The following is a 288358-nucleotide window of genomic DNA, read 5'->3' as shown; positions in this document are numbered from 1 at the left end:
GCCTTAGTAGTGGAGATCTCTTTCTTCTTCTTAAAGCTTGTTCTTGCTTGTTTTCCTAGTTGGCATGCATCATAGATTTTATCTTTCACAAATTTAGTCTTAGGCAGTCCGTTAACTAATTCTTTCTTAATTAGTTTTGAGATTAAATCCATGTTTGCATGTCCTAGTCTCCTATGCCAAATCCAGCTTATTTCATTCATAGAAGATAAGCATGTCACACTCTATGAAGTTAAGTTATCAAAGCTTGTGGTATATACATTTTCATGACGCTTAGCAATGAACAGTATCTTATTATCAGTTTTGTGTTCAACTATGCACTCGTCATGTTTAAATGATACTTTGTAGCCTTTATCACATAGTTGACTGATGCTCAATAAATTGTGCTTTAAACCTTCAACTAATAAAACATCATCTATAATGAGTGAGAAATCATTATTGACTTTACCTACACCTGTGATCCTTCCCTTAGCATTATCTCCAAAAGTAACGAACCCTTCATCGTTGGGTATGATGGATGTAAACTTTGCTTTATTCCCAGTTATGTGGTGTGAGCATCCGCTATCCATATACCATCTATCTTTTGAGGATGCTGATCTTAAGTATATCTACAAGACACAATTAAACAACTAACTTTGGTACCCAAATTGTCTTGGGTCCAGGAGGGTTAGTGCTAGATTGACCTTTGACCTTCCATACTTTCTTTATTTTTACATCTTTATTTTGAAAGGACAGTCGAATTGTATGTGACCCAACCTTCTACATTTAAAGCATGTAGTATTTCTATAATAGTTCTTAGTTGGAGCATATGACTTTGATCTTTTGTAAAATAACCCATGTAAAAATGTCTTTTCTTTATATTTTCCTTACCATTAAAACCGAGCTCTTCCTTTTCTAGGGAATTTCTTTGAGATCCTAGGAGCTTTTCAAAAAAAATTTGTCCTTCAATAAAGTTACAAATAATTTCATATTTATCTTTCAAATCCTTTTCTAACTCCTCAATTTTCAAATCTTTATCTTTTAGGAAAGATGCATGGGATTCATTTTGGTATTCAACTAGATTTGAAAGTTCTTTGACTTTGCTTCTCAACTTAAAAATTTTCTTTGTTTTCTTCTCAAGAATTTTAATAGCGTACAAGTATTCTTGTTTCAGTTCATCATATGAAATCATATCATTTTCATTCTCAGATTCACTAGAATAATATGAAGATGATGAAAAAGATGAATGTATCTCAAGGTCAGCATGTGCCATTAAACACAGATTGGCAACCTCATCGTCGCTTGATTTAGATTATGAACCGCTACTGCTATGTGTATTCCAACCGACTTTCGGCGCCTTCTTTTTTTTCTTTGAGGCTTTCATGAGCTTGGGGCACTCAGGCTTGATGTGTCCAACTTCTCGGCAATTGTAGCATGTGGGTGGATCCTTCTTCTTTTTCTTCATGCTTTTCTTTCCTCTTTCTGATTTAGAGTTCCAAAATTTTCTGTTGAACTTCTTATTCTTCTTCAAGAACTTCCCGAACTTCTTTATTTGCAAGGCCATGTCATCATCCGTTTCGGAATCGCTTCCTTCACTTCAATAGCTTGATGATTCCTTAAGTGTAGTGACCTTCTTTGCTTTGTTTTGCTCTTTTTTCCTCTCATTTATTGCCAGCTCATAGGTGATGAATGATCGAATGAGTTCGTCCACTGACATCTCCTTGAGATTTCTCCCTTCTACTATTTCTTTAGCTTTTGCTTCCCACACTGGAGGTAATCCCCTGAGTATTTTCTTGATCAACTCATAAGTAGGGTAAGTTTTTCCAAGAGCATTTAAAAAGTTAATGATGTGTGTGAATCTAGTGTACATGGATTGTATGGATTCATCAGTCATCATTTTAAATGCTTCATATTCACTAGTGAGCATGTCTATCCTACTATCCTTGACTTTTTTAGTGCCTTCATATGTAACTTCTAATTTTTCCCAAATTTATTTAATTGAGTTACATGCCATTACCCTTTTAAATTCATTGACATCTAATACATAGAAAAGTAAGTTAATGGCAGTGGTGTTGATTTGAATTGACTTCCAATCCTCTTCAGTATATTCATATTTAGTTTTACGTACATTAATCTTATCAATTACTTTCATGGGAATGTGATTTCCCTTAGTCACTACATTTCAAACCTTCAAATCTACGTTCAATAGATAAATGCTCATCCTACGTTTCCAATAGGTGTAATTTACACCACATGAAATAGGTGGTCTAGTGGATGAGTGTCCCTCACCGAATGGAGTTACACCAATGTGTGTCATGTGATCATTTGACAATTTAACTATCATGTCTATGTAAACCCGCTCTGATACCAAATGTTGAATCAGGTGTAATCCCAAAAGGGGGGGGGTGAATTAGGTATTTAAAAAATTCTTTGACACTTATTTACCGCTTAAACCCTTCTTATATATTTACCAATGAATTCTTGTTACTTAATTACTTATGTGTAAGGCTATCCAACCTATACATGCAATATACACAATTTAAATGCAGTGCTGAAAATAAAGAGTAAAGGGAAGAAACAAGACAAACATAGTTTTAACGGGGTTCAGCCGACTTGGCCTACGTCCTCGCCTTGAGCAACCACTCAAGGATTTCACTAAATCCCTACTCCTTAAATTGGGGTGGAGCTTCCCTTACAATCTGCTACATACAAGAGGCAAAACTCCCTCCTACTCCGCTGCTTACAAGAGATACAGCTCTCTCCTCACACATCGGTTCACACACGGAACTGTGTATACAATAGAATCTGAAAACAACACTCAAAACAATGCTTCTAACAAAAGCTTGCGAGTACAATTCAATTTCCTAACACATTAACATATGATTAAACATGAAGCTCAGAATGTATGAAAAACGATACAATCGTTTTATGTATGATATGCTTCAACACACAAACCCTCTTCAATCAAAACCCCCACGTAATGATATATTTAAAATGCTTTGGAGTATACTAGGGTTCTAGTTCACTTTGTAAAGATGCACACATATATCTAATGTGAACTTGATAAAAGCCTTATCTTGAATATTTTATCAATTTATATTAAAAAGCTTTCTACCAAATATTTAATCACAACTCGATCTTTGTAATATGTAGATGTATATGATATGTAATTCAAAGAACAAAATCCTAAGTATAAGATTTTTCAAACAAGATATCCCTTAATAAAATAGATATTTTTGAATACCAAGAATATATTCTCAAGTGTTTTAATATGTATAAAATATGAATCCTATAACTGAATGCACACTTGAATGAAACCATTAAATCGATAACACAACCTTAATCAAGTAACGATCTTGTTTAAAATAAATATGTATATGTATAAGCAATTTCAAGATCAACCTTTTAATACCTAATCAAAAATATATTTTTCAATAATACGCTCTATGAAAACTATATATATATACTCTTAAATCAAAAACAATCAATTAAGAGTTAAACAACTTTCTCAAGTAATGATCTTTTCAAAAACAATTTTTTTATATGTATGAACACACACAAGATCAAACTTTTTTAAAGATAATCAATAACAAGTAATGAGATGAGAAGTTCTTGAAGATAATAACTTGAATGATCAAACCTCAATACTAGAATGAGAATTGAGATGAGTGAAGAAGTTCCCTTTGAGATTCTGAGTTGATTTGCCCAAGCTTGATGGTTAGAGATTGAAGTGCAGGCAATCGTATAGCAATGGGAGCAAGTTTTCAACCTTCTTTCGACAAGATGTGTTCTTCTATTTATTGAGTGTTTAGCTTTGTTCTAGGGTTTAGATATTCAGTATATACAGTGTCTTACTCTTTGAATTAATCTCAACCATTGGATCAAAGAAATGGCTCGCGAGTTCATTTAATAAAAATCACAATTTTAAGTTTCCCGCAGGTTTAGGCACTTGAGAGTGAAAACCCAAGCGACCGAAGTTCCTTAACCCTTTGAAAATTTAACTTGGGATGCAAGGTCAGGCACCTAAAGATAGGGTCAGGCTCCTGAAGTGGTTCTGGCGCCTGAGGTTCCAGGGTCAGGCGACCGAGGTGCATCAGCCAACTTGCTGTGTTTTCCCATTATCTTCAGGCTACCGAACTTAGTCTTTAGGCTCCTGAAGAAATTCTTTAGGCTACAGAGGGTGAGTTCAGGCTTCCGAAGTCCCCTTTTTCTTAATTTTCCTTTTCTACTTTAAAAATCTTTTTTGCTCATTTTCTTAGGTCTTTTATAAAATATATTTTACATGATTTTAAAAGTATCATGAAAGTGCCCTGATGATGTACATGAAATGCATGATCCGAAAATCATTCTAAGTTACGTTAAGCCTCAAATTAAATCATATGAAAATGTAAGTACATAAGTTCTAAATACCCATTCCCAAGATGTTCTTGAACTTTGCCGCTTGCATCTTGATTCTCATTCTCTCTAAGTTCCATGGATCTTGCCAAGACGTGTCAACTTTACTTTATGGCTTCCATGACTTGTTATCTTTTCGTGCATGCTTAATATGGTTCCTGTTCACAAACTCAATGCACAGATCAAATACCAAGTGATTTGTCATTATCAAAACAGGATTGGACTCGTAGAGTTAACACATTATTTCACAAACATCATGCTCATTCATAATCATTAAACATCATGCATGCTCATTCATAATCATCATCTCATTAAAGATATCATAATCATACAAAGACCAAGTGTACCATACATCTGGCCAAATGTGAACAAAAAGTCATAGTGTTAATGATTACAAAACATCATAGACTATCAAAATCAAGCATCAGATCTAGTAGTATTATTTTCATCATCTTCTTCTTCTTTGGAGCCTTCCTTAGAAGCTTCATCTTCCTTCTCAGTGTCTTCAGATTCCTCATTAGATTTTTCTTTGGAAGCTTCATCACTTTCCTCTTATTCTTCATCAGATTCAGCATCACTAGGAGTCACTAAACTGATATCCATGGGGGCTGCACCTTGGGAGGAACTAGTGAGATGTTGTTCTAGCTTTTCAAGGAGCTGATCAAGTGAAAAGTACCGGGTTTCCATGGTAGTGACTTTGTCTTGAAGGGAAGTGAGTCCAGTTCTCATATCAAAACTAAAGCTAGAATAGTAATGGTAGAAAGGGAGGAACCATACAGGCATATATGTTTCATCTGGAACTGGACTAGGGTCCTCTGGTTCGGGTTGAGTAGGCATATTTCTTTTATAGAACCATCCTTGGTTGTATTTCTTATAACCCATTAATTTGGGAGTAGTGGAGGAGAATAGATCATAATGGGTTTCTTTTCATGAATTTGCAAGAGGGTGTGATTACGTGGTGATGTGCAAAGACCAAAGATAAAATTCCTCCATACGGAAGTACAAGTTGTAGTGCCTCTATCTTCATAACCATCCACTTAAGCATTAAGCTCGCAAAATCCAATTTCTTGCCTTTGAGCATGCACCACACTACAAAACATTCCATGAAGGAAACGTGGTCATATGATCCTGCTATAGGAAGGATATTAAAGGCAATGAGCTTGTGTAGGATTCAGGCTTGTAAATTGAGATGCTTGTAGAGAGGAGGATTTCCAAAGTATACGGGGGATCATTCATTAGAAGCGGCAAAAATTCTTGTGGAATGAAACCTTTCTCCATTATCCATTGTTTTTCGATGGGGTTGCACTCAAATTCATTGCTTTTTATGCGAAGAAATTTTCCTAACGATTAAGGTGTGAGGGTAATTATTTGTCCTAGGAGGTCAGTGGAAATGCACACTTCTTTCTTCACCAAGTTTGAGTAGAAGATTTTTGTCAAATCAGGATTGTATCCCTTGGCTTAGTGTTGAATAAATTTATCCTAACCAATGTCTTTGAATAATGCTTAGAATTTAGGAAAATTGGATTCAAAGAAAGGGATATCTTGGACTTTACTGAATTTTGGATCGATGATCGAAATGTGATTTCAATACAATGATTTTGCGTGCGAGGAGGTCACCCATTCCATGATTTCATCATTATTTGCTTAACGCGAGGAGGAAACCTTGTCTTTGTTTGCGGTTGTTTTCGTTCTCGGCATATTCATAAATTGGTTGGAATCCTTAAACCCTAGGTTAGGAAGGTTTATGGTTTGGTGCTATGAAGTGGAGAATGAGTAAGGAAAGGATTTAAGGAGGAGGATTGAGTGGAAGGAAAAAGAGAAAATATTTTTGGAGAGGTGGAGAAGAGTAGGCAGGCAGCTGAGGTTAAAAACAAATGTTTTTCATGTGTTTTAAAACTGAACCCTCACTTGTCAGGCACCTATCTTCGAAGGGTCATGCACCTGTTGAATTATTTTTCAATAGGAAGTAGCCTGACAGGAGACTGCCTCTCAGCTGGCAGTCGCCTGCTAAGTAAGCTACTTGCAAAATCGTTTCTTTCCTCTTCTAATTAACTTCTCGAATATGCAACATACCTAATTCTTGTCTAATAAATACAAGTTGGTCTTCTAAAAGTGGTTTTGTAAATAAACCTACTGATTATTCATTTGTATTGACAAATTCAAGAGTTATTTCCTCCTTTTGAGCATTATCTCTCACAAGATGATGTCTAATGTCAATGTGTTTTGTTCTTGAGTGAGATATAGGACCTTTTGAAATATTTATAGCACTTGTGTTGTCGCACTTAATTGGGATTGTTTGATATTCAAGATTGAAGTCTTTTAGCTATTGTTTCATATATAGTGTTTGTGCACAATAACTCCCAGTTGCTATGTATTCAGCTTCGGCCGTGGATAATGCTACGAAATTTTGCTTCTTAGAAAACAAAGACACTAGTGAGTGTCCTAGGAAGTGAAAAGTACCACTAGTGCTCTTTCTATCTATTTTAGATCTGACATAGTCTGCATCTGAATAGCTAATCATTTCAAAATCAGTTTCCTTGGGATACCACAATCCTATATCAAGGGTTCCTATCAAGTAGCTTAGAATTCTTTTGATAGCAACTTGATGAGATTCCTTAGGTACTAATTGAAATCTAGCACACATGCACACACTAAACATAATATCGGGTTTGCTAGCTGTTATATACAATAAACTTCCTATCATTCCTTGATAATGTTTTGTGTCAACTAATTTTCCCTTTTCATCCTTATCAAGGCTTGTTGAGGTGCTCATAGGGGTTCCTATAGGTTTGTTTCCTTCCATGTCAAACATTTTCAGCATGTCTCTAATGTATTTTGATTGATTTAGGAATGTTCCATTTTTTACCTGTTTGATTTGTAACCCTAGGAAGTAATTTAACTCTCCCATCATACTCATTTCAAATTCTTCTTCCATACATTTAGCAAATTCTCTACATAGTTCTTCATTTGTAATAGCAAATATGATATCATCCACATAGATTTGAACTATTAGCATGTATTTGTTTTTAGTATTAATTAATAGAGTGCTATGTACTTTTCCTCTTGCAAAATTTTTGTTAAATTAAAATTTACTTAATCTTTCATACCAAACTCAAGGAGCTTGTTTTAAACCGTACAAAGCTTTAGTTAATTTAAATACATGATCGGGATATTGTTTATCTACAAAACCCAGAGGTTGTTTTACATATACTTCTTCATTTATATACCCATTTAAAAAAGAACTTTTTACATCCATTTGATATAACTTGAATTCCTTATAGGTTGCATAGGCTAGAAGCATTCTAATTGCTTCCATTTTTACTACGGGGGCAAAGGTTTCATAATAATCGATACCTTCTTCTTGATTATATCCTTGAGCTACTAGCCTAGCCTTATTTCTAACAACTATCCCATTTTCATCCTTCTTATTTCTAAAGACCCATTTAGTTCCTATGATTGAATGATCTTTAGGTTTGGGTACTAATTGCCATACTTGAATTCTTTCAAATTGATTAAGTTTTCCTTGCATCGCCATAATCCATGAATCATCATTTAATGCTTCTTCTACATTTTTAGGTTCATCTTGAGATAAAAGAGCATAATGATTGCATAAATTTTTCAAGAATGATCTAGTACCTATATGATAGCTTAGGTGTATTCCCAAAAGGAGGGGTGGATTGGAATTTTAAAACTTATTCTTAAACTAAACTAGATGTTAGTTGAATATCACAACCTATGGTCTTTCTACACAATCCCAAATGTGCAGATAAATATAATATGTGGAAATTCAAATCAAGCACATCATTCACACTATAACATACACGTGCGGTAAATATAAAGTGTGGAAATATAAACAGACACACGATATGTTATCGGGGTTCGGCCAACTGTGCCTACGTCCCCGCCTTGGCTACACTAGCACAAAAATTACCCCTATAATGCTCACTTAAATGAGTGAAGCGGCACCTAAACAAACCAGGTCAATTAGCACACGGCTGACCTCAACCTTCACAACCAATCCTTACCGGGTTGGATTACCGCCCTCTCAGGCCACGCTTGGAAACACTCAGTAATTTCACAACAATGAAATTGGTACAATGATTATGCTTTCACGTAAAGCAGATATGTACCTAATATGCGCAGTGATATACACATCAGTGATATGGATATAGTGTAAGCCCAGTGATGCAAATTATTGTGCTATCAACACTCAATATAATATAATCAGTGATATGCTCAAGAGTGTTCAAAACAAACAGTATCTTGGAATCTAAGCAATGCACAGTACAGTAGAAAATCAATATTCCAAAGATATGAATCAGATAATCAAACTAGTTCAATAAGATTTTCCTCAATGAAATACACACAGTACTAGTTTGAAAATGTTTTGCTTCTTTAAAAAATATTTGCACAACAAAAACCAAGCTATTGTACAGTTGCAACAAAGATGCAAATATCCTAAGCTCACTTAGTTTATCCCAGCACAAGATTTTTAATCAAAATATGTAGGATAAACTTAAGCTAAAACTCCCCAATAAAAATATTGCAAACAAACAATCAAATGGGAGTTTCTTAGCACATCTAGCAATCACAAACACCCTAAATATGCTCTCTCAATCTCACGTATCAAGGAAGTGGAAGTTCAAGAGTATTTGGACAAAGAGAGTGTTTTCAAAAGAGAGGATTTTTTGGCTAATGATATTGCTAATTCTTGTCTAATCTTGCAAACGAGCCTATATTTATAGGCAGGGGTAAAATATAACCGTTTGGGATATGTTGGGAATAATTTAAAAAAGTATGAAATAGTTCAAATATAATTAGCCCAATTTAATCCAATTTTAGCGCGGTTAAAATAATTTTAACCCGCCAAGATTTAGGTGGCTGAACCGAGGTTCGATTGCCCAACCAGACTTAGTAATAAATGATATTCAAAGCAGTTTGGTCACCCGAATTCAGGTTTGATGAACAAAATCAAAGTCAGTTGCATTGCTTTGTGACTTCGGGTGCCTAGTCCTATATTCGGTGGCCGAAAACCATGTGTTCGGTCGCTCAGGGTTCTTTTTAAACTAAAAGGATTGGTCGCTCAAGTTGGTGGACTGTCCCTTTCGAGGGGTTCGGGCGCCCTAGGGAGGTATGTACATTATCGGTCCGTTGCCCAAGAGCCGAGGTCAACTATTGACTTAATAACTGTTCACGCACCCGACGAGTTTTGAACTCCATGGGTTCGGTCACCCGAGCTGTCTAAAATTCTTGGTAATTGTTCAATTTAAGGCACAATTTTAACACTCCTATGTATTATATAATATGTGTGTGAGTGTTGGTACCTAGATTCATGCTATGGTCTTATTGAGCTTACCGTATATCTTATATGCGTTATGTGTAGGTAAGATAAATACAAACCATATCCTATATTACTATTACAGACCCATATTACAATCATTGAATTTACAATTACAAATTAAAGTCTTCTGGATCTTCTAGTTGCTTCAAGTGTCATTTCTTGGGATATTCATTTAAGCCAGCACAAACACTTGACAATCATCAAATACCTGAGTATTTGTCATTATCAAAACTGTGTGTGACCTATATTGTCAACATTCTCCCCCTTTTTTATGATGACAAATACATCATGCAAAAATTGCTATAGCCTTAGAAGGGTCCCCCTAACAATGTGCATTATGTAAAACTTTAAATAATTTTTCATTTAAGTCCAACTTTAGCTCAACCCAATTTTTGAGTCAACCCAATTTTTGCCCTCTCTTATCCATCTCCCCCTTTTGGCAACAGCAAAAAGGGCCATGAGTAAGAATCATTTGTTTACAAGAGAAGTTTGGGACTTTTTTAAAAATTTCGACAGCATGCCATTTGAAAATAAGACATTTCGCAAAAATTCCGATATAAAAATGACTTGTTTGGAGGATTTAAGACCTAACAGTTCTGTATGGTCAAGACTTATTACTTTCAATATCCAAGAAGATGGTATAATCATACAATGCACAAAGAATGACAAAGTTTGAAATATAGTAATTACGCACACAAACAATATAACTGGTCATTTAAAGATTTAAATGACATGAAAACTAAATTAAACCATAAATATGCACAAACCATGGTAATTGAAACATATCATAAGATTCGTGAAAGATTTGAGTTTAAAAACACACGGCATATGATAGAAAATAAAAGGTTTGAGCATAAAATCATTCCAACTAGTTCGCATGCATTTTTATGCGTAGTTACCGAACCAGTTATGCAACTTGAAAACCATATATATATATATAATAAGAATAATATTAAGGCAACAGAAAAAAATTGGTTTTGAAATTAGTTCTTGCCATTAAGTATTACAATAAGTATATATATATATATATATATGTATGTATGTAAATATAAATATATATCCCCCTTTGATATTTGCAAAATGTACTGGGGGTGTGCTTGCAAAAAAATAAGATTTTAATTCAAAGCAATCAAGTACAAATTTTCTGGTTTGTCAATTAAGCACATACTAAAATATAACCTGAAAGCCACAACCATAATGATCCTAAAAATTCAACAATTACATGCAAGATCATATGGCAAACACAAAGAACATGTGGTTAAGTATTATATTTTTCAATTAAGATATTCAATAAGGTTATCACAGTTTAGCACACGCCACGGTGAATAAAAAACTGATCTAAGCCAGAAATATTGGTGAGCATAACAAGATAGACAGAATGCTGATCTAAGCCACAAATTTTCTGGTTTATCAATTAAGCACATACTAAAATATTGGTGAGCATAACAAACTAATCTAAATGTAAAAGAATGGAAATATGTTAAAAATCACCCAAAAGGGCAAAGAATTGGAGAACCATTGTCACCCAAGGTGACATATACCGCATCTTTTTGTACTAATGTAGTGAACTTGGATCTATCTCCGGTCATATGTCTTGAACACCCGCTGTCCAAGTACCACTTTTCCTTTGATGGTGTTGTCCTAAAGCATACCTATAATGAAGGATTCACGGTGTTACTTTTTGGATTCCAAACTTTCGTAATTTTCTTTAAATCATATTTAGTTCCATTGTTTTCTTTCCATTCATTTTTAACTTTGACATACTTCTTTTAATTGGACAATTAAACATGATATGTCCTTTGTTTTTACACAAGTAGCATGTGGTATGTTCATGTATATTAGTTGAGGATGTGCTAGCATAGTGTTTTGCCTCTTTTACAAAATACCCCATGAATAATTTCTTCTTTCTTTTATTTGTGATTCCATTAAAACCGATTCCTTCTTTATTACCATTCATTTTTTGTTGTCCAACCATTTTTTCGAAATTTTCTTTTCCTTTAGTGAAGTTGTAAATAGTCTTCTCTTTATCTTCAATTGTCTTTTTAAGATCAATTATTTCTAAATCTTTCTTGTTTTGATCATTTACTTGTAGCTTAACTAATTCTTGTGACATATCATTTATTTTCTCCATTAGATTATCAATATGGGTTTCTTTTTCTTTTTCAATAGATTTAGAAGATTCTAGTTGTCTTTTTAGACTTTCATTTTGTTCTTTCAAGGCTATATTCCTTTTAGAAACTTTTATAAATCTATTGTGAAGAGCAAATAACTCAGCTTGAAGTTCCTTGTAGGTTGGCATACTATCACAAGAGTCGTTGCATGATTCATTATTTGATTCTATTAAGGAGGAGTAGTAGGAATTTACCTCTTTGTTGTGTGCCATAAAGGATAGGTTTGTCATCTCTTGTTCACTAGGTTCGCTTTCAAATTCACTCGAGCTCGTGTCATCCTATATGGCCTTCATTGCTGTTTTCTTCTTCTTCTTCTCCTTTTTGAGCTGAGGACAATCCGGCTTGATGTGTCCTACCTTTTTGCAGTGATAACAAATTGGTGGATCATTCTTGCTTTTGTTCTCCTTCTTACTTGTTTCACCTTTTTCAGCTTTTGCTCCTCTTAATTTTATAGAGAACTTTTTGTTTCTTTTATAGAATTTTCCGAGTCATTTAGAAATAAAGGCTAGTTCATCTTGATCTAAGTCACTTGATTCACTATCTTCAATATTTGAGCTTTCTTTAGATGCTTTTAGAGACTATGGATTTCTTATTCTTATTTTTAGGATTTCTTTCTTTTAAAGCAATTTCGTAAGCGAGTAGTAATCCTATAAGTTCATCTAGAGATGTGTTTTTAAGATTTCTTCCTTTGGTTATAGCCGTAACCTTTGGTTCCTATATGGGTGGAAGACCTCTAAGAATCTTATGGATCATCTCATAGGTAGAGTATGTTTTCCCTAAAGCATTGAGAGAATTTATTATGTGGGTTAACCTAGTATATATACTAGTGATTGATTCATCTAGATTCATTTCAAAAGCTTCATATTCACTAGTTAGCATGTTGATCCTATTATCTCTAACATCTTTGGTTCCTTCATAGGTTACTCTCAACTTGTCCCAAATTTCCTTAGCGGTTTTGCAAGACATGACTCTATTAAACTCATTAATGTCTATAGCACAATCTAAAGCATTAATTGCTCTTAAATTTACTTGTAGCATTTTATGATCGATTTCAATCATGTCTTTCTCTTCCATAGGGATTTCTTTTCCATCTACTAACTTGGTAGGAATTAGGTCACCATCCATCACAACCTTTCAAGCCTTCCAATCCATAGTTTGAAGGTAAATTCTCATACGTTGTTTCCAAAAAGTATAATTCAGTCCACAAAAGAATGGTGGTCGGGTTGAGGATTGACCCTCTCCTAAGGGAGCTATTCCTAGGTGCGCCATTCCGATCTTTATATAGCTTCTAGTTAAGATTTACTATAACTTAGCTTTGATACCAATTGAAAGTATAATAGTGTTTCCAAGGGAGGGTGAATTGGGTTATTTAAAAATTTTAAGTTCCTTTAAATCCATTACTCATTTGTTTAGTACTTTATAACCAAAACTTAAGTAACTCACTCAATTAACAATCAAAAACAAAAACACACCACAATTTGCTTGAAAACTTGAACAATCAAACCAACCAAACAATGATCAATGCTAGTAACCAAAATAACCAAGAAGTTGCAACTTATTGAATTGTTTTCAGCTTTTTGGTAACTGCCTTGTAATATGAATGCAAGCCCTATTTTGATTTGGTTTGTATTGCATTCCCTTAATCAAGATTTCCACAAATTAACCAACGCACTCCCTTGTGGGTTTCTGCAAATAGTTAATTTAAACGTACTTTCTAAAATTAAGAGTCTTCTTTGAATTTCAATGTTTAAGCCCTGCAACCTGCACTTAGCATCCACAAATATAAATATAATGCAGAAATTAAAGACTAGGGTAGAGAAGAGCACCAAGTTTTTACAAGGTTGGGCTTGTCCCCGGCCTACGTACTCGCCTTTGGCGAACACCAAAGGATTTCACTATATCAGTTCCTTTTCGAGAGGAACAACACCGTTACAACCACTCCTTCAATTAGGCAAGAGTGTGCTTTTCCAAATGATATCCTCTTGTTCAGTACAACAATTCAAGCACCTGAACCACCAATCAATCTATAAGGCATGATTCAAAAGAAGTTGTACAAGAGATGCTCTTAGAAGAGCTAACTAGCACAAATTCAATCTATATACTTCGAAGTAATTCAAATATGAAACTTAAATTGAAGCTCAAGAGAGTGTATCACAGAATAGTTTTTTCAATGATTGAAATAATTTAGAAGTGTAGCACAAGATTGGTGATTTAGAATTAGCAAAGTCTTACAAATTTTCGTGCACAAGATGAGAGTGAGAGACCTTTGAGTGTTAAGAGAAATTAAGAGAGTTTGAATCCTGAATTTGATTCTTGGTATTGAATTCATTGGATTTGAGGCTTATTTATAGATGTAGAAAATTATTTAACTTGTTCCCCAAGTTTACTTGGAGTGGCGTCCAAGTTTTAACCAAGTGTGAGCCCTAAGCAATCTAATTATTTAAAAAATTATCTATTCTAAAATTTGAAATTTGCCGTGTGGGAGTAGCCTCATGAAATTTGGTCAAGCGACTGTTAATAAATTACATATGTATTTTTCACAGGTAGTACGATGGTAATCAGCTGTCACCTTGTGGTTAGACACCTGTCACTAAAATTCTCAGTTTTTAAAAAAACAGGTAGTATGGTGACAATAGCCTGATGAAACCCACACAGGCTTCCCAGATTACCTCGTCAGACGCCAGTCATGGTCCAGGTAGTAGCCTGACAACCTTCTATTCATGTATTTTAAAAACCCTTAAGTTGGCAGCTGACTGACAAGTTTAGTAAGCCTCCTGTCAAGACAAAATTATGGTTTCCAAAATATACTTGAACTAAGTCTCTTTGCTTCTCATTTCTTGCAATGTTAATTTGTTTTCTTTATAAAATATTTTCCAAGTTTACAATAAGGTCTCTAAGTCTCTTTTGCCTAATGAGCTTCAACAAATATTTTATACTTGAAATATACTTGAAGTACTTACAAAGCATTTCCTAATGACACATTTGACTCTTCATTCCTACTTTGAGTTCTCTTTGTTTCTAAGCTTCAATGATCCTTGATATTTCAATATTAAATTTTATATGAGCTTTCAAATCTTTATTGTTTTAAATTCTGCACTTCATTGATCCTTGAGCTTTCCATATTGATCACCTGAATTTGATATGAGCTTTCAAATGATTCCTTGTGAAGTATGCTAGGCTTCAGTATGTATTTTTCCTGAAACACCACAACTTTGAAGCAAATTAAATAACCTTAGTTTGTTATCATCAAAATTAAGAGTCGTAAGCCGTGTTTGGCCAATAGATGTATTTCCTTAACATGGATACATGAAATACGTCATGAATCCTGGATAATGCCGATGGTAAAGTTATCCCGTAGGCAACTGGACCCACTCTCTCAAGTATTTCAAAAGGGCCAATGTACCTAGGATTCATCTTTACTTTTCTTCCAAACCTCATAACTCCTTTCATTTGAGCTAACTAAAAGAACCCATGGTTTCCTACCTCAAATTCCAATTTTTGGTGGCGAGTATCTACATAGCTTTTCTGCCAACTATGTGCTGTTCTGATTCTGTCTCTGATAAGTCAAACTTTGTCATATGCTTGCTGCACCAATTCCGGTCCCAATACTCGCCTTTCAGCCACTTCATTCTAGTATAACAGAGAATGACATTTTCTACCATATAATGCCTCGTAAAGTGCCATTCCAATGCTGGTCTGATGACTATCATTGTATGCAAATTTAACCAGCGGCATATACTGGGTCCAACTACCCCTGAAATCCAGTACACATGCTTGGAGCATATCTTCTAATTTATGAATTTTATTCTTCGTCTATCCATCCGTTTGAGGATGAAATGCCATACTGAATGATAGCGGAGACCCCAAACTCTCCTGCAAACTTTTCAAAAATTATGACGTGAATCATGGATCTCGATCCGAGACTATAGATATCGGCACGCCATGCGGTCGTACTATCTCATAAATATATAAATCTGCCAGCTTGCTTATGGAATAATTGATTTTAGTAGGGAGAAAATGAGTTGTCTTCGTCAGCTGGTCTACAATTACCCAAATGGTTTTCTGCCCATGCAACGCCAACAGTAATCCTGTAACAATATCCAAAGGGACATGATACCACTTCCATTCAGGAATATGAAGTGACGACAATTGTTTCGCCGGTCTTTGGTGCTTAGCACTTACCTGCTGGCACGTCAAACACTGTTCCACAAACTCCTCTATTTCCCTCTTCATACTGCTCCACCAAAATGACTCCCGGAGGTCCTAGTAGTACTTCCAAGGTCAAATGCTCATGAGGATCATTCAACGCTTGTACTTCAAATAAAGATGAACAAATGAAGCTTAAAGAGTCAAGGCATGGATTCAAAGAAATCCTAATAAAGCTTTTAGATTATGAGAGCATGGATATTAAAGAGGACTTTCTAAAAAGCTTAAAGTATATTAAAGCTTGAAGACAAGATGGAGCCAAAGAAAGACAAAGCAAAAGAGGTCAAAGAATGACAAGCAGGAAGACTTAAGCATTTAAAATGTCAAAATTCATAAGAAGTCTTTATGTAAGTACTTCATATTTAAATATCTTGAGAAATATGTTGAAAGCTCCTCTAGGGTTGATTATTGACTTAAAGATCTTATTTCAAACCCTGAAAAGTATTTTATAAAAAATCAAAGCAATAGAGCAAAAAGGATTTTTAAAAACAAAAATGAAAAATCTGAATTTGGTCTGCCCAGACGACTGTGGAGTATCCTTAGATTACTAAAGAAATATTTTAGAAGACCTAAGAATAAGTTCAGTGTACTGAAGAATTTTCTCAAGAAATCCTGAAGAGGCAATACACCCTCAGAAGACTAAACCATCAGTTCAGTCACCTGAGCTAGGACTTTAGAAGTCTGAACTTATAGTTCAGTCATCTGACCCTGTATGCAGTTCAAATTTTTTAGTGTCTTAAGGAACATCAGAAGATTGAACCTGATACTTCAGTCGTCTGAACACTGTTAACAACAAAATTTTTTAAATGTTTTTAAATTCAAATATTGGTTTCTTATGCTCTAAATTTTCTAAAAACTTGGAAGACACTCCAAATAATCTCGAGTAACACAAAATCACTTTTAGAAGCCTATAAATACATGGTTTTACAAATCAAATTAAACCAAGAAATGCAAAGAATTGAAAAGTCTGCTAAAAGCCATCTTGCAATCGAAGCTCTCTTTTGCTCAAATTCTTGCTCAACTGATGTGCTGAATTTCCGAAGTACTGATCATCATACTACTGAGTTCTGAGTTGCTAATTCTCATCTAGAAGAAATTTGGTCATAAATTCACTTGATCTTAAATATTATTTATGTTTTATATTTAAATTTTGATGTATCTAGTGTTTGAATTTGTACTAATCTGCTATTGTGAGAATATTATTGTACGCAGTTATTTTTTCTTGTTTCTTTGATGATTCTAGTTTGTTGGATCGTTGACCGAGTATGGAGTATCGCTTGGAGAGCCACTGCTCTAGCCTATTGAAGGAGTGACCGAGTGTGGGGTATCACTTAAAGAGGTGTTGTTCTAGCCTAGTGAATGAGTTTTTGAGTGTGGGGTATCGCTTGTAACGATTTGTTCCACCCGGAAAGGAATGGTTTAGTGGAATCCTTTGGTGGTATTGGCCAAAGGTGAGGACGTAAGCTGGGGCTGAGCCGAACCTCGTAAAAAACATGGTGTCACTCTTTTTCCATACTTTATTTAATTTCCAGCAAATATTATGAAAAGTAAGGTGTAGTCCCAAGACGGGGGTTGGATTGGGTTTTAAAATTTTCTTTTAATTCCTTTTAAGAATCCTTAAACTTCTTTTTAACCAATTCTTAACTTATTGTTGATTTTTGTCAGACTTTTAGCAAAAGCTTATTCGACAATAACAATTTGAAAGTAAACAACCAAACCAAAATTAACACATACAACACTTTGGCAATGTAAGAACTTAAAATGGTTTGTTTGTTTATATAAGCCCTGTATATATGAAATTTGTATTTGCTGATATAAAGCCCTGTATTGATGGTTTTGCTTCTTCAATATGATGTGCAATATAACATCAAATCAAGATAATATCCACACTCTTCCCAATATTTAGAACTCAACTAAACTCTCAGTTAATTTATTTTGGGATGTTAACCAAGTAACGTACTCTCGTATGGTTTCCACAAGATATGGTATAACCAACGTACTCTTTTTCGGTTTTCGCAACCTAAATCAAAAATAGACTTCAAGTTTACTTGATTTCTAAATTACGTAGTTTGTATGATTTAGATATTCAAAACATCCATGCAATTTTCTATGTACTGAAAATAAAGAGTAAAGGGAAGAGAGAGTGAGACTGAGATTTTTACGAGGTTCGGCTTATACCTAGCTTACGTCCTCGCCTTTGGAAAACCACCAAAGGATTCACTAAACCTATTCTTTTAATGGGCGAAACAAACCTTTACAACACTCCTTGGTTAAGGTTAGAGCCCACCTTCTCCAAACGATGTCCCCTCGTTTGGTCACTCCTTAACTACGCTAGAGCCCACCTCTCTAAGATATATTCCCTTTCTTAGCCAACGATCCAAACGACCCTTGGAATCGTCAATCTATAAGATACAAATTAAATATTTGAATACAAAGAATTTGCTCCTAAAAGAGCTAATTAGTACAACAATTCAGAAGTATAATATACTTTAAGGAAAATAACAATACGGAAATTAAAGGAAGTATATCACCAGTTAATTCTATCAATGATTTAAAGATTTAGAATTTGTAGCACAAAATTGGTGAGTAAAATCAGTAAGAACTCAGTAAGCTTGGTGCAAGTTGAGAGCAAGAGAGAGCCTTGAGAATTTTAGAGCAATTAAGAGATATTTTGAATTTTTGCAGAGTTCGAATTCTTGGTGCATTGATTCAATGATCCTTGAGGCTGATTTATAGATTTTAAAAGGTATGTAACTTGATCCCCAAGTGAGTTGAAGTATTCCCTAAGTTTTCACAAAGTTCGAGCCCTAAGTAACCTCATTTAAAAAATTTATCTGTTATGAAAATTTTAAATCTGCCATGTGACAGCTAATTGTCCATTTTTGGTAGTTGTCTGTCCAGTTAAACCAAAGGGACAGCAAGGTAGTAGTTGGCTGTCCAAACACGGACAGACGCCTCAAAGTGCACTGGCAGTCAGTTGTCTAGCTATTGACAATCGTCTGTCAGGCTGTTAGCTTCGAGCACCCTTCAGTCTTTTGATCATAATGTTTTCTATGTAACTCCACATTTAACGAGCTAGGTTTAAAAGGAAATCTAAGAGAAAATCCTACAACTTTCATGTTGAAAACATTTTAAAATAATGAGTTTTTGATAAATAAAAATGCACCTGAATGTGGATGTTGAAAAATGGACAGCATTTGGAAAATCCTCTTTTTGATGCTTTTCATTCCAAAAATGATTCTAACCTTTTTGAAACAATTTTTGACCTTATAGAAATATTTTCCAAGTATGATCAAAGGTAGGTCCAATAAATTTACCTAACAGCTTCATGCATCCATATTGAAATTCTTTGAAGTACTTACATGAGATTTTTCTACACACTTTCGAATTTTCAATTCTTGAATTCCTTAAGGCCATTATACTTGTTTCATCTTTCTTTGAGTTTTCATCAAGTTCTCTTTAATCCTCATGCTCTCATGATCTTCAAGCTTTATCTTTAAATCCATTTTTCAATCCATGCTTTAAGCTTCATATTGATCATCCTTCTTTGAAATATAAGCTTTCATGAAAAACCTTGCATTCATCACTGAGTCTTGAAAATACATCACTTAAACAAAGAATGTTAAGTTCTTCTTGTTTGTTAGCATAAAAACAGTATATTATGGGATATTAATCCTTGTAAAGCCAACAATCTCCCCCTTTTTTATAATGACAAACAAGAAGCAAAAATTGGAATAAGCCTTAAAACGACCTCCCCCCCTTTCAATAAACATCATCTTAACAATATTTGCAAGATCAATATCAGTTTCAAAAAATATTTTGCAATCATGCTCATCACTTCATTCAAGTTCAAGTTTATCAATCATTATCAAGTACTTCTCCTCCTTTTAATATATATTATGTTCATGCTCAGGTTTTGCAATACCATGCTCAATTTTTGCTTAACACTTCTCCCCATTTTGACATCGATCAAAAAGAGAAAAAAAATGATTAAGTTCAAATAAAGTCAAATTCTGAGCATATCATCAAACATGCATATCAAACATATGTACACACTCAATTTATAGTTTTTCAATATAGCATGTGTAGTGTGTTTCAACATTCATATTTTTACTAACAGCTTTTTACTTCTTTGACATTACTCAAGATATCAATAGTTGATTTTATGATACCAATTTAAAATTTCATTAATGATACCAATTGAAAAATTTATTAATTTATGATACCAATTGATTAATAGGGAAGGAATCATAATATGAGCAATACATCATAACACTCCCCCTAAATTCAATATATTCAGTTTTGCTACCAATTTTTCTTTTATCATCCCATGTTTTAAAACATTTATTCACATCATGTATCAAATATCAATATCATGTCAATATCATTAATGTCATACCATGATTGTAGATATAATCATATTTGTCATGCTCAAAATAAAAAATTAACTTTTGTATTGTGATACCATGTACTGGCCCGAATAATTATAATATTTGAATGATAATAGAGAGGGAGGAAATATAAATGGTCTCGTCAATGAGGATACATTTCTTCAACAAGAAAATACCTAGCGAGGTTTTGGGAGGCTCTAAATTTCGTCGACGAGGAGAGGGTTCATCGATGAGTTGTCTTCATTAACTCGTCGACGAGGTGACGTGGCTCGTCGATGAAGGTCACAGTATAATAGTTCTAAAGGCCATTTTTTGGTGAATTTTGGCCACAAAAATCTCTTCACTTTCCACCTTCGGTTCCCTACCCTTCTCTCTATGTTTCTGGGCCAGATTTCCACTGGTTTGATGATCTAAAGCCACCACGACACTCCTATGAGAATTCTCTTTAAATCTGTTGGAGTGAATCGTCGGTGGGACTGAGTTGGGAACCATACCAAATCTAGGGTAAGGCTTTCTACTCAGTATTTGGCTTTTTGACAGTTGTAGAAAAAGTAGTACGCGTAGAAATACTGAACTTTAGTTTTAGGAAATGTTGTTTTCAGGATATTGAACGGGGAATCCTTTGGGTGCGAAAGTATATTTCTTAGGGGCTTTTCAGGAATCAGGTCAGGGGATAAACTAAGTTAGTAATTTTATAAAAATGTATGTATATTATTATAACATATAATTTCAGGAAAATAAATATATTTCTATATGTTTTATATTTGGGAAATACTGCTGAAAATGATGGTATGTAAAATATACGAAAAACTTATTTCATGCGGCATTGATTGAAATTATAATGAAATACTATTTTCTGGGAATATGATAAAGATATGGATATGTTTGCCGGTGTACGAGCCGTGCTATGGATATGTTTTGTTGGCGTACGGGTCGTGTTATGTATACGATTTGCCGGCGTACAGGCCGAGCTATGTATATGATTTGCCAGCGTACGGGCTGAGCTATGGATATGATTTGCCGGTGTATGGAATGAGCTATAGATATGTTTGTCGGCATATGGGCCAATCTATGGATATGATTTGCCGGCGTACAGGCCGAGCTATGGTAAAATGTGAAATACCGACGTACGAGCTGATGATTTTCATGATATACGTATATATGCAAAACAACATAATGATATTGATTTGGCAATTAATAGTATGAAACATCCATGTATCACTATTTCAGTATATGTTATATGTTATCAAAACCTGCTTGGCTTAGTTTAGGCTAGCACTTGCACGGCACTGATGCTACGTGTTCATGATTTATCATGATATTTGTGTTAACACTGTTGTACGAAGTGGTGTGAGATTGGATGGTCAATGTGCTTTTAAGAAGTGTGAGCACCCCTGGTGTATGGACCAGGTCTGGCAGACCCATCGCACTTACCGACTGTACTCTTAACTTGGCAGTGGTCGGCCAACCATTGTCAGGTCCCACCATCGGGCCACACAACGCAGTCATGCGGGGGTAATACATGTGAACAGCCAGCTAACCTACCAAGAATTTTTTTGTATTATTATTATATGAGATGAGTTATGCTATGAGAATACAGTATGTTATGTCATGTTGTGATTATACATGTTTTCCCAAAAATATGTATACAGTTTTACTGGTTATGTTCATGGTTATATATATATCACAAAAATGCTCATGTTGCCACACACTAGTGTTAGTTTATTTCCCTTACGGAGAGGTGTCTCACCCCAAAATTTTATAAACATTTTAGGAGCCCCTGATAGGAGAGCGGGTAAAGCTCCACGTATTTAGTGTTGTTAATCTACCCTCTCTAAAGGGTAAGTTTTGGTAGGGATGGTTGGATTTTGTTGAAAATGTCTCTAGGTCTTTCTTTTGGGATGTATATACTTAAATACAAAGGATGTTGTAACTTTGGTATTGAGATGGATGGTATTATGTGTATTATATTATGAGATGCTTATGATTTTATGTTTCCTGTTGCTTAAGCTTCCGCATTGTGTTACTGTTATATCCCTGGTACCCACGGGTCCAGATGGATTATGATATGCTGAGTTTTGTGATATTGGTTATATTATATTATGGAAAAAATATATGGAAATTAAGGAGGTCATCACAATTTGGTATTAGAGCCTAGGTTGCTAGGTTTTGTAGACTTTAGAATGCAGCGAAAGCAATACCAGAGTATAGGAAAATAATTTAAGCATTTATTCTACAGTCTAGAGGCCGGACTTTCATGGTGGTTTCTATGTTTTTCCTGCGGTGATGATATCAGGAAAACCATTGTAAACTATTGACAGGTTATGTTCCTAGAATGTAGAACTGGGGTTAGAAATAAGGATAGGATTATTGAGTTGCAATTGTTATTTTTCAGGATGGATCTAGGAGGAGGTAGTACCCATGCGAGTGGCAATGATGGAGCAGGGCCATCGGGTATAGGCGGGACAGACTCTGATGCGGTATTACGTAGTGTGTCTTAACAAGTTATGGCTGAGATCGCTAGGAGCTTGAGAGTGTAGGGTGGTCTGTCGGTTGGCCATGGGTGCACTTTCGAGAAGTTTAGTAAGATGAATCCTCTGGAATTTTTGGGAGGAGTCGATCCTGTAGCCGCTGAGAATTGGACGCAAGAGATTGAGAAAGTCTTGATTGTGTTGCAGTGTACTGAGGAACAGATGGTCCTCTTTGCCACCTAGAGACTGACAAGAGAGGCTGAGAGATGGTGGACTGCAGTGAGGCTTCTACAGCAGCAGAAGGGACTCTGATAGCCATGACATAGGACCGATTTAAAGAGTTGTTCTTCAATAGATATTTTCCAGCCACTATTAGAGAGGCTAAAGTGGAAGAGTTCCTGTGTCTGAAACATGGTCAGTTATCAGTCCAGAAGTATGTAGCACATTTCATCGAGCTCTCTCGTTTCGCCCCGTACATTGTCCCTGATGAGGTGAAGAAAGCGAGACAATTTGAGAGAGGCTTAAGGCGGAGTATTTTCGAGCAAGTGGTAGTGCTGCGAATCCTGGATTTTGCTAAGCTAGTTGATGGAGCAGCCTTGCCAAAGGTTGGTGAGTGGCTGGATGTAGAGGAGTAAGGACAGATGAAAAGATCTGCATCTAATGGCTATCAGCAGGGTCATAGATCGAGTTAGTAGAGGAGAGGAAATCATGGTAGAGGACGGAGATAGGAGACTGGAGGATGTGAGGTTTAGGCAGTGCAGGGCCCCCTTGTCTGCCAGACTTATGGGAGGAGATACTAGGGAGAGTGTCGCATAGGTGGAGTCTTTTGCTACAGTTGTGTTAGGTAGGGTCATATGGTGCAAGACGACCCTACCCCACCAGATGTAGTTACAGCTCCTAAACTATACCAACGAGGTTATCAGGTGCCACGTAGATGCTAGCAGAGGAATATGGCTCAAGCCAGAGTGTTCACCCTGACGCCGGATGATGCTAAGACGGAGAGCAATTCGGTAACAGGTATGGTTAGTATGTTTTCTTTTAAAGTTATTGCCTTGTTTGATTCAGGAGCCACACACTCGTTTGTGTCCTTGGGGTGCACTAGACTCTGTGGGGCAGAAACACAGTTGTTGAATACTGAATTGTTGGTATCTGCACCGATTGGGTCGACAATGAGGTGTAGTAAGGTGCTATGGGGTTGTTCAATTAATATTAAAGGGAAAATCTTGTCTGCCGATCCAATAGTGCTGGACATGCATGGATTCGATGTGATCTTTGGCATGGATTGGCTAGCAGCTAATTTTGCTAGTATAGAGTGCCATTCATGAGAAGTGATATTCAGACCTCCGGGACGAGTAGAATTCAAGTTCGTAGGGTCGCAAGTGCAATCCCTGCCTGAGCTAGTTTCAGCTATCGAGGCCAGGAGACTTCTGCTGAGTGGTTGTCAGGGGTTTGTAGCAGTTGTAAAAGAAATGTCAAAGAATGAATTGAAACTTGCTAGTATGCCTATAGTGAAAGAATTTACAGATGTTTTCCCAGATGAGTTACTAAGCTTGCGACCCGATCGTGAGGTAGATTTCCCTATTGATCTACTACTAGGTACGATGCCAATTTCTAAAGTACCTTACCGAATGGCACCAGCAGAATTTGTAGAATTGAAGAATCAGCTGCAAGATTTGCTGGATAAAGGTTTTGTATGACCTAGTGTATATCCGTGGGGAGCTTAAGTTCTATTTGTAAAGAAGAAAGACAGGTTGATGAGGATGTTTATAGATTATAGGGAGATTAATAAAGTGACATCAAGAATAAATATCCTCTACCACATATAGACTACTTGTTTGACTAGGTCTATAGTACATGGGTGTATTCGAAGATTGACCCTAGATCCGGCTACCATCAGGTAAAAGTAAAAGCAGAAGACGTCTCGGAGACAGCCTTCAGGACCAGGTACGGGCATTACGAGTTTCTTGTTATGTCATTTGGTTTGACAAATAGTCCTGCGGTATTTATGGAGTTGATGAACAGAGTCTTCCATCAATACCTAGACCAGTTCATTGTTGTTTTTATGGATGATGTACTGGTCTGTTCAATGAGCCATGAGGAGCATGAGACGCACTAGAGGCAGGTTCTGCAGACACTTCTGGAAAAGAAGTTGTACGCAAAGTTTAGTAAATGTGAATTCTGGCTTAAGAAGGTCCTGTTCTTAGGGTATGCTGTATCTGGAGATGGTATTTCTGTGGATCCTAGTAAAATTGAGGCCATACTGAATTGGGCTAGACTGAGGAATGTCTAGAAGATCAGGAGTTTCTTGGGGCTAGTTGGGTATTACTATCATTTTGTAGAGGGATTCTCAGCGTTATCGGGGCCTATGACACAACTGACTAAGAAGAATGTTAGATTTGAGTGGGACGATAGAGGTGAGCAGTGTTTCCAGGAATTGAAGTAAAGATTAGTCACAACACCAGTATTAGTTATCCCGTCAGGGGGTGAGGAGTATGTCATTTACAGTGATGCATCCTTGAAAGGACTTGGTTGTGTATTGATATAGCATGGAAAGGTGGTGGCATTTGCGTCCAGATAGTTAGAAGAATATGAAAAGAACTACCTTACCCATGATCTTGAATTTGCTGCAGTTGTACAAGCATTGAAGATTTGGAGGCATTACCTGTATGACGAGTAGTGTGAGATTTTTTCCAACCACAAGAGTTTGAAGTACTTATTCACACAGAAGGAATTGAACATAAGATAGAGAAGGTGGTTGAAGCTAATTAAAGATTTCAATTGTACCATCAGTTATCACCCAAGGAAAGCGAATATGGTAATTGATGCGTTGAGTAGGAAATATGGGGAATCAGTATTGGCGGCTATAGAGATCCAATATCTAATCATGATGGATCTGAAAAAACCCGACATAGAATTAGTAGAGAGTAGTTCTTAGGTTCACATTGCCAGTTTAGTGGTGTAACCTTCTCTGCATGAAAGAATTAAGGTTGCTAAAAGAGAAGACCCAGAATTAGCATAGGTGATGGATAGAGTGCAGGGTGGTCAAGGGGAGGAATTCAGTGTTGCAGATGACAGAGCTTTGTGGTTCTGTTCTATATTATGTGTTCCTTCCAGTGTGGATATTAGGAGGACCATTCTAGAGGAGGCCCACTGATCTTTGTATACAATTCATCTCGGTAGTACAAAGATGTACAAGCATCTACGAGAGTCGTACTAGTGGAGTGGTATGAAGAGAGAGATCACTGAGTATGTAGCGTAGTGTTTGACGTGCTAGTAGGTAAAAGCTAAGCACCAGAGGCCGGCAAGTCAGTTGCAGCCGTTATTTATCCTAGAGTGGAAGTGGGATCATATATCCATGGACTTCGTGTCAGGACTGCGGACGGCATTACATGGCCAGAATGTCATGTGGGCGATTATTGATGATTTGACTAAAACCGCCCACTTTTTACCTATCAAGATTAGCTACTCCCTTAACCGTTTAGTGGAGATCTACATTTAGGAGATAGTTCGTTCTCGTGGGATGCCAATATCGATTGTGACAGATCAAGACCCGCATTTTACGTCACGTTTTTGGAGGAGCTTGCAGGATGATCTAGGGTCTCAGTTATCGTTTAGCACGGCATTCCATCCTCAGTCTGATGGGATGACTGAGGGGACGATATAAATATTAGAGGATATGCTCTGAGTGTGCCTAATGGATTTTGGGGGTAGTTGGACTTAGTTCATAGTGCGGTGGAATTTGCGTATAATAACAGTTATCAGGCCAGCGTTGGCATGACACCATTTGAGGCTTTATACGGTAGGAGATGTCGTTCTCCTTTATTTTGGTATGAAGTGGATGGTAGGTTGTAAGATCAGAGCTTGTTCAGCAAGCTCGTGATAAAGTTCTACCTATTAGAGATAGAATCAGTGCAACTCAGAGCCGAAAGAAAAGTTACACAGATAATCACTGCAGGAATCTAGAATTTGATGTGGGTAATAATGTATTTTTGAAAATAGCTCCGTTAAAAGGAGTTATGCGATTTAGGAAGAAGGGTAAACTTAGCCCTAGGTTTATGAGTCCATTTGAGATTCTAGATAAAGTGGGGCTAGTTGCCTATAGGTTAGCTTTGCCACCTGTATGATTCAGGATGCACAACTTATTTCACATTTCCATGTTAAGGAAATACGTTCCAAATCCTTCTCATATTATTAGTTATAGTGAGTTAGAGCTCAGTGATTCACTGGTGTATGAGGAGGTACCAATACAGATTCAAAATAGGAAAGTACAGAAGTTACATAGTAACAAGATTCCTTTGGTAAAATTTTTGTGGTGGAATCATGTAGTTGAAGAGGTTTCTTAGGAGTCTGAGAAGCAAATGAAACAGAAGTATCCACACATATTCCAAGAAATTTTACCAGGGAAAAATGTAAGTAGCTAGGTAATGTTACTTTTGCAAGTATATGTAATAGTTTAATTAGTAAGTGGTATTTTAGTTTTGGGAGAATTTTCTTTTGACTATGTAATCTCCCAGGACTTGGAATGTAACCATGGTATTCCTCTGCCATAAGTAAGGGTAAGTAATAAAATAAGTAGACCATTTTGTTTTAAAGGATGATGAGTTACCAGAACAGTAAATTTCGAGGATGAAATTTTATAAGGAGGGGAGAATGTAGTGACTTGAATAATTATAATATTTGAATGATAATAGTGAGGGAGGAAATAGAAATGGGAAAGGAAAGAGGCAGTAGGCGCGTTCGTCGATGAAGTTACAACTGGGCTCGTCAACGAGGATATGTTTAGTCGATGAGAAAATACCAAGAGAGGTTTTGGGAGGTTCTGAATTTTGTCGACGAGGAGAAGGTTCATCGACGAAGGCCACAGTATAAATAGTTCTAAACACCATTTTTCTGTTGATTTTGGCCGCAAAAATCTCTCACCTCTCCTTCTTCAATTCCCTACCCTCCTCTCTAAGTTTCTGGGCCAGATTTCTACCGGTTCAACGATCTAAAGCTACCATGACACTCTTGGGAGAGTTCTCTTCAAATCTGCTGGAGTGAATCGTCAGAGGGGCTGAGTGGGAACAATCTCAAATCCAAGGTAAGCCTTTCTACTCAGTATTTGGATTTTTGACAGTTATAGAAAGTGTAGTACGTGTAGAAATACTGAACTTTAGTTATAGGAAATGTTGTTTTCAGGATATTGAACGAGGAACCCTACAGGTGCAAGAGTATTTCTTTTAGGGGCTTTTCAGGAATTAGGTAAGGGGATAAACTATGCTAGTTATTTTATAAAAATGTATGGATGTTATTACAACATCTGATTTCAGGAAAATAAATATATTTCTATATGTCTTATATTTGGGAAATACTGTTGAAAATGATGGTATGTTAAATATACGAAAAACCTATTTCGTGTGGCATGATTGAAAATTATAATGAAATACTGTTTTTTAGGAATATGATAAAGATATGGATATGTTTGCCGGTGCTCGGGCCGTGCTATGGATATGTTTTGTCGGCATACGGGTTGGGCTATGTATACGATTTGCCAGTGTACGGGCCGAGCTATGTATACGATTTTCTAGCGTACGGGCTGAGCCATGGATATGATTTCTGGCATACGTGCCGAGCTATGGATATGATTTGCCGGTGTACGGGCCGAGCTATGGTAAAATGTGAAATACTGGTGTAAGAGCCGATGATTTTCATGATATACGTATATACGTAAAATGACATGATGATATTGATTTGACAATTAATAGTATGAAATATCCATGTATCACTATTTCAGTATAAGCTATATGTTATTAGAACCTGGTTGGCTTTGTTTAGGCTAGCACTTACATGGTATCAATGCTATGTGTTCATGATTTATCATGACATTTGTGTTAACGCCACTGTATGGAGTGGTGTGAGATTGGATGGTCGATGTGGTTTTAAGAAGTGTGAGTGCCCTTGGTGTACGGACCAGGTCTGGCAGACCCATCATACTTATAGACTATACTCTTAACTTGGCAGTGGTCGACGAACCATTGTTAGGTCCCATCTTCAAGCCACACAACCCAGTCATGTGGGGGTAATACATGACAATAGCCATCTAACCTACCGAGAATGTTTTTGTATTATTATTATACGAGATGAGTTATGCTATGAGAATACAGTATGTTCTGTCATGTTGTGATTATACATGTTTTCCCATGAATATATATACAGTTTTACTGGTTATGTTCATGATTATATATATATCACAGAAATGCTCATGTTGCCACACACTAGTGTTAGTTTATTTCCCTTACTAAGCGATGTCTCACCCCAAAATTTTATAAACATTTTAGGAGCCCTTGATATGAAAGTGGGTAAAGCTCCGCTGATTTAGTACTGTTGATCTGCCCTCTCTGAAGGGTATGTTTTGGTAGGGACGGTTGGATTTTGTGGAAAATGTCTCTAGGACTTTCTTTTGGGATGTATATAGTAAAATACATTGGATGTAGTAACTCCGGTATTGAGATGGATGGTATTATGTGTATGATATTATGAGATGCTTATGATTTTATGTTTCTAGCTGCTTAGGCTTCCGCATTGTGTTATTGTTATATCCCTGGTACCCACAGGTCCAGGTGGATTATGATCTGCTGAGTTTTGTGATATTGGTTTTATTATATTATGGAAAAAAATATGGAAATGAAGCAAGTCATCACATACCAAGTGAGCTTTTAAATTTTGATATAAAAAATATTCATGAATACCAAAGTACTTTATAGATACCAAAGTCATTATCATATCATGCATAGCTCATGGATACCAATATAACTATTATATCTTTCATAGCTCATCAATATAAAGAGCAGTAAGTTTATCCATGTGATTCATCAATAGCATACATGGTCAATCATTAATCTTATATAAAAAATAATCTCATGCTCAAGTTTTCAACATAGTGAGCCATAAATTATCAATATAAGTCAAGTCAAGTTAAGTCATACATATGTAGCATATAGCATCTCATATAGGCATGTGAGCATGTAGCATATAGGCTTTCATTCTCAAATATCTTTTTCTTAATATTTTTCTTAAGTTAAGCCTTGTAAAAATTATCCTATGATGTTTGCTAACAATGCCATTTTGAATTTTTTAAAATAAGCTCTTCAAATTCATTTTTAATTTTTCCTACTAGTTCATTTGTTAATCATGAATTAAGTAACTTTCTCAATTTTTAAAGGGGAACGACTTAATTTGTGAAGTTTTTTGTTTATGAACTAGTTTTCATCTTGGTACCCATACTTTCTTTCTTGGGTCCGGTTGATTTAATAAAGGATGTTTCTTTAATTCTCCAAACTTGTTTTGTTTTCACACCCTTTCTCTTGATTGGACATTCAAACATGATATGCCCTTTTTCTTACATTGATAGCATATTGTATCATTGTAGATATTAGAGGACATGCTAGCATAAACTTTGGATTCTTTTGAAAAATAACCTTTACAAAGATTCTTTTTCTTTTTATTTTTAATCCCATTAAATCCAATGCCTTCTTTATTTAAGGTCATCTTTTGTGAGCTTATTATCCTGTCAAAGTTTGCTTTTCCTTTTGTAAAGTTATAAATGATTTTTTCTTTATCTTCAATCTGATTTTTGTGATCTATCTCTATCTCTTTCTTGTTGTCAACCTTCTTTTGTGATTTTTCTAATTCTAGAGATAGTTTTCTTATCTTATCCTCTAATTCAGAAATATATATATCTTTCTTATATTCTATAGAGGATAGGGATCGAAGGTCTTCTATCATTTTTTCATTCTTACTTTCTAATTCTTTGATTTTCAAGTCTTTTTCTTTTTCAGCAAGATTTTTGGCTTCTAACTCCTTTTTCATACCTTCATTCTTACTTTCTATTTTCTTGATTCTTGAATCCTTTTCTCTTTCAGTAGTTCTAAGAGATTCTAACTCTTTCATTATTCCTTTATTCTTGTTTTTCAATGAAGTATTTTGTTTGGTTACTTTGATTAGCATCTTATGGACTTTGAATAAATCATTTTGTAATTCATCATAAGATGACATTCACTCATTATTGGATTCATTTAATGAATTACTACAAATTTTATTTAAGGATTTGGATGAGGATCTTTCCTCATCGTTCCAAGTCATAAAGCAAGTATAAGCAATCTCTTTGTCACTTGATTCATATTCCGAACTACTTGAACTATCCCAAGTAGTGGTTTTCATGACCTTTTTGTCTTTCTTCTTAGAACCTTTCTTAAGTAGTGGACATTTTGGTTTTATATGTCCAACTTTATTGCAATTGTAACACGTAGGAGTTTTATTCTTTGATTTCTTGCTAACTTCGTCTTCTTTTTTATTTGATTCAGATTTGGATTTTCTTCTCTTAAATTTGTTTCTCCTTCTTAGTATCCTTGCTAGCTTTTTAGATATGAAGGCTACTTCATCTTCATCCATTTCTTCGTCACTACTTGAGTTGTCTTTTAAGGCTTTGAAGGCTATTGATTATTGGGCTTTAGTTTTTCCATTCTTTTCATTCATTGTCATTTCATATGTAAGAGAGAACCTATAAGTTCATTTAAGGAAGTGGTTTTCATATTTTTTCCTTCTGTTATGGCAGTAGCTTTTGGTTCCCATTTAGGTGGCAGCCCTCTAAGAATTTTCCTTATCATCTCATAAGTAGTGTAGGTTTTTCCTAGTACATTTAGGGAATTTATTATATGAGTGAACCTAGTGAACATATTAGTTATGGATTCATCGGGGTTCATCCTAAAAGCTTCATATTCCCTTGTAAGCATATTGATCCTATTATCCCTAACATCTATAGCTCCTTTATATGTTTCTTATAGCTTGTCCCATATTTCCTTAGCTGATTTGCAAGCCATTACTCTACTAAATTCATTGGCATCTAAAGCACAATATAAAGCATTTATAGCACTAGAGTTTATTTGCAACATTTTATAATCTCTTTCAGTCATGTCCTTCTTTTCCTTAGGTATTTTTTTCCATCTACTGATGTGGTAGGAATTAGATCACAATCTGTGACAACCTCCCAAGCTTTCCAATCCATGGTTTAAAGGTATATTTGCATTCTCTTTTTCCAAAATATGTAGTTGTGTCCACAAAAGATTGGAGGCCTAGTTGAATATTGTCCCTCTCCAAAGGGAGCTACACCTAAGCTAGCCATTAGGATCTTTTTATAACTACTTGTTAGGATTTGTTATAACTCCTCTCTTATACCAATTGAAAAGTAAGGTGTAGTCCCAAGAGGGGTGGTGAATTGGGTTTTAAAATTTTCTTTTAATTCCTTTTAAGAATCCTTAAACTTCTTTTTAACCAATTCTTAACTTGTTGTTGATTTTTTATACTTTCAGTAAAAGCTTATTTCTCAATGACAATGTGAAAGTAAACAACCAAACCAAAATTAACACATACAACACTTTGGCAATGTAAGAACTTAAAATGGATTTTTTGTTTATATAAGCCTTGTAAATATGAAATTTGTACTTGCTGATATAAAGCTCTGTATTGATGGTTTTGCTTCTTCAATATGATGTGCAATGTAACATCCAATCAACACAATATCCACACTCTTCCCAATATTCAGAACTCAACTAAACTCTCTGTTAATTTATCTTTGGGATGCTAACCAAGTAACGTACTCCCGTATGGCTTCCGCAAGATATGGTATAACTAACGTACCCTCTTTTAGTTTCCGCAACCCAAATCAAAATTAGACTTTAAGTTTACTTGATTTATAAATTACATAGTTTGTATGATTTAGATATTCAAAACATCCACACAGTTGTATACGTACTGAAAATAAAAAGTAAGGGAAAGAGAGAGTGAGACTGAGATTTTTACGAGGTTTGGCTTATACCCAGCCTACGTCCTCGCCTTTGGCAAACCACCAAAGGATTCACTAAACCCATTCCTTTAACGGGTGGAACAAACCTTTACAACACTCCTTGGTTAAGGCTAGAGCCCGCCTTCACCAAATGATGTCCCCTCGTTTGATCACTCCTTAACTAGGATAGAATCCGCCTCTCTAAGCAATGTCCCCTTACTTAGCCAACAATCCAAACAACCCTTGGAATCGTCAATCTATAAGATACAAATCAAATATTTGTGTACAAAGAATTTGCTCCTAAAAGATCTAATTAGTACAACAATTCATAACTATAATATACTTCAAAGTAAATAACAATATGGAAATTAACTTGAAGCTCAAGGAAGTATATCACCAGTTAATTCTTTCAATGATTGAAATATATAGAATTTGTAGAACAAAATTGGTGAGTAAAATCGGCAAGAACTCAGTAAGCTTGGTGCAAGTTGAGAGCAAGAGAGAGCCTTGAGAATTTTAGAGCAATTGATAGATATTTTGAATTTTTTCAGAATTTGAATTCTTGGTGCATTGATTCAATGATCTTTGAAGCTTATTTATAGACTTCAAAGTCTATGTAGTTTGATCCCCAAGTTTTCACAATGTTTGAGCCCCAAGTAACCTCATTTAAAAAATTTATCCATTTTGAAAATTTTAAATCTACCGTGTGATTGCTGACTATCCAATTTTGGAGGTCGTTTGTCCAGTTAAACCAAAGGGATAGCAAGGTGGCAGTCAACTGTCCAAACACGGATAGATGCCTCAAAGTGCACTGGCAGTCGGCTGTTCAGTTCTTGACAGTCGTTTGTCAGGCTGTCAAGTTCGAGCACCCTTTAGTATTTTGATCATAACTTTTTCTGTGTAACTCCAAATTGGACAAGCTCAGTGTCAAACAAAATCTTGGAGAAAATCCTACAACTTTCATGTTGAACATGGTTTAAACTAAGGAGTTTTCTATAGATAAAAATGCAGCTCAATGCGGATATAGAAAAATTTACAGGATTTGGAAAATCCTCTTTTTGGTGCTTTTCATTCCAAAAATGATTCTAACCTTTTTGAAACAATTTTTGACCTTATAAAAATATTTCCCAACTGCGTTCAAAGGTATCTAAGTCCAATAAATTTACCTAAGAGCTTCATGCATCCATGTTGAAATTCTTTGAAGTACTTACGTGAAATTTCCTAGACTCTTTTAAATTTTCAATTCTTGAATTTCTTGAGGCCTTTATACTTGTTTCATCTTTCTTTGAGCTTTCATCAAGTTCTCTTTAATCCTCATGCTCTCATGATCTTCAAGCTTTATCTTTAAATCCATTTTTGAATCCATGCTTTAAGCTTCATATTGATCATCCTTCTTTGAAATATAAGCTTTCATGAATTCTTTAACCTTGCATTCATCATTGAGTCCTAAAAATACATCACTTAAACAAAGCACGTTAAGTTCTACTTATTTGTTAGCATCAAAATAGTATATTAAGGGATATTAAGCCTTGTAAAGCCAACATATTAACTACGTGGTTGAATTTAATTTCTGATCATATACACTACGTGGATTGGATATTAAATAAACTAAAGCTTAGTTTGATTTTGGGATTTGAAAAAACCAAAAGGAAGTACATTAGTTGATCAATACAAATTTCGAAAACCATAAGGGAGTACGTTGATTGGTCAACACCCAAGACTTATTCACTAAAAGTTTATTTAAAGTCCAAAGTTCTTGGAAAGAGTGTTGTGTTTCACATTAAGAAATAAAATCCATCAATACAAGGCTTTAGTCAATCATATACACAAGGCTACAAACAAGAGTTGAGAATAATCAAAAAGCTGAATATTATATTTTGGGTTTGATTACAGAAATTAGGATAGCTACCCAAGAGGGGGGTGAATTGGGAATTTAAATTCTTTCTTTTTAATTCCTTTTAAGAATACTTAACTTCTTTTATTGTTTAACCAATTATTTTACTTATTTGTTTAATTTGTCAACACACAATAACTTGGTTTCTTTTATATAATCAACAACACAAACACTTAAACAACTAAATCACCAAACAACCTTTCAATCAACCACACTATCCAAACTAATCAAACACAATTTGAAAGCAAACAACCAAACCAAAATTAAGATATACAGTAGTAAGAAATTAGGACGGTTGTTTGTTTATGTATGACTTATAAATATGAATCAAGCCCTGTAGTTGAATGATATGCTTGTTAAAATAAATTTGCTTCTTTTATATGATTTACATTTACATATCCACACTCTTCCCAAAATTCAGAATTCAAGTAAACTATTAGTTAATTTTCTTTGGGTGTTTTAACCAAGCAACTTACTCCTGTATGGTTTCCGTAAAGTATGGTTTAACCAACGTACTCCCTTTCGATTTCAGCAACCCAAATCAAAATTAAACTTTAAGTTTGTTTGATTTCCAAATATACATAGTGTATATGATTTAAAATTTAAACCATCCACGCAATATAAATATGCTAAAAATAAAGAGTAAGGGAAAGAGAGAGTGAGACATAGGATTTTACGAGGTTTGGCTTCAACACAGCCTACGTCCTCGCCTTTGGAAAAACCACCAAAGGATTCACTAAACCTGTTCCTTTACCGAACGGAACAATACCTTTACACACTCCTTCCGAAGGTTAGAGCAGCAACTCTCTAAGCGAGAATCCCTCACGTAGCAAACGATCCAGAAAACCCGGAATCGTCACAATCTACGAGAATATAATATAAATTTTGTGTACAAAAAATACTCTCAAAATTTAGAGCAGGTTGTACAAATTGAGATGTAAATTGTACTTCAACAAAACCAAAGCAAATTAGAATATATGAAGCTCTAAAGTTTTTTAGAAGTCACCAATGCTTCATTTAAAAGATAAATGGAATTGCAACCAGGAACCGAGCTTTGATATTTTCAATCTACCAAAATTGTAGAATTCCTTTCGAGCAAAAGATGTGAGCAAAGAAGAACTTCAGGAGAATTTCAGCACAAGATGAATTTCAAATTTTATCTGATTTCTCTCTTTTTTTGTGTTTTCTCTATCATATTTTTTCATTACCCAAAGAGGTATTTATAGGTTTTTTCAAAGAATAATGTTCTCATTAAATTAGGTAGCATTAAATTATTGAAATAATTTTGAAATTCAAAATTTTTCAGAAAACATTTTTTCTTATTTAATTAGGTAGCAATAAATTATTGAATTAATTTTGAAATTTAATTTTTTTCCAAAGAACAATTTCCTCATTTAATTAAATTATTGAATTAATTTTGAAATTCAAAATTTTTCGAAGGAACAATTTCCTCATTGAATTAGGTAGCATTAAATTAATGAATTAACTTTGAAATTCAAAATTTTTCCAAAGAACAATTTCCTCATTTAATTAAAATATTGAACTAATTTTGAAATTCAAAATTTTTCCAAAGAACAATTTCCTCATTTAATTAAATTGTTGAATTAAACTCTTCTTTGCTTAATTAAGCTTGGAATATTAACTTGTTTAATCTTGAAAAATGTGTTCCAAGACTTAAACTAAAGTCTCTAAGTCTCTTTGCCTAATGAGCTTCAAAATGATAAAAAAAAAAAGAAAAAACATATTTTAAGCTCTTTTAACAAGGTGTTTTTTAGTTTCTTTTGACTTATGAGAGCTTCACATATCTAACTAGCATTTGGCTTTGAAGTACTTACAATAGTTCTTCTAATTATTATCTTCTTAAATTCTTCAGCCTCCTTCAGCTTTTTGAGGTTCATTTTTGACTCTGGGTTGGCTTGCCCTTAAACTTCTTCATTTGTCATTCATTGCCTTCAACATTTTGAGGAGCTTTCACTAGATTAACATTGAGCTTCAACCTATCAACCTTAAGAGTTGTTTTACCTAAAACACATCACTTAATATCATATGTTAAAGCATCTTTCATTTTGTTATCATCAAAAAAGGATTGAAAAGCCTAGTTAGGTCAACAATCTCCCCTTTTTTATGATGACAAGTGAGGAGCAAAAAAATATGAATAAGCATAAAAAATCTCCCCCTTACAACTAGCATTATTCTACTCCCCTTTACAATAAGCATTATTTTAACAATTTGTAGATTCAAGATCAAACATGCTCGTTGCCCAATTTTTCATTCTTATCGTGCTTAACATGCTCAAATATGATTTTTCACTATCATGCTATCATGCTCAAATACTATCATGTTCAACATGCTCAACATTCAATATCATGCTCTCAATGAAGCCAAAATTTTTGCTCCAAATACTACTCTCCCTTTTGACATCAATCAAATAGGGTAAACATTTAAAAGCAAATATGATCACACACTTCTCAATCATGCCAAAATTCAATATCATATTTCATATTAGGCATTCTTATTTCATATGTGTTGTGACATCTTGGAATTTTCAATCATGCATATGGTGCTTAACATTCATATTTGTGAAAAAAACTTAAAAAAAAATTTGTCATGCATAATGCATCATTCAAATACCAAGATCATGACAATATTACCAATGCTCATAATCATGTTGTATTACTTAAAGATTAAGTGATATATTCATGGATACCAATATACATCTTAGTTATTCATATTGAAATTTTATCATGCACTTCTCATAGATTCTAATTTTTCATTCTTTCATGTGATCATAAGCATACATGGTCAAGATATTTGAAAAATAACTTTATGCTTAGATTTTCAAAATACCAATTTCAAGATGCCAATTTTTCAAACATCCACATGTAGCATGCTGCATATCACATATCATGAGTCCATTTTACAAGCAACAAAGAAAGCAATTCAAACTCAATTTTGAATTATACAACGCATCAAAGTATATGGCAAAACAAATTTTGATCACTTCAAAGAGACAAACCCTAGGTGACCCTAGAGATTGTAGATATTTCTTTAAGTCTGGTTCCTTTTAGTTTACTTCTTTACTATGTAATAGACCAAGTTCTCTTCTTATGGTTATAAATCTATCTTCTGAGAGTTGTTTAGTAAATATATCAGCCCATTGGTCATTTGTATTGACGAATTCCAAATTTATGTCTTCTTTTTGAACATGATCTCTTAGGAAGGGGTGTCTTATGTCAATGTGCTTTGTTCTTGAGTGTGAAATAGGATTTTTAGATATGTTAATCACACTCGTGTTATCATACTTAATTGGTACAGTTGTGTAGTTTAAATTGAAATCTCTTAATTGTTGTTTCATGTAAAGAGTTTGTGCACAACAACTACCAGCTACTACATATTCGGCCTCAGAAGTTGACAAAGCCACAAAATTTTGTTTCTTAGAAAACCAAGAAACTAAAGATCTTCCTAAGAAGTGGCATGTGCCACTTGTACTTTTTCTATCTATCTTACAATCGGCATAGTCCGCATCTGAATAACTGATCATTTCAAAATCAGTATCTTTAGGATACCATAGTCCTAAGTCCATTGTGCCTATTAAGTTTCTTAGGATTCTTTTAACGGCAATTTGGTGTGATTCCTTACGTGCTGATTGAAAACGTGCAAACATACACACACTAAACATTATATCGGGTCTACTGGCTGTTCGATATAATAGACTTCCAATCAGGCCTCTATAGTGCTTTGTGTCTATGGATTTTCCCTTTTCATCTTTGTGTAGGTTGATGGAGGTACTCATAGGTGTGCCTATGGGTTTACTATTTTCCATACCAAATTTTTGTATCATATCTTTTCTATATTTTGTTTGACTTATAAATGTCCCATTTTTTGCTTGTTTAATTTGCAGTCCAAGAAAATAGTTTAATTCCCCCATCAAGCTCATTTCAAATTCTTCTTGCATACATTTTGCAAACTCTTCACATAGATGTTCATTTGTAGCACCAAATATTATATCACCTACGTAGATTTGAACTAAAAGTATATTATTTTCCTTATTTTTAATGAACAAGGTGCTATCAATTTTTCCTCTTAAAAATCTCTTTTCAATTAGAAATTCACTAAGTCTTTCATACCAAGCCCTAGGGGCTTGTTTAAGTCCATACAAAGCCTTAGTTAGTCTAAATACATGGTTAGGATTTTCAATATTCTCAAAACGAGGTGGTTGTTCAACATATACCTCTTCATTGATATATCCATTCAAGAATGCACTTTTGACATCCATTTGGTATAACTTAAACTCTTTGTAGGAAGCATAGGCTAACAACATTCTAATAGCTTCAATTCTAGCTACAGGAGCAAAGGTTTCATCATAGTCTATTCCTTCTTCTTGATTGTACCCCTTTGCTACAAGTCTAGCTTTGTTTCTAATGATTATACCATTTTCATCCTTTTTATTTCTAAATACCCATTTAGTTCCTATGATCGAATGATTTTTCCGGTTTGGGTACTAATTTCCATACTTGACTTCTTTCAAATTGGTTTAATTCTTCTTGCATTGCAACTATCCAGGACTCATCCTTAAGGGCTTCTTTAGTATTTTTAGGTTCGTTTTAGGATAGGAATGCATAATGATTGCAAAGGTTCTTTAGTGAAGATCTAGTAGTCACACCTCTAGATGGTTCACCTATAATTTGTTCTTGAGGGTGATCTTTCTTATATTTCTATTCTTTTGGAAATTCCATATTTTCTATGAGTTCATCTTTTGACTTTTCTTTGATTATTTCATTTTCCTCCTTGATTTCTATCTCATCCTTCTTTTTTGAATACATCATCTTTTTCTACATTTTTAACCTCTCTTGAAAGAGGGCTAGATTCATCAAAGTCTACGTGAATTGATTCAACTATGGTTAGAGTTCTTTTGTTGTAGACTCTATAGGCTTTACTATTTGTGGAGTATCCTAGGAAAATGCCTTCATCTGATTTAGCATCAAATTTTCTTAAGTTGTCTTTGTTATTTAGGACGAAACACATGCATCCAAAAGCATGAAATCACTTTATGTTAGGTATTATTTCTTTCCACAATTCATAGGGTGTTTTGTTTAGGTTTGATCTAATGGAGACCCTATTAATTATATAGCTAGTTGTATTTACAGCTTCGGCCCAAAAATATTTGGGTAGGTCATTTTCATTAAGCATGGTCCTTGCCATTTCTTGGAGGGTTCTATTTTTCCTTTCCACAACTCCATTTTGTTGTGGGGTTCTACGTGCCGAAAAGTTGTGATTTATGCCATAGTCATTACAAAATTTTCAACATTTTGATTCTTAAATTCTCTTCCTTGGTCACTTCTAATATTTGAGACATAATACCCTTTCTCATTTTGAAGCTTCTTACATAAAGTGATTAATGAGTTGCAAGCTTCTTCTTTGTTAGCTAGGAACAACAACCATGTGTATCTTGAGTAGTCATCAACAATTACAAAGGCTTATTGTTTTCCTCCTAAACTTTGGGTTCTAGTTGGACCAAACAAGTCCAAGTGTGTGAGTTCTAGGGGTCTACTAGTTGATATGTGTTTATTCTTTTTGTAACTTTTCTTGGTTTGTTTTCCTAATTGACAAGCATCACACACTTAACTTTGACAAATTTTGTTTTAGGCAAGCCTTTAACTAAATTCTTTTTGGAGAGTTTGGATATAAGATCCATGCTAGCATGTCCTAACCTCCTATGCCAAAGCCAACTATTTTTACTCATGGCTGCTAGGCAAGTCATGTCTTGAGAGATTAAACTATCAAAATTTATGCAATAAACATTGTTCATTCTAAGTGCAGTGAATAACGTGTTTTGATTCTTAGAATCTCGTATTATGCATTTGTCTCTCTTAAACATCATTTCACATCCTTTGTCGCTAAGTTGACTAATACTTAGTAAATTATGCTTTAGGCCATCTACTAACAAGACATCATCTATAGAAAATGAAGAGTCTTTACCTATTTTACCTATTCCGATGATCTTACCTTTTGCATTGTCACTGAAGGTAACAAATCCTCTATCATTTGGAGTGAGAGAGGTAAACTTAAATTTATCTCCCCTCATATGCCTTGAACATCCACTGTCCAAGTACCATTTATCCTTAGACAGAGTGGTCCTAAAGCAAACCTACAAGAAATGATTCAAGTTGTTACTTTTGGAATCCAAACCTTCTTAATTTTCTTTAAATTTTTTCTATTTTTAGTATTTATCTTCCACTCATCTTTTACTTTAGTATACTTTTTCTTAAGTGGACAATTAAACATTATGTGTCATTTCTTTTTGCACATGCGGCAAGTAGTGTGCTCATGAATATTTGTTGATGAAGTAATTGCATAATATTTAGATTGATTTACAAAATATCCCATATACAAGTTTTTCTTTCCTTTGTTTGAGGCTCCATTATATCCAATTCCTTCTTTGTTATTTGCCATCCTTTGTTGTCATACCATCTTTTCAAAATTATCCTTTCCTCTGGTAAAATTGTAGATGACCTTTTCTTTCTCTAGAATTTGGTTTTTTTGATATCATTCATTTCTTGCATTTTCTTGCTATCTTCATTCTCTTGAGACTTAGCTAGTTTTTGAGATAAATTATCTATTTTCTTCTCAAGTTCTTCAATTTTTAAGTCTATTTCTTTTTCAACATGTTTTGCATATTCAAGTTGAATTTTAAGTGCCTCGTTTTTTTTTGTTTCAAGCTAATGTTCCTTTTTGAGACTTTAATAAACTTGTTATGTAGAAAGAGTAATTCATTTTGAAGTTCTTTGTAAGAGGACATACTTTCACACGAATTACTACAAGATTCATTACACGAATCTCTTGAGAGGGAATAATAAGAGTTTACCTCTTCGTTATGCTCCATGAAGCACATGTTCGCTATTTCTCGATCACTTGGTTCACTTTCCAATTCACCCGAACTAGTGTCATCCCAAGTTGCCTTCATTGCAGGCTTCTTCTTCTTCTTGTCCTTCTTGAGTTGTGGGCATTCCGGTTTGATATGCCCACCTTTTTAACAATGATAGCAAGTGGGAGGATCATTTTTATTTTTGTATTCCTTTTTATTGCTTTCTCCTTTTTCAACTTTTGATCCATTAAATTTTATAGTGAATTTTTTGTTTCTTCTTAAGAATTTTCAAAGCCTTTTAGTTATTAGAGCTAAATCATCGTCTTCTAATTCACTAGATTCATTATCTTCCTCACTTGATTATTCTTTCAAAGATTTTAGAGCTATAGACTTCTTATTTTTGTTTTCAGTGCTTCTTTCTTTCAACATCATTTCATAGGTTAGAAGAGATCCTATGAGTTCATCTAAGGAAGTTGTTTTAAGATTTCTTCCTTCCATAATGGCTGTGGCTTTTGGTTCCCAAATAGGTGGAAGTGCTCTTAGAATTTTATGGATCATCTCATGGGTGGAATAAGTTTTTCCTAAGGCACTTAATAAGTTTATGATATGGGTGAACCTAGTGTACATGCTTGTTATACTTTCATCGGAGTTCATCATAAAAGCTTCATATTCACTAGTTAACATATCGATTCTACTTTCCCTAACATGTACCGTGCCTTCATAAGTTACTTCCAATTTACCCCAAATCTCTTTGGCTATTTTACATGCCATTACTCTGTTGAATTCATTTGCATCAAGTGCACAGTATGAAGCGTTTATTACAATTGAGTTAATTTGCAACATTTTATAATCTAAGTCATTTAGTTCTTTATCTTCTTTAGGTACTTCTTTTCCATCAACTAGCTTAGTGGGGAATAAATTTCCATTTGTTACAATGTTCCATGCCTTCCAGTCCATAGTTTGACGGTAGATACTCATTCGTTGCTTCCAGAAGGTATAATTTAATCCACAAAAAATAGGTGGCCTAGTTGAGGATTGACTGTCACCAAAGGGTGTCACTCCTATTTGTGCCATTTAGATCTTTATATAGCTACTTATTAGGTTTTCTTATAAGGGGCTTTGATACCAATTGAAATTAGGATAGCTTCCCAAGAGGGGGCTGAATTGGGAATTTAAATTCTTTCTTTTTAATTCCTTTTAAGAATACTTAACTTATTTTATTGTTTAACCAATTCTTTTACTTATTTGTTTAATTTGTTAAACACACAATAACTTGGTTTCTTTTATACAATCAACAACACAAGCACTTAAACAACCAAAATCACCAAACAACCTTTCAATTAACCACACTATCTAAACAAATCAAACACAATTTGAAAGCAAACAACCAAACCAAAATTATGATATACAGTAGTAAGAAATTAGGACGGTTGTTTGTTTATGTATGGCTTATAAATATGAATCAAGCCCTGTAGTTGAATGATATGCTTGTTAAAATAAATTTGCTTCTTTTATATGATTTACAACCACACATCCACACTCTTCCCAAAATTTAGAATTCAAGTAAACTATTAGTTAATTTTCTTTGGCTGTTTTAACCAAGTAACGTACTCCTGTATGGTTTCCGCAAAGTATGGTTTAACCAACGTACTCCCTTTCAGTTTTCGGCAACCCAAATCAAAATTAAACTTTAAGCTTTTTTGATTTTCAAATATACGTAGTGTATATGATTTCAAATTTAAACCATCCACTCAATATAAATATGTTGAAAATAAAGAGTAAGGGAAAGAGAGAGTGAGACATAGGATTTTATGAGGTTCGGCTTCAACACAGCCTACGTCCTTGTCTTTGGAAAAACCACCAAAGGATTCACTAAATCTATTCCTTTACCGGGCAGAACAATACATTTACACACTCCTTCAGAAGGCTAGAGCAGCACCTCTCTAAGCGATAGTCCCTCGCCTAGCCAACGATCCTGAAAACCTGGAATCGTCATAATCTACAAGAATATAATATAAATTCTGCGTACAAAAAATACTCTCAAAATTTAGAGCAGGTTGTATAAATTGAGATGTAAATTGTACTTCAAAAAAAAACAAAGCAAATTAGAATATATGAAACTTTAAAATTTTTTAGAAGTCACCAATGCTTCATTTAAAACAGAAATGGAATTGCAACCCGGAACCGAACTTTGATATTTTCAATCTACCAAAATTGTAGAATTCCTCTCGCGCAAAAGATGTGAGCAAAGAAGAACTTCTGGAGAATTTCAGCACAAGATGAATTTCAAATTTTATCCGATTTCTCTCTTTTCTTGTGTTTTCTGTATGATGTTTTTTCATTACTCAAAGAGGTATTTATAGGCTTTTTCAAAGAATAATGTCCTCATCAAATTAGGTAGCATTTCAAAATTTTTCAAAAAATAATTTTCTCATTTAATTAGGTAGCAATAAACTATTGAATTAATTTTGAAATTTAAAATTTTTCCAAAGAACAATTTCCTTATTTAATTAAATTATTGAATTAGTTTTGAAATTCAAAATTTTTCCAAGGAACAATTTCTTCATTTAATTAAGTAGCATTAAATTATTCAATTAACTTTGAAATTCAAAATTTTTCCAAAGAACAATTTCCTCATTTAATTAAATTATTGAACTAATTTTGAAATTCAAAATTTTTCCAAAGAATAATTTCCTCATTTAATTAAATTGTTGAATTAAACTCTTCTTTGCTTAATTAATCTTGGAATATTAACTTGTTTAATCTTGAAAAATGTGTTCCAAGACCTAAACTAAAGTCTCTAAGTATCTTTGCCTAATGAGGTTGAAAATGAAAAAAAAAGGAAAAAAAAAATTATTTTAAGCTATTTTAACAAGGTGTTTCTTAGTTTCTTTTGACTTATGAGAGTTTCACATATATAATTACCATTTGGTTTTGAAGTACTTACAACAGTTCTTCTAATTATGGTCTTCTTAAATTCTTCAGCCTTCTGAGGTTCAATTTTGAATCTGGGTTTGTTTGCCCTTAAACTTCTTCATTTGTCATTCATTACCTTCAACATTCTGAGGAGCTTTCACTAGATTAACATTGAGCTTCAACCTATCAACCTTGAGAGTTCTTTTACCTAAAACACATCACTTAATATCATATGTTAAAGCATCCTTCATTTTGTTATCATTAAAGCAGGATTGAAAAGCCTGGTTAGGTCAACAATTACTTTAAGCCGAGGATTGGTTGAATGTCTGTTTAAGTTTTCATTTACTTGTGTTGTGTTGAAGTCTTTTTTTGTGGATTGAATAATTAACTAAGTTTTGTTTGGTATTAGCTGAATTAACAAAAGGCCAAAGAATTCATAAGAAGAATTAAAAGAAATTTTAATAATCCAATTCACCCCCCTAGTAGGACAACTCATTAACTTTCACACCTACATCACCACTGCTTCTATTTTACTTAGATCTACTGATATGCCATCCCTGAAGATCATATGCCCAAGGAAGGTGTCCTGCTTCAGCTAGAATTCACATTTCTTAAACTTAGTGTATAACTTCATTCCTCTCAGTACCTATAATACTAATCTCAAGTGATCTTCATGCTCTTCAAAACTCTTCGAGTAGACCATTATATCATCGATAAATACCACAACAAATTGGTCCAAGTACTAGTGGAACACTCGATTCATCAAATCCACAAACACTGTGAATGCATTAGTCAAACCAAATGGTATAACTAGAAATTCATAATGGTCATATCTGGTCATGAATACAGTCTTCGAAATATCCTCTGCTTTAACTTTCACCTGATGATATCCCGACCGAAGATCAATCTTGGAGTAGACCTGGGTTTCCTGAAGTTGATCAAATAAATCATCAATTACGGGAAGAGGATATTTATTCTTGATTGTCACTTTATTTATATCTCTATAATCAATGCACATTCTCACAGTCCCATCTTTCTTCTTCACAAATAGTACTGCTGCTCCCCATGGCGACACACTGGGTCTAATAAATCCTTTATCGAACAACTCCTACAACTGGTCTTTCAATTTCTTTAGTTCAACTGGAGCCATTCTGTAGGGTACTTTAGATATTAGTGTCGACCCTGGTAGTAAATCTACGGAAAATTCAATCTCTCCATCTGGTGGAAAACTAGGTAATTCCTCTAGAAAAAAATTTGGAAATTCCCTAACTACTATTGTATCGGCTTGTTTCAATTCTTACTTTGGTATCTCTTTTATATAAGCTATATATCCGTGAAAATCATCCTGTATTAGCCTCCAAGTCTGAATGGCTAATACAAATTGTGGCGAGGCACGCACATGCTATCCAACAAACTTGAATTTTTGTTCTTTTGGGGGTCTGAAGGGCACCTCTTTTTTATGGTAATCAATGCTGGCATAGTTAGCTATCAACCAATCCACACCTAGTATCATATTGAATCCTTGTATGTCCAACACTACAAGATCGGATGGTAAGATTTTCTCTTGAACGGCCACTGGATAGTTTCTAAGCACCATTCCACATCCCAAAATGGATCTAGTTAGCGTGGCTATTGAAAAATCAGTATCTAATATTTGTGTCTCAACTCCAGTCGACTTGACATATCCCAATGATATGAACAAATGGGTGGCACCCTAGTCAAATAAAACAATAGCTTTATATGTTAGAAAAATAATCATACCTATTACCACGTCGCCTATAACCTCAGCATCTCTCGACGTCGACGCATAAACTCTAGCTGGAGTTGTATTCCTCTGTTGGCCGCCACCCCTAGGTGCCTGGATATTCCCTCCAAATGGACCGAGAGCAAGAGTAGTACTATACTACAAATGACAGTCCCGTGTTACGTGACCTGGTTCACCACATGAGTAGTAGACGTTCATCCCTGCTCAGCATTCTCCCTGGTGTCTCTTTCAACATATATGACAAATTGGATACACCTGCTGGACCTAGATCTCCCATCTCCCAGCCACATGTCTCTGAGCTCTACTGCATCTATATCCCCTCCAAAGGTATCGACTAGACTCTGCCTGAAATACCAGAGGCGTAGGCCTCCTCCTCTGACTCTACGTCTCCACATCCCTCTGGTTGCTCTCCTCCACTACTATAGCCCTATCCACTAACTTGGAGAAATCCTATGATGTTAGGACTACCACCTTAATATGAATGTCATTCCTTAAACACCTCTCAAACATTCTCAATTTCTTAATCCCATGTGGAACGATGTAGGGGGCAAAGCGTGATAGCTCGACAAATTTTGCTACATATTGTTACACTTTCAGTTACCCTTATCTCAAATTCATAAATTTTGCTATCTTAGTTCTCTAATAGTGGGAGGAAACAAACAATCAAAGAACATCTCCTTGAAACGGTTCAATGACATGACCACTAGTACAGGTCTCTGTTCATCAAGTAACTTCACAGCTGTCCACTATCTCTCGACTGTGCCTGTCAGCTTATACGTGGCATATAGGACCCTCTATTCATTAGTGCAATGAAGCACCATTAGTATTTTCTCGATCTCCTGTATCTAGTTTTCAACCACTGTAGGATCAACTCCTCCTGAAAATGCCGGAGGATTCATTTTGGCGAACTTCTCTATAGTGTAGCCCTGACCAGTTGCTGGTTCTCCCTGCTCCCTTAAGCTCCATGCAATCTTAGCCATGACCTGCTGAGTTACACTATGTAGAACCGTGTCTGAATCACCACCACTTACACCAGATGGGCCTGCACCATCATCACCACTGGTTTGAGCGCTGCTACCCCTAGGGCCCATCATGAAAAGAAAATAAACATAGTCTGAGGACCCTATCTGCATAACAAAACAAACATATTTATCTAACTGACATCTTATATCCTCTATTAACCTAACGTCTTTATTCTCAATTTAAGAATCAGTCTAGCAACTGAGAAACAGAACTTGACTATAGTTTACTACAACTTTCCTGAAATCGTCACCCTAGGAAAGACTTTGAAACCACTACGAAAATCTTGCTTCCTGATTACAAAACAAAACCCTAAATACTTATCTTAATTTCCCCAGCATTGACTCACCAAATTCCTAATCTATTCCTATACTCTAGTATTGCTTCCGCTGTACTCTAAATGTCTACAGAACCTAACAACCTAGGCTCTGATACAAAAATGTAATGACTCGAAATTTCTACTATAATTTTTTTTAATATTTATCATAATATTTGTAATATCATGACATACTATCAAAGTCAAAGTCAACTCGGACCCATAGGCACCAAGGAAATACCTGTTTATACATATATGTCATCTAGCAGCAAAACCGTAATATATACTTAACTTATGTACAATACTAGAGTTGATTACTTACCCTACATTTGGGTAGTACTAACGAACTCCTCTATCACAGAGTTTGCTTCACTCCTCTTACGGGATTTCTTGAAATATTTGCAATGCTGGGGTGCGACACCTCTCAGTAAGGGAAATAAACTAATATCAGTGTGTGGCAACATGAGTGTTGATTAAGTTGTAATCCCAAGAGGGGGGGTGAATTGGGTATTTTAAAAATTATTTAAAACCTATTTACCACTTCGTCCCTATTTCTAAATTTAACAAATTACTGATCAAGTTCGTGGAGGTTATTCAACATACATACATGCAATATAAGTAATGAAGTGCATTGCGAAAAATTAAAAAGATGAGGGAAGAGAAAAGGCAAACACAATTTACAAGGTTCAGCTAACCCAGCCTACGTCTTCGCCTTGAGCAACCCACTCAAGGATTCCACTATAGTCTCTGCTCCTTAAATTGGGATGGAACTTCCCTTACATCTGCTGATTACAAGAGGTACAACTTCCTTATACTCTGCTACTTACAAGAGATACAACTCTCTCCTCAAACCTAGTTCACAACCTAAACCGTGATTACAATATAATTTCCAATCTGCAAAACACTCAAAGTTACTTCTAATAAAGCTAGTGAGTACAACTCAAATTCCTAACACATAATCATATGATCAAACTTGAAACTCAATATGTATGTAATGATACAATCATTAATGAATGAATATGCTTCAATACACAATTTCCCTTTTTATCAAAACTCTAGAGTGATGATACAATTAAAAGCTTTAAAGAAAATTAGGGTTCTAGTTCACTTTGCAAAAATGCACAAATATCTAATGTGAACTTATCAAAAGCTTTTTCTTGAATATTATATCAATGAAAATCAAAAAGGTTTCTTTCAAACATTCAATCACAACACGATCTTTGTAATACCCAAATCTATATATATATACATAATATGATTTTCAAAGATCAAAAAACTCAATATAAAGTTTTCCAAAAAAATATCCCTTAATAAAATAAATATTTATGAACACCAATCATATTTAATCAAGTGTTTTTAATATATCTAAAATATAGATCCTTTAACTGAACACACATTTGAATCAAAACTATTTAACCAATGACGAAACCCTAAAGCAAGTAGTTATATTATCTAAGTAATCTATATGAAAGTATACTCAAGATCAATCACTCGGCTTATTTCAACAATAGATTTTATGATGAGAAATTCTTTAAAAAATATATTTCGATCAAGCAAATTAGTTTATATGAAGAACTCTATGAGAAGAAATATTAACGTGCAGATCGATTTACCAGACCTCAATACCAAAATGATTCCATAATGATAGCTAGATTGCGTTTTGAAAAACTCGATAACCTTAGTTGAGATTCGACATAAGTACTTTGAAATCCTAGGCAAAGGTTTCAGCAGTGTGTTCAAAGTTGTGCTAAACGTGCCATTTTTTCAATTGTATGCCAAAGGTTTGTTCTCTTCTCTTCTCTTTGGGGCACTAGGGTTTATATGTTCATTATATAGGTATCTTGCCCTTAGAATGAATCTTAGTTGTTGGATGAAAAATTAGCTCACTTGTTCTTTCTTTAAAAAATTAAATTTTTAAGCTTTCGCGCAGGTTCAAACGAATGAGGTTAAAGACCATGACAACTAAAGTTCCCTAGAGTTTTGAAAAATTAACTTGGACATCAGGTCAAATGACTGAAGTTGGGGTTCAGTCTTTTGAAGTGTTGGGTTTAGACGATTGAAGTCTGAGTTTAGTCTCTTGAGGTGCTTTTGCCAGGTTTTGTGTTTCACCATTGATTCTTTAGGGGACTGAACTTAATCTTCAGTTGTCTGAAGAAATTCTTCAGACGACTGAGCTTAACTTCATCCTTCTGAAGTTGTAACTTCACATGATTGAATGTTGAGTTCGGTCTTCTGAAGTGACCAATTTCAAGATTTTTCTTTTTAGTTCAAAAAATCTACTTTCTTGGCTCTTTTATAAAAATATTTATGGGGTTTTAAAAATATTTATAAGTCTATAAATATCCCCTCATGATGTTCGTGAGATGCATGAGTCCTAAAGTCATTATAGGGTATATGTTCAGCCTCAAATTAAATTATATGAAGTATGTGAATACATAAGTTCTAAGTACCCATTCCCATGACGATCTTGAACTTGCCGCTTGCATCTTCATTCTTCAACTCTTTCAGTTCCATGGATTGTGCCGAGATATCTATGCTTTGATCTTCATGGCTTCCATTACTTGTCATCCTTCCGTGCATGCTATATATTGTTCATGTTTACAGCCTCAATGCTTATATCAAATACCAAGTAATTTGTCATTATCAAAACAGGATTGGACTCATAGAGTCAACAATCTCCCCTTTTTTTATTATGACAAATACACGAGCAAAAATATATAATGGCTTACACCTAAGAAGTCCCCCCCCCCTCAAATAATGCATCAAATATTCACTCAATGAAAATATGACCACGATCATACACTTTGTTTGGCCATACATTTTTACTATAAAATGATATTCATGATATTCTTCTCCCCTTTTTACACAATTAGTTTTCCTAACCATTTTTGCCAACCATTTTTATTTCTGATTTTTCTCCCCCCTTTGACATAAACTAATATTCTTCTCCCCATTTTGACATCAACAAAAAGGTGCATAACAAAAAACATGAGTGGACATACTTTTATATTCTTCTATCCCTTTAGCTTTTTAAGTTTTGAACTTATTCAACCAGTATCTGTGAAAGGATTGTACTGTGAAACATGTCTCTCTATGTTACTTTAATTTACTTCTCCCACTTGCTAGTGCAGACAACTCTGTTGCTGAATTTAAATTTCAATGTGAACAAACACAGTGTAATAAATGTCATATAAATGTATAAGCGAACTCAATCATTAAACTTCAATGATTATGTGAGGATTAACTTGTGGAAGTTAATATGCTCTCATCATTATGGGAGTGTAATTCCAAATGTTAACTAATGTCATACCAAAATGGAACAAATGAGCCGAACTTGAAAGTTTTAATCAATTTTGAATATTAAGTGACGTTGCTTTCCTTGAATTATGTTATATAATGTAATTGTAGGCAACTTCATGACTATGCATCAGGCCTAATTCATGCCTAATTTGGATAAACCTATCCTCCAAAGTGGTTTCGTGAATATGTCTGCCCAATGTTCATCTGTGCATACAAACTCAAGTGTCACATTCCGTTTTTGCACATGATCATGAAGAAAGTGATGTCGTATTTCTATATGCTTAGTTCATGAATGTAATATGGGATTCTTTGATATGTTTATTGCACTCGTATTATCACATCTTATAGGTATTATGTCATAGCTTAACCCAAAATTCATCAATTGTTGCTTCATGTATAGTGTTTGGGCACAACAACTTCCTGCCATTATGTATTCTGCCTCAGCTATTGAAAGAGCTGCTCAATTTTGTTTCTTGGAAAACCAAGATACTAACGAATTTCCTAAGAAATGACAAGTACCCCTCGTGCTCTTCTTATCCACTTTACTACCAGTAAAATTAGCATCTAAATAGCTGATAATCTCAAAAGATGTATACTTAGTGTTGATTTAGGTGTAATCCCAATAGGGGGTGAATTGGGTATTTTAAAATCTTTCAAACATATTTTCTAATTAATCACTATTTCTATATTTAACTAATTAATGGTAGGGATTTGAAGCTGATTTAAATTACCATATCAATGAATTCTTTTTTTCCTAATTAAGTGTGTGTGAAATAATTTAACATACACAAGCAAGCTAGATATTGAAATCCAATGTGGAAAATAAAAAGATAAGGGAAGAGAGAATGCAGCCAACTCGGCCTGCGTCCTCGCCTTGAGCAACCCATTTAAGGATTCAACTATAATCTCTGCTTCTTAAATTAGAACAGAGGTTTCCTTACATCCGCTGCTTACAAGAGGTACAACTTCCTTATAATCCCCAGCTTAAAAGAGATACAACTCTCTCCTCAAGCCCAATTCACAACTCGAACGGTGATTACAATGAAATTTGTAAAACACTCAAAGTTGCTTCTAACAAAGCTAGTGAGTACAATTGAAATTCCAAATACATAATCATATAATAAAACTTGAAGCTTAGTATGAATGTAACGATATAATCGTTATAAGAAAGAATATGATTCACTAACTTCCCCTTTTATCAAATCTCCAAAAAATATTTATATAAATGAATGCTTTGGAGAACTTAGGTCAAATCTTTGAATACATAAAAAAATAATTATGAAGATTACAAAGATTTGAAATACACTTTGTCACAGCAATACTTATCTTAAGTGTATATAGATAACCTTTAGACTTTTCAATCAAGTAGATTTTGAAATATTAAAAAATATCAAGACTTTGAATGAAAACTCACTTGAATAAAAAATATCTAATCAATAACAAAAGCTCTTCTCAAGTGTTACTCTTATCAAAATAATTTAATATATATGCACACTCAAGATCAACCTCTTAACAAATATTCAAAAGTAAATTTTGCAATGACATGCTCTTTGAAAGCTGGATATTAATAAAAAAATCATTTTAGATGAAGAAACTCTATGAGAATAACTCCTAAAATAAGTGTGATTTACCAAACCTCAATATCAGAAAGAAATCAAGATTTGTATATAAAATCCCTTTGTTTTTCTGAGTTGATTTTCCCAAGCTTGATGAGTATGAGTTGGAGTGTAGGCAATCGTATAGCTATATGCTCAAGTTTCTCAATTCTCTTTCAAAAAGATGTTTTCTTCTCTTCTCATTGATCTTCGCTAACGCACTAGGGTTTAGATGTTCAATATATAGGTATCTTGCCTTTAGGATAGATCTTAACCGTTTGATCAAAAAATATCTCACAAGTTCTCTTTTTAAAAATTAGATTTTTAAGTTTTCTCGCAAGTTTGGACGAATAAGGTCAAAGGCCCAAGAGAATGAAGTTCCTTAGAGTTTTGAAAAAAATAACCAGGACATAAGGTCAGATGACTAAAGTTGGGGTTCAGATGACTGAAGTGGCAGGTTCAGACTACTGAAGTCTAAGTTCAGTTTCTTTAGGGGCTTCTGCCAGGTTTTGTGTTTCACAATAAATTCTTCAGGCAACCGAATTTAATTTTTGGTATTCTGAAAAAATTCTTTAGATGACTGAGGTTAACTTCGGTCATTTAAAGTGGCAACTTCAGGCGACTGACCGTTGACTTCGGTCTACTGAAGTTCCTATCTCCTGAATTTTTTCTTTATATTTTGAAAAACTGCTTTGCTCTCTTTCTTGGCCCTTTTATAAAAGTTTTTTCTAGGATTTTAAAAATATTTCTAAGTTCGTGAAGGTCCCCTAATGATTTTCATGAAATGCATGAGTCCTAAGGTCATTCTAGGGTATATATTGAGCCTCAAATTAAATCCTATGAAAATGTAAATACATTGGTTCTACGTACCCATTCCCATGATGTTTTTGAACTTGTTGCTTGCATCTTCATTCTTATACTCTTTGAGTTCCATAGATTTTGTCTAGATTTGTATGCTTTAATCTTTATGGCTTTCATGACTTGTTATCCTTCCATACATGCTTAATATAGTTCATGTTCACAATCTCAATGCACATATCAAATACCAAGTGATTTGTCATTATCAAAATAGGATTAGACTCATAGAGTCAACAATCTCCCCCTTTTTGATGATGACAAATATACGAGCAAAAATATAGAATAAAAATGGGTTATGCCTGACAAGGCTCCCCTTAAAATAATGCATCAAATATTTAGTAAGTGAAATATGCTCATGCCAAATACAATATGCTCATGTTCATACACATGTTGTTTAGCCTGACTCCAAGTAAAATATGCTCATGTTCATACACAAGTTGTTTAGCTTGATTCTTCTCCTATAGCCTGATTTTTCTCCCATTTACACAATTAGTTTTTCCATAGCCTGATTCTTATAACCCGATTCATCTTGTAACCTAATTCTTCTCCCCTTTCACACAATTAGTGTTGTCAACCATTTTTGCCCATGTTTTCCTAAATCCTGATTCTTCTACCCCTTTTGACATCAACAAAAAGGAATATAATACTAATACATGAGTGGACATAGTCTTATATTTTTCTCCCCTTTTAAGTCTTAAAGTGTTGAACTTATTTAACCATCATATTTGAAAAAAAATTTACTTCTCCCACGTTTGACATCAACCATCCCCCTTACTAATGCATAAATCCGTGTTGTGGAATGTAAATTGCATTGAGAACATACACAATGTGCCAAATGTCAAAGATTATGTGAGGATACCAATGTTGATTAATGTGATATCAAATGAGAACAAGTGAGTCGAAAGTGAAATGTTTTAACAAATTGTGAATATCAAGTGACGTTGCTCTGCCTGAATTATGTCATCTAATATAATTATAGGCAACCTTTCGACTATGCATCAGGCCTAATTTTCGCCTAATTTGGACAAACTTATCCTCCGCAAGTGGTTTCGTGATTATGTCTGCCCATTGTTCATTCGTGCTTACAAACTCAAGTATCACATCTCCTTTTTGCACATGATCATGAAGAAAATGATGTCTTATTTTTATATGTTTAGTTTGTGAATGTAATATAGGATTCTTTGAGATGTTTATTGCACTTGTATTGTCGCATCTTATAGAAATTGTTTCATAGCTTAATCAAAAATTCATCAGTTGTTGCATCATGTATAGCATTTGAGCACAAAAACTACCTGTCGCTAAGTATTCAGCCTCAGCTATGGAAAGTGCTAATGAATTTTGTTTCTTAGAAAACCAAGATACTAAAGAATGTCCTAATAAATGACAAGTACCACTCGTGCTCTTCCTATCCACTTTGCTACCAGAAAAATCAGCATCTGAATAACTGATAATCTCAAAAGATATATACTTAGTGTTAATTTAGGTGTAATCCCAATAGGGGGAGAAGTGGGTATTGTAAATTATTTCAAACTTATTTACCAATGACTCCCTATTTCTATATTTTACTAATTAATGGCACGAATTTGAAACTTATATAAATTACTATATCAATGAATTCCTTTTTACCCAATTAAGTGTGTGTGAAGTTATTCAATATACACAAGCAAGCTAGATATTGAAATGCAATGTGGAAAGTAAAAAGATAAGGGAAGAGAGAATGCAGCCAACTCAGCCTATGACCTCGCCATAAGCAACCCACTCAAGAATTCAACTATAATCCCTGCTCTTTAAATTAGGACGGAGCTTCCCTTACATCTACTGCTTACAAGAGGTACAAGTTTCTCCTAATCCACTACTTGCAAGAGATACAGCTCTCTTCTCAAGCCCGATTCACAACTTGAACCGTGATTACAATGAAATCTGTAAAACACTGAAAGTTGCTTCTAACAAAACTACTGAGTACAATTGAAATTCCTAATACATAATCATATGATGAAACTTGAAACTCAGTATGAATGTAATGATACAATCGTTATATGCAAGAATGTGATTCACTAACTTCCCCTTTTATCTAATCTCCCTAGAATATTTATATAAATCAATGCTTTGGAGAACTTAGGTTAAATCTTTGTATACATAAAAAAAAAAAAAAAAATTCTAAAGATTGCAAAGGTTTGAAACACACTTTGTTACAACAATATTTATCTCAAGTGTATATAGATAACCTTATGACTTTTCAATCAAGTAGATTTTGGAATATTCAAAAATATCAAGTCTTTGAATGAAAAAATCACTTGAATCAAAAATATTTAATCAATAACAAAAGCTTATCTCAAGTTGTAATCTTATCAAAATGATTTATTATATATGCATACTCAACATCGACCTCTAAACAAATATTCAAAAGCAGATTTTGCAATGACAAGCTATTTGACACTAGATATTAATTAACAAATCAGTTTAGATGAAGAAACTCTATGAGAATAACTCTTAAAAAACAGTGTGATTTACCAAACCTCAATATCATAAAGAAATCAAGATGTGTCTATGAAATCCCTTTGTTTTTTTGAGTTGATTTGCCCAAGATTGATGAGTATGAGCTAGAGTGCAGGCAATCGTATAGCTATATGCTCAAGTTTCTCAATTCTCTTTCAAAAATATGTTCACTTCTCTTCTCATTGATATTCGCTAATGCACTAGGGTTTTGATGTTCAATATATAGGTATTTTTCTTTTAGGATAGATCTTAACCATTTGATCAAAAAATATCTTACGAGTTCTCTTATTCAAAATTAGATTTTTAAGTTTTCCCGCAAGTTCAGATGACCGAGGTCAATGGCCTACACGACTGAAGTTCCTTAGAGCTTTCAAAAAAATAACCTGAGGTCAAATGACTGAAGTTGGGGTTCAGACGACTAAAGTGTCAGGTTCAAACTACTGAAGTCTGAGTTCAGTTTTCTGAGGTGCTTCTGTCAGGTTTTGTGTTTCACTATAAATTCTTTAGGCAACTGAACTTAATCTTCGGTCTTCTGAAGAAATTCTTCAGATGACTGAAGTTAACTTCAGTCTTCTGAAATGGAAACTTCAGGCAACTAACCGTTTACTTCAGTCTACTAAAGTTCCTCTTTCCTAAATTTTTTCTTTATATTTTGAAAAACTTCTTTGCTCTCTTTCTTGGCCCTTTTATAAAAATATTTTCTGGGATTTTAAAAATATTTCTAAGTCCATGAAGGTCCCCAAATGATGTTCATGAAACGTATGAGTCCTAAGGTCATTCTAGGGTATATGTTGAGCCTCAAATTAAATCATATGAAAATGTAAATACATTGGTTCTAAGTACCTGTTCCCATGACGATCTTGAATTTTTTGTTTGCATCTTCATTCTTATACTCTTTAAGTTCCATAGATTTTGCCCAGACATGTATATTTTAATCTTCATGGCTTCCACGACTTGTTATCCTTTCGTGCATTCTTAATATAGTTCTTGTTCACAATCTCAATGCATAGATCAAATACCAAGTGATTTTTCATTATCAAAACAGGATTGGACTCATAGAGTCAACAATCTCCCCCTTTTTGATGATGACAAATACACGAGATAAAATATAGAACAAAAATGGGTTACGCCTAACAAGGTTCCCGCTAAAATAATGCATCAAATATTTAGTAAGTGAAATATGCTCATGCCAAATGCAGTATACTTAGGTTCATACACATGTTGTTTTGCCTTATTCCAAGTAAAATATGCTAATGTTCATACACAAGTTGTTTAGCTTGATTCTTCTCCTATAGCCTGATTTTTCTCCCCTTTACATATTTAGTTTTGCCATAGCCTGATTCTTATAACCTGATTCATCTTATAATTTGATTCTTCTCCCCCTTCACACAATTAGTGTTATCAACCATTTTTGCCTAAATCTTGATTCTTCTCCCCCTTTTGACATAAAAAAAAAAGGAGTATAATACTAATACATGAGTTGACATAGCCTTATATTTTTCTCCCCTAAAAAAAAGGAGTGTTGAACTTATTTAACAATCTGATTTGAAAAAAAAAAAATTTACTTCTCCCATGTTTGACATCATCGATTCCCCTTGCTAATGTATAAATCTGTGTTGTGGATTGTAAATTGCATTGTGAACATACATAGTGTGCCAAATGTCAAAGATTGTGTGAGGATACCAATGTTGATTAATGTGATGTCAACTTAGAACATATGAATCGAAAGTGAAATGTTTTAACAAATTGTTAATATCAAGTGACGTTGCTCCGCATGAATTATGTCATCTAATATAATTATAAGCAACCTCTCGACTATGCATCAGGCCTAATTCTCACCTAATTTGGCTAAACTTATCCTCCACAAGTGGTTTCGTGAATATGTCTACCTATTGTTCATTTGTGCTTACAAACTCAAGTATCACATCTCCTTTTTGCACATGATCATGAAGAAAATGATGTCTTATTTCTATATGTGTAGTTCGTGAATATAATATAGGATTCTTTGAGATGTTTATTACACTTGTATTGTCGCATCTTATAGGAATTGTTTCATAGCTTAACCCAAAATCCATCAATTGTTGCTTCATGTATAGCATTTGAGCACAACAACTACCTATTGCTATGTATTCTGCCTCCGCTGTGGAAAAAAAAACTGAATTTTGCTTCTTGGAAAACCAAGAGACTGACGAATGTCCTAAGAAATGACATGTACCACTCATGCTCTTCCTATCCACTTTGCTACCCGCAAAATTAGCATTTGAATAGCTGATAATCTCAAAAGATGTATACTTAGGATACCGTAATACAATTTCCATGGTTCATATCAGGTATCTAAGTATTCGTTTAACAGTTAGAAAATGTGACTCTTTTGGTGCATCTTGAAATCTTGCGAACAAACATACGGTAAACATTATGCCCAGTCTACTATAGGTTTGATATAGTAAGCTACCAATCATTCCACGATAAAGCTTGACATCTACTGGTATACCTTGTTCATCTTTGTCTAATTTCAATGAAGCGCTTATAGGTGTACCTAGTATTTTTCCATCTTCCATATTAAAATTTTTGAGCAGATATCTAATGTCCTTCGATTGATTTATAAATATTCAATGTTTTTCTTGTTTGATCTAAAGTCCTAGGAAGAAATTTAGTTCACCCATCATGCTTCTTTCAATTCATTTTGCATAGTACTAGCAAATTCATTACACAATTCTTTATTTGTAGCTCCGAATATGATATCATCTACATATGCTTGGACTAGGAGAATGTCATCTTTCTTAGACTTTATGAACAGAGTTGTATCTATCTTTCCTCTGATAAATCAATTTTCTAGTAGAAGACTGCTTAGCCTTTCATACCAAGCTCTAGGAGCTTGCTTTAAACTGTATAAGGCTTTTGTTAGTCTATAAACGTGATCTGGATTCTTATAGTTTTCAAAACCTGGGGGTTGTTCTACATATACTTCTTCACTTATGTAGCCATTTAAAAATGTACTTTTGACATCCATTTGATATAACTTGCAATCCTTAAAATCTGCATAGGCTAAAAGCATTCGAATGGCTTCCATTCTAGCTACAGGTGCAAAGGTTTCTTCAAAAGCTATACCTTCTTCCTGGTTATATCCCTAAGCTACTAGTCTAGCCTTATTTCAAACAACTTTCCCATGTTCATCATTCTTGTTCTTGTATATCCATTTTGTCTTATCCTAAGGTCTAGGAACTAGTGTCCATACTTTGTTTCTCTCAAACTGGTTTAACTCTTCTTGCACGGACAACACCTATGATTCATCCTCAATTGCTTCACTCACATTCCTAGCTTCTTCTTCAGATAGAAAGGCAAAATGATTCATCATATTCCTAAGTGAGGATCGTGTGGCTACTCCACGTAATGGTTCACCTATTATTTGATCAATGGGATGATTCTTTATATAATTCCATTCTCTAGATTGTTCATTAACCTCATTTTCAATTTGATTAGTTTCAGTGGATGGTTCCTTAATTTCATCTTTCTTTTCTGAATCATTCTCAATGGATAGTTTCTCAAACTCCTTATTTATCTCAATTTCATCTTTATCAGTTCTTTTGGAGAAGGGATTTGGCTCATCGAACACTACATGAATAGATTCTATAACCTTTAAAGTTTTTTTATTATATACTCTGTAGGCTTTACTATGCAAGGCATACCCTACAAAGATACCTTCAGCAGATTTCACATCAAACTTTCCTAGATGTTTGTTGTTTCTAAGCATAAAACATTTTTAGCCAAAGACATGAAAATATGATATGTTTGGTCTATGGCCATTCCATAATTCGTACGGAGTCTTATTAAGAGATGGTATAATCAAAACTCTATTTAGAACATAGCAAGCGGTATTCACTACCTCAACCCAAAAATACATAGGTAATTTATGTTCGTTAATCTTAGTTCTAGCCATTTCTTGTATAGACCTATTCTTACTCTCAACTACACCATTTTGTCGTGGTGTTTTACGAGACGAAAAATTATGAGCTATTCATATTGAGTTGTAGTAGTCTTTCGTGCCTTGATTTTAAATTCTCTACCCTTTTCATTTCGAATTTTAGTGATAATATATCCTTTTTCATTTTGGTTTTTCTTGTATAGGTTTATAAATTGTTCACACGCTTCATCTTTGTGACCTAAGAATAGTACCCATGTATATCTTGAAAAATCATCAACTATGACAAATGCGTATGATTTTCCTCATAAACTTTGAATTGGGTTTGGACCAAATAAGTCTAAGTGTAGCATTTTAAGTGACCTAGTAGTGGAGATTTCTTTCTTCTTCTTAAAGCTTGTTCTTACTTGTTTTCCTAGTCGACAAGCCTCACATATTTTGTTAGAATTGGTGTATTCCCAAGAGGGAGGGGGGGTGAATTGGAATTTTCAAATTTATCGCGTAGGTTAAATACCCAGGTAAAACAACCTAAGGTCGGTTTATATAATTCCAAATGCGTGGGTGTATAAGATATGTAGATATTAAAATCAAGCACATCATTCACACAATAACATATGTGTGCAATAAATATAGAGTGTGGAAATGTAAATAAACAGACGATATGTTATCGGGGTTTGGCCAACTGTGCCTACGTCCCCGCCTCTAGCTCGCAAGCCCGAGGATTCCACTAATAGCTCTCTTAAGGGTGGAGCGGCATTGATTACAGCCAGGTCAATTAGCACAGGGCTGACCTAACCTTAACCAGGTCAATTAGCGGGGCTAACCTCAACCAACACGCCTTAACAAGATTGCGCACCTAGCTTTCCTAACCGGGTCTAAGCCAATCTGGGACTATTCTAGGGCTAGTCTTCCTTTTTTAGGCCCGTGTCTGGAAATACAAAAGATGTGTATTACAACCAAATGGTACAGTGATTGTGCTTTCGTTTAAAGCATATATGTACCCAAATACGTGCAATTACATACACCACAAATGATATAATATGTAAGCTCAATGTGATCCAATGTCTCAACTCTTAGGTATATATATATTTACTATCAGTGTAATAAGTGCGTGAGAGTATCAATCAAAAAATCGTTGTATCACAAGATATTCAGGCAAGATGTTCACATAAAGATACTAGCCAAACAATATACACGTATATTTCAATGAGCGGGTTTTCTCAATCATATGATGCTCTAGTAATGTATATTTTTGGTTTGCAAAAAGATATTCAATCTTTGTATTCAGCAAAGGATATGTGAGTTAATGAATATTGCAACAAAGATTTTATCACATGAACAAATATCTCTTCAAATATTTTTTAAGATAAAGGCACAATAGATATTTGAAAATGTTTGACAAGTTTTTGCAATCCAAAAACAAATACAAACTTCTCAAGATATTGCAATTAATATGCAATACTCAGAAGTTTTATATAAGTCTTTTTAGGAGAGACTTATTAACAAAGTTCCATAAGAACACTTAGGTATAGCTCCCGTAAAAATCCAATCAATCTTATCAGAATGGGAGAGCAAACCTTTCTAATCAAGCACTCAATCAACTTACATAGATTTTGAGCAATAAAAGAAGGTAAGTGTGAGTGGTTGGGGCTTGGATATGAGTATTATAAGATTTGGAAATTTCATGGAATTTCTCCTAATCAAAGTAGCTAATCCCACACTAATTTTGACAATGATCTCATATATATAGACATGGGAAGAGATATGACTATTAGAGACCTATTGGGTATTATTAGGTAAGTTTAATGACATTTTAAATATTTTAATCCTGTTTAAAAAATGTTTAACCGCAGTAAAAATCAGGGCAACTCGAGAGGTTTAGTCGACCAAAACAGTTTTGGTAGACCAGATCTCATATGGTTCGGTCGACTAGGAGGTTTTTGAACTAAAGGCTCGATCGACCGAAAGTGGGCGATTTCCCATTTCTCCGAGGTTTCGTCAACTAGACCATTTTGAACTGGCTGGTTCAGTCGACCATGCCATTAGGATTTTTTCTGAGGACCCTCGGTCGACCAAGTAGTTGGAGTACAAAAATGGCTCGGTCAACCAGATGGTCAAATTGTTGACCAGAGAGGGCTTCGGTCGACTGGAGGGTTATGAGCTGCATAGGTTCGGTTGACCAGGACCTTGGTCAACAGTTGACCTAGGTCTGGTTCAATCGACCAAGCCAAAATGAACTGTGTTGGCCGGTCGATCGAAAGTGCACAATGTGCGCATTTTGGTCCTGTTTCAACAACCATTCACCCTATTCAAATTCCTAATACATGAAAATGCAAAGGTAAGTGTCCTAAGGTCGCTTGGGGTCTAATTAAAGACAGTGAAAAAGTCTGGTGTCAGTCGACCAGAGGTCGACTGAGGGGAAAACCCTAAGGTCATTTTTCATTTATGGTTTGTTTGAGCTTATGTATTATCATGCATATGATGTATGTGAGCTTATTACAAACCAGAGCCCTAATTACCATTACAGACCAATTATGTAAATGAAATACATATTACAACACTGAATATAAATTGGTCTTTAGGCTTTACTTGCTTTATGCCCATCTTGATCTTAACAATCTTAGTTCCTACACAAAACCTCGAACACTTATTAGATGCAATGACTATTTGTCATAATCAAAACCGGGCATGACCTATAAGGTCAATAGATTTTATCTTTGACAAATTTTGCCTTAGGCAATCCTTTAACCAAGTCTCCTTTAACTAGTTTAGATATTAAGTCCATGTTTGCGTGTCCTCATCTCCTATGCCAAATCAAACTAATTTCATTTATAGTAGAGAAGCATGTCATACTCTGTGAGGTTAAGTTATAAAAACTGGTGGTATATACATTTTCATGATGCTCAATTGTGAACAGTATCTTCTTATCAGTTTTGTGTTCAACTATGCACTTGTCATGTTCAAAAAACACTTTGTAACCTTTATCACATAGTTGGCTTATACTTAATAAGTTGTGCTTCAAATCATCAACCAATAAAACATCATCTATAATTAGTGATGAATCATTACCAACTTTACCTGCACCTGTGATCCTTCCCTTAGCATTATCTCTAAAAGTGACAAATCCTTCATCCTTGGGTGAGATGGATGTGAACTTCACTTTATCCCCGATCATGTGACATGAACATCTGCTATCCATATACCATATGTCTTTTGAGGATGATGATCTTAAGCATATATGCAAGACACAATCAGATAACTAGTTTTGGTACCCAAATTTTCATGGGTCTAGGGGGGTTAGTACTAGATTCTCCTTTTACCTTCCATACTTTCTTAATTTTGACATCTTTATTTTTTAGAGGACAGTCAAATTTTATGTGACCCAACCTCTTACTTTTAAAGCATGTAATAATTCTACGATAGTCCTTAGTTGGAACATATAATTTTGACTCTCTTACAAAGTATCCCATGTAAAGCTATCTCCATTTTAGATTTTCCTTTCCATTAAACCCAAGACCTTCCTTTTCTAGATAATTTCTTTGAGCTCCTAGGTGTTTTTTAAAATTGTTTTGTCCTTCAGAAAATTTACAAATAATCTTAGATTTATCTTTCAAATTCTTTTCTAACTCCTCAATTTTCAAATCCTTGTTTTTCATGAGTTAGGCATGAGATTCATTTTGGTGTTCAACTAAATTTGAAAGTTCTTTGACTTTATTTTTCAAATTATAGATTTTATTAGTTTTCTTCTGAAGCATTTTAATAGAGTATAAGTATTCTTGTTTCAGTTCATCATATGAAAGCATGTCATTCTCATTTTCAGAATCATTGGAATAATAATAAGGTGATCAGAATGATGATTGTACCTCAAGATCATCATGTACCATTAGACACATATGCGTATCCCAACTGACTTTTAGAGCCTTCTTCTTTCTCTTGGAGGCTTTCACTAATTTGGGACACTCAGGCTTGATGTGTCCAACCTCTCTGCAATTGTAGCATGTTGGTGGATCTTCCTCATTTTTCTTCATGCTTGACTCTCCTCTTTCTAATTTTGAGTTCCAAAATTTTCTACTGAACTTCTTATTCTTCTTCAAGAACTTTTCGAACTTCTTTGTTAGCAAAGTCATGTCGACATATAATTCTCAATCATTTTTTTCACTGGAGTTGTTTGACGATGCTTTACGTGTTATGGCTTTCTTTGCTTTGCTTTGCTCATTTTTCCTATCATTTATTGCAAACTCATAGGTGATGAGTGGTGTAATGAGCTCGTTAACAGAAATCTCCTTGAGATTTCTCCCTTCTGCTATTGTTGTAGCTTTAACTTTCCAAACTGGAGGTAAGCCCTTGAGTATTTTCTTGATCAACTCATAAGTAGGGTAAGTTTTTCCAAGTGCATTTAAAGAATTTGTGATGTCTGTGAATCTATGGCACATGGATTGAATAGATTCATCAGCTGTCATCTTAAATGCTTCATATTCACTAGTGAGCATGTTTATCCTACTATCTTTTACTTCCTTAGTGCCTTCATATGTAACTTCTAATTTTTCCCAAACTTCTTTAGTAGAGTTACGTGCCATTACCCTATTAAATTCATTTACATTTAATGCACATAAAAGCAAGTTCATTGTAGTAGCATTTATTTGTACCGATTTCCAATCTTTCTCAGTATATTCATCTTCAATTTTAGGTACATTTACCTTGTCAATTACTTTCATGGGAACATGGTTTCCCTTAGTAACTATTTTCCATACCTTCCAATCAACATTTAACAAGTTTATGCTCATCCTACGGTTCCAATAGGTGTAATTTACACCACAGAAAATTGGTGGTCTAGTGGATGAGTGTCCTCACCGAATGGAGTTACACCGATGTGTGCCATGTGATCTTTTTACAAAAGAACTATTAAGTCTATGTTAATCTTTTATGATACCAAATGTTGATTAAGGTGTAATCCCAAGAGGGAGGTGAATTGGGTATTTTAAATTATTTCAAACTTATTTACCAATTAATCCCTATTTCTAAATTTAACTAATTAATGGCTGGGATTTGAAGTTGATTTAAATTACTGTATCAATGAATTCCTCTCTACCCAATTAAGTGTGTGTGAAGTTATTCAACATACACAAGAAAACTAGATATTGAAATGCAATGCTGAAAATAAAAGGATAAGGGAAGAGAGAATGCAAACGCAATTTTACGAGGTTCAGCCAACACGGCCTATATTCTTGCCTTGAGCAACCCACTCAAGGATTCCACTATAATCCCTACTCCTTAAATTGGGATAGAGCTTTTACATCCATTTCTTATAAGAGGTGCAGCTTCCTCCTAATCCACTACTTACAAGAGATACAACTCTCTCCTCAAACTCGGTTCACAACTAGAACCGTGATTACAATGAAATCTATAAAACACTTAAAGTTTCTTCTACCAAAGTTGGTGAGTACAATTGAAATTCCTAATACATAATCATATGATGAAACTTGAAGCTCAGAATGAATGTAACGATATAATCGTTATATGCAAGAATATGATTCACTAACTTCCCCTTTTATCAAATCTCCCAAAAATATTTATATAAATCAATGTTTGGAGAACTTAGGTTAAATATTTCAATACATAAAAAAAAAAAAACTTTGACGATTGCAAAGATTTGAAACACACTTTGTCACAACAATATTTATCTCAAGTGTATATAGATAACCTTTAGACTTTTCAATCAAGTAGATTTTGGAATATTCAAAAATATCAAGTCTTTGAATGAAAACTCACTTGAATCAAAAATATCTAATCAATAACAAAAGCTTTTCTCAAGTGGTAATGTTATCAAAATGTTTTAATATATATGCACACTCAAGATCAACCTCTTAACAAATATTCCAAAGTAGATTTTGCAATTACAAGCTCTTTGAAAACTAGATATTAATCTGCAAAATAGTTTAGATGAAGAAAATCCATGAGAATAACTCTTAACAAGTAGTGTGATTGACCAAACCTCAATATTAGAAAGAAATCAAGATGTGTATACTAAATCCCTTTATTTTTCTGAGTTGATTTGCCCAAGCTCGATGAGTATGAGCTAGAGTGTAGGCAATCGTATAGCTATATGCTCAAGTTTCTCATTCTCTTTAAAAAATATGTTCTCTTATCTTCTCTTCTCGTTGATCTTCGCTAATGCACTAGGGTTTAGATGTTCAATATATAGGTATCTTGGCCTTAGGATAGGTCCCAACCTCGTGAGTTCTCTTATTAAAAATTAGATTTTTAAGTTTTCTCGCAAGTTTAGACGACTAAGGTCAAAGGCCCAAACGATTGAAGTTCCTTACAGTTTTGAAGAAAATAACCTAGACACGAAGTTAGACGATTGAAGTTGGAGTTCATACGACTAAAGTGTCAGCTTCAGACGACTGAAGTGTGAGTTCAGTCTTCTATGGTGCTTCTACCGGGTTCTATGTTTCACCATAAATTCTTTAGGTGATTGAACTTAATCTTCGGTCTTCTAAAAAAATCCTTCAAACGACTGGGGTTAACTTTGGTCTTCTAAAGTGGCAACTTCAAGCAACTGATCGTTGAATTTGGTTTACTGAACTTCCTATTTCCTGAATTTTTTCTTTGTATTTTGAAAGATTGTTTTGCTCTCTTTCTTCGCCCTTTTATAAAAATATATTCCGGGGTTTTAAAAATATTTCTAAGTCCATGAAAGCCCCATAAAGATGTTCATGAAATGCATGGGTCATAAGGTCATTCTAGAGTATATGTTGAGCCTTAAATTAAATTATATGAAAATGTAAATACATTGTTTCTAAGTACCCATTCCCATAATGTTCTTGAACTTGTTGCCTGCATCTCCATTCTTGTACTCTTTGAGTTCCACGGATTTTGCCTAGATTTGTATGCTTTAATCTTCATGGCTTCCATGACTTGTTATCCTTTTGTGCATGTTTAATATAGTTCATGTTCACAATCTCAATGCACGGATCAAATACCAAGTGATTTGTCATTATCAAAACAGGACTGGACTCAAAGAGTCAAAACTTAGGATCTCATAACTTAAGTTCCACGGTTCCTATTAGGTATCAAAGTATTCATTTGAGAGCTAACAAATGTGACTATTTTTGTGCCGCCTGAAATCTTGCGCACAAACATACACTAAACATCATGCCTGGTCTGCTAGTAGTCAGATATAATAAGCTACCGATCATTCCATGATTGATCTTGACATTTATTGGAATACCTTGTTCATCTTTGTCTAATTTCAAAGTAGCGCTCATAGGTGTTCCTAGTATTTTTCCATCTTCCATATTAAACTTTTTGAGTAGATCTCTAATATACTTTGATTGATTTATAAATATTCCATGTTTCGCTTGTTTGATCTGAAGTCCTTGGAAGAAATTTAGTTCACCCATCATGCTCATCTCAAATTCATTTTGCATAGTACTAGCAAACTCATTGCACAAGTCTTTATCTGTGGCTCCAAATATGATGTCATCAATGTATTCTTTCTCTTGGAGGCTTTCACTAGTTTGGAACACTCAGACTTGATGTGTCCAACCTCTCTGTAGTTGCAGCATGTTGGTGGATCTTCCTTTATTTCTTCATGCTTGACTCTCCTTTTTCTGATTTTGAGTTTCAGAATTTTCTGTTTAACTTCTTATTCTTCTTCAAGAACTTCCCAAACTTCTTTGTTAGCAGGGCCATATCGCCTTCTATATCATAATCACTTCCTTTACTGGATTTGTTTGATGATACCTTAAGTGCGGTAATTTTCTTTGGCTTATTCTTCTCACTTTTCCTCTCATTTATTGCAAGCTCATAGGTGATGAGCAATCCAATGAGTTCATCAACAAACATATCCTTGAGATTTTTCCCTTCTGCTATTGCAACAGCTTTAGCTTGCCAAACTAGAGGTAGTCCCTGAAGTATTTTCCTGATCAACTCATAAGCAGGGTAAGATTTTCCAAGCGCATTTAAAGAATTTTTTATGTGTGTGAATCTAGTGTACATGGATTGAATAGATTCATCAGTAGTCATTTTAAATGCTTTATATTCACTAGTGAGCATGTCTATCCTACTATCTTTTACTTCCTTAGTGCCTTCATATGTAACTTCTAATTTTTTCTAAATTTCTTTAGCAGAGTTACATGTCATTACCCCATTAAATTCATTTAAATCTAATGCATAGAAAAGTAGGTTCATCGCAATAGCATTTATTTGCACTTATTTCCAATCCTCTTCAGTATAGTCATCTTAGTTTTAGGTACATTTACTTTATCAATTACTTTCATAGGAACATGATTACCCTTAGAAACTATTTTACATACCTTCCAATCTGCATTTAACAGGTATATGTTCATCCCATGTTTCCAATAGGTGTAATTTACACCACAGAAAATTGGCGGTTTAGTGGATGAGTATCCCTCACCGAATGGAATTACACCGATGTGTGTCATGTGATCTTTTTATAAATGAACTATTAAGTCAATGTTAATCTTTTATGATACCAAATGTTGATTAAGGTGTAATCCCAAGAGGGGGGTGAATTGGGTATTTTAAAAATTCTTTAAAATCTATTTACCACTTCGTCCCTATTTTTAAATTTAACAAATTACATATCAAGTTCATTGAGGTTATTCAACATACATACATAAAATATAAGTAATGAAGTGCATTGCAGAAATTAAAAAGATAAGGGAAGAGAGAAGGCAAACATGATTTTACGAGGTTCAGCTAACTCGGCCTACGTCCTCGCCTGGAGCAACCCACTCAAGGATTCCACTATAATCCTTGCTCCTTAAATTGGGACAAAGCTTCCCTTACATCTGCTGCTTACAAGAGGTACAACTTCTTCCTACTCTATTGTTTACAAGAGATACAACTCTCTCCTCAAACTCGGTTCATAACCCGAGCCGTGATTACAATATAATTTCCAATCTGCAAAACACTCAAAGTTGCTTCTAGCAAAGCTAGTGAGTACAATTGAAATTCATAACAAATAATCATATGATCAAACTTGAAGCTCAATATGTATGTGTTAGAATTGGTGTATTCCTAAGAGGGGGGGTGAATTGGAATTTTCAAGTTTATCACCTAGGTTAAATAAAATGCTCGTATAAAACAACCTAGGGTTGGTCTATATAATTCAAAATGCGTAGATATAAAAGATATGTGGAAATTTAAGTTAAGCGCATCATTCACATAATAACATACGCGTGCGGTAAATGTAAAGTGCAGAAATGTAAATAAACACACGATATGTTATCGAGGTTCGGCCAACAGTGCCTACGTCCCCGCCTCAAGCTCGCAAGCTAGAGGATTCCACTAATAGCTCACTTAAGGGTGGAGCGGCACCGTTTACAACCAGGTCAAATTAACACAGGGCTGACCTCAACCTTAACCAGGTCAATTAGCGGGGCCGACCTCAACCTACACGCCTTAACAGGACGACGCACCTAGCTTTCCTAACCGAGTCTAAGCCAATCCGGGACTATTCCAGGGCTAGTCTCCCTCTTCAGGCCCGTGCCTGGAAATATAACCAAAGTGTATTACAATGAAATGGTATAGTGATTGTGCTTTCAAGTAAAGCAGATATGTACCCAAATTCGCGCAATAATATACACCACAGTATGATTCAATATGTAAGCTCAATGTGGTCTAAAATGTCAACTCTCAAATAAATTTACTATCGTTGTAATGAGTGCGTGAGAGTGCAAACCTAAACGATCTTTGTATCATAGGATATTCAATCTAAGTGCTCAAACAAAGATATTAATCAAACTTCATATATTTCAATCAACGAGTTTTCTCAATACATATATGTATATGAAGCTCTAGCAACGTATAGGTTTGGTTTGCAAAAAGGATATTCAATCTTTGTATTTAGCAAGGGATATATGAGTTAACGAACATTGCAACAAAGATTTTATCACACTAGCAAATATCTCATCAAATATTTTCAAGATAAAAACACAGTAGATATTTGAAAATGTTTTTGCAACCAAAATGCAAATACTAACTTCTTAAGAAATTGCAATGACTATGCAATACTCATAAGTTTTATATAAGTCTTCTTAGGAGAGACTTACTAACAAAGTCCCCTAAGAATACTTAAGGTTTGGCTCTCAAAAATAAATCCGACAATCCAGAGATGGGAGAACAAACAAATTACACCAAGCACTCAAAATCAACTTACAAATGATGTAGGCAATATGAGAAGGTAAGATTGAGTGTGTGGAGCTTGGAAATGAGTATTATAGGGTTTTGAATTTTCAAAGAATTTTCCCTAATCAAAGTGGCTAATCCCTCATTAATCTTTGCAAATGTACCCATATATATAGCCATGGAAGGAAATATGACCGTTGGGGACCTATAGGGTATTATTAGAAAAGTTTAATGACATTTAAGGCATTTTAACCCTGTTTAGAAAAATATTAACCACGGTAAAAATTGGACCAACCCGAGAGGTCCGGTCGACCAAAAGTGGTTCGGTCGACCAAGACTCAAGTGGTTCGGTCGACCAGGGGCATTTTGAACTGAGTGGTCGGTCGACCGGGCAATGGCGATTTCCCAAAACACCGAGGTTCGGTCAACCGGGGCCTTTTTGAACTACAGGGCTCGGTCGACCATACCGCTGGGAATTCTCCCAAGACCCCTCGGTCGACCAGGTTGTTGGAGTACAAATCTGGTCGGTCGACCGGGAGGTCAAACTGTTGACTCCCAGGTGGTTCGGTCGACCGAGGTCAAATAACCTATAAGGGCTCGGTCGACCGGGACTGGGTCAAATAGTTGACCCGGATCGGTTTCGGTCGACTGGGCCAAATTGAACTGAATTGGCCGGTCGACCGAAAGTGCACCAAGTGTGCATTTCGGTCCCGTATCTACCCAAACAATTCCTATTCAAGTGCCTAATAAATATATGTGAATATGTGTGTGTCCTAAGGTCACTTTGGGGTCCAATTTGAGATCACCGAAAAAGTCCGGTGTCAGTCGACCGAAGGTTCACCCTAAGGTCTTTCTACGGTTCGGTTTGAGCTTGCAAATTAAATCATGTTTGTGATGTGTGTGCTTATTACAAACCGAAGAACCCTAATTACTATTACAGACAATTTTACTGAACATTATTACAATTAAGAGTTATGAAATTGTCTTCAAGCCTTTCTTGCTTTTGTGCACATCTTGATCTTATCATTCTTGATTCCTGCACAAAAACTCAAACGCTCATTAGATACAATGAGTATTTGTCATAATCAAAACCGGGCGTGACCAATAAGGTCAACAGTATGTAACGATACAATCGTTAATGAATGAATATGCTTCAACACACAATTTCCCTTTTTATCAAAACTTCCAAGTAATGATATAATTAAAAGCTTTGGAGAAAATTAGGGTTCTAGTTCACTTTCCGAATATGCACAAATATGTAATGTGAACTTATCAAAAGCTTTATCTTGAATATTATATCAATCAAAAACAAAAAGCTTTCTTTCAAATATTCAATCACAACACGATCTTTGTAATATCCAAATCTATATATATATAATATGATTTTCAAAGATCAAAAACTGAATATAAAGTTTTCCAAAAAAATATCCCTTCATAAAATAAATATTTATGAACACCAACGATATTTAATCAAGTGTTTTCAGTACATCTAAATTATAGATCCTTTAACTGAACACGCACTTGAATCAAAACTATTTAACCAGTGACGAAACCCTTTATCAAGTAGTTATATTATCTAAATAATCTATATGAAAGTATACTCAAGATCAATCGCTTAGCTTATTTCGACAATAGATTTTGAGATGAGAAGTTCTTTGAAAAATATATTTCAATCAAGCAAATAAGTTTATATGAAGAACTTTATAAGATGAAATATTAATGTGCAGATCGATTTACTAAACCTCAATACCAAAATTATTCCATAATGATAGTTAGATTGCCTTTTGAAAAACAAGATAGCCTTAGCTCATATTCGACGTAACAACTTTGAAATCCCAGGCAAAGGTTTCAGCAGTGCATTCAAAGTTGTGCTAAACGTGCAATCTCTTCAATTATATGCCAGAGGTTTGTTCTCTTCTCTTCTCCTTGGGGCACTAGGGTTTAGATGTTCATTATATAGGTATCTTGCTGTTAGAATGAATTGTTGGCCTAACAAGGTTTTTCAATCGGTTATGGTGATAACAAACAAAAGACTATTTAACTTGGAAAGGTTGAGTTTTTATGCTTCAGGAAATATCATTCAAGAATGGTTCAAGCTCAAGTATGGTTCAAATCAAGCTCAATTATGGTTAAAATAAAGTTCAAGTATGGTTCAATTAAATCTCAAAGAATGGTTCAAGTAAAGATCAAGACTGATCAATGATACAAGGAGAATCTAAGATATTTGCATCTCAAGAGCACACGAATGAGAAAGAACTGATGCATGTCTTATGGAGGATTAGGAAACATATATTGTAAGTATTTTAAAAGGTAAAATATCATTTGAAATATGTTTTGAAGCTCCTTCAAGAGATTATAAAATCTTAAAAGATCTATTGAAGTTTTCTGAAACAAGTTTTGTAAAAATCAAAAGAGAGCAAAAGAGTTTGTAAAGAATTTTTTTTATATAAATAGATTCTTAAAAGATCAGATGACTGAACTTCATGTTCAAACATCTGAATAATTACTTCAGACATCTGAAGATTAAGGGCAGACGTCTGAAGAATTTATGGAGCAAAATAGAAAGATGTAGTAGCAGTTCAAACGTCTGAACTCGCGACTTTAGACATACGAACCTGGAATCTCAGACGTCTGAACTTTGACTTCAGACATCTGACCCTGTATTTAGTTATGTTTTAAAAAGGTTTCAGGAACTTCAAACATTTGAACTCGAATCCTCAGACGTCTAAACACTGTTCAACGGGGAAAAATTTTAGAACTCTTATTTTCAAATTATTGTCGTTTGAACCCCAAATTTTCTAACAACTTGGGAAATTCTTTAAGGAAACTCTTGCAACAAGGAAACCTACTTGAAAGCCTATAAATACATGGTTCTTGTTAATTAAAAATATACCAAGCATTGAAAATCTCTCAAGCTCTCTTGCTCTCAAAATCTCTCTTTGATCAAACATTTGCAAAGCTGAAAGTATTGTTGTTCTAATATTCTTGCTTATAAATTTCTGAACAATTACTGATTTCTCATCTGGGGAAAAGGAATTTGGTGAAATCCTCCAAAAGCGTCAAAAGCATATATCTTTCTTGATATTTATCTTTTGAAGTACATAGTTTGAATTTGTACTAATCTGCTCTTTGTGTGAGCCTCTCTTGTACACCAGCTTTTTGATATCTCTTTTGCAAATTTTGAATGATTCTAGGCTATTGGATCGTTGACCAAAGAAGGGTATATTTTTTGGCGAAGACGGGCTCTAGCCTTGACCAAGGAGTGGTTGTAAACAGGCGTTGTTCCACCCGGTAATGGAACTGCTATAGTGGAACCCTTCGGTATTTTTCCAAGTGCAAGGATGTAGGCTGTGTTGAAGCCGAACCTTGTAAAAAATCTTGTATCTTTCTCTCTTCTCTACTTTATATTCTGTACTTGTTATTGTTGTATGATTTAAAAAGTGCAGGTTGCAGGTTTTAAAGAAAGAAAGAAACAAAGACTCTTGATATTTAGAAAGTACGTTTTGATTAACCGTTTGCAGAAACCCAAAAGGGAGTACATTGGTTAATCTGCAGAAATCTTGATCAAGAGAAGTGCATACTAAGAGCTAACTAAAAGAAGGTGGCAAACATTTATAGGGAAACTATTAAACAACATTAATATTCTTGTTTGAGTGATTGAATTACTTTTGTTTCATTGATTGGTTTGTTAATTTATATTTCTGTATTTTCAAGTGTGAGTATCATTTATCAATTGTGTTTTTCCTTAGTATCATAAGCAAAAGTTTTAAAACATTAAAATTAAAAAGAATCAAATCCACCCCCCCTCTTGTGAAGTTATTCCTAATTTCAATTGGTATCAGAGACAAATTATAGAAATTCCTAACAAGAAACTATAAAAAGATCTAATGGCAAATATTGGAGTAGCACCCTTTGGTGAAGGTCAATCCTCAACCTATCCACCAATCTTTTGTAGACACAATTATACCTTATGGAAAAAGAGAATGGAAATATATCACCAACACATGCATTGGAAAGCATGGGATGTCGTTATGGATGGAAATCTTATTCCCACTAAGATAGTTGATGGAAAACATATTCCAAAAGAAAAGAAAGATATGACTGACTTAGATTATAAAATGCTTCAAATAAATGCAAGTGCTATAGATGCGTTATATTGTGCATTAGATGCTAATGAGTTTAACCGAGTCATGGCCTGTAAAACAGCTAAGGAGATTTGGGACAAACTAGAAGTAACTTATGAAGGAACCATTGATGTTAGAGATAATAGGATAGATATGTTAACAAGTGAATACAAAGCATTCAAAATGAATTATGATGAAACAATATCAAGCATGTACACCAGATTTACCCGTATAATAAACTCCTTGAGTGCCTTAGGAAAAGCTTATACTACATATGAAATGATTAGAAAAATTCTAAGAGGCCTTCCCTCTATTTGGGAACCACAGGCCACAGCTATCACGGAAGGAAGAAATCTGAAGACCACTTCTTTGGATGAACTTATAGGCTCATTTCTCACCTATGAAATGGCTTTAAAAGAAGGAATCCTGAACCAAAGCATAAATGATCTATAGCACTAAAAGCATCTAGTCACAACACTAGTGAAGAAGAAAGTGAAACAAATGACCTAAATCAAGATGAATTGGCATTCATTACCAAGAGACTAGGAAAAATCTATAGAAGAAATAAAAGGTTTCCTAGAAAGTTCAATAAAAAGAAAACCGAAAAAGGAGAGGCAAGTAGGAAAGAAATTAAAAGTAAGAACGAACCACCAATTTGTTATCATTGCAAAAAACCAGGACATATCAAACCGGACTGCCCTTTGTTCAAGAAAGACAATAAGCGAAAGAAGGAAGCTATGAAGGCTACTTGGGATGATTCAAGCTCCAGCGAAATCAAAATCAAAACAAGTGAACAAGCGATGGCAAATATATGATTCATGGCGAATGACGAAGAGGTAAATTCTTACTACTCTTCAACCAATTCTCAAAATGAGTCTTGTGATGAGTCGTGTGATAGCTTGCCTTCTTATAAGGAATTAGAAGCTGAATTATTCTCACTGCATAAAAGATTTATAAAAGTTTCTAAAAGAAATATAACTTTGAAAGATCAAAATCAAGAACTAGTAAAACAACTTGAATCATTCAAAGCTGTTGAATAAGAAAGAAATACTTGTATTAAGAAGTTGGTAGAAGAAATAAAAATAGCAAAACAAGAGTTAGATAAAATTCATAAAGATCACTTGAATAAGAAGGACTTAGAAATAAATAAACTCAAAAAGGTAGTTGAGGATAAAGAAAAGATTATCTATAATTTTACCAAAGGTAAAGAAAACTTTGAAAAGATGATTGGACAACAAAGGCTTCATGAAAACAAAGAAGGAATAGGCTACAACAGTAAAGCAAATAAAAGGAATAAAAAGCTATACGTGGGATATTTTGTTAAGGAAGCTAAGTTTTATGCTGGTACTTCATCAAATAATAAACATGAACACACCACTTGCTATATGTGCAAGACTAAAGGTCATGTGATGTTCAATTGTCCATTAAAAAAAATATATGTTAAAGTTCAAGGAGAATGGAAAGAAAATAGTGGAACTAACAACAAAATAAAGAAAGTCAAAAGAATTTGGGTACCAAAAACTAACACATAGTATCCCTCATTGTAGGTTTGCCTTAGGACAACAACGACAACGGACAAATGGTACTTGGACAGCGGGTGCTCAAGGCATATGACCGGTGACAAGACCAAGTTCACTACTTTAAAACAAAAGGATGGGGGATATGTCACCTTTAGCGACAATGCAAAAGGTAAAATTATTGGTATCAGAAAAATTGGTAAAGAACCTTCACTCACTATAGATAATGTGCTATTAGTAGAAGGACTAAAACATAATCTTTTAAGTATTAGTCAACTAAGTGATAAAGGGTTCGAAGTAATTTTCATGAAAGAAAAATGTGTTATCAAAAATCCTAAAAATAAAGAAACTTTGTTTATGGCTCATAGGATAAATAATGTCTATTGCATAAATCTTGAGAAATTAGTAAATCAACACACAACTTGTTTGATAGCTATGAATGAAGTAAGTTGGCTATGGCATAGGAAACTAGGTCATGCTAGCATGGACATACTATCCAAATTATCTAAGAAAAATCTTGTAAAAGGACTACCAAATACTAAATTCATAAAAAACAAGTTGTGTGATGCATGTCAAAAGGGAAAACAAGTAAAAACGAGCTTTAAAAGAAAAAATACATATCCACCAAAAGACCCCTAGAACTCTTACACCTAGACTTATTTGGTCCAACTAGAACCTTAAGCTTAGGTGGAAAACAATATGCTTTTGAAATAGTAGATGATTATTCAAGATTTACTTGGGTAATCTTTTTAGCAAACAAAGATGAAGCTTGCAACCAATTAATAACCTTATGCAAGAAATTACAAAATGAGAAAGGCTATAATGTAACAAGCTTTAAAAGTGACCAAGGAAGAGAGTTTAAAAATAAGAAAGTTGATAAATTTTGTAATGAACATGGAATAACTCACAATTTTTCAGCACCTAGAACTCCACAACAAAGTGGTGTTGTTGAAAGGAAAAATAGAACTTTACAAGAAATGGCAAGAACAATGCTCAATGAAAATAATCTACCTAAATATTTTTGGGCATAAGCTGCAAATACAGCATGTTATATTATAAATAGGGTATCAATAAGATCAAAAATAGATAAAACACCATATGAACTTTGGAAAGATAGAAAACCTAATATTTCCCACTTTCATATGTTTGGATGCAAATGCTTTATGCTAAATACTAAAGATGATCTAGGAAAGTTTGATGCAAAGTTGGATGAAGGGATTTTCTTGGGTTATTCTACAAATAGTAAAGCTTATAGGATTTATAATTAAAGAACTTCTACAATTATGGAATCAATTCATATAACTTTTGATGAATCAAATAATTATGACATTAAAGATATGAATGATGAAAAAGAAGTCACTTCACAAAAGGAAGAAGATCTTGAAATAAAACAAGAAAAGAATAATGATGCTCTAAATAAAAACTTTTCAAAAAATCTGAAACTTCCTAAAGAGTGGAAGTATGACAAAAATCGCCCAAAAGAACAAATTCTTGGTGAAACATCAAAAGGAATAACCACTAGAGCCTCATTAAAAAATATTTGCAATCATTATGCCTTTTTATCCCAAGATGAACCCAAACATATTGAAGATGGTTTAAATGATGATTCATGAATTATAGTTATGCAAGAGGAATTAAATCAATTTGAAAGAAGTCAAGTATGGGAATTTATACCAAAACCTGAAGATAAATCAATCATAGGAACTAAATGGATATTTAGAAATAAGAAAGATCAAAATGGAGTTGTTGTAAGGAATAAAACTAGGCTAGTGGCACAAGGGCATAATCAAGAAGAAGGAATTGATTATGATAAAACCTTTGCCCCTGTGACAAGGATGGAAGCAAATAGGATGCTCTTAGCCTATGCAGCCCATAAGGATTTTAAATTGTATCAAATGGATATGAAGAGTGCATTCTTAAATGGATATATAAATAAAGAAGTGTATGTCAAACAACCTCCAGGTTTTGAAAATTCTAAAAATCCAAACCATGTATTCAAATTGACTAAAGCTCTTTATGGTTTGAAACAAGCTCCAAGAGCTTGGTGTGAGAGATTAAGTAAATTTTTACTTAAAAATGAATTTACAAGAGGAATGGTTGATAGTACTTTATTCATTAAATACAAAAACAAAGATATGCTAATTATTCAAATATATGTGGATGATATTAAATTCGGAGCCACAAATGAAGATCTATGTAAAGAATTTGCCACATGTATGCAAAAAGAATTTGAGATGAGTATAATGGGGGAGCTAAATTATTTTCTAGGATTACAAATAAAGCTAGCTAAAAATGGAACTTTCATAAACCAAACTAAGTACATCACGGATATACTCAAAAAGTTTGATATGGAACAAAGTAAACCTATAGGAACTCCTACGAGTACAACTACAAGTCTTGATAGAGATGAAAAAGGAAAGCAAGTAGACATCACACACTATAGAGGAATTATTGGTAACGTACTATATTTAACTGCTAGTAGACCGGATATTATGTTTAGTGTGTGTATGTGTGCTAGATTTCAATCAGCCCCCAAGGAATCACACATAACAGCCGTCAAGAGAATTCTTAAGTACTTGGTAGGATCACTTGATCTAGGGTTATGGTATCCAAAGGACACGGATTTTAATATGATAAGTTACTCTGATGCTAATTATGCCGGATGTAAGATTGATAGAAAGAGTACAAGTGACACATGTCACTTTATAGGACAATCCTTAGTATCATGGTTCTCAAAGAAACCAAATTCTATATCAATTGCCGAAGCTGAATATGTGGCAGCAAGAAGTTGTTGTGCACAAATCTTATATATGAAACAACAATTAAAAGATTTCAATCTAGGATATAAAACAATTCCAATAAAATGTAATAACACAAGTGCTATAAACATATCTAAAAACCCAATGTCACACTCAAGAACTAAGCATATAGACATAAGACATCATTTTTTGAGAGATCATGTTCAAAAAAAGGATATAATTCTTGAATTTATAAACACAAGTGATCAATGGGATGATATTTTTACAAAACCTCTAAGTGAAGAAAGATTCATACATATTAGGAGGGAACTTGGGCTAATTCATAGCAGAGAAGTATGTTAGAAGTGAAAATTCAAAGTTTTTATGCTCTTTAGACGTCTAAGCACTGTAGCAAATAAGTTCAGATGACTGAACCTAGGAATTCAAACATCTGAACTCCTCTTAACTTTTAAAATTCCAGGGTTTTAAATCTTAAGACATCTAAAGTCTCGGGGTTTATATATTATTGGCGCATTAAACCCTAACTCCATATTTCTGAAGTTATTTGCTTCATTCATCTGAACATCACACCCTTCATCTTCTCTCATTCTCACTTCAATCTGAAGCCTCTATCCTACAAAGATTCATCACACGAAATCTAGGGCATCCAAAATCTTGTGTCTTCATGCCTCGAATCAAGCAGACTGCAAACAATGGTTCCTTTTTGGGTAAGGATAGTCAAAATATTGAAAAATGGTTGGTTGCTCCTCAAGCTCGAATTCGCTATTGAAATTCCCTAAGTTCTGTAGAACCAATCTTAGGTAAAATCTTGGATGTATCATTTTTCACTACTCAATTTCTAGATATTCTTACTTTATTTCGTGATATCGGTTGGTTTGATTTCATTACCCAAGAACCCAAAGGTTGTTTTCCTCATTTGGTCAAAATATTCTATGCAAATATGACATATGAAAATGAGATTTTTTCATTGGAAGTCAAAGGAAAGAAAATACTATTGAATTCTGAAATATCGTCTCCCATTTTCAAAATTACTCCAGGAGAATTTAACTGTCCTATGTTTGCCCAATCTTGGATTCTAGAACAAGGATTCACTCCTAACGCATTTCTTCCATTGATCATGGAAAGAGAACTTGTCTATTTTGCACATCCTCCACTGTACAAGCAACTGAATTTAAAAGGCCAGATTCTCCATAAACTAGTTTCAAACAATATCATACCAAAACAAGGCTCTTTTTATCATCTTTCTTATATCGAATGCTTTGTTCTTTGGTGTCTACTTAAAGGCAAGAAACTAGACTTGGCTAGTTTATTCATTCTTCCTTATGGAGGAATTCTTACTCTTCTTTTTACCCATCTTAACATTACCAATATCTCTGAGTTTTTCATAAAAAGAACTCAACATGATATTTTTAGTGAAACTTCTCTCAAGCAAATGGGGTATGACAAGGGAAGGTCAGGATGGTATTTAAAAACTGCAAGGACTACACATGCACCACCTGCATCTGCAGTAACCTCAGCTTCAGCCTCAGCCTCAGCCTCTACACCAGTGTCAATAGCAGCACACTCTTCTTCTACACAGGACCTTGGCTAATCTCTAGACACACCTTCATGGTTTTTATCCTTTCAAAAGGATTTCTCCAACTTTTCCTCTGAAGTACGCACTGGACTTCAGAATATTAAAGTAAAAGTCACATCACTTGACAAACGGGTCACTCATATAGAAAAATATCATGCCAAATTGTCTAAAGGAAGTGATCCCATGGACATTAGCTCTACTTCTCAAGGTGGAGATGATGATGATGATGATGATTCTGAAGAACAAGAAGAAAATTATGAAGAAGAAGGTGACGAAGGGAACACTGAAGAAGAAGGAACTCAAGAAGAAGGAGAAGAAGAAGAAGAGAAAGGAGATGACTCTGAAGAAGAAAATTAGGATAGTTAGAAGCTATCTCGTTTAGGTTACTATGTAATTTTTGTTTGTCATAGAGAATCAAGGCTTATGTATCTTTTTGTTGTAATCATGCAATTTTTTTTTGGAACATATATGTGTTACCTCTTTGTATTGATTATAGAATGTTTTTTTAGTGGTTCTTTGTAATCGTATTAGTCTTTTTGACTAATGAAAAAGGGGGAGAGAGAGTGCTTGCTTAGTAAAGATAAAGTAAACAAAGTTTTTGGCTAATGGATATATGATGAACTTGAACTGCAATATATCTTGATAAATGAACTGAACATATCTTGATGAACCACATATGAACAAATGAAAGAACTTGATGTGAACAATGGATGGATATATGATGAACTTTCTATTTCGGTGGCTTGCAACTTATATGGAACATACGATATCTTTTTTATGGCTTGTAGCAAAGGGGAGTACTAAATTTTTATAAGGCTTACTTATTAATGTTCATAATAAGGGGGAGTACTTCAATTTTTTTTTTTCATAAAACCTTTATCTTTACTCCTTGGCTGTCATCATAAAAAAGGGGGAGATTATTGGCCTAACAAGGTTTTTCAATCGGTTTTGGTGATAACAAACAAAGGACTATTTAACTTGGAAAGGTTGAGTTTTTATGTTTCAGAAAATATGGTTCAAGAATGGTTCAAGCTCAAGTATGGTTAAAATCAAGTTCAACTATGGTTCAAGTAAAGCTCAAAGCATGGTTCAAGTAAAGATCAAGACTGATCAATGATACAAGGAGAATCTAAGATATTTGCATCTCAAGAGCACAAGAATGAGAAAGAACTCAAGCATGTCCTATGAAGGATTAGGAAACATATATTGTAAGTATTTCAAAAGGTAAAATATCATTTGAAATATGTTTTGATGCTCCTTCAAGAGATTATAAAATCTTAAAAGAACTATTGAAGTTTTCTAAAACAAGTTTTCTAAAAATCAAAAGAGAGCAAAACAGTTTGTAAAGAATTTTTTTTATATAAACAAATTCTTAAAAGATCAGATGACCAAACTTTTCAGTTCAGATATCTAAAGTGGCAACTTCAGATGACTAAACTTCATGTTCAGACATATGAAGAATTACTTCAAACATCTGAAGATTAAATGCAGACGTCTGAAGAATTTATGGAGAAAAATAGAAAGATGCAGTAGCAGTTGAAACATCTGAACTTGTGACTTCAGACATCTGAACCTGGAATCTCAAATGTCTAAACTCTGACTTCAGACATCTGATCCTGTATTTAGTTCTATTTTGAAAGGGTTTTAGGAACTTTAGACGTGTGACCTCGATTCCTCGGACGTCTGAACACTTTTTAACGGGAAAAAATTTTAAAACTTTCATTTTTAAATTATAGCTGTTTGAACCCCAAATTTTCTAACAACTTGGGAAACTCTTTAAAGAAACTTTTGCAACAAGGAAACCTGCTTGAAAGCCTATAAATACATGGTTATTGTTAATTAAAAATATACCAAGCATTGAAAATCTCTCAAGCTCTCTTGCTCTCAAAATCTCTCTTTGATCAAACTCTTGCAAAGCTGAAAGTATTCTTGTTCTGATATTCTTGCTCATCAATTTCTAAAGAATTACTAATTTCTCTCATGGAGAAAAGGAATTTGATGAAATCCTTCAAAATATTCAAAAGCATATTTCTTTCTTGATATTTATCTTTTGAAGTACATAGTTTGAATTTGTACTAATATGCTCTTTGTGTGAGCCTCTCTTGTACACCAGCTTTTTGATATCCCTCCTACAGATTTTGAACGATTCCAGGCTATTGGATCGTTGACCAAACAAGGCTATATTGTTTGGAGAAGGGGGACTCTAGCCTTGACCAAGGAGTCGTTGTAAACAGGCGTTGTTCCACCCGGTAATGGAACTGCTATAGTGGAACACTTCGGTATTTTGCCAAGGGCGAGGATGTAGGCTGTGTTGAAACCGAACCTCGTAAAAAGTCTTGTGTCTTTCTCTCTTCTCTACTTTATATTTGTACTTGTTATTGTTGTATGATTTTAAAAGTGCAGGTTGCAAGATTTAAAGAAAGAAAGAAACAAAGACTCTTGATATTTAGAAAGTACGTTTTGAATAACCGTTTGCGGAAATCTAAAAGGGAGTACGTTGGTTAATCTGCGGAAATCTTAATCAAGAGAAGTGCATACTAAGAGCTATCTCAAAGAAGGTGGCAAACAATTACAGGGAAACTATTAAACAACATTAATATTCTTGTTTGAGTGATTGAATTACTTTTGTTTCATTAATTGGTTTATTAATTTAAATTTCTGTATTTTCAAGTGTGAGTATCATTTATCAATTGTGTTTTTCCTTAGTATCATAAGAAAAAGTTTTAAAAAATTAAAATTAAAAGGAATCCAATTCACCCCCCTTTTGGGAAGCTATTCCTAATTTCATGAATCTTAACTGTTGGATCAAAAATTAGCTCACGTGTTCTTTCATTAAAAAATTAAAATTTTAAGCTTTCCCATAGGTTCATATGACTGAGGTTAAGGCCCAAACAACTGAAGTTCCTTAGAGTTTCAAAAAATTAACTTGGACACAGGGTTAGACGATTGAAGTTGGGGTTCAGTCTTATGAAGTGTCAGGTTCAGATGATTGAAGTCTAAGTTCAGTCTTCTGAGGTGCTTATGCTAGGTTATGTGTTTCACCATTAATTTTTCAGGTGACTGAACTTAATCTTTGGTCTTCTGAAGAAATTCTTCAAACGACAGAGCTTAACTTCAATCTTCTGAAGTTGCAACTTTAGACGACTGAACGTTGAGTTCGGTCTTCTAAAGTTACCAATTTCAGGATATTTCTTTTTAGTTCATAAAATCTACTATGCTCTCTTTCTTGGCTCTTTTATAAAAATATTTTACGGGGTTTTAAAAATATTCCTAAGTCCATAAATATTCCCTAATGATGTTCATGAGATGCAGGAGTCCTAAAGTCATTATAGGGTATATGTTGAGCCTCAAATTAAATCATATGAAGTATATGAATACATAAGTTCTAAGTACCCATTCCCATGACGATCTTGAACTTGCCGCTACATCTTCTTTTCTTCTACTCTTTCAGTTCCATGGACTGTGCCAAGATATGTATGCTTTAATCTTCATGGCTTCCATCGCTTATCATCCTTCCGTGCTTGCTATATACTGTTCTTTTTTACAACCTCAATGCGTAGATCAAATACTAATTGATTTTTCATTATCAAAATAGGATTGGACTCGTAGAGACAACAATGAGTTTTATCATATTATAAACATAGACTGCAAGTTCTACAATTGTAGTATATATATATATATATATATATATATATATATATATATATATATATATATATCTTAAACTATAACTGATCAGACATGTAAATCTGTACTTTGGATTATAAACAAACTATATCATAATGAATTTGAGAATCATTTAAATCATCTATTAAATCTATATATTACTGAAATTATTCCCCAAATGTATATCTTAGTATCATGATTTCACTCCACATGATTCGGATTGTGCGGCCTGTAGGCTGGGCTTAACGTTGGTTTGCCTACCAGGTTAAATCAAATATAAAATACCTGTGCACAATTGCCCACCCAACCTGGCCTGCCTATCCTACTACACCGTCAAACTTCTAGTGGGTTAGTAACACAGTGGGTATCCTACTACACCACCTACACTTCCAAGCTAATCGGCCACCGACCCATACTTCCTGAATCTTGTGGTTGCATTATCGGTTATACCCAATCTGGCCTACCCAGCCTACTTATCGACAAACTCTAGGGTCGACATGCAGTGGGTGTCATACTACAATGACCTGATTAGCTAGCTTTGGTACCATGCTCTTAACATCCATAATCATCTTGGTTCTATTACTATATAATACATTTCACATAATATGCATATTTCTCTTCATAAATAATATTTACATATCTTTGAAATAAAATCTAGTTTTTTCATATCTCTGAATAAAAGCTGACATTTCATAATTTATGAATCATATCATCATAATAATACTGGTTACGTCATCTGCGTCGACTGTCATATCTCGGCATATGCACTGACTATATTATCATGGCATGTGCGCCAATTGAACTATCACGACATCTATGCTGACTGTATTATCATAATATACTAAAAAATATCTGAATTTTTGTACACATTGTCATCTTTCTAAAATTATTATAGTAATTAAATAATAAAATAAAGTAGACAAAATGAATTTTAAAAAGGGTTTTCAGCAGGGTCTCGTCGCCGAGTGTAGAAGTGCTCATCGACGAGATAGGCTCTTAGGCTCGTCGATAGGGACGCTTGTCTCGTTGACGAGAAATTACTTAGAGGATTGTTTCCAGAACTTGAAACTCATCGATAAGGAGAAGGTGTTCGTTGATGAGACGCCTTCTTGGGCTCGCTGACGAGGAGATGTAGCTCGTCAACGAGGCCATGTAGACAAGCATTTCTATAAAAGGCCCATAACTTATTTTCTATGAGGAAAACATGTAGATCACTCTCTCTTTCTCTAAAACCCATCCCCTCTACCTTCTCACTAGATTTTTGGCCCAATCCTTCGCCGATTCGACGATCCAAAGCCGCCACGTTGCTATTGGAAAGATTCTCTACAAATTTGCTGGAGTAAATCGTTGGTTAAGCCAACTTTGGTGCCATCCCAAAATTATGGTAAGTTGATTATTTTAATATTTATGAAGGTATTTGGTATTTCTGGACTGAGGGAAGTTATTAGATGGGTTTATAATGAAGTTATTTTGGGGAAAAATGTAATTTCAGGGTGTTGTGCTGGGAACACTGCAGGTGAAAAGTTGGTTGTTTTATGGGCTTCTTAGAAAGCCAGGTAAAGGGATAAACTAGGTCAGTATTTTTCATGAAATTATTTACCGTATTGCAACATTTATTGTTAAAAATTATGTATGTATAAGCACAGTAGTTGGGAATACTACAGTTGAACAGGAAAATGGATTTAATATTATTTATCAGGAAATATGATTTCAGATTAGGTTTTATGCTTAAAACATTATTCATATTTTTGTGGCATAAGTATAATTTTATTCAAATTATATTATATCAGAATTTTATGAATTTCTCATAATAAGTATGTTTTCCTTATTTTTCGAGAAAACCATGAAAATAGTACAGGAACTATGTTTAAAGTATGGTATTGAAGTAGTACAAGGATTTCAAAACTATGTATGTTAAAATATGCTGGCCTAAGGGCTATGGTTTTATATGATATATTATGTTGCTGTAGGGGCCATGGTTTTATATGATATATTATGTTGGCGTAAGGGCCATGGTTTTACATGCAATAATATGTCGTCGTAAGGGCCGTGATTTACATGATATGTTATGTAAAAATTCGTGAAAATATTATCATGACAGATATTATTATGGAGCAACCATGTATCATTATATGAAACTTACTATATGTTATCACAACCCGGATGGCTTAATTTAGGCTTTTCACGAAGCATGGTACCGTAGCAATATGTTCATGATCATGTATATGTTAGTAGTACCACATGTCATAAGGGACTGTGGGAGAACGACAGTCAATGTGGTTTCATAGTAGTGTAGGCATTCCTTTGGAGGTTCGGACCAGGAGGGTAAACCCATCGTACTTACAAACTTATGTTAATCTGGCGTGGTCGGCCAGCCATTGCTAGGTCCTACCTTCAGGCCACACAACCTAGTCATGTGGGGGTAAGACATGACACGAGCAAGCTATCAATGGAGGGTATTATTTTATGTACATTTATGTAAGATGATTTTCATATATAGAAAATCAGTATGTTTACCATGATGTGATAAATTATGTTTTATTCAGATATGATACAGACAGTTTTACCATATATGATTTATGAACTGTTACATATGTAATACGAAAATACTCATGTTGCCACACATTGATGTTAGTTTACTTCCCTTATTGAGAGGTGTCTCACCCCAGCTAAATAAACATTTCATGAAGCTCAGATAGAAGAGCGGATAGAGCTCAGCAGTGTTAGAGGTCAGCTGTTCTACCCTGTCAGAAGGGTAAGTCATGATGCTAGGGTCTGGTGGATTTTTGGGTTATGACCCTAGGGCACTTTTTGGTTTTTTTTTTGGGATGTGTATATGCATATGACCGGTTTGGTAGAACTCTAGTATTGTGTTGGTTGGATGATTTGAAATGTATATGATAGATGTTTCTGTTGCTTAGGATTCCGAGGTGTATGACAAGTTATTTTTTTCCTGTACCCACAGGTTTAGGTGAATTATGTTTATGGATATTATGAATGTTTTATGTGAAGAAAAAAATTTATTATATGGTAAAATAGGCAGGATGTTACATATGTTGTAAAAGTAAGCATCATAGAATAGGCATATTCAGAAAAGAAGACATAAGACATAAGATGATATTAATTGCATTTAGAATATAACTAGATGTATAAATTTTTCTCAAGAAACATCTCCCTATTTGGGCATCAGAAAAAGGGTTGAACTAAGGAAGAAAACATTTGATGGCTTTAAAAAAATATATTAGCTTGAGAAATATGGTTCGCAAAAAGAATTTCCTTGTTTAACACCCTCCCCCTTTTTAGTTTTAAACAAATATGACATTTTTGCACACAAACAAGAAAGTAGGATGTGACACAAATAAGAATGTTTCTTGCCAGAAATATATGTATATATATATATATATATATATAACTATATAGGTGTATGAGTATATGTACAGTCCCCTTATGATAATATCAAAGATACAGGGGCTGTGCTTGCTGGAAAAGACACTTTAAGGATTATGCAAGCAAAAGTTTTCTGGTATCTTATTTCGGCACATATAAAATAAACATGACCAGAAAGATATCACAACATTGATCCTAAGTATTTAGCTGTCACATGCAAGATCATATGGCAAACACAGGAGCTATGCGGCAACCATGAAGATATTTACCTCAGATATTCAAAATAGTTCTATTGAGGAAGCACATGCCACAGTTAATTTCAAGGTATATCTAAGCTGAAAATGTTGGTGAGCATAACATGATGGGAATTTTACGTTTAGATACTCCCCCACTCAATCTTAGTGATAGCTTAGATTAAGTGATTTGCTTACACCAGTTAAAAATGAGATTAATGTAACATGTCAAGTATAATCAATTATCTTAGCTCCTCTAAATATCCAACAATTATGCGAGGATGAGGTCTAATTATCATTTAAGTTTTCACTCATCCTTTTAAAATATTTTAACTTGTACTTTATCATAATCATTAGTGTACTTGTTTTATTTTGGGAAAATGTTTTTCAAAATTTTGAGAGCATACCGTATGTAAAATAGACATTTTCCCATAAAAAAATGTGTTCCTGAAAGGTTCAAGCAAGAATTTATAACTTAGTTTAAGCATGAGAAAACCTATAATCATCTACCAGCATACCATTTCACATCTACTGCATCCTCCATGCAGGAGGCATTCTGAACTGAGCATGCAATAAAGTAGCAGTCAACAATCATTTAAATATGTCATCCATCAAAGAATATTCATGAGAAAACCAAAGAATAGCAACTAGATATATATATATATATATATATATATATATATATATAATAATATGATCATGGGAGCATTTAAATATACCAGTCATAAACAACTAAGGCTCCCCCTTAGGCAATGACTACCGATAAGTGCAAATCACTGTAAATGACCTAACTGATAGCCAAAAAAAAAAAAGGATAGTGGGTGAGTATAGTGTACTCAGTGAAAGAAAAAGAAGTAAAACAATGTAAGATGTCTAGAGATACATACCAGATAAAAAAAATGGCAACAATAATAAAATTCTCAACTTGTGCAGAGTGCTCTCTCATTGTCTATACGCCATCCCCATCATCAAAATCGTCTCCTTCATTTGGGGCAAAGTCCATCTACTTTTGATCTCTAGCATCGTGCAGCCCATGGAAATGGTTATTTAGCTCGTTGAAGTTTCTAGCCATGACCCACTCCAGCTCTCTATACCTATGCTCTGAGGAGATTGAAAGCTCTTTGAATTCATCATGAAGAGCAGTGTATTGTGCATGAGATGATGAGGCTGTATCCCTCAGCCCCCTAATATTTTCTTGTATGGACGGAGTAATCTAAAACCAAGAGTCTCTAAACTGACCAAAATAATAAGCAAATTTGGTGATGGCTGCCATCAATTCAACATTTGATGGTTGATCAGGATGTGGTGGCATCTTTGTGGGACGTCCTCCTAATCTTCTTTTCTCCTAGTACCTGAAGGCAACCACATGTTTCCATACAACTCATACCCCATCAACCTTAATATAATTGATGAAAACATGTCTACGCTTCTCCTCTGCTTAGCACTGTTAGATTCGATCGGGTTACTTCCATTCTCAAGAATAGCCTGTTCAAGATCTCCCCACAGGGCATGATTATCCTATGCCCAATAGTCTTGGCCATCATCCATCTTGTCATCAAACTGGGTAGATCAAGTTTCTTTCTAGTGAATAGACACCACATGATAAAGCAGTCTAAAAAGGAAACATGCACCCGAGATCCTGCCTTAGGAAGAATATTAAACGTAATGAAATGGCGGAAAATCATGGCCTCTAAAGTGAAGGATCTATAGTTTGGAGGGTGATTGGGGTTTACAAGTGGGTCTGTTATAACTAAATTCGCAAACAAACCAATAGAAAACTCCTATTCATTCATCTAGGAGGTCACTAAATCAGGTCACTCAAAATCATGCCGCCCTATGTCAAGAACATCCGACAAATACTCAGCATCAAATCTGATGTCGATCTCGAAAACCCGACAATAATATCTGTCGTCATAATTTCCTAAATTTGCATAAAATAATCTAAAAAAAGTGGGATAGTGCCCACTAGGCTGATATGTAATGAATGACTCCCATCCCTGAAATCTAAACATATCCATGACATTGCTGAAATGTTATTGCATAAACGAAAGATCGAGGACCTTACCAAGTATGACCTTTCTGGGGCGCACCTCTCTCATGTATCAAATCCTAGCTTGCTCCGAAAGAAACTAGCTGTCGTGAGCATAGGCAACCTCCTAGGCATCAACACGCTTATCTGGCCTTGCCATGGAGGATGGTGGAAGGATTTTTAGTGCTAGAGTAAATATCTAAGGGAAGGATTGTCGAAACAGGGGAAAAGCTCTCAGTTTTGAGGTGAAAAATAAGCTTTTTCACGCGGATCATATATATAAACCTAAAAAGTTTGGTCAACAAGGGGCAACTTTGGTTGACCACTAGTTAAAATTCTTCACAATCTGTGTATGTTTGGTCGACCGAAGCAAGAGATGGTAGACCAAAACTTAAAGCGACATTTCAGTTTTCGAGGATTGGTCGACTAAAAGGATTTTGTTCTAAATTGGTTGGTCAACCAAGGGACATTTGACTTCGAGTTCGATTAACCAAGGGGTATATGGAGAGGTGTTCGATCGACTGAAGTTCATTAGTTCAAAAGTGGTTGGTCGACCGAAGGTTCAAAGTCAACCACACGGTTGACCAAAGGTTTTATGTCATTTGTGGATGGTCGACCGAACTCAATCAACTCTTCAATATTCACAACATTTTGACCTAATTCTTGCCTTGAGGGTAACACATGACTATTCAATTTAGCTAGGATTAATTTGGAGGATTTATAAGCTTAACCATTTCCCAAGCCATCTCACATTTCTACCCTACTATGGCTTATCGTATGATTCAAGGAGTGGTGATTATTCAAATTCAATTTGATCTCTCTCTCCCACTTGTCCTAAGAAATTAGCTACCATAATCGCCCACATCATTTCCTCATCTAAACCTCTGGCACTCCTACATAAACAAGAAAAACCGATGTGTCCTAAGCAGGCTTTATGTGCATACAACGTTTGCTTATTTGTTCTATTTTGTTCAGAAGAGGCATTAGATTTTTTATGGTTGTGGGATCTTAATGATAGACCCCCTCTGAAGAATTTACATATTTTGACTTCTAAGGGTTAAATATCTTTTAGTTATTCTTCTTTGCAAATGATCTTCATGATTTTATTAATTTTCTCATTCTATAGAGCAGCTTGATATTCTTTTAATCCAATCAATTTCTTTGCTACTTTCTCATTCTCATTCTTCAATATGACTTTCATTTTATCAATCCTAACTAGAAGCTTATGTGTTTTCGATAAAGTTCTTTCTAGTTTTTCATTGAAAGGCATGCTCTTATCTGTTAATTTGGCATATGATTCACCACAATGTTTAAAACCAAGAGTGATACAAGAATAAGTGCATTCATCAACAATAAAGATATCATAGCGTTCATCAGATGATTCAGAAAAAAAAAATGTAGATATCATAGCGTTCATCAGATGATTCAGAAAAAAAAAATGTATTGCAAAATTTCGCACCCGAATCATCACACCATGCATCACATGAATTATTGAATGAATAAGTAAAAGAGATAGATTCAAAATCATATACCTCATCATCTACCAATGCAATTGGATCATTATTGGCCACTACCTGATCATCTTGAATTGGAGCATTATGAGTGGCAATCTTGTTTTCCTGGGTCACTTCATAACTCTCTTTGAGCTTAACCCAGATATCCTTTGCACTTGTACATGCCATAATCTCAATAAGAATATTAGAATCCAAAGCACAATGCAGTAAATCCATGACATGTGAATTTGCATACATTAAACTATTATCATTTTCTACTAGCATACAAATTTCTTTATCAATCACCTGCCAAGCCCTCCAATTCATAGATTTTATAAATATACTCATTCTAATTTTCCAAGTGGTATAATCAACACCACAAAATAATGGAGGACAGGAAGGTGATGTCCCTCGCCGAATGGGGATGCACCATGAGCTCCATTGTGATCTTTTACAAAAGTTGTTAAGCCAAGTGCAATGAGGCTTTGATACCAATTGTTGTAGTTGGTGTATTCCCAATAGTGGGTGAATTGGGTATTTAAAAATTTACCTCGTAGTTCTAATTAACCAATAGCGGTATTATACAAACCTAGGGTCTTTCTATATAATCATAAACCCAATCAACGCATGTACAACATATAATGAATTAAATACAAAACATACATATGCTAAAAATGAAGGTGCAGAAAAAAAATTGCAAAAATATAAAGTACATGCACGATATGTTATCGGGGTTCAGCCAATATTGCCTATGTCCCCGCCTCTAGCTCACAAGCAAGAGAATTCCACTAAAGGCTCAGTTCAAGGGTGGAGCAGCACCATATACAACTAAGTCAATTAACGGAGCTGACCTCAACCTACAACTACACCTTACCAGGATGGTGCAGCTAGCTTTCCCAACCGGGTCTAAACTAATCCGGAACTATTTAATAGGGTTAGTCTCCCTCCTCAAGTCCACACCTGGAATACAAAAAATAAAAAACTTTGTGTACAAATAAATGTGCTTCTTACACTAAGCAGATATGTATCAATATGCTCAATCAAATAATGCACTCACATATGATAGGATATTAAACTTAAGTGAGATTTTGTTAATCACTGTGTTAACTCTCAACACAAGATATATCAATGTGTGTTTGTGAGAGTGAGACTTTTGATCTTAATCTAAATAATCAAACAGCCTCTACAACCCTAAATAAATATCACAAAAATATTTCTCAAATATAAAGCACAATAGATAATAGGGTTTTAAGTTTGCTAAAAATATTTTTGTCAAAGCACAAAGCAATCTTACGAATCTTGCAATAAGGATGCAAGATCTTAAGCCATGTAAGGGTTTTTCCCAATTTAATATTTATCAATGAAATATTATGGGAAAAACCCTAAGAAACTCTCCTAAAGTTGATGCACAATCAAATATGAACAAATGAGAGTTTAAACTTATGAGAAGAATATGAAACACTACCCTCTCTCACAATAAGTAGCGAGATGAGTATGGGAGGTAGACTTTGGTGTTGGCCTAACAAGGCTTACAATTCTTATTTTGATGATAACAAATCATGATATATTTAATATGGTTTGTTTCAAGTGAAAGTCTTTCAGGAAGAAGGCAAAGCTTAAAGATAGTTCAAAGCTTAAAAGGATGATAAAGCTTATGATGAAAGTACTATTCAAAAAGATCAAGAAAGAAAAATGATAAGAAGCTCAAAGATGATAGAAGAACAAGGATTTACTTGAAGATCAAAAGGATATAGTTTTAAGATTGTTTGAATGTAAGTACTTCATGTAAACTTCAAATATAAACTGAATTGAAGCTCTTATAAATAAATAAGAAAACTTAGAAATGTAATGTTAGAAAAACCCTAAAGTATGTTTTAAAATCAAAGTAAATAAGGGTTCAAAAGAAGAAGGTTTTTTTTGTGATAGCTAATGGGCCAGGCGACTGCCTTCTTGTGGCAGGCGACTGCCCAAGTTAGAAAATATTTTTTTAAAACAGGCAGTAGGGTGCCAGGCGACTACCTAAGCATAGCCAGGCGCCTGGGTGGTCAAGTTAGGTGACTGCCTGGGTTCTGGCAGGTGACTTCCAGTGTTATGTTTGTTGAGTTTCTTTTTTTGCAGGCAATTGCCAAGTTGTGGCAGGCAACTGCCACTCAAAAAGAATTTTAAAATTTCCAACAGGAAGATTTTTTAAATGGAATTCTTGGGCACAACTCTTTTGAAAAACTTGGGGATTACTCCAAGTAAACTTGGGGGGCAAGGAATTACTTTTAAAACATCTATAAATAGCCCCAAACTTCAAGGATTTCAATTACCAAGAAATTTTCAAGCAATCAAAGTTCTTTAAAAGCTTTCAAACTCTCTTATGTTCATCGTACTTCAACTACTGAGATACTGCTGATATAAATTATAAAGTAGAGCCTTCAAAGTCAAAATCTTTCAGTACTTGGAAGATATATTTGGTGATCTAAATTCAATTTTAGCTTAATCTTTTTTACATTTGATTTACTTTGAAGTATATTTGTGCTGAATCTTGTACTAATCAACTCAGCTGTGAGAGTATCTCTTGTGCAGTAATCTTTCTTTATCTTGTTTCTTGTTTATAGGTGATTCAATGCTGTGAAATCGTTGGACCAAATGAGGGAATATCATTTGGAGAGGCGGGCTCTAGCCTAAAGGAAGGAGTGGTTGTAATTGGTATTGTTCCACCCGTCAACGGAACTAAACTATTGAATCCTTTGGTGGTTTGCCAAAGGCGAGGACGTAGGCAGGGTATAAGCCGAACCTCGTAAAACCTTGTGCCTCTCTCTTCTTCCTTACTCTTTATTTTTCGGCAAAATTTACAACCTGCGTGTACGCTTTAAATTGTTAAATTTTGAGTGTATGGTAGTTAAATAGATCGGAAGATAATTCGGTTTGGCTTGATCAACATTGATTGCGGAAACCGAAAGGGACTACGTTGGTTGATCATCCTAAACTTATTAAACTGAAAGTTTATTTAATAACTAAACAATAGGAAGAAGTGTGATTGTGAAATAACACGGGGCTTATATAAATTTAGGGTGCTTTACACTTTGATACAGGGCTATTGATATAATGATCAAGATATTGATTACTTTGTTAATTGGTTGTGGTTGACTTGATTTAATTTTGTGATTACTTGTTGTTCTTGTTGATATAAAACAAAATATTAAAAAAGAAATAATTTTAAAAACCCAATTCACCCCCCTCTTGTGAAGCTATCGTAATTTCAATTGGTATCAGAGCCTAGTTATAGTTAATTCCTAACAAGAAGCTATAAAAAGATCTAAATGACAAACATAAGAGTAGCTCACTTTGGAGAGGGCTAATCCTCAACCCGTCGAGCAATCTTTTGTGGATACAACTACACCTTTTGGAAAAAGAGAATGCAAATCTATCTCCAACACATAGATTGGAAAGTGTGGGAAGTGGTTATCGATGGAGACCTTATTCCCACTAAAATAGTAGATGGAAAACAGATTCCAAAAGAGAAAAAGGATATGATCGATTCAGATTATAAAATGCTTTAAATCAATTTGAGTGCTATAAATGCTTTATACTGTGCTTTAGACGCTAAAGAATTTAATAGGGTCATGGCCTGTAAGATGGCTAAAGAAATATGGGACAAATTAGAAGTTACATATGAAGGAACTACTGATGTTAGAGACAATAGGATAGACATGTTAACAAGCGAGTATGAAGCATTTGAGATGAATCCAGATGAAACTATATCAAGTATGTACACAAGATTCACCCACATAATCAATTCCTTAAGTGCCTTAGGAAAAACTTATACCACCTACGAAATGATTAGAAAAATTTTAAAAGGCCCACCCTCCATATAGGAACCAAAGGCTACAACAATTACCGAAGGCAGAAACCTTAAGACCACTTCCTTAGATGAACTCATAGGTTCACTCCTTACCTATGAAATGACTTTAATAGAAAGAAATCCTGAACCAAAGCATAAGAAATCTATTGCACTAAAAGCATCTAGCCATAGCTCAAGTGAAGAGGAAAGTGAAACAAGTGACGTAGATCAAGATGAATTAGCATTCATCACTAAGAGACTAGGTAAGTTCTATAGAAGGAATAAAAGATTTCCTAGAAAGTTCAATAAAAGGAAAACTGAAAAAGGAGAGTCTAATAGAAAAGAAAATAAAAGTAAGAATGAACCTCCAATATGTTGTTACTGTAATAAACCAAGTCATATCAAATCGGACTACCCATTGCTCAAGAAAGAAAAGAAGAAAAAGAAGGAAGCTATGAAGGCCACTTGGGATGACTCAAGCACCAGCGAAAAGGAAAACGAATCAAGTGGACACGAGATGACAAACATATGCTTCATGGCGAATGACGAAGAGGTAAATTCCTACTACTCCTCAAAAGAGTCATACAATGAGTCTTGTGATGAGTCATGTGATAGTATGCCGTCATACAACGAATTACAAACTGAATTGTTTTCTTTACATTTAAGATTCATAAAAATATCCAAAAGAAAAGGACTCTTGTATTAAGAAGTTAGAAGAAGAAGTAAATAAAGTAACTCAAAAATTAGATAAAACTGATGAAGATGACTTGAATGGAAAGGATTTAGAAGTAAATGAACTTAAGAAATTAGTAGAAGATAAGGATAAAATTATATATAACTTTACCAAAGGAAAAGAAAATTTTGAAAATATGATTGGACAGCAAAGGCAACATGGAAATAAAGAAGGTATAGGTTATAATGGTAAAACAAATAAAAATAATAAAAAATTATACATGAGATACTTTGTCAAGGAAGCCAAACACTATGCTAGCACCTCCTCAAATAACAAACATGAACACACTACTTGCTATATGTGCAAGACTAAAGGTCACGTAATGTTCGATTGCCCACTAAAAGAAAAGTATGTTAAAGTGCAAGGAGAGTGGAAAGTTAATAATGGAACTAACAAAACAAAGAACGGTAAAAGAATTTGGGTTCCAAAGACTAACACAATGAATCCTCCATTGTAGGTATGTTTTAGGACAACATCGTCAACGGATAAGTCGTACTTGGATGGCGGGTGTTCAAGACACATGACCGGAGATAAGACAAAGTTTACCTCTCTAAGACAAAAGGATGGAGGATATGTCACCTTCAGTGACAATGCCAAAGGTAAAATTATTGGCATCGGGAAAATAGGTAAAAAACCTTCTCTTACCATTGATAATGTGTTATTAGTAGAAGGATTAAAACACAACCTTTTAAACATTAGCCAATTAAGTGACAAAGGGATTGAAATAACCTTTAAGAAAGAAAAATGTGTTATCCAAAATCCCAAGGAAAATAAAACCTTGTTTATAGCTCATAGGATAAATTTTGTAATGAACATGGAATAAATCATAATTTTTCAGCACATGGGACTCCACAACAAAATGGAGTTGCAAAAAGAAAAAGTAGAATCCTACAAGAAATAGCAAGAACAATGATAAACAAAAATGACTACCTAAATATTTTTGGGTAGAAGCTACGAATACAACTTTTTATATTGTAAATAGGCTATCTATAAGATCAAGTATAGACAAAACACTGTATGAACTATGGAAAGGTAGAAAACCTAATATCGCCTACTTTCATGTATTCAGATGCAAATGTTTTATCCTTAACACTAAAGATGACTTAGGAAAGTTTGATGCAAAATCTGATGAAGGTATTTTCTTAGGCTGCTCTACAAACAACAAAGCCTATAGGGTTTATAATAAAAGAACTCCTACTACTATTGAATCAATACACATAACATTTGATGAATCAAACAATTATGACAATAAAGTTAAGATTGATGAAAAAGAAGATATTCCACAAAAAGAAGAAGATCTTGAAATAAAAGAAGAAAACAATAATGAATCTTCAAATGAAAACATTATAGAAAATCCAAAACTACCTAAAGAATGGAGATATGTGAAAAGTCACCCAAAAGAACAAATTCTTGGTGAAACATCAAAAGGAATAACCACTCGAGCCTCATTAAAAAATATTTGCAACAATTATGCCTTTTTGTCTCAAGATGAACCCAAGAATATTGAACTTAAAAGATGATTTTTGGATTATAGCTATGCAAGAGGAACTAAATCAATTTGAAAGAAGTCAAGTGTGGGAACTTATACCCAAACCCAAAGATAAGTCAATCATAGGAACTAAATGGGTGTTTAGAAATAAAAATGATGAAAATGGGATAGTTATTAGAAATAAAGTTAGCCTAGTAGCATGAGGTTACAATCAAGAAGAAGGTATTGATTACAATGAAACGTTTGCTGCCATAGCAAGAATGGAAGCAATTAGGATGCTCTTAGCTTATGCAGCCCATAAGGATTTTAAATTATACCAAATGGAAGTAAAAAGTGCATTCTTAAATGGATATATAAATGAAAAAGTGTATGTCAAACAACCTCTAGGCTTTGAAAATTCAAAAAATCCAAATAATGTATTTAAGTTAACAAAAGCTTTATATGGATTGAAACAAACTCCCAGAGCTTGGTATGAAAGGCTAAGCAAGTTCCTGCTTCAAAACAAATTTTCAAGAGGAAAGATAGATAGCACTTTATTTATAAAAACAAAAAATAAAGACATGCTTATAGTAGAAATTTATGTTGATGATATTATTTTTGGAGCAACTCGTGAGGATTTATGTAATGAATTTGGTAAGTCTATGTAAAAAAGAATTTGAGATGAGCATGATGGGAGAGTTAAATTACTTCTTAGGATTACAAATCAAACAAACTAAAAATGGAACTTTCATAAATCAAGCTAAATATATTAAAGACATGTTGAAAAAGTTTGATATGGCAGAAAGTAAACCTATACGGACTCCCATGAGCACCTCAACTAGTATTGACAAGGTAAAAAGGGAAAACAGTAGATACCAAGTATTGTCGAGGCATGATAGGAAGCTTACTTTACTTAACAGCAAGTAGACCAGATATCATGTTTAGTTTATGTATGTGTGCTAGGTTCCAATCGGCTCATAAGGAATCACATCAAATAGCAGTAGAAGGAATTCTTAGATATCTACTAGGCACACTCGAACTAGGCTTATGGTATCCAAAGGAAACTGAGTTTGAAATGATAAGCTATTTAGATGTAGATTTTGCTGGATGCAAAATAGATAGAAAGAGCACTAGTTGAACTTGTCATTTTCTAGGACACTTATTAGTCTCCTAGTCTTCGAAGGAACAAAATTTTGTGGCATTATCCACAGCTGAAGCAAAATACATAGCAACTGGGAATTGTTGTACCCAAACGTTATATATGAAACAACAATTAAGAGATTTCAAAATTCAATATCACTCTATTCCTATAAAATGTGACAACACAAGTGCCATAAATATTTCAAAAAATCTGATATCTCACTTAAGAACAAAACATATACTTGAGAGATCATGTGCAAAATGAGGACATAATGCTAGAATTTGTCAATACAAACGATCAATTAGCAGACATATTCACAAAACCACTATATGAGGAGCAGTTCATATTCATTACATGAGAATTAGGAATAATGCATATACGAGAAGCCACTTAAAGAAAATTATTGCTTGGCAGGCGACTGCCACCTAGGTGCGAGGCGACTATTATGCTACTGACTTTGTATTTCTTCTGTTGACAGGCACCTGCCTCCTTATAGCAAGCAACTACCACACGATGGGTAAGGGTTTAAAACCCAGTTATATGTACTTTAACTACTTTCAAGCACCTGCCTCTTCTCCTCTCACTCTAAAATCCTTCATTCCTACTCTTTTTCAAACAAATTTCTGTCCTAAATTCGGCTGAAATCTTGATTCAAACCCAACCGTTGCATCATCTCGCATAAAGTTCTAGGGTTTATTAGTTTCTTTCTTAAAAAAAAACATGCCTCGAATCAAATCAGTTGGTAACATAGGTTCCTTTTCCTCAACACAAATCAACAACGACGAAGTAGAGAAGTGGTTAGTAACTCCTTACTCCAAAACTCTCTATATAAATCAAAATAGCTTCAGCAGAGCTAATCCTAGGAAAAGTACTTGATGTTACTTTCTTCAATTCTGATTTTCTTGCAATTATAGAACTTTTTAAGGAAATTGGATGGGAACGGTTTATCACGTATCAAGCAAAAGGGTACTATCCAAACGTGGTTCAGATTTCTATGCTAACATGGAGAAATTTGAAAATGGGATAAAAACAAATCTTCTAGGACAGAGCATTCATCTTACTCCCATATCTTTGGGAAAAATTCTTCGAGTCAAGCCAGGAGATTTTGAGATTCAAATTGCTGAAAAACAATGGATAATGGCCTAAGGATTCACTCCAGAAGAATTTTTACCTCTAGTCATAACTGATACACCTATCTCCTTTGGGCATCCACCCCTTTACAAACAGCTCAATCTCCAAGCTATAATCCTGCATAAACTTATTACATATAATATCCTACCACGATCCGGTTCCCATGACCATGTTTCCTTCTTAAATTGTTTTATTATGTGGTGGCTTTTTTAAAGGAAAAAAACTAGATCTTCCAAGTTTACTTCTCAAATGGATCAATATGAAAGTTGATGCCCCTCGTGTCATTCTACCATATGCCGGGGTCTTAAATATGGTATTTGCACATTTTAATGTTCTCACACCATCATTCAACTTCACTAGCAGAACCTATTACTATATCTTTTCTGATACAATTCTTAAGCGTGTGGGATATAAGCAAACTCCTCAAGGATGGTTTCACAAGCGTCATCATCACATCTCATCTGAACCACCTCCTCAGCATTCCATGCCAGCCACTTCAGTATAGCTTGACCCAGAAACTCCTTCTTGGTTCATTCCATTTTACAATCACTATATGACTTTTAGCAATGGAATGCAAACTGGACTTGGTACGCTTCGGGAGAAGGTTTCAACTGTGGAAACTTATTGTTCAAGTCTTGTTCAGTGTGTTGACAAGATTGAGAAACACTTGGCTAGTTCTTCCAAAGGCAAAACTCCGATGGATATTAGCTCTGCTCCATCTAGTGATGATGAATCTACTAAAAAATATGGTGAAGAAGAAGAAGAGGAAGATGAAAGTGGGTCTATGGAAGCCTTCGATTGATTTGCTTCATCTATGAGATATTTAAATCTTTTTCTTATGTATTAGTATTTCTATGTACTTCACCAGATAGCATTTCCTTTGTTTTCGTAAGATCTAAAAATTTTTTGTATTATAGTTCTTCCTTATGCTTTTTGTGTTGTATCACTCTCTTTACCTTTTAGATTGATGTCCCAAGGGGGAGAGTGTTTGAGAGAAAGAAGATCAAAAAGAAATATGATATGGCTTGTATGAATACATTTTGAATATGACTGTATGAATGTATTTGATATGCTTACATTTGGTATATGCTTCATAACCTAATCATTATGTTTGTATGAATACATTTGATACATGCGTGAAAACCCATGCTTGTTGAAAGGGGGAGCCTTGAGCTGTAAACTTTTTTAAACAGGAAAGTATGTAAGTGATATTTTCCTACCTTTTGCTCTAGATTTGTCATCATCAAAAAGGGGGAGATTGTTGGCCTAACAAGGCTAACAATTCTTATTTTGATGATAACAAATCATGATATGTTTAATATGGTTTGTTTCAAGTGAAAGTCTTTCAAGAAGAAGGCAAAGCTTAAAGATATTTCAAAGCACAAAAGGATGATAATGCTTATGATGAAAGTACTATTCAAAAAATCAAGAAAGAAAGATGATAAGAAGCTCAAAGATGATAGAAGAACAATGATTTACATGAAGATCAAAAGAATATAGTTTTAAGAATGTTTGAATGTAAGTACTTCATGTAAACATCAAATATAAACTGAATTGAAGCTCTTAAAAATCAAAAGAAACTTAGAAATGTAATGTTAGAAAAACCCTAAAGTATGTTTTAAAATCAAAGTAAATAAGGGTTCAAAAAAAGGAAGTTTTTTTTTGTGATAGATGATGGGCCGGGCGACTGCCTACTTGTGGCAGGCGACTGCCCAAGTTAGAAAAGATTTTTCTAAAACAGGCAGTAGGGTGCTAGGTGACTACCTGAGCATAGCCAGGCACTTGGGTGGTCAAGCTAGGCGACTGCCTGGGTTCTGGTAGGCGACTGCTAGTGTTCTGTTTGTTGAGTTTCCAACGGGAATATTTTTTAAATGGATTTCTTGGGCACCACTCTTTTGAAAAACTTAGGCATTACTCCAAGTAAACTTGGGTGGGCAAGGAATTACTTTTAAAACATCTATAAATGGCCCCAAACTTCAAATATTTCAATTACCAATAAATTTTCCAACAATCAATGTTCTCTAAAAGCTTTCAAACTTTTTTGTGTTCATCCTACTTCAACTACTGAGTTACTACTGCTACAAATTCCGAAGTAGAGCCTTCAAAGTCTATATCTTTCAATACTTGGAAAATATATTTGATGATCTAAATTCAGTTTGAGCTTCAATCTTTTTATATTTGATTTACTTTGAAGTATATTTGTGCTGAATCTTGTACTAATCAACTCTACTGTGAGAGTATCTCTTGTACACAAATCTTTCTTTATCTTGTTTCTTGTTCATAGACGATTCAAGGCTCTGGAATTGTTGGACCGAACGAGGGAATATCATTTGGAGAGGTGGGCTCTAGCCTAAAGGAAGGAGTGGTTGTAATTGGTATTGTTCTACCCGTCAACGGAACTGAATTAGTGAATCCTTTAGTGGTTTGCCAAAGGCGAGGACGTAGGCAGGGTATAAGTTGAACCTCGTAAAACTTTGTGTCTCACTCTTCTTTCTTAATCATTATTTTTTAGCAAAATTTACAACCTGCGTGTATGCTTTAAACTGCTAAATTTTGAGTGTATGGTTGTTAAATAGATCGGAAGATAATTCATTTTGGCTTGATCAGCAAGGATTGTGGAAACCAAAAGGGACTACGTTGGTTGATCATCCTAAACTTATTAAACTGAAAGTTTATTTAATAACTAAACACTAAGAAGAAGTGTGATTGTGAAATAACACAGGGCTTATATAAATTCAGCGTGCTTTACACTTTGATATAGGGCCATTGATATAAAGATCAAGATATTGATTACTTTGTTGATTGGTTGTGGTTGACTTGATTTAATTTTGTGATTACTTGTTGTGCTTGTTGATCTAAAGCAAAATATTAAAAAGGAAATAATTATAAAAACTCAATTCACCCCCCTCTTGGGAAGCTATCCTAATTTCATTTGGCAATAGATTTGAAGAGATATGGAAGCATGGATGATTTTGGCCAAAAATATTATCAAAAAATTTTGACTAATCTCAAAACCCTAATCATGTGTTAATTTTGGAAATGAAGGCCCATATATAGAATTGGGAAAAATTATAGTTGTTGGGGGCATGCTGGGTATTTTGAAAAAAGATTAAGTGAGTTTAATTAAAAATAACCTAGATTTTCCTCAGTAAAATTTGTGTAGCCTGAGAAGGTCAGTTGACCATTTTTAAGGTTCAGTTGACCATCTCACTAAGTTTGGTCGACCGAGGGATTTTTGTACTACACGTTCGGTCAACCATCTAAAGGCGATTCTAAACCCTCCGAGGTTCGGTTGACCAGACTAAGTTTGGTTAACCGGACTTCATATACTTCGGTCGACCAAGTCCTTTTGAACTTGGAGGTTCGGTCGACCAGGGCATTGGTATTCATTTTAGGACGGTTGACCAAGTGGCCAACATTACGACCTCAAAAAGGTTTGTTTGACCGAAGGGTTTCTTTGTGTTGGGGTTAGGTCGACCGAACACACCAATGTTGTCCATTTAGATTCTAACTCAGTTTTAAAGGTACCTCTAATCACATATTTGTTAATTCTAAGTTATAGGGGGCTTTTTCGTGCAATGCTTTGGGTCTGAAGGTCAGTCTATGGTCTTTGAGCTTATACCCTATCATGTATGACATGCAAATAATACAGTCCATTATTATAGACCTGAAATCAAAGTGCAATTTACAATGAAAGCAAAAAATCTTCAGGCTTCATGCCCTTCACTCAATAAGGTTCTCCAGGTGAATGTATATAATCCATCTTGGCCTCTATGCTCCCTATCCCTTATGTGTGATCTCAATCATAAACCTATGCACATGCTAAATACAAACATAAGATTATAGTGTTTCGTCAGCATCAAAATAGAGATTAGACTCATAAAGTGAACATATACCTTACAACTAGTTGACCTGATATCATGTTTAGTGTGTTTATGTGAGCTCGGTTTCAGGCCTCTCGTAAGGAGTCTCATCTGTTAGCCGTGAAAAGAATACTTAGGTACCTAGTTGGAACTATAGAATTAGGTTTATAGTACCCTAATCATATGACATTTGAGATTGTTAGTTAAACTAATGCTGACTTTACCGATAGCAAGGTAGATAGGAAGAGTTCTAGTGGCACTTGTCATTATTTAGGACAATCTCTAGTTTCATGGTTCTCCAAGAAGCAGAACTCAATTGCCTTATCCACAACCGAAGCTGAATATATTGTAGATGGAAGTTGTCGTGCTCAAACGCTTTATATGAAACAACAACTTATGGATTTTGGTTTGCACTATGATACGGTTCCGATTAAATGTGATAATACTAGTGCAACTAACTTTTCAAAAAATCCTATCTCACATTCACGAACCAAGCATATTAAGATTGGACATCCCTTCATTCCGGATCATGTGTAGAAAGGGGATGTTGCTCTTTAGTTTGTGTGTACAAATAAGCAGTGGGCTGATATTTTCACCAAACCTCTTCAAGAAGATAAGTTCATACAGATTAGATGAAAGCTAGGTCTAATGCATAATAGGGCAGCCACATAGAAATTTGATAGAATGCACAAACTTAGGGGGTGCTTCTTAACATAGAAAATATATGGCTCTAAAAACTTTAAATCTATCATTGATTTGTACTTTATGATTTTTTTTGTGGTTTGCAATGCATAGCTATCATATCTCTTGCATGTTGATAGTTATACTTATGTTTCCTGTCTTGATTATACGGGACTGTTTGAGTTGTTTGTTGTGGATAAATTGTAAACTTGAACTCAAATCAAGTCATTTATGTATAGATATTTTTGGGAAATATTCTATTTTCAAATGGCATGTTGCTGAATTTTTTAAAAATATTCCCAATCATATCTTGTATTTAGATGATTCATACTTAATGTCTAGTTTATATGTTTTAAATTTATCATGGCATTTTTTGCTGTTGTCAAAAGGTGGAGAAGAGGCAAAATTGGGTACTTGGGATATGTGTTTAAAATTGTAAAACTTTAATCTTTTCATTATGCATATTGTTAGGGGGGGGGGGGAGCATTTCTTGACTGTACCAACTTTTGCATGATGTATTTGTCTTCATAAAAAAGGTGGATAATGTTGACCCCATAGGTTATACCCTGTTTTGATTGTGACAAATACTTCAGTATTTAATGTCTATTAAGTTTGTGTGCTGGTTCATATTAGTAAGATCTTATGATGGCACATGTTATCTTGAAGCAAAAGAAGACCCAGAAGAATCATTTTTTGTAATTTTATATTATATTTTATTTGGGTCTGTAATAGTAAAGTAGGAAAGGTCTGTAATAATTAATGCATATCATGCATCTAGGAACTAATAAGCTCAAAGACCTTAAAAAGAACCTCGGACGTTGCACTTCAACTTTGGATAGTCCCCATTATCACATATACTATCAGGGGAACTTATTGAATTAAAACAAGACTTAAGGTGTTAAGTTATTAGGGTTTCGAGCGACTGAACCTTAGTGTTCAAAACACCTTGGTCGACTAAACCGTTGAATGGTCAAAAAGTTGACCAGACTTTGGGTGATTGAACTCAAATGAACTGAGTGTTCACAATTGACCAAACTCAAGTCCTAACTTTTTCCAAGAACTCAGGTGCCCGAACATCACGTTCAAAATGCCCTCGGGTGATCGAATGTTCAAGTTCGGCAAACCGAACTTGAAACCAGGCGACCGAACCTCTGACAGACTGGAAAATCTCCATGGTTAGCAGACCGAACACTCATTTAGGCGCCCAAAGTTCAAAATTTACTTGTTCTATTGTGTTTGTTTGAGCGACCAAACCTATGGCTCGGTTGACCAAAACTCTCGAGTTGGCTTAAATTTTACCGCGATAAACTAGGGTTAATTTTAGTTTAATTTTCTTAAACTCATTTAAAACAAATTTAATTATTCCCTTATAATTCAGGCCTTCTCTATATATATGGGTTCATTTTCTCATACTAGGAAGTAATTAGCAATATGATTGGCAAAATATTCTCTATATTTTTTAGAACCCTTTTGCAAAATACAAAGCCTATAATCTCTCACACACTCATTCCTTTGCTAAACCAAACCTCATGAGGGTTATTTGAGTGATTATACATTATTCTATATTGCTAGGAAACTCTTATTATATTGTGCATTTGATTTTCGGATTGAGAGTTGAGCATAAGATTGTCCCTTATATTTTAGTTGATAAACCAGTGTTAGAATTGGTGTATTCCCAAGAGGGCGGGTGAATTGGAATTTTAAACTTTTATCCTAGGTTAAATCAGAAATAAATATGATTTAGCTAGCTAGGGTATTTCTATACAATCCCAAATGCGCAAGTAGATATAATGTACGAAAATTTAAATCATTCGCATCATTCAGACCATAACGTACACGTGTGGTAAATAAAGAGTGTGGAAATATAAACAAACACACGATATATTATCGAGGTTCGACCAACTATGCCTACATCCCCACCTCTAGCTCGCAAGCCCAAGGATTCCACTAAAGGCTCACTTAAGGGTGGAGCAGCACCGAATACAACTAGGTCAATTAGCATAGGGCTAGCCTCAACCTTAACCAGGTCAATTAGTGGGGTTGACCTCAACCAACACGCCTTACCAGGATTGTGCACCTAGCTTTCCTAATAGGGTCTAAGCCAGTCCAGGACTATTTCAAAGGGCTAGTCTCCCTCTTCAGGCCCATTCCTGGTAATACAATTATTAGCAATCAAACAATATCGGTACAGTGATTGCGCTTTCGTGCAAAGCAGATATGTACCCAAATAAGCTCAGTCACATACACCACAATATGATTTAATATGTAAGCTCAGTGTGGTCTAATATTTCAACTCTCAAATATATTTTCTATCTATGTAATCAGTGCGTGAGAGTGCAAACCTATATGATCTTTGTATCACAAGACGTTCAATCTAAATGCTCAAACAAAGATATTAACCAAACAATATATATATATTTCAATCAGCAGATTTTCTCAATCCTATGATGCTTAAGTAATGTATATGTTTAGTTTGCAAAAGATATATAATCTTTGTATTGAGCAAATGATATGCAAATAAATATTGCAACAAAGATCGATATTACAAACATAAATATCTTCTCAAAAGTATATCAATATAAATCACACAAGGTATTTGAGTATGTTTTGAAAATGTTTTTGCAACCTAAAGACAAATACAAGCTTCCTAATATATTGCAATACAAATTCAATACTCAGAAGCTTAGGCAAGTCTTCTTAGGATAGGCTTATAAACAAAGCCCCCTAAGAACACTTCGATTTAGCTCTCATTTAAATCAATTCAATTAAACACGAATAGGAGAGAAAACCTATGAAAATAAACACTCAATCAACTTACAAAGAGTATGATCAATATGAGAAGGTAAGTATGAGTGGTTTTAGTATGGAAATGAGTATTACAAGTTTTTGGATTTTCAAAGAATTTTTCCTAATCAAATATACTGATCTCTTACTAATAATCTCAAATAAAGGGGTATTTATAGACACCCCATGAAATATAACCGTTGGGGATATAGCCAAGATTATTAGAAAAGTTTTAATGACATTTAATTATATTAACCTCATTTAAAAATATTTAATCGTGGTAAAAATTAAGTCAAGCCCGAGAGCACCGGTCGACTAGAAACATTTTTGGTCGACCTAAGTTCATATGGTTCGGTCGACCAAGACAAAAATGAACTGGGGACTCGGTCGACCGGACATATGTGTCACAGGAAATTTTTTGAGGTTTGGTCCACCAGGAGAGAAATGAACTATGGTGTCGGTCGATCATAAGGAAAATTGCATGGTTCGATCGACCAGGCAGAGATGAACTGAGCCTGTCGGTTGACAAGACCGTTGGGACAATTCCTGAGGACCCTCGGTCGACCAGGTTGGTGCTGTACAAATTTCGCTCGGTTGACCAGGAAATCAAACTATTGACTTCAAAGGGATTCGGTTGACCGGGGTAAAATGAGCTTTAGAAGCTCGGTCGACCGAACTGCGGTCAACATGTTGATTGGTCCGGGTTCGATCAACCGGGAGTAAATGTACTGTGAAGTACAGTCGACCGAATAAGCCTATTTCGAGCATTTTGGTCATGTTAAAGCATGCAGACACCCTATTCAAATGACCAAACTTATATATGCATGAGTAAGTGTCCTAGGGTCATTTTTAGGTCCTTTTCTTTTTGATGACACTGAAAAAATCCGGTGTCGGTCAACCAAAGGGTAAACCCCAAAGTCTTTCTAAGGTCATTTTTATTTTGAGCTTACTTATTAGACCATGCATGTGGGGTGTGTGATTATTACATACAAAAGCCTAATAACTATTATAGACCAATTACATGAATGAATTATATATTACAACACAAAGTAATTGGGTCTTGACTCTTCACTTTTTCTATGTGCATCTTGATCTGACAATGTAGGTTCCTGCACACAATCTCAAATACCCATTAAATATAATGAGTATTTGTCATAATCAAAACTGGGTGTGACCTATAAGGTGAACAACCAGTGTGTGGGAAAATCTAGTGGCTGGTGAGTCTCTGCATTATTATTGCAATACTCATTAAGCTTTTACTTTTGTGTGTGCAAAAATTTTTTCACAAGCTCATTTTTTAAATATCTCTTTGTGCTTGAATATTGAGAAAATATTTTTGAGATATTTAGAATACTCTTGGTAGAAATCTTTGAAACCCTAAACTATGATTGAGATTTTCATCTATACATAGTTTCAAAGATTAGATTGTTGATACACTTTTGTGTGTGATTGAATATAGACATTACTTTGAGTATTGTTTGCACACATATACATCTGAGCTTATAGTTCTTACATTATCGGTATGTGTTGATTATACTAGTGCAAATCTGCTTGATTGAAAAGCATATAATTTGTACACATTCTATATTGTGATTATATTGTATTCTAGGCATCAACTGAGGGGGTGTTAATCCAACCCAAAAGGATTGGTAAAAGGTTGAGGTAAGCCTTATGTTAATTTGACTTGGTTGTATTTCGGTGCCGCTCCACCCATGAAGTGAGCCTTAGTGTAATCCTTGTGCTTATGAGCCATGGCGGGGACGTAGGCAGTTTACCGAACCTCGATAACATATATGGTGTTATCTCTCTTTACTTGCTTTACCTTGCATGCGTAATTAGCTTACTTGTGTAATTTAATTTCAGCATATATATATATATTGATTTATTTTATATCTGCACTAGATTGACCCTAGGATTGTGAAATACTGCTGCTGGTTAATTGACCTAGGGGAGAAATTTTAAAATACCAATTCACCCCCCTCGTGGGATTACAGCAAAGCTAACGAAATGGTTACTACCATTGTAATGTTCCAAACACATTTAGATTGGGCAACCAAAGTTATAGTTTAGTCGATCAAATGGCTACTTCCCATTTTTAAATTCCGATTTAAAATTGTTTGGGTGATCGAACTATCTATTTAGTCGACCAAAGCGATGCGATAAGTTTCTCAAATGGAAAGAAATATTCAACTTTTAAATATAATTTTACCAAAACATGCACAAACGGCTATAATTCAAACATGCATGTAAATAGCCAACCCTAATGGCATTTTACACACTAAACATAACAATTTTACACTAATTAAATTGTTTTTCTCCATCCTTGTTGAAACTTGATTTATGAGTTGTTCTTGAAATTAAAGATGTAATCTTGAGAGGGGGTGAATTGGGTAATTAAAAATTATTCAATAGAATTTCGTTTATTTTAATCCTCTTAATTTAAACCGCCACAACCACACTCTAAAATCAATCACAATACTCTAATCAGTGACCGTACTAAAGCAATCAACAATCCTAGATATAAATATGAATGGTGAAATTATTAATTAAATTTAAAATTTAGTGAATAGGATTTAGTCAGTTCAATATCATATTCTGAATTTCAGCAATAACCAAATTTCCTCAAGGATTCAGCAATCTAAATAAGAAAACATAAGTGATATATTTTTACTTTGGGAAAATATAAACAATCACAGTGGTATTTACCTTGGTTAATCTCAAAAAGATATATATTTCAAGACTTGTCAGAATTTTCAGCCATTAAGAGAAATCATACAACCATTCAAAGAAGCTAATTTACTAACTTGACATAAGCACAAATCAATACTTAGCGTTTAAAAGTTCCCCATTGAATTTAAACTCATACACGCAGATTATAATTTGCATGAACTAAAGAGCTAAGGAAGAAGAGCAAAACACCAAGTTTTTTACAAGGTTTGGTCAATAGCCTACGTCCTTGCCTCAAGAAACTAACTGTGAGGATATTTTCTACCACTTCGTTGAACAGGTGAAGCACCCGTCTCTCCTTTTGAAGGTGGAGACCCCTCTCTAACAAGAACAAGCTCTCGCTAGGAAACAATTCAACAACCCTAAACTATCAATGTTTGTACAATAGCAAAATACAAATCGTACAAGAAAATAACTCACAAAATAGCAGAAATTGTACAAATTTAAAGCATAATATACTTCAAATCATTAATATAAAATTGAAGCCCACGAATACATCACAAGTATTTTGATTGTTGGACGTGGATTTCACATAATCAAATCAACATTTCTCTAGGTATTTCAGCAAAAACTCACAACAACTTTTCAAAAAATATTTCAAGAGTGTAACATGAATTTTTGAAATGTATATGAGTACTGGTTACCCTAAATTATTAAAAAATAACTTTATATAAAGTGGAGACAATAGTTAACATTTTCCCCAAGTTTGCTTCAAGTTTGGAAACTCAAATATCGAATTTAGAAATAAAATCCACACTTTTATAAGTTTAAAACATCGACTTCAGTCGCCTGATCCATAAGGTTGATTGCCTAAGCTTATTTAAAATAGCGCATAAGAATAGTCAATAGCAGGTCAGTGACCAGACCTTGATGGTTCAGTCACCTAATTCCATTTTGTTCGTTCATTAACACTGTAGTAGTATATTAGTCATATAATGCAAAATCATCAGTCTCATGACCACTAACCACTTAGTGTTTTTCAATTTTTTATTTGAAAACTTGTTTTTGTTAACTTGGAAAACATATTTTAGACCTTATGAAAATATTTTCCATATTTTAAAATAGGTCTCTATCTCCATAATGAATCCTAGGAGCTTCAACTTCAATATTAATAATATAAGTACTCAAATGGGACTTAACAAGATAAAGCCATCTAAGTTCCTAGGTTTTCATGTTGTATAGCTTTCAATAAGCATCTAAGCTATGACCAATTCCTCAATATTCTTCTTGTTCCTCATGACATGTAGCTTTAAGTCTAAGCTTCAACAAATTTCTTCAAGTACAATTGCTTGACTTCACAAATCACTTGAGTCATGAAAATTAACTTAAAAAAAAAATGCTTAATAAATTTGATTTGTTATAATCAAAATGAGATTGAACCTTGTTAGGCCAACAATTTCCCCCTTTTTGATGATGAAAAATAAATAACAAAATGATAAAACCTTAATAAGGCTCCCCCTTATGATAATATTGCCTTTAATGAGTCATTGCATGAATATTAACAAATTTAAAAGCTCATGTTAGAATTTAAAAAAAAAACATATAACAAACTAGCATGCATTACTCCCCCTAAATGTAATATCCCCTTTAGACATTCTTCAATATTTAGTACATTCATACTAGAAACACAATTAGTATGCATAACACATTCAATATGAACGTAATATTTAGAATATAAAACATATTGAGCACTTAATCCATATCATATCATTTTGTCAAAACTCAACATATCCCAAAACTTATCAAAACTCATCATATCATTTAGCCCACTTCTCCCCCTATTAACATCAACAAAAATGATTAAATCATAAAAGTAACATGCAAATCAGCATAGGACAAACTATTACCATTTAGTTCATCAATACACAGTCCAAAATTCAGCATGCAATTCTCAATTCAAACATTCATCAAGATGTCCAATCCAGATATATTCCAATAACCAACATGCAAATAGTATTCAAGAAGATCCAAAATCAGCATGCATCACAAAATATTCAAAATAAACAATAAGTAGGAGAAAATTTGTAATAAAAGAGATTAAAAAAGAATAAGATTTATTCTTCAGCATTGTCATCACCACTATCTAATTCAGTACCCTCCTCCTCAACATCATCACCTCCCGAGCTTGTTTCCATGGGAGCCTTCCCTTGCAAAGAGGAAGAACCACCCATATAGCTTTCAAGGCGCTTGAGCCTCTAATAAAAAAAGGTGAAGCTGGACTGAAGTGCACCGAAATTTGTATTCATTTCACCATGAAATGCACTCAACCATGATCCATATGCTGATGATAGTCTACAAACCACGAAGGAGCATCAATTGTCGGTGGTACATCTTGTTGTGGTTTCGGAGCCTATTGTTGATCATCCTGGAATGGTGCATCAGCTCTACATGCCCAACCAGACTTAGGAATCCATCCAATGTTATGATCCTTTTCATATCCCATTTTCTTAATAGTAGTGGCTGAAAAGTAGTCATAATGGGTTCATTTGATGAAAAAAAGTGAATGGGGTAGTGACTCGTAGATGTTAAAAGATTAAGGTTAAAATTCCTCCACAAGGAAGAATTACCTTTCTTGCTTCTTCTTTTGATATCATCAATTTCAGTATCAGACTGGGCAAATCAAGGCATTGTACGTTATGTAAACACCATATTAAGAAATAATCCAAATAGGATATATGGTCACGGTACCTTACCCTAGGTAAGATATTATAAGTAATGAGTCTATGTAATATTCTAGCTTACAGATTTAGCTGCCTATACAGTGGAGGGTAACCAAAATAAATAGGTTCTTCAGTCATTATCATTGGTAAGAATTCCTTATGAGTGAAGTTTTGAGCCATAATCCAAGATTGTCCAAGTTGTGGACATTCAAACTCGCCTTCTTGGATTCTAAATCTAATGACCAGTGATTGAGAAGTTAAAGCAAATGACTTATTCATGACCATTGTGCAATACACATTGTAACCCTTTATCATGTTACCATAGAATAGCCTAACTAAGTTTTGATATACACCCCTAGCTTGATATGTTATAAATCTTTCCTAACCTTAAGTATTAACCATTGGCAAGGTATTGGGAAAATCCTCTCTTATAAAAGAAACATCTAAGATCTTATCCCATAATAGGTTCAGTAGATCTGTCTATTCATAATATATTCTTCTTGGTTGGGGAGTTACCAATCACTTTTCAATGTCTTGAGTATCATCCTTCCCAAAAGTGGAGCTTTTTTTTCGCACTTTGCTTGGACTTTAGCATGGTTCTTTAAAAAAATGTTTGGTAGAATCTTTTAAAATGAGAGTAGGAAGAAAGATTTGAAGTTTTTGCGAAGATTAATCGGTGAAATCTTCATGTGAGAACACTTGGAAGTGGAGAAATGGACTTTGGGAGAGGAGAAAACGAGGGTTAGTAGACTGAGGTTCAAAAAAATTAGGGCTTTTACGAACATAAAGTATTTATATCTCTGTAGGTTAGTCTCCTTACCTGATATTGTCAATGGCTTGACCTATATATATTTTAAAATCTCACAAGTCAGTAGCGAGTCAGTCGAATGATCTCAAAGAGTCAATCACCTCATGTTCCTGAACTTGAAAATATTCGTAAGTTAGTATTAGTCTAGTCGACAGAGAGCTAAAAGTTAGTTGCCTGTCTTTCAACAATCATGACTTACTTGCTCTTTTGACTTAGCCACTCATTCTTATGAAATTCTCCTTCTTAAATCACCTCTATACAATGTAATAAACCTATCTATCATCGTATTGAGATGAACCTATCCTCTGAAAGAGGTTTTGTGAAAATATCTGCCCATTGTTTATTTTTTTTTTACGAAATCAAGGATAATATTTTCATTTTACATATAATATCTAAGAAAATGATGTCTAATGTCGATGTGCTTTGTTTTAGTGTGAGATATAGGATTTTTGGAAATATTAATGGCATTAATAGTATCACATTTAATAGGCACAGGCGAATATTCCAAATTGAAATCCTTGGGTTGTTGTTTCATATACAATGTTTGTGCACAACAACTACCTACTGTTATGTATTCAGTCTCAATGGTAGATAATGCCACAGATTTATGTTTTCTGGAAAAAAAGATACTAAAGATGCTCCTAATAAGTGGTAAATACCATTTGTACTCTTCCAGTCTACTTTACATTCGACATAATCTACATCTGAATTGACGATCATCTCAAAAGTTGTATCTTTTTGATACCGTAAACCTAAATCTATAGTACCTATCAAATACCTCAAGATCTACTTGAATGGTATTTGGTGAGATTCTTTAGGTGCCGCTTAAAATCGAGCACATGTACAAACACTGAACATAATGTTAGGTCTACTAGCTATCAAATAAAGTAGGCTACCTATCATGCCACAGTAGTATATGACATCTACCAATTTTCCTTTCTCATATTTTTCAAGACTAATAAAGGTGCTCATCAGAGTTCCCAATGGGTTGCCACCTTCTATATCAAACTTCCTGAGCAAATCATTTATGTGCTTTGATTGATTGATAAATGTTCCATTTTTAGCTTGTTTGATATGAAGAACAAGGAAATATGTCAACTCACCTATCATGCTTATTTCAAACTCATCTTGCATGCATTTAGCGAAGTCCTTGCATAATTTATCATTTGTTGCACCAAAGATAATGTCATCAACAAATATTTGTATGATGAGTATATAATTGTTCTTAAACTTTATTAAAAGTGTACTGTTCATTTTTTCTTTCGTGAAACCATTTTCTAACAAGAAGCCACTCAATCATTCATACCAGGCTCTAGGAGCTTGTTTTAATACATATAGGGATTTTGTTAGTCTAAACACATGATCAGGAAAATGAAAGTCCTCAAAACCAAGGGGTTGTGCTACATATACGTCTTCATTTATGTATCCATTCAAAAATGCACTTCAGAGATTAAAGTTCTTATGAGATGCATAGACTAGTAGCACAATAATTGCTTCCATTCTAGCTATAGGAGAAAAGGTCTCATCATAATCTATACCTTCTTCTTGATTGTAACCACGAGCTACCAGTCTATCCATTCAACATCCTTATTTTAAAATTCTCCACCTTTATCACTCATAATGTGCAAAACACCATACCCTTTTTTCATTTTGAAGCTTCTTATAAAGGTTGGTAAACATCTTACACACTTCATCCTTGGAGGATAATAACAACACCTTGGTAAACCTGGATTAGTCATCAACAATGACAAAAGCATATTGCTTCCCTCCTAGGCTTTGAGTATTAGTAGGGTCAAATAGGTCTAGGTGAATTAGTTCTAGTGGCTTGCTAATGGAAATGTGTTTCTTCTTCTTAAAAATTGTCTTGGTTTGCTTCCCAAGTTGGCAAGCATCACACACCTTGTCCTTTACAAACTTTGTGCCATGTAGACCCTTGACTAAGTTATTTTTAGCTAATTTGGACAATAGGTCCATACTAAAATGTCTTAGTCTCTTATGCCATAGCCAACTAGCTTCCTTTAAGGTTGTAAAGCACTTAACTTCTTGAGATACCAAGTTTTCAAAGTTTATGTAATATAAATTTTCAACCCAGTTTGCAATAAACAAGGTGTCATGCTTTTCACTATGTTCTACTCTGCATTTGTCCTTTTTGAATGTTATGTTAAAAACTTTATCACTTAGTTGACTAATTCTAAACAGATTATGTTTTAACATGTCTACCAATTAAACATTATCAATTTCCAAGGAGGGTTCCTTACTAACTTTCCCAATGCCGATAAATATTCCTTTAGCATTGTCTTCGAAAGTGAGATGTCCACCATCCTTTAGTGTCAACGAGGTGAACTTTGACTTGTTTCTTGTCATATGCATTGAGCATCCACTATCCAAGTACCATTTGTCTTTTGATGGGGTGGACCTAAAATATACCTACAAAAAAGGGATTTAAGATGTAACTTTTGGTACCCAAATCTTCTTAGTTGTTTTTGAGTTTGTTTTAGTTTCTTGTTTAACTCTCCATAACTTCTTTGTTTTAATATTCTTTCTTTTGAATGGACATTCAAATTTTATTTATTCCTTCTACTTACAGAAGAAACACGTAGTGTTTGAATTGGTGCATTCCCAATAGGGGGGTGAATTAGGTATTTAAAACTTTCACAAACAGTATTACACAAGCCTAGTGTATTTATATATAATCATAAACCCAATCAATTATTAAAGCAGTCAAACACATGTATCGCATATAATAAATCAATCATAAAACATACATGTGCTAAAATTGAAAGTGCTGAAAAAAAAAAGTTGTACCAGATATGTTATCGAGGTTTGACCAATGCTGCTTACATCCCTGCCTTAAGCTCACAAACAAAAGGATTCCACTAAGATTGCTCACTTGTGGGTAGAGCCACACTATTTACAACACTTTACTAAAAAGGTGCACGTAGTTCTCCTAATCGGGTCTGAACCAGTCTGGTGCTCTCCTAATCGGGTCTGAGCAAGTCCGGAACTATTCATAGAGCTAGTCTCCGTCTTCCAACAACCCATTAGGAATACAACAGATAATCAATAATTTGTGTAGAATCAAATGTGCTTCTTACGCTAAGCATATGTGTATAATAAGAAAACACAAATACACTCGCATGTGATATGCAAATAAACTCAATGTGAGAATGATCATTTTTCTCAAAATAACTTTTCAAAATATTTAAGTACAATGTATACTGTGAATATTTCAAAGATTCAACCTCAAAAGATCTCTTCCTAAAATAATTTTCAAAAATTTGTTCAAAGGAAGCTAGGGTTTTGTTTTCTAATGATCTTGCAAAATAATGTGCATCAATGTGAGAAAAAATGCAAGAGGACTTTCCCAACACAAAATATATTATGACATATATGTGCTCAAGTATTTGAAAGATTTAAAAAAAAATTTCCCAAAAATATTAGTTAAGAGAAAATAAATGGGAGAAACTTGAATAATACTCTCAAAATATGATATGACAGATAAATGCAATATAAGAGTAAATAGATTTCTGATTTGTAAGATAAATTCCAAAGATAAATAAAACACTCTCCTAAAAATGATTTTTTCAAAGTAATAACAAAGAGAGGATGAAAAATAAGCTTAGAAAGATGAAAATATGATATGAAAATTTGAGAGGATTTTCTAACTAATCATCTTGCTAATTTTTAGTTGTAAGGGGGCATATACAGACTTGGGGTGAAAATATGACTTTTGGAAATAAAAGGGTTATTTTTAAAAATATTTAATTATGTTTAATAAAAAATAACCCTATTTAGCCACGGTAAAAAAATTTCCAACCTGAGAGGTTCGGTCGACCATATTCAAGGTTCAGTCGATCGTATTGCTATGTTCGGTCGACCGTGACACTTTTGAACTGTAGATGTGGTCAACCGTCTCAAGGAGATTTTTATCCCTTCGTAGGTTTGATCAACCATGGCTAAGGTTTGGTTGACCGCTCATATGGTTCGATCAACCGTGACCAATTTGAACTTCACAAATGGTCAGTTTAACAGTTGGGGTGTCAGAAACGTGTTGCTTTGATTGACCGAGGGCAATGTATTCAAAATAGAACGGTTGACCGAGCAAATTCAACATGTTGACTTCTAACCTATTCATTCGGCCAAGGCATTTATATTGCCAAGGTTTAGTCGACCAAGGTTGTCATTACCATAATGGTTCGATCGATCAGAGCCACACGAAAGTACAAGCCCTAATTATTACCCAAAAAATCCAATGTCGATCGACCAAGTTTGGTTCTATACGGTCAATCTATGATCATATTGAGCTTACATCCACATTATGCATGTCATGCATTATATTACATACCAAATTATAAACTAAATGCAATATAATGAAATTTAAATGACTTTTTCTTGATCTTTTGCTCTTCACTTCATGCAGTATGCCAGGTATGTGTGCATTAAGATCCATCTTGTCCTCCATTTCCCTTAATTCTTATGTGTGTGCTGAAATATGAACCTATTCATAAACTAAATACACACATAAGATATAGATGCTTTGTCAGCATCAACATAGGGATCAGACTAAAAAAGTCAACACGTAGTGTGTTCATATACATTGGTTGAAGATGTGCTTGCTTAATTTTTTAAAGCTTTTACAATGAACACCATGCAGAGGTTCTTTTTCTTTTTGTTTTCAACTCCATTGAATATTATGCCTTCCTTATCCAAAACATTCTTTGTCATCCAACTAGTTTTACAAAGTTATCCTTTCCTCTAATAAAATTGTAAATAATTTTAGTTTGATCATCAATTTTACTCTCAAGACAAAAGTATTTCTGAATCTTTTATTCCTTTATAGCTATCTTGTAGCTTTAGTAGTTTTTTAACCATCTGGTTCATTTTACTTCTAAGTCTATCAATTATTGAGTCTTTTTTCTTTTTTAACCAATTTTGATGACTTTAGTTGCTTCATTAACATTTCATTTTGTCATTTTAGTGTGATGTTTCTCCTGGACACTTTTATGAACCGCTTATGCAATGAGAATAATTCAACTTGAACTTCATTATAGGAAGGCATGCTCTCACATGAGTCATTACAAGATTCATAATTTGATTCTATATGTGAGTTTGAATAAGAGTTTACCTCGTTATCTCTCGCCATGAAACACGTGTTGGCTATTTCTTGATCACTTGAATCACTTTCTGAGCTACTTGAGTTGGAGTCATCCCAAGTCATTGCTTTCTTTTTCTTCTTATTAGCATCTTTCTTAAGTTCTAGAAAATCAGGCTTTATATGCCCTAAATTTTTACAGTTATAGCAAGTCGGGGGTTCAGCCTTTATTTCTTTCTCACTTGATTCACCTCTGTCAGTTTTAGTTCCTCTGAATTTTCTAGTAATTTTTGTCATTTGTGGTGTAAACCCAATAGGGGAGTGAATTGGATATTTAAAAATTTTAGGTCACTTTTCCCCTAATTTAGAACACAAGAACTTTGCAAGTATTTTCTTAATCCAATAATCACAAAAATTATAAATACGTAAGCACACACAATATTTATTTCTTAGAGTTTCTCAATCAATCACAACAATATGTCTCAAACATTCAAAATAATCACAAAAAATTAAATGTAAGCATATATGTGCGAAAATATAAAGGGAGTAGGGACAGAGAAAAAACAACAGGATTTTTATGAAATTCGACTATCCCCACCTACGTCCTTGCCTCAAGCCAACCCACTTAAGGATTTGACTATACTGCTCCCTTAACTGGGCGGAGCAAACCACTTACAACACTCCCTATAGGGTGGAGCCCCCCTTTGCACCACTCCTTCAGTAGGATGGAGCCCTTCTTTACACCACTCATTCAGTAGGATGGAGCCCTCATCTCCAGGCAATACCCCACGCCTGGAATGGTTCACTACCCAAACCACTGGGATACAAATGAGATTAAAAATATTTTGTGTACAAAGAGATGCTTCTTCAAAATCTAAGATGTTCAATGTAAAATCTAATACACTCTCATAAGATATGATTTATGCTCAATAGAGTAAATGTGTTTTCTTAAAAAAAAAAATTTGCAATCTTTGAAGCAATGTATATGATAAATACTTCAAAGATTCAAACCTAATAAAAATTTCTCCAAAAATATATTTAAAGATGAATGTAGGAGAAGATAGGGTTTTCCTCAAAAATAAATTTTTGCAATAAAGAGATTAAGTGAGCTGTTGAATCTTGCAATAGAAATGCTCAAAGATTCACTTGCTACCAATGGTTTCTCCAAAAATATTTCCAAAGAGAAGTGTAGGAGAAACACTGAATGTGCTCTTAAAAATCTTTTGTAATAAAGAGAATATGAGAGTAAATACTTATTTGATTTGGGAAAATATGTAAACGAAATGCTTAAAAGACTCAAGCCTAATAGATGATTTCTCCAAAAATGAATTTTTTTTTTAAGTGTGGGATAAAAACTAGGGACTGCTTTCAAAATGAATTTTGCCATGAAGAATGAGTAGGAGAGCTTGATTTGGAAAATAAAATTGTGCACAAATGTAAGAGTATGAAAATATATTGGAAAAAGCTATTTAAATTGCGTTGGGAAGGTATTTATGGGCCATTTCAATTTCCAGCCATTATGTGATCACTGGGGAGTAAAATATAATTTTATTTTCAAAATTTCTGACCTTTGGGAGCTCAAAATTAAATCAACCTGAGAGGTTTGGTCGATTGGGACATGGTCCAGTCAATGGGCCCTAAAGTGATTTTTCCATTTGCGAGCTTTAGTCGACTAGGCATATCATCTGGTCTTTCAGATAATCAACCGTATAAAGGCTAGTCGACTAGGCCTTCGAAAAAATGCAATTCTACCGAAAACCTTCGGTCAGTCGACTGGGGTATAAAAGCCGATCGACTGGGCACTTTACAAAAATTTAATTCTAGTCAAGTTGTTTGGCCGGTCAAGTGGACCTTAACAAAATTCGAATTTTGGCCCCTTTTTGGCCTCAAAATCATTTCAAAGCATTTGTATGATTTTAGCTTTTTAAGTAAAATATTTTCCATGAAAATATTGATTCCCTAAGGTCATTCTATGGTCATCATTAAGCGCTCCATCATACCAAGCAAGACATGCATATACAGTAAAAACTAAAAGCATTACAACTCAAATAATAAATGTTTTCACTCCTTACTCTTCAAGTTTCCATGGAATACACCAAACGATATGTGCTTTAAGTGCCTTATGGGTTCCATTTTCTCTTTACCATGTGTGTGAGCTGAATTATAAACCTATTCTATTACTAAACGAATGGATGAGATACTTGTGATTTGTCAATATCAAAACGGGATTGGATTCAAAAAGTCAACAATCTCCCCCATTTTGATGATGACAAGGGCATGAGAGCAAAATGGGTTCAGCTCGAGAAGGCTTCCCCTTACAATATGCATAACTTTAAGAATAGATAATATAGTTCCGACATATCTAAGAAATAAGACATTATAATTCAACATACATTTTGTTTTGGAAATATAGCTCAGACCGTTGTCTTATTTAAGATTCAAGAAGCAAGGGAGATAAAAAAAGTTTTGCCATTTTGGTGAAAAATTTCTAACCCTTTTGTCCTCAACAAAAGAGCTAAGCTAAGCATAAATGAATTTTTGCATTGAAAGAAATCCCTTTGCTTGAGAAGCTCCCCCTATTTGACATGAAATATGGGCATAACAAACAGTCTTATAACTGTTTTGAAAAAAAAAAAAAAAAATAGCCATTTTGAACACAAAAATGGTATAACTAGCCATTGGAGTTTAAAACAGTATGCTAAAGATGGTCAGACCAGAAATATCCACAAACCATTTCAATTTTGATATTACATAAGACTTGTAAAAGATTGGAGTTCAAAACATAAGGCTCATGGTAACTAAGTGTAGGTTTTAGCATAAATTCAGTCTAACTAGTTAGCATGTATTTCTATATTTGATTAACGAATCAATTATGCAATGTCATATGAACAATAATGACCTTAAGATTTTTAAACTTCATGACAAAAATTTGAATTTCTTAAGATTCCTAATGCCACATGTCATGAATGATTTTAGAATAAAGTTCAATTTTGCTTCATTTTTATGGTAAGCATTTAAATATAGATTAAGTCAATTTTATACTTAAACTAGAATTAGCAACCATATAGATCCTAAATATATCAAAAAGTTTAATGCTAGATCATATGGTGAAGCCTAGAATAATTGTGCATTATATTTCCACCTAAGATTACTATGAGCAAAAAGATCAAGACATTATGCTTTAAGAACACACGCCATAGTAAACTCTAAGTATAAATCAAAGCCAAAAGTTGGGTGAACATAAGAAATGATTTTTTTTTCAAAATCTCCCCCTTTTGATCTAAAAGCTAGCTCAAATGCAGTGGATCACTTATACTTATCAAAGATTATTTTCATTAAATGTGCCAAAGTATAAGCAACTATTTTAAATCTTTTAAAACAACTATATTGGATGTTGATTAATCCATTTTTAACATGCAACCAGTATAATTGCCCCTATAGAACACAAATGCATCTGAAGATAAATATTAAGGCATACTATCATGCTCACAAACCTGAGAACAATCCATATCTATTCATAAAGGCATAAACGCAGTATATGATGTCCACGGTTTTTAGAAAAGCCTTAATACTCAAAAAGAAAAACATGTATGATGTACATGATTCCTTGAGGTAAATAATTTAATGTTTTTTCTTTGCTCTAAGGATGGAGCTCATGCTCCTCTGAATATGCTCGTGCATTTTTTAGATATCCATTCAATTATTAATCATCCTTCAAAATAAATTTCAACATGGAACATATTATAAATGTTTAGCACTTAGTTACTGCATATTGCATTCCATTGAATACTTGATAGCCAATCAAGGCTACACTAAAATAATTGTGCAATAATTTTGCAGTTCACATGAGCATGCACTATAAGCCTGGTGGTTTCTACGACATGAAATTCACAAAATCTGCATCAACCATGCAAATGCGTTCAAAAAAATCAGCATGCAACAACCCTAAATCAACTGCCAGCATACATTCTGCATCAACCATGCAAATGGTATCAATCAATTTAGTATGACCAATAACAACTTATGATACCATATATTAACCATCCAGCAAAGAAATTTAATCATTTATGACATTATGGATAGTAAGCTGCAGTACTGTTCTCATAAAGGCATATAAGCATAAACAAAGTAAGATCATGAGAGCAATTAATTTATAGAGCCATGAAATTACAAAGAGAAATGCTCCCCCTCAATTATGAACTCTACTCATCACCATTTTATGCCTTAGAGACTTAGCCATGACTACTTAATTTTTAATGACTTATACTTGGCTTTGAATGCCTGTGCTTAGAGAACGAAAAAGGTCACAAATAATATCCCTTCAGTGTAATAAGCCTATTTTATCTCTTTTCTTATGAATTTTAACATGTGAGAGGCTCAAGTTTGAATGGCTTTCAACTTTGACTTGTTGTGAATAGGTCTCCTTGATATTTTTCTTTCTTCTAAATTGGAACGTATTACTATCATCTTAGCCATTTAGCACCATTCAAAAGCTCTAAATAATTTGATTTATAGTTGAGAGCTTATAAAGGGAGTGTAGGTAAATATTCTTAGAAATTAGATTACTAATGAGTTCAGAAGTGTATTCAAAAGAAGCAGGATATATTTATCTTAGAAGGGAATTTCCTAACAATTAAGGCAAAGAGCATTTAGGAGTATGCGAATTTTCTTCAACACTGCTCTTTGAGGATTTTGGATTTCGCACTATACGAGGGTATCCTACAAATATGTTCACAACATTGAACAAGGATACAAACTAATGAAAGGATAATTCTTTCCCTAATATTATCGTTGTTTGGTAAAGTTTTTCTATAGAGGAGAGGACCTTTTGTATTTATAATTGCTAAGAGATTTAACTCATGTTTAGCACAGAGGAGGGCTTTGATTTACTGAAGATCTTCAATCATTTATTACATGCTTCTAAATTAATCATAAAGGGATTTTAGTATGCATTGGCAGATAAAAGAATTTTATTATGATAATATGTGCTTACAACTAGGTTTGAGAAGGATTCACCAGTAGAGTTTGATATTCAGAATTTCTTGTGATGACTAAATTTTCGAACATCGGGATTAGTTTTGAATGCCTTTGAACATGATCAAGAATTTAAGCTCCAATATGAGTTTTAGGGTTAGATAATATTGAGTATAAGCTTAATTCCTTAAAGGTCAAACTTATGTAATGGGCAAAACATGCTTAACTTTAGATTTTCTTATTTAAGCATAACTTAAGCATTAAGAAATGTTCACCAAGTGAAGATATCTTTGTCCATTTTGATGTGGATTTACTCGAGCATGCTTTTAATATTCTATTCATGAGTAATATAGCCAGTTAAGCCCCTAACCTTTACTTTTAACATTTCGAAAGAATGATTTGAATTATGTGGAGTCTAACATTCCATTCAAGCAAAGATTATCTCATTCCTTTTTAATTCAAAGATTAGCATGTTATACCAATAATTTTATACTTTAACCAATCATTACGATATATATGCATTAAGTGATCAAATTCGGTATATCATTTGAAGTTTCATATTGGCTTGATTCTTTAGTGTTCTTAGTATAGTGAAGCATATATTAAGTTTTGACATTTCAAGCACAATCCACTTCCCAAACATTTAGTCATCACTATCCCCTTTTATAATACATCCTAAAATCTAAGGAAGAATTAAATAATTATGTAATTCCTATTGGAATCCATTTTTCAATTGCTTGTAAGGGATTTGCTTTCTTGGCAACCCATACCATTTTTCTATCTTTGCCTCTGGCGCCTCTAAATGGGAAAGTATATCGAAAGTGCCCTTTTCTTTCACAATATGAGCATATTTTATTTTCATGTGAAAGACTTGAATTATTAAAACTATTTTTTCTTGATAAGGAAAAATAATGACTAAGGGATTTATAAGATGAACTCAAATCCTTTTTCTAAAAATCTATTTCTTTTAATTCGTAAGGATTTATCAGAGTTATCCTTTTCTCTTGTACATTTGGAAATCATTCCAGATTGATCTTCAATTTTTCTCCCCAAGTGAGTGATTTTGAAATCCTTCTCAATAGTTTTTGTTGATTTAGGTGTAATCCCAAGAGGGCGGTGAATTGGATATTTTTAAATTCTTTGAAAATTTTTTACCACTTAGTCCTTGTTCTATATTTAACCAATTGAATGCAAGAGTTTGAGGCTGATTTAAATTTATTTTATCAATGAATTATTTTTACCCAATTAAGTGCGTGTGAGGTTATTCAAAACATACACATGCAATACGAGTAATGAAATGCAGTGTGGAAAATAAAAAAATAAGGGAAGAGAGAATACAAACGCGATTTTACGAGGTTCATCCAACTTGGCTTACGTCCTCTCCTAGAGCAACCCACTCAAGGATTCCACTATATTCCCTGCTCCTTAAATTGGGATAGATCTTCCCTTACATCCGTTGCTTGCAAGAGGTACAACTTCCTCCTACTCTTCTCCTTACAAGAGATACAACTCTCTCCTCAAATCTGGTTCACAACCCGAACCGTGATTACAATATAATCTGCAAAACACTAAATGTTGCTTCTAACAAAGCTAGTGAGTACAATTGAAATTCTGAATACATAATCATATGATGAAACTTGAAGCACAGAATGTATGAAAATGATACAATCATTTTATGAATGAAATGCTTCAACACACAATTTCCCTTTTTTACCAAAACTCCCAAGTAATGATATAATTAAAAACTTTGAAGAAAATTTGGGTTCTAGTTCACTTTGCGAAAATGCATGAATATCCAATGTGAACTTATCAAAAGCTTTATCTAGAATATTATATCCATCACAATCAAAAAGCTTTTTTTATCTAGAATATTATATCAATCACAATCAAAAACCTTTCTTTCAAATATTCAATCACAACACGATCTTTGTAATATCCAAATATATATATATATATATATATATCCAAATATCAAAAACTGAATATTAAGTTTTCCAAAGAAAATATCCCTCAATAAAATAAATATTAATGAACACCAAGGATATTTAATAAAGTGTTTTAATATATCTAAAATATAGATCCTTTAACTGAATACACACTTGAATCAAAATTATTTAAGCAATAATGAAACCCTTTATCAGGTAGTGATATTATCCAAATAATCTATATGAAAGTATACTCACTATCAATCACTCAACTTATTTCAATAATAGATTTTGAAATGAGAAGTTCTTTGAAAAATATATATCAATCTTGCAAATCAGTTTATATGAAGAACTCTATGAGAAGAAATGTCAACATGTAGATCGATTTACCAAACCTCAATACCAAAATGACTCCACAATGATAGCTAGATTGCTTTTTGACAAATGAGATAGCCTTAGCTCAGATTCGATGTAAGAACTTTGAAATCCCAAGCAATGGTTTCAGCAGTGTATTCAAAGTTGTGGTAAACGTGCAATCTCTTCAATTGTATGGAAAAAAGGTTGTTCTCTTCTCTTCCAAAAGTCATAGCTTCAGCACTAGGGTTTAGATGATGTATAAATAGGTATTTTGCCCTTAGGATAAATCTCAATCGTTGGATCATCGATTAGCTCGCATGTTCTTTTATTAAAAATTAGATTTTTAAACTTCCCCACAGGTTCAGACGACTGAGGTTAGAGGCCCAGACGAATGAAATTCCTTAGAGCTTCGAAAAAATAACTTGGACATAGGGTTAGATGACTGATGTTAAAGGCCTAGACGACTGAGGTGTCGGGTTCAAACGACTGAAGTCTGAGTTCAGTCTTTTGCCAGTTTCTACGTTTCACCATTAATTCTTTAGGCGACTGAACTTAATCTTCGTTCTTCTGAAGAAATTCTTCAGACGATTAAGGTTAACTTCGGTCTTCTGAAGTTGTTACTTCAGGTGACTTACCATTGAGTTCGGTCTACTGAAGTTCCCAATTCCTGGATTTTTTCTTTTGAGTTCAAAAATGTTTTTTGCTTTCTTTCTTGGCTCCTTTATAAAAATATTTTTTAAGGTTTTAAAAATATTTCAAAGTCCATGAATGTCCCCTAATGATGTTTATGAGATGCATGAGTCCTAAGGTCATTCTAGGCTCTATGTTGAGCCTCAAATTAAATCATATGAAAATGTAAATACATTAGTTCTAAGTACCCATTCCCATAACGTTCTTGAACTTGTCGCTTGCATCTTCATTCTTGTACTCTTTGAGTTCCATGGATTATGCCAAGATATGTATCTTTAATCTTCATTGCTTCCATAACATGTTATCCTTCCGTGCTTGATTAATATAGTTGTTGTTCACAATCTCAATGCAAATATCAAATACCAAGTGATTTGTCATTATCAAAACAAGATTGGACTAATAAAGTCAATGATCTCCCCCTTTTTTATAATGACAAATACACGAGAAAAAATATAGAATAAAATGGGTTATGCCTAACAAGGCTCCCCTTTAACTAATGCATTAAATATTAAGTGAAATGTGCTCATGCCAACTGAAATATGCTCATGTTCATACATATATTGTTTAGCCTGATTCCAAATGAAATATGCTTATGTTTATACACACGTTGTTTAGCCCGATTCTTCTCCTATAGCCTGATTTTTCTCCCCCTTTACACAATTAGTTTCCCCATAGCCTAATTCTTATAACCTGATTCATCTTATAACCCGATTCTCCCTCTTTACACAATTAGTTTTGCCATAGCCTGATTCTTATAACCTGATTCATTTTATAACCTGATTATTCTCCCCCTTTACACAATTAGTGTTGTCAACCATTTTTTCCATTTTTGCCTAAATCCTAATTATTTTCCCCCTTTTGACGTCAACAAAAAGGTGCATTATACTAATACATGAGTGGACATAGTCTTATATTTTTCTCCCCTTTAAAGTCTTAAAGTTTTGAACTTATTCAACCATCATATTTGAAAAATTTTACATCTCTTCCTTGCTAATGTAGACATCTGTGTTAATGAATTTAAATTTCAATGTGAACATATACAGTGTGATAATTTTCAAAGATTATGTCATGATTAACATGTGATATCGAATGAGAACAGATGAGTAGAAAGTGAAATTTTTAACAAATTGTGAATATCAAGTGAGTTCCGCCCCCTGAATTATGTTATCTAATATAATTCTAGGCAACCTCTCGACTATGCATTAGACCTAATTAACGCCTAATTTGGATAAACCTGTCCTCTGCAAGTAGTTTCGTGAATATGTCTACCCATTATTCATCCGTGCACACAAACTCAAGTGTCACATCTCCTTTTTGTACATGATCACAAAGAAAGTGATGTCATATTTCTATATGCTTAGTTCGTGAATGTAATATAGGATTCTTTGAGATGTTTTTGCACTCGTATTGTCGCATCTTATAAGAATTGCTTCATAACTTAATCCAAAATCTATCAGTTGTTGCATCATCTATGGCGTTTGAGCACAACAACTACCTGCCCCTACGTATTCAGCCTCAGCCGTGGAAAGAGCTACTGAATTTTTCTTATTGGAAAACCAAAAGACTAACGAATGTACTAAGAAATGACAAGTACCACTCGTACTCTTCCTATCCACTTTGCTACTAGAAAAAAAAACATCTAAATAGCTGATAATCTCAAAAGATGTACATTTACGATACCATAACCCAAGTTCAACGGTTCCTATCAGGTATCTAAGTATTCGATTGACAACTAACAAATGTGACTCTTTTGGTGCCGCTTGAAATCTTGTGCACAAACATACGCTAAAGATTACATCAGTCCTACTGACAGTCATATATAATAAGCTACCAATCATTCCACGATAAACCTTGACATCTACTCGTAGACCTTGTTCATTTCCAATCTAATTTCAAAGAAGTGCTCATAGGTGTACCTAGTATTTTTTCATCTTCCACATTAAACTTTTTGAGCAGATATCTAATGTACTTCGATTGATTTATAAATATTCCATGTTTTGCTTGTTTGATTCGAAGTCCTAGGAAGAAATTTAGTTCACCCATCATGCTCATTTCAAATTCATTTCGCATAGTACTAGAAAATTCATTACATAATTCTTTATTTGTAGTTCCATATATGATATCATCTATATATACTTGATAGCCTTTCATACCAAGCTCTAGGAGCTTGCTTTAAATCGTACAAGGCCTTGGTTAGTCTATAGACGTGATCTGGATTCTTACGGTTTTCAAAACCTGGGGGTTGTTCTACATATACTTTTTCACTTATGTAGCCATTTAAAAATGCACTTTTGACATACATTTGATATAGCTTGAAATCCTTAAAACCAGCATATGCTAAAAGCATTCGAATGGCTTCCATTCTAGCTACAGGTGCGAAGGTTTCTTCAAAATCTATTCCTTCTTCTTGGTTATATCCCTGAGCTACTAGTCTAGCCTTATTTCTAACAACTATCCCATGTTTATCTTTCTTATTCTTATATATCCATTTTGTACCAATGATTGTCTTATCCGCAGGTCCAGGAACTAATGTTCATTCTTTGTTTCTCTCAAACTGGTTTAACTCTTCTTGCATGGACAACACCCATGTTTCATAATTTCTTCAGACACATTCCTCGGTTCTTCTTGAGATATAAAGGAAAAATGACTAATCATATTCCTAAGTGAGGATCGTGTGGCTACTCCATGTAATGGTTCACCTATTATTTGATCAATGGGATGATTCTTTATGTACTTCCATTCTCTAGGTGGTTCATTAACCTCATTTTCAATTTGATTAGTTTCAATTGATGGTTCCTCAATTTCATTATTCTCTTCTGAATCATTCTCAATGGATAGTTTCTCAAATTCCTTGTTCATCTCAATTTTATCTTCATCAGTTCTTTTGGAAAAGGGATTTGACTCATCAAACACTACATGAATAGATTATATAACCATCAATGTTCATTTGTTATATACTCTATAAGCTTTACTATCTAAGGCATACCCTAGGAAGATACCTTCATCAAATTTCACATCAAATTTTCCTAGATGTTCGTTGTCTCTAAGCACAAAACATTTACAGCCAAAGACATGAAAATATGATATATTTAGTATGTGGTCATTCCATAATTCATATGAAGTCTTATTAAGAGATGGTCCAATCAAAACTCTATTTAGAACATAGCATGTGGTATTCACTACATCAACCCAGAAATACATAGGTAATTTATGTTTGTTAAGCATAGTTCTAGCCATTTCTTGTATAGACCTATTCTTCTTTTCAACTACACCATTCTGTTGAGGTGTTCTAGGAGCTGAAACATTATGAGCTATTCCTAATAAATTATAGTAGTCTTAAATGACTTGATTTTTAAATTTTCTACCCCTATCCCTTCGAATTTTAGTGATAGTATATCCCTTTTCATTTTGGATTTTCTTGCACAGGTTTATGAATTGTTCACACGCTTCATCTTTGTGACCTAAGAATAGTATCCATGTATATCTTGAAAATTCATCAACTATGACAAATGCTTTTCCTCCTAAACTTTGAATTGGGTTTGAACCAAATAAATCTAACTGTAGCATTTGAAGTGGCCTAGTAGTGGAGATTTCTTTCTTCTTCTTAAAACTCGTTCTTGCTTGTTTTCCTAGTTGACAATGCTCACAAATTTTATCTTCGCCAAATTTTGTCTTAGGCATTCCCTTAACTAAGTCTCCCTTAACTAGTTTATATATTAAATCCATGTTCGCGTGTCCTAGTCTCCTATGCCAAATCAAACTAATTTCATTCATAGGGGAGAAGCATGTCACACTCTGTGAGGTTATGTTTTCAAAGCGGGTGGTATATACGTTTTCATGATGCTCAGCAGTGAACAATATCTTATAATCAGTTTTATGTTCAATGATGCACATAAATAGTATTTGTAATAATCAAAACCGAGCATGACCTATAAGGTCAACATTCTCCCCCTTTTTGATGATGACAAATACTATCAAAAAAAATATGGGTTTAAGCCTAAGAAGGCTCCCCCTATCAAATATGCATCTACTTTATTTTTAACCAATTTTACCCATTATTTTTGCCTCTTTTCATCTCCCCCTTTTGGCAACAACAAAAAGGGCCATTTGAGTTAAGACTCTAGGTAAAGGGTAAGAAATACATTTATACGAGATGAATTTTGGAAATATTTTAAAAAATTTCGGCAGAGTGTCGTTTGTAAATCAAACTTTCCAAAATAAATCCTATATAAGTGTAACCTGTTTGAGTTGAAATATTTCCTAGTAGTTTATCCACAACTACTCAAACAGTTCAGTATGGTCCAACAATCAAGTATAAGTTTCAATATCATCATGAAGTAGACAAGAAATTGTGCGTCACAAGGAATAATCAATACTCATTACATCCAATATGATAATGCAATAGATATATAAAATTTGCACACAAGCAATGAGCAACAACCACGAAGTCTAAAAGAAGTAGGCATGTCAACAGTAAGATGATTTTCTTTGATATGTTAAATTTCACTTGAAAGCTGCCCCTGAATTTATGTAATTTATGAAACATATAAGAAGCTTCGCTACTGTGCATTAAGCCTAACTCACGTCTAATTTGTATGAACTTATCCTCAGGAAGTGGTTTAGTGAATATATCTGCCCATTGTTCATTGGTGCATACAAACTCAAGTGCAACATATCCTTATTGTACCTAATCAAGAAGAAAATGATGTCTAATCTAATGTGTTTAGTTCGTGAATATGAAATAGGATTTTTAGAGATGTTGATTGCACTAGTATTATCACATTTAATTTGTATTATTTCATAGTGCAATCCATAATCCATAAGTTGTTGTTTCATATAAAGAGTTTGGGCACAACAACTTCCAGCCGCAATATATTCTACTTTGGCTATGAGTAAGGAAATTGAGTTTTGTTTCTTGGAGAACCAAGAAACAAAAGATTGTCCTAAGTAATGACAAGTGCCGCTAGTGCTTTTTTTATCAACCTTACTACCGGCAAAGTGAGCATCAGTGTAACTAACAATCTCAAAGGTAGTATGCTTAGGGTACCACAAGCCTAATTCTATAGTCCCAACTAGATAGCTAAGGATTCGTTTGATAGCTTTTAAGTGAGATTCCTTAGGGGCAACCTGAAACCTAGCACACATACACATACTGAACATAATATCAGACCTACTAGCAGTGAGATATAGGAGACTCCCAACCATGCCATGATACAATTTTACATCAATAGGGATTCCTTGCTCATTTTGTCAAGCTTTAAGGAGGAGTTCATAGGTGTACCAAGAATTTCGCAATCTTCCATATTAAATTTCTTTAGCAAGTCCCTAATATATTTAGATTGGCATATGAAAGTTCCATGATTAGCTTGCTTAATTTGTAGCCCTAAGAAGAAACTAAGTTCACTCATCATGCTCATTTCAAATTCACTTTGCACGCATTTGGCAAACTCATTACACAACTCATGATTAGTTGCCCCAAAAATGATATCGTCCACATACGTTTGAACAAGGAGCATGTCATCATTTTTGGATTTGATGAAAAGTGTAGTGTCAATTTTGCCACGGGTAAACCCATTTTCTAGTAGAAAACCACTAAGCCTCTCATACCAAGCTCTATGAGCTTGCTTCAATCCATATAAGGCTTTAGATAATTGGTAAACATGATTGGGATATTTATGATTTTAAAAACTGGGTGGTTGTTCTACGTATACCTCTTCATTAATTAAACCATTTAGAAAAGCGCTTTTAACATCCATTTGAAACAATTTAAAATTTTTAAAAGTGACAAAGGCAAGTAGCATACGAATGGCTTCTAACCTAGCAATAGGAGCATATGTTTGATCAAAGCCAATCCATTTCTGTTGGTTATACCCTTGGGCAACTACTATAGCTTTATTCCTAGTTACTACACCATTCTCATCTTTCTTATTTCTATATACCTATTTAGTTCCAATGATGTTGTGCTCATTAGGCCTAGGAACTAAGGTCCACACTTTGCTTCTTTCATATTGTTCAAGTTCTTCTTGCATGGACATCACCCAAGACTCATCCTCTATGACTTCTTTAATGTTTTTAGGTTCTTCTTAGGATAAGAAAGCGGAATGATTCACTAGATTTCTTAAGGAGGATCTTGTGGCTACACCACGAGATGGTTCACCTATGATTTGATCTATAGGATGACTTCTAATGAATTTCCAATCTCCAGGCAACTCTTGATGTTCATTATCTTCAGATGATTTTTCATTTTCTTCTGGGTTTTCACTTGCATTATTTTCAATAGAGATTTTGTCTAGGAATTTTCTAATATCAATATCGTCTTCATCATATTTCTTAGAAAATGGATTAGCTTCATTAAACACAACATGAATAGATTCAATCACAATTAAAGTTCTTTTATTGAAAACCATGTATGCTTTACTATTAAGTGCATAGTCTAGGAAAATACCTTCATCAGATTTGGAGTTAAATTTTCCTAGATGTTCATTATCTTTAAGCACAAAGCATTTACAACCAAACACATGAAAATAGGAAATATTAGGTTTATGCTGGATAAGTGTAATTTCTTCCCTTTTAGTAAGCACCACATTATGAAACAATCAAAGAACGATACATGATCAAAGGATTTAGACCTCGAAATTATATTGTATGCAATGATCTTATGCAGGATTTGTGCTTGAAGATTGAGCTGTTTATATGGTGGAGGATGTCCAAAATAAACAGGTGCATCATTCATCACAAGAGGCAAAAATTCTTGTGCATGCTTGATGTGAAGAATTTTCCTTAAAGAGTGTGGGGTAAGAGTTATCTTCTGACCATAAATTTCGGTAGCAATTCCAACTTCTTTCTTTACCAAGTTTGAATAAAAAAATCTTAATCTCATCTGGGTAATACCCCTTCACTTGGTGAAGAATGAACTTGTCCCATCCTATAGTTTTGAACCTTTTGAGAATTTCAGGAAAATTTTCTTCAAAGAAAGTGACATCTAGTACCTTGCAAAACACTGGATCAATTGCCAAAATGTGATTTCGATATAATGCTTTCGCATGCAATGAAACTAGCCATTTCTCTATGTCATCATTATTTGTCAGTTTTGAAGAAGACGAGGAAGCTTTGTCATTTTTACCAACTGTTTTGGTACGAACCATTCTCGTGAAGATGAATTTTTAGGAAACCCTAGGTGTGAATGGATTGGGGTTATGATGGATGATTGTTAGGAGCAGTTTAGGAGAGAAAGAACTTTGAAGAAAAGGAAGAGAAGTTGATTTAAGTAAGGGAAAATGAATGGATAGACGTCTGGGGGTTTTTAAAATAGTGTTTTTATGTGAAATAAACATGACCCACCACGAGACAAACCTCTGTCACTAAGTTGATAGTCATCTGTCCACTGTCTTTTACACAGATAGTAGCGTGCCAGTCGCCTGCCAGATCTCTGGCAATCGTCTGCCCTGACCAATTGCTCTCCTTCACTTTTAGTTAACTTCTCTTATATGTAGCATGCCTAATTCCCATCAGATAAATACAAATTGATCCTTAGCTAATGGTTTGGTAAATATATCAGCTAATTGATCATGAGTATTAAAAAATTCAAGTACTATTTCTATCTTGTCTACATTATTTCTTAAGAAATGATGACGTATATCAATATGTTTAGTTCTTGAATGTGATACCGAATTTTTTGAAATATTTATTGCGCTTGTATTATCGCATTTTATGGGGATTGTTTGGTATTGAATTTTTAAGTCCCTTAATTGTTGTTTCATGTATAAAGTTTGAGCACAACAACTCCTAACTGCTGTGTATTCTACTTTAGCTGTAGATAATGCTAGAGAATTTTGTTTCTTTGAAAACCAAGAAACTAGCGAGTATCCTAAGAAGTGACAAGTCCCACTAGTGCTTTTTCTATCTATTTTGCATCCCGCATAATCTGCATTTGAATAACTCATCATTTTGAAATCAGTTCCTTTTGGATACCATAATCCGAAATCTAGTGTGCCTAGCAAATATCTAAGGATCCACTTCACTGCTATTTGATGTGATTCCTTAGGAGCCAATTGGAACCTAGCACATATACACACACTGAACATGATATCTGATCTACTTCCAGTTAAGTAATGTAAGCTTCCTATCATGCCTCGGTAATGCTTGGTATAGACTTGTTTCCCTTTTTCATCCTTGTCTACACTAGTTGAGGTACTCATGGGAGTTCCTATAGGTTTACTTTCTTCCATATCAAACTTCTTTAACATGTTTTTAATATACTTAGTTTGATTTATGAAAGTTCCATATTTAGCTTGTTTGATTTGTAATCCTAGAAAGTAATTTAACTCTCCCATCATGCTCATTTCAAACTCTCTCTGCATAGTTGTAGCAAATTCATTACATAAGTCTTCATGAGTTGCTCCAAATATAATATCATCAACATAAATTTGTACTATAAGCATATCATTATCTTTGGTTTTTATAAATAAAGTGCTATCTATCTTTCATCTTGAAAAATTGTTTTGGAGTAGGAATTTGCTTAGTCTATCGTACCAAGCTCTAGGAGCTTGTTTCAATCCATATAGGGCTTTGGTTAGCTTGAATGCATGATTTGGATATTTAGAGTCTTCAAAACCTGGAGGTTGCTTAACATAAACTGCTTCATTAATATAGCAATTTAGGAATGCACTTTTTACATCCATTTGGTATAATTTGAAGTCTTTATAGGCTGCATAGGCAATAAGCATCCTTATTGCTTCCATCCTTGCTACAAGAGCAAAGGTTTCTTTATAATCAATGCCTTCTTCTTGATTGTAACCTTGTGCTACAAGCCTAGCTTTATTTCTTACAACCACCCCAGTTTCTTCTTTTTTATTTCTAAACACCCATTTCCTATGATTGACTTATCTTTGGGTTTAGGTATAAGTTCCCAAACTTGACTTCTTTCAAATTGATTTAGTTCCTCTTGCATACCTATGATCCAAGAATCATCTTTTAAGGCTTCTTCTATTTTCTTGGGTTCATCTTGAGACAAGAAAGCGTAATGGTTATAAATGTTTTTTAATGAGGCTCTAGTGGTTATTCCTTTTGATGGTTCTCCTAGAATTTGGTCTTTTGGGTGACTTTTAGCATATATCCATTCTTTAGTTAGTTATAGATTTTCAATTGTTTTTTCTTTTGAAACTTCATTATTTTTTTCTTCTTTTATTTCAATATCAGCTTCTTTTTGTGAAATATATTCTTTTTCATAAATCTTAATTTTGTTGACATGATCATTTTTCATCAAACCTTAGGTTACTATTTGTTGAGTAACCTAAGAAAGTTCCTTCATCAGATTTTGCATCGAATTTTCCTAGATCATCTTTAGTATTAAGGATAAAGCATTTGCATCTAAATACATGAAAGTAAGAAAAACTGGGTTTTCTTCCTTTCTATAATTCATATTGTGTTTTTTCTATACTAGATCGTATGGATACTGTATTTATGATGTAATGAGCTGTATTTACGGCTTCTGCCCAAAAATATTTAGGTAAACCATTTTCATTTAACATAGTTCTTGCCATTTCTTGTAAGGTTCTATTTTTTCTTTCAACAACTCCATTTTGTTGTGGAGTCATAGGTGCTGAAAAATTATGGTTTATTCCATATTCATTACAGAGTTTTTCAACATTTTTGTTTTTAAACTCCCTACCTTGATCACTTCTAAAGTTTATTATATTATAGCCCCTTTCATTTTGTAATTTCTTACATAATGTGATTAGCATGTCACAGGCTTCATCTTTGTTTGCTAAGAATAATACCCAAGTGAACCTTGAATAATCATCCACTATTACAAAAGCATATTGTTTACCTCCTAGGCTTAAGGTTCTAGTTGGACCAAATAAGTCTAGGTGTAGCAATTCTAGGGGTCTTTTAGTAGATATGTATTTTTTTTTTTTTTGAAACTTGTTTTAACTTACTTTCCCTTTTGGCATGCATCACACATCTTGTCTTTTATGAATTTGGTATTAGGTAGTCCTGTGACAAGATTTTTCTTTGATAATTTGGATAATAGGTCCATGTTAGCATGTCCTAGTTTTCTACGCCATAGCCAACTTATTTCATTCATTGCTGCCAAACAAGTTACGTTCTTATTTACTAAGTTCTCAAGATTTATACAATAAACATTATTTATCCTATGAGTTATAAACAAGGTTTCATTGTTCTTAGGATTTTGGATAACGCATTTTTCTTTCTTAAAGGTTATTTCAAACCTTTTGTCACTTAATTGGCTAATGCTTAAAAGGTTGTGTTTTTATCCTTCTACTAATAGCACATTGTCAATAGTGAGAGAAGGTTCTTTACCTATTTTTCCAATTTCGATAATTTTACCTTTGACATTGTCATCGAAGGTGGCATATCCTCCATTCTTTTGTCTTAGAAAGGTAAAGTTGGTCTTATCGCCGGTCATGTGCCTTGAACACCCGCTATCTAAGTACCACTTATCTATTGACGGTGTTGTCCTAAAACATACCTACAATGGAGGATTCTTTGTGTTAGTCTCTGGAACCCAAATTCTTTTAACTTTCTTTGTTTTCTGGTTAGTTCCATTATTGACTTTCTATTCTCCTTGCACTTTAACATACTTTCTTTTTAGTGGGCAATCAAACATTACGTGACCTTTAGTCTTGCACATATAGCAAGTGGTGTGTTCATGTTTGTTGTTTGAAGAAGTGCTAGCATAGTACTTGGCTTCCTTGACGAAGTATCTCATGCATAATTTTTTATTCTTTTTATTAGTTTTACCATTATAACGAATCCCTTCTTTATTTCCCTATAGCCTTTTCTAACCAATCATCTTTTCAAAATTTTCTTTACCTTCGGTAAAGTTATATATAATTTTCTCCTTATCCTCTACTGATTTCTTAAGTTGATTTACTTGTAAGTCCCTTTTATTTAAATCATCTTTATGAGCTTTGTCTAAATTTTGAGTTACTTTATTTATTTATTCTTCTAACCTTTTAATACAAGAATCTTTTTCTTTTTCAATGGTTTTGAACGATTCAAGTTGCTTCAATAGTTCTTTATTTTGATCTTTCAAAGTTATATTTCTCTTGGAAATTTTTATGAATCTCTTATGCAGAGAAAACAAATCAGCTTGCAATTCCTTATAGGAAGGCATGCTGTCACATGACTCATCACACGACTCATTGTAAGATTCTGTAGAGGAATAGTAGGTGTTTACCTCTTCTTCATTCGCAATGAGGCATATATTGCAATCTCTTGTCCGCTTAATTTGTTTTCTATATCGCTGGAGCTTGAATCACCCCACATAGCTTTCATAGCTTCCTTCTTTTTCTTCTTGTCTTTCTTAAGCAACAAAAGATCCGGTTTAACATGCTCTGGTTTCTTGCAGTGACAACATATTGGAGGTTCATTCTTACTTTTATTTTCTTTCCTACTTGTGTCTCTCTTTTTAGATTTCTTTTTTTTGAACTTTCTAGGAAATCTTTTATTCCTTTGTAGAACTTACATAGTATCTTAGTGATGAATTCTAATTCATCTTGATCTAAGTCACTTGTTTCACTTTCCTCTTCGCTAGAGCTGTGGCCAGAGGCTTTTAGTGCAATGGATCTTTTATGCTTTGGTTCAGGATTCCTTTCTTTTAAGGCCATTTCATAGGTGAGAAGTGAACCTATGAGTTCATTTAAAGAGGTGGTCTTAAGGTTTCTACCTTCAATGATAGTTGTAGCCTTTGGTTCCCATATTGAGGGAAGGCCTCTTAGAATTTTTCTGATCATTTTGTAGGTAGTATAAGTTTTCCCTAAGGAACTTAAGGAATTTATTATGTGGGTAAATCTGGTGTACATACTTGATATTGTTTCATCTGATATTCGCTGGTTAACATATCTATCCTATCGTCCCTAACATCTATAGTTCCTTCATATGTCACTTCTAATTTGTCCCATATTTCTTTGGCCGTCTTGCATGCCATGACCCTATTAAATTCGTTAGCATCTAAAGCACTGTATAAAGCATTTATAGCGCTTGAATTGATTTGAAGCATTTTATAATATGAATCGGTCATATCCTTTTTCTTTTTTGGAATCTGTTTTCCATCTACTATTTTAGTGGGAATAAGGTCTCCATCCATAACTACTTCCCATGCTTTCCAATCCATGTGTTGGAGATAGATTGGCATTCTCTTTTTCCAAAATGTATAATTATATCTACAAAAAATTGGTGGACGGATTGAGGATTGGCCTTCATCAAAGGGCGCTACTCCTATATTTGCCATTTGATCTTTTTATAGTTTCTTGTTAGGAATTACTATAACTAGACTATGATACCAATTGAAATTGGAATAGCTTCCCAATAGGGGGGGTGAATTAGGTCTTAAAAATTTTATTCCCTTTAGTCGTAGTTCTTTTGAGTTGTAACAACAATCAAAACTTAAATGCAATCACAATCAACACAACAAGATCAATCACTCAATTGTTATAACAATAACCCTGTATACATGTGAAAATTTGCTAAACTCGTTATAAGCTTTGTATCACAATTATTCTTCTTCCTAATGTTCGGTGTTTAAATAAACTTTCAAATTAATAGGTCAAAGATGATCAACCAACGTAGTCCCTTTCGATTTCCGCAATCAATGCTGATCAATCCAAAATGAATTACCTTCCGGTCTATTTAACAACCAAACATTCAGAATTTAATTTTAAAGTAACCACAAAAATTATATCGTTTGTAAAAGGAAAAATAAAGAGTAGAGTAGAAAAAGAAGAACACAAGTATTTTTACGAGATTTGGCTTCAATACAGCCTATGTCCTCGCTCTTGGAAAAAACACCAAAGGATTCACTATTACCATTTCTTTACCAGGTGGAACAAGACCAATTACGAACACTCCTTGGGTAAGGCTAGAGCCCGCCTTCTTCGAAAAATATCCCCGTATTTGGTCCAACGATTCAGCACTTGAACCGTCAATTAACCTATTACAAAGATATAAAACAATACGTACAAGAACTTGTTCCTCAAATAGCTGATTAGTACAAATTTGAAACACTATGTACTACAGTAAATTCAGAGCACGAATTTATTAATGAAGCTCTTAGAAACTTATCACCGTAGATATCTTTCAATGGATGAAAGAATCAACAACTTGATGCACAAACTCAGTGGGAAACTGAGTAACGCTTTCAGAGAATTTCGTGAGTGATGAGAGCAATAGCTCACTTTTAGAATTTCAGTAGGCTTTGAGAAAGAATGATAGCTAAATTGATTTCTTTTTTTTGTAAAACAATGACCCTTAAGGGTCTTTATAGAGGTAGAAAACCTCCTTGCTTGTTTCCTAAGAATACTTAGAGTTGTTTCCAAATATTAAAATTATTTAAGCTTCCAATTATTTGAATTTCAAAAATTATATTCATTGCAAATTCTAAAAATGCCCCGAGCCAGACGACTGTGAGGTCCTGGCAGTCGTCTGTCCATACATTATAACTATAAAAAGCATAGCAGAGAGGTGGCAGCCATCTGTCCCTTGATTGGCAGTCGTCTGTCCCAAAAATAATGTAGTTATAATACAACTCCATAGAGAGTGGACAATCGTCTGGCAAAACACTCACAGACTTCACACTTGGCACTGGCAGTCGTCTATCAGGCTTCTGTCTTCAGTTAAACTATACTAAATTGGCCAGTCGCCTTTCCATAAACAGACAGTCGCCTGTCAACTAACATTTTTGCATTTCAAACATATTTTTAAATTCTCTCTTCTTTCCTCAATTAATCTTGGAATATGAACTCGTTTGACTTTAAAATATTTGTTCCAAGTTTTATATTTAGTTCTCTAAGTCTCTTTTCCTAAAGAGCTTCAAAATGAAAACTTCATATTTGAATAAACTTAGAAGTACTTATAAATATTTTTTCTAAGTTGTTTTGAAATTTTCTTGGCTTTGAGTCCTTTCAATGCGGCTCTTCAATCTCTTAAACTTCTTTTGGAGTTTTCATTTATAGATCTTTGATATTCTCATGAACTTATCTTTATTCCTTGATCCTTGTAAGCTTTCATATCAGGGTATATGTATTTTTAGCAATTCATCTCTACCTGTAATCATATCACTTGAAAATATATTAAATAACTTTTACTTTGTTATCATCAAAACTAAGAGTTTGTAAGCCTAACTAGGCCAATAGTATTAGTTTCAACGTTTAAATGAAATCAAAAGAAAAAAAAAATCTGAAGCAAAAAGAGCTTATTGATAAGGAAGAAAGCTTGGCAGAAGATTTGTCAACCGACTGACCATACGATCAGCCGACTGACTAAACAAAACCTTTAAAGAGAGAGTATAGGTTAGTCGACTGGACAGAAGCTCAGCCGACTGACTGAAGGAAAAACTGTTAAACAAACTTGAAATAAAATACTTGAGCAACATAAGAACAATCCAAGCAAAAAGGTCATGATATGATTTACTCCATGCTTATATGAATGCAATATGATACATGTGTCCATCTTAAATTTGGTATCTTGAAATATTTAAAGACAATGAAAATATTGATAATTTATGGCTCACTATATTTTCAAAATTTGAGCATAAAGTTATGAAGCATGATTTAGAAACATGAATTTTGATGTGAATTGATAAATTATTGGCCATGTGTGCTTATGATGGTTCACATGGATAAATGGATAAATTTGAATCTAAATAATGGAGTATTCATGAGTTGTGCATAATGTGACATTAACATTGGTATGTATGAAGTGTATTAGTATCCATTAATATATAAATTGGTAGTTGTCCATGACAAGTATAATTATATCCTAAGTAAATTATGATATTGGTATTTGATATCAATGAGCATATACATAAAATGTTTGAAACATGATCGATAAATTTAGAAAGCATAATTGGTATCAAATCTGAATGTATTAAATTCATGGCGAGTATTATCACTCATAACTTTTATTTTGTTTCTCCCTAATTTTTTTTTTTGGTATCATGAATTATTATTATTTTAATTCGTATCATAAATTTTCAATTTGAGTTTGGTATTAAAAATTCAAAAGTTCAATTGGAATTAGAATTAATGAAAATCTAAATTGGTATCATATACTTGATATGCATGATTGATATTCATATGCCAAAAAATATGATTTATTTTGTTTATATTTTGCTCTTTTTGATTGATGTCAAAAGGGGGAGAAGTTTTGAGCAAAAATTGAAAATTGAGTTTGGTATTGAAATATTTTGAAATTTTGAAAGATAAATTATATTTCAAAAGGGAGAGAAGTATTTGACAAAGGGGAGAAGTACATGACATTGAATAACCTTGAAATTGGTATTGATATGCATGATATTGAATGATTTTAAAATCGGTGTTGATAGTAATCTCGATCTTACAAATATGTTGAATATGATGCTTATTGAAAGGGAGAGTCTTTTTAAGGCTTACTCATATTTTTGCTCATTGTTTGTCATCATCAAATATGGAGAGATTGTTGGTCTTACAAGGCTTAACATCCTATTTTGATGCTAACAAACAAGTGGAACTTAACATATTTGGTTGAGTGATATTTCAGATCTCACATATGTGAAACCAAGGTCAAGAACTCACAAGGATCAATTGAAGCTTATGTTCCTAAGGAACATGATCATATGAAGCTTAAAGAATACTTAAATGCATGGATGATATATTAAAGCTTGAGGACTATGAGAGGATGAACTTGATATTAAAGATATTAAAGCTTGAACACAAGAAGAAGACCAAAGCATGAAGACTTAAGTGTTTAAGAATGACAAATGGCTTAGAAGTCTCTATGTAAGTTCTTTAATATTTAAATATCTTTTGAAATATTGTTGAAGTTCTTTAAGAAATATTTATGAACTTAAAGACCTATTATAAAACCTCGAAAAATGTTTTGTGAAAGATCAAAACTTGTGAACAAAACTAAATTTGAAAAAAAAAAAGAAGGAAAAATCACAAAGAGGTCTGCCCAACCGATTGACTAGAAACACTCTGGGTTAAGTCAGCCGACTAACAGAGAAACATTAGCTGAAATAACTATCCAGTCGACTGACTCAATTAATGTAAACCACCGAACCTGCTGACTATTTCTTGATTTAATTTTTAGGAGACAGAAGGGTGTGAGCCGCCTATCCAGCCGACTGACCCTATAGAAATACACTACCCAGTCACTTATCCTGCCGACTGACTCCATGAGTTTTGATTTTTTAAACTCCAATAGGAAAATTTCAAAAATTGGTTTTTCAAATATGAATGTTATAAAAACTTGGTGGACACTCCAAGTCACTTAGAAAATAAGGAAACTATTGACCTTATAGGTCATGCCCAATTTTGATAATGACAAATACTCCTACATTTAATAAATATCTAGTTCATGTGTAGGTCTATATTAGCAGACACATTGATGACACGTGAAAGCTTAAAGCTTGAAGACAAATTTATGTTCTCAACTGTAATATTCAGTAGTGAAATTTGTCTGTAATAGTAATTAGTATATTTGGTTTGTAATAAGCACACACAACACATGCATGGTTTATTTTGTGAGCTCAAACAAAATACGAACTAAAAGTGACCGTAGATAGACCTTAGGGTTTACCCTTTGGTCGACCGACACCAAACTTCTTCGGTGTCTTAATTTTGGACCCCAAGTGACCCTACGACACACACATTTGCACATATGTTTGTTAGGAACTTAAATAGGGTTTGTATTTTTTGAAATGGGACCGAAATGCTCACTTGGTGCACTTTTGGTCGACCAACCAAGACAGTTTATTTTGGGCTGGTTGACCGAACCAGACCTAGGTCAATAGTTGACCAAAGTCCTAGTCAACCGAACCATTTCAGTTCAAAACTCCTGGTCGACCGAAACCCCCTTGGGTCAAATGTTTGACCACCTGGTCGACCTTGATAGAAATGAACTCCAACTACCTGATCGACCGGGGGTCCTCACGAAAAATCCCAGCGGTCTAGTCAACCGAACCAGCAAATTCAAAATGGCTTGGTCGACCGAACCTCATAGAAATGGGAAATCACCCACTTTCTGTCGACCAAGCCCTTAGTTCAAAATCCTCGTCGTCGATAGAACAATATGAGACCTGGTCGACCGAACTTGTTATGGTCGACCGAACCTCTCAGGTTGTCTTGATTTTTACCGCGGTTAAATATTTTTTAAACACGGTTAAAATGTTTAAAATGTCATTAAACTTTTCTAACAATTCCTAAGAGGTCCCTAACGGTCAAAAATCATGGGATGTCTATATATACCTTTCATTTGGGAAAATTAAGAAGTTGATTAAGAAAAGAAATTCAAAGTTTTCTCTCAAGAAAAATACCCTCTACTGCTCATACTCTTTCTCCAAACACTCTACCTTACATTTAAAAGTTATTAAATCATCTGTAAGTGTTCTTGAGTGTTTAGATAGGAAGGTTTGGTCTCTCATTGTTGTGAGATTGATTCATTTTCTATTGAGAGCCAAACCAAAAGGATTATTAGGGGACTTTGCTAATAAGTTCATCCTAAGAAGACTTTATTAGATCTTCTGAGATTGCATATTCATTGCAACATCTTGACAAGCTCATATTTGCTTTTGGTTACGAAATATTTTCAAAATCATTTACAAATATCTATTGCTTTTTATCTTGAAAACCATTTGAGGAGATATTTGTTTTTGAGGAAAAACATCTTTGTTGCAATATTTATTCACTCACATATTATTTACTGAAAACAAAGATTATATATATTTTGTAGTCCTAGCATATACATATTTATGTGATTGAGATATTCTACTGATTGATACTCTTGAGCTCGTTTGATTGAATACTTTGAAATACATAGATTGTCGTTGACACTCTCACGTATGAATTACACTGATAAAAAATATATTTGGGAGTTGAACTATTTAGACCACACTGAGCTTACATTTAAATCATCTATGGTGTTTGTCATTGTGCACATTTGGGGTACAAATCTGCTTTACATGAAAGCACCCTTATATTGTACCTTTTGATTTTATATTTGAGAGATTCCAGGCGTGGCTTGAGGGGGCAGTAATCCAGCCCAGTAAGGATTGGTGTAAAGGTTGAGGTCATCCCTATTCTAATTGACCTGGTTTGTATAGGTGTCACTACACCCGGTTAAGTGAGCAAGTTATTGTGATAATCCTTGTGCTAGTTAGCCAAGGCAGGGACGTAGGCAGTTGGCCAAACCTCGATAACATATCTGTATGTCACCCTCTCTTTACGGCTTTCTGGTGCTTGTGTGATTAATTAAACCGCTTTATTTAATTTTTAATATATTTATATTGCTTGCACTAAATTGATCATAGGATTGTGAATATATTGCTATTAGAAGGAATACCTAGGGGTTAAATTTTTAAAAATACCGATTCACCCCCCCTCTTGGGATCATGATAAAGCTAACAATTGGTATTAGAGTAATGTAGCATAGACTAGTCATTATTTTGCAAGAAGATCACATATGGCTCATAGCTCCATGACCCCTTTTCCTGAGGGACCATCTTCCACACGACCTTCTATTTTCAGTGGTGTTAATTACACCTTTTGGAAACAGAGGATGCGCATCTACCTTCAGAATACTAATAGGAAGGTGTGGAGGATTGTCTCTAAGGGAAACTATGTTCCTATGAAAACTGAGGGTGCAACTAGGGTTCCTAAGGCTAAGGATGAATATGATGATGATGATATGAAAGTTGTTAGTCTTAATGCCACTGCCATGAATATTTTTTACTGTAGTCTTGATGTAAATGAATTTAACAGGATCATGGCATGTTCTACTGCAAAGGAAATATGAGATAAGTTAGAGGTCACATATGAGGGTACTAGAGATGTGAAAGATAGTAGGATAGATATGTTGACCAGTGAGTATAAGGCCTTTAGGATGAATGTAGGTGAGTCCATTCAGAGTATGTACACTAGATTCACACACGTCATAAACTCACTGCATGCATTAGGAAAGACCTATCACACATATGAGATGATCCAGAAGATCCTTAGAGGCTTACCTCATGTTTAGGAAGCCAAGGCTACGACCATTACTAAGGGTAGAGTCCTTAAGGCCATGAGCTTAGATGAATTGATAGGTTCCTTGATCACTTGTGAATTGTCCATAAATGAAAGGGTTAATGAGCATAACAGGGCTAAGAAAGTGACTGCACTAAAAGCATCTAATAACACATCTAGTGAGTATAGTGAATCTGACACTGATGATGAAATGGCCATGTTAATCAAAAAGTTTAGTAGATTTTTCAAGAAGAACAGGAAGCCATTTATAAAATACAGAGACTCCACTAATGAGAAGGGAGAGTCTAGCAAAAGAAAGGAAAAATCAAATGCTCCTACATGCTACAACTACAACAAGGTGGGGCACATCAAACCTGACTGCCCATTGCTGAAAAAGGAGGCTAAGAAAAAGAAGAAAGCCACGAAGGCTGGGATTTCATGGGACCAATTCAGCAACAGCGACTCAGATTTAGATCATAGTGACACAGAGGTCGCTAATCTGTGCTTGATGGCACACGAGGATGAGGTATTGTCTTCTTGTTCATCATCCTCTTATTACTCATCCGATGATTGTGATTCTGATAGCATGCCTACATTTAGAGAATTACAATTCGAATATATTCGTGTTTCAAAATTGCTAGGCAAAATGACTAAAGAGAATAATGATTTGAAAAAAAAATGTGAAATTGGTTAAAATTATTTAATATGGCAAAAACCTCTCTTGCCTCTATTTTAAAAGAAAAGGATACTACTATTGTTGAGCTTGAGAGGAAATTAAGGGATAGCTCCAAAATTATTTTTAAATTCACCAAGGGCAAAGAAAAATTTGAAAAATTATTTGGTGCCCAAAGAAACTCCTTAAGTAAAGAGGGTCTTGGTTTTAATGGTATTGAAAATATTAGACGACCTAATATTTACTAAGGACATTTTACGCGTGAGTCAAAATCTCATATTCCTCCTAACAACCTAGGTGTAGATTGAAATGTTTTAAATGTAAACAGATTGGTCACATTCAATTTGATTGTCCACTTAGAAATAAGCATGCTAGAATTAGGAAGGTATGGGTAGTTAAGGGAGATCCTGCTACTAACCCCCGTGGACCCAACAAAATTTGGGGACCAGCATCAGTCATTTAGCTTATTTTGCAGGTATGCCTAAGATCGTCCTCCTCCAAGGACAGATGATACTTGGATAGTGGGTGCTCATGGCACATGACTGGCGACAAGGGTAAATTCACATCAATTGTTCCCAAGGATGGAGGCTACGTAACATTTGGGGACAATGTCAAAGGACGTATCATCGGGGTAGGTAAGGTTGGTAAGGATTCCTCTCTTACTATTGATAATGTTTTACTGGTTAATGGACTGAAGCATAATTTACTTAGCATAAGTCAGTTGTGTGACATAGGATATAAAGTATCTTTTGAAAATAACGAACGCATAGTAGAAAAAAAAATAGTCCACAAAGTGCTTTTTACTACTAATAGACATGAAAATGTTTATACTACCTCTCTTGATAATCTAGCTTCACAACAAGTGACATGTTTTTCTGCTATAAATGAAGTTAGCTGGTTATGGCATAGACGTTTAGGACATGCTAGCATGGATTTACTATCTAATCTTGTCAGAAAAGAGCTAGTTAAAGGCTTGCCTAAGATATCTTTTCTAAAAGATAAAATATGTGATGCATGTCAAATGGGTAAGCAAACAGTGTCTACTTTTAAGAAAAAAAAATTCATATCTACTACTAGACCCTTGGAGTTGCTTCACCTAGATTTATTTGGACCTAATTTTGTGCAAAGTCTTGGTGGTAAATCTTATGCTTTTGTAATTGTGGATGACTTTTCTAGATTCATATGGGTGTTATTTCTTGCACATAAAAATAAATCATGTGAAAAATTCACCAAACATTGCAGGAGAATTCAGAATGAAAAATGATATAAAATCACTCACATAAGAAGTGATAGAGGCATGAAATTCAAAAACGAAAGCATAAAAAAATATTGTGACTTAGACGGCATATCACATAACTTCTTTGCACCTAGGACACCTCACCAAAATGGTGTAGTAGAAAGAAAGAATAAGTCACTGCAAGAAATGGGTAGAACTATGTTGAATGAGCATAACTTACCTAAATATTTTTTAGTTGGGGCTATTAATACTGCGTGCTACGTTATGAATAGAGTGTTGATTAGACCATCAATTAATAAAACCCCTTATGAATTATCGAACAACCATAAGCCTAATATTTCCTATTTTCATGTGTTTGGTTGTAAATGCTTTGTGTTTAGAGATAATGAGCATCTAGGAAAATTTGACTCTAAATCTGATGAAGGCATCTTCTTAGGCTATGCACTTAATAGTAAAGCATATAGGGTTTTCAATAAAAGAACTTTAACTATGATTGAATCTATTCATGTTGTGTTTTATGAGTCTAATCCATTTTCTAATAAAGATGATGAAGATGATATTAGTATTAGAAAATTCTTAGAGTAAATTTCTATTGAGAATAATGCAAGTGAAAATCAAGAAGCAAATGAAAAATCACTTGAAGATAATGAAAATGGAAATCAGGAGTTGCCTAGAGATTGGAAATTCATTAGAAATCATCCTATAGATCAAATCATAGGTGAACCATCCCATGGAATAGCCACAAGATCCTCCTTGAGAAATATAGTAAATCATTATGCTTTCTTATCCCAAGAAGGACCTAAAAGTATTAAAGAAGCCATAGAAGATAAGTCTTGGGTGTTGTCCATGCAAGAAGAGCTTAATCAATTTGAAAGAAGCAAAGTGTGGACCATAGTTCTTAGGCCTAATGAGTACACCATCATTGGAACTAAATGGGTATATATATATAAGAAAGATGAGAATGGGGTAGTAACTAGGAATAAAGCTATAGTAGTTGCCCAAGGGTATAACCAACAGAAATGGATTGGCTTTGATGAAACATATGCTCCTGTTGCTAGATTAGAAGTCATTCGTATGTTACTTGCCTTTGTTGCTTTTAAAAATTTTAAATTGTTTCAAATGGATGTTAAAAGAGCTTTTCTAAATGGCTACATAAATGAAGACGTATACGTAAAACAACCACCCGATTTTGAAAATCATAAATATCCTAATCATGTTTACCGGTTATCTAAAGCCTTGTATGGATTGAAACAAGCTCCTAGAGCTTGGTATGAGAGGCTTAGTGGTTTTCTACTAGAAAATGGCTTTACCCATGGCAAAATTGACACTACACGCTTCATCAAATCCAAAAATGATGATATGCTCCTTGTTCAAATCTATGTGGATGATATCATTTTTGGACCAACTAATGATGAGTAGTGTAATGAATTTGCCAAATGCATGCAAAGTGAGTTTTAAATGAGCATAATGGGTGAACTTAGTTTCTTTCTAGGTCTACAAGTTAAGCAAGCTAATCATGGAACTTTCATATGCCAATTTACATGCATTAGGGACTTGCTAAAGAAATTTAATATGGAAGATTGCAAAATTCTTGGCACACCTATGAACTCTTCCATTAAGTTTGATAAAGATGAGCAAGGAATCCCTGTTGATGTAAAATTATATTGTGGCATGATTGGGAGTCTCTTATATCTCACTGCTAGTACGCCTGATATTATGTTTAGTGTATGTATGCGTGCTAGGTTTCAGCCTGCTCCTAAGGAATCTCATCTAAAAGTTTTTAAACGAATCCTTAGGTATCTAGTTGGGACTATTGAATTAGGATTGTGGTATCGTAAGCATACTACCTCTGAGATTGTTAGTTATATTGATGCTGACTTTGTCGGTAGTAAGGTTGATAGAAAAAGCACTAGCGGCACTTGTCATTACATAGGACAATCTCTTATTTCTTGTTCTCCAAGAAACAAAACTCAGTTGCCTTATCCACATCCGAAGTTGAATATATTGCGGCTGGAAGTTGTTGTGCCCAAACTCTTTACATGAAACAACAACTTGTGGATTTTGGATTGCACTATGAAACAATACCGATTAAATGTGATAATACTAGTGCAATCAACATCTCTAAAAATCCAATCTCACATTTACGAACTAAACACATTGAGATTAGACATCATTTTCTTCGTGATCATGTGCAAAAAGGAGATGTGGCTCTTGAGTTTGTATGCACTAATGAACAGTGGGCCGACATATTCACTAAACCACTACTTGAGGATAGGTTCATACAAATTAGACGTTAATTAGGCTTAATGCATAGTAGAGAAGCTTCCTAAAAAATGTTTCATAACTTGCACAAATTTAGGGGGAGCTTTCGCATCAGAACTTTCCAAGTTTTAGCAACTGATACTATTGATTAACTAATCCTCTTGTTTTAGACTTTGTGAAAGTTGATTATTGATTGTATGCATACTTTGTACTCCTACTGCATGATTATATCGATTATCATATACTGGATATGCATGATTGATATTCATATGCCAAAAAATATGATTTATTTTGTTTATATCCTACTCTTTTTGATTGATGTTAAAAGGGGGAGAAGTTTTGAGCAAAAATCGAAAATTGAGTTTGGTATTGAAATATTTTGAAATTTTGAAACATAAATTATATTTCAAAAGGGAGAGAAGTATTTGACAAAGGGGAGAAGTACATGACATTGAATAACCTTGAAATTGGTATTGATATGCATGATATTGAATGATTTAAAAATCAGTGTTGATAGTAATCTTGATCTTACAAATATGTTGAATATGATGCTTATTGAAAGAGGGAGTTTTTTTAAGGCTTACTCATACTTTTGCTTGGCCTTACAAGGCTTAACATCCTATTTTGATGCTTACAAACAAGTGGAACTTAACATATTTGGTTGAGTGATATTTCAGATCTTACATATGTGAAAGGTCAAGAACTCACAAGGATCAATTGAACCTTATGTTCCTAAGGAACATGATCATATGAAGCTTAAAGAATACTTAAATGCATGGATGATATATTAAAGCTTGATGACTATGAGAGGATGAACTTGATATTAAAGATATTAAAGCTTGAACACAAGAAGAAGACCAAAGCATGAAGACTTAAGTGTTTAAGAATGACAAATGGCTTAGAAGCTATATGTAAGTTCTTTAATATTTAAATATCTTTGGAAATATTGTTGAAGCTCTTTAGGGGATATTTATGAACTTAAAGACCTATTTTAAAACCCCGAAAAATGTTTTGTGAAATATCAAAACTTGTGAACAAAACTAAATTTGAAAAAAAAAAAAACAAATCACTAAGAGTTCTGCCCAACCGACTGACCAGAAACACTCTAGGTTAAGTCAGCCGACTGACTGAGAAACACCAGCTGAAATAACTATCCAGCCAACTGACTCAATAAACGTAAACCACCCAACCTGCTGACTATTTCTTGATTTAATTTTTGGGATACAAAAGGGTGTGAGCCGCCTATCCAACCGATTGACCCTGTGGAAATACACTACCCAGTCACTTGTCCAGTCGACTGACTCCATGAGTTTTGATTTTTTAAGCTCCAACGGGAAAAATTGAAAAATTCGTTTTTCAAATATGAACGTTATAAAAACTTGGTGGACACTGCAAGTCACTTGGGAAACAAGGAAACTGTTGACCTTATAGGCCACGCCCGATTTTGATAATGACAAATACTCTTGTATTTAATAAATATCTAGTTCATGTGCAGGTCTATATTAGCAGACACATTGATGACACGTGAAAGCTTAAAGCTTGAAGACAAATTTATGTTCTTAGTTGTAATATTCAGTAGTGAAATTTGTCTATAATAGTAATTAGGATATTTGGTTTGTAATAAGCACACACAACACATGCATGGTTTATTTTGTGAGCTCAAACCAAATACAAACTAAAAGTGATCGTAGAAAGACCTTAGGGTTTACCCTTCGGTCGACCGACACCATACTTTTTTGGTGTCTAAATTTTGGACCCCAAGTGATCATAGGACACACACATTTGTACATATGTTTTTTAGGCACTTAAATAGGGTTTGTATGTTTCGAAATGGGACCGAAGTGCTCACTTGGTGCACTTTCGGTTGACCAACCAAAACAATTCATTTTGGGCTGGTTGACCGAACCAGACCTGGTTCAACTTTTGACCAAGGTCCCGGTCGACCAAACCATTTCAGTTCAAAACACCTAGTCGACCGAACCCCCTTGGGTCAAATGTTTGACTACCTGGTCGACCTTGATAGAAATGAACTCCAACAACCTGGTCGACTGAGGGTCCTAAGGAAAAATCCCAGTGGTCTGATCGATCGAACTAGCCAGTTCAAAATGACCTGGTCGACCAAACCTCGGAGAAATGGGAAATCGCCCACTTTCGGTCAAACGAACCCTTAGTTCAAAATCCTCCTGGTCGACCGAACCATATGAGACCTGGTCGATCGAACTTGTTCTGGTCGACCAGACCTCTCAGGTTGCCCTGATTTTTATCGCGGTTAAATATTTTTTAAGTAGGGTTAAAATGTTTAAAATGTCATTAAACTTTTCTAACAATTCCTAAGAGGTCCCCAATGGTAAAAAATCATGGGATGTCCATATATACCTTTCATTTGGGAAAAGTAAGAAGTTGATTAAGAAAAGAAATTCAAAGTTTTCTCTCAAGCAAAATACCCTCTGCTGCTCAAGCTCTTTCTCCAAAAACTCTAGCTTACATTCAAAAGTTATTAAAACATCTGTAAGTGTTCTTTAGTGTTTAGATAGGAAGGTTTGTTCTCTCATTGTTGTGAGATTGATTCATTTTTTATTGAGAGCCAAACCAAAAGGATTCTTAGGGGACTTTGCTAATAAGTTCATCCTAAGAAGACTTTATTAGATCTTCTGAGATTGCATATTCGTTGCAACATCTAGAGAGGCTCGTATTTGCTGTTGGTTGCGAAATATTTTCAAAATCATTTACAAATATCTATTGTTCTTTATCTTGAAAACCATTTGAGGAGATATTTTTTTTTTTAGGAAAAATATCTTTGTTGCAATATTTATTCACTCACATATTATTTTCTGAAAACAAAGATCATATATATTTTGCAGTCCAAGCATATACATATTTATGTGATTGAGATATTCTACTGATTGATACTTTTGAGGCTTGCTTGATATTCTGTGTGAGCTCATTTGATTGAATACTTTGAAATACACAAATTGTCCTTGACACTCTCACGTACGGATTACACTGATAGAAAATATATTAGAGAGTTGAACTATTTAGATCACACTGAGCTTACATTTTAAATCATCTATGGTGTTTGTCATTTGCGCATTTGGGGTACATATCTGCTTTACGTGAAAGCACCCTTATATTGTACCTTTTGATTGTATATCTGAGAGATTCCAGGCATGGCCTGAGGGGGCGGTAATCCAGCCCGATAAGGATTGGTGTAAAGGTTGAGGTCAGCCCTGTGCTAATTGACCTGGTTTGTATCGGTGCCGCTATACCCGTTTAAGTGAGCAAGTTGTTGTGATAATCCTTGTGCTGGTTAGCCAAGGCAGGGACATAGGCAGTTGGCCGAACCTCGATAACATATCTGTATGTCACCCTCTCTTTACGACTTTCTGGTGCTTGTGCGATTAATTAAACTGCTTTATTTAATTTCTGATATATTTATATTGCTTGCACTAGATTGATCATAGGATTGTGAACATACTGCTATTAGGAGGAATACCTAGGGGTTAAATTTTAAAAAATACCAATTCACCCCCCTTTTGGGATCACGGTAAAGCTAACAGAAAGTAATCCTAAATTGCCTATAAATAATCCATTAGTCCCAAGAATTCATACAATCAAGCAATCACATAGCCTACTTGCATCAAATCTCTCAATCTCTCTCAAAGCTCCATATTGCTCAAACTCTTACCAAAGGGAAATCATCTAAATTGCTACTGAAACACCAACCTAAGGTTCTTATACTGAGTTTTCACAAATCACAAAGGAACCCTCCGTGAATTCTACACTTGAGCTTCAATTCTATTTCTTATTGGTATTTAAATTGTTAAAGTACCTAGAGCTGAAATTTTACTAATCTACTTTGTTTTAAGAGTTATTGTATGCAGAGATTACTTCATATCTTTTGTAATATTTGGATGATTCAAGGTGTTCGTATCGTTGGCTGAGCGAGGAGATATTACTTAGAGAGGTGCTACTCTAGCTTAATTGAAGGAGTGATTGAACGAGGGTATATCGTTTGGAGAGGTAGACTCTAACCTACGGAAAGAGTGTGTAAATGATGTTGTTCCACTCGACAAAGGAACTGATTTTAGTGAACTCTTTGGTGGTTTGCCAAAGGTGAGGATGTAGGCTGCTCATAAGCCAAACCTCATAAAAATCCCGATCTCACTCTCTCTTTCCCTTACTCTTTATTTTCAGAACATATAAATTGCGTGGATGATTTAATATGTAATCCTATATGCTACATATATTTAGAAATCAAGTAAACTTAAATTATGATTTTGATTTGGGTTGTAGAAATCGAAAGAGAGTACGTTGGTTAAACCATACTTTGCGGAAACCATAAAGGAGTATGTTACTTGGTTAATACCCAAAGATAAATTAACTAAGAGGTTATTTGAATTCTAAATTTTAGAAAGTGTGTGAATGTTTTTTTTGAAAATCACTTTGAGAAAGATAATTCATTATCAAAGGGATTGCATTGACAATAAGGCTGCAAACAAACAAAAGTTGACATTTTGTATCTTATATATCTTCGTTTGGATATTGTGTTTGATTGGATAATCGGTTTGGTTGATTGATTGGTTACTTGATTGTTTAAATAGTTGTGTTGTTGAGTGTATTTAAGGAACTATGTTCTTGTGTGATTAATAAATTAAACAAACAAGTCAAGAATTGGTTAAAAGAAATAAAAGAGGTTAAGAAGTCTTAAAAGGAATTAAAAGAAATTTTTTTTAAAATCTAGTTTACCCCCCTCTTGGGATTTTCATACTTTTCATGTGATGTTTTAGGGACCTAACGTCAATTTATGGCTTTGAGCATTCAGTTAAAAAAAGTCGACGTCGGTCAACCGAAGGTGATCTTAATGGTCTTGTGGTTCCCTATGATGAAACTATGGTTATTGAGCTGATCTTTCCTATCATGCATGCAATGCATTAATTATTATAGACCATGATTAATATTACAGACCCAAATGAATTAAATAGCAAATACAAATCAAAATTATTTGGTCTTCATTTCATTTGCTTCTCCAAACACCACCATATATAATGTGAGCATTCAGTTCTTTATGGCCTCCATCGTGTCCGTACCTATGCGTGCAAAGTATGGTTCGATTTAACAACTCATGGCATAAGTAAGATACCAAGATATTTTGTTGACCCTATGGGTCATACCCTGTTTTGATTATGACAAATGCTCAGGTATTTAATGACTGTCGAGTTGATGTGCAGGTTTATCTTGGTAGTATCCTATGATGGCACTCGGAGACCCAGAGGAAAACGAAGACGAAGACCCTAGATATAATTTATTTGTTGTATGTTATATTCGGGTTTGTAATAATTAAGTAGGAAAGGTCTGTAATAGTAAATAGGGCTTTGATTGTAATAATTACATGCATCACCGGCATGGCTTAATACGTAAGCTCAAAAGGAAAATTACCTTAGACAAACCTTAGTGAATACCCTTCGGTTGACCTTTCAGTGTCTTCAAATTGGACCCCAAGTGCCCCTAGGACACTCACACTTTTACATATATTTGTTAGTCACTTGAATAGGCCTTGTTTGCTTCAATACGGGACCGAAATGCACACACGATGCACTTTCGGTCCACCAGCCAAGCCAGTTCATTTTGGCTTGGTTGACCGAGACACCCTGGGTCAAAGTTTGACCACCCGGTCGACCAGCAAAGGTAGTTCAAAAGGCCCTGGTCAACCGAAACTCCCTTGGGTCAAAGATTGACCACTTGATCGACCGAAACTGGTAGTTCAAAAGGCCCTGGTCGACCGAAACCCTCCTGGGTCAACAGTTGACCATCTAGTCGACCGAGAACATTTGTTCTTCAACTACCTGGTCGACCGGAGGGTCCTCAAAAGAATTCCCAGTAGTCTGGTCAACCGAACTAGGTAGTTCAAAATGCCCTGGTCGACCGAAACTTGAAAAATTAGGAAATCGCCCTCTCCGGTCGACCGAGCCTTTCAGTTCAAAAGTCCCCAAGTCGATCGAACCATTTGAGTCCTGGTAGACCGAAACACTTCTAGTCGACCGGACCTCTCAGGTTGCTCCTAATTTTTTACCACTGTTAATAATTTTTAAACAGGGTTAAAATGCTTTAAACATTATTAAACTTTTCTAATAATACCCAATAGGTCCCCAACGGTCATATTTTATCCCATGTCTAAATATATGAGCTCATTTGAGAAAATTAAGATAGATTAGCATATTAGATTAGGGTAAAATTCTCTAAAAATCATAAAACCCATAATACTCATCTTTGAGCCTCCAACACTTATTCTTACCAGATCTTCCACTCAAACATTTTTGTAAGTGTGATTTAAGTGTTGTTGATTTCTAGGGTTGCTATCCCAAGTGCGGTAATTGTTTTTGATGATTTTGATTGAGAGCTAACCCAAGTATTCTTAGGGGACTTTGTTAATAAGTCTCTCTTAAGAAGACTTATATTAAACTTCCAAGTATTGCACATTCATTGCAATACTTTGTGAAGTTTTGTATTTGGTATGGATTGCAAAAACATTTCAAAATACTTTCAAATATCCACTGTGCTTTGTCTTGATAAATCTTTAAAGAGATATTTGTTTGTGTGAGAAAAATCTTTGTTGCAGTATTCATTGATTTATATCTATAGTTGAATACAAAGATTAAATCTTTTTGCAAACCAAACTTATACATTGCTAGAGCTTCATATACATATATGTATTGAGAAAACTTGTTGATTGAAATATATGAAGTTTTGATAATATCTTTGTTTGAGCACTTAGATTTAATATCCTGTGATACAAAGATCATTTAGGTTTGCACTCTCACGCACTCATTACAACGATAGTAAATCTATCTGAGATTTGACATCTTATGCCACATTGAGCTTACATATTGAATCACATTGTGGTGTTTGTGATTGCGCGTATCTAGGTTCACATTTGCTTTACTTGAAAGCTTATTCATTGTACCATTTGATTGCATTTTAAATACTGTTGTATTTCCAGGCACGGGTCTGAAGAGGGAGACTAGCCCTGGAATAGTCCTGGATTGGCTTAGACCCGGTTAGGAAAGCTAGGTGCGTCGTCTTGTTAAGGCGTGTAGGTTGAGGTCAGCCCTGCTAATTGACCTGGTTAAGGTTTAGGTCAGCCCTGTGTTAATTTGACCTGGTTGTAAATGGTGCCGCTCCACCCTTAAGTGAGCTATTAGTGGAATCCTCAAGCTTGCGAGCTTGAGGCGGGGATGTAGGCACAGTTGGCCGAACCCCGATAACATATCGTGTGTTTGCTTATATTTCTATATTTTATATTTACCGCACGTGTATGTTATGGGTGAGTGATGCGTATGACTTAATTTCCACAGTATATTTATCTACGCATTTGGAAATTGTATAGACTGATCCTAGGTTGTGTACATACCGTTGTTGCATAGATCAACCTAGGTGAAAAAGTTTTAAAATTCCAATTCACCCCCCCTTTTGGGAATACACCAATTCTAACATATTTTTCATTATCAAAACCGGACACGACCTCTAAGGTTAACATTCTCCCCCTTCTTTATAATGATAAATATTTTAAGCAAAAATGTGTATAGCCATGAAAAACTTGCCCTGAGAATATGCATAATAGAAATTTATAATAAAGCTCATGCATATGTGGAAGGAAGATATCCAAATAATCAATCATGCAATCAAATTGTTGGTAGTAAATTGTTGGCAGTATAGCTCAAATACATGGGAGAATAAATAATATGTGTGCTACCAAACAATCACTCCCAATTTGATTTACCCAGTTTTGCATACTTCTCCCCATTTTGGCATCAACAAAAGGGCTAAGGTATAAAGATATAAGTTTTGAAAGTCACCTTAGATATTAACTTATAAGCATGCAGTGGATAGTAGTCATTCAAATACAAGATATAGTTTTGGGAAGATTTTTAGAAATTTAGGCAGCATGCCGTTTGAATAGAGCATTTCCCAAAAAAAAAAAATTGTATATCAAAGACCTAATTAATTTCAACAAATAGTTTGCAATATTCCACATAAATCAACTCAAGCAGTTCAATGGGGATCAAAGTTGTTTATATAATAAGTACATTATTTCCATCATCCAAAAGACAATCATGTAGTGCAAAATGGATAAAAAAAGTGATCTCACAAAGTATGAAGTATGTTACCAAGTGATTTAAGATTCTCAATGATTAAAACATGGCTCTAAATGCATAGGCTTTGAAGGACCAAAAAGTCATAATCAATATTCCTTCAATGAATAAAGCCTATAGCTGCCTCTTTTCTTATGATTTTCAAAATGTGGGAGGCACAAGTTCAAATGGCATTAAATTTCAAGGTTCGTGCATAGATTTCTTGAAACTTTGCATTTTAATATATGTTGAATACTATACCAATCGTATTAGCCATTTAACTTAATTCACGAGGATGAAGCTCTAAATTATTTGACTTAAAGTTTGAGAGCTTGTGAAGATAATTTAAATACTCTTAAAGATTAAAAAAAAAAATTTCGTTCAGAAGAGTATTTAGGAGACACTGGACATCTTCCAAAATATTTTCATGCTTGTAATTATGTCCATGCTTGGGCAAAGAGCATATAGGATTATTGGACGTTATGAACAATGCTCTTTCGAGAATGGAAAGTATCCTTGAGATATGATCAATTTGGGACAAGGATACAGACTAAGGCATAGATAGAGTCTTTACTGAATGTGATCATGAAATAGCAAATATTTCTTGTGATGAATCAAAGTTAGAGATTTTGCATTCGAAGTCCAAAAGGAGTATTTTGATTCGATTAGCTGGAAATCTTGACTCCCTTAGTAGATGACGCCTCTAATTTGATGACGGATGGATGTCTATAGAATAAGCACTAGTAGAATAAGAAATTTATGATTATTAGTTATAAGGCCTAGAGTGATGACTAAACTTTGATCCAAGCTTTTAGGATTAAAGATAAGCTTATGGATAAAGGATATATAGTGTGAGACGAATCCCTAAACCTTAACTATGTGAAATGGAAAAAGTATGCTAAACTTAAGATGTTTATATTTAAATATGAGTCATGCATTAGGAAATATATACTAGGCACAATTGCCTTGTCCATTTGGATGTGGATTTTTGACTTCAAGTAGACGTCTGCCAATATTCTCACATTTTATCCAATCATTATGATATATATATGTATGTATGTATTAAGTTCTGGTCGGATAATTTTCTTGAATTTTCATATTGGCTTAATTTTTCAAGAATCTTAGTATGTAAAATTTTTAGTAGTGGACATATACTAAGTTTTTACTTTTTAAACCCAAACCACTTCCTAGGCCTTTAGTCAACACTCCCCCTCAACCTAATAGCAAAGGATGAATTTAAATGATTATGTGATTCCAATTGGAATCCATTTTTCCTTTGGTATTAAAAGGGTTTGCTTTGCTGATTATCTATTTCATTCTCTTGTCTTTGCCCCAAGCACTTGTACATAGGTAGGTAAATTTAGTGTGCCATGTCATTCTAATGAATAAGCAAGTTTTATGTATATGTGAAGAATCATGCTTACTCATTCTAATTCCATTGGATGAGGCATTAAAAAACTTATGGGATGTGAAGGATGAACCCTTTTTGAAAGAATTATTTCTTTTGCTTCCTAAGGGTTTAACATGATTATTGTTTTCATATTTAAGTTCGAGTATGACTCTAAAATAATCACCAATTTGTTTCTCTAGGCAAATAATTTTCAATATCTTGTGAATCTTTTTTCTTTTCTAAGCGGGCATGATAATCATTTAAATCTTTCAATTGTTTTGCCAGCCTCTTATTCTCATTTTTCATAAGTATTTTCTACCTAGACATCCTAATTGTAATCTTATGAGCATTCTTAATTTTCTTTTAAGGGTTTCTGTAAGATATCTTGCTTCCAATATCATATGCACATGATTGATCACAAGATTCAACCCACAAATTATCGAAAGAATAAGCTTATGCATTATCAACAGTACTACAACACGATTTAGCAGAATTTCCACAAGAGGCATCAGATGATTCAACGCATGATATATAGAAATTTTCACTATAGAAATCATCAATAAAATTAGAGTGAAGATCATATACCTTTTTATCTGCTAAAACTACTTGCTCATGATTCGCCACTACCTGATCGTTTAAGCTTGGGGGTTTTGAAGTGGCGATCTCCTTCTCCTAGGATTCTCCATATTTCTTTTTGAGTTCATCCCAAATTTCCTATGCACTCTTACATGCCACAATATCAATAAAAACATTAGAATCTAATGCAATATATAACATGTCCATGCCATATGAATTCGTATGCATTAATGTAATGTCATTTTATTCCAACGGTATACGAATTCTATTAATAGTCACCCGCCAAGCCATCCAATCCATTGATTTTATAAATACGCACATTCTAATTTTCCAAGTGGTGTAATCGACATCACAAAACAATGGAGGACTAGCAGGTGACTGTCTTTCTCCGAATGAGGATACACCAATATGAGCCATTGCAACCTTTTGCAAAAATATTTAATTCCAGTGCAACGAAGCCCTAATACCAAATGTTGAGTTTACTGTAATCCCAAGAGCGGGGTGAATTGGTATTTAAAAATTTTTCTCCCTTAGGTCAATTATCCAGCAACAATATTACACAACCTAGGGTCAATTTAAAGTAGATAATGAAAATATTTTATAAACGCAGTTGAAATTTAAATTATGCAAGTAAAATATTCAAGCACGCACAGAAAAGAAAGTAAAGAGAGATAACACCACATATGTTCTCAAAGTTCGGCAAATGTGCCTACGTCCCCGCCTTGGCTCACAAGCACAAGGATTCCACTATGGCTCACTTAACGAGTCAAGCGGCACCTAATACAACCAGGTCAAATTCATAGGGCTGAGCTCAACCTTTACATGCAATCCTTCCGGGCTAGATTAACACCCCTTTAAGCCACGTCTGGAATATAGCAAGTAATCAATACAAATTTTGTGTACAAAATTACGTGTTTTTCTAACAAGCATATTTGTACCAATATAATCAATGCACTACAAGATGATAGGATATGATAACCTCAATGTAGTTTAAATGTCTTCTCTCAAAATAATGCAAGTATAGCAATCAGAGTGTGAGAGTGTATGTGTTAGGATCTTTGAGTCAAGATAACAATATCAATCACAAAGTGTAATATCAATGATCTTAAGCATTGAAGCAATTATCTCAAAAAAAAAAAAAATCTCAAAAATCAACCACAAGAGATAATTGAAATAATTTTGTAAAAAATATTTCACAAACAAACACAATACAAGCTCTTAAGATTTGCAACAATAATGCAGACTCACAAGCTCAAGAGAGTTTTCTCAAAGAAGACTTATTAACAAAGTCACAAGGGAAAAAATCAAAGCTTATTCTCAAATAAAATCAATCTCAATCAAATACAGGCAGTGAGAGTGTAAGCTTTATAAAATGATCTCTAAAACACTCTTACTAAATGATTTTAACAAGGAGGATGAGTAAGAATGGAAGTGGTAGGCTTGTATGTGAAAAATGGGTATTTGAAAATTCAGAGAATATATTGCTAATGACGTTTGCTAATCAGTTACTAATTAAACCAAATGAGGGAGTATATATAGACACTCTAAAAAATATAACCGTTCGGTAAAAATTGAGCAACCCGACGGTTTAGGTCGATCATACTAAGGGTTCGGTTGACCACTTTGTGAGCTTCGTAAAAACTAAGGTGTAGTCCCAAGAGGGGGGTGAATTGGGTTTAAAAATTTTCTTTTAATTCCTTTTAAGAATCCTTAACCTCTTTTACCTTTGTTAATGAATTCTTGAGTTCTTGTTGATTTATCTAATACACAACAAATATTAAGTCTTTATACAATCCACAACCACACAATTATTTAATCAATCAATCATCCAATGAACCACAATATCCAAACGAAGATATAAGATTCAGCTTTTTACAAGAATTCAACTTTTGTTTGTTTGTAACCCTGTATATATGATTTTGATTCAATCCCTTAAAGTAAAGATTGATAATGTAAGTTTGCTGGTATAAAACCTTGTAATAATGGATTTGTTGTGTCAAAATGAAGTGCAATTTAAAATCCAACACTCTTTTCAAAGCTTAGACTTTAAATAAACTTTCAGTTAAAGAGTCTTTGGGTGTTAACCAATCAAAGTACTTCCTTATGGTTTCCACCAAGTATTGATCAACCAATGTACTCTCTTTCGTTTCTGTAAGCCTAAAAACAATTTAAACTTCAATTTATTTAATTTCCAAATTTCATAGTATTTATGATTAAGAATTTAAAACATCCACGCAGTTTATATGTATGCTACAAATTAAAGAGAGTAAGCGAAAGAGAGTGAAGTCGAGTTTTTATGAGGTTCGGCTTATGCCTAGCCTACATCCTCGTCTTTGGAAAACCTCCAAAGTATTCCACAAAACCAATTCCTTTCCAGGCAGGATAATATCGTTACACACTCCTTCAGTAGGCTAGAGCCCACCTCTCCAAGCGATACCCCTCACTCGGTCACTCCTTCAATATGCTAGAGTTCCACCTCTCCAAGCGATACCCCATGATTGGTCAATGATCCAAACACCTCGAATCGTCCAAGAACTACAAAAAGTATGAAGTAAATGCTGCATTCAAGAACACTCTCAAAACATAGCAGATTCGTACAAATTTAGCACTATGTACTTCAAAAATTTAAATATCAAAATGAAATAGAATTGAAACTCAAATCTAAGATATCACCAATTTATTCTCTAGATGAAGATCAGTAGTAAATACCATAGTAGGATGAGTTTAGAACTTTGGATTATCTCAGCAAATTAGTTTTGCAATGAGTGTGCAAGAGAAGATTGAATTTAAAAATCTTGAATGCTGATTTAATGCTTGGTTAATTAATTCCTTAGATTAAAGGAGTATTTATAGACTTTTAAGAGTGAGTTTCCTTGATTCCTAAGTTACTTGGAGTGTCCGCAAAGTTTTCATAATGTTCATATTTGAAAAACTAATTTTTAGAATTTTTCCGTTGAAGTTTAAAAATTAAAATCTCATGGAATCAGTTGGCTGGACAGGCAATTGGGTATTTCATTTCACAGAGTTAGTTAGCTAGATAGGCGGTTGAGGCCTTTTTGTTTGCCAAAAATTAAATTCTGTAAAATTTCAGTCGGCTGACTCAACCACGTTCAAAATGGTCTGTCGACTGGACAGACAAGGTTGTTAGTCGGCTGACTAATTCTAGTTCAAATTGTCAGTCAGCTGAGCAGGTTTATTCATTATTTGTGTTTGTTAGTCAGCTGGGCAGTCTTAGTGTGTTTTGGTTAATCGGCTGACTAGTCCATTATTTTTTCAAACATTTTCATTTTTGATTTTTAAACTCTAGTTATTTGAAAGACTCAAATATAACTTTTTAATATCATTTTCAAGGGTTTTTCAAGAACTGGTCTCTAAGTCTTTGTATCATAAAGAGTTTTAAAAATATTTCAAAAGATATTTAAAATATGAAGCACTTACATAAAGACTTCTTATGACTTTAGACATTCTAAGTGCTTGAGTCTTCATGCTTGCCTTTTGAGCTCTCTCTCTCTTTGCTTTTCTTTGACTCTGTTACTTTGTTTTCCTTTGGTTCTCTTATCTTCAAGCTTTAAGCTTTTAGCACATTATTTTTAACATCCGCACTCTCATGATCGTCAAGTTTTAATAGATATCATCTTTGCATCCATGTTTTGACTCATCTTTGTGAGCATTTTACTTTATATTCTCATTCTTAAATCATGAAATATCATTATTCAATCAAATATGTTAAGTTCCACTTGTTTATTAGTAAGAAAACAGGACATTAAGCCATGCAAGGCCAACAATCTCCCCTTTTTTATGATGACAAACAATGAGCAAAAATTTGAGTAAGCCTTAAAAAGACTCCCCCTTACAATAAGCATAATCTTAACACTATTTGTAATTTCAAGATAAATATCAATGCCAACTCAAATATCATAAAAAGGCTCCCCTTTACAATAAGCATCATCTTAACAATATTTGTAATTTCAAGATCAATATCAAAAACCAATTTCAATATCACACTATATCACATTGTTTAAGTTCAAGATCATTTAATATCAAATACTTCTCCCCCTTTTGATACATATATGATGCAAAAATTCTTTCAATATCGTGCTCAATTTTTGCTCAAAACTTCTCCCCCTTTTGAAATCAATAAAAAAAAGTAAGATATCAAAAAGATTAAATTCAAATAAAATCAAAATTTGAGCATATGAACATCAAACATGCATATCAAGCATATGTACAGACTCAATTCATTATTTTTCAATATGGCATGGGTAGTGTGCTTCAATAATCAAATAGTCATGATACTAATTTAAAATTTTATATTTGTAATTCATATATGTGTTGTAACATCTTTACTAACATCATTTTCCTTCTTTGAGAATTTCATTAATTCATGATACCTATTGAACTTTTGAATTTGTGATACCAATTGAAACATTAAAGAATAATAGTAATTAACCATTTCATTAATTTATGATACCAATTAAAAAATAATTCATGATATCAATTAAAAAATTAGGGAGAAACAAAACATAGTATAAGCAATAAGTCATATGGCTCCCCCTAAATTTAATACATTCAAATTTGATACCAATTATGTTTTTAAAATTATTATCCCATGTTTCAAACATTGATTTATATTATGTGTGTGCTCATGGATACTAATATCATACACCAATATCATATCAATGTCATAACATGCTCATGGATATAGTTATGCTTGTCATGTTTAATTTTTTTTTATATATTCATGAATACCAATATACTTTATAGATACCAATACTAATGTCACATTATTCACAGCTCATGAATACTAAATTATTTAGATGCAAATTTTTCCATTTATCCATATGATCCATCATAAGCATACACAGTTAAGAATTAAATTCATATTCATATATCAATATCATATCAAAATTTATGCTTCTTAATTATGCTTAATAACTTCATGCTCAAATTTTCAATATATAAAGAGCCATAAATTATCAATATTTTCATTTTCTTTAGAGATTTCACAATACCAATTTCAAGATATACACATGTAGCTTATAGCATATCATATAAGCATGGAATATATCATTATATTGTATTACACTTTTGTTTAGATTGTTCTTACGTTGCTCAAATATATTTCATATTAAACTTGTTTAAAAGTTTACCTTCAGTCAGTCGGCTAAGCTTATGGTCAGTCAGCTGACCTATCCTTTCTCTTTTAAGATGTTTGTTCAGTCAACCGGCTGAGCTTATGGTCAGCCAGCTGACCTTTGTTTTCTTTTAAAGTTTCACCATTTCTCTGTCAAGCTCTCTTCTTTAAAATACTTATTCAATAATCTCAATTTGCTTCAGATATTCTTTTCTTTTGATTTCATACGAACATCCAAACTTCATTTATCTTAATACTTTCTAATTCAAGCCTTGTATGATTCCTTCATTGATTAAGGCCAACAATTTTCATTATAAGCTTGAAAAATTTTATCCTTATTCTCTATTTCAATTTTTTTTCAATATCCTCGTATGATTTTCCATAGATTTGATATCAATTGAAATTGAAGGATATAGTATTTCATCTTGGTACCCATACTTTCTTGGATGATTTAACAAGAGATGGTTTTTTTACTTTCAATACTTGTTTAGTTTTCACACCCTTTCTTTTAAATGGACATTCAAACTTTATATATCCCTTCTTCTTACAAAGGACGCATATAGTGTGAGTATAGGCATTAGTGGATGTGCTAGCATAGTCTTTGGATGCTTTTGTTAAGTACCCTATGTAGAGATTCTTTTTCTTTGTATTCTCAACCCCATTAAATTCTATGCCTTCTTTATTTAATGACATTCTTTGTGAGCAAATCATTTTGTCAAATTTTTTTTTTCCTCTAGTAAAATTGTAAATGATTTTGGCTTGGTCCTCAATTTCTTTCTTAAGATCATAAATTTTTAAATTTTGTATACTTTTGCCCTTTTCTTGATTTTGAGGCATCTTAGTAATTTTATTCTCTAATTCAAAAATATATAAGTCTTTCTCATTTTCCCTAGAATATTAGGATCTTAAGTCTTCTAATTCTTTCATCAATTTTTCATTCTTACTTTCTAGTTTCTTGATTTTCAAATCTTTTTCCTTTTCAACAAGATTTTTAGCTTCTAACTCTTTCATCATAGCTTCATTCTTATTTTCTATTTTCTTCATTTTTGAATCTTTTTCACTTGCAGCAAGTTTAAGAGATTCTAACTCTTTCATTCTTGTTTTTCAATGATGTGTATCGTTTAGTCACATTAACTAAAATCCTATGCACATTTAAAAAATCATTTTGAAGTTCTTCATAAGATAACATGCATTCATCATTGGATTCTTCTTCTGAATCCTCACCAAAACTATTTAAGAATTTGGATGAGGATCTTTCCTCATCGTCCCATGCCATATAGCAAGTATAAGCAAGTTCTTGGTCACTTGATTCTTTTTCGAAACTACTTGTACTCATATTGTCCCAAGTACTAGCTTTCATTGCATTTTTCTCTTTTTTCTTAGAATCTTTCTTACGTAGTGGACATTCTGGTTTTATGTGTCCGTCCTTCTTACAATTATAACATGTGGGGATTTTATTTTTTGATTTCTTTGTATTGGTTTCTTCTTTATTTGATTATGAGTTTTGGATTCTTCTTTTGAATTTATTTTTCTTTCTTAGTAATCTTTCAAGTTTCTTAGATATGAAGGCTAGTTCATCCTCTTCATCTTCACTACAAGATTTTTCTTTTGAAACTTTGAAGGCTATAGATTCTTGGGCTTTATTTTTTTCACTTCCTTCATTCATTGCCATTTCATATGTGATGAGAGAACCTATGAGTTCATCTAGGGACATGTTTTTAAGGTTTCTTCCTTCCATTATAGCTGTGGCTTTAGGTTCCCATATAGGTGGCAGCCCTCTAAGTATTTTTCAGATCATTTCGTAGGTGGTGTATGTTTTTCCTAAGGCATTTAAGGAGTTAATTATGTGGGTGAACCTAGTATATATACTAGTGATGGATTCTTCCGGGTTCATCCTAAAAGCTTCATACTTGCTAGTGAGCATATCAATTCGATTGTCCCTTACATCAATAGTACCTACAGAGGTTACTTTTAATTTATCCAAAATTTATTTTGCTAATTTACATGCCATGACCCTATTGAATTCATTCATATCAAGGGCACAATACAATGCATTTATAGCACTTGAATTTACTTGTAACATCCTATGGTCATTGTCCGTCCATTCTTTTTCTTCTTTGGGTATTTCCTTGCCCTCTACTATTAGTAGGAATTAAGTCACTGTGTGTGACAACCTTTCAAGATTTCCAATCCATGGTTTGTGGATAGATTCCCATGTGTTGTTTCCAAAATGTATAGTTTAAACCAGAAAAGATAGAAGGCCTAGTTGAGGATTGTCCCTCTCCAAAGGGAGCTATGTCTAAGTGTGCCATCTAGATCTTTATATAACTACTTGTTAGGATTTGTTATAACCCTGCTCTGGTACCAATTGAAAACTAAGGTGTAGTCCTAAGAGTGGGGTGAAAATGGTTTAAAAATTTTCTTTTAATTCATTTTAAGAATCCTTAACCTCTTTTACCTTTTTTAATGAATTTTTGACTTCTTGTTGATTTATCCAATACAAAATAAATATTTAATTCTTTATAAAATCCACAACCACACAATTATTTAATGAATGAAGTAACCAATCAAGCATCCAATCAACCACAATATCCAAATCAAGATATAAGATTCAACTTTTTACAATAATTCAGCTTTTGTTTATTTACAGCACTGTATATATGATTTTGATTAAATCTCTCAAAGTAAAGATTGATAATGTAAGTTTGTTGATATAAAGCGTTCTAATAGTGGATTTGCTTTCTCAAAATGAAGTGCAATAAAAAAATCCAACACTCTTTCCAAAAGCATAGACTCTAAATAAACTTTCAGTTAAAGAGTGTTTGGGTGTTAACCAATCAACATACTTCCTTACGGTTTCCACAAAGTATTGATCAACCAACATACTCCCTTTTAGTTTTCGCAAGCCTAAAAAAAATTTAAACTTCAATTTATTTAATTTCCAAACTTTGTAGTATTTATGATTAAGAATTTAAAACATCCACACAGTTTATATGTATGCTAGAAATTAAAGAGAGTAAGGGAAAGAGAGTGAGACAGGGTTTTTATGAGGTTTGGCTTATCCCCAGCCTACGTCCTCACCTTTGGAAAACCACCAAAGGATTCCACTAAACCAATTCCTTTCCAAGCAGAACAACACCATCACACACTCCATCAGTAGGCTAAAGCCCGCCTCTTCAATCGATACCCCTCACTTGGTCACTCCTTCAATAGGCTAGAGCTATACCTCCCCATGTGATGCCCCATGCTTGGTCAATGATCCAAACACCTCGAATCGTCCAGGAACTACAAAAAATATGAAGTAAATGCTGCATACAAGAACACTCTCAAAATAGAGCAGATTAGTACAAATTCAACACTATGTACTCCAAGAATTTAAATATAAAAGTGAAATAGAATTGAAGCTCATGTATAACATATCACCAATTCCTTCTCCAAATAAAGATAAGTAGCAAAGATCAGAGTAGGATGAGTTTAGCACTTTGGATTATCTTAGCAAATCAGTTTTGCAATGAGTGAGCAAGAGAAGATTGAATTTGGAGAGCCTGAATGCTGATATTATGCTTAGTTAATTAATTCCCTGGGTTAAAGGAGTATTTATAAACTTTTAAGAGTGAGTTTCCTTGTTTCCCAAGTTAATTGGAGTGTCCACCAAGTTTTTATAACATTCATATTTGAAAAACTAATTTTTAGAATTTTCCCGTTAAAGTTTAAAAATTAAAATCCTGTGGAGTTAGTCGGCTGGACAGGTGACAGGGTAGTTCATTTCATAGAGTCAATCAATAAGACAGGCAGATGAGGCCTTTCTGTTTGCCAAAAATTAAATCTGTAAAATGTTAGTCAGCTGAATCAGCAATGTTCAAAATGGTCAGTCGGCTGGATATACCAGGCTGTTAGTCGGCTGACTAATTCTAGTTCAAACTGTCAGTCGGCTGAGCACGTTTATTAATTCTTAGTGTTTGTCAATCGGTTGGCCAATCTTAGTGTGTTCTGGTCAATCGACTGATCAGTCCATTCTTTTTATAACTATTTTAATTTTTGATTTTAAACCCTAGTTATTTGAAATACTCAAATAAAACTTTTTAAAATCATTTTCAAGGGTTTTTTAAGAACTGGTCTCTAAGTCTTTGTATCCTAAAAAGCTTCAAAAATATTTCAAAAGATATTTAAAATGTGACCACTTACATTAAGACTTCTCATGAATTTAGACATTTTAAGTGTTTGAGTCTTCATTCTTATATGTTGAGCTCTATTTCTTTGCTTTTCTTTGACTCTCGTGCTTTGCTTTTCTTTGGCTCTTTTGTCTTCAAGTTTTAAGCTTTTAGCACATTCTCTTTAACATCTACACTCTCATGATCTTCAAGTTTTAATAGATATCATCTTTGCATCTATGCTTTGAGTCATCTTTGTGATCATTTTACTTTGTATTCTCATTCTTAAATCCTGAAATATCATTACTCAACCAAATATGTTAAGTTCGACTTGTTTGTTTGCATCAAAATAGGATGTTAAGCCTTGTAAGGCCAACACTTTGGTTGACTCTAGAGCTTTTCAACAAAGAATATAGTTGACCATATATGGGGCGATTTTGAACCATTTGAGGTTTGGTCGACCAACAAAAATTATGGTCAACTATTCATAGAATTCGGTCGACCGTGGCCAAATAGAACTGAAAATTTGGTCGACCGAATAGTTGGAGTGTCAAACACGTGGTAGTTCGGTTGACCAAGGACATTGTGTTCAAAATCAGACGGTCAACAGTACTATGTCAAAATGTTGACTTCCATACGGTTCGGTCAACTGTATCATTTATACTGCACAAGTTTGTTCAACCGAGTAGCTTTCAATGGTCATTTTAGGTCCTAGTTTTCATTTGACGTCACCCCTATTCACACAAGTACAACTTATGAGTTATAGGGGACTTTTCATGTGATGTTTTAAGGACCTAAATTCAATCTATGGCCTTTAGCATTTAGTCCAAAAAATTTGAGTTCGATTGATCGAAGGTGATCCTAACAATCATGTGGTTCCCTATGATCAAACTATGGCCATTGAGCTTATCTATCTTGTCATTCATGCAATGCATTAATTATTACAGACCATGATTAATATTATAGATCCAAATGAATTAAATAGCAAATACAATTCAAAATTATTTGGTCTTCATTTCCTTTGCTTCTCCAAATGCCACCATATATAATGTGAGCATTTAGTTCTTTATGGCCTCCACTGTGTTCATACCTATGCGTGCAAAGTATGGTTCTTTTTACAAACTCAAGGCATAGGTAAGATACCAAGATATTTGTCATTATCAAAACAGGATATGACCTATAAGGTCAACAGATTGTGGTTGAATTAATTAAAGCATTAAAAATCAAAATTATTCTTATTTGTTTGCTAAGTTTACAAAAGGTTGGGAATTTGTGAAAAGATTTAAATAAACTTTTAAAATCCCAATTCACCCCTCTCTTGGGAATACACTTTCCTTTTTATGTTGCTTCTTCTTAAAGCTAGGCTTGGTTTGCTTCCCAAGTTAGCAAGCATCATAGACCTTGTCTTTTATGAACTTTGTGTTAAGTAAACCCCTGATTAAGTTCTTTTTAGCTAGCTTGGACAACAAGTCTATGCTAGCTTGTCCTAGTCTCCTATGTCATAGCCACGTAGCTTCATTTAAGGATGTGAAGCATTTAACTTCTTGAGATGCCAGGTTTTCAAATTTTATACAGTATACATTTTCAACCCGATTTTCATTAATCAAGATTTCATGCTTTTTTTTATGTTCAACTATGCATTTGTCCTTTTTAAATGTTACATCAAAGCCCTTATCACTTAGCTGACTAATGTTAAGTTTATTAATGCTTAACTATTCTACCAAAAGTACATTATCAACTATAAAAGAGGGTTCCTTACTATCTTTATCGATGCCAACAATTCTACCTTTAGCATTATCTCTGAGAGTGACATGTCCACCATCATTTAGTGTTAATGATGTGAACTTGGACATATCTCTAGTCATATGCCTTGAGCATCCAATATCCAAGTACCATTTATCTTTAGATGGGGTGGACCTAAAACATAACTACAAAAAGGATTTAAGACGTTACTTTTGGTACCCTGAATCTTCTTAGGTCCTTTTGGGTTTGTTTTAGTTGTATTTTTTTGACTTTCCATGCCTTTTTTGGTTTTAACATTTTTTCTTTAAAATGGACATTCAAACTTTATGTGTCCCTTTTCCTTACATAGGAAACATGTGGTGTGTTCATATGCATTAGTTGTGGATGTGCTAGCATAGTATTTAGAAGGTTTTGCAAAGTACCCCATGTAGAGGTTCCTTTTCTTTTTGTTTTCAACTTCATTGAATCCTATGCCTTCCCTATCTAGAGACATTCTTTACGATCCAACCAGTTTATCGAAGTTCCCCTTTCCTCTTGTGAAATTGTAAATGATTTTAGATTGATCCTCTATTTTACTTTCAAGACTAAGTGTTTCTAAATCTTTAATACCTTTACAATTCAATTATAATGTTACTAGTTCTTTCGCCATCTAGTTGATTTTACTTTCAAGTTCATCAATAACCAAATCCTATTTTTTTTCAGCTGATTTAGATGACTCTAGTTGATTCATAAGCATTTCATTTTGTCCTTTTAATGTAATGTTTCTCTTGGACACCTTAATGAACCTCTTGTGCAGTGAGAACAATTCAGTTTGTGTTTCATTATAAGATAACATGTTTTTGCACAAATAATTACATGATTCATCACTAGATTCTACGTGTAGTGACCCGAAGAATTATAATATTTTAATAATAAAGAGGGAGGAAAATGGAAATAGGAACTAAAAGAGGCAGTAGACTTCGTCGACGACATTGCATTTTGGAGGTAATAATAATTTCAAGAAAATTTCAGGCCTCACCGACAAATACAGGGGTTCGTCAACGAGGGTTCTTCAAGACCTCGTCGGTGAGGTCCCGTTTCATCGACAAGAAGATACCGAGAAAGATTTTTGAGAAGTATGCAATTCGTCGACGAAGGTGCAGGTTTGTCGATGAACTTTCTACAGGACTCGTTGGCGAGGTGACGTGGCTCGTCGACAAATCCCGTAGTATAAATAGCCTTAAACTAATTTTAATCGCCGAAATTTTGTTGTAAACCCTCTCTCTCACTACCCCTACGGCTCCTCCCTCTTCTTCCTTCAATTTCGACCCCATTAGTCGCTGAATTGACGATCTGAGGTGACCACGACGCTCCTGGCGGAGTTCTCTACAAGTCTGCCGGAGTAGATTGTTGGTGGGACGAAGTTGGAATTCATCCCAAAACTAGGGTAAGGTCTTTTATTTAGTTTTTGGCCTTCTAACTGTTGTAGAAAATGATGTAGGCCAAGAAATAGTGACATTTTGTTCTGGGATTTATGGTTTTCAGGGTGTTGAGTGGAGAACCCTATGGGTGTTTGACCCGTTATAGTAGAAGATTTTTAGCAAGAAACAGGTAAGAGAAATATGCTATGCTAGGCAATTTTACTACGTTTCAGTATAAACTATATGTTTTTATCAGATGATTATTCATGATAGAAATTTATACAGTTTATCATTTATGTATAATATGCTAAAAATTACTGTGGCTTGAGTAAAAAAACATGTTTTATAATATTTTCAAGATATGTTTTACAGAATAAACAGCTAGTAGTTATGTTTTATAGTAATTACAGAATACCATGATTATGTAGTTTTCAATACCATGATTATGTAGTTTTTAGTACAATGATTATGTAGTTTTCAGTACCATGATTATACAGTTTCTAGTACCATGATTTATAGATTATAGTGCAGTTCATAAATACAGTTGACACAGTTACAGTTCATTTCATTGTCATGGTTAATACAGTTATTTCATAATCATGGTAAATCAGATAGCTGTATATAAAGATGTATTATATAGTATCATACCCTGTTGGACCATACAGTTACAGAGCATGGTACCGTAGCTACATACAATTTATAGAGTGCAACCACCTATTCAGATAATATATGATAGTAGGTTGATTTAATAGTGCCCCGACGTGGACAGGCTCCCCATCGGATATGGGTTAAGGAGGGCAGATCAGATCGAGGGAGTATAGTGGTTTACCCGGGTTGGCCAGCTAGGGTAGATCCCTCCTACGGACCGCACAACCCTGTCATGAGGGGTTAAATCATGACACACAGTTATCCACAGGGAAGTTTTCAGTTACTATTATGTATGTACAAATTTACAAGGACAAAAAGTATACTTATTTATATTAGAAGTATTTTGAGTAGAAACTTAAAATACCAATATGTTAAGAAACATGGAAATGGGGGTGGTTTCTATTACTTGTATTGTATTTACAGGTTTAGTTATACATGATTTTTATAGCAACAAATTTTCATAGTATTGTAACTCATTTTCCACACACTAGCAATAGCCTATTTCGTGTTACTGAGCGTTAGCTCATCCCAATTACTTTAACATTTTTCAGGTGATCCAGGTAGGCGAGTAGATTAGGCTCGCAGATAGAGGGGCCTCGGTATTGCTTTGCTAGTAGTGTGAGTATTTTTGGGAGTATTTTTGTATAGCCCTAGCCAGTTAAGGGTATTCTAGAAAACAGACATATATGTATATTTTGGGAAACACTTTAGCACTCTAGTATTGTATATAATTACATATGGTTATGATTATTTGATTTTTGCTTCTCGCTGCTTAGGTTAATGGTTAGGTTTAATCCAGTATGGTATCAGAGCATGTTAAATGTCATAGTATATATAAAAAAAAAAAAAAAACCCAGTTAAATAGAAGGTCGTTAAACTATGAGTGAATTTGAGTAAGAGTTTACTTCTTCATCTCTTGACATGAAACCCAGGTTGGCTACTTCTTGATCACTTGAGTCACTTTCCGAGCTGCTTGAGCTAAAGTCATCCCAAGTAGTTGCTTTCATTGCTTTCTTCTTCTTCTTCTTAGCTTCTTTCTTTAGTTGTGGACAATTAGGTTTTATATGGCCTACCTTTTTACAGTTATAACAAGTTGGGAGTTCAACCTTAGTTTCTTTCTTTCTTGGTTCACCTTTGTGCATTTTTGTTCCTTTAAATTTTCTAGAAAATATTTTTATTCTTTTTAAAGAATTTGCCTAGTCTTTTGTGAATAATGCTAAATCATCATCATCCAACTCATTATCTTCTTCTCCACTTGAGTTTTCCTTTGAAGCTTTAAGTGCAATGGATTTCTTATGTTTCCTAACTTCACTTGTCCTTTCATTTATAGTCATCTCATACATGAGTAGCGACCGTATGAGTTCATCCATGGAAGTGTTCTTTAATTTTCTGCCTTTAGTTATGGCAGTGGCCTTGGGTTTCCAAACAGGAGGAAGTCCTCTAAGGATTTTTCAAATCATTTCATGTGTAAAGTAGTTCTTCCTTAGTGCATTCAAGAATTAATTATGTGAGTGAACTTATGTAACATATTAGTTAAGGACTCCTCTAGGTTCATTCAAAATGCCTCATAATTACTAGTGAGCATCGCATAGGTCAATGGGGGACTCAATAAGCATATTTAGGAAGACATTAGTCAGAAAAGAGTACAAACTCTTGCCGGAGCAAGTAATGTCTCCAGTGCCTCATAGATTGAACCACAACATAAAATTCTTGAAATTATGATTAGCTTCCCAAGAGGGGGGGTGAATTGGGTTTTAAAACATTCTTTTAACTTCTTTTAAGAATCCTTAACTTCTTTAAACACTAAACCAATTTTTTAAGTTATTTGTTTAATTTCACCAATCACACAACAACTTAATTAAAAAACCAATCAATTAAACACAATCTTCAAACCAAAAAATCAATTTATTTTCCAAGTACAAGTCAAACAACAAACAACCAAACCAAGATATAAAGTATTCAGCACTTTGGTAATATAACAACTCAAAATGGTTGTTTGTTTATATTTGCCAAATTTGAACCAAGCCCTGTAATGAATGAAAATTTATGCTTACTGATGTAAAGCCTTGTATAGATGAATCAAATCACTTTTTCCAAATATTTAGAACTCAAATAAACTCTTGGTAAATTTATCTATGGGATGTTAACCAAGTAACGTACTCTTGTAAGGTTTCTGCAAGATATGGTGTAACCAACGTACTCCCTTTCGATTTCCGCAACCCAAATCAAAATTAAACCTTAAGTTTGAATGATTTTCCAAATATATGTAGTTTATATGATTCCCAAATTTTAAACCATCCACGCAATTTAAATATGCTGAAAATAAAGAGTAAGGGAAAGAGAGAATAAGACGGAGATTTTTACGAGGTTCGGCTTATACCCAGCCTACGTCCTCGCCTTTGGAAAACCACCAAAGGATTCACTATTTTAGTTCCATTGACGAGTGAAACAATACAGATTACAACACTCCTTAGTTAAGGCTAGAGCCCGCCTTCTCCAAACAATATCCCCTCGTTCAATCACTCCTTACATCGGCTAGAGCTCGCCTCTCTAAGCAATATTTCCTTGCTTAGCCAACGATCCAAACAACCCTTGAAACATCAAAGAACTATAAGAAACACAAGATAAGATTTGCATACAAGTGTACTCTCTCAGAGAGCAAGTTAGTACAATTTCAGCACTATATACTTTGAATGTAAAATACCAATATGAAATACAATGAAACTCAAGTGTAGAATTCACCAATATCCTTCTTAGAAGAGGATTAGAAGTAGGAATTAAAAGGAGGAAGGATTAGCACTTCAGAATTTCTCAGCAAAATTGATTTGCATTGAGTGAGCAAGAGAGCATTTGGAAGAACAAGAGTGCTTTCAGTTTTACAAGCAGATTTTTCAATTCTTGGATATGTTTTGATTTGCAAAAACATGTATTTATAGGCTTTCAAACTTGTTTCCATGTTGCAAAAGTTTCCTTTGAGAGTTTCCCAAAAGTTTAGAAAGTTTAGAGCTCAAACGGCTATATTTTAAAACATTAGAATTTAAAAAAATTTCCCGTTAAACAGTGTTCAGTTGACTAAAGTCACAAGTTCAGTCGAATGAACTCACTGCTGCAACTTTCTACCTATTCTGGAAATACTTCAGTCAGCTGAACTTATTCTTTAGTCGATTGAAGTCAGTTGTTCAGTCATTTGAAGTCCCTCCTGTGAACAGTGTTCAGCTGACTGATAGCAGTGACCCCGCTTCAGTGTTTTAGCCATAACTTTTTATGTATAACTCAAAATTAAGTGTTCTTGGTGTTAAAAGAAATCCAAGAGAAAATACTAAAACTTTTATGTTCATCACGTTTTAAAATAATGAAGTTTCGATAGTAAAATATACACCTGAATATGGCTATATAAAAACTAACAGCAAATGGAAATACCCCTTTTGGTGCTTTTTATTTCAAAAATGATTCTAATCCTTTTAAAATAATTTTTGACCTTATAAAAATATTTTCAGGTATTTTAAAAAGTATCTAGGTCTAAGTTAACCTAAGAGCTTCAAAATATTTCAAACGATATTTTAAACATTAAAAGTACTTACATGAAAACTTCTAAAATTTTTCTCATTCTTAAGTCTTCATGTTTTGTTTCTTCAAGCTTCCATCTTTTCTTTAAGCTTTCATATTCTTTGAGATTTATCACTTTGCATTTCTTTGGATCTTTTAATATTCCTTGGCTTTGAACAACACATTCATGTCTTCATATTCTTCAAGGTTTAATATATCATCTTTAAATCCATGCTTGGACTCTTTTAAGCTTCATTTGAACCTCTTGAGAACTTTGACCTTTTCTTTCTCATATATGAGCCCTGAAATATCATTACTCACACATATATGTTAAATTCCACTTGTTTTTTAGCATCAAAACAAGATAACAAGATTTTAAGCGTTGTAAGGCCAACAATTCCTTCTCATATGTGGATAACATTGATTTGCATCATTCAATTTCTCACTAGAGAAGGCAACAGGGTGGCCCTCTTGACTATGCACTCCTCCTATGCCTACACAAAAAGCATCACAAGCAACTTCTAGCAATTTCTGAAAATCAGGGAGGTGTAGCACAAGTGCTCTAGTTGTCATGCCTTTTATGTCTAAGGAAGCTTGGGTTGCAACATTAAGCTATATGAATTCACCTTTCTTAAGATAATTTGTGATGGGTGCCATGATGGTACTAAAATTCTTAATGAACCTTCTGTAAAATGTGGCTAACCCATGGAAGCTTCTTGCTTCATAAATATTCCTAGGAATAGGCCAATTTTGAATTGCCTTGACCTTTTCAAGGTCAACGGAAACTCCACTTTCACTCACAACAAATGCTAAAAAGATTACTTGTGAGATCATGAAAGTACAATTTTTCAAGTTTGCATAAAGTTTTTGTTCTCATGACACTTCAAACACTCTTCTCAAATGAACTGAATGCTCCTTCCTTGTTTGGCTATAAATTAGGATATCAACAAAATAGACAACTTGTGTTTCTATGCTTTCTTTTTCAAATTTCTTTTTATTTTAAATGTGCAATGAATTTCCAACCTTTTCTTTTCCTTTCAAATGTTTCTTTTTCTTGTCTTGTTGACATTTTTATCGATTTTAAGCTCAAGGAGACTCAAGACAATATTTTCCCCATTACACCTAAAGGTATAGGTGTTGGCACACCCATTATGTGAAACATCAAGGTCATAAAGCCAAGGTTTTCCTAAAATAATATGTGCAACATCCATAGGAAGGACATCAAACCAAATTTCATCTTTATAGTTCACAATTTTGATTGGAACTAAGCATTTATGGCTTATGGGCATTATTGTTGCATTCACCCAAGCAACTTTCTAAGGATGGGGATGAGGTTCAACTTTCAAATTCAATTTTTTCAAGGTTGATTTTGAAACTACATTCATGCAACTCCATCCATCAATGATCATTTTGCAACGTTTATTACCACACTTAATGTAAGTATAAAAAATAGAAGTGCATCGCCAATCCTCTTATTCTCAAGGGGTCACCATGATGGATCTCATGACATTCAAATTAGCATTTTCATTTTCGTCAATTGAAAACTCATCATCACTCACTACTTCCTCAAGGATATATGGTTGTTCTTATTCTAAAACTTCCTAATCATCGTCTCTTTTAATTGCCAAGTTTCTACTTGGGCATGTTTAGCAATGTGGCCCCTTTTGTGATTTTTATAGCACACATCATTCCCAATTTTTTTTTTTTTGGATCTATTCATGATTGTCTATCCCTTGTCCAATGGTTGTTGGATGGTGGGATTGCTACCTCTAAAAGTCACTTGACTCGTGTTGGTGGGTTTAGTCCTCTTGTATGATGTGGCATTTCTTTGATAAGTATCATTGGAACTGTTCCCAAATTTTACTCCCATTTAATATTTACTCATTTTCTCATAGTCATGTGCCAAATTAAATACATTTTCATGTCAATCAATATGACGGGGAAACAATTCTTTTCTCAACTCAGGTTTCATGCCAATTCTAAACCGGGAAATTTGTTGGCATACCACACCTAATGAAAAGTTCATCAAATTAGTGCATGTATTCGGTCACACTCAAACTTCCTTGCCTAAGGCTATAGAGTTAGTCCATGAGTCGTTCTCTATAAGAGATTGGGACATACTTTTCTTTCAAACTCTCTTTCATCAAGTCCCAATGCTCTACATGCCTATGACCAAGGTGAGCATTTTGTCTTTCAACATTCACCCAATGAAGCTTTGCTTGCACGGTCATCCTCATTTTCACAAATCTGACACGATGTGTGTCATTCATTTTATACCAATCAAGATATGAATCCGTTTTAGCTAGGCACTATTGAAAAATTTTTTGGTCCATTTGACCATCATATGTAGGGACTTCAATTTTCACCTTTTCACCACATCCATATATGGATCACTATTTTCCCTATAATATGGTCTCCTTAGTTGAAAATCCTCTTCATCATAATCCTCATTATTCTAGTTTGGAACATAAGGGTCATGACGTTGGAATCTTCTAGGGGAATTTGGTCCTTGTGGGGGAGGAATGGGAGGTCGTTCATGTGGTGTTGCTCCCTTTTTTTGGAGTGTGGTTTTGCTCCCTCGAGTGATGAGAAGCTACCTTATTTTCAATGTTAAGGGGCTGTCCCATATTTTCTTGTGGTGGGTTTGGAGCTAGACTAGCTTCCAACCTCTAAATTCTTGCAAGCGCATTGGTCAAGTCTTTGGTTAAGTTAAAGATTTGGTATTGCAAGTCATCTAAGAGCATGTCATGGTCCATATCATTCCTACGACCACGATAACAATTCGTGGCTTGGGTCACTATCAAAACAAAGAAAAACACAAGGGAAAGGGCTCACGGCCAAGGGGATTTTCGGGGCAAGGTGGTCATAGTTTTTAGGGGCATTTTGGGGAGGCCAATTCGGCCAAGGGAAAATTGGACTTTGAGGGTTCACCCAATCTAACCCATGTTTTGCTGCCAAGATGATGTAGGACATGTATGGTCGGCCTAGTCCTATGGTCAACCTGCAAGCAAGCAAATGCACGCGAACACTTTGATTCAATAATTCAATCAACCAAACACAAACATCATAACTTATGCGACTTTCATATGCTGTAAGGTTTTTAAAAAAGTGTATGATTTTGTCCAAAAATCAAGTCCCAAGTGTTCCTTTATTAGGGAATCAAGTTTTAATGTAGAAAGATGCTATTTTCAAAATTCAAAAATGCAAGTTCTAAGTGAACAATATAATATTCTTACAATTGATATTTTCAAGTGACAATATTGAAATCTAAGGATTCAAGTGACTCTTCTAAAGAAGGGATGCCAAGTTTCAAGCAGTGGCTCGCACAATTAAGCAATGATTCAAGAAAAAGTAATGAGTTTACCAAAGTGAATCATTGGATGATTTGACATTGTTCAATACTAGCTTAGACCACGCCAGAAGTCCTTCAATCAAGTTTTGAAACACATAGATGAAGGTGGGTATGGGTGTGTAGAGAGAGGAGGCCATGTGGGTATCAAGAGGGGAGAGATCACATGGGTATTTAGAGGGGGATGCCACGTGGGTGAGAGATGGAGGATGGGATGATGGTTATGTTGGATATACTGGTCTCTCGCCACTTGATCTCCGGTGGGAACGGTGTAGCCTTATACTACGCAATCACAAGATTGGACAACGCTTCAAGCTTTAATAATGGAGTTTTCTTCAATATTCAACCATAGTCTAATTAGAGTTCTGCAATGAGAAAGGCTATAAAAACTAGCATGGGATACAAAGCATTAAACACTCCCAGTAACTCTCACACTAAAAGACAACCTAACACAATTAATACTTACTAAAAAAACAAGGAATTCCAAATCATAACCACACAACTCAAGCTTAGTTGTCATGCACTATTAAAATTCAAATTTAAGACTCAAACATGCTCCAAAAGGAGGCCAAAACCATGTGGCCTATGGAGCATAAGACCGTGTGGTGCCTATGTAGGTCTTGGGCTTGAACTTGCTTCAACATCTTCACTTGGGTCTTCATGCACCTAATAGTCGTCAAGAATAAATATTTAAGTCTTTAAATCTTCAATCCATGTGTCCATAAAGTCTTGAAATAAAATTTCCAAGTCCAAATGCAAAAAAAAAAGTCCAACATAAAGTATCATCTTCAAGAATGCATCCACAAATAATAAAGTTTTCGAAAGTCTTCAAGTTTTCCATCAAAAGGTAGAATATCTTCAAGTAGTTCCATGTGTACTTACAAAACATTTATGAGTAATAGTGGACATTGAGAGGTCATCCACGTGTCACCATATCGACAAATGAGATAGTTAAGGCATGTTGATCCCCATCAGAAATCTTTCGACAAACTTGTTGAGCCTAAAAAATTTATTTCCTACACCATCCAAGGATCATCTCCCACACGGGGCAATGATAGAAATATTATCATGAAGCCTTGAGGAAATCCAAAAGGATGAATGAACTAGGCCCCCTCGTAAGAAAAAGCATAAATGTGACAAAAAGGTGCAAACACAAAAGAAAAAGGGAAATAATAAGGAACATGTTTTGTATGTGATCCTTGGCCAAATATTACTTTTGAAAAAATTGATGAATTTGGACCTTATTAAATCCTTTTATTCTTCATCCAATACCCTCAATTTACATTACAGTCCAAGTAAAAGTCTTGGCTGGATTGGCACATATTGTTGTCTTAAATGAGTTGTCAATTGTAGAGTCTATGTAACGCCCCCGAACCCGAAAGTGGGGTCCAGAGCGTTATTTTATTTTTTATTTTTTTATATAATGGTCTTTGATACCATACTTATCATACAAGCAGCGAAAATAATTCAAACACCTCAGATGCATTACCAAAGTTCTAAACCATCACAATATAAGTATCTTCCAAGTATTGTTATTACATGCCAACAATTTAAAAATAAAAAATAAATGTTCCATATCCCACAACCACTTACTATGACTACAATAACTACACCCTTCCCCAAAACTCTCTAAGCTCGATCTTGTGCAGGTCTTGAAAAAAATTTAATCATTCATTAGGATGAGACACCTCTCAATAAGAAGGAATAGATTAGCATTAGTGTGTGGCTAACATGAGTTTTCTTGTAGTCAAAATATAACCTTTTCTTTAACTTTAAGAAACACTGCATTTAAAATTGTAACTCATGCCTATATAAATAGGTAAACATACTATCCACTTCATTCATAACATAATTCTACCATATACTTTCATTGCATTCATAACATAATTCTATCATTATACATAGAAGAGCATTTATGTCTGTCAATCCTGTAACATCATGTATTCACCCCACATGATCGGGTTGTGCAGCCTGAAGCCTGGACTTAGCCCTGGTGATCAACCCAAGCTAAGTCAATTATGTCTTGTCTGTAAGTTCGACTTGCCAACCCCATGCTAACCCGTATATGAGAGGAATAATCCTATGCTGACTTGTGTACGAGAGGGTACATCCTCATGCTGACGTGTATACCGAGAGGATACAATCCCATGCTGACCCACATATATAGTGAGGGAACACTACTCTACTCTGGCCAAGTCGACTGTCACATACCAACACTTTCACCCTACATTGTGGCTGCACTATACTTCTTTTTCTAGATTTGGTACCAAGCTTTCACCGTAATCATTTATCATTTCATTATTCATGAATTATTTTTAGCAATTCTGAAAAAATAAGTATAATACTATACATTTCTAGTACAACATCATAAAAATCACCATAGACTTCATAACATAAATTAATTTCATGCCACACGATTTGAGTAATAAACCATACTTTAAAAGACTGCATGTAGAAAATAAATCATGCTTTAATAAAACAAAACCATATGTTTCAACCATTTCATTCATTTAGAAAATCCTTTACAACATACACATTTATATATAATAACCCAAAACTATCATTTTCATATGTCTAATTATTCAAAAAACCATATATGATATTTTTGTGATCATAGATATCAGTTTAATCTGTTCAATTTCTAAAAGTACCCAACATAATCTATTCCCCTTATCTATTCCTAAAGATATGCTTGAAAAGTTAGGAAAACAGAAACCCTAGCTTCCTGAACTTGCTGTGCAAAGTGATGCGGCATGCCAGGAGAGGAGAGAGAGTCAATCGAAGAACGAAAGCAGACTCTGGATGGCCTTAGGAGTGAGAAAGATCAGTGAGGGATGAGAGAAAGGGATGGAGAAAAATGAGCCCTAAGTTTTAGAGAGAGAGAAAATGAAATTTGTACAAAAATGAACTAACTTGTATTTATAAACAAGCTAGCCCGTACGAAATCGTCGACGGTTTTCCTAAAACCGTCGATGGTTTGGCCCTATGATACCTTTATAAAAGCTCTCAATAGTTAAAACCGTTGATTGTTTTCCTAAGATTTTTGAAACCATCGACGGTTTAGTTTAGCAAAACCATGCCTTGCTAAAACCATCGACGATTTTTCTAGAGCCTTTTGAAATTGTTGACGATTTGGCCTGTTCCAAACCTCCTTTTTCTTTCCTTTTTTTTTTCTTTTCCTTTTATCTATTTCTATTTCTATTTTATTTATTTGTTTCTTTTATTTTTTGGGTTCGGGTCTCTACAATCTCCCCTCCTTATAAAAAATTCATCCTCAAAATTTGCTAAAGATAATTCCAATTAAAATTCATCGTGAACCCGGTAGGTTTAAGTCAAACTCGTAAACCTCCTAAATCGAGATCTGATAACTAACACAACCAATGGATTGAACATCTTACTTTAATAACCTTCTCTACAATTCCAATACTTATTTCCAAATTCAACTTCGAAACAAAGGTATCTTGAACTTCCATTATACTACATCACCTCACTAAAATTCCGGAACTCCCAGATCTGACACAACAGTAAGGTAAAGAACATTCCTACATGTAGTGATACAAGATCAATGTATAACAACTTTGATTCTCCATAAAAATCCCTCAATAGTAATATATATAATTCCTTCATTGACTTATGTTTGGAAATGATTCAATTAATATTAGGAAACCTACTTAAGCAAAACTAGTATCAATTTCTTTGACAACCCTAAAATCTTGCTTCCTAAATAGTAATATTCAGAATCCTCGAAGATTAATCATCATAAACAAACCAAAAAATATAACATTCATTGCCATTTTTTTAAATTATAAGGGTATTACCTGTTCCCCCATCACCAACATTTCCTGTACCTCCTGGAGTAAGCATGTAAACCCAAGCCTAGGTGGTGTTCCTCTGATAACTGCCTCGGGGTGTTGGATTGTTCCCCTGGTACTCATTAGGAGTGGGAGTGGGTGCATTATTCAGCAACCTATGATAGTCTCATGCAAAGTGACCAGGCCTTTTGCACCTATAGCAATTAGCACTTCCAACCCGGCACTCACACCGATGCCTTTTATTACATTTAGGACATTGAGGGCGTATCAACTCACCCTAATAGGCTCGCCTCTCCTCCTCTAGCCTCTAGTCCATATTTCTATCATTACCCCTCCAAGGACCCTGATTGGTATCAGCATGAAACTCTAGGGGCACGCGCCTCTTCCTCTGATCTAACATTTTGCACCTCTCTGTCAGATCATTTCCATCACGGTGGCTTTATCCACCAACTCTGAGAAGTATTGAACCTAAAACCCCACCACCTGTTCGTAGACCCTCTGACTCAGACCCTTTTCAAATCTCTGTGCCTTCCTTGCCTCATATGAGACCACGTATAAGGCAAAGTGTGATAACTCGATGAACTTAGCCGCCTACTATTGTACGGTCAAGTGTCCTTGAGTCAGATTCAAGAACTCCTACGCCTTAGCTTCCATGGTGGAAGTGGGGAAATATCTATCAAATAAAATTTCTTTAAAGTGGTTCTAGGTCAGTGTTGCAGGTGCTGGCCTCTGCTCCTCCAGTAACTTCACAGCTAACCAACATCGCTCGGCCTCTCCCCTCACCTTAAAGGTGCAGTAGAGGACTTTCTCCTTATCAGTGCAGTGTAGCACTACCAGTACCTTTTCCATCTCTTGAATATATTTTTTCGCCACAATTAGACCAGCTCTTCCTGTAAATGTTGGGGGATTCATCTTGATAAACTGCTCAATAGAGTAGCTTTGGTCCGTGGGTGGCCCATCCTAACCTTTGAACTCTCACCTCATATCCGCCCTAACCTGTCGGGCTAAACCTCGCAGCAATGTGGAGATATCGATGTCATCCTCACCGGAAGCCCCTAGGTTATTATCCACTCCATCATTCACCTCCTTACCTCCAAGATCCATCTTGAAGATAGGATAAAATTTCATTTAGATTCCTAACGCCATAACACAATTGGAACAAATATAACACTAGGAATTTAGAAGATATTAAACACACTCTACAGGATTACATAAACTCTCATTCAAAGACTTCTCCCTCAAAAATCAATCCTTTTTCACTCACACGCAACTTTTCAAGTTTCCATCTCACTGCTCAGTAACAAAACCGTCTAAGGTTTGTTGTGGTTTTCTTAAAACTGTCAACTACTTCAGAAAAAATCACAGAAGCAATAGATGGGTTTCTGCTTCCATGCTACGAAACAAAATTCAAAACCATCCAACTTAACCTACCCATTCCTACCCTCATCATCATTTATGCCTATGCTCTGGTAATGATCATTCCTAAAGTCTATAGAACCTATATCCTAAGCTCTTATACCACCTGTAACGCCCCTGAATTCGGAAGTGCGGTCTGGAGCATTAATTTTTTATTTTTTTTTATACTATAGTCTCTGATACCATAATTATCATACAAGCAACGAAATAATTCAAACACCTCAGATGCATTACCAGAGTTCTAAACCATCATAATATAAGTATCTTCCAAATACCGTTATTACAAGCCAAAGATTTAAAAAATAAAACACAAGAGTTCCATATCCCACAACCACTTACTATGGCTACAATAACTACACCCTTCCCCAAAGCTCTCTATGCTTGGTCTCCTGTAGGTCCTAAAAAATTTAATTAATCATTGGGGTAAGACACCTCTCAGTAAGAAGGAATAGATTATCATCAGTGTGTGGCTAGCATGAATTTTTGTGTCTGTCAATTCCATTACATCATGTATTCACCCCGCATGATTGGATTGTGCAACCTGAAGCCTGAACGTAGCCCAAGTGATCAACCCAAAGCTAAGTCAATTATGTCTTGTCTGTAAGCACATCTTGTCAACCCTATGTTGACCCATATACAAGAGGAATAATCCCAAGCTGACTTATATACGAGAGGGTACATCCTCATGCTGACATGTATACCGAGAGGATACAATCCCATGCTGAACCGCATATACAGGGAGGGAACACTACTCCTCTCTCGCCAAGTCGACTATCCCATACCAACACTTTCACCCTACAGTGTGGCTGCACTATATTTCTTTTAGTAGCTTTTGTACCGAGCTTTCACCGTAAGTATTTATCATTTCATTATTCGTGAATTCTTTTTAGAAATTCAATAAAAATTAGTATAATACTATACATTTCTAGTATGACATCATAAAAATCACTATAGACTTCTTAACATAAATTAATCTCATGTCGCACGATTTAAGTAATAAATCATACTTTAATAAACTTTTTGTAGAAAATATATTATGCTTTAATATACCAAAACCATATTTTTCAACCGTTTAATTCATTAAGAAAATTTTTACAACATACACATTTATATATAAAACTATCATTTTCATATGTGTGATTATTTAGAAAACCATATATAATATTTTTGTGATTATAAATATTAGTTTAATCGGTTCAATTTCTAAAAGTAACTAACATAATCTATTCCCCTTACCTGTTCCAAAAGATATTGTGAATTTATGTGTAATCCTAAAAGGGGGGTGAATTGGGTATTTTAAAATTTAGGTCTTTTACTTCCTAATTTTTGAAAAACTTTCAATCACACATGCACCAACTTGATGACAAGCAGTTCAATATTTCTCAACTTATCAATTTAATGTGTGACTTTATCATGTAAACAATATTACACAATCGCTTAACATACACAACAAACAAATAATTAAATACGGGCAAAAATCAAAAGAGTCAAGGGAAAGAGAGATGCAATAAACAGTTTTTACGAGGTTCAGTCGACACGGCCTACATCCTCGCCTTGAGCAACCCACTCAAGGATTCCACTAATCCCACTCCTTTAATTGGGACAGAGCTTCCCCTTACAGTATGCTGTTTACAAAAGGTGTAGCTTCCTCGTCAACGCCGGTTCACAACCCGAACCGTGGATACAAAGATTGAATACAAATTTCTGCAAACTCAAATGCTACTCAACAAGCTAATGAGTACAATTGAAATCCTAATAGATACTCAAATGATATAACTTGAAGCTCAGTAGAGCATATGCAATATGATCAATAAAATATTTGCAATAACAACTAAATGATCTTTGTATAAAGAATAAGTATGATAAATATTCTTCAAAGATCTAAGTCAAATTTATGACCTTTATAAAAATACTTAGACAATAAATTTTTTGCAAAGATCTAAATCAAATATATGATCTTTATAGAAATATTTAAACAATAAGTTTTCTACAAAGATCTAAATCAAATATATGATTTTTATAAAAATATTTGGACAATAAGTTTTTTGCATAGTTCAATTATATTTAACAATAACAAAGTTGAAATGAAATCTTTCAACAAAGAATAAACATGATATTTTTCAAAGATTCAAAACTTTATCAAATCTTTTTCTCAAAGAAGATCTTCACATAACATATATATATATAAACTTAAGATCTTGCTCACAAATAATGTTTAACAATCAGTTTGTGAGAGAATGAAAACTTTGAGAATAAGATTGATTATCAAAACACAAAACTTTGTTTACCAAACCTCCAAAAACACGATCTTGATTGCAACAATATAAATGAATGCCCTTTGATCTTTAAAAACAACGTAGGGAGTTCCCAGAAAGAGTTTGAATCTGATAGAGTGTAAGCAAGAGTGTTCAAGAGTTGTTCCTTTCGGGTTTAGGATTTGGAATATATAAGTGTTGGATCATTTAATTAAGAAATTCCTGTGCGTTTCTGCACTGAAGCACTGTTCTTTGCCATAGTTTCATCGACGAGTTGGACACATTCGTCGATGAGTGTTGAACACTCATTCGTTGACGAGAACATGATTTCATCGTTGAGTGGCCTATCTAAGAAAAATGAGGTCTCAGTATTTTCTCGTCGATGAGGATACACGTTCATCATTGAGTGGCATTGAAGAAATCATTGACGAGGCCAGAAAGTTCACTATTGAGGCCTCTATTTTTAAGAATTATTTTGCTTCTAAAATGTCCAACCAACTTAGCCCTAATGTAAATATTTTTTTTGCATGAAATGCATGAGTCCTAAGGTCAATCTAGGGTCTTGTTGAGCTTTCAACTATATTATATGAGACATGTAAATACAAGTAAAACTAAATACCAGTTACAATAGAAAAATTGAAGCTTCTTCATCCATTTGCTCTTCTAATTCCATGGAGTGTGACTGGATGTATACGCTTTAAGTTCCTTATGGCTTCCATGAAATCCTTACCTTCCGTGCATGCTAAGTAATTATCTTCCTCACATCATCAATGCACAGATAAAATACTATGTGATTTGTCGTTATCAAAACGTGATTAGACTCATGGACTCAACAATCTCCCCTTTTTTTTATGATGACAAATACACGGGCAAAAAGTTTTGTTTTAGCCTAAACACCCCCTAAGAATATGCATGATAAACAATTTTTCAAAGTAATCCAAACAAGTTGTAGAATGAAAACAATCTTACTCTAGACAATATATAATTTGACATTACAAAGTTATCTAGCATAGATATTATCCCTTTGTCTTAGATATTCTTCCTTTGTCCTAAATTAATTTCTCCCCCCTTTGTTAAAAATTGGAACAATTTAGCCTTCCTTATGTTTTAGTCTTCCCTTGTCCTAGATTAACAAAATTTTGCTGCGATATTTCTTCCTATTTGGACATCAACAAAAAGGATTCAGGTAGAAAAAATATAAACATTTAAAAGAGTTCTTAGCTTGGAGAAATTCCTTTAAAAAAATAACCATAAAAAAATATTCATGTTGAGTATTCAAATTAGTACAAGCATGCTACCAAATATTATAAAGAAAATTTCAAAATCATGGTATTGTCAAGTTAGGTTGCTCCCCCTAAATTATATACTTTAATATATCTCTAGGTAGCTCCTCTAATATGTATTAAGCCTAATTCATGTCTAATCTGGATGAACCTATCCTCCTGAAGTGGTTTCATGAATATATCGGCCCATTGCTCATTTGTGCACACAAGTTCAAGTGCCACATTCCCCTTTTGCACACGATCACGAATAAAGTGCTCTCTAATTTTTATATGCTTAGTTCATGAGTGTGATATGGGGTTCTTTAAGATATTTATTGCACTAGTATTATCACATTTTATAGGAATTGAATCATAGTGCAAGTCAAAATCCATAAGTTTTTCTTTCATGTAAAGCGTTCAAGCACAACAACTTCCAGTCGCTATATATTCTGCCTCGGTTGTGGAAAGAGCAACTGAGTTTTGCTTCTTTGAAAACCAAGAGATTAAAGATTGTCCTAAGAAATGACATGTGCTACTTGTGCTTTTTCTATCTACTCTACTACCACCAAAGTTAGCATCAGAATAACTAACAATTTCAAATAAAGTATACTTAGGATACCATAAACCAAGTTCAATAGTCCCAATACGGTATCTAAGTATTCTTTTAACTGCTAATAGATGTGATTTTTTAGGTGCAGCCTGAAATCTTGCGCACAAGCATACACTAAACCTAATATCAGGCCTGGTAGTAGTCAGGTATAATAGGCTACCTATCATTCCATGGTAGAGCTTAACATCCACTTGTATACCTTACTCATCCTTATCTAATTATATGGAAGAACTCATAGGTGTTCCTGCAATTTTACCATCTTCCACGTTAAACTTTTTGAGCAAGTCTCTAATGTACTTTGATTGATTTATAAAAAATCTATGTTTTTCCTATTTGATTTGAAGTCCTAGAAAGAAATTAAGTTCGCCCATCATGCTCATTTCAAACTCACTTTGCGTGTAGCTGGCAAACTCATTACACAACTCTTCTTTGGTTGCTCCATAGATGATATCGTCTATGCATATTTGTACTAGGAGCAAGTTTTCATTTATAGTCTTTTTGAAGAGTGTTGTGTCAATCTTCCCTCTAGTAAACTCATTACCTAGTAGAAAGCCACTAAATCTTTCATACCAAGCTCCAGGAGCTGGCTTCAATCCATACAAAGCTTCAGTCAATTTATAGACATGATTTGGAAATTTGTGGTTTTCAAATCTTGAGGGTTGTTCAACATAAACTTCCTCATTTATATAGCCATTTAGAAATGGGTTTTTAACATCCATTTGATATAAATTGAAATTCTTAAAAGTAGCATAAGCCAATAACATCCAAATGACTTCCATTCTTGCTACAGGAGCAAATGTTTCCTCAAAATATATGCCTTCCTCCTAATTATATCCTTGCGCTACTAGTCTAGTTTTGTTTCTAACTACTATTGCATTTTCATATTTCTTGTTTTAATAAATTCATTTTGTTCCAATAACTGTATGATTATCAGGTATGGGAACTAATGTCAAGACTTTATTTCTCTCAAATTGATTTAATTCTTCTTGCATAGATATCACCCATGATTCATCCGTAATTGCTTCAGTAACATTCTTAGGTTCTTCTTGTGATAAAAAGGAAAAATGACTAACCGTATTTGTAAATGAAGATGGTGTAGTTACTCCACATGATGGTTCACCTATGATTTGATCTATTTGGTGATTTCTTACATATGTCCATTCCCTAGGTAACTTATTAACCTCTATTTCTATTTGCTTACCTTCATAAGATGTTTTCTTAACTTCATTCCTCTTATTGAAGTTATTTTCATCGGATACTTTTTCTACTTCCTTACTTATCTCAACTTCATCCTCATCTATCTTTTTGGAGAAGGGATTGGACTCATCAAACAATACATGGATGGATTCAACTACAGTCAACGTTCTTTTATTATGCACCCTATAGGCTTTACTGTCTAGGGCATAACCTAGAAATGTACCCTCATCTGATCTGGCGTCAAATTTTTATAAGTGTTAATTATCTCTAAGGATAAAGCATTTGTAGCCAAAAACATGGAAATAGGAAATATTTGGTCTATGGACATTCCACAATTGTTGACCTTATTGGTCATATCCTGTTTTGATTATGACAAATACTTCGGTATTTAATGGTTGATGAGTTTGTGTGTAGGACCAAGCAGAAGTATCCTATGGTATAACCATTAAATACTCAGGTATTTAATGGTTGATGAGTTTGTGTGCAGGACCAATCGGAAGTATCATATTGTGCATGCACATGGCACATGAAGTGAAGACCTAAAGACCCTAAAAATTATTTCATATTGTATTGTAATTTAATCCTTAATTAATGTCTTATCTACATGGTAGGATGGATAAGCTCAAGACCATAGATGGACGTTAAGGAACAAGGTCGACCGATGCCAGATTTTTTAGGTTAATTCTCAAATGCCTTATATCGACCTTAGGACCCACATATCTGCATGAAAAAGTTCCCTATTGCATTAAAAATAAACATTATAAGAATAGGGTGATCACATAAGGAAATAGAACTGAAATGTTTTTAAGTTGCATGTTCAGTCGACCGTACTACACAAGTACAATTTCTCTTGGTCGACAGGACCGGTGACCGGGTAAACTATTTGACCACTACCTGGTCGATCGAGACATGCCGGTTCATTCTCACCCAGTTGACTGAACTCCCTAAAAGTCAACCATTTGACCATATGGTCAATCGAGCCCAAAATGTAAGCCAACGCTCTAGTCGACTGAGTTCCCACGTGTGAGAATCCAATGTTCCTGTTGACCGAACTACTTAGTTCGAAACCTCCTGGTTAAACGAACCGCGCAGTAAAGAAAAATCGCCTTGGAACCCTAGTATCTGGGCGATCGAACTTCTAGTTTTATTTATGCCCGGTCAACCGAACTTGCCTTCGGTCGACCGGTGCTCTCGGTTTGCCCAATATTTTTACCATGGTTAAAATAATAAAACGGGGTTATTTTGGTTAAAATATAATAAAACATTTATAATAATACCCTAAATGTCCTGAACGGTTATATTTTTAGGAACTCTATATATGCCCCTTCATTTGCAAAAATTAGTATGAGATTAGAAAAATAATTAGAAAATATCCTCTTATTCTCAAAAAGCATATTTTTCATATTCAAGCTATATATTCTCATTCTTACTCATCCATATTGCAAATACCACTTAGTAAGAGTGCTTTTGTGTTCATCTCACCAAGCTTAAACTCTCACTTGCTCGTTTTGATTGAGATTATTTTTGTTTGAGAGTAAGCTTCTAGTTTTTTTAGGGGGCTTTATAATAAGCTTTCCATAGGAAAACTTCTTAGAGCTTATGAGTTTTGCATTTTCACTGCAATACTCAAGAGTTCATATTATATTTTGGATGTGAAATAATATTTTACTAATCAATTTCAAATATCTTTTGTGGCTTATTTTAAGGAAAATATTTGTTGAAGGTATTTGAAGAGTGCTTGAAGATAAATACTATTTTTGACAAACTGATTTCAAATATATCTTGTGATTTATCTTGAGAAAAATATTTTGAGATATTTGTTAGCGTGTTAAAGATCTTTGTTGTTATGTCTTTTGATTGATATTTTCATCATGATACAAAGATCAAGTAAATTTTTGCAAACCATTTTTGAATATCTCTTGTGGTTTATACTGAGAAAAATTATTTGGTGAGATATTTGAAGTATGCATGTGATCTTTGTTTGTGCATTGTGATTGAAATCATTATTTCATACAAAGATCATATCATTTACACTCTCACATACTGATTGCAATATTTTAATAAATATATGAAAGTAGACATTAAGACTACATTGATTTTATCAAATCCTATCTTTTGGTAGTGCATTGATCATACTGTGTGTACTATAGTACATATTTGCTTAATTGAGAAGAACATTTGTTGTACACAAATTTTATTGAGAAATTTGTTGTATTCTAGGCGTGGCCTCAGGGAACGGTAATCCAGCCCAAAAGGATTGTGTAGGTTAAGGTCTGTCCTGTTCTAATTGACCTGGTTGTGAAGGTTGAGGTCAGCTCTGTGCTAATTGACCTGGTTGTTTAGGTGCCACTCCACTCGTTAAGTGAGCCAATAGTTGTAATCCTTCTGCTTGTTAGCTAAGGCGGGGATGTAGGCAGTTTACCGAACCTCGATAACATTTCTGGGTGTCGTCTCCTATACTGCTTTATTGTACATGCTTGGTTAAATTTCTATTGCATTTGAAATTTCATTGTATATTTACATTGATTTATTTAACATGCACTAGATTAACCCTAGGTTGTGTAATACTGCTGTTAAACCGATTGACCTAGATGATAATTTTTAAATTCTCAATTCACCCCCGTTTTAGGGTTGCACCAAAGCTAACAACAATTCATATGGAGTTTTACTCAAAGTAGGTCTAATCATAACTCTATTTGATACATAGCAGGCGGTGTTCATAGCCTCTACCCAAAAGTACTTAGGAAACTTATGTTCCTTAAGCATAGTTCTAGCCATTTCCTATAAAGTTCGATTCTCTCTCTCAACTGCCCCATTTTGTTATGGAGTCCCAGGTGCTAAGAAGTTATGAGATACACCCTTTACTCATATTAGTTCTCTATACCCTCATTTTTAAACTCTGCGCCCCTATCACTTCTAATGTATGTAATTTTGTATCCCTTTTCATTTTGGATTTTTCTGCAAAGTCTAGTGAATTGTTCACATGTTTCATCTTTAAGTGCAAGAAATGGTACCCATGTGAACCTAGAATAGTCGTCAACAATGACGAAAGCATATAAGTTACCACCTAAACTTTGAGTTGGATTAGGACAAAATAAATCTAAGTGCAACATTTGAAGTGGCCAAGTGGTGGAGATAGCTTTCTTCTTCTTAAAGCTAGATTTTATTTGTTTTCTTCATTGACATGCATCACATATTTTATCTTTTGCAAATTTTGTCTTAGGTAATCCCTTAACTAAGTTTCCTTTAACCAGTTCAGATAGCGAATGCATGTTTGCATGTCCTAATTTGCTATGCCAAAGCCAACTAACTTCATTTATGGCAAAAAAGCAAGTTACATGTTGAGAAGCAAGATTATCAAAGCTAGTGGTATATATATTTTCATGATGATCAGCTGTAAACAATATTTTGTTTTCAAATTTATTCTCTACAGTGCATTTGTCATGTTCAAAAGAAACTCTATAACCTTTATCACACAGTTGACTTATACTTAATAGGTTATGTTTTAGAGCATCTACTAATAACATATTATCAATAACAAGGGAAGGTTCTTTACCAACCTTACCTACTCCAATGATTCTACTTTCGCGTTGTCTCCGAATGTGACAAATCCTCCATCCTTAGATATGATGGACACGAATTTAGCTTTATCTCCTATCATATGTCGAGAGCATCCACTATCCTTATGCCATTTATCCTTTGAGGCAGACAATCTCAAGCACACCCGCAATGGACATTTAATTGACTAATTTTGGTACCCATATTTTCTTGGGTCAATGGGGGTTAGTCCTCGCCTCTCCTTGGACTTTACAAAATTTCTTAATTTTAGTATCTTTGTTTTTAAACGGACTTACTTTCCTAATTTTAACTTCTTTGTTTTTAAACAGACAATCAAATTTTATATGATAGCCTCTTACATTTAGAACATGTAGTATATCTACAAGCATCTTTAGTGCGAACATAACATTTCGACTCTCTCACAAAGTATCCCATGAAATGATGTTTCTGTTTGACATTTTCCTTTCCATTAAAACGAAGACCTTCCTTATCTATGGAATTTCTTTGTGCTCCAAAAAGCCTTTCAAAATTGTTTTGACCCACTATGAATTTATAAATAATTTTAGATTTGTCTTCCAAATTTCTTTCTAGCTCCTTAATTTTCCAATCCTTTTCTTTTATCAAAGATGTATGATATTCGTTTGGTTTTTCCAACAACTTTGAACATTCCTTTAATTTTAATTTCAAATCAAAAATTTTCTTAGTTATTTTCTCAAGCAGTTTAAGAGTATATAGATAATCTCGTTGCAATTCATTATATGAAATCATGCTATCATCATTATTAGAATCACTAGAATAATATGATGAAGCTAAGCAAAATGATTGTACCTTGTGGTCTTCATGTGCCATTAGACACAGATTGGCAATCTAGTCATCGCTAGATTCAGAGTTTGAACAACTAGTACTGTGCGTGTCCCAACCAACCTTTAGTGTGTTCTTATTCATTTTGGACACTTTCTTTAGGTGAGGACAATCTGGCTTGATGTGCTGAACCTCTCTACAGTTATAGCACGTAGGAGGATCATCCTTTTTATTCCTTTTACTTGACTCTCCTTTTTCCATTTTTTAGTCCCGGAATTTTTTAGTATATTTCCTATTCTTTTTCAAAAAAATTTTGAACTTCTTAGTAAGAAGAGCCACATTGTCTTCTGATTCCGAACATCATTCTTCACTTGAATTGCTAGAAAAGGCTTTGAGTGCTGTTACTTTCTTAGTTTTATTCTGCTCATTCAGTCTTTCATTTATTGTTCGCTCATATGTTATGAGCGACCTGGTCAACTCATCTAGTGTCAATGCTTTTAGGTTCCATCCTTTTTCTATTGCTGTAGCCTTTGCCTCTCAGACTGGTAGTAGTCCCCTAAATATTTTCCGAATCATTTCATTAGTGGGGTAAGTTTTACCAAGAGCATGCAATGAATTGGTAATGTGGGTGAACCAGGTGTACATGGATTGGATTGATTCACTAGAAGACATTTTAAAATCTTCATATTCACTTGTTACACCTTTAGTGCCTTCATAAGTGACTTCTAATTTATTCTATATATCTTTAGCAATCGCACATGCCATGACCCTATTAAATTCATTTACGTTTAGAGAATAATATAACAAATTCATTACAGTAGCATTTATTTGAAGAGCCTTCATATCCACATCTGTATATTCATCTTTAGCCTTATGTATACTTTCTTTCTCTACAATTTTCATAGGAATATAGTTTCATCTGGAAACAAATTTTCATACTTTCCAATCAACATTTTGAAGAAAGATTTGCATTCTTTGTTTCCAATATGTGTAATTAACACCACAAAAAATGGGTGGATGTGTGAATGAGTGTCCCTCACCGAATGGGGCTAAACAGATGTGTTCCATAGTGATCTTTTACAAATAAACGTTTAGGTCTAGTGTGACCTCGCTCTGATACCAAATGTGAATTTATGTATAATCTTAAGAGAATGGTGAATTGGGTATTTTACTTCATAGTTTTTTAAAAACTTTTAATCACATAGGCACCAACTAGATGACAAGAAGTTCGGTATTTCTCAACTTATCAATTTAATGTGTGACTTTATCAAGTAAATAGTATTACAAAATTTCTAAACATACACAACAAAAAAATAATTAAATACAAGCAAACATTAAAAGGGTTAAGGGAAAGAGAGATGCAAACATAGTTTTTACGAGGTTCGGCCAAACCTGCCTACGTCCTCACCTTGAGCAACCCACTCAAGGATTCCACTAATCCCTCTCCTTTAACAAGGATGGAGCATCCTATTATAGTCCGTGGCTTGTAAGAGACGTAGCTTCCTCCTCAACCCCGGTTCATAACCTGAACCGTGAATACAGAGATTGAATACAAATTTCTACAGACTCAAATGCTACTCAACAAGCTAATGAGTACAGTTGAAATCCTAATACATACTCGAATGATATAACTTCAAGATCAGTTGAGTATATGCAATATGGTCAATAAAAACTTTGCAATAACGACTATATGTTCTTTGTATAAAGAATAAGTATGATAAATATGCTTCAAAGATCTAAGTCAAATTTATGACCTTTATAAAATACTTAGACAATAACTTTTCTACAAAGATCTAAATCAAATATACGATCTTTATAACAATATTTAAACAATAATTTTTCTACAAAGATGTAAATCAAATCTATGATCGTTATAAAAATATTTAGACAATAAGTTTTCTACAAAGATTAAATATATTTAACAATAACAAAGCTGAGATGAAATCTTTGAATAAAGAATAAACGTGATATTTTTCAAGGACTCCAAACTTTATCAAATCATTTTCTCAAAGAGGATCTTCACATAACGTATACATACATATATGTTTATATATATGAACTCGAGATCTTGCTCTCAAATAATATTTAACAATCAGTTTGTGAGAGAATGAAAAATTTTAGAATAATATTGAATATCAAAACACAATACTTTGTTTACCAAACCTCCAAGAACACAATCTTGATTGCGACAATATAAATGAATGCCCTTTGATCTTTAAAATCAACGTAGAGAATGCCCTAAAAGAGTTTGAATATGATAGAGTGTAGGCAAGAGTGTTCAAGAGTTGTTTCTTTAGGGTTTAGGGTTTGGAATATATAAGTGTTTTCTGCCTTTTGTTAGATTTCAACTGTCGGATAATTTAATTAAGAAATTCCCGTGCGTTTCTGCGTTGAAGCACTATTCTCCGCCACGGATTCGTCGACAAGTGTTCGACACTCGTTTGTCGACGAGAACATGATTTCGTTGCCAAGTGGTCTACCTAAGAAAAATGAGGTCTCGGTATTTTCTCTTCAATGAGGACATTTGTTCATTGCCAAGTGGCCTTGAAGAAATCGTTGACGAGGCCAAGAAGTTCGTTGATGAGGCCTCTATTTTTTATAATTAGTTTGCCTCTAAAATGTCCAACCAACTTAGACCTAATGTAAATAAATTATTTTCATGAAATGCATAAGTCCTAAGGTCAGTCTAAGGTCTTTTTAAGCTTTCGACTATATCATATGAGATATCTAATAGAAGTAATACTAAATACCCATTACAATTGAGAACTTGAAGCTTCTTCATACATTTTCTCTTCTAATTCCATGGAGTGTGCCAGGATTTATACGCTTTAAGTTCCTCATGGCTTCCATGACATCCTTACCTTTCGTTCATGCTAAGTAATGATCCTATTCACAATCTCAATGCACAAGTAAGATATTACGTGATTTGTCATTATCAAAATGGGATTAGACTCAGAGAGTCAACAGATATGCGTAAAATGTTTAGAAAACGGAAACCCTAGCTTCCTCAACTTGCCGCAGGAAGTGAGTTGGCAGGCCGAGAGAGGAGGGAGAGTTGATTAGGGAGCAAGAACGGACTATGGATGACCTTAGGTGTGAGAAAGATCAGTGAGGGGTGACAGAAAGGGAGAGCAAATTGAGCCCTAGGTTTTAGAGAGAGAGAATATGAAATTTCTAAAAAAAAAAATGAACTAACTTTTATTTATAGGCAAGCTAGCCCGTATGAAACTATCGACGGTCTTCCTCAAACCGTCAATCATTTGGCCCTATGATCCCTTTATAAAAGCTTTTGGCAGTTGAAATCGTCGACGATTTTCCTAAGATTTTTGAAACTGTCAATGGTTTGTTCTTGCCAAACTGTGCTCTACTAAAACCGTCAACAATTTTTCCTAAGCCTCCCGAAACCATTGACAGTTTGGCCTGTTCCAAACCCCCTTTTCCTTATTTTTTTTTTCTTTTCCTTTTAACCATTTTTCTTTTCTTGTTGGAATTGGTGTATTCCCAAGAGGGGGGCTGAATTGGAAATTTAAAATATTTCCTCCTAGGTTAAACAAAATATCAGTAATCCACAACTTAGGATCTTTCTAAGCGTATACCAATTGTGTAGATAAAAGTAATATGCAGAAATTAAATCATACCATACATTCACACTATATCGAATATAACATACATATGCAGAAATATAAACTGCTGGAAATTAACAGTAGACACACAATATGTTATTGGGGTTCGGCCAATACTACCTACGTCCCTGCTTCAATTCACAAGCCCAAAGATTACCACTATTGGTCACTTAACAGGTTAAGCGGCATCGTTTATGACACCAGATCAAATTACCAAGGCTAACCTCAACCTTTACAACCTCTCCTTAATAGAGCTGAGAAGACCCACCTTAGGCCACGCCTAAATTACAACCAATCTTTACGGGCTAAATCAACACACCCTCAGGCCACGCCTAGAATACAACATATCAATGTACCAGTTTGGCTCAAGCTCGATTAGGTAAGTTGAGGAAACTCTGCCTCATAAAGAGAACTGGTTCTGGCTCAACCGTATAATTAAGCTGAGGTGATTCTGCCCCCTAAAAAGAACTGGTTGTGGCTCAGCCCCGTAATAAAGATGAGGTGACTCCACCTCGTAAGGGGTATTGTAAATGGCATCATTCCACCCTGTTAAGTGAGCAAATAGTGGAATCCTTGGTTTGTTGACCTAAGGTAGGGACGTATCCAATATTGGACGAACCTCGATTAAAATACTGTGTCATTCTCATTCCTTATATTCTTTACTTTCCACACTTGTATGCTTATGATTGTATTGTTTTGAATGATTTACTTGTTTTATATTTCTGCATACATTAATTTTTTTGGGAACTGAGATTGCTTAGAAAGACCCTAGGTTTTGCAATACTATTTGTAGTCGAAATTAGCATATAACTGACCCAAGAATATTTTAAATTTTCAATTCACCCCCCCCCTTTGGGAATGCACCATTTACATCAATTAATATTAAAGCCTCATTGCAAAAAGTTTAACCGCTTATGCTAAAGATCGCAATGACTCAATTCGATGTATCCCCCAATCGGTGAGGGAAAGTCATGTGTCAGGCTTCCATTATTTTTTGGTGTTGATTACACCACCTGGAAACAAAAGATGTGCATATTTTTAAAATTAATGGACTGGAGGGTATGACAGGTGATTGATAAAAGAATTTGTATACCAATGAATGAAAATGATACTAGCTTAACGCATGCAAATTCATATGCCATAAACTTATTATATTGTGCTTTAGATTCTAATATTTTATATAAAATTATGGCATGTAAATGTTTGAGAGATATATGGGAGGAGTTAGAAAAGAGATATGGAGCGTCTAAGAAAAAAGAGACCACCACTCGTGAGGAATCATGCTCAAACAATTTAGTAGTGGTGAATCATGGGTTAAGGGCTTTAGTCGAGGAGGAGGTATACGTCTCTAAATCTCCTTTATTAAATAATTCATGTGATGTTTCTTGTGATGATTCATGCACCGAATCATGTGATATATTATCTAATGAATCATTTATTGTTTCTCGTGATAATTCTGTTGATGATGCATGCGCTGATTCTTATGATACTCTTTGTGTTAAATCATGTGTTGAATCATGTGCATCTAATATTGGAAGCATGACATCTTATGAGAAAATGCAAAAGAAGTTCATTAATGCTCACAAGTTTTTAGTTATGATATCTAATAGGAAAACATTTCTAAAAAATGAAAACAAAATGTTGGCAAAACAATCATAAAATCTAAAAGAATATCATGCCATCATGGAAAAGAAAAATCTTGTGAAGATTTTGAAAATCATTTGCTTAGAAAGAAAAATTGAAGATTATTCTAAAATGTTTTTCAAATTCATGAGTGAAGAAGATAATTCGAATAAACCCCTAGGAATTAAAAGAAACAAATCTTTCAAAAAGAGTTCATATTATAAGTCCCATAGTCATAAAAAAGTCTCATTAAGTAAAAACAGAATAAATAAGCATAATCTTTCACGTGCATATAAAACTTGCTTATACATTGGAAAGAAAGGGCACTTAGATACACATATAAATTTAGAGGTGTTAGAGGCAAAGACAGAAAAATGGCATGGGTAATTTGGAAAGCAAACCCCTCAGAACCAAAGGAAGAATGGGCTCCAATAGGTATTGCATAATCACATTATTCTTCTTTAGATCTTAGGATTAGTTAGAATAAGGGATTGTGATGACTATAGACTTGGGAAGTGGTGTGTTCTTAAAATGGAAAATATTAGTATATGCATTCACTATATAATATTGTTGTACTAAGAACCATAAGAGAATCAAAACAATATGCCAATTAAAGTAATATATCCAATCTAATCACTTAATATACAATGATTTGATAAAATATGAATATATTGGCCTTAGCATGCACACTTTGAACTGATTTGAGATGAGTATTATATCTGCTTGATTGGGACATCATGTCTCCACATTTATCATACCATTCCTCTGATAAGTTCAAGGTAAAGGTCGAGAGCATAACTAACTAAAATATCTGGAACCTTATATTTGTGAGATGGAGAACATAAATCATATCTTGAATAACATCTCATAAGCATGCTTGAGTTAAATCCACTTCCAAAGGAACAAAGCCATTCCAACTTGGTAAATAATTCTTAATACTTAAACCATGCTTAAATATGAAAATCTTAAGTTAAGCATTTTTGTCCATAGCAAAAAGTTGAGCTTTAGGGATCCGTCTCACACTATATATCATTTTACCCTAAACTCACTTTTGAACTTAAAAGTCCAATCTAAAAATTAGTCATCTATCTGGTCATGAGCACTAATAATCATAAATCCCTACTCTGCTGGTGCTTATTAAAAGGATATCCTTCTCATAGTCGAATTAGGGGCATCCACTAAGGGATTTGAATTCTTCATATAGATTAATCAAAATATTACTTTTGAACTTAAAATATAAAAATCCCCTATTTTGATTCTGTTGACCCTATGGGTTATACCCTATTTTGATTATGACAAATACTCAGGTACTTATGACTGTCGAGTTGATGTGCAGGTTTATCTTGGTAGTATCCTATGATGGCACTCAGAGACCTGGAGAAAAACGAAGACTCTGAAGACCCTAGATATAATTTATTTGTTGTAATTTATATTCGGGTCTGTAATATTTAAATAGGGCTTTGATAGTAATAATTGCATGCATCACCTGCATGGCTTAATACGTAAGCTTAAAATGAAAATGACCTTAGACGGACCTTAGAGAACACCCGTTTGTCGACCGACACCAAACTTTTTCGGTGTCTTTATTTGGACATAAATGGCCCTATAATACACACATTTGCACCTATGTTTGTTAGGCGCTTGATTAGGGTTTGTGTGTATTGAAATTGGACCAAAATGCACATTTAGTGCACTTTCGATCGACCGGCCAAGGCAGCTCATTTTGCTCTAGCCGACCAAACCGAACCTAGGTCAACAGTTGACCAAGGTCCTGGTCAACCGAACTAGGTAGTTCAAAAAGCTCCGGTCGACCGAAACCTCGCTGGGTCAACATTTTGACCATATGGTCGACTGACCCAATTTTGTACTCCAACTACCTGGTCGACTGAGGGTCCTCGGGAGAAATCCTAATGGTGTGGTCGATCGAACTAGCCAGTTCAAAATGGCCCGGTCGACCAAACCTCGGAGATTTGAAAAATCACCTTCTCTTGGTCGACCGAGCCTTTAGTTCAAAATCCCCCTAGTCAACCGATCCATATGAGACCTGGTCGACCGAACCTCTCGGGTTGCCCTGATTTTTACCACATTTAAACATTTTTTTAAACATTGTTAAAATATTTGAAATGTCATTAAACTTTCTTAATAGTACCCAATAGGTCCCCAACGGTCATATCTCTTCCCATGTCTATATATATGAGATAATTTGTGCAAATTATGGTGAGATTAGCATATTTGATTAGGGTGAAATCCTCTGAAAATTCCAAAACCCATAATACTCATCTTTGTGCTTCCAACACTTATTCTTACCTGATCATACTTCTCAAATACTTTTGTAAGTGTGATTTAAGTGTGGTTGTCATATAGGTTTGCTTTCCTTGCTCTACTTGATTGATATTATTTTTTTGAGAGAAAACCCTTAAGGACTCTTAGGGGACTTCATTAATACGTCTATCCTGAGGAGTCTTTGTTAAATCTTCTAAGATTGCACCTTCATTGCAACATCTTGAGAAGATTGTATTTTGTTTTTTTTTTTTTGTTTACAAAATATTTTTAAAATCATTTTCAAATATCTAGTGTGCTTTATATTGATAAATATATTTGAAGAGATATTTGTTTATGAGATAGTGATCTTTGTTGCAATATTCTTTCACTCTTATATTATTTGTTGAATACAAAGATTACACATCTTTTGCAAACCAAGCATATACATTACTTGATATTTACATGCTTGAGACATCCTGCGGATTGAAATACTTGAGACTTGACATCTTTGTGTGAACTTATTGGCTGAATATCTTGTGATACAAAGATTGCTTGATTGATACTTTCATGTACTTATTACACTGATTGTAAATACATATATCTGAGAGTTGAAATATTGGACAACATTGAGCTTACATATTATATCATTTGTGGTGTATGTAATTGCGCGTATTTGGGTACATATCTGCTTTACACGAAGCACAATCACTGTACCATTTGATTGTTAATACACATCTGTTGTATTTCCAGGCACAAGCCTGAAGAGGGAGACTAGCTCTGGAATAGTCCCGGATTGGCTTAGACCCGGTTAGGAAAGCTAGGTACGCCATCCTGTTAAGGTGTGTTAGTTGAGGTCAGCCCCGCTAATTGACCTAATTAAGGTTGAGGTTAGCCCTGCGCTAATTGAACTGGTTGTAATCGGTGTCGCTCCACCCTTAAGTGAGCTATTAGTGGAATCCTCAGGCTTGCGAGCTAGAGGTGGGGACGTAGGCACAGTTGGCTGAACCCCGATAACATATCGTGTGTTGTGTATATTGTCGCACTTTATATTTACCACACGTGTATGTTATTGTGTGAATGATGCGCTTGATTTAAATTTCCACATATTATATTCATTAGCATATCTGGAGCTGGATAGAAATACCCTAGGTTGTAATACTCAGCTGACATCTAGTTTAACCTAGGAGAAAAATTTAAAATTCCAATTCACCCCCCCCCCCCTCTTAGGAATACACCAATTCTAAAAAATTCGCCATCTCCTCCACAAGGAAACATTACCATTCCACGATCATATCTGGTAAAGTGTCATCCTTTCATTGGTTCGTATCCTTGCTCTAAATTGTGATCATATCTAAAAGAATACTTTCCAATCTCAAAATAGCTTTGTTCAAGAAATTCGTATACTCCATAATGCTCTAAACCAAAATAAGTTAGGACATTCTCTCTAATTTCATATCCTGTATAATGTCCTGCATCTTTAAATACTCTTCTGAACTTAATAATGTTTAAACTTTTAAGAGTATTTATTCTTATTCACTTTATAAGCTCTTGTCCTTAAATCTAATCAATTAGAGCTTCATATACTTAGAACAAGTTAAATAGCTAAGATAATTGCTATAGGTTTCAATCTAGATGGTGGAACAAGTACAAAGAAACCTATGTAGGAACAGTAAAAATGGAAAGTCATTCAAACTTGAGCCTCTCATGTGTTTAAATTCATAAGAAAATAGGCAAATAAGCTTAGTATATCTAAAGAAATATTCATTGTGACTTTTTGGTCCTCTTAGCATTTTCTTTTTCTTAGATATATCAATTAAATGGTCTCATCATATTCTATGATCATATGCTTTGTTGACCTTTTGAGTCTGATCCCTATTTTGATGCTGACAAAGCACATGTTTCTTATGTGTGTATTTAGCATGTGAACATATCCATTAATTTAACACACACATAAGAAAACAACAATGGAAGCTTGCAGGACTTAAAGCCTATATGATCAAGCGCATTCCATGAAGTCAAAAGAGCAAAAAAACGAAGAAGATATTTATTTCTTATTGTAATTGCATTTATTTTTATTGTTTGGTCTGTAATAATGCATGCATCTACATAATATGCTTATTTGCTCAAATAGGACCATAGATTAACCATAGGGAGCCACAGGACTGTAGAATGACCTTAGGGTTCATCTTCGGTCGACCGATGTCGGATTTTTTAGGTTAACTCAAAAATAGGGCTTTGGGTGATCAAACTTAGAAACTTAAAATAGTTCGGGTGATCGAATTAGCTGGAGGTCAATTCATTGACTAAGGTTCGGGTGACTGTCCTAGTTTGGAACTAAATGTCACCGGGTGATCGAATTCCTAAAGTCACTTTTTTCACTATCCCTAAGTGCAAACCTGTAGTTCAAAATCATCCCAGGTGACCTAATCTTGAGCGTTTGGAAAATCGCCTTGGCCCAGCCACCTGAACTTGTCCTTGGCCACCCGAACTTAAAATTTGAACATTTCTCTGTGTCTGTTCAAGCAGGCGGCCCTATGAATGGGCGACCAAACCTCTCGGGTTGCCAATTTTTTGTCGAGGTAATTAAGGTTAAAACTTAATTAAAACATTTTCAAAATTCTCAATTTGTCCCCAACAATCATATTTTGTAGAAAAACTAGAAATACCCCCTTATTTGCTTTGATTACTAACTTTAATTAGCTTCTATCAAATTATTTTGTTAATCAAAGTTCTCCCAAACCATTTTTAATGCAAAAATCTTTCCTCTGGGGCAAAATTTTTTATCTCTCCAAGTCTCTTTCATTTTTTCTTTGAAAATCATTTTAAGAGAATATTTCATTTGGGTATTTATTTTTTCATCTATGCTTTCATAAATAAACTTTTATGTTGCAAAAGTCATTTGAAAAAGCAAAACCCTAGGTTCCCCTACTTCTCATTGAAAATATTTTTTGGAGAAATATTTTATTAGGGTTCAACTCTTTGAAGCACGTTACCATATATACCTTTCTTCTAAGAGGGAAAATTTTGTTTAACACCCTTTATCTACTGAGTATAAATCATTTCATATTAGAGTGTATGTATTTGACCTTAATGTGTACATCTCTGCTTATATTTTTAGAAGCATGTTATATGTACAAAAATGATTTTTATTGTACTGATTGGATTTATCCCATAATTGAACTGGGGAGTCTTACCCCATAAGTGAGACCGATTAGGTTCAGCCCGAAATTTGAGCTGAAGAGTCTCAACCCCGTAAGTGAGACAAGTTAGGCTCAGCCTTGTAATTGAGCTGGGGTTTTCCTCATCCCTAAAGGAGGGGATGTAAATGTTTTCAGCTCTCGCAATTTAAGTGAGTAGGTTTAGTGTAATCCTTGGGGGATATGCCCAAGGCAGGGACGTAGGCTAGTTTGGCCAAATCTCGATAACAAATATCATGTATCTCTCTCTCCCTATTTCTTTTAAATTTTTGCACTTTAAATTCTGTTTGTGTATGCATGTTCATTCATGATTATAAATATTTTGCATGCACACATATTTAATTTAAATGAGAGTTGTACCACATGTGTATGTATGTATTCATTATTCAATTGTTTTTCATACACGTGTGTATTTTAAATGCGATATGATATGTGGTGAATCGGAAAAATTGTTTAAATTAGTGAAAAAGTTTTAAATGTCCAATTCACCCCCCCCCCCTCTTGGGATCACACCAATTCAAACATGCCTTTACGTGAGCAGCATTCCAGATTACTATCCATAATGTACTAAATGATTAAATATCTTTAAAGGGAGAGATTTTATAGAATTACAATTCTTATGCTCACCCTACTTTCAGCTTAGATTTATAGCTTATTGTTGCTCGTACATTTAGGTAATGAACTTCTCTACCCACAGTAATTCTTAGATTTATAGAATCTAAGCTCGTCTTCATAATCATAGGGAGAGCCTTTGAACTTAACTTTCTATCTGATTGTGCTCAACCACTCTAAGGCTTAGATCTATTTTAAATTTATTTTGGCATGTGCTAAATTGTGATGATCTTATTATAAATATTAGTTTGAAATATGTTGGTTAGCCACAGTTATTTGGGTAGCCATATCATCTTGATTTAAATTTCCATATCCTTAGGATACATACGGTTGTATTTTTTTGGTCATATTTTGTTCTGTGCATAAATGACTACTAAAAAAATTATGTTTGCATGATCTTTAAAGTTTTTTTTTCATCAAGCATTGTCCTCAGTACTTTTTGAAAATATGAAAGGGGGAAATATATTTTAAAAATTATTTTTTGAGGCAAGAACTATTTTCAAAACCAAAATTCTTTATATCTTGCTTTATTGTATATATATATATATTTGCATGACTGGTTCATTCATACATAAAATATGCATGCTAACTAGTTAGACCGGTCTTATGATCAAACCTACACTTGCTATCATATATCACATGCTTTGAACTCAAATCTTTTACAGGTCTTATGTAATATTTAAATTGCAATGGTTTGAGGATGTGTCAGGTCTGAGCATGGTTATCATGTAATTTTAATCTTTTAAATGACCACTTATACTATTTGTATGTGCTTAATTGCTATCTTTAAAACAGTTATAAGACTACTTACTATGCCCAGTTTTTATATTAAAATGGGGGAGTTCTCTTTTAAGCTATTTTTTAAATGTTCTAAAATTGTGTTCTACTTAGCTTAACCCTTTTACGGAAGCCAAAAGGGGGAGAATTTAATGAGAAAAATTATAAATGTCTTTACGCCAAAAAGGGGAGAAATTTTTTTTAAAGGAAAATTTCTTTAAATGGGGTAAATATCTGAGCTTTAATGTGCTCTTATGTCATAACTAAATGCATGATTATTTAAAATGTCTTCTTTCTTGGATATGCTTGAACTATATTGTCTATATTTTAAATTATGCATATTCTTAGGGGGGTCCTTTTCAAATTGAACTCATTTTGCTTTGATGTGTTTGCCATCGTCAAAAAAGGGGAGATTGTTGTCATTTTAATTCCAATACCTGTTTTGATGCAGACAAAGCACACTCATCTTATGTATGTATTTAGTGCTTGAACAGGTAATGATCCAGCACACATAAGGGAAAAGGGAAATGGAAGCCAAAAAAGGACTAAAAGCATATTCATCTTGCCATATTCCACAAAGGAATGAAGACAAAATTTTGTTTATTTGTAACACATTTAGATTGGTTTGTAATAATGCATGCTCTACATGATGTGGTTAATTGCTCATAATGACCGTAGACCAACCTTAGGGACCAACACCTCTAAAAACAATTTTTTTTATAAAAATTTAAAATAATACAAAGGTTTTAGAATAGATTTAAAGTTAACAACAAGGGAAAAACATAGTTTTTGTTAACCTTATAGGTCACGCCCAGTTTTTGATAATTACAAATACTTATTATATCAAATAGGTGTTTGAGGTTATACGCAGGAACTTAAATTGACAGATCATAATGCGCATAGAGAGGACGGAGATTGAAGATCCAATTTTGTGTATGTTATAATGTATTTCATTTATGCAAAGGTTCTGTAATAGTAATTAGGGTCTTTGGTTTGTAATAAGCACACACACATCACATGCATGATCTAATACATAAGCTTAAACCAAGAATAACTGAAATAGAACTTAGAAATGACCCTAGGACACTTACTCATGCATACACATGTTTGATTATTTGAAATAGGGTGTTTGTTGGATGAAACAGGACCGAATTGCATAAAATGTGCACCTTCGATCGACCAACAATTCATGTTCATTTTGCCCCCGGTCGACCATACCTTGACTAGGTTAACTGGTTGACCACGGCTCGGTCAACTGAACTCCTGCAGTTCAATTGGCCCCGGTTGACCGAACTTCCAAGGAAGTCAACAGTTTGACTTCCTAATCAACCGAGTAATTTTTGAATACCACCAACTTGGTTGACCGAGTTCCCATATGTGGGAACTCAATGGTCTGGTCGATCGACAAGCTTAGTTCAATTAATCCTAGTCGACTGAAACTCACTAATATTGAAAATTGCCTTCAGACTTTCTTGTCCGATCGACCAAAGACCACAGTTCATTTCACACTCGGTCAACCGAACCCTAGGAACTTGGGTCAACCGAACTTGCCCTGGTCGATTGGTGCTCTCGGGTTGGACCTATTTTTATACCATGGTTAACTAGGTTAAACAAGGTTAAATTAATTAAATAATAATAAAATGTTTCTAATTATTCCAACCATGTCCTTAACGGTTATAATTCAAGGGAAGTCTATAAATACCCCCTCATTTCGAATAATTAGCATGGGATTAACAATCTGGATTAAGAAAAATTATTTGAAATTTCCAAAACCCATAGTACTCATTTCTAAGCTCCATTCACTCATACTTACCTTCTACTATTTCCAAAATCCTTTATAAATTTGTTTTGAGTGATTGATTGCTCTAAAGGTTTGCTCTCACTTGGTTTGTGATTGTTTGATATAATTTTTTCTAGAAAGTCAAACCTAAGTATTCTTAGGGGACTTTGTTAATAAGTATCTCCTAAAAAGACTTTCATTTGATCTTCTGAGATTGCATATTTGTTGCAATATCTTGAGAAGCTCGTATATTACTTTGGTTGCAAAATATTTTCAAAATCATATTCAAATATCTATTGTGTTTTTTCTTCAAAAATATTTGAAGAGATATTTGTTTATGTGTTAAAAATATTTGTGGCAATATTCATTGAGTTATATATTTTGCTGTATACAAAGATTAAATTCCTTTTGCAAACCAAATCTATATACTACTTGAGCTTTATACAATTGAGAAAATTTGTTGGTTGAAATATCTGAGGGTTGGTTGATATCTTTGTTTCAACATTTAGATTGAATACATCTTGTGATACAAAGATCACATTGGCTTGCACTCTCATGCATTGATTACATCAATAGCAAATACTTATTTGGGAGTTGACATATATTAACCCACATTGAACTTACATATTATATCATTTGGTGGTGCTAGTGATTGTGCATAACTAGGTACATATCTACTTTACTTGAAAGCATAATCACTGTACCAATTTCATTGATTTTGAACATACTGTTGTATTTCCAAGCACATGCCTAAAATGGGAGACTAGCCCTATGAAATAGTCCCGGATTAGCTTAGACCCTGTTAGGAAAGCTAGGTGCACCATCCTGTTAAGCTGTAAGTTGAGGTCAGCCCTGTGCTAATTGACCTGGTTGTAATCGGTGCCGCTCCACCCATTAAGTGAGCCTTTATTGGAATCCTCGGGCTTGCAAACTAGAGGCGGGGACATAGGCACAGTTGGCCAAACCCTGATAACATATCGTGTTCCTTGCTTATATTTCTGCACTTTATATTTACTGCACATGTATGTTATAATGTGAATGATGCGCTTGAGTTAAATTTCTGCACATTATATTATTGGTGCATTTGGAGTTGCATAGAAAGATCCTAGGTTGTACTATGCGGGTATTTCATTTATCCTAGGAGATAATTTTTTAAATTTCCATTTCATCCCCCCTCCCCCCTCTTGGGAATACGCCAATTCTAACAATTGGTATCAAAGGCTCATTGCACTAGACTTAAATGTTTTTGCAAAAACATCGCAATGGCTCAAATTGGTGTATCCCCCTTCGGTGAGGGTCAATCACCATTTAGTCCTCCTATATTCTGTGGTGTCGATTACACCACATGGAAAATTAGAATGAGTGTTTTTATAAAATCAATGAACTGGAGGACCTGGCAGGTGATTGAAAATGGAATATGCATGCCTATAGAAAATGACCTTAATTCAATGCATGCAAATTCATATGCCATGGACATGCTATATTGTGCTTTAGATACTGATGTTCTTCATTAGATTATAGCATGTAGTAGTGCACAAAAGATCTGGGTTGAGCTGGAAAAGAGATATGGAGAGACCCAGGACAAGGAAATTGCTACTCTAGAAGCTCCAAGATCTGATGATCTGATAGTGGAGAATCATGAACCAGTAATCAACAAGGAGGTATATGATTCACCTTCTATTTGTTATGCTGTTGGTGATGCTCATGCTGAGTGTTGCAAATGTCATGTGAACAATTATTTATGGCTCTTTGTGAAAATACTACTGTTATTGAATGCAATGATTCATGTGAAAATTATTGTGCTAATTTTTTCAATAAATCATTTCATACTCCTTGTGACATTACTATTGATATAGCGTACAATGATTCATATAATAATTGTGATATATCTTATCATGAATCACCAATGGTTTATGATAATGACACTGTACGTAATGACCTCAAAATTAAGATTTTTTTTCCACGTAAATTGCTCTGATAATCCTGCTATCAAATCTCAGACCCCAAAGGACACTGGGGTATTCCTGTATACAACAAACATACCTATGCAGCGGAAACATAAATCATATAATCATATATACTATACATTTCCAGAATCCAGTATTTATAGACCATAGCCATACAAAATAATTTCCTCCAGTATCATCTACCCCAAAACATTCAAAACTCTGTCAAAACTCACCTTGCAACCAGGGTAATCAAATAAACTCCCTATTCACGAGCCTGATCTACTCGCCTAGCAGGCTCACTTGAAAAAATGATAAAGTAATGGGGTGAGTCGATGCTCAGTAAGTGGAAATATGCTATTACTAGTGTGTGGTGACTAAGTTGCATACTGTTAAAATAACAACTGAACTTTAATAAAATAGTGAATCTGTAAGGCATGTCTTTTATTTTCACAATTTAAAATATAACTGTATCGTCTGTATTTTCTACTTTTCATACTGCTAATATCATATTACATACATCAAAAGCTGTAAAATTGTATACATATACATAACTGTGCTTTATCCATGGAACTTTGTATGCCATGATGTGACCCCTCATGACAGGGTTGTGCGGCCCATAGGCAGGATTTAATCTGGTCGGCCCTCTAGGTAAGTCATCATACTTTACACTACCTCAGTCCGGCCAAAATGCATCCACTCCTAAGCTCAGGAATGGATGCTACCTCGTCTAGCCGGCCCCCTCAACCTAGCAAACTGGGGAGCTGCATACTCTCCGAGCACTGTTGACGGTACCCACACACTATCTGAGATATGTGGTTGCACTCTATTTGTATACAGCAACGGTACCGTGCTCTGTATTCTTTATCTGTATCTATCTGTAATCATTCCTCAGTGATCTGATACTATATATATACATATATACTTTTTTATTGTTTTCATCATGTTTCCAAAATTACCATAACGCTATTTTTTGTACTGTAAATATTGTAATATCTGTATGCTGTATCTGTAGGATCTTGATGCTATCTCTGTATATCTGTCTGTATACTCTATCTGTATACTCTGTATATTATGGTAATAGGAAACGTGGTGTACTATCAATACTGTATATACTGTTATGAATAAAGCTATAATCTGAGTAAAACTGTAATTTACTATTCTGGATAAATATCTGTGATATACTGATCTATATAAAACTATAACATACTGATCTGAGTAAAACTGTATTATACTGTTCTAGATAAATATCTGTAATATACTGTCTATATCTGTGTAATCAGTATAGTATGATATACTGTAAAATTATATAAGTTCTTCATCACATAAATATCTACTCAGGCCACACAAGCATTTAAAACTCATATTCTGTAAAACTGGGTAATAAGCTGGTATATACATATGTGTAAAATCTTTTATAACATTATAAAAATTCCTAGCATAACATATTTCCCTTACCTTGTCCTTAAAAAGTCCTTACTGTACTTTAGCCCTATACCCGCAGGGTTCTCCCTCAACACCCTGAAAACAACATCCCCCGGAACAAAGCATCAGTATTTTCTTACCCACAACACTTCTTATAAAGACAAGGAAGGCATAAACTGAATAAAATACCTTACCCTGGATTTAGAATGAATTCCAAAACAACCTCTCCCACGATCATATCCTGCAGACTTGTAGAGAACTGTGCCAGGAGCATCGTGGTGGCCCGAGATTTTTGATCTAGCGAGGAACGGGCTCGGAATCGAAGAGAGAAGGAGGGAGAGGTGTTTTTAAAGAGAGAAAGACCCTTTTGCGCCCGAATTGTGCTAAAAAATCTGGATTTTGGCATTTTATAGATCTGGATTTGTCGACGAGACACGTTATCCCATCAACGAGTATTTAAGTAATTTCGTCAATGAATCTTCCTCCCTCGTCGATGAATTTCAGACTGCTCCCAAAACCTCTCTTGGTATTTTCTCGTCGGGAAGGCATGGCTTCGTTGACGAGGCCTACTTATGCGCTCGTCGACAAACTCCATGTGTTCGTCGACGAGGCCCTATGTAAAAATTTCTGAGTTATTATATTCACAGTGTAATGTCGTCTACGAACGCTTCGCATTTTTCGATGAAGCCTATTGCCTCCCTCTGTTTTTGTTTCAATTTCCCTCTCTCTTTATTATTTAAATACCATTATTTTTTGGGTCTTTACATTCTCCCCTCCTTATAAAATTTTGTCCTCAAAATTTACTATCTAAGTTGAACACCATCTATACACTCCATCATCCTATAAAGGAAAAGGGTCTGCTTATTTTATTACCTGCCCTCACTTATGGCGGAGGAATATCGGGGCTACATTCTATGTTCTGGAAGATTACATATATAAAACTGAAACTATCTACTAACTAAATCTATACATGTACCTGCAAAAGAAACTTATTTAACTATAATACTTTACCTGATTACCTCTATACCTCTTGGAACAACTGTGGGTATCTATGTTTGATTTGTTCCTCAAGCTCCCAAGAAGATTCCTCTATAGTGTGATTCTTTCACAAAACTTTCACGAACTAAATTTCTTTAGTATGCAGTTCTTGTGTCTTTGTGTCTAAAATTTGTACTCCCATCTCTTCATAAGCTAGTGAATCCTTGAGTTCTATTTCTACATAGTTGATTATGTGGGATGGGTCTAGGACGTATTTCCTTAACATAGCAACATGAAATATGTCATGAATTCGAGCCAAAGATGGCGGCAAAGCTAGCCTGTAGGCAAATGATCCTACTCTCTCTAGTATCTCAAAAGGGCCAATATACCTAAGGCTCAACTTACCCTTTTTCCCAAACCTCATAACTCCTTTTAGAGGGGCTATTTTTAGAAATAATCGATCTCCCACATCAAAGTCTAGTTCTCAGCGGCGAGTGTCTGCGTAGGTTTTCTGCCGACTCTGTACTGTACTGATTCTTTCTTTAATTAATCAGACCTTGTCACAAGCCAGCTATACTATCTCTGTACCCAAAACTTGCCTTTCGCCTATCTCATCCCTGAAGAGAGGAGAACGACATCTCCTACGATACACTGCCTCGTATGGAGCCATGTCGATACTAACCTGGCAGTTGTTATTATAAGCAAATTCAACTAGTGATAGAAACTGAGTCCAGCTACCCTCGAAATCCAGCACGCAAGCACGAAGCATATCTTTTAATGTCTGGATTGTCCTCTCATTCTATCCATATGTCTGTGGATGGAAAGCACTGCTAAATGCTAATTGGGTACTCATAGCCTCTTGAAAACTTTTCCAAAATCGTGAAGTGAACCGAGGATCTTGGTCTGAAACTATGGATACCGATACACTATAGACACCAACTATCTCTTAAACATATATCTTTGCCAATCTATCCATGGAGTAAATAACTTTAATCAGAATGAAATGAGCGGTCTTCATCAGATGATCAACAACAACCCAAATTGCATTCAACCCCTGATGTGTAGGTGGTAACCCCATAACAAAATCCATCGAAACGTGATCCCATTTCCACTCTAGAATAAACAATGGCTGCAACTGTCCTGCCAGTCTCTGGTGCTCAGCTTTAACTTGCTGACACATCAAGCATTGCTGAACAAGCTTGGCTCTCCCTCTTCATTCCACTCCACCATAAATACTCTCACAAATCCCTGTATATTTTAGTATTACCTGGATGTACGTTGTATAGGGATCTGTGAGCCTCTTCCAGTACAGTTCTTCTGATATCGGTATCCATAGGAACATGTAGCCTAGTATGAAATCTTAGGGCTCCATCATCTGATATGATGAACTCCTCTCCCTAACCATCCCGTACTCTAGCCATCACCTCTACCAACTCCGCATAATCACCCTTAGCTTCTTTAATCCTCTCGTGTAGCGTAGGCTGAACCACTAAACTAACAATGACTGCCTAAGGACTCTTCTCTATTAACTCTAAACTAAGCCTTTCCAAATCCATTAAAATTGAATGTGGAATCTCCATGGCTGCCAGTGTTGATCCCCCTGATTTCCTACTCAGAGCATCTGCCACCACATTCGCTTTTCCTGGATGATAACTAATCGTGTAATCATAGTCTTTAATAAGCTCTAGCCACCTTCTTTGCCTCATATTCAACTCTTTCTGGGTGAAGAAATATTTCAGGCTCTTATGGTCCGTGAAAATCTCGCACTTTCCACCATATAGATAATGCCTCCAAATCTTAGGAGCATGCACCGCCGCAGCAAGCTTTAAATCATGGACAGGATGATTTTTCTCATATTCTTTAAGCTACCTAGATGCATATGCAATAACCTTGCCATGTTGCATCAACACGCATCCAAGACCCTTCAAAGAGGTATCACTGTATATTACAAACCCATCCTCCCCTAATGGAATAGCTAATATCAGAGCTGAAACTAACCGTCGCTTTAACTCTTGAAAACTCTGCTCAGAGTCATCAGTCAATTCAAATTTTACATTTTTCCTCGTGAGTCACGTCAACGGACCTGATAAACTGGAGAATCCATCTATGAAGTGCCTATAGTAGCCTACTAATCCCAGAAAACTCCTAACTTCTTGGATACTTCCCGACCTTTCCCAATTCACCACAGCCTCTATCTTACTCGGATCAACTGATACTCCTGCTTCTAAGATCACATTGACGAGAAAAGTAACCTGCCTTAGCCACAACTCACATTTATTTAATTTTGCATATAATTTCCTTTCCCTCAATATCTACAATATCAGCCTCAAATGATGCCCGTGCTCCTCAAAACTCCTCGAATAGACTAGTATATCATCAATGAAGACAACCACAAATTGGTCCAAATATTAATGGAACAACTGATTCATCAAATCCATAAATACCGCTGGTGCATTAGTTAACTTGAATGGCATCACAAAGAACTTGTAATGCCCATACCTGGTACAAAACGTGATCTTTGAAATATCCTATGCTCTAACTTTCACTCGATGGTAACCCGATCGCAGGTCCATTTTAGAATAAACCTGGGTCCCCTAAAGTTGAACAAATAAGTTGTCGATCCTAGGGAGAGGATATTTATTCTTAATCGCCAGCTTTTTGATCTCCATATAATCGATACACAGTCTCATGGTCCCATCCTTCTTTTTCGCGAACAGAACTGACGCACCCCAGGGTGACACGCTGGGCCTAATAAAACCCTTATCCAGCAAATTCCTATAGCTGATCTTTCAATTCTTTTAACTCAATTGGAGCCATACGGCACGGTGGTTTAGATATTGGTGCAGATCCTAGCAACAAGTCTATAGCAAACTCAATCTCACGGTCAGGCGGAAAACCAAGTAATTCTTCTAGAAAGACATCTGGAAACTCCCTCACTAGTATGTTAGCTTATTTCGACTCTTCTTTTGGCCAATATTTTATGTATGTGACATACCCTTGACAACCATCCTACAGCAGTCTCCTTACCTGAATGGCCAACACCAGCCGTGGCGTGGAACGTACACGTGAACCCACGAATCTGTATTCCTGCTCGCCTGGTGGTCTGAAAATCACTTTTTTTTATGGCACTCTATGCTAGCGTAATGAGTAGCTAGCCAGTTCATGCCCAATATCACATCAAACCCCTACATATCAAGGATCACAAGATCAGCTAACAGCACCCTCCCCTGAATACTTACTGAAAAATTTTGCAGCACCTTTCTGCATTTTACCATTGATCCCATCGGTGTACCCACAGATAATTCTACATCTAGTAGCTGAGTCTCTACCCTAGTTATCCTGGCATACCACGCCGATATAAAAGAGTGGGTGGCACCTGTATCAAATAAACAACAATTTTATATGGTAAAATAGTAAAGGTACGTGTGACCACGTCTTCAGCCTTCTCAATGTCTCCTGGCATCAACACATAGACTCTCGCTGGTGTAGTATTTCTCTACTGACCGTCGTGAGGCACCTGATATCCACCTCAAAATGGCTTGGGAGCCTGTATGTAATTTGACGGCATTTGACACGATCGAGCCATATGACCCAGCCTCCCACAGCCATAACAAGCATTCTTCCCCAGTCGGCACTCACCAAGATGTCTCCGTCCTCGTCTAGGACAAATGGCAGGAAGCTGTCTGCCCTGAAATCCCCTATGCTCTAGCATCTGCCTCTGGCCTCCGCCAGATCTGTCATGACTTGATCATTTTCCACATATATATTTTTTTTATTATAAAATCATTACCACACACATCTCATTACCCAACACTGCAGGTCACAATCCACCTAGACCCGTGGGTACTAGGGATACATCAAAACATACAGGAGAAGCCTACGCAGCAGAAAGTATAAAATCATATACATCTCATCATAATGTGCAATACAATATACGAGAGTACTACAATCACTATCTCTCCATATATACATTCCAAAAATGGAATCTAGGGTCAGTTTCAACAAAAACATACTATCCCTACCAAAAGCTTACCCTTCAAAAAGGGCAAATAATCCACACTATGTCAGCGGGGCTTTTCCCGCTCTGCTATCTGGGGGTCCTGAAAAGTTTATGAAATTTAGGGGTGAGACACCTCTCAGTAAGGGAAATAAACTAATACTAGTGTGTGGCAACATGAGTATACCATGTTCTACATATACCATACATATCATATCCAGTACTGTTTATCAAATCTGAGAAAGCATAAGTACATCAAAACATGGCAGAGCATACTGCATTTTCATAAACATTTCTCATCTCATATCATAATAATAACATAAAACAATCCCTGGTAGGTTAGTTGGTTGTTGTCATGTATTACCCCCACATGACTGGGTTGTGTGGCCCGAAGGCGGGACCTGACAATGGTTGGCTGACCACTGCCAAGTCAATAGTTTACTCTATAGGTCCGATGGGTTTACCCAGACTAGTCCGTACACTAGGGGCGGTAACAGCACACTCCTTGAAAATAACCACATCAACCATCCAATCTCACACCACTTCGTACAGCGGCGTTATCACAGATATCATGATCACGAGGACCATGAACACATAGCAACGGTACCGTGCAAGTGATAGCCTAGACCAAGCCAACCAGGTTCTGATATCATATACATATACTAAAAATCTTGATACATAGATATCTCATATCATTCATTTTCACATCAATCATATCATTTACATATATATATATATATATACGTGTACCATGAAAATTATCGGCCCGTATGCCGGTATTACACATTTTAACATAGCACGGCCTGTATGTTGGCAAATCACATAGCACAGCCGGTACACTGGCAAACCACATAGCACGGCCCGTATGCCGGCAAATCACATAGCACAGCCCGTACGCTAGCAAACCACATAGCATGGCCCGTACACTAGCAAATCACATAGCACAGCCCGTACGCTGGCAAATCACATCCACATATATATATATATATATATATATAAACATCTCGGCCCGTACGCCGATTTTCCACCATAAAAATCCATATCATTCACATTCCCAGAATACAGCATTTCACAACATTTTTACTCATGCCACACAGTAGATTTTCCACATATTCAACATACAATCATTTTCACAGTATTTTGCAAATACAAAACATATATATATATATAATCATATACATTTTCCATAAATCAAATGATAACTATATATATATAAATATATTCCAAAACAGTACTAGCTTAGTTTATCTACTTACCTAATTCCTGGAAAGCCCCTAATAAAATCTTCACTGCACCCGCAAGGTTCCCAACACAACAACCCTGGAAATGAAAACTCGCTGAATTAAAGTTCAGTATTTTCGTACGCACAACATTTTCTACAACTACCACTAAGTCAAATTCGGCTTAAAAAGCCTTACCTCAACTTAGGGATGATTTCCAACGTTCACAATTAACATCCCTAGAAACAAAAACTCCCAGTATTAAACTTCAACATTTTCATACGCACAACATTTCTTATAACTAGCGCAAGACCAAATATGACTTAAAAAACCATACCTCAACTTTGGGATGATTTCCAACTAGCTTTCTCCCACGATCCGCTCTAGCAGATTTGGAGAGAACTCCGCTAGGAGTGTCGTGGTGCCTTCGAATTATCGATCCAATGAAGATCTGGCCCAAAAATGATAAGAGAGAGAGAGAGAGAGAGAGAGAGAGAGAGAGAGAGCTAAGGGGGGAGAGAGAAGAGAGTGATGGCTTCTTTCATAAGATAAAAAATTTGGATTTTTGTATATATTAAACAGGGGATTTCGTCGAGGAGCCCATTCTTCGTCAACGAGTCTTTCACAAATTTTGTCGATGAGACCCTGTATTCATCGACGAAATTCAGGCTGCCTCATAACCCCTCTCGGTATTTTCTCGTCGACAAGGCCCTATGTTTGTCGACGAAATTCTTAAAGCCTTCGTCGATGAAACCTTATGTTCGTCGACGAAGCTTGGCAGCTTCCTTCTCTTTCTTTTTCCCATTCCCCTTTCTTTGTTATTTAAGTTTCATTTAAAAATCCAGGTCATTACAAGATCTACCACCTCTCCAAGGCCTCAGCTAAGACCCGCCTAAAAATTTGAGGGCCCAGTCCTCTTCCTCTAACTTTGTGTCTCTGCCTCTCTAGATAGACTGTCCTATACTATACTAGCCCCGTCGACCAACTCTAAGAAATCTTTAATCCTTAGTACTACCACCTACCTGTAAATATCATGCCTCAGGTTCCTCTTGAACATTCTCGCCTTCTTTACTTCATCGGGAATGATATATGGGCAGAAACGCGAGAGCTCAATAAATCTTGCCGCATGCTACTGTATGGTCAATAACCCCTGGGATAGACTCAAAAATTCTTGTACTCGAGCCACTCTGACTAAGGTAAGGTAATATCTATCGAAGAACACATCTCTGAATTGAGCCCAAGTCATCGGTACTGGAGTCGTCCTCTGCTTCTCCAGTAGTCTAGTGGTCGTCCACCATCTCTCAGCCGCCCCTGCCAATCCATACGTAGCATACAAGACTCTTTGCTCATCGGTGTAGTGAAGTCCTAACAGAATCTTCTTTACCTCTTGCACCCAATTCTCAGCAACTACAGGGTCAGTCACCCCAGAAAAAAGTTAGCGGATTCATCTTCATGAATTTCTTTATGACACACGCCTGAACTAAAGATGGACCTCCCTACTCTCTAGAGCTCCATGCTATCTCAGTCATAACCTACTCAGCCACACTATGTAGCACAACATCTGAATTTCCACCTCCTACTCAAGAAGAACCCGCTCCATCATCACCACTAGCTTGAGCGCTACTGCCTCTTGGGTCCATCTTGTAACCATATAAAACATCATTTCAGAGTCCTATTTCCTTACAGACCCAAATTATTCACAGCTCCAAATTCTCTATCAAACATCCCTCCCGATCCTAACCCCAAATCACATCCCATAACGTAAATACACAACTCGTCGATAGTTTACTATGGCTTTTCTAAAGTCGTCACCCTAGGAAAAACACAGAAACCACCATGAAATCCTATATCCAAATCACAAAACAAACCTCAAATATTTTCCTATATTCTGGTATTGTTTCCCGTTACACTCTAAAGTTTACAGAACCTAGCAACCTAGGCTTTGATACCAAACTATAACGACCTCAAAATTAAGACTTGTTTTTTCCCACATAAATTGCTATGATGACCATGCTATGAAATCTCAGACCCCAAAGGACACTGGGATATTCCTGTATACAACAAACATACTTACGCAGTGGAAACATAAATCATATAATCATATATACTATACAATACTAGAATCAAATATTTACAGACCATAGCCATACAAAATAATTTCCTCCAGTACCATCTACCCCAAAACATACAAAACTCTGTCAAAACTCACCCTACAACCAGGGTAATCAAATAAACTCCCTATTCGCAAGCCTAGTCTGCTCACCTAGCTGGCTTACCTGAAAAAATGATAAAGTAATGGGGTGAGTCGACGCTTAGCAAGTGGAAATATGCTATTACTAGTGTGTGGCGACTAAGTTGCATACTGTTAAAATAACAACTGAACTGTAATAAGATAGTAAGTCTGTAAAGCATGTCTTTTATTTTCACAATTTAAAATATAACTATATCGTCTGTATTTTCTACTTTTGATATTTCTAGTATCATACTATATACCTCAAAAGCTATAAAACTGTATACATATACATAATTGTGCTTTATCCCTAGAACTCTGTATGTCATGATTTGACCCCTCACAACAGGGTTGTGCAGCCCGTAAGCGGGACTTAACTTGGTCGGTCCTCCAAGTAAGTCATCATGCTCTACACTACCTCAGCCCGGCCAAACTGCATCCACTCCTAAGCTCAGGACTTGTTGCTACCTCGTCTAATCGGCCCCCTTAACCCAGCGAACTGGGGAGCTGCATACTCTCTGAGCACAGTTGACGGTACCCACACACTATCTGAGATATGTGGTTACACTCTATATGTATATAGCAATGGTACCCTGCTCTATATTCTTTGTCTGTATCTGTCCGTAATCACTCCTCAAGGATATGATACTATATATATACATATATACTTTTTTATTATTTTCATCATGTTTTCAAAATTACCATAACACTATCTTCTGTACTGTAAATACTGTAATCTCTGTATGCTGTATTTGTAGCGTCTTGATGCTATCTCTATATATCTGTCTGTATACTCTGTCTATATACTCCATCTGTATACTTTGTATGTTATGGTAATAGGAAACATGACATACTATTAATACTGTATATATACTATTCTGAATAAAGTTGTAATATACTGATCTGAGTAAAACTATAATTTACTATTTTGGATAAATATCTGTGATATACTGATCTGTATAAAACTATAACATACTGATCTGAATAAAACTGTATTATACTATTCTAGATAAATATCTGTAATATACTGTCTATATCTGTGTAATCAGTATAGTATGATATACTGTAAAAATTATATAAGTTCTTCATCACATAAATATCTACTCAGGTCACATAAGCATTTGAAACTCATATTCTATAAAACTGGGTAATAATCTGGTATATACATATGTGTAAAATCTCTGATAACGTTATAAAAATTCCTAGCATAACATATTTCCTTTACCCTATCTCTGAAAAGTCCTTAGTGTACTCTAGCGTTATACCCGCAAGGTTCTCCACTCAACACCCCGAAAATAACATGCCCCAGAACAAAACATCAGTATTTTCTTACCCACAACATTTCTTGTAACTACAAGGAAGGCATAATCTGAATAAAATACTTACCCTAGATTTGGGATGAATTCCAAACCAACTTCTCCTACGATCAGCTCCAGCAGACTTGTAGAGAACTTCGCTAGGAGCGTCGTGGTGGCCTCGAATTTTCGATCCGATAAGGAATGGGCCCGGAATCAAAGAGAGAAGGAGGGAGAGGAATTTTTTGGGAGAGAAAGACCCTTTTGTGCTAGAATTGTGCTAAAAAATCGTGGTTTTGGAAATTTATAGCCTTGGATTCGTCAACGAGACACGTCATCTCGTCGACGAGTATTTAAGTAATTTCGTCGACGAATCTTCCTCCCTCGTCGAAAATTTTTAGACTAGCCCAAAACCTCTCTCAGTATTTTCTAGTCGATGAGGCGTGGCTTCGTCGACGAGGCCTACTTATGCCCTCGTTAACGAACTCCCTGTGTTCATCGACATGGCCCTATGTAAAAATTTCCAAGTTATTATATTCAAAGTGCAATGTCGTTAATAAATTCTTTGCGTTTGTCGACGAAGCCTACTGCCTCCTTCTTTTTATTTTTCATTTTCCCCTCTCTTTATTATTTAAATACCATTATTTTTCGGGTCGTTACACTGTATACATGAATTCATATGATAATTATAGCGATAGATCTTGTATTGAATCATGTAGTGAGTTTTATGATGAAAGCATATCATTGAATGAAGAACTAGAAAAGGAGTTATTTAAAGTTCATAAGTCTCTTGTTAGAATGTCATATCATAAAATTTTTTTGAAAATATCAAAACAAAAGGATAGCTATACAATTGAGAGAATTAAAAGATTATCATGCTATCCTTGATAAAAAAAAATAATTAAAAAGATATTGAAAATTATCTGCTTAAGGAAAGAAGTAAGTGACTATTCTAGAGCTTCACCCAAAATAAAATATGGAAAGAATAATCATACTAAACCCTTAACATTCAAAAGAAATAAATATCTCAAAAAGGGTACATGTTCTATTTATCAAACCCATATTAATGCCTCAGTCAGTAAAACTAAAATAAATAAGCATAATCTTTCACGCCTATGTAAAGTTTGCTTATCTTATATAAGAAAAGGGCATGTTTGGTTTAATTGTCCACTTAGAAGTGTCAGAGGCTTGGGAAGAGAAATGGAGTGGTTAGTCATGAAAGAGAATCCCGTAAGACTTAAAGAAAAGTGCATTCAAATTGAAATCATCTTCTACTTTATTTTTCGTTAGTCTCTAAGTTTAGGGGTTGTAATGATTGCAAGTCTAGGAAGTGACCTCCGCTTAAACCACTAAGTCTTGGTATATGCTTTAACTGTATAATGTTACCTCACCAAGTATCCTTAAGAATCGCGTCAACGTGAAAATATGTGGGTCATATCAAATCTGAACCTTAGGAGGTGTTTTTGGTCAAAATAAGAAAAGTTGACTATGCTCGGTCGACCGAGCATTAACTAAACCAAAGCTTCAGGTTAACAAAACATGTCGGTTTACCCTTGGTTAACTACACAAGAGAACCGTGCGCCACCTCAGTCGAACGACCTTCTTAGTACAATCTTCTCTCGTTCGACCGAACACTGTCGATTTGTGAAGAATTTGAACCGTCAGTCGACCGAATCTGCTCCTGGTTGACCGAACCACGGTATTTAAATAACTTCTTCATGTTCAAAGCTCATTTTCGTTATAAAACTTGAGAGCTTTCTTCACTGTTCCTCCAAACATTAACAAATATCCTTAGACCATTGCCAAACCTCCCTCATCCAACACTTATGGAGCATCAAAATGAGCGTGTTGAAGCCAACAATCTGGCACACGCTAAGGACGGCTACTTTTTGTCAGAGCGCTCAAAGATCAGATACATGCAAGAGTTTCTCCTAAAAGAAGCCATACTGGGTAAGATTTTAGATCTAGAATTTATGGACCAGCACTTTGGAAATGTCATGATTATGTTTGACTATCCAAGGTGGAAAACTTTTATTTCTTATCAGCCTAGTGGCCACTACCCTACATATGTTAGGTTGTTTTATGCCAATCTAGGGAATGACAAAAATGGATATTTTTCTAGAGTATTGAGGACCAATGTTTGCTTTGATGCTGAATATTTATCTGATGTCCTAGATATAGGTCATGGTGACTTTGAATGCCCAGACTCGGTAACTTCCTGGATACATGAATAGGATTTTACAATTGTCACGTTTCCAAACCTAACCATGTCTGATCCATGAGCAGCCAGTCAAAATCACCCCCCCCCCCTTAATATAGGCAGTTCACTTAAGAAGCTAAGGTTGTGCACCACTTGATTACGTATAATATCCTGCCTAAGGCGGGATCTAGAGTGCATGTATCTTTCTTAGATAGCTTCGTTATGTGGCACATGTTTGCTTGGAAAAATCTAGTTCTACCTAGTTTAATGATACGATGGATGATGGCCAAGACGATCGGCCACATGATCATTATGCCATACGGAGGGATATTGAACAAGTTATTTTGATCCATGGGAGTCACTCGCACTAATGTGGCTATACTGAAGAGAAGAAGGTCGACTGATATATTTTCTGCTGTCACCCTGAGACTAATGGGGTATGAACTGGTTGGCAATGTCTAGTTGCCATCTAGAGGTGTTGCTGCATAGAAGGAGGCCCCGCAGGAGTTACCACCATAGCCCGTGCAGTCGTCGAACGTGGATCTGATGGCTGCCATCACCAATCTCTCTAATTCTTTTGGGCAAATTAAAGGATCAGTCCAGTCAAATCTTAGAGATCTTGCGTCGTCATCTACTGCACTTCATGATGAGTTCAAACAGTTCTCGATCTCCACTGCTAGCCGATTCACAGATCTAAAGAGGACCATGGCAGTTAACATCAATGAGTTAAATGACCGAATTCCGGAGATGCAGGGCGAGAGAAACCGGATGACCGTGGACTTTGACTTTGATGCTGGTGAAGGTTTTGATGATAGTGTTGATGGGGGGGACATCTAGATTTAGGAGAGTAGTCTGCAGATCAAGGACTGTGGCTATGATTCATTTTTTTTATATCATCTGGTTTGTACCTATAAAACAGCTGTTATTTTTTTTTCTTTCTTCTTTCTTTCCTTCTTTATCTTTCTTTTCTTTAATCCTTGTTTATTCTAGATTATGCTATTGGTTGGGTTATTTATTTTTACCTGTTGATGTTTATTAACTTTGCGAATGCCGTGGCTATCTGTTTCTCACATAATGCATGATGCTTGTGTGTTGGATATCATAAATGACATATATATATATATATATATATATGTATATATATCAGTACCTACCTATTTGCATGTTTAGGATAAAATGCCTTCTGCATGGCGGATGTAGTTTATGTGTAATTGCATGCTGGTAGTTGATATAGGTTCTCCCATGCCCTAAATCTTTGATATATTGAATGGTGAGAATCTTTTATGTAGGTTTATTAGGGAAATGTCCTCTTTATAGACGGCATGTTGCCAAAATTTTGACAGGATTTTTTCCTAACAAAAAACCTTATCCAAGGATGACTATAATGAAATTAATCTTAAAATAATTTTTGAAAAAATGAGTGAAAACTTAAATACAGAAATAAAACATTCATCCCTGCATAATCATCACATATTTAAAGGAGCTCAGCTCCATCACTAGATAAAGAAGATAATGAACTCACATGCATCATGGTTTGACTTGTTAAATATTAAGGCTTTTCTAAGAACCCTGATCGTCATTATGTTTTGTATGCTTTGATATGGACGGTTTTTGGTTATGTGCTTTATTTAAATGCCTTAATGTTTTGTCTTTTGAATGCATGCGTGATCTTTAGGAGTGATTATTCTACTTGACTGGTAAACTGAATCAATCTCCAACCCAGAATATTAATTTTTAAGACTCAAAACTTGACTGCTTACACTTCTAACGATTCCTAATGAAATATCTATCTACTTAGTCTAAGTAGTTGCTTTTCATCCTAGCTTGAATTCAATTTGCTAGAGGGAGCCTTCAAGTGAAATTTACACGTCTAACTACACTATAATTGATGATATTTCTCATTGGATTAGCCTTGTAAAAATTTATTATTACTTGTGTGCATAAATCTTATAACAACAGCATGATCATATTAGACTTTATGAATATCGATTATTGCTTGTGATGCACAACTCTTTTGTCCACTTCATGATGATATTGGAATTTACGTTTTATTGTTTGATCATACTGGAATTGTTTGAGTAGTTGTGGATAAACTGTTAGGATTTATAAACTCAAATAGGTTATTATTTATATAGGATTCATTTTTTAAAAGTCCAATTTTCAAATGGCACTCTGTTGAAATTTCTTCAAAAACTTTCCAAAACTTATAATGTATAAATACTTACCCATTGCCTCGAGTTTTTAACTCTTATGGCCCTTTTTGCTCTTTCCAAAAGGGGGAGGTGGAGAGCTGCAAAAATATTTGGGTTAAAAATTGATTGAGTTTTCTTTAATGCATAATGATAGGGGGACCCTTCTTAGGCTATACCCATATTTTCGCTTGATGTATATGTCATCATCAAGAAGGGGGAGAATGTTGACCTTATAGGTCACACCCGGTTTTGATAATGACAAATACTCATTATATCTAATGGGTGTTTGAGGTTATGTGCTGGAACTTAAATGACAGATCGTAATGCATATAGAGAGGGTGAAGATTGAAGATCCAATTTTGTATATGTTATAATGTATTTCATTTATGCAAAGGGTATGTAATTGTAATTATGGTCTTTGGTTTGTAATAAACACACACACATCACATATATGATCTAATACATAAGCTCAAACCAAGAATATTTGATATAGGACATAAAAATGACCCTAGGACACTCACTTATGCATACACATGTTTGATTATTTGAAATAGTTTGTTGAATTAAATAGAATTGCATGAAATGTGCACCATCATTCGACCGGAAATTCGTGTTCATTTTGCCCCCATTCGATCGAACCTAGACTAGGTTAACTGGTTGACCACGACCCGATCAACCGAACTCCTATAGTTTAATTGGACCCGGTTGACCGATCTTCCAAGGAAGTCAATGGTTTGACTTCCTAGTTGACCAAGTGATTTTTGAATACCACCAACCTAGTCGACCGAGTTCCCACGTGTGAGAACTCAAGGATCTGATCGACCGATAGACTTAGTTCAATTTAGCCTGGTCGACCGAACCTCGCAAATATAGTAAATCGCCTTCGAACTTACATGTCCAGTCGACCGAAGACCACAGTTCACTCACGCCCAGTTGACCATACCCCAGGAACTTGGGTCGACCGAACCCCAGGAACTTTGGTCGACTGAACTTGGCCTGGTTGACCGGTGCTCTCGGGTTGGACCTATTTTTTTACCGTGGTTAACTCGGTTAAATAGGGTTAAATTAATTAAATAATAATAACACTTTTCCAATTATTCCAACCATGTCCTTAACGGTTATAATTCAAGGGAAGTCTATAAATACCCCCTCATTTGGAATAATTAGCATGGGATTAACAATCTGGATTATGAAAAATTTTCCAAAATTTCAATAACCGATAATACTCATTTCTAAGCTCCATTCACTCATCCTTACTTTCTACTATTGCCAAAATCTTTCGTAAGTTTGTTTTGAGTGATTGATTGCTCTAAAGGTTTGCTCTCACTTGGTTTGTGATTGTTTGATTTAATTTTTTGTAGAGAGGCAAACCTACGTATTATTAGGGGACTTTGTTAATAAGTCTCTCATAAGAAAACTTTCATTTGATCTTCAGAGATTGCATATTCGTTGCAATATCTTGAGAAGCTCGTATATTACTTTGGTTGCAAAATATTTTCAAAATTATTTTCAAATATCTATTGTGTTTTATCTTAAAAAATATTTGAAGAGATATTTGTTTATGTTTTAAAAATCTTTGTGGCAATATTCATCGAGTTATATATTTTTCTATATACATAGATTAAATTCCTTTTGCAAACCAAATCTATATACTACTTGAGCTTTATACGATTGAGAAAATCTGTTGGTTGAGATATCTGAGGGTTGGTTGATATCTTTGTTTGAGCATTTAGATTGAATACATCTTGTGATACAAAGATCATATTGGCTTACACTCTCATGCACTGATTACATTGACAGCAAATAATTATTTGAGAGTCGACATATATTAAACCAAATTGAGCTTACATATTATATAATTTGGTGGTGTTGGTGATTGCACATAACTGGGTACATATCTGTTTTACTTGAAAGCATAATCACTATACCAATTTCATTGATTGTGAACATATTGTTGTATTTTCAGGCACGGACTTGAAAAGGGAGACTACCCCTGTGAAATAGTCCCGAAATGGCTTAGACCTAGTTATGAAAGCTAGGTGCACCATCCTATTAAGGTGTAGGTTGAGGTCAGTCCCACTAATTGACCTGGCTGTAAAGGCTAAGGTTAGCCCTGTGCTAATTAACCTGGTTGTAATCGGTGCCCCTCTACCCATTAAGTGAGCCTTTAGTTGAATCCTCGGGCTTACAAGCTAGAGGCGGGGACGTAGGCACAGTTGGCCGAACCTCGATAACATATCGTGTGCCTTGCTTATATTTCTACACTTTGTATTTACTACACATGTATGTTATACTATGAATGATGCGCTTGAGTTAAATTTCTGCACATTATATTATTGATGCATTTGGAGTTGCATAGAAAGATCCTAGGTTGTACTATACGGGTATTTCATTTAACTTAGGAGATAATTTTTTTAAATTCCAATTCACCCCCCCGCCCTCCCTCTTAGAAATACACCAATTCTAACAGTTTTTCAATGACCTTGGTTCACCGACCATTTCACGTTATATAACCCTAAGTCGACTGACCATGCCTTCGTCCAAAAGTCAAAGTTTGACGATGCTCAGCTGACCAATCATTTTTTAAATTAAGTTTCCACAGTCGACCACCCTTAGAACTAGGTTTTCTTTATATTCCTTAGTCAGCCAGCACTTTTAAAACAAAACAACCCCAGTCAACCGACACTGTTTACTTGGTTGACCAAACTGGCGAAGGATTCGGAATCACCTTTAGTCAGTCGACTTGTGATATACTCAGTCAATCGAGCACCTAAGAAATTTGAATTTTTAGCTTAGGTTAGCAGACTGATGAAATCGTTAGTCAACCAACCCTCCTAAGTTGCCCAAATTTCTTCAACGCTAAAAACGTGCTTAATTTTAACTAAACAAATTTAAAATGCCCTTTGTGTCCCCAAATTGTCATATTTTCAGAAAATCTATATATATACCCCTTTCATTAGCACAATTAGTAGGGGATTAGCCCAAAGATCCTCTAAAATATTGTGTGCTTTATTTTACTCTCTTTCACCCCTTCTTTTAAAAAATTCTCTTTGAAAGAGAGCATTCATTTTAGGGCATTTATTTTTTCATAGCATTTACTCTCAGTTATTACTTCATATTGAAAAATAGTCTTTAGATAGTAAAGCTAGAGTTTCTCCACATATTTTCTTGATAAATATTTTTTGAGAAACCATTGGTAGTTTGTGAATCTTTGAACATTCATTGCAAGATTCAAAAGCTCAACTTGCTTTCATTTTCAAAACCTTTTTTTGAGCAAAAACCTTAGCTTTCTTGAACAATATTTTTTGAATATAATTTTAGAAGAAAGCGTGTGGGATTTCAAGATCTTTGAGAAAACATATATCTTCATACTTCATATTTCATCAAAGATCATATACTATTATATGGGAAAAAACAACTTGAAATCAAAACCCTAGGTTCTTCAATTTTTCATTGAAATATTTTTTTGGAGAAATATATATTAGGGTTAAATCTTTGATGTATTTTATCATATGCATCATTTTCAAAGATTACAAATATCATATTGAGAAAAATACACGTACTCTACTCAGCATATTTCATATCATACGAGAGTGCACTGAGCTTCATATTCTACACATTTGCTTATTTGAGAGGTACTTTTTTTGTATGAAAATTTTTTTATCTTTGTATTCCATGCATGGCCTGAAGAGGAATACATGGTCCTGTAAGGTGTACTGGTTTGGCTATTGACTGGTTAGGTAAGCTGAGGAAACTCCACCTTATAAGGAGAATTAGTTGTGGCTTAGCCCCGTCATTGAGCTGAGGAGACTCCACTTCATAAGGAGAACTGGTTGTGGCTCAACCCTATTATTGAGCTAAGGTAACTTCACCTTGTAAGAAGAACTGGTTATGGCTCTGCCCCGTAATTGAGCTAAGCTGGCTCCACCTTGTAAAGAGTATTGTAAACGGTGTCACTCTGCCCGATTAATTAAGCAAATAGTGGAACCGTTGGGTTGTTGAACTAAGGCGGGGACGTAGATAGTATTGGACGAACCTCGATAAAAATACTATGTCATTCTATTTCCCTATACTTTTTTACTTTCCGCATTTGTATGCTTATGCTTAAATTGTTTTGAATGATTTACTTGTTTTATATTTCTGCATACATCAATATTTGTGGGAACTGAGATTGTTTTGAAAGGCCCTAGGTTGTGCAACACTATTTATAGTCCAGAATTAGGACATAATTGACATAGGAATATTTTAAACTTCCAATTCACCCCCCCCCCTCTCGGGAATACACCATTGACATCATTGGATTGGAGGTGATTGCATAGTCAGCTTGATCTTGATGATCGGATGGTGATTTCTCGTTCGATTGAGCTTCAATTTTGAGAGGTTGTTCGTGACTCACCCTTTGTCATTCTTGTTGGTTGGATTGTCTTTTAAAGTTTTGTAATTTTGGTTTCATGATTTGGATGGCAACCCTATTGCGGCAATAGCTTAAGAATTGAAGGGGAAGAGATAAAGAAGAGAGAAAAAGAAAAGTGAAGCTAAGGCTGCAAACCAAGAAAGCACAAAAAAATGAGTACATCTTCAAAAGCAAAAATTTCAATGCAAAGTAACATTTTTATGTTTATACTTTGAGGATTGCTTGCCTCATGTTTGATTTCTCTTATGTATTTGTGTTTAAAAGAGTGAGCTTTGACAGTATGAATTCTATGCAAAACAACATTTTTTATGTTTATACTTTGATGATTGCTTGCTTCATGTTTGATTTCTCTTGTATATATGTGTTTAAAATAGTGAGCTTTGAAGGCATGAGTTCCATGCAAAATAGCATTTTATATATTTATACTTCAATAATTTTTCGCCTCTTGTTTTGAATTATCTTGTGTATTTGTGTTGACCTTATAGGTCATACCCAATTTTGATTATGACAAATACTCAAGTATTTAATGTCTATCAAGTTTGTGTGCATGTTCATATTAGCAAGATCACTTGATGGCATATGAAGACGTAACGACTAAAGACCTAGAAGATTCATTTTCGTCGTAATTTATATTATACTTTATTCGGTTCTGTTATAGTAATATAGGAAAAGGTCTGTAATAAATACTACATATCATGCATGTAGAAGCAAAAAGCTCAAAAGACCTTAGGTCCTTGCACTTAGACGTAAGATTGTCCCTAAATATCACATATATTGTCAAGGGAATTAATTGAAGTAAAACAAGACTTAGAGGGATAATTCAGTGAGGCTTCGGATGACTGAACTGTTGTGTTCAAAACACTTTAGGCGACCAAACCATTGATCAGTCAGAGTATTGACTTGGTTTTGGGTGATCAAACTTAAAGGACCGTAGTGTCCCCGATTAACCGAACACATAATCTGACTTTTCCACCAACTTGGCAACCTAAACGTTCATGTTCAAAATTGCCTCGGCCTACCGAATACATGAGTTTGGTAAACTGAACTTAGGACCAAGCGACCGAACCTCGGACAAAATGGAAATCGCCTTTGGTCAGCATACCAAACCATGACTCACCTGATTTTCAAAAATCAACTTTTTTCTTTTAGTCTATTCGGGTGACCGAACCATGGGCCCGGTGCCCAAAACTCTTGAGTTGTTTTAAATTTTACCGTGGTTATATTAAGTTAAACAGGGTAAATTTTCTTAAATGGTTTTAAAACAAATTTAATAATACCCCTACATATCCCCAACGGTTATAATTTTAACCTATTCTATATATAGGGGCTTCATTTTCTTGGATTAGTGAGTGATTAGCCATTTGATTTGCCAAAAAAACTCTCTGAAAATTTCAAAATCCTATTTCTCATACAAAGTCCATACACTCATATACTCCCATTCCTTTGGGATATCTAGCATTGTGAGTGTTTTATTCATTGTTCTATATTGCTAGAAACCCTCATTTGTGTATTGCTTACTTGTTTTTTAGATTGAGGGTTTTGCTTGATTTTTCCCCTGATTTTATATAGTAAATCTTTGGTTGGGAAAAAATCTTATAGCTAACTGGGTCTTTGCATGATTATTGCAAGACTCATTAGGCTTGTATTTTGTGTGTAAAATTATTTTTACAAGCTTAAACTTGAATATCTCTTTGTGCTTTGAAATTGAGAAAACGATTTTTGAGATATTCTAAATTTCTATTTGTTTGAATCTTTCAAAACCTAAAATGTGATTGAGATTTGATCTTAGTTTCAAAAATAAGCTTGATTGATACACTCTTGTGCTTGATTTGAGATAATCACTATTCTGAGTGTTGATTGCACACATACACCATTGAGCATATTGTTCTTACATTATTGGTGTGTTCTGATTATTACTGCTACAAATCTGCTTGATTAAGAAGCATTATATTTGTACGCATCTTGTATTGAAGTACTATTGTATTCCAGGCATGCCCTAAGGGGGCCGTAATCCATCCTAGAAGGATTTGTTGTGAAGGTTGAGGAAAGCCTTGTGCTAATTGACCTGGTTGTATTTTGGTGCCGCTCCACCCATTAAATGAGCCCATAGTGTAATCCTTGTGCTAGTGAGCCAAGGTAAGAATTTAGGTAGTTTGTCGAATCTCGATAACAATTATGGTGTTGTTCCTCTTTACTGTTTTCCTTTGCATGCTTAATTAGATTACTTGTGCAGTTTAATTTTTGCTGAATATATATTGATTTATTTTATCCACACTATATTGACCTTCGGCTTATGTAATACTGTTGGCCAAATTATGCTTTTCAACTTTGTTTTGATGATAACAAATGAAGCTGGTATAACTTGTCTCTTGAGTGATCTTGTTTGAGGAATACATATCTCAACACAAGAGAAAGAAGCTATGAGTTATAGCATCATCAAAAGAACAAGTTGTGCATTAAAGTTATGTCAAGAGAACAAGCTACGAATATCAAGAGAAAGAAAAAGCTTCAAAAAATTTTTTCAAGCAGTAAAGAAAAAGACTCGAAGCCTTAGTACTTAAAAGCTTAAAGATAAAAAGGGGACTTGAAGTCAAGAGGCTTATCAAAGACTTGAAGCATCATATTTAAGAAAAGCTTGTTGTAAGTACTTCATATAAATGATAATTTAGAAAATATGAAGCTCTTTAAGGGACCAATATGAACTTAAGAAACTCATTTTCAAATCCCTAAAATATTATATGAAAAATCAAATCATAAGGGCAAGCTGAAATGCAAAAATCAAAAAGAAAAACCAGTCTTTTGTCTATCCAGCTGACTGACTTAACCAAGGAAAAATTACCCAGCCAACTGACAATCAGCTAACAGACTCAAAAATGAACTGTGTCTAGCCGACTGACAATTCCTTGAAATAATTTTTGGGAGACAAAATGGGGCCAGTTGCCTATCCAGCTGACTAACCCTGTGATTTTTGAACTACCCAGTCGCCTGTCCTGCTGATTGACTCCACAGGTTTTATTTTTTAAACCCTAATGGGAAATTTTCAAAAAGTTGGTTTTTCAAAATATGAACATTGTAAAAACTTTGAAACTACTCAAAGACTCTTGGGGAACAAGGAAACTAAGCCAAGAATGCCTATAAATACTCCGTTAAACTCAAGAATTCAATCATCGAAGAAATTACTCAGGTCTCTTGAAATTAAAGCATTCAATCTCTTAAAACTTTCTATTGCTCACACTCCATCTAGGAGAAAAGTTCTGAAACTCTACTGAAATATCAAAGCCAAGATTCATACTCTGAGTTCAATTATTCAAAACAAACTCTTGGTGATCTCTTAACACTTGAGCTTCGTAGTTTCTTTATTGTTTATTTGATTGAAATATTGATTATGCTCCAACTTGTACAATTCTACTCTGTTTTGAGAGTTTCTTTTGTACGCAGATCATTATAGTAATCTTGTTACTCTATTGACGATTCAAGGTTTGTTTGGATCGTTGTACCGAGTGAGGATTGTTTACTTGGAGAGGTTTCTCTACCTAAAAAGAAAGATTTTTGTAAAGGCTTGCTCTACCCGATAAAGAGCATACTTAGTCGAATCCTTTAGTGTAATTGACCAAAGGCGAGGACGTAGGCTGGGAATAAGCTGGACCTTGTAAATCTCGATGTTCTTCTTCTCGTTACTCTCTTTACTTTCCACTTTATATACTGTGTATATCAAGTGCAGGTTGTAGAGCTTATACCTCATAGTCAAGGAAATCTCTTGATTTAAGAAAGTACGTTTTAGTTAACCGTTTGCGAAAACCCACAAGGGAGTATGTTGATGAATTTTTGGAAATCTTGGTTAGGAGATAAAGCAATAAAAATTCATTCATAACAGGTTTTGCAAAACAGCTGCAAGGCTTCTATCAAAGGGAAATATTATTCTTGAATGGTTGGTTGAGTTTTTAATTGGATTGTATTTTGTTTTTGGTGTGATTTGGTTTAAATTGAAAATTGATTAATTTACTTTTATAGTGTTGAATTAAAAAAGTAAGAATTATAAAGCGGTAAGTTTAATCTAAAAATTCCAATTCACCCCTCTCTTGGTAGCTATTCTAAATTTCAATTGGTATCAGATCCTAATTATAGTAATTCTTAACAAGAAACTATAAAACGGTCATATGGCCAATATAGGAATAGAACCCTTCGGTGAGGGCCAATCCTCAACCCGTACACCAATCTTCTATGGACATAATTACACCTTCTGGAAAAAGAGAATGCAAATTTATCTCCAACACATGGATTGGAAAGCATGGGAAGTAGTAATAGATGGAGATCTTATTCCCACCAAGATAGTAGATGGAAAAAAAACTCCAATAAAGAAAAAGGATATGACCGATTTAGATTATAAAATGCTTCAAATAAATTCAAGCGCTATAAATGCCTTGTACAGTGCTTTACATGCTAACGAATTTAATAGGGTCATGGCCTGCAAAGCGGCTAAGGAAATTTGGGACAAACTAGAAGTCACATATGAAGGAACAATAGATGTTAGAGATAATTAGACAGACATGCTAACAAGCGAATATGAAGCATTCAAGATGAACTCAGATGAAACAATATCGAGTATGTACACAAGATTTACCCACATAATAAATTCCTTAAGTGCTTTAGGAAAAACTTATACTACTTACAAAATGATTAGGAAAATTCTGAGAGGCCTTCCCTCCATTTGGGAACCAAAAGCTACAGCTCTCACTGAAGGTAGAAACCTTAAGACCACCTCTTTGGATGAACTCATAGGTTCACTCCTTACCTATGAAATGGCCTTAAAAGAAAGGAATCCTGAACCAAAGCATAAAAGATTTATTGCACTAAAAGCATCTAGCCATAACTATAGTGATGAAGAAAATGAAACAAGTGACTTAGATGAAGATGAATTAGCATTCATCATTTAAAGACTAGGTAAATTTTATATAAGGAATAAAAGATTTCCTAGAATTTTCAATAAAAAGAAACCTGAAAAAGGAGAGGCAAGTAGGAAAGAAAATAAAAGTAAGAATGAACCTCCAATATGCTATCATTGTAAGAAACCAGGGCATATCAAACCGGACTGTCCGATACTCAAGAAAGAAAATAAGAAAAAGAAGGAAGCTTTGAAGGCTACTTGGGATGATTCAAGCTCAAATGAAATAGAAAATGAATCAAGCTAACAAGAGATGGCAAATATATGCTTCATGGCGAATGAAGAAGAGGTAAACTCCTACTATTCCTCTATAGAATCTTACAATGAGTCGTGCGATGAGTCATGTGATAGCATGCCTTCCTATAAGGAATTGCAAGTTGAGTTATTTTCTTTGGATAAGAGATTCATAAAAATTTCCAAGAGAAATATAACTTTGAAAGGTCAAAATAAAGAACTATTAAAGCAACTTGAATCATTCAAAATCATTGAAAAAGAAAAAGACACTTGTATTGGGAAGTTAGAATAGGAAGTAAATAAAGTAACACAAGATTTAGGCAAAACTCATAAAGATAGTTTGAATAAGAAGGATTTAGAAGTAAATGAACTTAAGAAATTAGTAGAGGATAAAGAGAAAATTATATATAACTTTACCAAAGGTAAAGATAATTTTGAAAAGATGATTGGACAGCAAAAGCTTCATGGAAATAAGGAAGGAATATGATATAATGGTAAAACAAATAAAAAGAATAAAAAATTATACATGGGATTCTTTGTCAAGGAAGCCAAGCACTATGCAAGCACTTCCTCAAATAATAAACATGAACACACCACTTGCTATATGTGTAAAACTAAAGGTCATGTAATGTTCAATTGCCCACTAAAAAAAAAGTATACTATAATACAAGGAGAATGGAAAGTTAATAATGGAACTAACAATAAAGCAAAGAAAGTTAAAAGAATTTGGGTTCCAAAGACAAACACAATGAATCCTCCATTGTAGGTATGTTTTAGGTCAACACCATCAATGGAAAAGTCGTACTTGGACAGCAGGTGTTCAAGACACATAACCGGCGATAAGACCAAGTTTTCCTTTCTAAGACAAAAGGGTGGAGGATATGTCACCTTTGGCGACAATGCCAAAGGAAAAATAATTGCCATTGGGAAAATAGGTAAAGAACCTTCTCTCACTATTGATAATGTGTTATTACTAGAAGGACTAAAACACGACCTTTTAAGTATTAGCCAATTAAGTGATAAAGGGTTTGAAATGACCTTTAAGAAAGAAAAATGTGTTATCTAAAGTCCTAAGGAAAATAAAACCTTGTTTATAGCTCATAGGATAAATAATATTTATTGTATAAACCTTGAGAATCTAGTAAATCAAAACGTAATGTGTTTGGCAGCAATGAATGAAATAAGTTAGCTATGGCATAGGAAATTAGGACATCCTAGCATGGACCTATTATCCAAATTATCAAAAAAAAAAATCTTGTAAAGGGACTACCAAACACTGAACTCATAAAAGACAAAATGTGTGATGCATGCCAAAAGGGAAAGCAAGTAAAACCAAGCTTTAAAAGGAAAAAAATACATCTCAACTAAAAGACCCCTAGAACTCTTACACCTAGACCTATTTAGTCCAATGAGAACCTTAAGCCTAGGAGGTAAACAATACGCTTTTGTAATAGTAGATGACTATTCTAGATTTACTTGGGTAATATTCTTAGTAAACAAAGATGAAGCATGTGACATGCTAATCTCCCTATGCAAGAAATTGCAAAATGAGAAGGGCTATAATGTAACAAGTTTTCGGAGTGATCAAGGTAGAGAGTTAAAAACAAAGAAGTTGATAAATTTTGTAATGAACATGGAATAAATCATAATTTTTCAGCATCCAGAACTCCACAACAAAATGAAGTTGTAGAAAGAAAAAATATAACTCTACAAGAAATGGCAAGAACATTGCTAAATGAAAATAATCTACCTAAATACTTTTGGGTAGAAGCTATAAATACAGTATGCTACATTGTAAATAGGGTATCTATAAGATCAAGTATAGACAAAACACCCTATGAACTTTGGAAATGTTAAAAACCTAATATTTCCTACTTTCATGTATTCAGATGCAAATGCTTTATTCTCAATACTAAAGATGATTTAAGAAAGTTTGATGCAAAATCTAATGAAGGTATCTTCTTAGGTTATTCTACAAATAGTAAAGCTTACAGGGTTTATAATAAAAGAACTCTAACAATTATTGAATCAATACACATAACATTTGATGAGTCAAACAACTATGATAATAAGCCTAAGATTGATGAGAAAGAAGACAATTCACAAAAAGAAGAAATCCTTGAAATAAAAGAAGAAAACATTAAAGAAATTTCAAATGAAAACATTGTAGAAAATCCAGAATTACCTAAAGAATGGAGATATGCTAAAAGTTACTCAAAAGACCAAATTCTTGGTGAAACATCAAAAGGAATAACTACTAGAGCCTCGTTGAAAAATATTTACAACCATTATGCTTTTTTGTCTCAAGATGAACCTAAAAACATTGAAGAAGCTTTAAAAGATGATTCTTGGATTATAGCTATGCAGGAAGAACTAAATCAATGTGAAAGGAGTCAAGTGTGGGAACTTATACCTAAACCCAAAGATAAATCAATCATAGGAACTAAATGGGTGTTTAGAAATAAAAAAGAAGAAAATGGAGTATTTGTAAGAAATACAACTAGACTAATTGCACGAGGATATAATCAAGAAGAAGGAATTGATTATGTTGAAACCTTTGCTCCCATAGCTAGAATGGAAGCAATTAGGATGCTATTAGCCTATGCAGCCCATAAGGATTTTAAATTATACCAAATGGACATAAAAAGTACATTCCTAAATGGTTATATAAATGAAGAAGCTCCTAGAACTTGGTTTTATGTTAAACAGCCTCTAGGTTTTGAAGATGTAAAAAATCCAAATCATGTATTTAAATTGACAAAAGCTTTGTATGGTTTGAAACAAGCTCCTAGAACTTGGTATGAAAGACTAAGTAAATTCCTACTTAAAAATGAATTCTTAAGAGGAAAGGTTGATAGCACCTTGTTCATTAAAAAAAAAAAAAAACAAAGACATGCTAATTTTCCAAATATATGTGGAAGATATTATATTTGGGGCTACAAATGAAGTTCTATGTAAAGACTTTGGCACATGTATGCAAAAAGAATTTGAAAGTACGATGGGGGAGTTAAATTATTTCCTACGACTTCAAATTAAACAAGCTAAAAATTGGACGTTTAAAAATCAAACTAAATACATTAAAGATATGCTTAAAAAGTTTGATATGGAACAAAGTAAACCAACTGGAACCCCTATGAGTACTTCAACTAGAATTAATAGAGATGAAAAAGGGAAACAAGTAGATACAAAACACTATAGGGGAATAATTGGTAGTTTACTATATTTAACCACTAGTAGACCCGATATTATGTTCTGTGTATGTATGTGTGCAGGATTTCAATCGGCACCTAAAGAATCACATCTAACAATAGTTAAAAGAATACTTAGGTACTTACTAGGAACACTTGATCTATGTTTATGGTATCCAAAAGATATTGATTTCAAATGATAAGTTATTCTGATGCTGATTATGCTCGATGTAAAGTTGATAGAAAGAGTACAAGTGGCACATGTCACTTTCTTGGACAACCCTTAGTGTCATGGTTTTCAAAGAAACAAAACTCCATAGCTTTATCAATCGCCGAAGCTGAATATGTAGCAGCCGGAAGTTGTTGTGCACAAATACTATGTATGAAACAACAATTACAAGACTTCAATCTAGATTACAAAACAATACCAATAAAGTGTGATAATACAAGTGCGATTAATATATCAAAAAATCCTATCTCACACTCAAGAACCAAGCATATAGATATAAGACATCACTTTTTAAGAGATCATGTTCAAAAAAGAGACATAATTCTCGAATTTATAAATACGCATGATCAATGGGCGGATATATTTATTAAACCTCTTACAAAAGATAGATTTATAAATATTAGGAGAGAGCTAGGTGTATTGCACAATAGAGAAATTGAGTGAAGAATACACAAACAGGATGAAGTCAGCCGACTGACTGAATGATTAATATTCGAAACAGAGAGAAGTTAGCCGACTGGCTCCAGACCTAGCCAACTGACTGACGAAAAACCCTAACTTTATTTATAGAAATACAAGTCATTTGTGTGGTTAGCCAACTAACCTAGGGTTTCGTCTCAACCTTACATTCTACCTTTTCCTCTCCTCTGTTCTTCTTTCTCAAAATATCACCAAAAATCATCCTCCAACACCGAAAAATCATCAAAATGCCAAGGATCAAATCCATTGGAAACAAGAAAGCATCTACCTCTTCGCAACAACACACTGAAGATCAAGCCATTGAACAATGGCTCGTGGCTCCTCATGCCAAAACCTTCTACCACAATCAACTAAGCATGACAGAACCTCTTCTTGGTAAAATTCTTGACAATTCTTTCTTTTCCTTTGATTTTCCACACATCCTTTCATTATTCGAAACTCTTTGATGGAAAATTTTCATACTATTCCAAGCTAAGGGTCACTTTTCGACTCTTATCAAAATTTTCTATGTGAATCTTTTTTGAGAAGCAAACGAGCTTTCAACTAAAGTCATGGTGAAGTCCATATCTCTTACACCGGAATCACTTGCAAAAAATTTTCACATACCAAATGGCGAGTTTAGATGTCCTACTTTTGGAACGTCTTGGATTTACAAACAAGACTTCACTTCGGAAGAATTTATTCCTTTGGCATTGGACCATGCCCCTGTTTCCTTTGAAGGTCCTCCTTTATATAAAGACCTAAATCTTCAAGCACAAATACTGCAGAAAATCATCACATATAACATCCTTCCTCAAGAAGGATCTCATGCCTATATTTATTATCTTGATTGCTTCGTTCTTTGGTGCCTGCTCAAGGGCAAGAAGTTGGACTTACCAAGCCTCATGCTTCAATGGATGATCACACGTGTAGAAGCACAACGAGTTACCCTGCCTTATGGAGGAACTCTAAATATGCTTTTTACCAAATTACATATATCTTCATCATCTGATCTTTTTGTAAAACGCACTCACTACGATATTTTTAACTCTACTTCCCTTAATTTGATGGGATATGAAAGACACAATGATGAATGAATTCTTAAAGGAAGTGGAGGTCAAGCACCTCCTCCTCCTCGTGTTGCTAGACCCCCTACTTGGTTCAATCCATTTTATCAACAATTTACCAGTTTTAGTCAAACCAGACTTCACTCTCTTCAAGCCAACTTCTCTGCTCTTCAAGCAAATTATTCCTCACTTGACAAACTTGTTGGTCGCATTGAAAAACACCTGGTTCGTTCATCTCGTCCTTCAGATCCTATGGATATTAGTTCAGCTCCTACAAGTAATGGTGGTAGTGATGAAGAGGACTCTCAAGATGGCAATGGTGATGATGAGGCAAACACTGAAGAAGAACACAAGGAAGGTGATGCTAATGAATCAGGTGAAGAAGAAGAAGAAGAAGAAGATGAAGATGAAGATAAAGATGAAGCTAATGATAACTGATTTCCTTGAACAACAGTTTTTTTTTTTTTATATGTACTATAATTTTGGATGGTAGCTTTGCTTACTTATTTCCCTTACTTTTTGATTGATGTCCAAAGGGGGAGAGTTTTTGTGACAAGCAAAGACGGAAGTACATGATAACTTATGTTATATAATGACTATGCACTTTTCCCTTGTTATGACTATGCACTTTTTCCTATGAATGGAATATTGTGAATCCTATGCTTATGTGAATGTATATCTATGGACGAGTATGCTTATGTGAATGTATATCTATGGATGAGTATGTGCATGAAAGTTATGAGATTTGATACTGGATACATGTGCATATAGTAAGGGGGAGTTTATTTTTATCCTTATCTTTGCTTCTCATTTGTCATCATCAAAAAGGGGGATTTAATCTTATTTTGATGACAACAAATGAAGCTAGTATAACTTGTCTGTTGATTGATCTTGTCTCAGGAATACATATCTCAACACAAGAGAAAGAAGTTATGAGTTAAAGCATCATCAAAAGAACAAGTTGTGCATTAAAGTTATGTGAAGAGAACAAGCTATGAATATCAAGAGAAAGAGAAAGTTTCAACAATTTTTTTCAAGCAGTAAAGAAAAATACTTGAAGCCTTAGTACTTAAAAGCTTAAAGATAAAAAGAAGACTTGAAGTCAAGAGGCTTATCGAAGACTTGAAGCATCATGTTTAAGAAAAGTTTGTTGTAAGTACTTCGTATCAAGTGACAATTTAGAAAATATGAAGCTCTTCAAGGGACCAATATGAACTTAATAAACTCATTTTTAAATCCCTGAAATATTTTATGAAAAATTAAATCATAAGTGTAAAGCTGAAATGGAAAAATCAAAAAGAAAAACAAGTCTTTTTCTGTCCAGCCGACTGACTTAACCAAGGCAAAATTACCCAGCCGACTGACTTAAAATGATACTTGTCTAGCCAACCGACTAACAATATCTTGAAATAATTTTTAGGAGACAGAATGGTGCCAGTTGCCGGTCCAGCCGACCAACCCTGTGATTTTTGAACTACCCAGCTGCCTGTCTAGCCGACTAACTCCACGGGCTTTATTTTTTAAACCCTAATGGGAAAATTTCAAAAATTGGTTTTTCAAAATATAAACGCTATAAAAACTTGAAAACTACTCAAAGACTCTTGGGGAACAAGGAAACTAAGCCAAGAATGCCTATAAATACTCCTTTAAACTCAAGAATTCAATCATCCAAGCAATTATTCAGGTCTCTTGAAATTGAAGCATTCAATCTCTCAAAGCTTTCTATTGCTCACACTCCATCTGGGAGAAAAGTTTTGAAACTCTGCTGAAATATCAATGTCAAGATTCATACTATGAGTTTGATTATTCAAAACAAACCCTTGAGCTTTATAGTTTCTTTATTGTTTATTTGATTGAAGTATTGATTATGCTCTAACTTGTACAATTCTACTCTATTTTGAGAGTTTCTTTTATACATAGATCATTATAGCAATCTTGTTATTCAGTTGACGGTTCAAGGCTTGTTTGCGTCATTGTATCGAGTGAGGATTGTTCACTTGGAGAGGTTTCTCTACCTAAAAAGAGGGATTTTTGTAAAGGCTTGCTCTACCCGGTAAAAAGCATACTTAGTGGAATCCTTTGGTGGAATTGACCAAAGGCGAGGACGTAGGCTGGGAATAAGCCAAACCTCATAAATCTTGGTGTTCTTCTCCTTACTCTCTTTACTTTCCACTTTATATACTGTATATATCAAGTACAAGTTGTAGGGCTTATACTTCATATTCAAGGAAATCTCTTGATTTACAAAAGTGCGTTTTAGTTAACCATTTGCGGAAACCACAAAGGAGTACGTTGGTTAATGTTGACCCTATGGGTCATACCCTGTTTTGATTATGACAAATATTCTAGTATTTAATGGTTCGATGAGTTTGTGTGTAAGACGAATCGAACGTATCATATGGTGCATGCACATGGATTTGTTGAAGACGAAGACTCAAAATGTGTATTCATTGTAATTTATATTTATCATATTGAGTTTGTAATGGTAAATAGGAAATGGTCAGTAATAATTAATGTCTTACTTGCATGGTAGGATCGATAAGCTCATGACCATAGATGGACCTTAGGGAAGGTCGACCGACACCGGATTATTTCGGTGTCTTCGAACTAAAAAGGACCTAAAAATGACCTTAGGACACTCTCACATGCCTATATATGAGTGGTCATTTGAATAGGGTGTTTGCATGCTTAAACATGACCAAAATGCTCAAATAGGCACATTCGATCAACCGTACTTCACAGTACATATACTCCCGGTCGACCGAACCCAAACCAGGTCAACAGTTTGACCACAGTCCAGTCGATTGAATTCATATAGTTCATTTACACCCGGTCGACCGAACTCGCTCTGAGTCAACACTTTAACCTCCTGGTCGACTGAGCCCAAAATGAACGCCAACGCTCTGGTCTACCGAAGGTCCTCAGGAGATGCCCCAATGGTCTGGTCGACCGAACCATCTAGTTCATTTCTTCCCAATCGACTGAATCGCGTTTTTTGGAAAAATCACCCTTCTCAGTTGACTGAGACCATAGTTCATTTCCCTCTGGTCGACCAAACCTTGGTAATTTTGCCCTCGAAACATATGTCCGGTCGACCGAGTCCCCAGTTCATTTTTGTCCTGGTCGACCGAACCATATGAACTTGGGTCGACCAAAAATGTTTTTTGTCGACCGAAGCTCTTGGGTTGCCCCAATATTTTTACCGTGGTTAAATTTTAAAATGGGGTTAAAATAATTAAATTGTATTAACACTTTTCTAATAATTCCAAGTGTGTCCTAAGTGGTTATATTTTGAAGGAAGTCTATATATACCCCCTCATTTGGAATAATTAGTAAGAGATTAAAAAATATAATTAGCCAAAATCCTCTCAATCTCAAAAAGCCTATATTTCATATTCAAGCTTTAAACTCCCACTCTTACTCATTCATATTGCAAATACCTCTTTGTAAGAGTACTCTTGTGCTTATATCACCAAGCTTAAACTCTCTCTTGGTTGTTTTATTTGAGATTTATATTTCATAGAGAGTAAGCTGCAAGTTCTCTTAGGGGACTTCGTAAATAAGCCTTCTGTAGGAAAACTTCTTTAGGCTTCTGAGTTTTGCATTCTCATTGCAATACTCAAGAGTTCATATTATGTTTTGGTTGCAAAAATATGATACATCATTTTCAAAAATATCTCTTGTGCGTATCTTTGAGAAATCTATTTTGAGATATTTTCTTAAGTGCTAAAAGATCTTTGTTGCTACACCTTTTAATTGAGATTATCTTTTTATTACAAAGATCAAATAAATATTTTGCAAACCATTTTTAAATATCTCTTGTGGTTTATATTGAGAAATATTATTTGTTGAGATATTTGAAGTGTGCTTGTGATCTTTGTTGGTGCATTGTGATTGAAATATTATTTTGACACAAAGATCCTATCATTTACACTCTCACACACTGATTGCTATATTTGCATAAATATTTGAGAGTAAACACTTAGACTACACCAAGCTTATCAAATCCTATCTTTTCTTAGTGTATTAATTACATTGTGCTTAGTGGTACATAATCAGCTTAGTGTAAGAAGCATTTCCTTGTACGCAAAATTATATACGCATCTGTTGTATTTCTAGGCATGAGCCTAAAGAGGGAGACTAGCGCTGGAATTGTCCCGGACTGGCTTAGACCCGGTTAGGAAAGCTAGGTGCGCCATCCTGATAAGACGTGTAGGTTGAGGTCAGCCTTGTGGTAATTGACTTGGTTGTAATTGGTGTCGCTCCACCTTTAAGTGAGCATTAGTGGAATCTTTGTGCTTGTTAGCCAAGGTGGGGACGTAGGCAATTTGGCCGAACCTCGATAACATTTCTAGGTGTCGTCTCCTTTATTGTTTTATTGTGCATGCTTGGTTAAACATTTATTACAGTTCAAATTCCATTGTATATTTACATTGATTTATTTTATATGCACTAGGTTGACCTTAGGCTTGTGTAATATTGTTGTTAGCTGATTGACTTAATGTAATAAATTACCAATTCACCCCCCCCCCCCTCTTGGGATTGCACCAAAGCTAACAGTTAATTTGCGAAAATCTTGGCTAAGAGATAAAGCAATAAAAATTCATTCATAACAGGTTTTGCAAAATAGCTGTAGGGCTTTTATCAAAGTAAAATATTATTCTTTAATGGTTGGTTGAGTTTTTAATTGAATTGTATTTTGTTTTTGGTATGATTTGATTTAGATTGAAAATTGACTAATTTAATTTTATAATGTTGAATTAAAACAAGTAAGAATTATAAAGGGGTAAGTTTAATCTAAAAATTCCAATTCACCCCACTCATGGTAGCTATTCTAAATTTCAAATATTGCTGCTAGAAGTTTGACCTAGGAGATTAATTTTTAAAATACCAATTCACCCCCTCCCCCTATTGGGATTACAGTAAAGCCAACAATTGGTATTGGAGCCTAGTTGCTTAGACTTAATAGTTATTTTGCAAAATATTTAGATGACTCATAGTAATGTAACCCCTTTCCCTAAGGGACCCTCTTCCACATGCCCTCTGGTTTTCAGTTTTGTCAATTACACCTTTTGAAAACAAAGGATGCACATCTATCTTCATAATATTGATTGGAAGGTGTGTTAGCTTTGGTGTAATCCCAAGAGGGGGGTGAATTGGTATTTAAAAATTTTATTCCCTAGGTCAATCCACCAACAGCAGTATTACACAAGCCTAAGGTCGATCTAGTGTATGTAAAATAAATGAATGTAAATTTACAATAGAATTTAAACTACAGTAGAAATTTAAACAATAATGCACAATAAAGCAGTAAAGGAGATGACACCTTAAATGTTATCAAGGTTCCGCAAACTGCCTACGTCCCCGCATTGACTAACAAGCACAAGAATTACCACTATAAGCTCACTTAATGGGTGGAGCGGCACCTACACAACCAGGTCAATTAGCACAAGGCTGACCTCAACCTTTACAGCCTGGTCAATTAACACAGGGTTGACCTCAACCTACACAATCCTTTTAGGCTAGATTACCACCCCCTCAGGCCAAGCTTGGAATACAATAGAATTTTCACAATATGACCGGTACAGTGATTATGCTTCTTAGCAAAGCAAATATATATTAAATGTAATCAATCACATGCACATCAACAGTATAGGTAAATGTAAGCTCAGTGATGTGAATATTTGTGCAACTAGCACCCAACAAGATGTGATCACTATAATGTTCAAGAGTGTTCTAAACTAGCTATATCTTCGAAATAAGTTATGTCAAATCTTAATAACAAATTAGGGTTTCAAATATGCTAATACAATAATCAAACTATCTCAAAATATTTCCTTCAATGAAATGAGCACAAGAGTAGTTTGAAAATATTGTAGCTTGTAGAAAATAGTTTGCACAACAAAGTCAAGCTATAGGAATCTTACAATGACAATGCAAAGATCCTCAAGCCTATGAGTTTACCCTAACACAAGATTTACTATATTCGAATATGTGGGATAAACTTTGCTAGACTCCCCAAAATTATATCAAACAATCAAGCCAAGCAAATGGGAGTATAAGCAATTTGTGTTAATCAATAACTCGATATAGAACTCTCACAAAGCTTAGATATATCAAGGGAATGAAGATTTGAGAGTGTTTTGAAGTAAAATAGGCAATATGAACTTTTGGAAATAGAGAGGATTTTTTCTATTCATTTTTTCTAATTTATTACTAATCCTCACAAATGAGCTCATATATATAGAGCAAGGCCTAATTATGACCGTTTAGGACATGTTGGGTATTATTAGAAAAGTTTTAAAATCCATTAGAATTTTTAACCATTTTAACCTCCATAAATAATTAAGTAACCCCGAGAGGATTAGGGTGGTTGAACTTTAGTTCGGTCTCCCAAATAGACTTAGCCAAAAAATGCCTTTTAAATGGTTCGAGTGCTTGAGTTCAAATTCGGTTGGCTAAACAAAAGTTAAAAAGTTTTGGTGCGCTGTTTGGGTGCTCTAAAATATGTTTCGTTAAACAAATTGAGGGATTTGGTCACTCGAGGCCTGTTTGGAACTGTAAAGTTTGGCAGCCCGAGTTTGTGAAAAGTCACTTTCTAAGGGTTTGGTCACCCGGGGAAGATAGGGTCATTTTAGGTTTGGTCGCCCGAAACCTGATCAAACCGTTGACATCCCAACGGTTCTGGCATCCGAGATGATATGAACACTTGGGGTTTGGTCACCTGACCTCTCTTATTTTATGCCTATTATGTTCAATCCATTTCAATTTAATCCCCTTATTTGAGCAAGTTATTGTGGGGAGTGATTGTGCATTTGTGTTGGGACGTAAGGTCACACTAGGGTCTTACTGAGGTTACAATAATATCCTATGAGCATGACATGTAGGTAATTATTACAGACCTTATATCCTTATTACTATTAGAGACCCATATTACAAAATGAATTTAAAATACAACACAAATATGTTCTTCAGTGTCTTCAAGCTCTACTTCATGTGCCATCATTTTGATTTGCTAATTATATACCCCTGCACACAAACTAGATAGCCATCAAATATAACAAGTATTTGTAATTATCAAAACTGGGTGTGACATATGAGGTCAACATTCTCCCCCTTTTTGATGATGATAAATACACCATGCAAAAAGTGGGTATAGCCTAGAAAGGCTCCCCTTGACAATGTGCATTATGTAAAAGTTTTTCAATGCAAATAATTTTTCTTAAGTGCAACCCAGTTTTTGCCTCTTATCCATCTCCCTCTTTTGGAAACAGCAAAAAGGGCTATGAAAGTAATAGCCTTAGGCAGTGGGTATAAATCATTAGTATAGAAAATAAGTTTAGGAATTTTAAAAAATTTCGGCAGCATGCTGTTTGAAAATAGGACATTTTCCAAAAATAAATCATGCATAAGAATGACCTTTTTTGAGTTTTATAATCTAAAAATTTATCCACAACAACTAACTCAAACTGTTCAGTATGATCAACTAGTATTACTTTCAGCATCCAAAAAGAAAATATAATAATACAATGCACAATGAATGAAAAAGTATGAAATATGGCAATTGAGCACACAAACTATATAACTAGTTATTAAAATGATTCAAATGACATGAAAATAGTAGTTAAACAAGAAATATCCTCAAATCATGGCAAATAGAGCATTTCATAAGACCCACGGAAAATTGGAATTTGAAGACATGCAGCATAAAAAAAATAGGTTTGAGCATAAACATGATTTAACTAGTTCACATGCATTTCATGTTAGATCAATGAACTAGTTATACAACACCCCAAAAAAAAATTTATAAACAATATAGTTTTATTACATAAAATGTCAAGACAATACAAGCATAGTCATGAAGACATTTCAGCACACAAGCAAGAAAAAAGATATACTCTATATGAGTTCAATTCTTGCTTAAATATATATATATATATATATATATATGTGTGTGTGTGTGTGTGTGTGTGTGTGTGTGTGTAAATATATATCCCCTTAAAATTTTCAATAAATATTGGGGGTTTCTTGCTAAAAAATTAGCTTTAAAGATCAATCAAGCACCAATTTTTTGGTTTGTTAATTAAGCACATACAAAAATATAACCAGAAAACCACGACCATAATGATCTTGAAGATTTAACAATCGCATGCAAGGTCATATGGAAAACACAAAGAAAGTGTGGCAAATTATTATGTTTTTCAATTAAGATATTCAATTTGAACCATAGCATAGATGAAATAAATTACTTATACTTTGCAAGGGATTGATTTCATTGAATATGCCAAAGTATAAGTGAGCACAGAAACCATTCTTCAACAACTATACTAGATATTTATTATCGATATTTATCTCTAATTAGTATAGTCATCCCTATAGACAACAAGTGCATCGGAACTAGATATTAAGGCATTTTATGCAATTCATGACCCAAGAACATTTCATATCAAAACATAGAACTTTAAGTGCATGATACAATTTTCAAGGATATCAGAAGAGCCTCAATATTCAAAAAGCAAAGTGATGCAAGTGAGTCCTTTATGATCTTTCCATAAAGATAAAGCTTAGCTCCCCTAATTAGTTCGATGATTATGTGATGTTGAAATTTAATTAATCAATTGATTTTCACTCATCATTTCAAAAATATTTTAACATTTTTTTTATCATAATTATCTTTGCACAAGGTTTTATTTTGGGAAAAATCTACCAAAATTTCGAAAGCATGCTGTCTGTAAATTGGATATTTTCACGATAGTGGGTCATTTTCAACAGATAAATCATATAAAGCAAACCACAACCTAATATCCACAACTAGCATGCAAATTATATCACTGCATCCACCATGTAGGAGGCTTTCAATACAAACATGCTTTCTAGTAGTTCAATCAACAACTCATAAAAGAAATGAACTATCCAATAGATGACATGAACAATAACTAACAATGGATAGTTATGAGATTAATGCAGAGTTGTTCTCACAATAGCATATAGACATATAAGCATAAATAAAAAATTGAGAGCATTTTAATATATATAGATATAAAAGATAAATGTTCCCTCTCAATTATGCACTCGACTCATTTAATGCCTTTTTCTTACTTTTCTGATCATTTAGCCAAAAGATCTAGATTTTTAATAATATATGCTTGGCTTTGGATGAATAGGCTTAGAGGACCAAAAAGTCACAATATATATATTTCTTTAAGTGAGCTAAGCCAATATTGCGTCTGTTGATATGAATTTTAATGTATGTGAGAGGCACGAGTTTAGAATGGCTTTCAATTTAAACTACTCGTGCACAGGTTTCATTTTGACTCTGACTTCAATCTAAATATGAAACCCAATGCAATTAATTTAGCCATTCAACTTTACTAAAGATATGAAGCTCTAAGGATTTGACTTTGAAGGATTGAGAGCTTGTGAAGCTAGCAGGGATAAATACTTTTAAAGATTAAATTATTAATATGTTCAGAAGAGTATTTTGGTAGTAGCATGACATTATACAAGATAATCATTCTAAAGAAAATGTCCTAACTGTTTTAGCAAAGAGTATATAGGAGAATATGAATATTTTTTACCAATGCTCTTTGGAGATTGGAATGTATCATTCGACTATAATCACAGTTTTGGAGCAAGGATACGAACCAATGAGAGGATGGATCTTTACCTGATGTGATCGTGGTGTGGTAAATATTTCCTATGGAGGATACGGTGAACCAAAATTAGAAGATATTTATATTTTAAGCACAAAAGGGAATATTTTGGTTAATCAGTGAAACTATAATCCCTTAGTGGTTGCCTCTAATTTTGATTATGGAATGATGTATTTAAGTAAGCACTAGTTAGAATAGGGACTAATGATCATTAGTGCTTAAGCCTAGAGTGATGACTAAGCTATGGTTAAGGCTTTTACATTCAAAAATGAGTTTGGGTTTAAATAATATATATCGAGATGGATTCCCTAAAACTCAAATATGTGCAATGGACAAAAGGTATGCTTAGCTTTAGATATTCATATTTAGGCATGAGTTAAAAAATTTGAAATTTAAATACAAGGCAAACATGCCATGTGTATTTGGAAGTGGATTTTTATTCAAGCAACCAATAATTTCATAATTTAACCATTGAATGTATGCATTAAGTTTAGATTGGTTATATACTTGGATTTGCATATTGGCTTGATTATCAAATTATCTTAGTATACCAAGGTGGAATGAATATGCCAAGATTTGACATTTTAGGAACAGACCACTTTGTAGGCCAATAGACATGACTCCCCCAAAACCTAGAACCTAAGGAAAGCATTTACATAGTTCCAATTTGAATCCGTTCATCCTTAAGTCCTAAGGAGTTTCCCTTTTTGACAACCCATACCATTTTTCTATCTTTGATTCTTAATGGGTTAGGATAATATGGTTCTTTGATTCTCCAAACCCGTTTTGGTTTCACACCTATCCTTTTAAATGGACAATCAAATTTTATGTGGCCCTTATTTTTACATAAGATGCATGTGGTGTAAGTGTATGGACTGGAGGAGGTACTAGCATAATGTTTCGATTCTTTTACAAATTGCCCCATGTTAAGGTTCTTCCTTTTCCTATTTTCACTTCCATTAAAACCTATACTCTCTTTATCTAAGGTCATCTTCTGTGAACCTAAGAGTTTGTCAAAATTTTCTTTACCTCTAGTGAATGTATGGATGATCTTAGAATGGTCTTCTATTTTCTTTTCTAGATCTTGAATTTTTAAGTTCTCTAGACCTTTGCAAACATTCTGACGTTTCATAAATTCTTTGGTCATATTGATTGCTTTATTTTTTAGATCAAGGATATGAATTATGATGCCTCATTCTTGTTAGTATAGCATTTAAGTGTTTTAACAAGAGACTTATGAGTTCTAACATATTCAACTTGCAATTCCTCATAAGTAGGCATACTTTCACTACCAAAACTATCACATGATTCAGCATCAAATGCATCATTAGAATTATCGCATGAATCATTACTAAGTTTACCTATTAAAGTAGTGGGAGACAAATTTACCTCGTCGTTGGTTAAAGCTATAAAGCACTGATTTTCTTCACCGTGATCCTTTAAGCTTGAATCAGTGGGAGTGATAGCCTTTTCTGGCTTGGATTCTCCAAACCTATTTTCGAGTGCTTCCCATATTTTTTTCGCACTATGACATACCCTTACTTCACGAAAGATATTATTATCTAAAACATAAAATAGAATATTCATGACATCAAAATTTATTTCAATTAAATTCATATCGTTATCATTAAGCTCAATTTCTGATTTAGGAATTTCAACATTATTGACAGTTTTCATAGGCACGATATTCCCTTGAGAAATAACTCTCCAAGTCCTCCAATTCAATGATTTTATAAATATAGTCATTCTAAGTTTCCAATTAGAGAAATTTTCACCAGAAAACATTGAAGGGTTTGTAGAGAACCAACCCTCACACCATTGGGATACACTAACACGAGTCATCATAACCTTTTACTAAGTACCATTTAAGTATAAGTGACGAGGCTCTAATACCAAATGTTAGCTTTCGTGCAATCCCAAGAGGGGGGGTGAATTGGTATTTAAAAATTTTATCCCCTAGGTCAATCCACTAACAGCAATATTACACAAGCCTAAGGTCAACCTAACGCATGTAAAATAAATCAATGTAAATTTATAGTGGAATTTAAACTGCAATAGAAATTTAAACAAGCATGCACAATAAAGAGGTAAATGAGGGATTCGGTTGCCTGAGTTCAAATTTGGTTGGCTGAACAAAAGTTATAAAGTTTTGGTGCGCAGTTCAGGTGCCCGAATATATGTTTGGTTAACCGAATGGAGGGATTCAGTTACCCGAGGCCTATTTTGAACTGAAAATTTTGGCAACTCGAGTAAGTGAAAAGTAACTTTTTAAGGGTTCGGTCGCCCAAGCAAGATAGGGTCATTTTAGGTTCGGTTGCCCGAAGCCTAGTCAAATCATTGACATCCCAACGATTCAGGTGCCCAAGGTGATATGAACACTTGGGGTTCGGTCACCTGACCTCTCTTATTTTATGCCTATTATGTTCAATCCTTTTCAATTTGATCCCTTGATTGGGCAAGTTATTATGGGAAGTGATTGTGCATATGTTTTGGTACCTAAGGTCTCACTAAGGTCTTACTGAGCTTATAGTATATCCTATGTGCATAACATGCAGGTAATTATTATAGACCTTATATCCTAATTACTATTACAGACCCATATTACAAAATGAATTTAAAATAAAAAACAAATATGGTCTTTAGGGTCTTCAAGCAATACTTCATGTGCCATCATTTTGATTTGCCAATTATATACCCCTGCACACAAACTAGATAGCTATCAAATTTAACAAGTATTTGTCATTATCAAAACCGGGTATGACCTATGAGGTCAACAAAGTGTGGAGAGTTGTCTCTAAAGGAAACTATGTTCCTATGAAAACTGAAGGTACAACTAGAGTTCCTAAGACTGAAAAGGAATATACTAATGATGATATGAAAGTTGTAATTTTAAAAGCTACTGCCATGAATAACCTATATTGTGGTCTCGATGTTAATGAATTTAATAGATTTATGGCATGTTCATTTGCTAAGGAGATATGGGATAAGTTAGAAGTCACATATGAGAGTACTAGAGATGTAAAAGATAGTAAGATTAATATGTTCACCAGTGACTATGAAGCATTTAGGATGAACACTAGGGAGTCTATTCAGAGCATGTACACTAGATTCACACACACCATTAATTCACTACATGTATTAGGTAAGACTTATCCTACATGTGAGATGATTAGTAAAGTCCTTAGAGGTTTGCCTCCAATTTGGGATGCAAAGGCTATGGCCATATCTGAGGGTAGAGATCTTAAGGCTATGTCATTACATGAATTGATAGGTTCACTTATCACCTATGAGTTAGTTATTAATGAGAGACTAGATGAACACAATAGGATGAAAACGATGACTGCATTAAAAATGTCTACTAATACTATTAGTGAGTGCAGTGAACCTGAATCTAGAGATGACATGACTATATTCACTAGGAAATTCAGCTGGTTCTTCATGAAGAACAGTAGGTCATACAGAAAGTCTAGGGATTTTGTATCTAAGAAGGGAGAGCCTAGTAGAAGAAAAGAAAAATCAAATGCTCCCACATGCTATAATTGCAACAAAGTTGGGCATATCAAACCTGATTGCCCGGTGCTGAAAAATGAACCTAGGAAAAAGAAGAAAGCCATGAAAGCAAATACCTTGTGGGATAGAAAAAACAATAGCTATTCAGATTCAGATTGCAACGACTCTGAGATTGCAAACTTGTGCCTAATGGCCTGGGAGGATGAGGTATTATCTTCTTGGTCCTTATCCTCGTATTATTCTAATAATGATTGTGATTATGACAGCATGCCTACTTTCAAAGAGTTGCAATGTGAATATATTTGTGTACCTAATTGTTGAACAAAATGACCGAGGAAAATGATGTTCTAAAAAAGAAGTGTGAAAATTGATCAAAACTGCTTGAAATTGAAAAGAATTCTTATGCATCGATTCTTAAAGAAAGAGATTTGAAATTTTCCGAGCTTGAAAGAAAATTGGAGGATAGCTCCAAAATTGTTTTTAAATTTACTCAGGGCCAATGAAATTTTGAAAAACTCCTTGGGACCTAAAGAAACTCTCTTAGCAAAGAAAGTCTTCGATTTAATGGTATTGAAAATTTAAGACGACCTAATCTTTATTTTATACATTTTACATGAGAATCAAAATCCCAACATCCACCTAAGGATCCTCGGTGTCGAATGATATGCTTTGAATGTAAACAAATTGGTCATATCCAGTTTGACTGTCCACTTAGAATTAAGCATGTAAGAATTAAAAAAGTGTGGAGAGTCAAATGTGATCTAGGCACAATCCCTTGTGGACCCAACAGAATTTGGGGACCAATGTCAGTTACTTAGCTTTTCTTGCAGGTGTGCTTGAGATCGTCCTCCTCCAATGACAAGTGGTACCTGGATAGTGGGTGCTCACGGCATATGACTGGCGACAAGGCTATGTTCGCATCCATCACTCCCAATGATGGAGGATATGTGACATTCGGCAACAATGCAAAGGGGCAAATCAACAACCAAGTCATGTATAGTGTTCATGTGCTCCAAGAACAATGCATATAAAATATTAATGCAATATAGACAGGATATGATGTTAATGGTACTAAAAAAAAATTTCGGACTCAAAAAGTAGAAACAATGAAAAATATGAGTCCATGGGTCGGGTGATTCAAATCCTTTTTCAATGATGGGGCTTAAACTCCTCGGTATAGTCTCACACATACATAAGTGCATTTATGCTCAAGGATAAATTTCATTCAAGCACATTCATCACATGTTCATCCTTCTAAATATTACTCGGCATGCAAGAGATTATAGATATTAAGTTTATTTTTCTTAAAAGTGGGGCTTAAGCTCTCCTTGTATATTTGCATGCATACATACTTGCATTAAGTTAAAGGATGATAGTATTTTAAGAACAATCCTCATATTTCATCCTTTCTAAGAATTTCAGTATGCGGCAAAAAATAAGCATTTAGCACACCACATGACATATTGCATTTTAATTTAAATACACAATAGTCAATCAAGGCTATACTCAAGGGTAATGCAATAAGGGATTAAGGAGGATAACACACCTCAAAACACGATGAAAGTGCGTAAAGTGAAAAACTCCCCTTAAGTCATGCAAATTCCTTAGTCAATGGACAATCATCAAAATATGGGACGTTCAATTTAAAAGGGATGATGCTCTACCATTTGGGTCCGGAGTGAAAGTACATAACCCTAAAGAATGCAACTATACTAATTACCTATTAAGCCATTTTATCATATGTTCACTACGGTCTTCCCTATATGTTATTGTGCATGCGTTTTTAACTACAAATGAAAATAAATTTTCTTTCATCATTCACTTATCCTTTCAAAAACATTTGGGCATGCAATAACTAATTCTCTTGATACATGGTTTTATTTTTTGGAAAAATTCTACTGAAATTTCAGAATTTTTCCCATTTTTCCATGTACTTGCAACCTGATAGATTCAAGCAAGCAATATAAAATATTCTGCATCATGCAGATACCATTCAGTTAAAAGCATGCGAGAACCTATATCCACTACTAGCATGCAATTCTCATCAACCACATCCACCATGTAGGAGACATTCTAGACTAAGCATGCAATCAGGTAGTTCAATCAATGTGTCAAATAAAATATAAATTATCCATTAGAAAATAAAATCATTACGCTAGTAACGGATAGTGGCATTTAGCTCAAAAACATATTAAAGGAAAAATTATCCATTGATCAGAAGATATAATTATTTAGCATAAATGGATATTTGCGTTCAGCTCATACAAAGCATCCAATATATATGAAATGATAAGCATAATACAACAAAATGCATATTGGATGAATTTTCAAAACATGCTGCTCCCCCTCAATTTAGTAGCAAGAGCATTAAATTCTTAGCCAAAAGTTTTAGATTTTCAATAGACGAACTTAGGCATTTTATTGCTAAGCTTAGGAAAAAATGATATAATATAAGTTTTAATTTCCTAAAGCCCAACACAATGTGATGGACAAAACGATATGCTATATTTAAAATATTTGTACTAAAATTTATATATAGCACCATTTTACAAATTTAAACACCATTGTCCATTTGAAGGGGATTTATTTAAACATGCTTATGAGATTTAATTTAATAACTGATAATTTGATATAAGCATGCACTAGCTAGCATTATCATATATTAACCAATCATAATTATATGTATATATTAAGCTAAGATTGGATGTGAGCACTAAAACTCAGTACTGGCTAGATTTCCTTCGAGTTCTCAATAGAATAATAGAGTATACTAAAATATAATCTTTTAAGCACGAAACTCTATCTAATCATTTAAAGCATTATGAATATTAACAAAATATTCTTCTTAAGTACACCTCATAAGATGGCATGTTATAATCACTAAATTATCATGTGATTCAAATAGTAAGAATAAACATATAAACACGGAGCATGTGAATCAAGCATCAAATAACATAGAAGGAGGAAGATATACCTTTCCAGTTTACTCATTCTTAATCGATTAAGCTCATAGTGGCTTTTACCTCTCTCTTGACTTTTCTATATTTTTCAGATACTCCCAAAAACCTTAGCACTACAACATGACATGAACTTTTTAATAACATTAGTAGCTAAGGCAAAATAAAAGTATGCATGGCACAAAAATGATATGCATTAAAACACATGTCCTGCAAATTCAATTCGTTTTCAAATTTTGGGAAATTTGCATTTTGAAAACATTATCTGTGGGATATGAAAAACTTCAAAAACTTTTTCCAAATCCTCCAATCATTTTATTTTACAAAATATTTCAAAATTCAAACTATAGAATCTACGCAATGAAAATAGTGGAGGAGTTGCAAAGTGTCACGGTCCGCCTTTTTCACACCGTTGTGAAGGGCCGTGCGGCGCTAGCTAAAGCACTCTTGCTTAACTAGCCAGCCTTTTGTTTACCAACATTCATCCACGGAACACTTTCATTAACATTCAATCAGATAGCAGCGGAAATTATAATCAATTCATGAAAGCCGTGGCAACCAAGCAGTAAATATCGAAGCAAACGTAATTCATTAACAAATCCTCCGTTGACATGTTGTACTTAGCGAGGGAGGCAAGTAGGCTAAGCACGTTGACAATGGCTAGTGAGTTTTACAATGATTGATGAACACTCACCCTCCCCTAAAGAGCTTTCTAGGCCATTCTCACTCTAGCACTAGGAAACATCAAAGTGACCGAAGAGTCATACTGCCTTATTTGGCTTACAATGAAAGAAATACTAGAAAATAACCCTACACTAGTATTTACATGATGGAAACCCATCCCAAACACACGAGATAAGCGGTCATAGGCAAGCATAATGCCCTGAACAAGCTTAGCCCGTGACATTCTCCCCCACTTATGCGGTCGACGTCCTCGTAGACTTTTGGCGGTAGGTACACTTCAAATTTGTCCACGAACAGTTGAATATCTTCCGCAGAAATCCAGCTGATTTCTTTGTCATCAAGGCACTTCCACTTCACTAGGAACTTCTGCCACTTCTTCCTTGAGGATATGTACTTTCGGTCTGCAAGGATCTCTTTAACATCATGTCTGTCAGGTTGCACTGTCTTCAACTCTGCGCTGTTTGACTGACGTCTGCTCAGGTCGTTGGTGTTGGCGTTGAATGGCTTGAGGCAATTGACATGAAATTGCGGTTTTGTATGCTGATCTGCCCACTTCTTCATCTGCTTAGAAGCTTTCTCCAGATAGGCTTGGGCAAACTCTGCATTCTTTCTCCCTTCGCTGGTGAAGATGTACACCCTGGGACTCTTTCGTCTGTACGGCTCGCCCACTGTGTGAGGTAACAGCGGCAGCTGGTCTGTAACAAGCTCAAAAGGGCTCTTTTTGGTTGTTGAGCGCCTTTGGGCATTGCCCCAGAATGGAGCCACATCAAGTAGTTGCACGCCATTCTTCTGGTTGTCGTTGACAAAATGGCACAAGTACTTATCTAGCAGCTCTCTGAATCTCTTCATCTGTTCATCTGTCTGTCGATCATGACTCGAAGAGATGTCAAGACGTGACCTGAATATCCTGAAAAACTCTGTTAAGAAGTTGTCAGCGAACATTAAATCTTGGTCACAAATAATAACTTGGGGAAAACCCCAATGTTTCACAACAGTCACAAGGAACAATTGTGTCGTCCCCTCTGCCGAACAGTACTTTGGTGCGGCCATGAAAGTACCATACTTCTTCCGCTCCCCCTTGTCTTGTTGGCAAGTGAGACAAGTTTTGGTATAATTAACCACATCATCCCGCGTGTGCGGCCAATAATACCTTCCCAGTAGTCCTGTCATTGGAGTCATTCTCCGCGAATACCCCTTAACGAACTTCCTGCAGTAACCAGTAAGGCCAAGAAAGGAACGCAACTCCTTCACTGTTGTGGGGATCTTCCGTTCTTGAATCATCCTTACTTTCTCCATACCCCTCCGGATACGACCTTGTTCAACGACTTGACCAAGGAATTTGTTGCTCCGCCGAGCGAAAGAGAAATTCTCCTTCTTCATATTCAGACTGTTTCCCTTCAGCCTGTCGAACACCTTCCGTAGATGTTCTTCATGTTTCCTCTGAAACGACACCGATGCTCCCAACGGTGTTTTGGAAGGGTGAACACATCCCGCTTCCACTTCATCAAGCTGTTTCCCCAACTCTACTATCTCTCTAGGCGCAATCCAACATGGCCTTTTAGTAGGTGGTTTCACTCCTGATAACAACTCGATCTCTTGCTCCACAGTCCGTCGTGAAGGCAAATTGTGAGGCAGCTTATCCGGCAACACCTCCTTATCCTCATCCAACACCGCTTGGATGGGCGTAGGCTCCAGCTCTTGGCCTACTTCTTTGTCTACCACCACCGTGGCTAGACGTGTCTGCTCACCCTTACCCAATCCTTCATTGAGTTGAATGGCTGAAAGGGACTTTCCTTCGTCTCCTTTCGTTGCAACGACTTGCACCATGCACGAGTGATCTCCCATCAGACACAGGGAAACAGCCGAAGGCATCAGCACTGCCCTCGTCCCCATTAGGAATTCCATTCCTAGAATGACTGGATAGTCATCCAATGGCACCGCTGTGAAATTCGCATGACCTTCCCACTGTCCAAGCTTCACAGTAACTTGCTTGGCTACTCCCAGAGTAGGCTGGGCTACAGAGTTAACTGCTTTCATGCGTCCTGTATCCTTCTCTAAGGATAAGTTGAGTCTTCCTGCTTCCAACTGCGAAACAAAATTATGAGTAGCTCCTGTATCCACCATAGCGCGAGTACTCTTCCCATTTATCCTCAAGTCCACAAACATTAACCCTTTTGCTCGTGTAACTTTCGGTGTTTTTGCCTGCTTTTCCAATGCGTTCACTAACCGCACTGAACCCACCCTCGGGGCTTCATCCTCTTCCCCATCGTCTTCCACTGCCTGTTCTACAATGGAAGCCTGTAAGGCATTAAGTGATGCTTTGTGAGGGCACTCAAAACTCTATGAGGACCTCGACACAAGAAACACTCAATTTTACTCTTCCCCTTTCCATTGGGTGTGTTGAACCCTCGAGACGACGAAGCTTCCTGTGAGGTTGATGAATTGGGGTCGGCTCCCCCACTCTTGGGTTTGCCATTCTTGAAAGACTTTCCACCGTTTCCCTCTCCGCCAAACCGTTTGGACGAAGTGGTCTCATCACCAGCGTAGTCTGTCAAGCGTTCTGCAGCCGCTTGTGCAGTTGACAAGTCTTGAACCCTTTGTCTATGAAGTTCAGTCCTTGCCCACGGTTTCATCCCCTCTAGAAAATAGAACAACTTGTCCTTCTCCGACATATCCCGAATATCCAACATTAAAGCAGAAAATTGTTTCACATAGTCACTGATTGACCCCGTATGCTTGAGATCTCTCAGTTTTCTCCTTGCATTATACTCAACGTTCTCAGGAAAGAATTGGGCCTTGAGCTCTCTCCTCAAGTCTGCCCAACTATCAATCACACAGCTTCCATTTTCAATTTCTCTGTACTTGGTACGCCACCACAGTTTGGCATCACCAACCAAGTACATGGTCGCAGTATCCACCTTTGCCTGTTCTGAGGCCATCCTCACAACGCGAAAGTACTGCTCCACATCAAACAAGAAGTTCTCTAACTCCTTGGCATCTCGGGCACCCCCATACGTCCTGGGTTCTGGCACCTTGGTCTTGCTAACTCCCGGAGTGTTGGAGTTCCCCATAGCAAGAACCATCACATTTACCTTTGCATCCAGATCTGCCATCCGGGCTTGCAAAGTTTCCACAGTGTGGCGAAAGTCCTCTGACATGTCGCCTATCAAACCTGCTTGATGTTTTTGTGATCCCCTCACTTCATCAACAAGTTCTCTCATCTGGGCCACCTCCGCGGCCATAGTGTTGGTTGACTCTTCAACCTGTGCTTCCAGCACGCTGATCCTCTCAGCATTGTTTGGTGCCATGGTCACTTACCAAAGCTTTCCAAACCCAACAACGAAGGCAAACGAATTCACGTAGCAACTCAACCTTGGGCTCTCACCAAGTGTCACCGACTTGGGCTCTGATACCAAATGTCACGGTCCGCCTTTTTCACACCGTTGTGAAGGGCCGTGCGGCGCTAGCTAAAGCACTCTTGCTTAACTAGCCAGCCTTTTGTTTACCAACATTCATCCACGGAACACTTTCATTAACATTCAATCAGATAGCAGCGGAAATTATAATCAATTCATGAAAGCCGTGGCAACCAAGCAGTAAATATCGAAGCAAACGTAATTCATTAACAAATCCTCCGTTGACATGTTGTACTTAGCGAGGGAGGCAAGTAGGCTAAGCACGTTGACAATTGCTAGTGAGTTTTACAATGATTGATGAACACTCACCCTCCCCTAAAGAGCTTTCTAGGCCATTCTCACTCTAGCACTAGGAAACATCAAAGTGACCGAGGAGTCATACTGCCTTATTTGGCTTACAATGAAAGAAATACTAGAAAATAACCCTACACTAGTATTTACATGATGGAAACCCATCCCAAACACACGAGATAAGCGGTCATAGGCAAGCATAATGCCCTGAACAAGCTTAGCCCGTGACACAAAGGGTTGACCCTCAAAACAGTGATACACCAAAAAATGTGTCGTTGCAATCTTTATGCAAAAAATGGTTAAGCTTATAGCAATTGGGCTCTGATAGTAATTATTGGAAATGGTGTGCTCCCAAGAGGGGGAGTGAATTGGATATTTAAAAACTTTTTGGCTAATTTAAATATTTCTCCAATTTACCATATATCATATCCCATTCAATATTAAACGCGTGTATGTAAAAAGATTAAACTATTCGGTTCATGCATACATGCATATCTCATTTAAAGTAAATGTATGCATGCAACTAAATATAACAGTAAATAAATAGGCATACACATGCTAAATTTAAAGTGCAGTAATTTAAATGAGATATCGAGAGAGAAACACAAGATTTGTTATCGAGGTTCGGCCAAACCAGCCTTTGGTTATACTCCCCAAGGATTCTACTAAACCTGCTCACTTAACCGGGGGAAGCAGAAGCCGTTTACATCCTCTCCTTAGGGGGTGAGGAAAACTCCAGCTCAATAAATAGGCTGAGCCAAACTAGTCTCAATTAAGGGGTTGAGACTTCCCAGTTCAATTTTTGGGCTGAATCAAACTAGTTTCACTTACGGGGCTGAGACTCCCCAATTCAATTAACGGGTTGAACCCAACCAGTACAATAAAAACTATTTTTGAACATGATATAGTACATCTAAATACAAGCATAAATGTACACATTTAAGCTCAAATGCAAACACTCTAGTATGATATGAAATGTATGCTCAGTAGAGTAAAAGTGTGTTTCTCAAAATATTTTTCCAATCTTTGAACATAATATGTATGATGAAGACTTCAAAGATTTAAACCCTAAATCAAATATTTTCACTGAGACATAGGAGAACCTAGGGTTATAGTTTCAAAAACTTTGCAAAAAACAAAATATATGCATTTGAAGATGTATGTGCAAATCAAAGCAAGTAAAAGCCCAAATAAAATATATGCTCTCTTTGAAAAGATTTTCTAACGAATAATAAAAAGAGATTCGGAGAGTAAAAGATTTGCCCCAATGAAAAAGTTTTTGCAATAAAAATGTTTTTAGGGTAACTTTGATTAGGATAAAATTAGAGAGAATAAATGATTAATCAAAGTTACTAATCTAAGTAATAAAGGGGGTATTTATAGTTTTTCAACAAAATATGACCGTTACGGACCTATTGGGAATTTTTAGAAAAGTTTAATTAAGTTTTAGCCTTCATTACCGTAGTTAAAAATGACACACTCGAGAGTTTCAGAAAACTGAACTTGAGTTCAATCGTCCGAACAGACACAAAAGAAAAGGCGAGTTTTTGAGGTTCAAGTGCCTAAAAATAGGCTTGGTTTGCTAAACCAAAGGCGATTTCAAAAGACCATGGTTCGGTCACCCAGTCTAAAGTTTCGTATGTCGAACTTGAAATTTTAGTCGCCCGAGGCATATTTGAACGTGAAGTTCGGGCGCCCGGGGAAGGTGAAAAGTTACCGCTTAAAAGTTTGATCGCCTGTGGATGCTCAGTTCAATTCAATTTGGTCACCCGAACGAAGTCAAACTTGTTGACCAGTCAAAGATTCGATCAACCAAGGCATTTTCAACTCACACAGTTCAGTCGCCCAAGCCCTTTCACATTTATGATTTTGTCCTAATTTTAAGAAAAATTATGTGTAAGGACCTAAGGCCAATCTAAGGTCTAGGCATTTTAATTTACCCTAAAAATCAGGCATCAGTCGACCGGACCTAAGGTCTGTCTATGGTTTTGTCTAAGCATTCAAATCATTTCATGCATATGCATGCATTATTATAGACCAGAATAATAACAATTAAAATGCATATACAAATTGAAATAAATGTCTTCTTCTTCTTCTTCTTCTTTGCTCTCTTTTCCTTGTGAAATATGCTAGATAATATCACTCTTCAAGTTCTTTGGGCATCCTTTTATCGGTATCTTATGTTTGTGCTGAATTAACACTAAGTGCACACATAAGATGCTGGTGGTTTATAAGCATCAAAATAGATATCAGACTCAAAAAGCCAATAGTATTAATCATGCCTCCACTTAATAAGACTCCATATGAATTGTGGAACAACCGTAGACCTAATATTTCTAATTTTCATGTTTTTGGTTCTAAATGCTTTGTGCTTAGAGATAATGAACATCTAGGGAAATTTGACTCTAAATCTGATGAAGGTATTTTTCTAGAATACTCACTTAACAGTAAAGCAAATAAAGTTTTCAATAAAAGAATTTTAGTTGTCATTGAATCTATTCATGTTGTGTTTGATGAATCTAATCTGTTTTCTAAAAGAAACGATGAAGATGGTATTAATATAAGAAAAGGTTTAGGCAAGCTTTCTATTGAAAACGATGTGGATATCAACTCAGAAGCAAATGATAAATCAATTGAAAATGATAAAATTGAAAGTGAAGCTCAAGAACTACCTAGGGATTTGAAATTCAATAGAAACCACCCTTTAGATCAAATTATAGGTGAGCCTTCACATGGTGTAGCCACTCGGTCCTCCTTAAGAAACCTAGTTAGCCATTTTGCATTCTTATCTCATGAGGAGCCCAAAAACATTAAAGAAACCATAGAAAATGAGCCTTGGGTAATGTAAATGCTAGAAGAGCTTAATCAATTTGAACGAAGCAAAGTTTGGACCCTAGTTCCTAGGCCTAATGATCATACAATTATTGGAACTAAATGGGTATATAGAAATAACAAGGATGAGAATGGTGTAGTAACTTGAAACAAAGTTAGACTAGTTGTCCACGGATATAATCAGGAAGAAGGGAATGATTTTGAAGTAACCTATACTCCTGTAGCTAGAATAGAAGTCATTCGTATGTTGCTTGCTTATGACGCTTTTAAGAACTTTAAATTTTATCAAATGGATGTTAAACGTGCCTTCTTAAATGGCTATATATATGAAGAGGTATATGTAGAACAACCAACCGATTTTTAAAATCATAAATATCCTGATCATGTATACCGGTTGTCCAAAGCCTTGTGCAGATTGAAACAAACTCCTAAAGCTTGGTATGAGAGGCTTAGAGGTTTTCTATTGAAGAATGGGTTTACTCGTGACAAAATTGACACTACACTCTTCATCAAGACTAAAAATGGTGATATGCGCCTTGTTCAAATTTATGTTGACAATATTATTTTTGGAGCCACTAATGATGATTTGTGTGATAAGTTTTCCAAATGCATGCAAAATGAATTCAAAATGAGCATGATGGGTGAATTGAGTTTCTTCTTAGGACTTCAAATTAAACAAGCCAAATATGGGACTTTCATTTGCCAATCTAAATATGTTGTGGACTTTCTAAAGAAATTTAATATGGAAGATGGTAAAATTCTTGGTACTCCTATGAGTTCTTCCACCAAACTTGACAAAGATGAACAAGGCATCCCTATTGATGTGAAAGTACATCGTGGCAAGATTGGAAGTCTCCTATACCTTATAGCTAGTCACCTGATATCATGCTTAGTGTGTGCATGTGTGCTAGGTTTCAGGCCAATCCTAAGGAGTCTTATCTATTAGTAGTCAAAAAAATTCTTGGGTACCTAGTTGGGACTATTGTGTTAGGTTTATGATAACCTAAGCATATGACATTTGAGATAGTTAGTTATATTGATACTAACTTTGTTGGTAGTAAGGTTGATAGGAAGAGTACTAGTGGCACTTGTCGTTATTTAGAACAATCTCTAGTTTCTTGGTTCTCCAAGAAACAAAACTCAGTTGCTGTTGGAATTGGTGTGATCCCAAGAGGGGGAGTGAATTAGACATTTAAAACTTTTCGGCTAATTTAAAACATTTCGTCAATTCACCACATATCATATCCCGTTCAATATTAAATGCATATACGTAAAATGATTAAGCTATTGGTTCATGCATACATGTGTATCTAATTCAATGTAAATGTGTGCATACAACTGACTATAATAGTAAACAAATAGGCATAAACATGCTAAATTTAAAGTGCAGGAATTTAAATGAGATAGGGAGAGAGAGAGACACAAGAATTGTTATCAAGGTTCGGCCAAAACCAGCCTATGTCCCCGCCTAAGGCATACCCCCCAAGGATTCCACTATACCTGCTCACTTAACTAGGCGGGGCAAAAGCCTTTTACATCCTCTCCTTACGGGGCATGGAAAACCCCAGTTCAATTTTTGGGCTTAACCGAACCAGTCTCATTTATGGGGTTGAGACTCCCCAGTTCAATTAATGGGCTAAACCTAACCGATCTCATTTACGGGGTTGAGACTTCCCAGTTCAATTAATGGGTTGAACTCAACCGTTACAATAAAACCATTTTGTACATGAAAATGCTTCTGAAAAATTACAAGCATAGATGTACACCATAAGCTCAATAAAATATGCACTCCAATGATTTGAAATAATGCTCAGGGGAGTAAGGGTGCTTAACTATATTTAAACCCTAATAAATGGTTTTCTCCAAAAAGGTACTTCAATAAAAATATAGGAAGACCTAGGGTTTTTCTTTTTCAATGATTTTTGCACAAATAGAATGTATACAAAAAATGAGTATTATGTTCTCAAATCAAAGATTTATGCAAGTTAGAAATACTTGGAGAATCTAGGAGTTAAGCTCAATAAAATATTTGTGCAATAGATAACTTCTCCCAAAATATATTTATCAAGGAAATAATCTGGGAGAAAACCAAAGCTATACTCTCAAAATGGTTTTCAAAGAATAGAGAATAAGTGAGAGTAAGCAAATAAATACCCAAATATAAATAGGCTCTCTTCAAGAGTATTTTTGAAATGATAGAGTGGAAGAGAGTTTGGAGAGTTCAAAACAAGACAAGTGCTCTCTTTTAAAATTATTTTTCAAACATTGAGAGTGAAAGAGAGTCTAAGAGATTAAAAACATTTTACCCCAAGAAAAGATTTTTACAATGAAAAATTAATTTGGGGGAACTTTGATAAAATTAGCACAAAAGATTAGAGAGAGAAACTTGGCTAATCAAAGTTACTAATATGGAGTAATGAGGGAGTATTTATAGAGTTTGTGAAAAATATGACCGTTGGGGACACACTCCGTATTTTAGAAAAGTTTGATTAAGTTTTAATGATGTTTTAAACACTTAAAAAATATTCCAACCCGAGAGCACCGGTTGACCAGGACAAGTTTGGTTGACCAAAGTTCTTGAGGTTGGTTGATCGGGTAAGAAATGAACTAAAGGTTCGGTCGACCGAACATCTAAGTCCGAAGGCGATTTTCCAATTTAGCATGGTTGGGTGGACCGGGATATTTTGAACTAAGAAGTTCGGTCGATCAGGTAGTTGGGGCATCTCCCAAGGACCCTCAATCGACTAGAGCGTTGGAGTATATTTTTCTCTCGGTTGACCAAGAAGTCAAACTGTTGACTTCAAGAGGGTTCAGTTGACCAGGGCCATTTGAACTACAAGAGTTCGGTCAACCAGGCTGTGGTCAACTAGTTGACCTAGTCCTGGGTTTGGTTGACCAAGCTACAAATGAACTATACGGGTCGGTCAACCGAAAGTGCAAAACTTGTGCATTTTGGTCTTGTTTCAATACATAATCACCTTATTCAAATGACTAACATATATAAGTGCAAGAGTGAGTGTCCTAGGGTCATTTTAGGTCTATTTTAGGACACCAAAAATATATAGTGTTGGTCGACGAAGCCCTATGGTCATTTGGCATCTAAGGTCATTCTACGGTCATTTGAGCATTTTACACATATCATGCAGATGCATGTATTATTACAGACCAAAGATAAAAATAAACGCAATACAAATACAACATAAATGTCTTCTTCTTTCTTTTTGCTCTTCCAACTTCGTGGAATGCAATTGATCGTATAGGCTTTAAGTCCTGCAAGCTTCCATCATTGTTTCCTTATGTGTGTGTTAAATTAATGGACCTATTCACATTTTAAATACACACATAAGAAACATGTGCTTTGTCAACATCAAAATAGGGATCAGACTCCAAAAGGCAATAGTTGCCTTATCCACCACCAAAGTAGAATATATTGCAAATAGGAGTTGTTGTGCTCAAACGCTTTATATGAAACAACAACTTATGGAATTTGGATTGCACTATGATACGGTTCCAGTTTAACGTGATAATACTTGTTGAATTAATATTTCTAAAAATCCTATCTCACATTCACAAGCTAAACATATTGAAATTAGACATCATTTCCTTCGTGATCCTATGAAGAAAAGGGATGTGGCATTTGAGTTTGAGTGCACCAATGAGTAGTGGGCTGATATTTTCATCAAATCCCTTCCGGAAGATAGGTTCATATAGAATAGACGAGAACTAGGTCTAATGCATAGTAGAGATGCCTCCTAGATTTTTGATAGAGTGCACGAACTTAGAGGGAGCTTCTTTACATAGAGACATACGACTCTGAACTTTAAATTTATCATTGCTTTATACTTTATGAGTTTGTATGTGTTTTGCAAATGCATGACTATCATATCTCTTGCATATTGATAGTTATATTTATGTTTTATGTCATGATCATATTAGATAATTTGAGTTGGTAGTTGTGGATAAACTGTTAATCTAAAACTCAATCAGATCATTTCTATAAAGGTAAATTCCAGACAATGCTTTATTTTCAAATGGCATGCTCCCGAAATTTTTAAAAATCTTTCCCAAACTTATCTTGTATTCAAATGATTCATACTCAATACCTACGTCTATGTGCTTTACGTTTATCATAGCAATTTTTTCTGTTGCCAAAAGGGGGAGAAGAGGCACAAATTGGGTACTTTTGAAAAATATTTGATTTTATAAATCTTTAAAAATTCTCATTGTGCATATTGTCGGGGGGAGCCTTTCTAGGTTGTACCCACTTTTGCATGATGTATTTGTCATTATAAAAAGGGGGAGAATGTTGACCTTATAGGTCATACCCAATTTTGATTATGACAAATACTCAGGTATTTAATGTCTATCAAGTTTGGGTGTAGGTTCATTTTAGTAAGATCACTTGATGGCATATGAAGACTTAAAGATTAAAGACCCAAAAGATTCATTTTCGTTGTAATTTATATTATGCTTTATTTCAGTCTGTAATAGTAATATAGGAAAAGGTCTATAATAATTACTGCACGTCATGCTTGTAGAAGCAATAAGCTCAAAAGACCTTAGGTCCTTCCACTTACACGTAAGATTGTCCCCAAATATCAAAAATATTATTGGGGGAATTAATTGAAGTAAAACAGGACCTAAAGGCATAATTCAGTGAGGCTTCGGTCGACTGAACCATTGACCAGTCAGAGTGTTGAATTGGTTTCAAGTAACCGAACTAAAAGGACCGTAGCATCCCCAGTCAACTGAACTCATAATCTAACTTTTCCACCAACTTGGCAGCTTGAACGTTCACATTCAAAATTGTCTCGGGCTACTGAATACATGAGTTTAGTAAACCAAACTCAAGACCATGTGACTAAACCTCTAATAGAATGGAAATCGCCTCTGGTGAGCAAACCAAACCATTACTCAAGCACCTTATTTTCAAAAATCAACTTTTTCTATTGAGTTTGTTTAGGCGATTGAATCATGGGTCAGGTGCTCGCAACTCTCGGGTTGTTTTAATTTTTACCGTGGTTATTTTAAGTTAAACAGGGTTAATTTTCTTAAATGGTTTTAAAAAAAATTTAATAATATCCCTACATATCCCCAATGGTTATAAATTTAACCTATTCTATATATAAGCGTTCATTTGCTTGGATTAGTGAGTGATTAGCCATTTGATTAGCAAAACAAATCTCTGAAAAATTACCAAATCCTATTTTATCATTACAAAGTCCATGCACTCATATACTCTCATTCCTTCGAGATATCTAGCATCGTGAGTGTTTTATTCATTGTTCTATATTGCTAGAAACCCTCATTTGTGTATTGCTTGCTTGTTTTTTGGATTAAGGGTTTAGCTTGATTTTTCCCCGATTTTATGTAGTAAATATTTGGTTGGTAAAAAATCTTATAGCTAAGTGGGTATTTGCATTATTATTGCAAGACTTTGTTAGCTTTACTGTAATCCCAAGAGGGTGGTGAATTGGTATTTTAAAAATTTGTTCCCTGGGTCAATCCACTAACAGGAGTATTACACAAGCCTAAGGTCAATCTAGTACATATAAAATAAATTAATATAAATAATCAGCGGAAATTAAATTGCACAATTGATTTAACTAAGCATGCACAATAAAGTAGTAAATGGAAATGACACCAAAAATGTTATCAATGTTTGGAAAACTGCCTACATCACCGCCTTGGCTAACAAGCACAAGGATTACACTATAAGCTCACTTAATGGGTGGAGCGGCACCTAAACAACTAGGTCAATTAGCACAGAGCTAACCTCAACCTTCATAGACAATCCTTATCAGGCTAGATTGCCGCCACCTCAGGCCATGCCTAGAATACAACAATATTTCTCAATAATAAACTAGGTATAGTGAGTATGCTTCTCAATTGAGCAGATATGTACTAAATGTATTCAATCAACCACACATCATCAGTATAGGAAATTGTAAGCTCAATGATGTGATTTTTTGCAAGCAAACACTTAGCAAGGTATATTCACAAATATGCTCAAGAGTGTTCTAACAAGCTATTTCTTTGAAACAAAGTGTAACAAATCTCAATAATAGTTTGGGATTTCAAAGATGCTGCAAATAATATTCAAACAATCTCAAAATATTTTTCTCAATGAAATAAGCACAAGATTGTTTTGAAAAAGTATAGCTTGTAAAATATTTATCACAACAAAAATTATAGCTATAGGAATCTTGCAATAACAATGCAAAGATCCACAAGCCAATGAGTTTTCTCAAACACAAGATTTATCAAATTAAATCTATGGCAAACACTCTTACTTAACTTTCAAAAATCAAATAATCAACAACCAATCTAATGAGAGTATTAAGCGATATGTGTCAAAGCAAAAGCACAGTAAGCACTCTCACAATACTAGGATTAATCAAAGGAATGAGTGTATGAGAGTATTTGAAGAAGATTGGGCAAAATAAGCTTTTGGGTTTGAGAGGATTTTTACTAATGATTTTCACTAGTTTCTTGCTAATCAACACAAATAAGGCTCTATATATAGAAGTTTCCCAAATTATGACCTTAACTCATAGGGCGTTATTAGAAATGTTTAAAAGCCTTTTAGGAAATATAACCTCGTTTAACCAATTTTAACCTCAATAAAAAGTAAACAACCCGAGAGTTTTTGAATGGCTAAACAATGGTTTGGTCGCCCAAACAGAATCAGTTAAAAAGGGCACTTTTGATGGTTCGGGTGCCCGAATCAGGGTTTGGTATGCTGAAACAAGGCAATTTCATTCTGTCCTTGTTTTGATTGCCTAGTTTATCATTTGGTTAATCGATCTCAAGTGTTCAGTCACCTGGGGCCATTTTGAACATAACGTTTTCTTAGCTGAGTTGGTGAAAACAGTCACCTTAGCGGTTCGGTTGCCCGTGGATTGTGTGTTCATTTTAGTTTGGTTTGTTGAACTTAGGTTAACTTGTTGATAGGTCCATGGTTCGGTCGCCCATCCTCTCACATTTTTTTCATTTTAAGTCCATTTACATTTCAATTCATTCCCCTGATAGTGTAAGTGATTATGGGGACTATTTTGTGCACTTGTGTAGGGACCTAAGGTCTTTCTAAGGTCTTTGAGCTTACAACAAGCCTATATGCATGATATGCGGAGATTATTATAGACCTTTTTCCTATAATTACTATTACAGACTCAAATTGAATAATAATATAAATTACAACATAAAATAATCTTTACGGTCTTCAGGCTTTACTTCATGTTCCACCAATATATCTGCTAATATAAATCTGCACACAAACTAGATAGCCATCAAATACTTGAGTATTTGTCATTATCAAAATCAGGTATGACCTATGAGGTCAACACACTCATTGGGCTTGTATTTTGTGTGCATAAATATTTTTACAATCTCGTACTTGAATATCTCTTTGTGCTTTAATATTGAGAAAACAATTTTTCAGATATTCTAAATTTCTATTGGTTTGAATCTTTGAAATCCTAAATTGTGATTGAGATTTTATCTTTCATAGTTTCAAAGATAAGCTTGATTGATACTCTTGTGCTTGATTTGAGATAATCACTATTCTGAGTGTTGATTGCACATATACACCATTGAGCTTATTGTTCTTACATTATTGGTGTGTTCTAATTATTACTATTGCAATTCTTCTCGATTAAGAAGCATTATATTTATACACATCTTGTATTGAAATACTATTGTATTCTAGGCATGGCCTGAGGGGTCTGTAATCCAGCCTGGAAGGATTGGATGTGAAGGTTGAGGTCAGCCCTGTGTTAATTAACCTAGTTGTATTTAGGTGCCACTCCACCCATTAAGTGAGCCCATAGTGTAATCCTTATGCTAGTGAGCCAAGGTGGGGGCGTAGGCAGTTTGTCAAACCTTGATAAAATTTTTGGTGTTGTTTCTCTTTACTGCTTTCCTTTGCAAGCGTAATTAGATTACTTGTGCAGTTTAATTTTTGCCGAATATATATTAATTTATTTTATTCACACTAGATTGACCTTAGGCTTGTGTAATACTGTTGCTAGTGGTTTGACCTAGGGAATTAATTTTTAAAATACCAATTCACCCCCCCCCTCCTCTTGGGATTACAGTAAAGCCAACAATTTGTGTTTAAAGGAGTGAGCTATCAAGAGAGTTTGGGAGTTTGGCAACTTCGCATGGCAGCCTTAGTGGCCAAGTGGGCTAGGATTAGGCTTTCTTCTTCTTTTCTCATGATTTAAAACATGCAACCTTGACATTATTTGATCTCATTGGTTTTTGTTTCAATAGGTTGTGGGGCTACTTTGGAGGCTTGCAACTTGGTTAAGATTGACTTTTTCTTATTTTATGACTTAAATCTTGCATCCTTGATGTTTTTAGATTAATTCAAATTGCTTTCTTGATTTGAATGGTTGTTGGTTTCCCTTTCATTCATGTTTCATCTTATGTCACTACAATAGTTGTTGGTTTCCTTTTATATTCATTTTCTGAAAGTGAAGTAGTTATCCTAAGAGGGGGGGGGGTGAATTGGGTTATTAAAAAAAAATAGTTCATTTTATGGAATCCTTGAATTATTTGTTCAATACACACAGTAAAGCTTTAATGATTCAAACAATTCACAACCAATACTAAACACACCACAAGTTAAGAAAACTTAGACAAACAATCAACTAATTTATGACTCAAAATAATCAATCAAGAATACTCAATTAACCACAATTTTGGAGCACTTGTGGAATTTCAGCTTTTGCTTTGTAAGCAGCCCTGTGAGTAATTGCAAGCCTTGTTTTTGAATGGATTTAATTATGCTCTTTTAATTAAGATTTCCACAAACAATTAACCAACGTACTCCCTTGTGGTTTTCCACAAAAGGTTAATTAAAATGTACTTTCTTTTTATTAAGAGTCTCCTTTTTAATTCAATTTTGTTCCTTGCAACCTGCACTTAGCATACACACAATAATATATAAACTACTGAAATTTAAAAGAGTAGGGTAAGAAGAGCACCGAGATTTTTATGAGGTTCGTCTTATCCCTAGCCAATGTCCTCGCCTTTGGCCAATACCACCAAAGGATTCCACTAGGCACTCCTTTCCGAGTGGAGTAAACCTTTTACAATTCCCTATTTTATAGTTAGAGATACCTCTCCAAGTGAAAATCCTACGCTTGATAATAACGATACAACAACCCTGAATCGTCTACAAGACATGAAACAAGAGAAGAGAACTTGTGTACAAGAGACCCTTGAAATGAGGAATAGCTTCCCAAGAGGGGGGGTGAATTGGATTCTTTTTAAATTTTAATGATTTTTAAGCTATTGATTTTAATTACCTAGAAAACAAGATATATAAACGATAACTACACTTAAAAATACTAAAATTTAAATTCACAAGCCAATTAATGAAATCAACGTAATTTAATCACTTAACCAAAATACTGTAAACTCTTACTATGCACTTTACTTGATCAAGATTTCCGCAGATTAACCAACGTACTCCCTTTTTGGGTTTCCACAAATGATTAATCAAAACGTGCTTTTTAAATATCAAGCACCTTTGTTTCTTTCTCACTTAAGAATGTGCAACCTGCACATTTAAATCATACCACAATAGCAAGTAAATAATATAAAGTAAAGCAGAGAGAAAGACACAAGATTTTTACGAGGTTCGGCTCCAACATAACGTCCTCGCCTTTGACAAAACACCAAAGGATTCAACTATATCAGTTCCGTTACCTAGTGGAACAATACTTATTTACAACCACTCCTTCTGTCAGGCTAGAGCCCGCCTCTCCAAACAATAACCCCTTGTTTGGTCAAATGATTCAACAACTCTGAATCATTTAAGAATGATGATAAAGAAATTTGTGTACAAAAGACAACTCTCACAATAGAGTAGATTAGTACAATAATCAACTCACTTATACTCGAAAGTAATTCAAATATAAGAAATTTGAAGCTCAACGCTTAGTATGAATTACCAAATGATTTTTCAAAGAAAATGAAAGATTCTGATTTTTTAAAACTTTGCTTCAAAAATATAAATCAGTATCATATCAGAAAGTTTAAGCACAAGAAAGTTTTAGATCCTTTGAGAAATTTGAATATTTGAAAATCACTCGATCTAAAAACCTTTGAAAAGTAGCTTGATCTAAAAACCTTGAAGGTTGTTTCATCTTAAACTTTGAAGATTGCTGGATCTGAAACTTTGAAGATTTCTGGATCTGAAACTTTTGAAGATTTCTAGATCTGAAACTTTTGAGAATTGCTTAATTTCAAAAACCTTTCAATATTGCTTCTATGATCATTATATTAAACCTTTGAAACTTTTGACTATTTATAGATGTTTTTAGAAGCCATCCATTACTCCCAAAGATTCCTAAAATTCATTTCCAAATATTTTGAAATAAATATGTTTAAAAACATGGTTTAAAAAATATTCTCTTTTTAAGCCCTTTTTATTTATTAAAAAAATACTTTTTAGAGTATATATGTTTAAAAAAATATTTTTGATTTTCTATGAGCTTCAAACCACTTTATATTTGAGTTTAATCATTGAAGTACTTACATTAAGAACATCCTAAAATATAATTCTTTAATCTTCAATCTTGTTCTTCCATCATCTTTGTTGTTTCAATCTTTTATTTGAACTTTTCACCATTATAATTTTATTCCTCATGCTCTTTGTAATCCATAAGCTTTTCTTTGTGTTCTTCAAGGATTCTTTGTATACATAAACTATACTTGTGTTCTTCAAGAATTCTTTGTAATCCGTAGGCTTCTTTATGCACTTGAACTTTGTCACTTTCCTGAAAAAGTTTTACTTGAAACGTATTAAACATATCATTGATTTGTTATCATCAAAATAAGAATTGTAAGCCTTATTAGGCCAACAATCTCCCCCTTTTTGATGATGACAAATCGAGAGCAAAAATAATAAGATTTTAATATTCATGGCTCCCCCTATCAATAAGCATGATACAATTCATATATGTAAGTCCAAAAGATAATACATGAATAAACCATACATACACGTAAAAGATTCATCCATCCATTTAAAAGGTATTTAAAATGTTTTAAAAATCATTATATATCATATTTTTGCACTCACTTCTCTTAAACATTTTTGGACATCAATCAAAAAGGAAAAAGCAATCAAAAACAAAGAAATGCTGCAAGTCAAAGTACTAGTTTTAGAAAACCAAAGATAGCCGAGCCGATAAAACTCGAATTACATAAAAACACATAAAAGTGATAGGTAAAGGCACACCAGTCAGAGGCTTCTATATTTTCACTTTCATTATCTTCTTCTTCTTGTTCACTTTTATCTTTTCCTTCTTCTTGTTCTCCAGATTCATCCTCATTGGATATAGCAGAACTGATACTCATAGGAGATTTTCCTTTAGAGGAACTAGCCAACTATTGCTCAATCTTTTCAACTCGCTTATCAATTTGTGAACAATGATTTTCTATGGATTTAACCTTCTCTTGCAAAGTACTGAGGCCAGATTTCATACCATCACTAAATGTCATGTAATGGTTAAAAAATGGAACAAACCATGATGGAGTATCTGGATCATGCTGAACTAAAGGTGTGTGGATAGATGATGAAGAAGGTGGTGGTGTAGATGAGACATTCCTATGTCCTTTATGGAACCACCCTTGAGGAGAATTTTTATAGCCTATCCATTTTAGAACGGTGTCAGAAAAGATATCATAGTACGTCTTGCTACTAAAGTTGAATGATGGAGTTAAAACATTAAAATGAGCGAAAACCATATTCAACATTCCCACATATGGTAGGACAACACGGGGAGCATCAACATTCATGATAATCCACTGAATAATCAAACTTGGAAGATCCATCTTCTTCCCTTTTTGAGGATGCACCACATTACAAAACATTCTAGAAACGAAATGTGATCGTGAGAACCAAATCTTGGTAAAATGTTGTTTGTAATAAGCTTGTGCAAAATGAGGTCTTTCAAACTAAGCTGCTTATAAATTGGAGGATGACCAAAGTTTACTCGAGTGTCAGTCATAACCTGTGGGAAAAACTGTTGTGGTGTAAAACCTTGAGCCATAATCCATTGCTTCTCAATAATATGAATCTCAAAATACCCTGGCTTAATTCGAAGAATCCTTCCCAAAGATATGGGATTTAGATGGACATCTTTCCCAAGAAAATTTGTTTCGATTCCATTATCGAATCGCTCCATGTTTGCATAAAAAATACGCACAACATTGGGATAATAGCCTTTAGCTTGGTAGGTGATAAATTTATCCCATCATTGTTCTTGAAAAGTTCCAAGAATTTGGGAAAATTAGAATTGAAGAATGTTGTGTCGAGTACCTTACCTAATATCGGTTCAGCTGAAGCAATTTGATTTCGGTAAAGGTGCTTGGCGTGTGGAGTGACCAACCATTTCTCCAACTCATCGTTATTTATTCTTGTGGAAGAGGAAGATCCTTGAACACCAACATATTTTGATTTAGGCATGTTTGGATGAAGAAGAAAATCAAAGAAACTCTAATTTAAGCTCGGTGTTTGTGTGGAGGAAGGATTTGGTACTAGGTTGTAAGATGCTTTAAGCAAGATTTGTGTATGGAAAGTGATGGAGATGAAGGGTTTCAGAGAGAAAAAATGAATGGTCAGGCGCCTGGTGGGTTTTAAAATGACTTAAAATAATGTTTTAAACCCTACCCGCCACGAAGCAGTCGCCTGCTTCAATGTGGCAGGCGCCTGTCTTTGTGGAATTTTGAAAGACAGTAGCCAGAAAGTCGCCTGGTACCCTAGTGGCAGTCGCCTGCCAACTAGAACAATTTTTAGATTACTTCATGACTGTGGAGCATGCCTAATTCTCTTCTTATAAATATGAATCTTTCTTCTGACAAAGGTTTTGTAAAAATATCTGCTAATTAATCATGTGTATTTACAAATTCTAGTACTATATCTTCATTTTGTAAATGATCTCTCAAGAAATGATTTCTTGTATCGATGTGTTTTGTTCTTGAGTGAGATACTAGATTTTTTGAAATATTAATAGCACTTGTGTTATCGCATATTTTAGGGATAGTTTGATATTATATTTGAAAATCTTTTAACTGTTGTTTCATATACAATGTTTGAGCACAACAACTTCCTGCAGCAATGTATTCTGCTTCTACTATGGATAATGCTATAGAATATTGTTTCTTTGAAGACCATGAAACTAGAGAATGTCCTTGAAAATGGCACGTTTTACTTGTGCTTTTTCTATCTATTTTACATCCAGCAAAGTCTGCGTCTGAATAACTAATCATTTCAAATCCAGATTCCTTTGGATACCATAAACCTAGTTCAAGTGTACCTAGGAGATACCTAAGAATTCTTTTGACTCCTGTTTGATGTGATTCCTTTGGGGCTGACTCAAATCTTGCACACATACATACACTAAACATAATATCTGGCCTACTTGCTGTTAAATAGAGTAGGCTTCCTATCATTCCTCGATAATGCTTAGTATCAACTTGTTTCCCTTTTTCATCTTTGTCAAGATTAGTTGAAGTACTCATAGGAGTTCCTATAGGTTTACTTTCTTCCATATCAAACTTTTTTAACATGTCTTTAAAGTATTTAGTTTGATTTATAAAGATTCTATTTTTTTCTTGTTTGATTTGTAATCTAAGAAAGTAATTTAATTCTCCCATCATACTCATCTCAAACTCTTTTTGCATACATGTGGAAAATTCTTTACATAGATCTTTATTTGTAGCCCCAAATATAATATCATCCACATATATTTTAACTAATAACAAATATTTGTTTTTAGTTTTAATGAATAAGGTACAATCAACTTTTCCTCTTGTAAATTCATTTTTAAGTAAGAATTTACTTAATCTCTCATACCAAGCTCTTGGAGCTTGTTTCGAACCATAAAGAGCTTTTGTCAATTCGAATACATGGTTTGGATTTTTAGAATTCTCAAACCCTGGTGGTTGTTTGACATATACTTCTTCGTTTATATATCCATTCAAAAATGCACTCTTCACATCCATTTGATATAACTTAAAATCCTTATGGTCTGCATAGGCTAAAAGCACCCTAATGGCTTCCATTCTTGCCACAGGTGCAAAAGTTTCATCGTAATCAATTCCCTCTTCTTGATTATATCCTTGTGCCACTAACCTAGCTTTATTTCTCACAAGAACTCCGTTTTCATCCTTCTTATTTTTAAACACCCATTTTGTTCCTATAATTGATTTATCTTTGGGTTTGGTATTAGTTCCCATACTTGACTTCTTTCGAATTGATTTAATTCCTCTTGCATAGCTATAATCCAAGAGTCATCATTTAAGGCATTTTCAATATTTTTTGGTTCATGTTGGGATAAGAAAGCATAATGATTATAAATATTTTTTAGTGAGGCTCTAGTAGTTATTCCTTTTGATGTCTCACCAAGAATTTGTTCTTTTGGGATGATTTTTGTCATATTTCCACTCTTTAGGAAGTTTCAGTTTCTCTGAAAGGTTTTCATTTAATGCATCATTATCCTTTTCTTCTTTTATTTCAAGAACTTCTTCCTTTCTTGGAGTGACTTCTTTTTCATCATTCATATTTTTTATGTTATAATAATTTGATTCATCAAAGGTTATATGAATTGATTCCATAATTATAGAAGTTCTTTTATTATAAATCCTATAGGGCTTACTATTTGTAGAATAACCTAAGAAAATACCTTCATCTGACTTTGCATCAAATTTTCCTAGGTCATCTTTAGTATTTAACATAAAACATTTTCAACCGAATACATGAAAGTAGGATATATTTGGTTTTCTATCATTCCAAAGTTCATATGGTGTTTTATCTATTTTTGATCTTATTGATACCCTATTTGCAATGTAACATGCTGTATTTACAGCTTCTGTCCAAAAATATTTACGTAAACTATTTTCATTGAGCATTGTTCTTGCCATTTCTTGCAAGGATCTATTCTTCCTTTCAACAACTCCATTTTGCTGTGGAGTTCTAGGTGCTGAAAAATTGTGAGTTATTCCATGTTCATTACAAAATTTATCAACTTCCTTATTTTTAAACTCTCTTCCTTGGTCACTTCTAAAGCTTGTTACATTATAACCTTTCTCGTTTTGTAGTTTCTTGCATAAGGTTATTAATTGTTTGTAAGCTTCATCTTTGTTTGCTAAAAAGATTACCCAAGTAAATCTTGAAAAATCATCTACTATTACAAAAGCATATTGTTTTCGACCTAAGCTTAAGGTTCTAGTTGGACCAAATAAGTCTAAGTGTAGGAGTTCTAGGGGTCTTTTCGTGGATATGAATTTTTTATTTTTGAAACTTGTTTTTATTTGTTTTCCCTTTTGACAAGCATCACATATCTTGTCTTTTACATACTTAACATTTGGTAATCCTTTTATAAGATTTTTCTTCGATAGTTTAGATAGTAGGTCCATGCTAGCATGTCCTAATTTCCTATGCCATAACCAACTTACTTCATTCATAGTTGTTAAACAGGTTATGTTTTGATTTTTTATTTTCTCGAGATTTATATGGTAAACATTATTTATTCTATGAGCCATAAACAAGGCTTTTCTATTTTTGGGATTCTTGATAACACATTTTTCTTTCATGAACATTACTTCAAACCCTTTATCACTTAATTGACTGATACTTAAAAGATTATGTTTTAGTCTTTCTACTAATAGCACATTATCTATAGTGAGTGAAGGTTCTTTACCAATTTTACCTATACCGACAATTTTACCTTTGGCATTGTCGCCGAAGGTGACGTATCCCCCATCCTTTTGTTTTAAGGTGGTTAACTTGGTCTTGTCACTGGTCATATGTCTTGAGCATCCGCTATCCAAGTACCATTTGTCAGTTGTCGTTATTGTCCTAAGGCAAACCTATAATGAGGGACACTATGTGTTAGTTTTTGGAACCCAAATTCTTTTGAATTTCATTGTTTTACTATTGGTTCCATTATTTGTTTTCCATTCTCCTTGGACTTTAACATATTTCTTCTTTAATGGACAATTAAACATTATATGACTTCTAGTCTTGCACATATAGCAAGTGGTGTGTTCATGTTTGTTATTTGATGAAGTGCTAGCATAAAACCTAGCTTCCTTATTAAAGTATCCCATGTATAGCTTTTTATTCTTTTTATTTGTTTTACCATTGTAGCCTATTCCTTCTTTGTTTCCATGAAGCCTTTTCTGTCCAATCATCTTTTCAGAGTTCTCTTTACCTCTAGTAAAGTTATAGATAATCTTTTCCTTGTCCTCAACTATCTTTTTGAGTTCATTTAATTCTAAATCTTTCTTATTCAAGCCATCTATATAAGTTTTATCTAATTCTTGTTTTATTACTTCTTCCAGCTTCTTAATATTAATATTTCTTTCTTCTTCAATAACTTTGAATGATTCTAGTTGCTTTACTAGTTCTTGATTCTGATCTTTCAAAGTTATATTTCTTTTAGACACTTTTATAAATCTTTTATGTAGTAAAAATAATTCAGTTTCTAATTCCTTATAAGAAGGCAAACTGTCGCATTACTCATCACAAGACACATTTTGAGATTCTGTTGAAGAGTAATAAGAATTTACCTCTTCATCATTTTCCATGAAGCATATATTTGCCATCTCTTGTTCACTTGATTCAGTTTCAATTTCGCTGGAGCTTGAATCGTCCCAAGTAGCTTTCATTGCTTCCTTCTTTTTCTTCTTGTCCTTCTTGAACAATGGACACTCCGGTTTAATATGTCCTGGCTTTTTGCAGTGACAACAAATTGGTAATTCATTCTTACCTTTATTTTCTTTCCTACTTGTATCTCATTTTTCAGTTTTCTTTTTGTACAATTTTCTAGGAGACCTTTTATTTCTTCTATAGAATTTTCTTAGTCTCTTAGTAATGAATGCCAATTCATCTTGATCTAGGTTACTTGTTTCACTTTCTTCTTCACTAGAGTTATGGCTAGATGCCTTTAGAGCTATGGATTTTTTATGCTTTGGTTCAGGGTTTCTTTCTTTTAGTGTCATTTCATATGTAAGAAGTGAACCTATAAGTTCATCCAAAGATGTAGTCTTAAGGTTTCTACCTTCCGTGATAGCTGTGGTCTTTGGTTCCCAAATAGAGGGTAGACCTCTTAGAATTTTCCTAATTATTTCATATGTAGTATAGGTTTTTCCTAAGGCACTTAAAAGAGTTTATTATGTGGGTAAATCTGGTGTACATGCTTGATATTGTTTCTTCAGAATTCATTTTGAAGGCGTCGTATTTACTTGTCAGCATATCTATCCTATTGTCTCTAACATCGACAGTTCCTTCATAAGTTACTTCTAACTTATCTCAAATTTCCTTAGCTGTTTTGCAAGCCATGACTCAATTAAACTCATTAGCATCTAATGCACAATATAATGCATTTATAGCACTAGCATTTATCTGAAGCATTTTATAGTCTAAGTCTGTCATGTCTTTCTTTTCTTTTGGAATGTGTTTTCCATCAACTAAATTAGTGGGAATAAGATTTCCATCCATAAAAACTTCCCAAGCTTTCCAATCCATGTGTTGGATATATATTTCAATTCTCTTTTTCCAAAGTGTAATTGTGTCCACAAAATATTGGTGGATGGGTTGAGGATTGTCCTTCACCAAAGGGTGCTACTCCAATGTTTGCCATTAGATCTTTTTATAGTTTCTTGTTAGGAATTTCTATAACTAGGCTCTGATACCAATTGAAATGAGGAATAGCTTCCCAAAAGGGTGGGGGGGTGAATTGGATTCTTTTTAAATTTTAAAGATTTTTAAGCTATTGATTTTAATTACCCAGAAAACAAGATATATAAACGATAACTACACTTAAAAATACTGAAATTTAAATTCACAAGTCAATTAATGAAATCAACGTAATTCAATCACTCAACCAAAAATATTAGAGCTTTAGTTGATTTTTCTGTAAACTCTTAGTACGCACTTTACTTGATCAAAATTTCCGCAAATTAACCAACGTACTCCCTTTTTGGGTTTCTGCAAATGATTAATCAAAACGTACTTTCTAAATATCAAGTACCTTTGTTTCTTTCTCACTTAAGAATGTGCAACCTGCACATTTAAATCATACCACAATAGCAAGTAAATAATATAAAGTAAAGCAAAGAGAAAGACACAAGATTTTTACGAGGTTCGGCTTCAACATAGCCTATGTCCTCGCCTTTGGAAAAACACCATAGGATTCCACTATATCAGTTCCGTTACCTAGTGGAACAATACCAATTTACAACCACTCCTTCTGTCAGGCTAGAGCCCGCCTCTCCAAACAATAACCCCTTGTTTCGTCCAACGATTCAACAACTCTGAATCATTTAAGAATGATGATAAAGAAATTTGTGTACAAAAGGCAACCCTCACAATAGAGTAGATTAGTACAATGATCAGCTCACTTATGCTCCAAAGTAATTCAAATATAAGAAATTTGAAGCTCAACGCTTAGTATGAATTACCAAATGATTTTTCAAAGAAAATGAAAGATTCTGATTTTTTAGAACTTTGCTTCAAAAATATAAATCAAAATCATATCAGAAAGTTTAAGCACAAGAAAATTTTAGATCCTTTGAGAAATTTGAATATTTGAAAATCACTTGATCTAAAAACCTTTGAAAAGTCGTTTGATCTAAAATCCTTGAAAGTTGTTTCATCTGAAACTTTGAAGATTGCAAGATCTGAAACTTTGAAGATTTCTGGATCTGAAACTTTTGAAGATTTCTAGATCTGAAACTTTTGAGAATTGCTTAATTTCAAAAACCTTTCAATATTGCCTCTATGATCATTATATTAAACCTTTGAAACTTTTGACTATTTATAGATTTTTTTAGATGCCATCCATTACTCCTAAAGATTCCTAAAATTCATTTCCAAATATTTTGAAATAAATATGTTTAAAAACATGGTTTAAAAAATCTTCTCTTTTTAAGCCCTTTTTATTTATTAAAAAAATATTTTTTAGAGTATATATGTTTAAAAAAATATTTTTGATTTTCTATGAGCTTCAAACCACTTTATATTTGAGTTTAACCATTGAAGTACTTACATTAAGAACATCCTAAAATATAATTCTTTAATCTTCAATCTTGTTCTTCCATCATCTTTGTTGTTTTAATCTTTTATTTGAGCTTTTCACCAGTATAATTTTATTCCTCATGCTCTTTGTAATTCATAAGCTTTTCTCTGTGTTCTTCAAGGATTCTTTGTAATCTATAAACTATACTTGTGTTCTTCAAGAATTCTTTGTAATCCATAGGCTTCTTTATGCACTTGGGCTTGATCACTTTCTTGAAAAAATTTTACTTGAAACATATTAAACATTTCATTGATTTGTTATCATCAAAATAAGAATTGTAAGCCTTATTAGGCCAACAACACTCTCAAATAGAGTAGATTAGTACAACAAACAGCATAATATACTTCAAAGTAAATTGAATATAAAGTAATTAAAGCTCATTAAAATTATATCATTGAATTAATCTTCCTTTGATTGAAAGATTCAGACTTTAAGAGCACAATTTCAGTGTGAGAATCAGCAAGAACTCAGTTGAGTGTGCAACAAAATGTTAGTAGGAGGGCTTTAGTGAATTGAGAGCACTTGAGAGTTCTTTGATTATTGTAAGTATTTCTTGGTGATTAAAATCCATGTATTGGGGGCTATTTATAGAGTTTAAAAAGTTAAATCCTTGCTCTCCAAGTTTACTTGGAGTGTTGGTCAAGTTTGTAAAAGAATTAGAGCCCAAGAAATCAATTTAAAAATAATTCTCGTTGGTATTTTAAAATATTGTTCAAGCATGAGTCGCCTGGCATGACAAGGAAGGCACCTGTCTTTGTTCAAATTCAAAAGTCAGGACACTGGAAGTTGCCTATCAAAACACAGGCAAGTGCTTGAGATGACTAGGCAGGCGCCCGTCAGGCACCTATCAAATGTCTGGCACCTTTCTATCTACCAGTTCTTAAAAAACCCAAAATGGGCAATTGTTTGGGAGGTTTGGATAGGCGCTTGGGCATTCATAAACTTTGTTCTTTTAAGAATTCGAATTTGAAAACCTTTTTATATTTGAGACCTTTATAATTTATAACATTAGAAAACATATTTCAAGGTCTTTATAAAAATGGTTTCTTAGATTTTAACTTGTCCTAAAGAGGTTCAATCATTTTTATGTTGAGTCTTACTTGAAGTACTTACATAAAGACTTTCTTATGACTATAAATCTTTCAGCTCTTGGTGTCTTCATGCATGTCCTTGCTTTGAGTTCTTTCTTTTAGCTTTAAACACACTTTCAGCTTCCATAATCTTTCAAACTTCAAGCTTCCATGCTTTTTGCCAATCTTTGAGTTTTAATATCCTTTTTTCATGAGCCACTTGTTTGCATATTTCCATTGAGCTTTCTAAGTTTTGATTCCTGAAACATTTCAATTTGAAAACACATTAAATTCCTTTGATTTGTCATTATCAAAATAAGTGTCGTAAGCCTTGTTAGGCTAACAATCTCCCCCTTTTTGATGATGACAAATCTAGAGCAAAAAGAGAGGACACCTTAAAAGGCTCCCCCTTACAATAAGCATATACGAAATAAAGTTTCAGTACTCAACCATAGATTGTAAACTTTATCCAAATCAAATAGTCAAACAAGGTTCTTTAAGCATACCATCAAGGATATATCAATAATATTCATGTTAACAATTTATTTACTTTTTATTCTTAGCTTTATATCTCTTTTGCTTTTTTAGCATTATATTTCTTTTGCTCTCACGACCATTCTCCCCCTCTTGACATCAATCAAAAAAGAAAAGAAAAATAACAAGTATAGCCAATATCAAGGCATTTAATATAAAATATTATAGTCATCCAGAGCATTACATGTATAAACAAAATGCTGGAGATGCAAGCCAAGAAAGAAAGATGCCAAGTATCAATACAAACACAAAGTTCCAAATACAAAGTGCAAGCATAGCACCAGGTGTCAATACAACAAAAACCTAAGATAAGAACATCTTAGAACAACAACAGATAAAAAGTTTCCTAAGATCAATCATCATCTTTATCTGTAGCATCATCAACAGTTTCTTTGGAATCTTCTTTAGATGCTTCATCGTCATCTTCCTTTTCCTTAGAATCTTCTTCAGATGCAACATCATCGGAAGGGATGAAGCTGATGTCCATGGGCTGCTGCACCTGTTGAGGAGCTGGCCAAGTTCTTCTCTAATTTATCCAAATGCTAAGTAATGGAAGAATAGTGGGATTACACAGTGTTAACCTTCCCCTGAAGAGTATCCAGACCAGATTGCATTCTTTCACTGAAATTGAGATAATGAGTATAAAACGGTAGATACCAGGAAAGAGTATCTATGTCTTGTGGAACGGAAGGAGCTTGCTCAAAAGACTGAGGAGGAGGCCTAAGTGTGGGGTACCTATGACTTCTATGAAACCAACCTTGAGTGTACTTCTTATAACCCATTAGCTTAAGAGTAGTGGCTGAAAAGATGTCATAATGGGTCTTTCTAACAAAATTTAAGGATGGTGTAAGGATGTGATTATGAGCAAAGACTAAGTTCAACATCCCGGCATAAAGAAGAATGATGAGGGGTGCTTCTTCCTTCATGATCATCCATTTTATGATAAGGCTTGGTAGGTCCAATTTCTTACCTTTAAAAATGCACCACATGACAAAACATTCAAGAAAAGAAACATGGTCATGTGATCCGGTAGGGTAGGATGTTGTAAGTGATAAGTTTATGCAAAATCAAGGCTTGGAGGTTCAATTGTTTATAAAGTGGGGGATTCTCAAAGTAAACAAGTTCGTTGGTTATAACAAGTGGTAGGAATTCCTGTGGAGTAAACCCTTATTCCATAATCCACTGTTTTTCTATGGGTTTACATTCAAAGTCTCCAGGTTTGACTTAGAGAATTTTCCCAAGCGATAACGGAGTGAGGTGTATGGCTTACCCTAAAAGGTCAGTTGAAAAACCAACTTTTTGTTTCTCCATATTTTCATAAAAGATTTTAAAAAAAGTTAGGATAATGTCCATTTGTCTGGTACATGATGAACTTCTCCCATCCAATATCTTCAAAGAGTAATAAAATTTCTAGAAAATCAGAATTTAAAAATGAAACATCAAGAACTTTACCAAGGATCGGATCCAATGATTGGATTTAATTTTGGTAGTGTGCCTTGGCTTAAGGGGTTGTAAGCCACTTCTCAACTTCATCATTGTCGACACATCAAGAGGAGGAGGAGGCCTTGTTCCCAATTGTTTTGGTTCATGGCATGATTTGGTATTTTTGAAGATGAAAATCAAAAACCCTAATTTTTTTTTTTTTTAAGGTGGAGGGTGTAGGGTTTCATTTCATTTTGAAGGATTTGATGAGATTGTGAGGAAAGTAGGTTGATTTATGGAAGAAAATGGAGTTTAAGAGAGAGATGGAACCAAGTTTGTCGAATGGAGGCTTCAAAAATAAGGGATCTTTATGTTTTAAAAAACCACCGACCGCAAGTCAAGTGCCTGCCACTAGAGAAGTCAGGCGCCTGATGACCCAATTTTCATCATGAAGTAGCCTGGCAGGAGCCTGCCCTTCAGGTGGCAATTGCTTGGCAAGTAGGCTTTCCTGAATTTCTATTCTAAACTACTTCTTGAACATGTAGCAACCTTAATTCATGTATAATAAATATAAATCTATCATCTGAAAGTGGTTTTGTTAAAATATTCGCTAATTGATCATTTGTACTAACGAACTCAAGGGTTATCTCTTCTTTTTGTACATAATCTCTTAATAAACGATGTCCAATGTCAATGTGTTTTGTTCTTGAGTGAGATACTAGATTTTTTGATATAATTATAACACTTGTATTATCACACTTAATTGGGATTGTTTTATATTCTAAGTTATAGTCTTTTAGTTGTTGTTTCATGTATAATGTTTGTGCACAACAACTTCCAACAGTAATGTATTCAGCTTTGGCTATGGATAAGGCTACGAAATTTTGTTTTTTTAGAAAACCAAGAGGCTAGTGAGTGTCCAAGAAAGTGTCAAGTGTCACTTGTGCTCTTTCTATCTATTTTACATCCGACATAGTCCGCATCCTAGTAGCTAATCATTTCAAATCCGGTGTCCTTAGGATACCAAAGACCTAAGTCCATAGTGCCTATCAAGTATCTCAAAATTCTCTTAACAACTATTTTGTGTGATTCTTTGTGAGTTGATTGAAAGCGTGCACACATACACATGCTAAACACTATGTCGGGCCTACTAGCTATTAGATATAGTAAACTTCCAATCATTCCTATATAATACTTCATATCTACTGGTTTTCCTTTCCTATCTTTATCAAGGCTAATACAAGTGCTCATGGGGGTTCCTATGGGTTTACTATTTTTCATATCGAATTTTTTAATTATATCTTTTATGTATTTTGATTGACATATAAAACTCTCATTCTTTGCTTGTTTGATTTGTAGTCCAAGTCACTACGCGCTTAAAATGCGTAATTAGATGCCTTAATTCATGTATTGAGGCTTATATTTTTAATTAACTACCTAATTAATCTCAATATTTCAGCACAGTGTCTTATTTATAATATTGGGATTTTATTGAGTAAATTATGAATTTTTGGTATTTTTTATCGCATGATGATTATTGGAAGCTAAAATTGACGCCACTTCGTAATCCATTTGTAATTTTCTCGTTCAAGTTTCGATTGAGATGATTCAAAATTTTTTGGAAATCCAAGAAAGTGTTCTACAACTTTCTTGTTTTAAGTTTCGAGAGATATGGGCTCTAGGAGGGTCAAAACTGGTCACATTTGCTGAGAAGTAAAAAAAAAATAAAAATAAATAAATAAATAGAAAATAAAATAAAATTAAACCTTACCTGATGTGACCCGACCATGCAGCCGGGTCTGGGTCCTTCACTGGGTGTAGGGTAGCCTCCCACTTCCCTTATATATATATATATATTTTTCCCCTTTCTCTTTCAGGAGATAGCCCCCTCTCCAACTCTCCTTCCCTTTCCCTATCTCTCGGCCTTCTCTCCTTCTCCTTGATTCTCCTATCTTCCCTTATCTCCCTTCTCTCTTCTCTTCTATTCTTTTCTTTCTTGCTTTTCTTTCCTTTTTCTCCCTGCTCCAACCCCTGCTCATGCTTGTTGTCTACTGCTACTCGAGGCCACCCCAGCATCATTCCTACTCCTTCTCTTCTCCTTACTTTTCCTCTTCTCCTCTCTCTCCCTTTTCCTCTTGCTGCCCTGATCCTCCAATGTTTCCTCTTTCTCCCTATGTCCATGAACTCTCCTACTAATGTTTTGAAACCCCTGTTGTCCCCTTGCTACTGTTGCGTCAATCCACTTGCAACCGTGGCTGCTATGCTCTTTCATTGTTCCTACTAGCTGCTGCTGAAGGAGGAGGACTCGAGAAGGCTTTCGCCATTGCTGTCCTTCCTTTGTTGCCACATCAATCCACTCTTCCTACTATTGTGCTTAGCTCTTTCTTCAAGCTACTGCTAGAAGCCCAAAACCAAGAGCTACCCCTTCCCTTGCTGCTGCTCCACGGGCCAAGCCACCACAGCTGCACCTCCAGCTGCTCTCTCTCTCTCTCTTTTTCTTCTTCTTTCTCTTTTTATTTCCTTTCCTTTTCTTTAGTTTTTTTTTTTTATTCTTGCTTTAAATATTTAAATGAGTATTTTTATTTTTCAATTGAATTTTAGTTAAAGCTTTAAACTTGTGAATCTTTGTCTCGGTATTATTATTATTAAACCTTATTTATTTTCTTTCTCTTTCTTATTTAATATTAGCATTAGATCTAATTTTATGTCTCGGTTAATTTTTATTTAATTAAAGTTCAGTTTGATCTTTTGAAAGAAAAAAAAAAAAAGAAGAAAGTAGAAATAGAAAAAAAATATTTTTTTTTGAAGTTAAATTAGTTGTTTTCTTTAAATCTAAATTTTTTTTATTGAAGTTTGATTTAGTTTTAGCTTAATCTTATTAAGTTCCGAGTTCTTTTTATCGTATTTATGTATCATGTATACTGTTAAAGTTCTAAAATTTGTTTAAGTTTTTATCGCATTAAAATTAGTTTTTTTTTTTTTTAATTTGTGATTGATTGAGTTATTTTTTGGATTGCATGTTTTAATTACATATTAAAGTTATCATCCTTAATTTTTTTTCCCGAAGTTCAATTCATGTTTGAATTCTTGTTCAGTTGTTAATGTAAGATTTTTGTCTCTCGTTATTAAATTCAGTGCGTGTTAGGATTTAGAATTTAAACTGCATGTTCATTTAATTTATCAAAAGAAATCTCAAACAATCCAAAAAACCTAAATCTGAACTGTGTTCAATGCTCTTTTGTTTCATATTTTCTAATTTGAATTACATAAAATTTGAGATTAAACTGCATTCCCTGAGGAGACGATCTGACCTTTGGGCTAAATATTACACA

Source organism: Malania oleifera, chromosome 11 (genome assembly GCF_029873635.1).
Source record: "Malania oleifera isolate guangnan ecotype guangnan chromosome 11, ASM2987363v1, whole genome shotgun sequence".
NCBI classification, from domain to species: domain Eukaryota; kingdom Viridiplantae; phylum Streptophyta; class Magnoliopsida; order Santalales; family Ximeniaceae; genus Malania; species Malania oleifera.
The sequence above is the reverse complement of the archived record's forward strand: the minus strand, read 5'-3'. Positions refer to the sequence as shown.